The 288,358-nt window shown below is 38.6% G+C and overlaps 2 protein-coding genes across 9 annotated transcripts in view; both read right to left on the bottom strand.

Moving 5' to 3' along the window:
* The window catches only part of LOC136883450 (nuclear RNA export factor 1), a 200,242-nt gene extending 166,006 nt beyond the window's left edge, over positions 1-34,236 (bottom strand). For 3 of the 7 annotated variants that reach the window (XM_067155749.2, XM_067155752.2, XM_067155753.2), the window contains exons 1-2: positions 34,004-34,236; positions 20,879-21,340 (exon numbers count right to left, since the gene is read on the bottom strand). The gene's annotated coding sequence lies outside the window, so the exon portion shown is untranslated. Of the gene's footprint in view, positions 1-20,878; positions 21,341-33,686; positions 33,775-33,882 lie in introns of those variants that run through there. The other 4 variants (XM_067155751.2, XM_067155750.2, XM_068229738.1 and 1 more) reach the window with 4 other exon arrangements.
* A 50,126-nt stretch (positions 34,237-84,362) lies between these two features.
* On the bottom strand, positions 84,363-274,202 carry Grp170 (Grp170 co-chaperone). Of its 2 annotated transcripts, none has more exons than XM_067155379.2 (17): positions 274,001-274,202; positions 253,884-254,014; positions 246,851-247,116; positions 231,057-231,262; positions 225,363-225,540; positions 217,283-217,469; positions 204,943-205,092; positions 191,764-191,961; positions 187,197-187,375; positions 184,517-184,764; positions 163,739-164,051; positions 158,806-158,971; positions 141,308-141,577; positions 133,929-134,036; positions 122,088-122,154; positions 118,862-119,071; positions 84,363-87,184 (listed from the first exon to the last, which is right to left on the bottom strand). In XM_067155379.2, the coding sequence occupies exons 2-17, from the start codon at positions 254,010-254,012 to the stop codon at positions 87,147-87,149; spliced, it is 2,913 nt and encodes a 970-aa protein (XP_067011480.2). In that variant the 5' UTR covers positions 254,013-254,014; positions 274,001-274,202; the 3' UTR covers positions 84,363-87,146. The 2 variants fall into 2 exon arrangements, with proteins under 2 accessions (XP_067011480.2, XP_067011479.2); XM_067155378.2 differs by lacking the exon at positions 84,363-87,184 and adding an exon at positions 107,775-108,071.
* Positions 274,203-288,358: the final 14,156 nt, after the last annotated feature.

Genomic DNA, 288,358 nt, shown 5'->3' with positions numbered 1-288,358 from the left:
GCGGACTGACGTTTCAGTTCTGGTTCGTATGCCCTGGCCCAAAAATTCATCGATGGTGATTATTCGTGACAAGAATTGATTGCCGTCCTGTTGCCAGTGTGCACGGTGGTTGGAGCATATTGCATAGCACACCCACCTCTGAACTTCCGTTAGTTCATGCGGTACCCACCATGATGCGATTTTGCGCAGCTGCAGCTCATTACGCAATATCCTGTGGACAGTGCGTTTCTCTATGCCACTTTCCCTCTCTAACTCCAGTAGCGTCCATCGTCTATCTTCATCCAGGAGCTGCTTGATGATGGCACGAGCCACGTCGGTCCACACACTGACAGGTCGTCCCGAACGTTGCTCATCACTGGTTGACACAAGCCCTTGCTGAAACTTTCCTACCCACCGTGCTACTGTACGGTATGGTAGGGCATTATTCCCAAGGGCTTCCACTAATTCATTGTGACATTCCGTCGCATTTCTCTCTCGGAGAACGGCTATTTTGATGTAAATGCGCTGCTGAACACGGGTTACTTCCATCTCGCAAGACACTCACCAACTGACCGATTTCACAGCCCTCGCTACGCTACTACCAGCTATCACAGAGCCATCTGTTCTTCTGCATACACACTATGCCTGCAGAACTTCCACACGACACATATACGTTTGTGATCCGTTCACATATCTACAGGGGAAAAAAAAAAAGGTTGCCTTGACATTTGCCCCAATCCTTGCGTGTGTATATATATATATATATATATACACACACTGAACATTTCACACCATAAGAACACTGCCCTCATACCACTACTTCAGAATGACAGGTACTGTTAGGCAAACACAAGCCACGTTTGTAGCAGGACCATTTTCCACAGAGGCGGAAGGTAGAGAATTGACAACAATGATTTTATGGGGATCAGCTTGCGATTTCTTCATTGGTTTGTTCACTAATTGATGTCATGCACCCGTCAAATTTACGACTTGTCAAGTAGGGTTTATAGTTGTGAAATAAAAAATAAAAGGCTAAGGTTTTATGTTAATGCTTATTAAGAGGTCTACCAAACTGATTTTAGAATTTTTAATAGCACTCAAAATCTTTCGCTGAGCGACTCCGCCCCAACCAAAAGTCTAAAAGACGCAGGTTGTTAATTTTGTTTTTATCATCTGCTTCATAATACACTGGCAGAAAAAAATATCCGAACACCAAGAAGGGGTTGTGCTAGATTAACAATTAACAAACGTTGGTAGGTGTGCTTATACATCTGAAAGATGACATTGATTCGAATTTCCCGCAAATCGCACTAGAGTGCTCTAGTAGTGAACCCATGACTCTGAACATCAGGTTGGCTTAAAACACAGATTATTACCAATACTGTAAGATAACCAAAGTGTTTGAAGTTAATTCATTCATTCATTCATTCATTCATTTAGTTTCACAGACTTTACAATCGCATATCTATCTATATATACTTGTGAAATGAAGAATAAGGGCTTAAGTTTATATATATATATATACATACATAGACTGAGCATTTCACACCATAAGAACACTGCCCTCATACCACGACTTCAGAGTGACAAGTACTGTTAGGCAAAAAGTTTTCAACTCGTGCCATGTTTGTAGCAGGTACATTTTCCACAGAGTTACCTGTGAGATTGGACGGAGTGACAGCGAGTGGGTCAAGAATGCCTTTACGATGACGAAGAGGCCAGTATCAACAGTTCCCTGCGGTTGAACGAGATCATATAATAAGGCTACGTGAAGGTGGATTTTCCTTCCGCGCTATTGTAGAACGACTTGGCAGGAATGTCTCCACTGTGCATGCGTGCTGGCAGCAGTGGTCACGAGAAGGTACATTCGCAAGAAGACCAGGATCCGGACGTCCCCGTGGCACCGCCGAGAGGGAGGATTGCTGTATTCAGTGTATGGCTGTGGCAGCAATTCCAGCGGCAGTTGGCACCACAGTCATGCAATGAACTGTTCGAAATCGGTTACTTGAAGGACAGCTCCGAGCCAGATGCCCTGCGGCGTGCATTCCACTTACCCCAAATCACCGCCGTCTGCGAATTCAATGGTGTCAAGCGAGAGCTCATTGGACGATGGAGTGGAAGTCCGTTGTGTTTTCCGATGAAAGCCGGTTCTGTCTTGGTGCCAGTGATGGCCGTGTGTTGGTTAGGAGGCCAGATGAGCGCCTGCATTCCATCTGTCTGCAGCATCGACACACTGGATCTATGCCAGGAGTTCTGGTCTGGGGAGCAATTTCCTATGACAGCAGGAGCACTCTCGTGTTTATCCCACGCACCCTGACTGCAGATGTGTATGTACGACTGGTGATTTGACCTGTTGTGCTGTCATTCATTAACAGCATTCCCAGGGGTGTTTTCCAACAGGATAATGCATGTCCCCAATGCCGCAGTTATAACCCAAAGTGCTCTACAGTGTTGACATGTTGCCTTGGCCTGTTTGATCCCCCGATCTGTCCCCAATCGAGCACGCATGGAACATCATTGGACGAGAACTCCAGCGTCATCTACAACCGGCATTAACCGTCCCTGCATTGACCAACCAAATGAAACAGGCAAGGAAGTCCATCCCACAAGCTGACATCCGGCACCTGTATAACACAATGCACATACGTTTGCATGTCTGCATTCAACAATCAGGCTATTACACCGGTTATTAAGGAAGCAACATGGCACATTTGCAATGTCTTTTCTCGCACGGATATTAACATGTAGTCTTGTACCTTTAATCAATTAAATATGTTACCTCGACAAATATATTGCCAAAATTTCCATGTTCTACATTCCTTATTTCAAGGTGTTTAGATGTTTTGTTCTACCAGTGCAATAACAAAAACTATCAGAAATGGTTCACATTTTCAAAGTTACTTCTTCAGTCAAGTACTTTTAATGTTACTTCTCTACCAGCTGTAACCTAAAAACGTGCCAGCTATTTAGACATATTTTTGTGCGCCATCCCTGACTGAACAATTTGACAATTTCCAATAAAGGAACCTTTCAGCATTTTCAAGACAACTACTCAAGAAAGTTTCAATGGGAAGCATTAATGAAACATGTTCTTAACACGATGCAATGCATCCAAGGATTTTAGATCTCACTAAGAGCCCTATTTTATTTCCATTTTATATTGCACATGTTGTGCACATTGTTCATTTCAGGATCTCTAAATGCCTTTAAACGACTTTTGTGTGTCTGCTTGTACATTTGTTTTAATTAACAGATGTGTTTGTATAGATTTGTATTACGGTTGATGGCCAGCCAAGGCCAAAACTAGTTCAACTAAAAAATGTATACGTAATATAGTATTGAAAAGGTGGACAGTTTCTGACATAATTTTTGTTATTACTGTGATCACAATTCAATACGGATAAAAACATGAAATTTATATCTTATGAACCTGCTTTATGTTGCACCAACACAGATAGGTCTTATGTCAATGACGGGGTAGGAAAGAGCTAGGAGGGGTAAGGAAGCAACTGTTAAGCAATAATTAAGGTTCAGCCTCATGTGAAAACGGGAAAACATGGAAAACCATCTTTAGGGCTGCCGAAAATGAGATTTGAACCCACTATCTCCCGAATGCAAGCTGATACCTATGCGACTCAAAACATGCGGCCATTTGCTTGGGATAGGTTTTTCTAACAACTTACTAGGAAACTGCTTAAAGACGTGGAATTGAGGCTCTTCTTATTCAATTCCCCAGCCCAGAAAATGAGACATTTCATCAAAAATTAAATTCTGTATATTTTATACTGCATAATTCTTTAAAAGGTCATCTATAGAAAGATAGGAACATTGAAAGAACACATAATAGGATGAACACGACGACAACTGGAGTAGGAAGAGGTAATTAATAGAGAGAAACACGAAAGGACAAGGGCAATAAATCTCCATATCTTTCCACGTTACCATATTCAAACAGATTTGGCTCTCTCGTTATCAATCCCAATTCCTCTACATCCATTTGTTCTCAGCCCCAACGAGCTTGTGGCGTTACGATTAAAAGGACAATATTATTATTATGCAAGGACATGTTCATTAAGCTTCGCTTCAAATTCCATTTAAATTTGCCAGATTATTGTCTGAACTCCAGATTTTCCATTGCTTCCAGTCCTGTTCCCTTGTGTTTATGTCGGAACCTACCCTAAGAAGTTTGTGTGATTTTACATTGGGATGGTCTCTAGGCTTTGTCGTGGTTGTGCTACCAATCAACACAAAGTGCTTGCATTGTTGTGCTGTCATTTGTTTGCTGTTGTGTTCGAATGATGGTATCCGACAAGCTCATTTGTGTTTCACAATTTGATCAGAGCACTGGCTTCAACTCTTGTTGAGAGGCCATCTTGAGAGATTTTATCTTTATGCAGGAAATGTAAGGTAAGAAGAAATCTGGATAAATACAGGAAAGGGGAAGGGACAGGTAAAGATTAATACAGGTGATAAAAGACTAGGAAAACAGGACAAACAAAAAAGGAGAAAACAAACCCAACCGATCAATATAAGTAATGGAAAAGAATAAACAAGTGAAAACAGAGTCATATACAGAGTGAAACGAAAACATAATGCAAAATTTCAACAATGGATTCATAATAATAATAATGTTTTATTCTTAGCAGACACCCATACTACGAAAAACATAAAATTAAGGAATTTCCTCAATTGCACCAAACATGTGACACTGGTGCGCTTTGGAAAAAAATATTCGAAGAGACTGACCCGCTTTCACCATATACAAAGCTGCATCTGCGACTAAAAGGCACACTTTGTAACAATCACTCTCCGATTCACTGGGCCACGGAAGTCGCAGGGAATCGTTAACAAATCTTGCAACTCTAGCGTGGTTGGATTTTTCTAGCAATTTGCATGAAAGTAAATGAGGCTTGCCGGGTTCTTCTGGACATAATTTACCCACTATGAAGATCACAATGTGTCGAATACAAAAATTGATTGTTTCATCTACCGATATCCAGACACAGTTCTCTCCCATGTCAGATCGTATCCAATCCACAACAGAAGCATGCAATGAAAGTAAATAGTTTTTCCTAAGGGTAAATTCATCTGGTATCCTTTGATTACCACAACATTTTTCAAGAAATGAGCGTAGATGTGGATTATTCAACCTTCATAATTTTTTTTACATATGTTGTTGTTGTTTGAGTCATCAGTCCACAGACTGGTTTGATGCAGCCCTCAATGCCACCCTATCCTGTGCTAACGTCTTCATTTCTACCTAACTACCACATCCTACATCTCATCTAATCCGCTTATCATATTCGTACCTTAGTCTACGCCTACCGTTCTTACCGCCTACACTTCCCTCAAAAACCAACTGAACAAGTCCTGGGTGTCTTAAGATGTGTCCTGTCATTCTATCTCTTCTTCTCGTCAAATTTAGCTAAATCGATCTCCTCTCACCAATTCGATTCAGTATTTCTTCATCTGTGATTCGATCTATCCATCTCACCTTCAGGATTCTTCTGTAACACCACATTTCAAAAACTTCTATTCTCCTTCTTTCTGAGCTAGTTATCGTCCATGTTTCACTTCCATACAACGCCACGCTCCACACGAAAGTCTTCAAAAACATCTTTCTAATTCCTATATCAATGATTGAAGTGAGCAAATTTCTGTTCTTAAGAAAACTCTTCCTTGCTTGTGCTAATCTGAATTTTATGTCCTCCTTCTGCCATCGTTAGTTATTTTACTACCCAAGTAACAATATTCATCTACTTCCTTTAGGACTTCATTTCCTAATTTCATATTTCCTGCATCACCTGCTTTCGTTCAACTGCTGCACTCCATTACTTTTGTTTTGGACTTATTTATTTTCATCTTGTACTCCTTACCCAAGACTTCATCCATACCACTCAGCAGCTTTGAGATCTTCTGCAGTCTCAGATAAAATAACAATATCAAATCTCAGGGTTTTGATTTCCTCTCCTTGGATTGTGATTCCCTTTCCAAATTCATCTTTGATTTCCTTTACTGCCTGTTCCATGTAAACACTGAAAAGGAGGGGGACAAACTGCAGCCTTGCCTCACTCCTTTGTGGATTGCTGCTTCTTTTTCAAAGCCCTCGATTCTTACCACTGGAGACTGATTTTTATACAGATTGTAGATAATTATTCGTTCTCGGTATCTGATCCCAATCACATTCAGAATCTTAAATAGCTTGGTCCAATCAACATTATCGAATGCCTTTTCTAGATCTACGAATGCCATGACCGTGGGCTTGTCCTTCGATTCGATCCTCTAAGATCAGACGTAAAGTCAGGATTGCTTCACGTGTTCCTACATTTCTTCTGAAGCCAAATTAATCTTCTCCCAACTCAGCTTCAACTTGTTTTTCCATTCTTCTGTAAACAATACCTGTTAAAATTTTGCAGGCATGAGATACTAAATTAATGGTGTGATAGTTTTCACACCTGTCAGCACCGGCTTTCTTGGGAATATGTATAACAACATTCTGCCGAAAATCGGATGAGACTTCTCCTGTCTCATACATCTTACACACTAAATGGAATAACCTTGCCATGCTGCTTTCTCCTAAGGCAGTCAGTAATTCAGAGGGAATGTCATCAATTCCAGGTGCCTTGTTTCCATTTAGGTCACTCACAGCTCTGTCAAACTCTGAAATCAAAATTGGGTCTCCCATTTCATCAGCATCAACAGCCTCTTCTTGTTCCAGAACCAAATTATCTACATATACAACTGTTGGATATGTTTTTTTTTTTTTTTTTTTTTTTTGCTAGTTGTTTTACGTCGCACCGACACAGATAGGTCTTACGGTGACAATGGGACAGGAAAGGGCTAGGAGTGGGAAGGAAGCGACCGTGGCCTTAATTAAGGTACAGCCCCAGCATTTGCCTGGTGTGAAAATGGGAAACCACAAGTGGCTTTCCATCCGAGCTCTTAATATTTAATACACCTAGATTTCCTTTCTCCAAAGGTTTCCTTGATTTTCCTGTATGCAGCATCTACCTTTCCTAGGACCATACAACCTTCGACATCCTTGCACTTCTCCTTCAGCCAGTCTTCCTTAGCTACAATGCACTTTCTATCCACTTCCAATCTTTAATCACTTGTATTCTTTTCTGCCCTCTTCATTTCTAGCATTCTTGTATTTTCGTCATTCATCAATCAGGTCTAGTATCTCCCGAGTTATCCACTGATTCCTAGTTAATCTTAGTTGATCTTTTCTTCCTTCCTAACATTTCTCCAGCAGCCCTGCTGACTTCATTTTTTATGACTATCCATTTATCCTCTATTGTGTTTCCTTCAGCCTTTTCATTTAGTCCTTTTGCAACATGTTCCTTGAAACAATCCCTCACACTCTTTTCTTTCAACTTGTCTAGATCCCATCTTTTTGCATTCTTACCTATCTTCAATTTCTTCAGCTTCAGATGGCATTTCATGACGAACAAGTTGTGGTCAGAGTCCATGTTTGCAGCTGGGAAAGTTTTGCAATCCAACACCTGGTTTCTGAATCTCTGCCTAATCATAATGAAGTCTATTTGATACCTTCCAGAGTCTCCAGGTCTCGTCCACGTATACAGCCGTCGTTTGTGGTGTTTGAACCAAGTATTGGCAAGGACTAAATTATGATCAGTGCAGAATTCAACCAACCGACTTCCTCTTTCGTTCCTTTGTCCCAATCCAAATTCTCCTACTGTATTACCTTCTCTTCCTTGGCCTACCACTGCATTCCAGTCTCCCATCACAATTAGATTCTCGTCACCTTTTACTATTGTAATAAATCTTCTATCTCTTCATATACTCTTGTCAATTTCCTCATCATCCGCTGAACTAGTAGGCATATAGACCTGTACTATTGTGGTGGGCATTGGTTTGGTGTCTATCTTGGCGACAATAATTCTTTCACTATGCTGGTCGTAGTAGCTTACCCGCTGCCCTATTTTCTTATTCATTATTAAACCAAATCCTGCATTTCTTCTGTTTGATTTTGTGTTGATAATTCAGTAGTCGCCTGACCAAAAATCCTGTTCTTCCTGCCAACGTACTTCATTTATACCAACTACATCTTTAGTCTATCCATCTCCCTTTTCAGATTCTCTAATCTACCACAAAAATTCAAACTTCTAACATTCCATGCTCCGACTCACAGAATGTTAGTATCCATCTTCCTGATGATCGCCCCCTCTTGTGCAGTCCCCACCCGGAGATCCGAATGGGGGACTAGTTTACCTCCGGAATATTTTACCCGGGAGGATGTCATCATCAGTACATCATTCATACAGAGAGAGCTGCATGTCCTCGGGAGTTAGTTACGGCTGTAGTTTCCCGTTGCTTTCAGCCGTGTAGCAGTATCAACACAGCTAAGCCATGTTGAGTATTATTACAAGGCCATATCAGGCAATCATCCAGACTGCCGCCCTTGCAACTTCCGAAAGGCTGCTACCCCCCTTTCAATGAACCATTTGTTAGTCTGGTCTCTCAACAGATATCCATCCGATATGGTTGCACCCGCGGCTCGGCTATCTGTTTCATTGGGACACGCAAGCCTCCCCACCACGGCAAGGTCACATGGTATATATGTTGATTCCCATAGGGAATCTGAAATATTTGTCCTGAATGAGCAAATTTATAATACCAATATAAATGGTCCGTTATTGGACATTATAAATTAGTGATGAGACAAAGTCTCTTAGTGCATTGGCACTGCCGGTGGCTCCAGTTAGCCTACGCAGTGGCCTCCACGGTATGCACTAGCCAGCGTATTGGTAGGTGTGCTAGGTACCAACTGATGAGCCCACCCTAGCACACGAGGGCGAAACGCTGGCAACCAAGAATTAGCTAGCTGGAAAATTTATAATGTCCAATAACGGACCATTTATATTGGTATTATAAGGTCACATGGTTCGCAGGGGAGGAGTTTTATATATATCAGCGGAAAATGTACTAACTTCTCGTCGTGTTTCCACGTCGGTTAAAGTAGTGTACTCTTATTCTTTTGATCCGAGATGTGTTGTTTTCGAATGCTGTTCAGTTTGAAACATTTTATCGCATTTTACACTCTTGTTGCATACGTGACAGTACACTACATCACCATCACTAGTATAGTCACTATTGTCTGGTACAATAGAGTAAAATAATATTATTATTGGTCCACCTTTTCAATACAAAATGAAAATTACATAGGGACTAGTTTCGACCTAGTAATAGGTCATCATCAGCTTGAAGTAAATTAAAGCGTAAATATCGAAGAAAAACTTCAGGCTGATGATGACCTATTACTAGGTCGAAACTAGTCCCTATGTAATTTTCATTTTGTATTGAAAAGGTGGACCAATAATAATATATTATTTTACTCTATTGTAATCACAGTTCAATACGGATCTATCATTATGAAACTTATTTCTTTTAATTGTCTGGTAGCCACAGTTTAATTAAAAAAGACTAAGAGTTCTGATCTTTAGGCATTTTTACATTTTAATTTGGTAAAAACATTGCAATAGACAAAGAACAAGTTAACAGATGAACGCACTTGTTTAAGCAAACCTTGGGTGGCTACTGCAAGGAGAAAGGAATGTCAGATAGAAGGACATAGCTGTTGTCAAAAGGATCATTATCTGTATACCTATTTTTATTGCGACACTGAAAGCTTTTTCTTTGATCAGGGAAGGCCTCTTGTGTTGCCAAGGGATGTACAACATATAGAGTTCATTAGATTTTCATTTCATTCAGAAATCTTAGATATTCAATCACACATCAGAGAAAAATATATCTGTATATGCACTAATGTTCGAACTATGCATTTGCATATGCGCATATGCATTTTTAAATAATCTGGGCCCTAATCATTACTTCCTGTGTAGAAAATTACAAACAGAAGTTTGTTTCATCCATATCGTAACATCATTCATGCTGTATCCTTCAATAACCGAGGGGAGCCATTCCTTTCAATCTTCACAAGTTGTACCACCACATAATAATAATAATAATAATAATAATAATAATATTAGTGTATGATGCATACAGAACAGTAAGAATATGTACAATATATACAATTCGCAGCATTAGAACCAAAAGGAATTTAACTTTAAATATGGATTGGTAGATATTTAATCCATTCAATTGATTCTGGATTGGCTGCATGAAAATCTTCCAAGGACCCATGATACATATGTAGAGGGCACTCCTGTACGATATATTTGATGGTTTGCACTACATATCCACAGTCACGAGGTGAGTCTATACAGCCCCACTGATATAAGGTTGCACCGGTTCAGGCAGTGCCACTTCGAATTCTGTTCAGTCATGACCAGATAGTTCGAAGGTGATGAAATCCAGTTAAGTTTTATGGTTGGGTCATGGATTTCAATCAGGTCATGAGATGGAGATTTAGACCACTCATCCTTCTACATATTTTGGGGGTCAAACCAAGTTGAAGTAAATGTTATAGCCATCTTGTAGGCTGGTTTTCGTGATTTGGTTGACATCATGGTGGATTGGGAGAACATCATTCTGCATTATTCTCCGCCATAGACGGACAAGTTTGATGTCTCGTGATGCGAGGGGGACTTACTCACTCCACTGAGATAGAGTGCAGTAAAGAGTGCCAGAGATTATCCTCATTGTTTGGCGGAGTTGGATATCAATCAGTTGGACCTGTTCAACCACATTCCTGCACAGTAGTCAGCTGAAGAGTATACGACAGCCAAAGCAGTAGTCCTGAGTGTTGGCATCAGTGCCCCATGATGTTCCAGCTAACCTAGTGAACAGGTTATTACAGCTTTTTAGTTTTGCAGTCGTTTTTCAATATGATGGCTGTAAGTCCGTGCTATGTCCAATATCACTCCTAAGTATTTAGGACAGCTGTTGTATCTCAAATATTGGTTCCCAGGCATCACTCTAGGTTGGTATTTTGCCTGCAAGTTGCTAAGGTGAAATGTGGTTACCTCAGACTTGGCCAAAGTTGCCACTTTCTGAAATAAACTTCCAGCTTCTGAAGGTCTTCATTCAAAATATTCTCTGGTTCTTCAAAGGAGGTACTCTGGACTGCAAGATTAATATCGTCGGCATAGATGAACTTACGGGATACCGTTTCTGGGAGATCATGAATGTACAAATTAAATAGTATAGGGGATAAAACTGATCCCTGTGATAGACCATTATTGAGTAAATGGAAACTGCTTCTGGCATTTTCACTGTGAACTTTGAACAGCCTGTTACACAGCATATTGTTGATGAGAGTGACTGTTTTAAGGAACTATCTTTATAAATTTGAGAAGTCCTTTCCTCCAGACAATATCATACGCCGCTGAGATGTCCAGAAAAGCAGAGACAATCTTTAAGTTTCATCTCAAAGCCAGTTTCTAGAAATGTATTTAAGGCAAGGACTTGATCATTTTTTGCAGAATCCAGCTTGTTCGAGGGGAATCACATGCTCAATTGCAGGAGCAATTCTATTAAGTTCTATTCAATTTTAAAGTCAATTTAAGTTGAGTTTTGCTACATTTGAATTTTTCTGCTATTTTTGTTCTGATAGTCCACTCTCATGCTTGGAAATAACTTTCACCCTTTCCTTTAATGGTAATATAATTCTCATTTAACTGGACATGTCTACAACCTTCAAACTATGCTAAAAAAAATGACACCATTTAATATTAGTTTCCTAAGTAATGACTTTGCAGCAGTCAATGTCTGTCATGACATACCATCATCTTTTTTTTTTTTTAAACACTTGCTGCCTGCTGCCTTAGATCTCTTCAGAATTTCTTCAGTCAGATTCTTACAGAATTAGTGGAGAGTATATACAATATGAACAGGTAACAATGTTGCCAGATTTAATTTGCATGTCAATGGAGACCTATACAGTAAATTTGAATTGTCATTTATAAATCTGGCCTTTTAAAAGGAGTAAAAAGTAAGAAAACAGTGGTTGGTGGTTGGGAAGAGGGGTGGGCCTTAAATAGGAGTAAAAAAGGACATTGATCTTGTGCTCTGTCCAATATCATACCTAAGTATTTAGGACAGCTGTTGCATTTCAAATATTGCAATTGTGGTTACCTCAGACTTGGGCGAAGTTGCCACTTTCTGAAATAATTGCTTTTTCAAAAAATCAGTCACTATGAGGGGTGGTTTCAATAAAAGTCGTCATTCAGACAGATTTTACTGTATATACATAGAGAGAGAGAGAGTGAGTGAAATGTCATATAACATGGCTGTGGGAATCCTCAGTGTCCGAATTTCAAGCATGAACTTAGCGTATTCAAATATGGTTGCTTTCTGAAATTATGATATACCTTTTTGCCATTCTTTAAATGCAATGGCGTGAATAAGTCTCTTCTTTTTACAATTTGCTTTACGTCGCACCGCACCTGACGACGACGGGATATGAAAGGGCTAGGATTGGGAAGGAAGCGAACGTGGCCTTAATTAAGGTACAGCCCAGGAAACCACAGAAAACCCTTTTCAGGGCTGCTGACAGTGGTGTTCAAACCACTATCTCCCGAATACAAGACTGTTCATTTCCTTATTGAGTTCTGAACATAATCTGACATTCCTCACGTAGTTTGCACTGTTTGATGGACTCACAATTCACTTCTAGAGGGCTCGTATAGGTTATTCAATTCAGAAAGATCTAAGATCTCACCAAACATCCTGTTAACTCAGATTATTACTTTTTCTGCAAGTGGTTTAACGTCACACTAATACTTCAAAGATTTTCGGTGATGCAAGGATGGGAAAGGGATAGGAATGGGAAGGAAGCGACCATGGCCTTAATCAAGGTACTGCCCCAACATTTGCCTAGTGTGAAAATGGGAAACCATGGAAAACCATCTTCAGAGATGCCAACAGTGGGGTTCGAACCCACTATCTCCAAAATGCAAGCTGACAGCTATGTGCCCCAAATCATGCGGCCACTTGCTTGGTAAATATTTCTTTCTAACCTTCACCTACTTCTTAATGTATCTATTTCTCTGTTGTAATATAGCGGGTCTTCACCGTTCCTTACATCCGCCTCTGTAGTGAAATGGTTAGCACTGTTAGCTGCTGTCGTCAGCGACCTGGGTTCTGATTCCCGGTACTGCCAGAAATTTGAGTGTGGCAGGAGGGCTGGTATGTTATTAAAATAGTACATGCAACTCACCTCGATTGTGGGGTATGCCTGAGAGGAACTGCACCACAACAGGAAGAGGACACAAGTTTACTTACCAGTTTTGAAGCTACATACCTGTTTTCACACTCCTCAATAATTGCTTTAAACCCATCCCATAGCCTGTTCATATTTTTATTTATTTACCATTTTCCATTGAACATAATTAAAATTCTCCCATGCCTCTCTTATCAACCATGCCTAATAGTCCTACTTTTACAACCTTCCTTTAAATTGTATTTTATTTTTAACTGCGACAAAAACAGCTTAGTGATCACTTATACAATCTAACACTTCATTTTTTCTACAGAGCTCATATGGTTTTATCAGCACCACATCTAGAATATTTTTCACTTTAACTGGTTCCATCACTTTCTGATTCAGCTGTCTTTCCCAGAAGAACTTGTTTACCATTTGATGGTCATGCTTTCTGACATTTGCATTACCTTCCCAGTTCCCATTTGGTAAAATGAGATGGGCTGCTATAATAACATGGCTTTTTTTGTTGTTCCTTACATAGTTGATTATTTTATAAAATAAATCAGCATTGTTGCCTTGACGCAAATATAATAAGACTGATATAACTTGTAAACAATATTCTTTAACCCATGGGTAAATAATGCAAGTATCGAGCTCAAATCAATATTATTATTAATTTTATGATTATTATTATTATGTATGACTTGTGGCTATGAAGTGTTTATATCTACTTATTAGTATTATTATTATTATTATTATTTAAATAGTCAGACGATCGCATTGTTTGTGAGGTTATGACATGAAACCTGGTATATATATATATATATATATATATATATATATATATATTTATTTATATGAGTTTAGTTAATGTAAGAACCTGTAATTAATAGTATATAATTTATTATTACCTATATATATGATGTATAATCCACAGTAACCTTGTGCAACACAATGTAACATCCAGAATAACGTATCTTTGACACTAGATGGTTTTAGAATGTTCTTTACATTGTAACTATATTATTAGGCACTCTAGAATTTATTAGAAGATATGTTGCGACATACCCTTCTAGAAGCCTGGCCAGGCAACCTATATAAAGAGACAGTCTCGATGGTGGAGTTGAGTTATTGTTTAGTTGGAGTTGTTTTCGTGAGCTTGTGGTGTGATTTTGACGACATGTTATTGTAACAGTCAAAGGTTTTTCAAGATGGCAATCCCATTCTTCTTATTCCCCGTAGTCTTGTTTTGTTTACAATGGCAGTTGATTAGGTTATGTGTATAATGTGAAAATAAGTTCTAAATAAATAAGTGTACATAACTGACAGCATGCATTTTACATACATCTTTGTGGATACATTAGCCTTTCCAGGTCGTTACACAAGAAAAACATCAAGTTGCCTTGCTGTCTCTACAGATGAGCCTTACAGCTAGAGTTTCATGTCTTTCATCCTTAATTTTAATGTGGAAAACATTTCTTTGTAGACAAAGTAACGGTACTCATTCTAGGAAAAATGTAAAATTAAGCAATTTCCTCAATTGTGTGAAAAGTTGAAGGGCTAAAGGGCCTAGAAAGGTTTCAAATTAAGAGTCTTTGATAGCTCTATCACAGTGTAACTGTATCATTAATGTGGATATTTATTTGGAAATTAATGTAAGGGAAGAAGACATTTTTGTGGGCTTCTTTGTATGTGAGAGAGAGAGAGGTTGCATCATATTGCGCAACACATCTGACTGGGTGACGCCGAAGTCAAGAGTTTCATGGCTTGAAAAACCCCCAAAGTGAGAGTGTAAGCCAACAAAGGACAAGGAAGGAAGATGTAGGTGGATAACTCCACTCCAAAAACAAATGCCAGATCACAGTAGTGCCAACGTGAGAGGGTGATTTTAGATGATTTATTCATAGAACATCGCCTAAATTATATACAGAAAAGGTGTGAATATTAGATCTTCAACAAAATCATAAGTGAGCTTAATATAGCACTGTGAGTGAAATTACGCCGCCAAGGATGATGTACTCGGTAGTAGCGTGTCCACGTTAGCACAGAACCCAAACACCCAATGGGGAATCCCAGGGGTGGTGCTAACCATTAATCGCAGATAATAATTAATCTACCGATCAATTTTGTTTCCGCATCACATCAAGTGGTATTGATCAATGGGCCACACAATCAACCACATCGCCAATACTGTAGGACTTGTAGAACGTGAGAAATAAAATTGGAGTGGGGACGACCCCTTCACTACTAGTCTCCGAACCAGCGAGAAATTATAAAAGAGTCCGTTTGTGAGGGGAGGAGGACACTTGACGTGAGGTTTTGAAGGCAGACACACGGCCGGCGAGTGTTCTGACTTAGCCTTTGTTCGGACGTGTAATGCGCAAGTTATTGGTAATTCGGTGATAAACACACTGCAAAGTGCATAGATAAGTGTGGAAACACTGTAGACGGTGGTGAAAGTTTGATTCACGGGACAATCGCGACGTATTGAAAATATCATGAGACTGTGTCATCGACTCATACCGCGAGATCGGGACATGAGAACACGCCGTGGTTCGGGAGTGAGAACCGGTCATCCAGGCAGTGCCATGTATTAAAGACGAAGCTCGTAGTGGTGACCGCGAACAAGATGGTTGAGATAGTGTTGAAGGACACGCAAATTGAGAGGGGAAAAATCCCATGTAAAATCATATTACTGTACACTGGAAATGTATAAAATGTGTTAGTGTCAGAATGTTGAGATAATTTTCTGTCTGCAGAAATACAGAAATTGTAATTGAGATTCGAATGTAGGAATCCACCATAATTTTTGTGTCGCTTAATACTGTAGCAGTAAATATATAATAACCTGTTGTAAAGCAACTTTGCGCGTAAAAAAAGCCAAGAGGTGGAATTATCTCTTGAATTCAGAGCAGAGATGTTTCATAAATGGGTAATGCAGAAACTGTGAAGGAGCATTCCATAATCTTTAAAACAGATTTTGCAGTTTTTAAAAGTGTTAGGATTGACATGCAATTAACTGTGGTGAAAGAAGACGAATTAACATTAAACGTGGTGTTGCTTAGTGTGTTTTCAGTGCTGACGAACCAAGGATAATAAGGACACCTAGAATGGACGCAAGATGATGTCAACCAACGGTCTACACCATCATCACCATGGAGTAAACAACGCTCAGGAGCCTCTCGAGGCTTGAACGATGGACAACCCACCATGACGTTAAGTACACTAATTTGTAATATTTGTGAATGCGGGGTATTTTACTTTCTGTAAAGATGCAGATAATGTGAGAATAGAATTACAAGAATATGTTGAATCGAGATAATCAGATAGGGAATATCTTGGAGTGGTCAATAGGATGTAATTAAATCAGGTTAGCTTTGTTGGGAAATGGAGACTAGAGAATCAGGTATAATGTCAAGTACCTTAATTTAATGCATATGCATGGAATTTAGATTTTAAATAAGTTTTGAGAGTGACTTAAATAGAGGGATAAAGTGTTAATGTTGTTGATAAGCCAACGAATAATATTTCTTCACATTTACATTTGACGATAGCATAATGAAAGGGTCCTCCAAATTGTTTGTTATAATGTACCTACTAATTGCGGAAATAGCAATACACTCCATCTGTAAAGTTAATTTTATTTGTAGTTTAGTTTGCATGAAGAGAGATAGTGATGGCTGTACATCTGTGTGTGAAAATGCTCTGTGCCTGGACTCAAAGTACCATCCACCCCCATGTAGATAGGGTTCATTTCTTTTAACTAGTAAAGTTTAAATGCCTTTATTTTATTAAAGTTTGAATATCTTTGAATTTTGAGTAATGTTTTTAGAGTGCGAGGAAAACCGTAGCGAAATCTTCTATGCTATGAGCCTGTATGAACCCGAGCCCTTTGTGAGTAAGAGATGTGATGAAATGAGACGGCGCGATGTGATAGTATGATTGAAATACGCAGAGAACGCACTACTTAAGTTGAGCACTGAAAATGATACAATGGTGCGGTCGAATGGAATAATAGCCGCAAAATGTTTCTTGAGAATATGCTTCCCTGTTGTGAGATTTTAAGACTAGGTTCTCCGCCAGATTAGAGGCGGGACCCTGCCCGAAGAATTATGGCTTTTGAGGGAGCAGCAACGAACGTGTTTCCTTTTAAAGGGATAGCCATGCCGAACGAAGCTTTCCATGTCAGAGATAAATGCCGGGTGGTGACGTAAATGCAGCTCATATTAGAAGAGGCACTGATAATTGTTTCCTAATTTGCTACAATAACGAATTGAATAAATGGATGTCATATTTAGGAGTTATTCATCCTAACGGAAACTCAGATAGGGATTTACAGGGTCCCAGGTTGATGGTGCAATTGAGGCCACCAGTTCGAATCCCAGAGCACATGATGGATCTCCTGTCACACATTAACTTGTTTGCTACAAGAATACAGCCAGCGATTTGTGTTATATGTCCTTTCTTTCAGGGATTTTTAAGGATTCGAGTGTGTTTTAATGTGTAAATGTCGTGTCTATTTTTGAATATGATTTTGTGAGTTTCTTTTGTTGTTGTTGTTGTTGTTGTTGTTGTTGATTGGTGCGAAGAGGGTTCTGTCCCTGCTGTTGTATTGCTGTAGGTCTTCGTATTCGAGAAGATGGGGTTTCGCTCCCAAACCTGACATCTGTTAATGGGATTGTTGTGTCAAAATTATACGGATAGTGTTATAACATTTTTTTTTTCCCTCACAGTTTGTTTGCAATTTGATAGACTAAGATTATAATTAAGTGACCACTCATTTATTTAAAGGGTTGTGTTTTCTTTTTGAATAGAAATGGAAAATCATGAGGAATACCTTCGCATTTCCAAAATATTTAATAGTGTGTTAAACAATGTGTCTTTTAAATTAGTGTTCATGGATTGGGAATCGTGTACTTAACGTCAAGTAATAACTATAAAGGTTGATAAAATCGAAAACCAATGCAATGACATTCAGGATTAATACTTGCTCGAAATGTGATCAATTTTCTTCAAGATTTACAAAGGGAGATAGATCTCCAAGACTTTATTTAATCAAAATGATTTGTCAGGGTTAAGTATATTTCTATTATCCAGGGTTATTTATACATTTGATTATGTGTTATTTTAACAAGAGTCATTAAATTCCTTCAAAAGTTTTATGCTTATCATTTGCCAAGAAAATGCATTCTAGTTTTCCTCCGTTCACTTAGGCCTGTAAGTTAGATTATAAGTTACCCTATTTATTCCTAGCCGTGGACGCACTACGGCCCTGGGAGGCCGGTGTTCATATCTTGGAACATAGGAGGTGCGGTGGATCCTCGCACTGTCGTAAAGCATTTGTTAGCTCATCAATTTGGATTTTATTTGGGAATCCAGATGAGATGACATTTGTCTCTAGACAGAAAAGGTCCCTTGACTATCGATCTCTGTGGCGTGTGGTCCCATGTTACCATGACCCAGTTGGAGTAATTTCGTCGTCACATGGTCCTATGGGCTATGGGGGTAGATGGGAAAGGTCCCAATACTAAAAAACCAATTTTTGAAAATCACTTCGGCCTAAATGCAGTTCCGGAAAAACAGCCTAAAATTGCTTGTTTCTTTACTCGTTTCCTTTTTGATTCAAATCCTAGTCAAATTAACTTATTTACATAATTCTTTCTGTAATGTGTTCCTTGGTTCAATACCCTCAGGCATTGTGAAATTTTTCAAAAATGTCCACACCGAATGTAGTTATAAGGGTTTAAACGAAACTTTGTATTGACTCACATTAGTGCTTGTAGTGATAGAAAAAGTCAAACTGCTAATCTAATCAACCAGGTAATGATGATTAAGAAAAGATTTGTAGTTTTTAGGAATAAATAAAGAATATATTCTCATACTTTATTTTATTTTATTTACTTAAAATCTGTAACTCATGTTTTTAACATTGAGTCGCTTGTGTCTAGGCTAGAACTGTGGATTTTTTGTATATTACAAATTCTTCTTTCACCAGTATGATTACTCCTCCTCCTGCCATTCCTATACTAGAATACACTCGCGTTCCATGAGAAAATTTCTGCATCCGTAATGTCACTTCTCAGCCCTGCATCAATATCTGATAAATATATAGCCTATATATTAAATTACTTAAATCTGTTCCTTTCTTTCCAACACTTCAACAGATTAAAACAACTTCATGTCATGCTTACTTTTCTCGCAGCTCCCTTTAGTCCATCCCATTTCCCTGAATATACGTCCATATAACTCTTCTATGTTATGCTTAGCCCATATCAATTTAAAATGCATGTGCAATTTCATTATTCTGTATTTAAATTTTAGAATTAACTCTATGCAAAAGTAATTTTAAATTTCACACTGATGTTTTCAAAAGATAATTCCTACTTATCAGAATTAACTCAAGTTCAATGTTTTTCTTCAAAACAAAATAAAACACTAAATTCCTAATGTAGAAAAGCTACAAAATGTTAAATGTAGAAATCAAAATGTTATTTTCTGATTGTAAAATACAATCATAATTAAGAAAATACATTATATTCATAAACTAACACCATGCAAATCATAATTAAGAAAATACGTTACATTAATAAACTGATGATGATGATTGTTTAAAGGGGCCTAACATCGAGGTCATCGGCCCCCGTTAATAAACTACCACCATGCATGTTCCACTGGGCCGGGCCTCTGCTGCCTGACAGGAAAAATACTGGAATGAGGTTGTTTAAAAAGTGGGGAAGCAATGCCCTAAATGAACTCTCCCCAAGAAAAGGCTTCAGTATATCAGAGCGAGGATGGAACTGAGTACGAAGAAATTGAACTGGCTGCTCTGCCAAGAATGTGGCATGTTTATAGGTTCTGAATGTAAATGCCTTAAAATTACCAAGTTTCACCAATATAAATATCCGCGATTTATAAATTAAATCACAGCACCAACCCAGAAGCATGTTCTAAGTTTTACAGGTGAATTTTACAATCAGTACATGATAAAAGTGTCGATCCCACACTTCTTTTTATGAGTGATGAAACTTGGTTTCACCTGAGTGGTTATGTGAATGGTCAGAACTGTCTGTATTGGGACAGTGAAAATCCTCACACAGTTCCAATGCAAAACAAAAAAGTCGGGGTATGGTGCACGATTAGTGCAAAGCAGATTTACCATTCTGCGGTGGCCATTCGCTGTGCTCCTACTTCCAAAAGGAGAGTTCAAAAAATCACACACTGGCATATTCAGAGCAAGCTGTTCATGAGATTTTCAATGAATGGATAAATTATATGAACTCTGGGCCTACCTCGTTCCCCTGACTTAACAGTTTGTGACTTTTTATCTCTGGAGTAACCTTAAACAGATAGGGCACAGGAACAAACAGTGTACTTTTCGGACTCTCGAGGAAGAGATCACAAACTTTACATGGAGTATAACCGAAGATGAAACGCAACACGTTTTCCAAAACCTTCTGTGCCGCTGCAACTTGAGCCTGGAAAAATATGGTGACCACTTTCAAAAAATGTCCTGTAAAAGCAGGTAAGAATAAACTTCCAATACAATAGTTTTCAGTCAGGTAGCTATTGTCACATGGCTCCCTTTACATGCTACTTCACTGAGGCTGCCTATTGAGGCTGCTAGGCGGTGGAGGCTGGGCCCAACACAGAAAGTGTGGCACTTGGTTCAGAATAACCACCATAATCCTAAAGACTGATATTTTTATAAACTTACTACATGGAATGTCAAGGTTGTACATAACAAAGAACGTCCAGGAACTACAGCATTACCTGTTCTGATTTGCTGAAATCTCAGTGCCAGCTAGTGGGTGAAAGGACACATCAACAGGTATAGCTGGTTTTGTTGGAAGATAATCCACTAGTGTCTAGAGAAACATCCTTAGATGATGAGAAATTATTCATATGGGCAGTACTGTACTCATTCTGATTTTGTCTCTGAGCTGCACTAGTTTGTTCTTTCCTGTTCACACATTTTTGGGAGATCTTAGAAAGCGGCAGTCCATTCTCTTCAATCGGAGATTTGGTAGTTTGAGCAGGAGAATATGACACTTAAAAATCAGTCAAGTGTGGAGTTGTAGCAACAAAATTCACAGGAACTGGAGCGAAGGAACAGCAAAAGTCGAAGTACTAGAATCGAGACATCTGAGCCCAGCACTGACAGTGGCAAGAAGACAACATTTAGGGAACTTGACACACTGGAACTGTCCCAAACTGCTATCATAACCCATCAAGCTGTAAAGAAAAAAAAGATTATGTTAGTAATTTTTAAACTTTTATAGCCAACCTAAGGTAAAAAAAAAGAAAAGAAAAAAAAAGGACATTATAACTTGGACAACTTGCACGGAACAACTTTGTGCCTGACGGTGTATGCAGTCTGGCTCATTTAACTGTTCTCTGCTTTTCGTGAACATTGTGAGACAGTGCCAAACATTGCGTGTGCCGTGCTGATGCTCAGAAGATTACGCATTACTTCTTTTATGTGACTTACATTCCACTTCGTCTGAATTTTACAGTGCCTACCCACTTCATTTTTATATCGCCTCTTCAACTGATATTGTGTGGACTTGACCGTTAACTTCTTTCTTACTTATGCATTGTCTTTCGAGAATACTCATGAACAAGTGTATTAACTCTGGAAGAATACCAGAAAATTGGAAGAATGCTGAAGTGATACTTCTCTTCAAGAAAGGTGATAAGGAAAATTTAGAGAACTATCGTCCTGTGAGTTTGTTATCACACCTTTACAAGCTCCTGACTAAAATTGTAACCAACCGCCTCACAAGAGAACTGGATTTTTATCAACCTGCCGAGCAAGCGGGATTTCGTGAAGGTTTCCCAACTGTTGAACACATCCAGACTATTCATCTTCTTCTTGAGAAAACCACTGAGTACAACATCAAGATTCATCTGGCCTTCATTGATTATAAAAAGCTTTTGACTCAGTGGAGATCTGGACAATCATGAAGGCACTTCAAAATGCCATGATAAACTCAAGGTATATAAAGCTTCTGGAAAACATTTATGATCAAGCAACAATGGTAGTCAGAGTGGACGAAGACCTCATCACCAATAAAATCCCAGTTGGCAAAGGAGTTCGACAAGGTGACACAATCTCTCCAAAGCTGTTTACCCTTGCCTTGGAAGATGTATTCAAAACCCTTCATTGGGATAATAAAGGAATAAAAATAAACGGGTTATATTTGAACCACCTGCGTTTTGCCGATGACATTGTGCTCATAAGTGAAAATTTAGATGAGCTAGAAAGCATGATCCAAGAATTAAAAACTGCTTCTGCTAAGATTGGTTTGGAAATGAACATTAATAAAACGAAAATACTAAGCCCAGAGAGTCGACCACTTAAAATGGGAAACCAATATATAGAAGCTGTCGATGAGTACATCTATCTTGGACACAAGATAAAACTTGGAAAAGACAACCAACGTGCAGAAATTCCTCGCAGAATAGGTATGAGTTGGACTGCATTCCGAAAACTAAGATTCATCCTCACCATCAAGGATGTTCCAATTAACCTGAAGACCAAGGTTTATAACACGTGCGTGCTGCCAGTTACAACTTACGGTCTGGAAACGATGACTCTGACGAAGGAAAGTGCTCGCAAGCTTCAGCGAACACAACGAGCCATGGAGCGACAGATGCTAGGGATCAGCCTTAGGGATAAGATCCGTTCAGAGGACATCAGGAGAAGAACTAATGTAACAGACATCCTAGAGATAGTAGCAAGACTAAAATGGCAATGGGTAGGACACGTAGCTCGACAAGACTACAACAGGTGGACCTCTAGGATTGTTCACTGGAGACCATGGGGACACAAGAGAGGCATTGGAAGACCCCTGAAGAGATGGCTTGACGACATAAAGCTGTTGGCTGGAACACGCTGGTTCCAAGTGGCTCAAGACCGAAGACGATGGAAGCACATGGAAGAGGCCTATATCCAGCAGTGGATTGAAATAGGCTAGAAAAGAAGAAGAAAGAAGAAGAAGAATCAGCTGATGATGACGCAGACTGGGGTCGAAACCGGTACCATTCCCACTTTTAATTAAATAAGAATGTAATCTCTACATCTCTTATTTACTTGTATTGAATAGGTTGAACTAGCATATTTATTATTTCAATTTAACTGTGATACTTTTCAATACGGAACAATGAAATTTTTATCTTTAAATAGAAACAGCTGTAGTTATACAGTAATTGTTAATACAGTACAGCATAATAAACATGCTAATATTTTATTTTTGTATTATTGAAGCTCACTCAAAAATTCAAGACTGCAGAGAAATGTTACAGAAACAGATTGGCTTCTCAAGAATATGCTGTAAAGTCAACTGTAAAAAATAAAAATAAAAAAATTTAAAAAATTTAAAAAAAGATTATAAAATCAATTGTCAAACTACAAACTTTGACTGAGAAACAGTCCAGTGTAAAATTAAGGCAACAAACTCTTTTGTGGAAAATGTAAAAGTAGAAAAATCTAAGAGTGCCCTATATCTGCATGAAATGCTAATTAATTTTAAAATGTTAGTTTGTATCCTTTATTTACACATACACAGTACCTAAAAAAATTATATAGTTCTGCTGTTGAATCTGCATTTGTGACTGGAACCTTTTCAACACAGAGACCTTTACAAACAAGATAAAAAATGTACTCTAAAATAAGTTTGTGGTCGTCACTGCATGAACCACTTAACGATGATCAATATAAATTCCCTGGCCTAGAAGATTCTGAAATGACAAAATCAGCAGAGCACTGGTATTTCCAAACCAAGGAATATACATGTCAGGAGGAGCATATAAGAAGGAAGCACTGATGATGGCTGAAGGTGATAAGATCAAACTGGTTAATAGGTGGTTGTGGTGATTTTTGTTTTAAGAGGAAGTACAACGAGGTAATCATCCTCTCTGAACAAATAAGTGGAAAAAAATTTAAAATATAAAACAAAAATATTTATTCAACAAAGGAATTTGGAAACGCAGTACAAAATAAAACAAAAAACAATTATAGAATTAGGCCGAAAAGATTACTAATGTATCAAAAGGGAATGTACATTCCCTGAGTAACAGTACACTTGTAATTTATATAACCTTGATAAGTCCACTGTCGCACATAAAGCGGATGACGAAATCAGCAGTAGTCGCGTCATTGGCTAGTATGCGTTCGAGTGTTTCCTGCAGGCCGAGGCTCCGTCTTAGGCCAGAGAGATCGGCGCACTCTGTGAGGATGTGGGCCACGGTGAAGTCGGCACCACAAGAACACACTGGGGGGTCTTCCCTCTTTAGGAGATAAGAGTGCGTGGATTGTAAATGACCTATCCTCAGCCTGCACAGTACTATGGCCTCTCTCCGTGAAGGTCGGAAAGAGGACCGCCACACGGTAGTTGTCTTCTTAATTGCTCTCAGCTTGTTGGGAGTTCGGATATCTAGCCACTCCGATTCCCAGGATGCCAAGATGGTTCAACATAGCTGAGAACAAATATCCTTAGCAGGTACATTGACTGGTCTTGGAGGTAAATGTACAGCTTCCTTTCCAGCTTCATCCGCAAGTTCGTTTCCCACAATCCCAATGTGGCTTGGAAGCCACGCGAAAGTGATTCTGGTGCTAGCATCCCTTAACCTGGCTAAAGGTTATGTATCTGCTGCACAAGTGGGTGTTGCGAGGGTTTCAATAGACTGCACAGAGCTTAACGAATCGGTACACATAAGAAAGTGGCTTCTTTCGTCACGCAGTGCAAACTACAGAGCCTCTAAGATGGCGTAAAGCTCTGCAGTATACACGCTACATACTTTAGGGAGCGAGATCTTCGTACTCATATCATCAATGATGAAAGAGCAACCAGCATTATCTCCGATTTTAGAACCATCCGTGAAGATAAGTCTCGCAGCCGGATATTGGTGAAAGAAATCCTGGAAATGCCTACAATAAACGGAAGAATCCGTGTTCACCTTGGGTCCACGTAGCAGATCTAGACGTATATCCGGTCGCGGAACCAACAACGGAGGTACCTCGCTAAAAGTTCGTTCAAGACAACCACCGATATCAATATCATGACACAAGCTACCAATCCGAAACCCAACCGGCCGTGTGGCATTCGGCCGGTCTTGGCACCGCTGGTGGTATTGGGTACGATAGATGCACTGATAGCTTGGATGTAGCGGCATTTCACGAATTTTGGCAGCATACCTGAGGAGTAACTGCTGCCTCCTTATCCGTAAAGGTGGGCGCTTCAGCGAGTAGGCTGGGAATGGGGCTAGTACGGAAAGGACTATGGTAAATACTGTCTAAAAGGCTCAGCGTAGATTTTGATGTTGAGCCATAAGCCGCACTTCCATAGTCAATCCGGGAGAGGACCATAGCCGTGTAAAATCGTAGCAGTACCGTACGGTCAGCCCCCACGAAGTGCCGCTGAGAAACTTAAGCATGTTAAGTCTCTTCATGCAGGCAACCTTCAACTGACGGATGTGGGGCTGCCACGTAAGTCTCTTATCAAAATGGAGGCCCAGGAATCAGCAGGTGTCAACCACTGGTAAGACACTGTTTCGCAAGCTGAGCTCTGGTTCGGGATGCACAGGCCGACGTCGACAGAAGTGTACAACAGAGGTTTTCGCTGCTGAAAATCGAAAACCGTGTTGCAGGGCCCATCTGTCGACTCGGTTAATAGCTTGCTGTAGCTGTCTCTCAGCAAACGCCACCCTTCCGGAGCTGTAATGTAGAGCTAAGTCGTCTACATACAGCGAAGGAACGACTGCGGGCCCAGCAGCGGCAACTATGCCGTTGATGGCGATTGCGAACAGCGTGACACTCAGTACCGATCCCTGAGGTACTCCATTTTCCTGAAGATAATATTGAAAAAATGCATTCCCTACTCGGACTCGGAGGGACATGAAGTTCTCAATAAACTTTGGCAAATATCCCCGAAATCCCCACTGGTGTAGTGTAGAGATAATCCCATATCGCCAGGTAGTGTCGTAAGCTTTCTTCAGGTCAAAAAACTCGGCGACAAGGTGTTCCTTCCGGAGAAAGGCCTCCTGAACGTCACTCTCCAGTCTGACCAGATGATCAGTGGCAGACCGACGAGAGCGAAAACCACACTGGTAGTTAGACAAGAGACCCCTCTTTTCCAAACCACACTGGTAGTTAGACAAGAGACCCTTCTTTAACACGGCCCACACAAGACGCCAGTTAACCATCCTTTCAAATAGCTTACAGAGGCCATTTGTAAGGCATATTGGCCTATAACTATCCAGAAGTTTTGGATCCTTACCTGGCTTGGGAATTTGTATCACAATTCCCTCACACCATTGAGATGGAAACACTCCCTCACCCCATATTCTGTTGAATAGGGTGAGGATATCCTTGAGACATCTGTCACTCAAATGCTTAAGCATTTGATTATGGATTTTGTCCGGTCCAGGAGCCGTATCTCTGCATAGTGCGAGTGCACTCCGCAACTCCCACTCAGTGAAGGGCACGTTGTAGGGATGCGAAGCACTAGAAGCAAAACACTACAGTGGTAAGCAAGTGAATTTTATTTTTGATGTCTGGATCCTAGATTTCTTTCCAATATGTATGCAGCAATGATATGCTTTGTAGGTTACAATCTTCACAGCCAATTTGACCGCTGTTTAACCCGGCATTACTCACTAGGTCTTTACGTGCGCCGTTACTCACTATTGAGCGCATCGCTCACCAAACATACACTGTCACACTTAATAATAGATTGAGGGTCTTGGTTTTCAAAGATAATGGAAATGCCCCATTACTAACAATATGTTTGAAAGGTACAGGGAGTTTCAGAAGTAGAGGTCTCGTAAAATTCCAACAAAAAGCAATATACTACGGAGGTGAGCGCCGTGCTCACCATGCGAGTAACCATAGATTAATAATGCACATAAATATACAGAGTGTAATAATAGTAATTCCATCCTTTCCTAAAACAAATCGAATACAGCCTTCAAATCAACAAAAGTCCCTCTTTTTCCACAGAATGTGCAGGTTTCAGTGTTATGATCACTTTCGTAAACCTCACTTGTTTCATTACCATCACTTTCGTTGTTCAAGTCCACTTCCTCCACCATTTCAGAACACATTCCTCCGATACAAGAGAAGAAAACACTTTACATGGAGGATTGATGCGCGAATTGATACTAACGGAGGGCATTTTCAACATTCATGCAAGAAAATAGTAAAACATAGTTTATCTGGACCTCTGAATAATCCGGATCAGACTTGTCAACCTTTTACTTAATTACATTGGTACGTACTGTTCCTGTAGGTTTTCCACTATTAACGTATTATGGAGATGTGCAATGAAGTATATCGCCAATCTACACATTGTTATTAGTCAATACGGATCAAAATATGAAATTCATTTCTTATGGTATTATGGAGAGTTGTAGAAAATGAGGTCTAACAAGGAAACAAAGCATGTCTGGAACCATGTCAATATAACGTATGTTCTTCTTCTACATGTGACGAATGTGTCCTGAATGTCTGACTGTACCTTACTGTTACATGCTGTATATTCAGGAGAATCATCAATCATAAATTCTCCACTCCAGCAAGCCCCTCCTAGTTCATCCTGTCCATCCACAGTTCCTGTTCTTTTTTGCTGCCAATTTAAATCACTGTTTGCAAGGTCTTGGAAAATTTCCTTTTCCCAACCATCACAAGACCTCCCCCTGGGCCTGTTACCAACAACATTCCTTGGGGTCCTATTTAGAGCCATCGGCAAAACTATAGAGTCCGCCCTGCAACGTTAGTAACACAAGGCACCACTATGTGGCGTACATGAAGTGCCTGTCCTTTGTTTAACACCTAAGTTTCCACAAACAGCGCTGAGATAATTAGGAGATGAGTAGAATAGCACACTGCTGCCAACTGTTGGCTGTTTGTTTGATATGGATATTTATATTTCTTGCCGTGCAGGCAGTATGTGCCGCAGCGGTAGAAAAGAGCATCTCGAAGAGAGTGTGGCCCCAAAGGTGCCACTTTTCTCATGATGGAGATTGGTCTGGATGTGCAAAGATATGTTACAGCTACTAAATTACCTTGTTTCTTGCTGTACAGACAGTATGCGCCGCGGCCATAAAGCCGCTCGAAGGGAGTGTGGCCCTGAAGGGGCCACTGTTCTCATGACAGAGATTGACCTGGATGTGCCAAAATGCGTTAAAGCTAATAAATGACCCAATTTTACTTGCCGTAAGCTCTGAGATTAAAGGAGGAATTGAGAAAGTGTAAGGTTGACACTTTCAAACTTAGCGGGCCTCTTTAGTCTTTTATATGTAGTGGCTGGTAACGTTGGCCAATGCCCATGATCCTTGATAGAAGCAATGGGTAATGGAGCCTGGACCACTACTTTAGCTTATATGCTTCTAGAGGCAGGTGGGTTGGACCCTGGCAGGTGTAATGAATACATCTCTCCTCCAGAATCATTTCTAGGTAAGAACAGCAACACTAAAACCAACATATTATGTAATAATCCTTGCGGAGCGGACTCTATATTTCTTACAAGTTATAAATCTCTATATTTCTACCAAGCCATCCTTCTTGTAAGTCCATACCATCGTAATCTGCTTGATTCTAAGGCTTCCAACAAACTCCTGTCCAATCAACGTTGTTGCCAGACATTCTCATTCTTAGTTTTCCTGTGTCTTTTGGAGACAAGAATGGAGGAACTTCATTTCGGTGGCCTGCAAACAATATTTTTTCAGGTCCAGTCAATGTTACTGCTTCCAGTCCGTATGTCAGAATTGGTACAAAATACATTTTGCAGTGCAATCTTTGATGCTTGGGGAAATGTGTCATTCCAAAGTATCTGACGAGTGCAATGACAGAATTTTAATGCAGCTTGTATCCTATTGCCTATTTTTTGGTTTATGTTATTGTCAGAAGAAACAAGGCTCCGTAACCATTTGAAGTTATTAATAATCTACTTCATTTTGTACTCTTCAGGTGGACTGCTTCAAGATTTCAACTTCACCAAACTAACTGTTTTAGTTTGGCTGATGATCGGAATCACATTACAGTAAAACATAGTTTATCTGGACCTTCAGATAATCCGGATCAGACTTGAGAAATTTTATTTAGGTATTTAATGTCCATATAAGATCATTTTTAACTATGATAGCAAGAATGTAACTAAAAGTATGCCAAATATCATCTTTTTAGTATGAATGGTGGTGGTGGTGGTGGTGGTACTAATCAGAGAGAATAAATGGAAGGGACCCGACATTTCAAAAATGAAGGTATCGGCCAAGGAAAGGTAATGGCCACGAAGGGCGTGAAAATTTAAAGCTCTCTAGACCTAGAGTGCTCTAATATCATCGGGGTCAGAACAGAACAAGAGTTGACCAAGGGAGGTCGAAGAGGTTTGATGTAAGTGAGGAGCCAGATACAAGTAAGTGGAAGCAATGCCGCAACTCAGCTACGGGCCCCATGGTCGCCAACCCATGCTCCCAGCTGAAAGCCCCTGGGGCCCCTTCTAGTCATCTCTTACGAAAGGCAAGGGTTACCGTGGGTGTTATTTTACCGCCCCCCACCCACAGGGGATTTTAGTATGATTCATGTATAGACTATACAATAAATTATGGTAATACTATACTGAAAAATCCTTTTGGTTGAGTTTAAGAAAGATTTATTAGCATATCACAGGGCACTGACGTACGACGGTGGCTAAGGCACTATAATGGAAGAAGAAATTGTAGCAGCATGCACATCTGCAGCAGACAGTGAGAAAGAAGGTAATGTTGACGAGGAGGGAGCAATTACACAGTAACAGCGGTCGACACATGCAGACACTGCGCACCAGCTGATAAAAATCATGGCATACTTAAAGCATCAGCCTGACACCACTCCAGCTGAACTATTAATGAACGTATTTGCGTGACCATGCTTCATTCAAATGCCACACGTGTTTTAAACAGAAGACAGTGCTCAATCAATCAACTGATTGAGCACTGTCTATGCGCAGTATCATAGTATGATAGCTCAATCAATCAATACTAACCTGCATTTATGGCAGTCGCCCAGGTGGCAGATTCCCTATCTGTTGTTTTCCTAGCCCTTTCTTAAATGATTCCAAAGAAATTAGAAATTTATTGAACATCAACACTGGTAAATTATTCCAAGCAATCCCCAACTCCCCTTCCTATAAACGAATATTTGCCCACCAATTCTTCGTTAAGAAATGATGTGATTCATTTTTTTTATATTTTTTAATGTCTTGTAAACAATAATTTTGTTACAAAACATAGTTATTTTTTTATTGTCATAAACGGTAAGTCTGCTTATTTAAGGATTTTGTTTTTCTTATTAGGGCCTACCCTTAAAACCTAGTTTATCCAGATTTTCAACCGTCCGGATTGCACTTGGTCCCAGTTAGGCATAGTCTGGATAAATGAGGTTTTACTGTATTTTATTTTTTTTACTAAAATTATTAATTTAATAATTTATCAATTATTCAATCAGGTAATTACTGATAATTAATTGATATCTCTGCAATCAACTGGGTGAAAAATACTATAGGGTTCCTGAGTTACAGAGGAATGCTCAGGCTTGTTGTGAACCAATGTTACGCGGTTAAGATTAGGAGCGAAACTACAGAATCCCTACATTTCGTCAAAGAAAATACAATCAGTATTAGGCATGTCATCACACGTGGTTTTGTGGTTCCCCGTGTTCCATCAGTCTCGTATTGAGAATCATAGCTTTTTTTTTTTTTAACGTCGCACCGACACAGATATGTCTTATGGCAACGATGGGATAGGAAAGGCCTCGGAAGTGGAAGGAAGCGGCCGTGGCCTTAAGGTACAGCCCCGGCATTTGCCTGGTGTGAAAATGGGAAACCATGGAAAACCATCTTCAGAGCTGCCGACAGTGGGGCTCAAACCCACTATCTCCCGATTACTGGATACTGTCTTGATTTACTAGTTTCAATTCCGTATTGATAGTTCACGTATGTATGTATGTATGTATGTATGTATGTATGTATGTATGTACGGAACCTTTTCTTGTCTATACATACTGGATACTGGCCGCAGTTAAGCGACTGCAGCTATCGAGCTCTGTGAGAATCATAGCTAGAAAGGACATTTTCATTGTATAAAATTATCTTCACTGTCAGACGTAGGAGCTTCACAAGACAATCTCACACAGGACAGCTTTCCTCGTATACTATTACAGCCATGATTAAGGTAAAAATTCCAAAAAAACATGACTTTATTTAATATTTGAATATTAAGGAGCATGTTTCATTATACTTTTTGTGCTAATTTTGTGATCAAATTGAGTACACAATTAAACTGAAATAATATATAAAATGGATCAACCTATTTAATACAAGTAGAAATGTAATGTTACATTCCTAGTTAATTATATGCGGTACCGGTTTCAGCCATTGTTCTGGGTCATCATCAGCCGATCACAATGTATGGGAACACAATAGCAAATAAAGTTCATGAAGCACTATAATACTTTAGGGGTTAGCACTGCATGTTGAAAAGTCACCAAAATCCAGAAGAAGTCGAAGATCAATCACATAGATTGAGTATACAAATTTAGGCTTTATCATGAAGGACAAACAAAGAAGAGCCACATGTATGGGTACAAGAAGGTATCAAAGTGACATGTTTCAGTCATCCTTTTCTTTTCTTAAGAAAGAAACCATATCTTCCAGTGTCGACTTAGTAAATGTAATAAAAACTTTCCTGTCTGTTAGATTGTCAATTTCATTAGGTAAACACCAGATATCTTTTATATCAGCTAATGACACCATGTTATGCCACTTCAACATCTTGCTTGCTGCTCTTCCTGTGCACCATATCTGAGATGTGCAATTTTTCTGTATTACTTCCAAACTTAGCTCCCTCCGTGGATCATTAATATGCCTATGTGATTTTTACAGGTAAGCTTATAGTGTTTTAATTTAATATGAAATTGTTGTGTGTCTGACAGACTGGAAAGTTTTTATTACATGTTTCAGTCATGAAATTGTTAGAGAAATTTTGATGGTTGACACATCTTTTGGGCTTTTGCCATGTGAAAGACACAAACTGTAAGGAATCTTTACATATCTTTAAGACTGGTCTGTATCCTCAGAAGGGAAACTCAACCGACCACGACTGCAATTGTTATGACAAATAGATTTTGACAATGTTAAGTACCAGTCTTGTCAGAGCTCTCCATGGGCTATAACTGAAAATGATGTTATCTGTTTAGATCCTTAGGAATCCAAAGGCCAAATTTCTTAATATCACAAGATGGCACAAGCACAACGCATAATAAATGGGAAGGACATAATCAGTACGTTTACATGCAGGATTCAGATCGATCTGAGTATGCTTCCCGTATTGAAAACGCCATGTAAACGGAGACTCAGTTTGGACTGAGTTTCAAGGTCGATACGGTAAAATCTGGGATCATATCGTACTCGGTTTGAATTGAGCTCCATGGAAACGCGGATCGTACTAAGATCGTATTGAAAACGACTGCGGACACACTCCATGTTTCTGACAAAATCATCATCAAAGTTCTGTCGAAACATCAAATATAATAAGCCAGTAAATATATTTACCTGTATAAATGATCAACAACTGCAATCATATTATAAGACAGATAGCCCTTGCGATTAACAAAATCACGATAACCTTCTGTTGGGGGTAAAATTGGAATGCACATTCTATCTATTGCACTAATTACATTTGGAATACCACACATACTATCAAAACTGAAAGTTATCTCCTGGGCTTCTACTGCATTTGGAGTTTTTAAATTCTAAGAGGTGATATCAATTTGACTACAATTCTGCATCGTTCATATACCTCATGTTACCTGGCGGAATCAATACGGTAAGTGTACTCAAATCGATCTCAATCCCCATGTAAACATACTAAATGTAAGATGAAATGTTCAGTATCAACAGAACAGTATCGGATTCAATACCATCTAGGTTGCCTGCGTGTCAATTTTATGTTCCATTTTCCACAACCAGATGGCAGATAAACCATAACTTTTTATGAGCGACCCATTGCTGTGTTTTAAGTTGTCAGGTTAACACCAAATGTGTTGCTGGAAATAATTTACATGCCAACATTGCATGACATGGAATGCCCATCGGACTTTTTACCACTTTTCAAAAAATGTTACTACCGCTGACAGTTATGAACTCGTAATCTTGGGATCCAGAGACAAAACACTCTACCAATGACCCACAGAGAGAGCTAAGTTTGGAAGTAATACAGAAAAATATCAGACATGGTGCACACGAAGAGCAGCAAGCAAGATGATCAATGACGCTTTGAAGTGGCATCACATGGCATCATTAGCTGATATAAAAGATATCTGGTGTTTGCCTAACAAAATTAATTGAAACTCAACCATAAATCTCTCGGGATTGTTCTTAACCAGTCCTCCGTACTTAAAAATAGCATAACGATTGTTTTCAGCGTTTCACCATGATGACAGCCATAAAAGTACCCATTACTGGCATATTTAAGGGTTAATATAAAGATTAAATGACCAAGGAATGGTTATTAAGAATAATAATGAGCGATGAAGATAGACCACCAGTACGAACGATACCATATCATTTCCAGATGTTCGCTGATTAAAGAAGGTAGTAAAGGACACGTAAACTAGTGAAATACAAAGAGAAAATGACCCGAACACAAGTGCCCAGCTCGGTAAATTCAAAAATCGTTCAATATTTTACTGAGGTTATGTTTATCTGCTTCAATAAAGAGGTACTAAAATACAAACATACGATCATGATAGTTAACGATGTTTCATAATTTTCGCATGCTGTTAATCTTGCAGGTGCTTCGCATTAAACCGATGGAAATGTTTTCTTATTATCACATTAAAACATGAACTCCTCCACTCACGTGCTACCTGCTTGAGGCTTCAGGCTTCCGCTTAACAACACAGTACGTCGGCCATAATCGCAATTTCGCGACACACAGACACACCGGTATCCACTGACCACTAGATACCCGCCAAAGTATATCATGGATCACAGTGTACAACAGGTATAAACAGTAAATTCGTTGTTAGCACTTAACACGGTAGGAATTACACAACAATGGAAGCGAACTCTCTCTTCTTTGACATGAACCAAGAGTCATCTAAGGGAAGTGAAACGTTCTGGAAGACCAAGGAGTATCCAAAACCAACTGCAATACTCAGACCTACAGGAAGAATCTGATTTGTAGCAATATCAGTTCGTCAGTATAAGCGGTGCAGTGAACATCGTTCCTCAGCTGACGTGTAACTCATTGTGACATAGTTAGTGGCGAGTGAAGTGTGCTAAATGGAGACCGAGCTTGGAGGTGGTGACACCAACCGTCAAACGCATCTCGACATGGATTTGGGGGTCGACCACGAAGAAGAAATTCCCGCAAATAATGAACAGGTAGCAGGGAACTCTAATGATGACAGGCCTCCAGTTGACCAAGCACAGGATCTCTCAAAACGTGACAATAGCTTATCAAATACAGTATTGTATCCAGGTAATCATAGAGGACCTTATTTGATTAATGTTGAACCTTTAGGTAATAATACAGGCGATTTGCATCCTATGGCCTTGGGTCGAATTTTAAACGACAATCAAATCAGTGGCATAAAAACTGTTAGTCGCAAAGGTGCTCGACGGATTCAAATTGTATTTAAGTCTGGTCAACACGCCAATAGTTTTTTTGCACCATCCAATCTTATCAGAAAATAATCTCAAAGCCTACATCCCATTCTCCAGCATTTATCGTATGGGAATTATTCGTGGTGTGGATAAAAATTTATCCGATGAAGACATAATGCAATTCATTGAATCTACGGAACCCATTAAACAAGTGCAGAGAATGAACAGAAGGATTACTGTTGGTGATAAAATAGATTATGTGCCTACTGGTTCCGTGAAAGTAACCTTCAGATCTCAAAACCTACCGGATCATGTATCTATTTTCAATGTGCTCTTAGAGGTTGAAGTCTTTATTTATAAACCAGGGGAAATCCACAATGGAGTCACTTGGTTAAGAGCATAAATGATAAAGTAAATAGTCTAATCGAATATGGCAATTTCGATCCTCCAGTGGAATTCTAAAAGCATAGTAGGTAAAGGCCGGTCTCCACTGATTAACATTTAACAACAACATGTTAAATGTTAAAAGTGTTAAATGTTAAAAGTGTTAAATGTTAACTGGTGAAACCATCAACATGTTAAATGTTAAATGTTGAATACTGTTTCATTTAACATTGTGTCCACACTTAATAAACATGTTAAACTTAACTTTCTTTGTTTATATGTAGGTAGTTCATCATATCAGTTTGCGGTAATAAATTTAGGTGGTGTCTAGTATTTTCAAACAAGGACAAAGGACTCAGATGAAAAAGATGTGGCCTTTGTTATTGCCACTGTTGCTTCTTGTTATGATTTACAAACGCAGTTTTATTAGACACATTTCCTCCCCTCATCCTGCTCATTGCTTCAAAAGCAAGACACTATGAAGTAGGTATAAACTTCGTCCGTTCCCGCCCCCCGCCCCCCCCCCCGCCCCGCGACTTCAGACTTTTTCTGATTTTTTGCAATACTCGACTGTACTGGGAGCGGAGGTACGCTAGGTTTTTTTCGATGCACTCGCGGGAATAATTATAATATAGAGTTCCTGGAAATTGTCGGTTTTCTTCGCTTTATCTCTGTATTCCTTTGATGAGACATCACACAAGCAAGGCCTTTCTATTATATCATTAATTAAGTCCAAAGGAATCTTGCTCCACTCCATTTCTGACTATAAATTTTAGTATAGGCTAGTGCAGACAGAACGACACGCGTACGCGTACCGGTACTGTATTTGTAGCTTATAACAAAGAGAATGAGTGTTGCGGAGTGTTGTAACTATAATCCTACTTCACGAGAAGCACGTCGTTTGCGCCGTTTGGCTATCTGTTGACATGGAAACGGCAAGGAAGTTGCCGAAGCTGTGCCAACATCTCACGAAGAACGAATTGACTTGACATGTTTTCCACTTAGAGCGGAAAACACGCCAACATGTTAAAAGTGTTAACCTCAACATTCTGAGTTAACATGCAAAGTCAATTGGAAGACACAAACACAATATACATGTCAATTGTAACATGTTAAATTTAACATGTTGGTGTTAAATGTTAATCAGTGGAGACCGGCCTTAAGAGACATGAGTTAGTTAAATTTATTAATGAATATCATCCCCACATAATATTGATTCAAGAATCCTGGTTGAAACCAATGCATACTTTTCGACTTGCGGGTTATAAAGCGGAAAGAATGGATTGTGGTGGATATGATGGCGTGCTTACGCTTATTGTCAATGGAATAACATATCAACGGTTGGACGTTGCACATCTCTTTACAGACACATTTCTTGTAGCAGTGAAAATTAGAGACCTGGTGATAGTGAATCTCTATTGTTCCCCTCGTATACAAGGTACAGCTACACAATGGTACGGTATACTTTCTTCTCTCAGTCTACTCCTTATCCTAATTTTATCATTGCCAGCGATATGAATGCCCATCACACTGCATGGGGATCTCAAAACATTTATGCTAAGGGTAGGAAAATTCTTAATGTAACGCAGACCCTACACCTACTAATATTAAATGATAGATCTCCTACACGACTCACTGCACTGGGGCAAGCTAAAAGCGCTGTAGATTTTTCTATTTGTAGTCTCTCATTTGGTCACCGTAGTTTCTGGCAAACAATTAAAGATACCCATCTCAGTGACCATTTCCCCATATTTATTTCCCTTGGTGGGAATATTGGCCATATAAATTTCGATTCCTCTACAAATAACCAATACCGGCCCGACAGGTCACTCCATGGCTTTGATTTTGACATGTTTCACTGCTATTTAGATGCCAAACTCAGTTCTTTCCCTATAACGCAAAACTCCTCATTTCTAAGCGCAATTACCGAATATCTCAATATTTATCATCTGATTCACCCAAAAAATGCAATAACAATCATGAAATAATTGCAATACGATGGTGGGATAAACAATGTGATGCAATGGTTAAACGCCGCAAAATTCTATTTCGACAGCTTCGAACTACCTTCACATATCATCACTACATCCTCTATCAGAAGTATACAGCATTGATGAAACGCACTTTTAATCATAAATGAAAGGAATCCTGGAAAAAATTCATCTCTACTATTCATAGAAATACTAATCCGCAGATCATTTGGTCTGCTATTCGATCCATGGGTCACATTCAACGACGACACAATACTGTTACCATTCATCCTGATAGTCTACAGACATTTTATAACGAACGAACTCCAAATTTTGTGATACCCCATTTTCCGCTGTCTTCGTCCACACATAGTAGTCAGTTTCACACACTGATGCAACCCATTGACCTACCAGAATTCATTACTGCTGTCGACGGAAAGACCTCTACTTCCCCAGGTCCCGATTGCATTACGTACAAAATGATACATCTTCCAAATAAAGCCCAAAAATTTTAATCAGTTACTTCAATTCGGTTTTAACGTCCGCCAAAACTCCACAGAACTGGAATCAATTTCTACTGGTGCCATTAGAAAAACCCCAAACTGAAGGACATGCTTATCTACGGTATCGAGGCATATCCTTAGGATCCTGCATTCGGAAGATTTTTTCTACGTATAATGCTCAGCCGCCTACTATGGTGCCTCGAATATTAGAATTTATTGCCAAAATACCAATTTGTTTTTATTAAGGGAAGAAGTACTTTTGAAGCTATAAACATTTTCTTAACAGATCTCAATTTAGCTCGATTTCGAAAACATGATACTATTGCCGTTTTCTTAGACATTAAGCAGGCATATGATAATGTTAATATTCATGTATTACTCCAAAAATTGACGGACATGCAATTTCCTACCATTTTTATAACACACGTTTAATCATCGTGGCAGTGTCCTAACATTCGTTATAGTTCCAAGGGATTACCTCAAGGTGATGTACTAAGTGGTATATTGTTTGCATTACGGTATACCCAGAAGATCTAGAAACATTTATTACTCGTGATACTCGCATAATTACGTACCCTGATGATACCCTAATATACGTTACTAAAAGTACCGTATTGGAGGCTAGACAAAACATCTCTCTAACACTAGACAATGAAATAATTGGTTCAATGACCATGGATTCGAAGTTTTGCAGAGTAAGAGTGCTGCCATGGTATTCACCAATAAACGAAGTTATGATCAATCTCCAATACAAAATAGTAACTTAATCATTCCGATTCGCACAACCTATAAATGTCTAGGTATATATTTAGATAATAAATTAACCTGGAAATATCCTTTTGAATCCCTACAATATAAAACAAATAACTTTTTAAATATTATCAAAGCCATTGTAAGGAGGAACTGGGGGCGGACCCAGTCATGGCGTTGACAATTTACAATAATACCATACGATCTCGCTTAGATTATGGATGTTTCTTCTTTAACATGCATCTGCCATTGCAAGTAATCAGCTTCATATCATCTGACACCCTTGTCCATGAGTTAGACGTTATTTATTACAAAGCGATACGACTTTGCATTGGTGCATTGAAATCAACCCCCACCAACGCGTTGCTGGTTCAAACTGGAGAAATGCCGTTGCTCCTACGGAGAAAGTTTCTAGCAAACAAGTTTTAATAAGAAAAATCTCGCTTACCTCCTGTTCGTTATTTCCTACATTACAACTTCTCTCGGAATATTTTCAAAAATATCCTAATACCAAATTAAAACTGCCTGACCTCTTAACAGCCTTTGAAAACATTAGAGATTATAACAATCAAGTAATTAAATGTCCATCTCTACCTCCTTATTCCCTCCCATACTCTGTATCATTTTATAAACCACAGCTTATTATATCGCAATTTGGATTTAATACCAAACAAAGCATACAATCTTCACATATTTCTTTTCCCTTCCCAGTATGCCTATCTCCTCACCAGGATGCATTAAGCATTTACACGGATGGTTCTCGAAATGATAAAGGTGTTGGAGCAGCCTAATATATACGCTCCTCTCAAACCTCCGGTAAATTCACACTACCAAAACTGCTGAACCATTCGCCATTACACAGACCCTACTATATGTCAAACATCACACCATATCCAAAGCCATCATATTTTCTGATTCACGGAATGTTCCAAGATGCATACAATCCACTCAAAGCCCAAGTTCGTGGTATGTCCCTCAATATTAAAAAAATATTATTTGACCTCGAACAAAACCATCAGGATATAACGTTGGTCTGGATTCCAGGCCATTCTAATATTACCGGCAATATTAAAGCTGATTTACTTGCCAAAGACGCTGCCTTAGGAAATGGGTTCAACTGTCACATCGCTATTTCCGCTACCGATATTCAACCTCTCATAAAACATGCACATTGTCAGAAATGCCAGGATGATTGGAAAGGATCTGCGACTATAAAGGGTAGTTTTTATTTCAATGTGCAACCTTCTGTCTGTTTACGGCCATGGTTTGCTAAGGGGAAAAGCACGTCGGCATGTTACCACTATCATTCGCCTTCGTTTTAACCACGTACTTATACCTGCCTATAAATTTAGATTTCATTTAAATAACTCGCCGCTTTGTAATTGTGGTTACGCTATCGGGGATGCTAATCACATTATTCTCCAATGTGAAAATTTAAATCACAACGAAACCTTCTATTCTAATGATTACTGGAACAACAGGTTCCCTCTCCCACATGTGTCTCTTGTCTAGTATCCAATCCTACACCGAAAATTGTTCTGGCGATCACAGACTACTTAAATCAATGTAACATTTGTCTCTGAATGCTCCTACACAATTGAAATTACTAAATGTGATGTATCTAGTTCTTCCTAATTTAAACATACATTCTGGGGATAATAATGAACCCTCACTCTATACGCATGGAAGTAACATTTGCATAATATGACAATAGTGACTACAGTTATCAAGCACGTGTACATTTGGTGACTGGGTTAATTGCCGTGTGCAGCGCCCAATAACCCATTCGAAGAAGAAGTAGCAATGTGGCCGTGAGCGGAGGGAACGAGCAGCATTATACAGATCGTGGATACGATTTTAAAATAATAATTGTGAAATAACTATTTCGAGTCTGCTTGTGATCGTACTACGTGATTTTCAATATTTATAAGATCTTAGTCGCAAGGCCTAGTTTCTTTTACGTGAAAATTTAAAATACCTGCACTGCAGGTTAATTATTTCATATTTGAACGTGGCAAAGCTGGGCAAGAAACCGTTAATCGTTAACTAACGAAGTTAATAGTAATTAAATCTAACTTTCAAGTTAAACTAAATAATTATTCCTGGGTTTTTATACTTCCCTTAACTTTAGTCCGTTACATTGGTTGTTGACGTCATATTGCTTGTTTGAATTGCACGCCACGCCAAGCTCGTATGTTAGGTGAATCAAAAGGCGAACGAAGTAATGCGATGTGCGAGTGCGAATGTAACGCGTACATAAGTGTTATGATAGACATGGTATTGGTTTGAGTAGGAACGCTAGAGTTGTGAGGTCTTGTATTTTACTACCGACAACATCGGCGCAGTTGTGTTTCAAATTCGAAAGGTGACTGAATTTGATATCTTTATAACCTAACTTTATTATACTATGAATAAAATAGTGCCTACTGAAATAAATGGAATCTGTTAGTGAAAGCAGCAATGCCAGCAAAAGCAACGTTAGATCTGCTGGTTCTCACGAGAAGATGCAAAATCCTTGGATACATTTAAGGGATTATGTCGCATTTAAATCAAGATTGGCAACATGAGCTGGTGGAATGACGTGGAGGTCATTAGAAAAGTGGTGAAAGAAGTGGTGGAAGAAGTATGCCCGTTTGAGCAGATTAAGAATATGATGAAAGAGCAAATGAAAGAACTTGAGCATATAAGGCGGTGGATACAGGGAAAAACAGACGAGATAATGAGTAGAGTAGAAACCAACGAGAGAGAGATCATATCACTCAAGTCAAAAATAAGGGAGATGGAAGGAGAGGTGGTGAAGTTGAGAGCGGAAACTGAAGACTGTAACCGAGAACGGAGGAAGAAATGCTTATTCATATATGGAGTACCGGAAGACAAAGCAGAAGATAAAGTACTGACAACATACAAAGTTGTGGAAGTCATCCAGAAAATGATGAGAATTAATTTTAGCGAAGTCGATATTGATGATGTAGAAAGGATAGGTAAAAAACGGGGTGATAGGCCGATAAAACTGAAGCTATTCTCCACCTTGATGGCGGAAGTAGTGATAAGAAGTTCAGACAACATACAGAGCACAAAAATTTGGATTAAAGAAGACATTGGTAGAGAAGGGGTAAAGAACATAAACACTCTGAAGAAACATTTGGCCAGGGCTAAATTACAGGGGTTAAGAGCTCGTATTAAGGGTCAAAAAATTGTAGTGACCAACGGTACTTGGACTAGAACGTGGACTGCGAAGAAATTACGAGAAATGGAAGATGACAGGAATGACGAAGTAGTAGTGGGAAAGAGAGTGGAGGAAAGACAAGCCAGAGACTGTAAAGTGGGGGATGAAGGACATGGAGGCAAAGAAAGAAACAAGGATAATAAGGTAAAGGAACCAAGCTCACAGTATGAAGGACGTAACTTGATAGATTTGTTAACCATAGCGAACAGGGAGGTAATGGCAGAGATGAGGAATGTGATAAGGAAGGAAACCAGGGAGACCTGGGCATTAACGAAGGAGTCCAGGACGGAGGCCAGTGGGAGAGAAGATAGAAGGATACAGGGAGAGATTGTGGGAGTAGAAACACAGGACGTAACAAGAGAAAGCAAACGAAGTGAAAACACGACTGGGAAGCAAGAAGAAGAAGAAGCAAGAGGTGCCCTAGTGAGAGGGAGAAGTCTGAGCCTAAGAGAGTTATGGGGCAAAAAGAACAGAGTAGACGAAGGCATTATGACAAGAAGCAGAATGTTAATGTGTAGTGAGAAGTAAATGGCTATATACACGATAATAATGGAGTGTGTGCGTGTTATTCATAACTATGTTAAGAGCGAGTAAGACAAGTTTCCAGGTGGTCAAGTGTGTAGTGAGTGAGGAAGAGGGTGAGACAAATTGGTCAGATGATAAGGAGAAAGGTAATATCTGGTGACGGTTGGTTTATGAGCTGGGGTCCTAGTTATCCTAGTTATAAGTGAGTGAACATGGCTTCATTTAAGGTGGTGAGTTGCATGGGTTCTAAAGTTAACAAATATAGTGAATTAATAGAGGTTGAAGAGCGATCAACAAGAAAGAAATGTAAAGTGTAATAACTGCACATCGGCACTACAGTGGAGATAACACGTAGTCAGGTTAGCAATATAAGTAGAATATAAGAAAGGTCAGTGTCTAAGAGAGAATGTGCTGAGTGCGAACCCGGCCGGAAGTGGATCAGTCTGTGGTCTAGTGCAGACTCAGCCCGACACAGCACTGTACTCTGCTCAGTTATATGTTGACAGTTTTAGTTTCACATTGCCATTAATGCCATACAGTCTATAGATGGAATTACTCTGTTGCAATAGTTCTTTTAGTGTTCGTTTTATCCCTTTTCTTAATAGCAATATTGAGTTTGTACATTTTATTTTTATTATTTTCAGTACTACTAGCTTTCGTTTATCCCTGGTCTTAATAGCAATATTGAGATTTTTTGAGGTTTTGTTTATATCTGAAAAGATAACATTGACTAATGGACATTTGATTATTATTATTTCCAGCAACTTTGTTTTTCCACATTTGGTGTTAGCTATGTTTACTACACGAGTATTATTTTATGTGTATAGCATCTTAAGCAGTCTAGGTTGGGCACTATTATTTTTATCCCTTAATTGATCAATAAGGCCTCATCGCTGTAGATCTGGAAGAAAAATAAAGGCTTTACTTACTTACTTACTAAATCAAGATTGTGATTGGACGATAATAAATGAGTCCAACCAAGACCGACTCAAATCCTCAGACCTTAATTCTACTCTCGATGGTTCAAAGATGGCGAATCGAGTAGCCGGATATGTTGGAAACGTGGGTTTGTTTCAGTTTGTTGTTATCGTATGTAGTCGGTGTAGTTTAATGAAAGTTGACAATAAATGTTACTTTCTTTGTAGAATATAAATGTACGAGTGTATTTATATGAGTAAGTTGCTCAGTAGATACTTAGGATCTGTAATTATACGCAGTAATGTGAGAATGTGTTTTGATCGTTATGTGATCCAGGTTTAAGTCTAACTATGGCAATGCCTCTCATACAACTATTATTAAGTTTTCTACGGAATAAAACATTAAGAGAGAAATGAATTAGGAATACACATCGTGATTACCTTGAAGTCGATGACAAAACTGTAGTGTACATACATCATTTGGAGAATAAGTCTGAGGTTAGGGAAGACTTTTCTCTAGTTCCAGACGGTGAACCTATTCGTGTTCCTCGAAAAATATTAATTTAGATAGAATATAACTGATATTGTGATATTCTTTCAGTGTCTATGTGCTTCAAAATGTCGAGTGATTTAGATGCAAGTGCATTTTACAATAATCTGTGCTTGCCTGCGGAAAATGTTTCGCTGAGTCTTGTAGCATAACAGAACTTATAAGTGTGAAAGATGGAGCAATCTGCATACTGTTACACAGAAGAAATAGTGACTTGGAGGGATTAGTTGTGTTTGTAACACAGGATTTTGCACTACCAACACCTTCCGGTTCATGCTGAGGTTATCTGTTATCAAGCAGACTATCACCAAACTGAAGCTCGTCCATGTGGTTAAATACCAATGTTTAGTGTCAATAGAGTTTTGCACTCATGTTCTTGAATAGGTAAAAACTTATATCCTTAGTGTCTTAGTGTCATTACTAAGGTTACCATCATTGTGTGAAGTGCCACTGTGCCACATGTCAACATTATGTTAGCATTGCCAGGGCTGTTCATTTGGTTAACATAATCATTTCGTGTGTACTTGGGCTAAGTGGCTAAGATGGTTAAGGGGCTGACTTTATGGCAGGTTCGATCCTGGCTCAGTCCGGTGGTATTTGAAGTGCTCTAATATATCAGCCCCGTGTCGGTATATTTACTGGCTCATAAAAGAACTCCTCCGGGACTAAATTCTGGCACTTCGGCATCTCCGAAAACCGTAAAAAGTAGTTAGTGGGACGTAAAGCCAATAATATTATTTCAGGTGTACTTTTTTCCATTGGGTGCTGAACATGCGAAATTGTCCACCACTTCAAAACTATAGCAACGAATTATGTTTCATAGTTCTCATAAGACCGAATAAATTGAGAAATTTCGCACCTTAATTTATTTTTAAACATTCAAAATGAAGGTATAAATATCATTTTGAGAGTTTTATCATGTATTATCATATATCCGACCGCCTCTGTGGTGTAGTGGTTAGTGTGATTAGATGCCATCCCCGGAGGCCCGGGTCCGATTCCCGGCTCTGCCACTAAATTTGAAAAGTGGTACGAGGGCTGGAACGGGGTCCACTCAGCCTCGGGAGATCAACTTGAGTAGAGGTGGGTTCGATTTCCACCTCAGCCATCCTAGAAGTGGTTTTCCGTGGTTTCCCACTTCTCCAGGCAATGCCGGGTTGATACCTAACTTAGGGCCACGGCCGCTTCCTTCCCTCTTCCTTGTCTATCCCTTCCAATCTTCCCATCCCCCCGCAAGGCCCCTGTTCAGCATACCAGGTAAGGCCGCCTGGGCGATGTACTGGACATACTCCCCAGTTGTATCCCGACCCACATTCTGAAGCTCCAGGAGCCCTAGAGGCGGTAGAGATTGGGTCACTCGCTGAGTCCGAGGGAAAAGCCAACCCTGGAGGGTAAACAGATTAAGGACGTAAGTAGGTAAGATTTTCATATATCCAGCGAAGTGAAATCTAAAAGAAAACGTTATTTGACTAATTGAAATTTCTAAATAATCAGCTTGTAGTTCTCTTTTCTAGTAGAATATATGTGATTCTATTGATTATATGTGGTGCGTACTTGTTGGTGAAGCGTTTTCATCCGTGTAAAAGTGATTTTTCCTATGATGTTGCCTTTATCATGTTAAATTACCGTCGTTTGTATAATATGTACGTGATATTTTCGTGTTTGCCAATACCAGCAATCCGGCTACTTCGGCCGCCATGTTGTCTTTATATTACGGACTGAGGATTGGAGTCGGTCTTGGTCCAACCACACATTCCAAGAAGAAGAAGAAGAATAAGAAGAAATTGAAATTGTGAGAAGAGTTGATTTATGAAACCAAACTGTGTTTAGCTAAATTTCGTACACTCAATGCACATGTCTCTAGCCTTAATAATCTGAAACAACAAGTGAAGAGGAGCCATGCATCCAAATATAATTACACAATTTGAAGATAAATTAAAAACAGGATCAACTTGTGGCAAAAAACTATTTAAAGCCAGCTTCACTGGTGTAGATTCCTGTGTTCTTGATAGCAGCAGAAGTGATTTGTTTCCACCTTCATCTGCTAATAAAATGTTACCTACATCAACAAAACATTGTTGAATCTTTTGGCATCGTAGCTACCAGCAGCGGCGTATCCCAAGCTAGTGTGGTCCGATGCACTGTAAACTTTGTTATTGCCAACAGAATTTTACTTCATGTTAAAGAATGGGAAGATGATGAGAACGTTGAACCCCAGTAAGGAAGCAATGCCCAGGAGGACATTGGATAAGATGTATGGTTGATTCGCATGTTCAGTTGAAGCAATATTTGATTAAGTAAGTACCTTTTATGTGAAACAAACACAGCAAGTTATTTCACATGATTAAAAATATCTTTTAGGGCAAGCCCACCTATGCGACCTTTTAAAACTAACAATACTAAGAAATAATATTGTGTGTGTCCAATTTCGTCTGTCACGGACTTAACTTAGTTTTGCTGAAAATTAATAAAGACACTCAGTACGACTAAATAAATACTTTTATTGTTAACTGATCTAGAGAAATCAATTATATAATTATTTTTAATATTTTCATTGGTATATTGGTTTAGAATACTTGGCAAAATCGAATGGCTGGCTACGACAGCAGACTGCTGGTCTGCACATAACAAAACTTACTTGGGAATGACTGTTCACTGGATAGATGCTGTTACCAAAGCGAAAATGCATGCAGTATTAGCTTGCATGAGAATAAAAGGTGTTCATTCATATGATGTACTCGCACAGACAACGATTAATATTCATTATGAGTTCCGTAAAGAGATAAAATCACTAGGTAAGTAAGTTGGTAAGATATCGTTCGCTACGGCTGAACGCCTATAAATTACGGAAAATCACCGTTACGGATTGGTTTTGTCAAGCAGCTTTTTCCATAATTACCTAATTTCAATTAATGATCATACCAATACATGAAGTGTGCACTAGGACAATTCAACTTTTTTGTTGTTGCTTGAACTCTTTCTGTTGCGCCACTCATCACGGTTCCATCGAAAGTCTGCGCGATTAGTTTATGAGTTTTATTTTCAAACATAGGATTTAGGTATTTAAAACGCATTCAGAAATTACATCTGCACTTTGATCCTCCAGTTTAAAAAGCCCCCAAAACATTTCAATGGTTTGCTTTTATACTCTTCAAATAATTACTCTTTTAAATTGAATAAAATTTTCACCATTTAATACTTAACAAACTATAAGCAAATACAGTAGAGATAATACGCGACACTGAGCGAGATATCGAGGGACAGCTACTGGAGCTCACTCTAGCGGATAGACCTGAACAGTACTGATTCTCTCATAAGAGCACGTGTATTTCTGTGTGAAGTTTTTGCTGTTATTTATGCGCTTTCAGTGAGCTGACATAAATAAATAGTAGTGTGTGTCATTCGTTGATATCTCCTCTCAACATGATGGGAAAGGTATATGCTGTGTTTGGCTGCAGTAATTACGAAGTAGAGAAAAATACGCGGTCGTTCTTCAGGTTCCCTCGTGACAAGAACATGTAAGCAATATTGTGTTTGCATATACATTCTTCCAGTGACAGAGATTTTTGTAGTACTTCATAATCTTCTGACCTGCTCGACCCATATTTTAACTGGCATAAAATGTAATACGCATATTTTATTCTATAGTGCAGCAGTTAACCTTCAATACCGATGTTATGTTGTAGGTGTGATCTGTGGTTTTTGAAATGTCACAGAAGCGATTTGGATAAGGTGTACAAGAAAGAAGGGACGTTACGCTTATATAAGAATTATAAGATCTGTTCAGATCATTTCCAGGCCAGCGACTTTAGTAATCCTCGACAATACAGCCAAGGGTATGTTATATTTTTGCTCTAATTGTACGTAAATATTCCTTAAAGCATCACTATCGACAACATTTTCATACTTTTCTTTCTTTATCCCTCTTCTCAGATTAAAGCCGGGATTTTATAGATTATCTTTCTGTTAGTAGGCTTCAGGTTAGGAGGAAAATTGTCCAGCTATTAAATTTTAATTCGCCGGGCTGAGTGGCTCAGACGGTTAAGGCGCTGGCCTTCTGACCCCAACTTGGCAGGTTCGATCCTGGCTCAGTCCGGTGGTATTTGAAGGTGCTCAAATACGTCAGCCTCGTGTCGGTAGATTTATTGGCACGTAAAAGAACTCCTGCGGGACTAAATTCCGGCACCTCGGCGTCTCCAAAAACTGTAAAAGAGTAGTTAGTGGGACGTAAAACAAAAACATTATTATTATTATTATTATTATTATTATTATTATTATAATTATAATTATTATTATTAAATGTGAATTCGTTGCATCATATGTGTAAGGAATATCTTTCTGTTAGTAGGCTTCATGTTAAGAGGATGATTGTCCAGCTATTAAATGTTAATTCATTGCATTATATGTGTAAGGAATGTGCCGATATTTTTATTGACAAGTGTCTTAATGTGGTGATACAAAGTTTTTAAATGAGGAAAAAGACAAATCCAACCGTAAGAGATCAAGCAGCAATGCTAAAGCTAAGAAAGTAATGCATAAATGAAAGATCAAGCCATTTCACACCAGTCCATTTCACTTCTTGTTTATATGTCTAATTTCAGTCTTTGAATAATAACCTTTTAAATAATTCTTCATTCATTTATCCAGAATTGCTTTAGCAACTTCTAGACGTAATTTATTTATCCATTTTCGTATATACATTTCCATTGATACTTGAATTTAGCGCGATTTGTTCAGTTCAAGGCACTAGGAGCGCCACCGTCGAATTGTCTCCCAATTAGCAAGGTGAAATCCGTAAGTGTCGCGTATTATCTCTACTGTATTTGCTATAAGCACACAAGTACATGTTCGTCACATAGACTGAAATATGTATGAATATATACATCGTCGTATCTGTCGAGAGACCAGATTAAAGTGGGGTAACAGCCTTTCAAAAGTTGCAAGGGCGGCAGTCTATAACATTGACTGATATTGCCTTCTAATAACACTTAACATGGCTTAGCTATGTTGATGAAATAAAATGAAATGTCGTATGGCTTTTTGTGCCGGGATATCCCAGGACGGATTCGTCTCGCCAGGTGCAGGTCTTTCTATTTGACTTCCGTAGGCGACCTGCGCGTCGTGATGAGGATGAAATGATGGTGAAGACAACACATACACCCAGCCCTCGTGCCATTGGAATTAACCAATTAAGGTTAAATTTCCCGACCCAGCCGGGAATCGAACCCGGGACCCCCTGAACCGAAGACCAGTACGCTGACCGTTCAGCCAACGAGTCGGACAGCTATGTTGATACAGCTATATGGCTGACAGCAATGGGAAACTACAGCCATATATAACTCCGGAGAACATGCAGCTTTCTCTATATGAATTATGTACTGATGATGTTTCGTGTATGGGTAAAGTATTCCAGAGGTAAAATAGTCCTCCCAGTCGGATCATCAGGTATGAACTATGAAGATGGTTACTGACATTTTTCGAGTAGGAGCGTGGAATGTATTGGTAGGATGGTGTTAAGGTGTGGTATTGAAGGGTCAGGGAAAAACCACATGGGCAGAAAAGAGCCTACATGTAAAACCTGACATCTTTTGATAGCACATGCAAGAATGTGGACTGGAAAGTCCAGAGGTTGTGTTAGTTAGGAGTATGTGTCATGCAATCATAACCATTTTCCTAGCATTTGTCAATTATTGTGGGGAATCAGTCCTTGTCACTGCCTGGTGCGGCTCGGGTCCGCTGGCGTCTGGGCTTTGGGCCACAGGTTAGTCCCTTGGTCCAGCAGCCACGGTCCCTGGTGCCAAGTCTCCTTTAAGGAGAAGGGGAGTAGAGCCAAGCCTTACTTAGTGTAAGGGGCTTCTTCTTTCTCGCCTGATGGCGCCCCTTCTTTGCGGTGTTGGTGGCACACACTTGTCTCTGCAACTATATACATACATCATTATCATATATACATTTATACTTTCCTTGGTAGACTGCGGCCCTCTCCTCCGCTCTCATGTCCTATAAAACAAGTAAACAATTAAATAGTTAAATTATAGTGGCAGGGGTGGGTTTTCTGTCCACTCCCTTGTCACTGACGGGAGGCTGGGGTGGATTGGGTCGTCTCTTATTATGGCTGTGTTGCCTTCATCATGGTGTGTTTCTTCTCTCAATCCCCCCTTGCATGATTCCCTGTAATGGCTAGATCTGTAATATAACTGTACCGGGAAGTACACCTCTAAGCCGCACATTTAAATCTTGCGCCCAAAAGAACTCCTCTTCTGGAGGAACACTGAACTTGAAACTATATCTTCTTAAACCGTTACTCAGAAGATGTCACTACAGAAATCTAATGAAATTTTGTTATTTTGAAGTTTCATGTACTGTATGAAATTCTACGTGTTTTGTTTACCATTTATCAAGAAGTTTGGACCGTCTGCAACAGATGTCACTACAAAACTATGATCATGCACCCTGGTGCGAAGTGGATGAACTTTAATTTAAAGAAGTTTTGTATTCTTAAGTTCTTTCTAACTAAATTATGTTCATTCGCTTTTGGGTTGGCAATATTGATCTTTTCCTTCCGCCAGTTTTGAATTTAGCCAATACCTAATTTCTGGAATTAATTTTCGGCCTATCACAGGCTTCTTCTTCGATTTTGTGTGTAACTTTAAGGTAACCAATAAAGTGAGAGAGTGTGGCTTGATTATTCATGAAAGGTCTCGAACTTTCCCCGATTGTTTATAAACTGCGGATTTTCACGTCTCTTGGCCATTTGATCGCCATCTAACTTAGTGTGTGCGCCAAGCAGGAGGCGGAAGGTGCCTCTTTCATCAGGCAGCAGTTCTTCAGCAAGATAATGGCCGTTTAACATCTTTATTTCTTGCTAGCTCCGCAGTTTAACCCGAGGGATAGGTCCTAAACTTTAACGATATAACCTACTTTTCTGTAAATGTAACTTTTGCCGGCTTATGTAATAACTTCATAAATCTTTAACTGTGAATCGGAGATAGAGAGTGATATACCCTCTCGAGATCCCCTTCATATTAGTTTGAGGTGACTACGTTTTGTAACTGGTTTTCGTCCATTTTCACCTCCATAGTTTAGGAATAGCCCCTGTTTCATCGGCCTGATGCCCTTTAGCTTTTAAGTGTTCATATCTAGGAGCGCAAGCATTTGCCTCCTTTCATTTGTGTTTCGGGCCATTTTCTTAACCTGTTCTTTTCCGCTACGGCCCAATAGTTTGTGTACTAGATACCCCTGTTTCAAATTGTAAGTTGTGCCTTGATGGCAAGTGATTATATTTTCTGATGTCGCCTTGGAGAGGCTTGGAAAACGGAGAGCACGTTAGCTCTTTTTCAACTGTTGTAAAAGTGCCTCTAGGAGGCTTAATTTTGTAAGTAACGAAGCTAGTGCTCCATTGTACTGAGGGATTTCTGTCCTTGTATAATTTTGTGTCTTTGTAAATCTTGAGCTGAGTGCTCAATAATTGTGAAGCGAGAGGCAGGAAGCCCTGATTACTAGGCTAAACAGTCACTAAATTTTGGATTTTCTTACTTTGTCTAAACGTTGTTGTCATAGTAACGCTACCTGATATGTCATTGTTATCTTACTAAGTGAAAAGTTGTTAAAGTTCTGTTGTTGATTTCTGAAATCCGAAAGAAATATAATCTTTGTTAAAGTTTTAATCAATTCATGAATTTGTAGTTAGACCCATTCACCCCGGCACCTTATTTCACCTCTGCTGGTCCACGGGTAACCCCGAAACAATAAGATAACCTAGCACAAGCGTATATATAAATGGACATGTACATATATACAGGTGTTTTGCAGTGCGGTGTGCGTGCGTATTATGAAGTGAAGCGGTGTAGTGAGTTGGTGTCAGCATAGGAGGTGGGAGGGCGTTTTTAGACACCCGGTCTCCTAACCCTGTTGCTGAACAGAATGTGCTTCGGCGTGGGGTATTTGGTGTATAGATAAACGTCGTATCGTCCTATGCCACTGACTAGTGGGTTGATCTTATTGCCCCATGACTTCGTGTACATTCGGAGTGTTTGCTTTCGTATGTGTTATCGAGCTGACTTTCGCAATTCCGCGTAGGTGGTGGCGTATTGGTGTGTCATACGGGAGTCTAGCCGCTGCTCGAATGCATTTGTTTTGTATTAGTTCCAGCTTATCCAGGTTCGTCATAGCAGTATAGCCCCAGGCAGGGGCCGCGTACGTTATTATTGGCCTAATTAGGGCCTTGTACATGTTGATTGCTACTCTCTTCTTAATACTGGATCTTTTATTCAGTATAGGATAGAGCTGTGACAGTCATGTGTGTGTTTTCCGCTGGATGTCTTTAACGTGATGTAGCATAGTTAGTTTTCTATCTAGGACTACTCCTAGATGTTAGACCTTGTCGTGCCATGCAATATCTTGATTAAATAGTTTGAGCGGACTGATATTTGCTGGCCTATGATTGCGTCTGTCCTTCTTAGTGAACAACACAGCTTGGCATTTGTCAACGTTGACCTTGATATGCCATTTTGTTAACCAGGGCTGGAGGGTTCGCAGTGATACTTGTAGTCTCTTTCGGGTGCATGGTGGCTGAGGGTGTTGTACTGTGATAGCAGTGTCATCTACGTAGAGGTGCGCGGTAGTGAGTTCCGCTGACGGCAGTTTTAATTACTGTGTTGATGGGGTGAAAGTTCCATTTTGGTGATCATTGTAAGTAGCTAGGTGTTAATATAAGAAAAGACCTTCATTAGCGTAATCACATAAATATGATTGTTAATAAAGGGTAGAGATCTCTGCACATGGTTATGAGGGTAAGTAAGGATGTAAAGGAGAGGGCATATAAGTATCTGGTAAGACCCCAACTAGAGTATGGTTCCAGTGTATGGGACCCTCACCAGGATTACTTGATTCAAGAACTGCAAAAAATCCAAAGAAAAGCAGCTCGATTTGTTCTGGGTGATTTCCGACAAAAGAGTAGAGTTACAAAAATGTTGCAAAGTTTGGGCTGGGAAGACTTGGGAGAAAGGAGACGAGCTGCTCGATTAAGTGGTTAAGTTAATTACACACACAGCTTTAAAGTGTTGTTTTCAGGCCGGGCTGAGTAGCTCAGAGGCGCTGGCCAGGTTCGATCGCGGCACAGTCTAAACGTACACAAATACGTCCACCTCGTTTTTACAGGCAGAACTTCTAAATTCCCACACCTCGGCGTCTCGTGTTGTTCTCACCCTAGCTCAAAGGTCGCTAACAGGCAGGGGATACCGTAGATGTGGGCTTAGCTCAGTGCCCTAGGATCACTTCTACATAAAACTCAGCTCAGCGCCCCTGTCTACCCACAGGCAAGGGATACCGTAGATGATGACTCCCTCTCTTTTGCTCAGCTCAGTGCCCCCGCTAAGCTCAGGCAGGGGATACCGTAGATGTGGGCTTAGCTCAGTGCCCGAGGATCGCTTCTACATAAAACTCAGCTTAGCGCCTCTGTCTACCTACAGGCAAGGGATACCGTAGGTGATGACTCCTTCTCTTTTTGCTCAACTCAGCGCACCGCCAAGCTCAGGCAGGGGATACCGTAGATGTGGGCTTAGCTCAGTGGCCGAGGATCGCTTCTACATAAAACTCAGGTCAGCGCCCTGTCTACCTACAGGCAAGGGACACCGTAGATGATGACTCCCTCTCTTTTTGCTCAGCTCAGTGCCCCGCCAAGCTCAGGCAGGAGATACCGTAGATGTGGGCTTAGCTCAGTGCGCGAGGATAGCTTCTACATAAAACTCAGCTCAGCGCCCCTGTCTACCTACAGGCAAGGGATACCGTAGATGATGACTCCCTCTCTTTTTGCTCAGGCAGCGGATACCGTAGGTGTGGGCTTAGCTCAGTACCCGAAGGCCGCTTCTATATAAAACTCAGCTCAGCGCCCCGTCTACCTACAGGCAAGGGATACCGTAGATGATGACTCCCTCTCTTTTTGCTCAGCTTAGTGCCCCGTCTAAGTTCAGAGGTAGAGGATCGCGCGCTAGCCTTCTAACCCCAGGTTGAATCCGCTAGTATAATACATCAGCCTGCAGAACTCCTAAATTCCGGCGTCTCTGAAAACAGCAGGTTCGATCCTGGCTCAGTTTGGTGGTGCTCAAATACGTTAGCTTCGTGTTGGTGGCAGTACTCCTAAATTCCGGCACCTCGGCGTCTCCAAGTTCGATCCTGGCTTAGTCCGATAGTGCTTAAATACGCTAGCCCCTTTTACTAGCAGAACTCCTAAATTCCGTTACCTCGGCGTCTCCAAGTTCGATTCTAGCTCAGTCTAAAGGTACTCGGTAAATTTACAGAGAATTCTTGATGCATAAATTTTTGTTACAACTGTAGTGCACACGCCTGCAATTCCATAGCCCGCCTAGTAACAAGTCTGTGCGAAGCGGAGGCAGTTCTCCGTGTGTGTTAAGTGTGTGTTCATATACAATTCCTCTACTTTATCGCCTACCGTCTAGTGTAAAACAAAAGGTAAGATTGATTCTTTGATTATTATTATTATTATTATTATTATTATTATTATTATTATTATTATTATTATTATTATTATTTACGATTTCTTTTTTTTTTTTTTTTTTTTTAGAAAATCACTGTCTGCTGTGAATATTATTCCAGTAGCAATTCTTCAGTTTGCAGCCTTCAACTTAAGGTAAGCCTAAACTGTTGGTAAGTGTTTGCATTTTTGTTCGAAAGCAACTTCTACGCTAGGCAATAAAGATCTGTGTGAAGATAGCTAGGCTAGCTGTTGGTGAACCGACTTGCCCTTTCATATCCTATCATCACTATGTGTGTGATGCAAGTGCTGTGTATGTAAACATGAGAATGTGCTAACGCTACTTTCAGACAGTTAGACGATATTTATAACAGGTTAGCTGTTAACAAACTAACTTACCCTTCCCTATTTCATCATCACAAGTGCTTCTACACTAGGCAATGAAGATCTTCGATTTAACTCAGTAAAGAAGGCTAGGTTAGCTGTTAACAAACCAAGTAACTTTTGTAGCCCTTTCATATCCTATCATCACTACGTATGAGGCAAGTGCTGTGTATCTAAACATGAGAATGTGCTAACGCTACTTTCAGACAGACGATATTCATAACAGGCCAGTTGTTGACGAACCAAGTAACTTTTGTAGCCCTTTACTATCCCATCATCACAAGTTCTTCTACGCAAGACGATAAAGATCTTCGAGTTGCATGTTTGTAAAGATAGCTAGGCTAGCTGTTAACAAACCAAGTAACTTTTGTAGCCCTTTCCTATCCTATCATCACTATGTGCGATGCAAGTACTTCTACGCTAGGTAATATAAATCTTCGTGTTGCATGTTTTTAAAGATAGCTAGGGTAGGTGTTGGCGAACCGACTTACCCGTTCATATCCTATCATCACTATGTGCGATGCAAGTGCTTCTACACTAGGCAATAAAGATCTTCGATTTAACTCAGTAAAGAAGGCTAGGTTAGCTGTTAACAAATCAACTTACCCTTTCATATCCCATCATCACTATGTACGATGCAAGTGCTTCTACGCTGGGTAATAAAAAATCTTCGAGTTGCATGTTTGTAAAGATAGCTAGGCTAACTGTTAACGAATCGACTCATCCTTTCATATCCTATCATCACTATGTGCGATGCAAATGCTGCTATCTTTGAGACATACATTAATATTATTTGTTTTTTTCTGGGTACATCAAGAATTATCATCGTTATTTATCCGAGTTGCAGTCTTCAATCGTTATTCATCTAAGTCGCAGTCTTGAAACGTGCACATCTTCAGGTATGTTTCGATCTTTTTTTTATCGATTTCATATGTTTACATGTTTTTAAATCTAAAAAATAGTATTCTGCTTTTTTTGTAGAAAAATCAAACGCATTAACCAAACGGCTCAGCAATCTTCAGCGATTTAAAAATTTCGGGAAAGAATTTTTGTGCCTGTGACGACTTCTACCCAGTGTGCAAACTAAATCTTGCGTTATTAGTTTTGTTGGTCCGTAACTATAAACTATGAATTGGGAAACTATACATACATGTTTTTCATCGCGTATTCTAAGCGGAATTATACGAAATGCATCAAATATTTTATATCCAAATTCTTTCTTACTATCTTGCTATAATGTTTTCGAAGAAAAAAGTCACTTCTTTGCTGTCTATGCATACGGAGCTTAAATTTAACGCTAGTCTTGCATGATCCTTTATTCTTTTTAAAGATAATCAGGAAATTCGTGAAACATTTTACATTTCTTCTAAAATGACGAAAATCTTATGTTCAGACGATATTTCGGAATGGTTTCGCAAACACATCGTTGACACACTGCTAGCTAAATTTCAAAAGTTTAAAGGAGGAGCGAGTAATAAGGTACTTGAAAGTATTTTGCATCTTCAAATTAATGTATGCAAATTCGACCCCTTCAATTCAGGTAGACGACACACTGACTTCCTCTAGCGATTGTAAATAAGAAAGCAGTCATCAATATTCAAAACAACTATGACTATTGCTTTCTATGGTGCATCGCTATGGCGTTAAAACCAACAACACGTCATCATTCAAGAACTTCTCAGTATAAGGACATGTTTATCGAGTTACAGCAGTCATTAAATTTTGAAGGTGTTTCTTTTCCTATGGATTAGGCAAACATTTCTACGTTTGAAAAAAATCCAAATTTTTCTTTTTCTGTATATGGTGTCGACGGAGACCGTATTGTAGGGCTACTTTACTCTGCTTCTTCTCCCAAACAACATCATCTTTCATCTTTTATACGTTTACAATGAATCTACAAGCCACTACTGCTTAATATCTAATCTTTCCCGTCTGTTAAACTCTCAACTTTCAATACACCGCGGGAAAAAATTTATTTGTGAGCAATGTTTGCAGAACTTTACGACAGATAGCTTGTTAGGTACACATGTAAAATATTGTACAACACATCCGGCCGTAAAACTTGTTCTGCCAATCACGGAAAATGTAGATATGAAGTTTGAGAATTATTATCGACAGGAACATGTTCCCTTCACGGTGTATGCAGATTTTGAATGTTTTACTGTTCCTTTTCAACGTTGCCAACCCTACATGAGCGACCCTTACACGGATTATGTGAAAAAGCACACTCCGTTTTCAGTAGCTTAAAAAGTCGTTTGTTCGTACGATGCATCTCTATCTTTTTTAAGATGTATCGAGGCGAAAACTGCACCGCATGGCTATTGAATGAATTAAAACAGTTAGCGGAACGCGTTCATACGCTTATTTCGCAACCAGTGCGCATTCAAATGCCGCTAGACGAAATGATCTTGCATGATGAAACTGATGAATGTCACATCTGTAAACAGCCGATTATTTCCCCACAGATTAAGGTTAGAGACCACTGTCACTTAACCGGGAAATATCGTGGACCTGCTCATGATTCGTGCAATCTTTTATATAGTGTACCTAAATTTATTCCATGCTTTTCCATAACTTGTCAGGTTACGACAGTCACTATATCGTTCGTGAATTTTCGCAATTAAATAGTACAAATTCACTGTGATTGCGAAAAATCATGAACGGTTTATTTCATTAAGTTATCGTATAGGCGATATTAGCATTCGCTTTCTAATTCCTACAAATTTATGAACTTTTCACTTGATACACTTGTAAATGGGCTTTCCAGCGACGACTTGAAGTATATTCGTGAGTATTTTCCAGATCCTGAACAATTTAAACTTTGTATAAGGAAAGGGGTTCTGCCCTATGACTACATTCAGAGCTTTCAAACATTAGAAGAAACAAAATTACCTCCTCAGTCTACATTTACAAGTGTGTTAATTGAATGTACCACGCCGTTACTCAGCTCAACGTCATACGATAAAATACGGTATCTATTTCTGATGAAGACTATTTGCATGCCTGCCAGGTGTGATCAACGTTTCAGCTACAGACCTTAGGTCAGTATGCTGACTTGTATTTGAAGGTAGATACACTTTTACTCTGCGATGTGTTTGAGAAGTTTTGTAAAATGTGTTTATCTATTTACGGATTAGAAACTTGCTATTACTACAAAACACCTGGTCTATCGTGGGATGCGATGCTAAAGAGTACCGATGTTCAACTTGATCTTCTAACGGATGTCGACATGCTTTTATTTTTTGAACGCGGCATTCGCGGCGGACTCGTTTGCTGGTCAACATGCATGCCATCGCGAATAATCCCTACCTCGACAACTATAATTCAGAAAAATAAGATTCTTATCTAATGTATTTCGATGTGAATAATCTGTATGGGTGGGCCATGTCACAGCATTACCGTGTAAATATTTTGTATGGCTAATAGAAACAGATAGCTTGTTAGCTACACATGTAAAATATTGTACAACACATCCTGCCGTAAAACTTGTTCTGCCAACCACGGAAAATGTAGAAATTCAATGATTCAACATTTTGATGTTTTTGCGGCTGCTAAAGATCCTCATCGCGGATACGTGCTGGAAGCTTCTCTTGCATGCCCTTCTCATCTGCACGATTCACATTCTGACCTTCCTTTTTGCGTTGAAAAAATTATTCCACCTAACGATACGTCGAAACACACTAAACTGCTAGCCACTCTTTTTTCGAAAAAGCGATATGTTATCCACATCCAATGTCTTGTTCAATGTCTCGAATACGGCTTACAGTTAGAGTGTATTCATCGTATCGTTGTACGGTTTAAGCCATGCTTCCTGCTTAAACGCATAGATTTGAATACTGAACATCGTCAACGTGCTACAGCAACATTTGAGAGTACATTTTTCAAACTGATGAATAACTCGATCAATGCAAAAGCATGGAAAATGTACGCAAACATCGCGACATTCATTTAATTAATCAATGGGATGGGCGATATGGCGCGCGCAAGTACATCTCAAAACCAAATTTCAAAGCCTATCATGTTATTGATCTTGACCTTATTTCTGTTGAAATGAAAAAACAGAAATCGTCTATGTCAAGCCAATTTATTTGGGAATGGCTATACTTGATTTTTCAAAATTAAAAATGTATGATTTTCATTATGGATTTGCAAAGCAACAGTTTTCTGATCTTACACTTTTGTATATGGATACAGATAGTTTCATTTATCATATTCGGAAGACAGACGTCTACGATGTGATGCGAAATCATTCGCAATACTTTGACACTTCTTCATTTTCCCCTAGTAATCCGTTTAACATTCGGCCGCAAAACAAGAAAGTCATAGGGCTTATGAAAGGTGAATGCGGCATGAATATCATGACTGAGTTTATTGGTTTAGCACCAGAAATGTATGCCTATGAAACTCAAAATTCGCAGTCTGTTAAAAAAGCGAAAGGCGTACGTTCAAGCGTCGTTAGCCGTTTACACCTTCAACACTATCGCGATGTACTCACCTCTTGAAATGCCGCTTTCTGTATGCAAAAAAGGATTCAATCACGTAAACATCACGCGTATACGATCGAACACAATAAATGTTCATTGCTTCCTTGCGATGACAAACGTGTATGGGATTGCGATTCCCTTACCAGTGTTCAATGGGGGTACAGCATCAACTAAAAACTTGTACATACAAGAAGATACACGAACATTGTAAGATAAATCTTGTACATATAAGAATTGCATCGAGAAGGGAAGAAGTATACGAACATCACTACGACAAATGATTCAAGATAAAAGTTGTACATACAAGATGTAAATAAACAATGTAGAATTGGCATATTCTTTTATTTTAGATTAGGTATTACCTTCTCCTCCTCCCGCTCTTTCTTCTTGTAAGTTTTATTTATTACTCAGAAGAGAAGAGGCTGTATGTCAAGAAAGAAGGTGTTTAGCAGATTCGTTTTCTTTTTGCTAGTTGCTTTACGTTGCTAGTTGCTTTACTACGCACCGACACAAATAGGTCTTATGGCGACGATGGGATGGGAAAGGCCTAGGAGTTGGAAGGAAGCGGCCGTGGCCTTAAATAAGGTAGAGCCCCAGCATTTGCTTGGTGTGAGAATGGGAAACCACGGAAAACCATCTTCAGGGCTGCCGACAGTGGGGCTCGAACCCACGATCTCCCGGATGCAAGCTCACAGCATATACGCGCACGGCCAACTCGCCCGGTAGCAGATTCGTGAGCATGTTATCTTCTCAGAGAAGCAGCTTAGTAAGTATGTTGAGAAGATAATTTTTTTTTGAACAGTATTCTGTTCTAGTCTTGCAATGCAGTGTTCTGAACATCATCTATAGTATATAATTCTACTCATAATATGTTTTAACAGCAGTATGTGTACAAGTCTAAACATGCACAATGACGTTATCGCTGCAGCACGTGCACACTCTTTCCTTAACGTCGTTACAGTAATGCATGTTTAAACTTGTTCGATAAAGCTATGCCTTGACAAAAAGGAAAAAGAGCAGCTTAGTAAGTATGATGAGAAAGGAATTTTTTTCTGAACAGTGTTTGATTCTAGTCTTGCAATGCAGTGTTGTACAGCATCGAACTATAATATGCGATTTTGTATTCTCAACACTTGTTGTAATATGTTTTGAACAGTAGTATGAAGTCAAGTCTAATTATGCACAATGATATTATCACTGCACAATCTTGCCTTCGCGATAAAGCTATGCCTTGACAGAGGAAGAGGTGGAGGTAGAGGAGGCGGAGGAGGTAGGGGAGGAGGAAGAGGAGGATGAGGAGGAGGTAGCCATAACAGCCACCGCCATCTTGTGTAGTAACCTCTAAGTAGTAATTAGCGTCGGGAGGGTCATCTTGTTGTAAATTAAGGATGGTCTCCTTCAAGATGGTAGATGAGAGGTTAGGTTCGCAAATGCATTAAAGTTGATGATAGCTAACGGAATTTTTTTTCAAATTATCCGCCATCACAATTCAAAAGTAGTAGCTAAAGATAGCAGCACGGTGCTCTGTTGATTAAAGATGGCATCTGGATTGAATTTCAAATTGCCGCCACCACATGTTAAATGTATGTAGCTAAAGATAGCAGCACGGTGCTTTTTTAATTGAAGATGGCGGATAACAGCTGTTTAGAATTTTTTAAATTACCCGCTACTACGTGCGTAAGGTAGTAACCGTGAAGATAGCAGCACGGTGCTCTCTTGATTAAAGATGGCGGATGACAGCTGTTAAAAAACTCGTAGAATTTTTCAAATTATCCGCCACCTACATTTCAAAGGTAATAGCTAAAGATGGCAGTACTGAGGTTTACGATACAAGATGGAGGATGACAGCTGACGGATGTTTTCAAATTAGCCGTAGTACCGTAAAGATAGCAGCACTAAGGTAAGCGATGCAAGATGGCGGATGCCAGCTATCAAAAAAGAACGTGGCTTTGTTTACCGATTCAAATCTCGCGCTAGTAAGGGTTAGTGGCGTAAAGAGGGCAGCAATGAGGTTAGCGATGCGTTGTTGTCGATGTCAGCTGTCAAAAAGCACGTGCCTGTCAAAAAAGCACGTGGATTTGTTTACCAATTCAAATTTCGCGCTAGTGAGGTTTAGTTGGCAGCAGTGAGGTTAGCGATGCGTTGTTATCGATGCTAGCTGTCAAAAAAGCACGTGGATTTGTTTACAAACAAGAGAACGTGGCTTTATTTACAAACAATAGCACATGGGCATGACGTCACGGGGTCAATGACCTTGGCGGAGGTCAATGACCTCGGGTGCTGACTCAGCAAAAAAATGCTGACGAGGTGGTTCAGAACGCCCACTGTTCCTATACTCAAGGGCAATATTTCTACACTACTACGCCGACAAGTTAAACCTTGTTCTTCTCCATTGCTCCAAAACAATAAAATTAGTCAGGCTCTTCATAATCTGACTACCTTTCATTTTTTAGTAGATCCTCAAAGAGAGCTCATCTTCTGAAATCGAATGTATTCAGACTTCCACAAGCATGTACTACCCGTTGGACCTTTCATTCCGGCGCAATCCATACAATATTGTTACACTATGATGATCTAAGACAGGTTTTTGAAGACATTACAGAGAATGATGAGGGTGGGGACGGTGAGTCGTACAATTCTGCTGTAGGGTTGCTTAACATACTCAAGAAAGCTCAATTCATTTATTTGCTCTGTCTCTATCGATGCAATTTTATTTTTACAGACCATCTCACTGCTCTGCTGCAACATAAAACAACTTCTGAAGTAATTCAGTTCAATACCGGTACTGATATTAGGAAGAATAACTGATATCCTCAAGGACATGCGGTCAGTAAACGAGGTATCCTCTTGCAAAGAAAAATGCCGTAAAATAAATAGTGAGATAAAAGTATATGATGGGATATTCCAAACGCTCAAAATTTTAATATATGAAGTTCCTGACACCTTACTTATGAAAATGGAAATACGGTATGACGATTTTGTAGCGCCCAGTTTGCTGAGTTGTTGGATCCAACTCACTTCGTACGGTGTAGTTTACAAAGAAAGCTTCCCTGCTACCAAACTGAACAATCTTATGAACATATAGCCTACCTCTTTTTAAATAAAGAAGGATTGGATAATGAATCGATAAACATTTATTCCGATATTAAAAAACGTTTGTCTCCTCAAAAACTTCACATTGTATTGTCCTCAATGACCTCGAACGAGTGTAAGTGGAAGTGCAAAAATTGATTGGCTTAATATTTGCAATTCCTGTGACCACGGTTTCCTCTGAAAGGAGTATAAGTACTCAGAAAAGGATAAAAACACACTTGCGCAATACAATGAATACATTGACCATTTTGCAACCAAGAAAAGTCGATGTATGAAACTACTCTGCAAGAAATTTTAAGGTAAGATTTCCTGCCCACCCATTCATTAACTAATAGCTTCGCCACTGCCAAAAATCTGTTCCAAAAATTATTTTCTGCCATTCATGACTTTTATTGAATAACAAACTTTAAATTATCCTTAAGTGGCCAATAACGGTATGGTTTACCCTGCATCTTGCTCCGTCTCAAGTTCGAATAATGCACGCCTCTTGTATCCAGGTATAGTTGGGCCCACAAGAGTTGAAGTCTGACATTGGAGTGGCGAAAGCAGTAACTACGAAGTACGCTGCGTTGTCATAGTACCTCAATCTGCGGCATATCACTCTTTCATATAGGCTGAATATTTAATAAATTATGTTGGCCTAATGCAATTCGATAAACTTTGGCCCGTTCCTAAGCTTGTGGTTATAAATCCGGCACTTATGACAGAACACGTCATTTCCGATAAATATGAGATTTGATATTCACTAAACTGACAACCTCATCAAATGCACAGTCATGTTAAATAGAGAATAGAACTGTACAACTACTGATTCACTTACAAAACATACACATTTTTTACAAGTTGCGTTTGCGTCGCACCGACACAGATAGGTCTCATGGTGACGATGGGACACGAAGGGGCTAGGAGTGGGAAGGAAGCGGCCGTGGCCTTAATTAAGGTACGGCCCCAGCATTCGCCTGGTGTGAAAATGGGAAACCACGGAAAACCATCTTCAGGGCTGCCGACAGTGGGGTTCGAACCCACTATCTCCCGAATACTGGATACTAGCCGCACTAAAGCGACTGCAGCTATCGAGCTCGGTTAAAAGAACTAACAACGAAAATAATATTCAGGAAACAAACACTTAAATTATTACGTCAACCAGCAACAACTAACACAGTACTCCTCCGAATAATATAACAAAAGCGACCAAGACCATGCCAACCCACGTGGCGACAGCATCCTTACATGTAGCGTCTCTATTTTATCGTTGCCATAACAACAGACCATTTTCGAGCAGCGTTAGTCAACCTTTTCCCGCCAGTGGCACTAAACGTCAGACTTACACTCTCGTGGGCCCAACTGTAGATATACATCCTATCTATAGTTACAAATTATACAGGGTTAATCAGCTAAGATGTCCACCCCAAGTAAGTCGTTAACAGTTTAAGATACTGACATTCTGTTTTCACTTTCGTTAATGGCAGTAGCGACGATTGGGAATTAAAAGTGCGGGGACAAAAAAAACCTTGGGTATATATACATCAAAACTAAAAAAAGGCCACAAAATGGTAAGTTTTTAATGCTCTCTCAGCGAATTTCGACAGAGAGGTAAAGATTGACAGTTTAACAACTTAAATGCCTAACATGTAAGGTCATTGGCCCTCTCCAAAAAGTGGGGGGCGGAAATCGATTCCCCCGCCTCATCGCCGCTACTGGTTAATGGTATTAAGGTGTACATAGTTGAACACGCAGTACTTTTCCAAGCTTTTGACAAAATTTATTGGCTGACACGTTTCCATATGAGAACGTTATTTCACACAATAACTGCTTATGGTATACGCTCCGTGCGCTGATGGGAGAAACGCACCGCTGCACTGCGAATGGCGAACATTGTAAGTTAATGCGTTTCACCGCACACATATCCGCTGTCGTCTCACCGCGTGCTGCCAAGGCCGACTAAATAATAACAGTGGGATTTCAGAGCGTTTTATGCAACATTGGCTACATTATTCCAAACTTGCAGAATGTGGTCATGTAATAAATTTACAAGAAAACAGTTCGCAGGAAATAGCAACAGAGCAATAACTTCAAATGTGATCAGAAAGAAACATTGGTTCACTATTTTATAGATATCCTACCATTTCACGATAGAGGCAACGTAGTAATTTATGTATTGGTAGTGGAATCGTGATAAATAACTAGATTAGTGTTCATATACACATTCAACAATGCTGTCTTCAGAAAAACATCCTTGGTCTATTTCTAATAAAATATCATGTTAGCGTAGGTTAATGCTGCTAGGGAGGCGATTGATTTTAAATTAAAATAATTTTAAACATAACCATATTTTCTAAGGAAAGCCTTGGTAACAATCGTTATTATTCCATGAAGGCGAATGATTGTTTCATGAAATGTAAACATATTTCAACTGTTGTTTATGCAATTTTGCTCAGAACATGTTACCTCGCGTACTGATCGACCGTGTGAATGGTCTCGACCTTGCATCTCAAACATAGGGAAAGTGAACTACAACAGAGGGAAGAGAGTAGAGGAACTTTTTCTGATAAAAAGGCTCGGGTTTGATGTTGGACCTATTGAAATTCCTGATATTGTAACCGCATGTACACTATAAAAAATTATGCGTGAGATGAAAAGTTCAGAATCACTTAGTTGCCAATACGTGATTATTTATATTGTATATCTCTATGTACACGGTAATAGGCTCTAGTCCACCTTCGTAATACAGGGTATTTTCTTTAGCACGCTCGGCAGCACCACTAAGAGCACGGCATGGCTGGCGCAATGACATTCGGTCGCTAGGCGCGCTTTTCCTCCCCACTACTCACGGCAATTCACACTTACAGAAATCCATTTCTAGTGAAACTATCAGTCTAAAACCTACCTGGCATTACACTTGATGTTCGAAATGTTGTCCCTCAACTGTCAAACACGCCCGACACCTCCTAAATAGGTTTGCAGCCACTCGACGAATCTCAGCTCGTGCGATGTTCGAAATAACTTGTGTAATGTTCTCTTGTGTGAGGATTGTTTACATACACTTTTCCCTTCAGCATCCCCCACAGGTAATAATTACAGGGATTTAAATCAGGAGATCTAGGGGGATAATTAACCACACGATCTTCGAAAACTTCCCGTATTACCTCCATAGACCGATTGGCAGTGTGTGCTGTCGCATTATCTTGCGTAAAGTAACAATTACTCCTTTCTTCTTCCGTCACTCTTGAAAGAATGGTCTGAGAATGAGGTCTATATATCGATCAGCATTTATTGTTTCGCGGAAAAATATAGGCCTTATAATTCTGCGAGCACTTATTGCGCACCAAACTCCTATTTTAACATCATGAAGTGGACGGACATGCAGCTGGTGGGGATTTTCTGCACACCAGTAGCGATTGTTTTGACTATTTACATAGCCACTTAAGTGTAGCCATGCTTCATCACTATAAAATAAAATTTCTGGGTCAACATACCCATCGTGAACTGACTGAAGCAACCAGTTACAATACCGAACCCTAGCGAAACTGTCAGGTCCTCTTAAATATTGGGCAGGGGTGGGTTTGTACGGTTTTGTTTTTAACAGTTGTGTTGCTTTGTGGGCAGAAGATAATGACATATTAGCTTGTACGGCGAGACGCGACAGGGATTTTGTTGGAATTCTTTCCAAGAGAGCTCCTATTTCGTCAAGCTTTTCCTCTGTTAAAACGGTTCGTCTCCTGCGTGATTTCTTGTTAAGAATGGACTCGGTGGTGCGGAACTTCTTTACTAATCTACGTACCGTACTCTTATGGGGAGGGAGAATTCCAGGAAATTTGTGAATGAATCGAAAGCGGCATTCTGTATAAGAATGCTTCGCATAGCACAACACAACGGATACACGCTGTTCTACTGTGTACATCACTCGTTAAACACACGATTAGTATTCCTACAGAAACTACATTACGGTATTTTAAAGCGAACACATTGAACACGTTACCTACCAATGCCGCAGATGAACTGAACTTGCTGTGTGTGAAGCAATGGTTATCGCTTCCGTAGGTACGGTATTGCATTAGATCTTAGCCGGTCATGAAGCAATATATCTCTTGGCAAATGAGTCACCCGGCCGCGCTATCGCCTTCCGTGCGTGTTCTCCTGACACTAGTGATGTGCAGTCTGAGACGAGGTCTCGAGATTTCTCGAGACTAGCGCGGGCGAGAAATTTCGAGAGATCTCGAGAGCATTGTCCCCGCATTGTGCGGCGAGCATCGTGTCATAGGCCTACAGGTAGTCGGAGCTGAATTTTGTTTGTGCCAAGTATGCAAATAGCCAACCACGGGCCTTCTCAATTTCGTACATACGTGTCAACAAGCGACTAGAGCGTTCATTTCTACAGAGGTCTATTTTTGACGCAGTATAACATAATTATAAAGGATATGCATTCCGGCACTGTAAGGTACACGAATGAGTGGTTTAAGTACAGAACCTGACGGCTAGTGTAGGTACACGTACATGGATACTAGAGGCGTAAATTATTCGAACTCGAGACGAGGCAAGATGCGCCTTGCTCCATATGCAACCACCATTACGCATGAGTGGAATGTGTAATCTAAAATGATTCCGTTTGCTCCAGTTCTTTCGACCGGTAGGTGTACATTGTTATTGGACCCCGCATTCAATAACATATGACCACTGCTTGTGTTTACCGATATTTTGGTGACGAAGGAAATAATTCCTTACAATGTTATAGAGTATTTGCGTTTAATTAGGTACTTCGATATATGACGGTGCAAAGTGAAATTGTGTCCAGTTGTACGCGAAAAACTTGAAGACGATGTCCGAAACGCAGCGTAAGTCGTGGATGTCGGTTATTTCTAAGAGATGTCACATAGCACAGCTCACTGTTGGCTATTCGCATACTTGGCACAAACAACATTCAGCTTCGACTACCTGTAGGCCTACGACACGCTGCTCGCCGCACAATGCGGGGACAACGCTCTCGAGATCTCTCTAAATTTTTCGCGAGAAATAGTGCCTGCGCTAGTCTCCAGAAATCCCAAGGAATCTCGAGACCTCGTCTCAGACTGCCCATCACTAGACGTCGCACAGCTCGGCAGAAATACTTCTGGGATGATCCGGCACTTATAAACGCATAATATCTATGAAGAGGAATCGTCACAGAACACCTCCGGCCTGGTCTGAATCACAAGAAGCTACCCTTCCAACAAAGATTGTGAGGCATCCAGGTAGGTTTAGAGATCGGGCCATGTAGGAAGACGTCTGGTCGCGCATGCGCTCTTTGGACGATCCAGCGTAGCGCATCCCCTCCTAACAGAGCTCCTGCTACAAGGACAGTTCAGTGCATAAGTTTACACTTATCTGACGCGCGCTGCTTTGTAATTTCTCATTGTGTAGTAGCTGTGGTTAGTGGTGGTGTACTTTAGGCCTATCTGTGACAACATGGAAGGCGTTAAAAGTAGCCTGCATCGTAAGGTGCTGAAGAGTCAGACTCGTGCAGAAATCTCGAACGTTATAGACTTAATGGAAAGGGAGGCAGTGGAGGAAAAGTTCGTGATTGTAAGAACGTGCAGGAAAGAGGAGCAGCAGCTGTTGGAATGTCAGAAAGTTCTGTGGCACGGATTAAGAGCGAAAAACGATAGAATTAGGAAAACCTATGGACAGTCTGTTTGAAACGTCAAACAAAAAAGAATGCGCACAAAGAATGTTACTGGACTGGACGACTTTGACGAAGGTGCCGTACGTCGTATTGTCAACAATTTTTATTTAGTTGAAAAATGTTTACCTACAGTTTCAAAAATTCGTGCAATAACTGCCAAGTTCAAAGGATCCAATACAAGTGCCAAGCGAATCCTTCGATCATTAGGGTATCTTTGGAATAAACTAACACTAATAAGCGCATCCTAATGGAAAAGCATGACATAAAATACAAAAGATTTGTTTATTTGAAAAAAAATCGCCCAGTATCAGGCGGAGGATAGGCCTGTAGTGTACACGGATGAAAGCTATATACATACGTCCCATGTATCCAGCAAAGGCTGGTCTGATGATTCAATATCCGGTATATCAGCGCCCATGTCAAAAGCTGTACATGCTGGCGGGGAAATGGGCTTCATCGAGAACTGTCTGCTAATCTGGAAGTCTGGCAGCAAGAGTGGCGACTGCCACGATGACATGAATAGTGACAACTTTTGGGTGAAAGATATGCTTATTCATAATCTTCCACCTCGCAGTGTTCTCGTGATTGACAACGCGTCATAACACAACAAGGAAGTAGATCGTGCACCAACCTCCAGAAAGTGACGATGATCTCCTGGCTAGTGAATAGGAACATTCCACACCGTGATACGATGTAAAAACACGAGCTTTATGAGCTTATCAAATTGCACAAGCCGGAACACAAAACCTACGTGCTAGATGAACTCGTGGAACATTACGGGCATTCGGTCCTTCGACTGCCCCCATATCACCCTGAATTAAACAGTATTGGAATAATGTAGGCAAAAGTGAAGAACTGGGTAGTTTCTCACAACATCACTTCACTATTGACGACGTAGAGAAACTCGCTAGACAGAAATTCGCTTTTAATGTAGATTTGTTTTGGAACCTTGTATTTTCTTCTTTAGTTATTACTTTAGCTGTTCGACCAAATAGTGAATTTTAATTCTACCAAGTCTTTTTCAGTTTCTTTGAACCAGTTCGGTTTTGTTTTGCGGTTACGGAAGAAGTCAAAGATTTGTTCGGGTAATCTATTAGACGTCATTCTGAGGAGATGACGGTAAAAATTTTCCTCCTTTTTAGCATAGTATCTGAGAGTTTTTCAATTTTCTTATAGTGTGTTTCATTCTTGACGTATATTATTATTATCGACTTATTTTACAAGATGTGGCTCAGGTTATGAAACCTGCTGTTATAGCAAACCATATTCTACACTGTGCATCTACATCGTCGTAAAGTTAATTTTACATTAAATTATAATTTAAAATAATGAGTACGCATATTGATACACGTAAACGATTTTCATACCTACTATAATATGAGGTTAAATTATGTTCTAACTCCTTATCATCTGTAACACTTGTAAATAAATTCATTTCGGCTAGGTATGTCTGTAATTTACAGACGGAAGATAATTCCACTAACTAAAAACAAATATTTCGGGTTAACTGTACGTCGCTACAACACTGAGCGAGAAGGGGAAGTCAGCGTTCTTGCTCCCACGGCTCTGCTTTCTCACTCGCACACTTCCCCTCACCGGATGTCTTCCTAGCTGGCCCGATCTCTACATCCTAATAACTTATTAACAAGTTATACGGGTTATTCAGCTAAGAAGTCCACCTGATATAACTCGTGAACAGTTTAAGATGCTGGCATTCTGTATTCACTTTCGTTAATGGTATTAAGGAGCTCATAGTTCAACATGCAGTGCTTTCCTAGGCTTTTGCAAAATTTATCGTCACAAGTTTCCATATGAGAACTGCTGATGATAACTATCAAGCTTACACTCGTAGTTACTGGGACGTCGCACAGCTCGCAGCACACGAGAATCGGTCTCGACAGCGTTGCCCATCACCCCTGCTGAAAGGATTGGAGCAAAGTCTGGCACTTTAGATTACACGTTCCACTCATGTGTAATGGGGGTTGCATATGTAGCAAAGAACATCTTCCCCGTCTCGGGCTCGAATAATGCACGCCTCTAGCATCCAAGTAGGTGAACAGTTATTCACAAATTTGGTTATTCAGCTAAGATGTCCACCTCAAATGAGCCGTGAACAGTTTAAGATACTGACATTCCGTTTTCACTTTCGTTAATGGTATTACGGGGTTCATAGTTGGAGATGCAGTACCTTCCCAGGCTTTTGGCACAATGTATTGGCTCGCACGTTTTCATGTGAGAACGTTATTTCACGCAATAACTGCCAATGATATACTATCAAGTTTACAGTCGTAGTTACTGGTACCGTACGTCTCGAGTTCGAATAATGCACGCCTCTAGTATCCAGGTACACGTATCTACAGTAGCCGTCAGGTTATGTACTTAAACCACTCATTCGTGTACCTACCAGTGCATACAATGCCAGAATGCGTATCCTGTATCATTATGTTATACTGCGTCAAAATAGACCTCGGTAAAAATGAACGCCCTAGTCGCTTGCACTACAGGAGGATCGGTCTCGAGATCTGACGTCAGTCTCGAGAGTCTCGAGCGAGAGCGTTGCCCATCACTACCTGACACGGAGCAGGCCATAAAAAAGACCCTGTATAACGGCTGGCGCTACTAGCTGTCTTCCTCGGGGGCCCGGGCTTGAATCCTGGCACTGTCAGAAACTTAAGATTGGCATGAAGGTTGGTATGTGGTTAAAACGGTGCACGCAGCTCATTTCCGTTAGGGGTGTGCTTGAAACGAAATGCAGCACCTCGGGACGAGGATATGAATGTACGGATGTAAAATACGGTATCTCTGCGAGCTATTGATATTGCGTAATGGAGGCCTAATTGTGTAATTATATATGTGTACTGCCTTTCCAAATCCTTTTCGTTAGGTTGTAACGAATTACCATAAAATTTCACATTGTGGTATGGTATATCTATTATTATTCTACTAGCTATAATTAAGACTGTGGCAAAACAATACAATGTGTACGGTACCATCTATTATGATGTGTGTTCTGTAAAAAAAAAAAAAATAAATAAAAAAAAAAAAAAATAAAAAATAAAAAAAATGGCCTACTGCTTTGCAAATATAACATTACTATAATAATTTGTTTCTAATTGTATACCTATTTGTAAAATGGTTAAAATACATGCTGTAAAGAGTTAGTTTGTATTAATTAAAATGTATACATCCAGAATTACTTCTTACGATTTACTGCTATGATCCACCATCTTTTCAAATACATTTCATGAGGTCGTGAAGAAAACCTTTGCATCACAGTATCTATTAATACAGCCAACAATCGTATAGTTCTGCCCGAACGTTATCGCATTGAAAAATAATCATATGAAGACGGCATTGTAAAATGATTTTTCTTCTTCTGATTCTCCTTTATTTATTGGGTCCCGCTTTTGCGTTATACCCAGCCACTAGTCGTTTTATCATGTAAAGCCAAAACTATGAAGGATGGTATATCACTTTTAAAAGGGATGGCGGGAGGGGAGATAAAAAGTTAGCTGAATAAACATACGTAGGTATTGGATACTGTGTCAAAAACAAAATAACACTTGGGATAGAGAATGTACAGGGACAGAAGGTTCTGCTCTTCACACCAGTGTGAACCATCACGGCGGTTCACTACATCACAGACATGACCGGATCAACACATAGGGAATTCTAATAATGGCTTTAGACAAAAACATAGAAAGGGATTCAGCGATGTAGGGCTACTGTAAAATGATTGAATATATGTATGTAAACATTACACATATTCCAGCTTCTTACGGTCAGCTGTTGATGAAGGTGCCCGTAAGTATATTTCGTAATGTCCACCCGCAGCAGCACATTGTTATACACACGGAGCCTATACCCTCAAGTTTACATTCTTAGTATACTGGGACGTTGCACATATCGCAGCACAGGATAATCTGTCTCGAGATCTGTGATGTCAGTCTCAAGAGTATCGAGAGAGAGTGTTGCCCATCACTAATTAAAGGTATAAACATAATTTGAACATGAATGTTCTTACTATTCTAAACAATTTATATATATTATGCATATCACATATATGTGATTTGATTAGAATGAGGCCTTTCAAGAATTAAACATGTCATTCTTTAATAGTGTGGTTTCCTATTACCAGTATGTTATACTGTTGGAGGTGTTATAGTGTTACACTGAAAAGATTCAAAGTTATATGAACTGAGTCAACACTGGAAAGTATGGCTTCCTTCTTAACAAAGCGACCGAGTGGCATTATTATGAGTCGCTGAAGAACAATAGTTCGGCAGACCCTCCCCCAATGTGAAAGTTATGGCAATTCTTGCCTATGATTGGGATGGCGTTACTGTAAACCATACCATTCCCCCTCAGATAGGCTGGTAACGCAAAACAATCTGCGAGCAGCACTGAGAAGAAAACTACAGCACATTATGCATGACCTACCTATGACAATGCTAGGGCATTTACTGCAGGCGTGGTGTCCCATTTGCTTAGTTAATGTCTGGGAAGTGTTCTACCATCCTCAATACTCTCCGGATTTAAGACCCTGTGATTTTTACCCAATCTATAGATTAGGCAGTACTGACTGCATCTAAAGGCTTCCACACTGCTGGGAACACATATGCATTGTAGACTTGTAAAACTTACAACCCTTTTATGTATGCTATGTACTTACGAAATAAATAGCTGCCACTACAAAAAAAAACAAAAAAAAAAACCTATGTATAAGAGCTGAAACAAAAGCAAGTAACCTATACTTATGTAACTGAAAGGCAGTGGAGGTCTTATGCTAGCAACTTGCCCGTCTCGTGCTGTCATTTTGGTCGCCTATTATAAAAAAAATGAATGGCTAATTCGGGACATAAAATGAACAAGCGTAAATACATTTATGTTGTCATGTACGTACAGATACTTATCAAGTAAATGTGTGTTGTATTCCTCGAAGAAGAGCAGCCCTTTTCAAGCACATGCCCAATTGATGCGAGCTGCATGCATCATTTTAATCACATACCAGCCCTGCTGCCAAATCTTTAAATATCTGGCAGTACTGGGAATGAGTCAAAATTGGGTCTCCTAATTGTTACACTGCAGAGATGGACTACTGCTACTTATAAGCATCCCTTATTTGAAGCAAATTTTTATCAGCAGGTAAATTTTCAATGAAAGTAAAACAATGTGCAGTCAGCTGGAGAATTATGCATCTTCATTTTTGATCAAGAAATGTAAACATCTTTCCATAACCAACAAATAACAGTATGTAACCAAGTTATTTTATATTCTTTTATAGAACCATTTCAGAAAGCTCTGGTTAATAACAAATTCTTAAAAATACGACAAGATTCTCATTCTGTTGGCATCTTGAAACAGGGCCAGGCCACAGCTCTAAGATGGGAAGTATGATCGTTTTTTCACCAGCCCTGCAGTCTAGGGGTAGCAAGCCCACCTTTTATTGGCAGGACCCAAGTTCGATTCCCAGCCAGGACAAGGAATTTTACTTGGATCCGAGGGCTGGTTTGAAGTCTATTCAGCCTACAAAAGGACACTGAGAAGCTATAATGTTAAGATAGTGGACTCAGTCTATAAAGCCAAGAATAATGGCAGAGAGGATTGGTCACACCACATGTCACCTGGTCTGCAGGTCTTTGGGTCGAAGAGTGGTCGCTTGGTAGGCCAAGGCCTATCATGGCTGTAATGCCATTTTTTGTTTTTTTTAGAAATCTGTTTACAATTAGAGAGCAGGAGTGGAGAAGAAAAATAAATAAAACAACTTAGGAATCAGTTCGAACTCGTGAATTCATTTTTATAATAAATAACATCTGCACTCACACAAACATTCAATTACACATGTTCTCAATTCATACAAGATGTCAACACAAGCTTCAATCACTTCCTTGGATTATGAATGATACAATTGTGAAGCTTTACATCAATAACAATAGTCTTCAAAATACAGAAAGGTACATGTTGACTATATCGATTTTTCAAAATGGAAATGAGAGCTTTGATCAGCCTTATTGAGGCTCTTAACAAGTCACCACTATTAAAGAGAATTATCAATGGCCTTTTTAACTATGCACTTCAGAGGTAGCCAGCTTCAATGTCAAATGCAAACTATTCCATGGAATGGATTACATAAACCAAAATTATTGGTAAATTAACAATGTTTATAGATATAAAAAAATAACAGGCTGACAATACCAAATCACTCAAGAGAAAAATGACCTTTTGGTGTTATAGAAAAATGAGTATAAATAAAAATCTGCTAATAAACCATTATTTTTCCACATATACTAGCATAAAATTTTTACCATAGTTGGGAACTGTAACTGAAAACTGTTTTACTCCATATCAACACAAATGATCATATGCTAATGAGCTAAACTATCTGTTGAGTTTGAGGTATAGTTGGTTTCTGCAGAGTTAAGTCATCTGCTAATGTCTGAACATGGAGTTCTCTAGTCTCAATAGCACATACGAAGCTCGATGTTTATGATAAAAGACAATGTTCGCAAAGTTCCCAAATTATTACACTAAAACATGCAATTTTATGTTTTATGCCTAAGTAGTATACTTGACTAGGAATCATGTGGTTGAGAGACAGAGTTCTGAGCAAGTCCATCATTTTCGTATTTTAATGAAAGCGGACAGACTGATGTAAGGAAAAATGTCCTCGTGATCATAAAACAGGAAAACTTACACATAACCTCCTGCTTAACAATATGGTGAATAATAGAGTATCGCTTGACAAAGGCACTGCTTCTGAACTAGCACTTCTTAAAAGTGGTAAACAAGACTTATCATTTCTAGGGGAGTGTGCTGGCCTCTGCATAAGAGAGATGAACACAGTGAAAATCAAACTCATCCAAATATTATCCACTAAAATCACCAATGTTATCCAAGATACCAATAACCAGCAATGGTGTAAACACAAGGTTATTTTTAAGCTTACAAAAATGACTTTCAGATGAAGCAGAAGACTAATTTCCATTATCCCTGTTACTCCTTAGATTTCAATTTAAAATTACAGTATGAATTAGACATTATAATGTTCTGTGTTTACACCATGTAAAAAAAGCAGAGACATTTCATGTAGTGTTCTGCTCTGAAACATCACCATAAACTACAACTTTGTTAATAACACCAAAGGTGCAACCATTATTAAAATCTGATATTATTAAAATATGATAAGTGGACTGTTCGGAAGGAATGATAATCACTATCTGAGCTGCATTATTTATACGATAAAAACAAAAGCATATAATGTTATCTACTGTAGTCGAGCTGATAATTCTACTGCTTTACCCCTTGAAAAAAAAAAAGTCAATCAATGCTGTTTTTAATCAGTTTCATGGAAGATAATCTTTCAACACCAAAAAGCAAATTTCCTAAACTATTTAAGGAATTTAACATGGTATGTTATCTGTCAAAAGACCAACTCATACTACAAGACATAACCAGCAATTTCTAACTAGCACAAAATGTGAACACAGAACACCTAACAAAGTAACATTTAATTGGAGAGATTTACACAATCTCTTCACCCAAACACATATGTGAACAGTAATTAGATTTCTTAACAAGAAGTGTTTTTACAATCTTTCTTCTAAATATCTTTTGCAACAACATTCAATATTTAGGCTAAATTGTATGAATACATTAACAACACACTGAAATACGTGAATAATCAATGGTCATGACCGATATAAATACCATGCACAATTTCCACATAAAAAAATAAACTAAGGGAAGCCAACACCCATGACTTGCAGAACATTGTATCTTATTTGTGAAGAAAGTCTAGTATTTTATCATTCTCCTCCTTCTCCTCCTCGTATTTGGAATAAAAATCAGTATCCATTACAGATTCAGAAATCACTGTATAATTCAAAGCAATTTATCAATTTGGAAAACTGAGATGCATATGGAAATCTATAACTTCCTCTGTAAACTAATAAAATAATGTTTATTAATGCTACACTGAGTATTTATTTCCTTTGATCTTATTTCGTGAAGTTTACAACTTATCTGGAAACCGGCTTTTTACTTAAAGCAGTTTCTTACTAACTTACGCCCTATTCCACAATATCGAAAGTCTTTCTTTCCTGGATCTTAACACAAGCAATGTTCCCAAGAGAGAAAGTCATCTTGTTGATTGGAAAGAAGACCTCACACATTTGTTCAACTTGGTCTATCAAACTAGACCGACCTCAAGACTGGCTTAAATCTACCTTCTTCATTTTACCAAATATGCCCAATACTAAGCGACATGCCCGTACCTATCGAACTGCAAAGAAAGAGTCTCTGAAACACAATTTGGTTTTACGAACGGACTTTGAATAAGAGATGCTTTAGTCTGCATGCAAGTCCTTGTGCAATGCCATAAACGCCAATAAGAATGTATATTTTCTTCATAGATTATGAAAAGGCCTTCAACAAAGTAGACCACGAGAAGTTACTGGATATACTACAGAACATAGGTCTAGCTGGAAGAGACATATGAAGTATTGCAAAATTTATACTGGAACTAGAGAGATACAGTGAGAGTGGAAGAAACACACACTGAAGAAGTAGAAATCTGTAGAGGCACCAGGTAAGGATGTGTTTTATCCCTGCTATCACCTATTCAGTGATGATTTTGGTAGAGGCAGTTGATCAGCATGCGGATATATGAATTGTGTGAATGGAGAATGTATCAATAATATCACATACAGAGACAACACAGTGGTTTTAGCTGAAAGTATGGAAGATCTATCTATCCTGCAGGTGCTAAACGCTGACCAACAACCTTTGCTGAACAGAAAAGGAATAATAATATAGGAACTCTATTTGTGTAATACATTCTTGGCTATATTACAACTTTTGTAAACACTGTAATACAGGTCTCTACATATTTGAACAACAAATTTCAAGAATAAAAAAAGTAACAGGAATCCTGATATAAATGGAAACCTTACCAAGTACTGTCAGTTACTGCGTCCTGTAGCCAGGCAACAGGAGTCATACCATTTACCACAGGGCGAGAGGAACAGTCTACCTGCTAGTGAACACTGGCCTGTTTTCCATCTGGGCAGTACCAAGCTGTCTCCATAGCATAAGTACAGTGCAGTGCAGTGCGCTCATCACCAATGGTTTACCATTCTGTATAGCTTAAGACCACAGTAACTAACAGTATAGCAACTGATTAAAAGTGATAGAAATCCCCTACTGTACATATTTCAACAATCAATTACAGGACTGAAAAAATAAAGTCTAATAGGAATTCTGATATACAATGGAGAGCTTGCTAAGTATAGCTACTGATTTAAGTGACAGAACCTAAATAATAAAGGGTAAGCCAAAAATACCACTCAAAAGAAATGCAGAAATTTATTACACAATTCAGTTGCTGGCAAGGGAAAATTTCCCTCAATTGTGTTAATTGCATACAATTATCAAGAAACTAATTTCTACACTACTTCATGTAAAGTATGATTTAAACAGTATGTTTTATGCTGGACTAGAATGTATGAACTCCCTACTTATCCATTACACAAGCTACGGATACCAGTTTCATTAAGCAAATCGTGCTGTGCTTATGTTTCTATAACACTTTTCAAAGTCAGTCATGTCCGCATTAGTTGCTACTGGTTGTGCAGTTAAAATTACTATATATATATAAAATTTGCACAAAGAACTTGAAACAGGATGCAGGGCTGAACATGGGCATCAGTAAAAAGATACAACAGGAAAATTCATTTTACCAGAGCAAGGGGAACTTCATTTGGAAGAAGGAAGTGTACAGAGTTGATGCATAAGATGCATTATTGCCACACCATACAGGCATGTGGAAAAGAGATCTGAACATTGATGAAGAGATGGGAGTAAAATCTAGGCCAGTGAAATAAGATTTTTAAGAAGTAAGAAATGAGGATGTCAGGAGGGAAATTGAAGTGGTAAAGCTTTCTGACATATTGAAGAGAAAATAACGAAGATGGTTTGGAAATGTTAAGAGCGCAGAAGAGGGAAGAATACTGAAGTGGATGATGGAACCAAAGATTGAAGGGAGGAAAAGAAGATTCAATCAGGAGCAGTATAATAAGAAGGAACCAGGATTGGAAAACAATGAGGGAGCAGTGATAGTGGTTGGACAGAGAGGATGGAAAGGTGTCATTAATGCCTCGACCTCGCTGGGGCAGGAAAAGGGAAACCGTTAACGAGTCTCCTTGAAAAAGGAGAAGATCTCAACTGTAGAAACAGTTTCTAGCAGAGCAAAATGTTCTTAGACTGAGCACAAAGCAACATCTCCTGTCGTATAACATAACATTTGGAGTGATAAGTGTATCATTTGTACATTAAGTATAAATATTTATTATTTTTGGTGCATGAAGAGAAATATTTTGCTGAACTTTTTGGTTGTAAAATTAGACTTTGTATCTCACTGTTTACATACATTATTCAGATTACATACATTTTGCCATCAAATGATAAGTATACCTAGGAACATGTGTATCATCCAAGATCATCAAATGTTGAAATAATGGATAGTAGACTTTCTCCTGACAATTTTACTTCATTACATTGTATATGTTTAATGAAGACTACATACTGTTGAGTCTTAAATAAGATGCAATAATGACAAATTCTGGACAGCAATTGTGAATTATGTTAATATGCTATTAAATAATTTGAAATTAGGCTCCAGTGAACATTTTTCCAAGTGTGAATGAGGCACAATAGTTTAAAGCATTATTTATTAATACTGCCTATCTGGAATAGTTGAAATCAACCAAGTAAACTTGTCCGGAAGTGAAAAAGCTTGCATTCATGAGCATACTTAACATAGGAACCAAGGCTTTATCTTATAACTGCCACATGAATGACAAGGGCACTTGAAGATGCTCGACAAGGCCTGTTCACAAAAGAAAGAATACTGTAGTTATCACTAAGTAGCTGTTAGTTTGCAAGTGTGTAGAGTACATGTTGCTACTGTCAAGAAATCTGAATACTGAGCAGCAAATCAACATTCACTCTTAATACAAACTGGGGAAAATGTTAAAGACATACCAGACGATGATGATTTATAGTAATTTGCTGTGACCTAAGAAAGTGCAGCTGTTCAGGTCAATTGTACAAGTTCCATTCGTAATTTTTTTTTTCTTGGGCGTCAATGGTGGTGTGTATCAAATTCCTATCTGAGAGTCGAACAGTTAGCTGCAGGCATTATCTCTAAGTTGAGATGTTTGAGAGAAAATTTCAGGAGGAGGAATAGATCAACATGTGAAGAAACACTCCTGGGGCTTCCACCATGACTACGAGCCAGCTCACGCATCACTGTTCATTCGTGAATTTTTATACAAACAGAACTACTGTATGTTTCCCCATCCACTTTACTTCCCTGACCTATCCCTACCATATTTATTTCATTCCCCAATCTAAAATTCACCTAGAAGTTAGTGATTTCAGTCAACTGAACAGATGAAATTAAAATTGCAGGCAGAACTGCACGCAGTCTCTCCAAACTGCTTGCAAGTACTGCTCAGTAAGTGGAAACTGCTCTGGGAGCATCATATTAAACAGGGGAGTATTCTGAAGAAGAAAGTAACGCAGGCTGCAGATAAGCCCCCTAAATAGTTTGGAAGTTATTGATCAGTAGCTGTTAGTTTGATAGTGTGTAAAGTATATGTTGCTATTGTCTGAATATTAAGAGCAGAGCATTTTTTGAACAGCCCTTGTATTTAATCCACTAGCAAAGTTAGTGCATTAATACCATCTCATTTTCTGTTTTAATTACATCTCAAAATTTAACCTTTCATAACTTTTCTTTGCGGTGATAACATTTTCAGACTGACAATGGATCTCCTTAAATCAAGCCCCATTCAATCTTTTTTCTCGTAATATGCACAGCTACATTTTTATTTCATTTACTCTTAACTATATTCTGTTTCACTTCCCTCGAGTTTTTTTTTTTTTTTACATAGTTGAGTTTGGCCAATCTGTACATAACATCCTATCACAACCACAATATCAAAATGTTTAATATCTATAATGGAACTCTATAGGTGAACAGTACTGGAACTGAGATTTCCAAACAGGAATTGGATGGGCAGGAAAGGACAGAGAATGGATATTGAACAGAATATTGACTCCTAATGATTGGTAAGAAAAATATCAATAAATTAAGGTGTCAGCTTTCTGAAAAAGGAAAAGGTCAGGTCAACTGTACAAGTTCCATTCGTACACCCTCCAGCAAATCGCCGGTAATGAATCATGATTGTTTATCACGTAGCAAGTGGTGGGACGCTTTAATGTCTTTAACTGTGACAGGCATGTCCCTGGACAATAATTGTCAGCAATGCCAAGAAGAGAGAGGAACCCTTTTCCCAAGTTCTTTGATACTGTCCACATGGAGAGACTGCATATCTAGCAACACACCATGCAATACAAAGAACCACTACTGAGGCACTAAGAGATACTGGTTATACTGTGGATAAAGGAGTCCATGGCTTGTCAGTCAATGTTAGCACCTGCAGGATGGATATGATAGCCTTAAGGGACAAAAATTGAAGGGTATATCATTAATCCAACCATCCAGTTTGAATCCATGCCCATCAACCTAGCGAGGTCAATAATGAAAAGAAGAGAAGATGCAAATCTGAACATTCCATTCTATTACCAAAAATAGACTTTGGAACATAATAGGCCTACTATTTGAGAAATTCTGTGCAGGGTTTTGTCAGCCCTGAAATATTCCCTTACAATACGAAGACACCATTCCTATAGCAAAACAAACTGTACAAGTACATTTTGTCCCTTACCTCCTCTTGGGGTAAATATTCATTCTAGCGTAGAATAAATCATATACAAGAGTACTCATTCTGATACATTTAAGGAAAACTTTTTTAAAGAAAGAGTGAAACTATTATTATATCTTATTGTATAAAAAAAAGAGCAAATATTTAAGTGATTGAAAATAGCTATAAAACTGAATGAAAACTTTGAAGGAAGCTGAACAAATGAATTTTCGCAGACTGTAGGGCTATTAAAGCAGTGAGGAAAACAGGATTCTCATGTTGTATTGTTATTTGAACTTGGATGAATCAGCCATTCAGATATTCTTGTGGGCAATTCCATAATATTTTTAGTCTCCAAACCTCATTTACTTGCCTGCCTGAAGTAATTCAGGAAGATTTTTAGAATACTAGAATTCTATTTTCAATAAGGACAACACACACTTCAAATATACCATATTTGCTTGCATGTAACTCGCCACTGCATATGTCTAACACCCCATTTTTAACATTTGAAACTGCAGGAAAAAAAAAAATCCCCACATAACTCCCATTAATTTCTGACAGTCATAAAGACATACGGTAATACACTAAATAAAGTTTGGGTATTCCGTGGACATGTCTACATTAAATATTGAGGCTGTACCATTTGCAGTTATGGTACTTTGTAAGTGACAGTACAAGAAGAAGCTGTATTTCCTTCTACCTGCAGAACGGTTGAGGCTAGCTGTTGTAACAAAAATAACAAACTCGCAAACCCCCACCCCAAGGCCGCATTCCTATCCAGTCAGTCACACTCAGTCATCCCTCTCACTCCTCTGTCTTTGTCAATATGCCTATCGCTACCCATCCGGCAGAGCTGATCATGAAAACTGGGAGTGTTTCCCTGTCCAGGTAGTCAAGAGTTTACGATATTAAGTATCGTCCATCTGTTGTATTGTCGACAAGTACCAGTATTCTGTCTTCACGTTTTATTGTTGTTTCTCAGTTAAGTTTCCTTGTGTAGATCGATCTTTATGTTATGGAGGAACATGGGAGTTATACGGCTGGGTTTAAACTCAAAGTGATCAAATATGCAGAAGAACATGGTAACAGAACTGCTGGTCAAGAATTCGGTGTGACTGAGTTTAATGTTCGCTACTGGCATAAACAGAAAGCTGGTGCTAGAAACCACCAAGTGAACACACAAGGCATTCAGAGGACCGAAAACTGGTAAGTTTCCTGAGCTGGAAGATGAGTTGCTTCATTTCGTTACAGAGTTGCAAAATGATGGCTTTAGTATCTCGCACGAGATCCTACATTTCAAAGTGTGCAAACTAGCAAGAGGAATCAGTTGTTCAGATCTGAAAGTGAGCCGGTGTTAGATCTGTAGATTCATGACATGAATGGGATTGTATCTGCAAAGGCGAACATCTCTGTCAGAAAATGCCAATCTATTTTGGTGACAAAATCATAGATTTTCATTGCCATGTGATAGAAAGTGGAAGAAAAACAATTACCTCTTATCTCAAACTGGCAATGCAGATCAAACCCCGATAAACTTCGACATGCCATGCAATAACACCATTAACAAGAAGGGAGAATCTAGCCTGCTTGTGTGTACAACTAGGTGTGAAAAACTGTTGCACAGTCATGCTAGCAATAACTGCAGACGGGAGAAAATTGCCACTGTATGTTATTTTCAAAAGAAAAACAGTGCCTAAAGCAAACTTTTCCAAAGGCATTCATGTACGAGTTCAAGAGAAAGGATGAATGAGAATAGCTCAGCTTCAACATAATATAAAAGGATGGTAGTGACAATGAATAGAGTAAGTATGCCAGTTGCCTTGTTTCAATAGCCTAATTCAAATTTGACGGGTTTTTTTTCAGGAATACGATCTTTCACGCACAGATCCCCGCATATATCATGCACCGCAAATGTTCACACTTATTTTTGGTCAAAAAAGTGAGAATTGTATGCGAGTAAATACGGTAACTTACATGAATTTTAGCCTGATTTCATTAGCAAACAAATTATAATTGGAATAAAATAACAATATTCTAACAGAAATATTACATAAAGATGCTCAACTACTATTAGTGTCTAAAAGCTCCAGATGATAGTAAAAGTCAGGAGTTGTAAAAAAATTTGTTGAACCTTGGGAAAATATTACGATTCTTTATTTAGCACACAGATTACGAGATAATGGTATGGGCCACATTTTGGAGAAACACTGTTAACTTATGAGAACCAAAAATTATAACTTGCAACAACAGATTTGATAAACTAACAGATTTACTGTGTCGTGAATATCACCATCACAGGGTATGCCATTACAGAGAACGCCTGGCCTGGCCAATGGCCTAGAAGTTATACGTTTATACGTTTATATTATTTAATCTACAGTTATGTGAAATTTGAACAAGAACAGAACAACTTTAAAAATTTACTTGAATCAAACCACAAGCTTCCTGGAGGAAAAGATACTTAGTACTTTAACAGCTTCAACATAATATAAAAGGATGGGATTAATAAACAGAAAACTCTGGGATTCTAAACTTCATTTCAGGCTGCTGGTAGTGGAGACAGACAGACAGACAGACAGACAGACAGACAGACAGACAGACAGACAGACAGACAGACAGACAGACAGACAGACAGACAGACAGACAGACAGACAGACACACACACACCCACCCCTACTCTATCCTATACCTGCAATGGCAAGAGACTTGCAGAAATTTGCTCCTCTTTGTTGCCACCCCACATTTTAAAGTGGCAGTCTCTTCAGTCTTATGGAAAGACAGATGGAGGGGAAAAGACCTGCAGGAAGACCTAAAACCCGTTGGATGGACATGATCATGATCAAAGTTGATCTAGTTACCAGGGGATGGACAGTGGATGATGTTCTCCATGACAAGTTATATATGATATAGATGTAGATTCCCATAGGGAACCTGAAATATTTGTCCCGAATGAGTAAATTTATAGTACCAATGAAAATGGTCTGTTATTGGACATTGTAAATTTTCCAGCTAACTCATTCCTGGCTGTCAGCGTTTCGCCCCCGTATGCTAAGTTGGGGTCATCAGTTGGTACTTAGTACACCCACCAAGATGCTTGGCCAGTGCATACCGTGGAAGAAAAACAATTACCTTACCATCATCTGATGGCCAAGCAGGCATCAATTTTTGGTAAGAAGACAAAGTCTCTCATGGTGCATTGGCACTGCCGGTGGCTCCAAGTAGCCTACGCAGTGGCCTCCACGTTATGCACTAGCCATGTGTCTTGGTGGGTGTGCTAAGTACTAACTGATGAGCCCAACTTAGCACACGGGGGCAAAACTCTGGCAACCAGGAATGAGTTAGCTGGAAAATTTATAATGTCCAATAACGGACCATTTATATTGGTATTATTAAGTTGTATATGGACGACAGGAAGAGGAGAAAGAGGCTCATAAACAGTACAATAATAATAATTATTAAATTAATGTTGTAATGGTCCACCTTTTCAATACTATGATGTGCAATTTTCTTAATTACATTACTAAATTAGGGACTAGTTTCGGCCTTGGCTGGTCATCTCCATCCTTAATGTAATACATCTAATAACTAAACAAATGTACAAACACACAATTGACATAGAAACAAATTTACAAAAATAAAACCGACATTAAAATCTGTTCACAATTAAGTATTTATTTATTTTCCACCTAGTCGATACAATGATTGCTTAAGGCAATTTTTAATGGTCAAAAGTGGTACATGTTTCGTATATTATCAACATCTTCAGCCACATAACACTGTTTAGAGGCAAAATATATATAATTGACAAAGTAATGCTTTAGAGGAAGTGACCTTAAAATTAACATAAGATTGACAAGATGAAAACATTACTTTGTCAATTTTATATATTTTTCCTCTAAACAGTGTTATGTGGCTGAAGATGTTGATAATATACGAAACATGTACCACTTTTGACCATTAAAAATTGCCTTAAGCAATCATTGTATCGACTAGGTGGAAAATAAATAAATACTTAATTGTGAATCTATTGAAGTGCGATACGGACCATGAAGCTGATTTTATGTAATAATTAAAATCTGTGACGAACTATGTGTAAAATTTGAAAAATAAATAAATTAGGCTCTAAATTCTTAGCATCTGGAGTATGCTCATCATCCAGACTCTTTCTCGCATTAATATTCATAGAATTGTTAGTTCCATCACAATTTCAATTGCAAAACAGGAACTGGTAAATGTTGATTCTGTAGTTAGATCATCAATCACCAAATCTACTTGAGTGGTGTTAGCAGTATGCAAGCCACTGGATGCCACTGTAAATGACCACCAGCTGACTCAGAACTGCTAGATGGTGTTTCCACATCAACCAACGTAAATAAAATAAAATGTTCCTGTAGTGCTTGTTAAAATCATGCTGAAATGCTGTTGAACACTGTCAGGACGGCGCATGAAGATATGGTTAAAACTGACAATTCTACTTTGTGGCTGGTTATTTATTTTTGAAATTTTACACATAGTTCATCCTAGATTTTAATGTCAATTGTATTTTTGTACGTTTGTTTTTATGTCAATTGTGTGTTTGAACATTTGTTTAGTTATTAGATGTATTATATTAAGGCTGAAGATGGCCAACCAAGGCCGAAACTAGTCCCTAGTTTAGTAATGTAATTAAAAAACATTGCATATTATAGTATTGAAAAGGTAGACCATTACGGCATTAATTTTATTGTGATCACAAATCAATACAGATCAAAACCATGAAGTTTATATCCTATGATCATAAACAGTACCCAGGAAACTTGAACTGTAGAATGATGATGAATTATGAGTCTTTTCAGCTACAACCATTTATGTATGAAGCAATGGAAGCTTTATTGTATTCCTTAAGAAATAGTGTTACTGCCAAACATCTAGTTTTTAAAGGTACTTAAATAACCGACTTGTACTCGAGCATTATCTTATTTCAGGAGGCTGTTCATTTGCGAGTTTAAGGAGAATGAAGATAAATTAAAGCAAAATGTAACCATAATTAAAGTTGCTAAAGTGAAGAGATTGGTTTTGAGATATTTGATTTCATTTTGACTTAAATAATATACATGGTATAAATGGAACAAGGTTTATATTGGTTCTTTAAATTGCTTTTTGGAAGTGCCTCTAATCCTATAAACAAAAATGAAGTGATATGTATTAATGATATCACCTAATAAACATATCCGACTGTAACATAATGATAGATGTTCAAAGCTAATTGTGACTTCTGGTGAATATTTTTCACATTAAGTCTTTCCTGATGCAAGATTTGAAAGATTGTACTGTATATAATGTAATGCACTTGTAGTACCAATGACTAGGTAAGGCATATACCATTTTCTCATTACAATTCTGTTATGTTTGTATAATTTCAGTGCATAATATGTTTAGAATACAACATTGTAAAATACTGCAATAACCTTTACTATGTTCTACCTCATGATGAATGACAATGTATGAAAGCCCAGAAATGATTACAAAGAGTTCAGATTGCTTAGCCAAACTGTAAGAAAAAAAATCCCAACTTATGATATTCATGAATTGAGATAACATTTTTAAAGATCAGTTATGATTGTTGGATTGATACTGTATTGCACAGTAAACACACAAGTGATGGCCTTCTTTTGGGCAATTAAACTGTGTCTACATTGTAAAAGAGCCATAAAACTGGCCTAACAGATTAAGATAAAAGAAATATAGTTCCAAGAAGTGGGATTGGGCTGGCATGTAGCAAGATCTAATAATCAGAAATGGAAAAAGGCAATAACAGAGTGGTACGGACGATGAAGAGGGTGTCCATTGTTTAGGTGATCCGACGAGGCAAACTGTGCAGCTAATGTGGATGAAAACTGTCCATGATAGAAGATTCTGGAAGGCAATAGGGAAGATTCTTGCTCCAAAGGGGAACTGAGCTAGCTCTGATAATACTGTTGTAAATACGTTGTTAATATGCCCAACAGCCTGAAATAAGTCCATCACTTGTCAGTTGACAATGGCTAACAGAAGCCTTTACCAGTATGTATATATATTATAATGAGTTTGCCTTTCAAACACAATAGTTTACATGCAGGTTATTTCAATGCTAATAAAGTACCACATTTAGGCACTGTTCATCTTATAATCCTACCAAGTTACAAAAATGCAATCAATTTACAGAAGAACTATGAACCTTACAAGTTTTCTTATTTTGCCTACAGTCTAAGAAAATCTCTATTCCAACTGACATTACAGTCCATTTTCACATTCTGATGTGCATTTAATAGGTTTATAAGGTTCAATGTATAATAGGCTGCTTCTCTCCTGTTCTATCAGTGCAATTCAGGAGATTCAACTGTGGGTTATAACCACTTAGTTTAAAAACTTCCACCCACTGACAATTACTAAGAAAACAAAAATAAAAACCAGAAATTAGCTTTGGTATACATCCATAACCAACAAAATGAATGAAGAGTCCCTAGGTCGATACTGATTCGAGGAATGAACGATAACAATTTGGTTCTTTCTTTGTGCTGTCACTGTTCATCACACTGTTCTTTATGATTTGCACTTAATCAGACTCACTCCGATACACTCACAGCACACGGTGCAACCAACTGTTGTGATACTTTCTTTCTATCACAACAACCAAATCGATTAAACAATGAATTCCTATAACAACGAAGGTTAAAGTTCGGAATGACTACTCTTTTCTTCATCTTGCCCTGAAAAAGAAAACAATCTGAATTATTAAAAATATCATACACAAACTTAATAATCTACTGGGAAAATGATTTGGGAGGAGGTCATAATAAATACACATGATAATGTAAAAATTAAGTCATGTACAGAAGGATAAGTATCTTCCTAAATAAGACTTGATTTGTCACTTGTTTGTTCCTTTACTTTATTTATATTGACTTATTAAAATCCTTTTCCCTTCCTGGGATTGGCCTGTGTTGCTTGTCTCAAACCACCAGCCTCTATCATATATTCTATCTGGCTTTACTCTCACCTTGTATGTTCACTCTTCAGCCCTAAGGCTGGCTGGATCCTCAACAGCTCTGCCATCAGCTGTCATAGATGGCCTAGGCATTACTGAAGAGGCATACTAGGGAAATGAGGAGTGAGGTAGTTTCCTGTTGCTTTCCTCACCGAGCCAGCAGTTTCTATTACATATCAGTCTGCCAAGCCCTCTGAAATGCTTGCACCAACTGACCCTATGAGCAACATTTTCACACCATTCATAGCAGGGACTGGCTGCAGAAGGAATGGCATTACTAGCATCACTCATACCTTAGTCACTTTCATATTGTCAAAGCCAAGTATAAGACAGAGACAGATCAATGAAAGTAACAAAATTACTCTAGCCCATACTAGAAGACACAGTGCACTGTAAACACTAGGTCTTACACCTTCCAAATCAAGACTGAAGGTCTCTCAAAATGTCCCTTCGACGAGTGCGCTCCTGATGAAACTACAAAGCAAAAATGAGCTTGTCAGGAAAGGATATAGATGATTGGAAGAGTCAGTCTGTACAGTGATAGTGAATGAAGGTTTGGAGATCATCCTTTTACTTTTGTGTTGTCCTTGTCTCCTTTCTGTTTCTTCCTCCTCCCAAACTGCTCTGTCATTGTGTTAATCCTATTGAGTGCTCCTATCTTTCTATGCACGACTTCATTTACCACTACCTTATTCCTTTCCTTTACACAAACTACTGGAGTTAACTTTGCAATATGAGAAGAACTGTGTATTTAAAATGCATCAGTGGAGTACAAATTTACAAAATTATAACATGTATCTGTACAATACAAAATATTAACACTCAAGGCTTAATCCATTGTATATTTTACAATCTGCTTTACGTCGCACTGGCACAGATAGGTCTTATGGCAACGATGGGATAGAGAAGGCCTAGGAGTGGAAAGAAAGCAGCCGTGCCCTTAAGGTACAGCCCCAGAATTTTCCTGGTGTGAAAATGGGAAACCATGGAAAACCATCTTCAGGGCTGCCAACAGCTCCTGGATGCAACACTATATATTTAAAGAATAATTTTAAGCATAAAATTACAAACAGTGTAAATACTGAAGGTTTGTTAAGTGAATTAGGTAATAAGGTCAAAAAAAGTAATGGAAAGCTTTGACACTCAGAGACGTGGTTAGAAATAGGAACGGAGATGACGGAGGAGTTTGTGGTTAAGTATAAGTCCAGGAGAAAAGAGCGCAATAAGGGGAGATCGCCGGGGGAAAGGGGGATGGGTGGGTATAGTAGTGTTAATAAAGGAAGAGATTAGTGAACTAATAGAGGATATTGAGAACAAGTTGGAAGAAGTGGTCTGGCTTAGGTTTAATATGGGAAGGGAGAAGGGGAGAGTAAAGAATGTATACTTGGCTTTTACATACTGTCACCCCAAGAGCTCCTTAAAGGCTAATGATAAATTTTTTGAGGATTTATTATTGGGAACTAGTATTATAATGGCGAAATTTGAAGAAGATGGAATGTTGCTTTTTGGTGACTGGAATGCTAGGATAGGTGAGCAGTGCCCAATGTTGAGAAAAGATGATGAAATGAAAATGAGGGGAGAAAGACAAAGTGAAGACAAAGAAATAGTTACGGAGCAAAACTCTTAGAATTGTGTGCAGCAGGAAAATTTTACATTCTGAATGGTTGGTGGGATGGGGATAAGGAGGGGGAAATTGACGTATAATACAGCTCAAGGAGGAAGCATTATTGATCTAATTAGCTCAGAAGACACATTAGGGAGAATCAAAAGGATAGAAGTAGGGAGACTGGGTTAAAACCCACCATGCATCAGTCTGAGTGTTGATAGAATGAAGTAGGGGAGAGGTAAGGGATGCAGAGATAAAGAGGAGTAGTGAGAAGGGTAGAAGTTATATTAAATATAGATGGACAGATACTGCAAAACGGAAATTGGAATTAATTGAATACCCAATTAAAAGAGAAGCTCAGATAGAGGCAAGAGAAGTGAGGTGAGAGGGGAGGAAGGGTGGTATAATAAGGAGTGCGAGAAATTAAGGAAAATAGTTAAGAGGTCACTAAAAGAATATAGAAAAAACTGAGGGAGTGCAGAAAGAGAAGTTGTCTGTAAATTAAGGAAAGAATACAAGCTTAAAATTGTTAAGATGAAAAAAATTTGGATGAAGGAACAAACAGTCAATCAATAGGGAGTGGAGGATGACTCAACCCGAGAGAGTATGGGATGGAATAAATCAAATTAATAAGGGAGGGAAAAGGTTTGATAAACCGAATATTGATTATGACCAGTGGGCGAATTACTTCCGTGAATTATTAGGAGGGAAGGACAAATTGAATTATAGTGAGGGAAAAAAGGTCTTATGGAGAAATATAAAAGTAACGATATATGAACTTGATAAAGAAATTGCAAAAGAGGAAGTACTTGAGGTGATGGGTAAACTTCAAGGTAGATCGGCCGGGGGGGTGGGGGGTGGGGGGTGGGGAGAGTAATGGTATTAACAACCTGTTTTGGAAAGAACTAGGTAAATACGGGCAGATGATAGAGGGCACAGTAAAATTATTTAACAGGATCTTCAACAGCAGTAAATATCCAAAAGACTGGGAAACAGGGATTATATGCCCAATCTATAAGAAAGGTAATAAAAATCTCACGAGTAACTATAGAGCGATAACTTTACTGGACTCATTAAGCAAGATTTACACAGGAGTACTAGCAAACAGATTGAGGGACTGGGCAGAAGAGAATTTGGTATTGTCAATTTTTCAGGGTAGTTTTAGGAAGGGGAGAAGGACGTCAGATAATATGACAGTGAAGATGATCCTAGAAGAATACCTGAGCAGGGAAAGAGGCGAAAGTATACTTAGCTGGGGGGCTGCCTGGCCGAGGCGGTAAAGGCGTGCTCGGTTCGCCCGGAAGGACGTGGGTTTGTATCCCCGTCAGGAAGTCGTAAAATTTAAGAAATGAGATTTCCACTTCCGGAGGTGCATATGGCCCTGAGGTTCACTCAGCCTACACAAAAAATGAGTACCAGGGTAATTCCTGGGGGCAAAGGCGGCCGGGCGTAGAGCTAACCACTCTACCCCATCAAGTGCCGACGTTACGGATAGTGGAAGCCTTTACCTTCCACCCCTCCAAGGGCCTTCATGGCCTGTACGGAGATGACTTTTACTTAGCTGCCATAGATTTTGAAAAAGCATTCAATACAGTAAGTAGAAGAGCGTTAATAAAAAAATCAGGAAGGTTGGGGGTGTCAAGGAAGATTATCCGGGCGATTGAGGCAATATATCAATGTCTGTTGTTGCATTAAACTGGAGGAAAATATAATAAGTAGTCCGATAGATTGCAAGTTCGCATTAAAACAGGGATGCAACTTATTGCCGATTCTATTTCTATTATTCACAAATGACATATTGCAAGGGCATGGAGGAAATAACTGGGCGGTGCCGGTAGTAAACGAGTTAGAGATCCCAGGACTGATCTTTGCTGATGATGTGATTCTACTAACCTTAATGGGGGGGGGGGAAAGGAGATGAAGATAAGTTTCAATGTGGTCTCTGAATATGCTAGGAATATGCTGAAAATTAACGGAAGTAAATCAAAAGTGATAGTAATGCGCAAGAACAAGGGAAGAAAGAACGAAATGAAATGGGTGGTTCAGGGGGAGAGGATTCAACAAGTAGATAAGTTAGAATATTTAGGAGTGATTATAAACAGGAGAGGTGGATGGGAAGATCAAATAAAGAGAGCAAATTGTTAACATTCTAGTGACGAAATTCCCGGGGATAAATTATAAAATATTAAGGTTAGTATTAAGAACATTAGTTTAAGCAGAATACTGTATGGGGCTGAATTATTGGGTCTTGAGGAAAAAAAAGAGATATACTAAATCAAATTATTTGTAAATTTAATAAGGTGGTAATGAGACTCCCACAGTGTACAGCGACCACCGGGGCAGTATTAATGTGTGAGGAGTATACAGAAGTGGAACTATTGGTAGAGCCCTGCGCAGATATACAAAATAATATCCGCATCCGCACTTTTTTCATCTGCACCCGCATCCACGAATGGTTATCCGCATCCACAAATTGTTATCTGCGGATATTGTAAATATTTAATTGCAGTAGGCTATATTGAAAATGATAAAATATGTTAACATAATACAATAGGCCTGACACTGGGCACCAGAACCCCTACAGTCACAGGTTTATGAGAGAATTTTTCTTGTGACATCTACTGACGTATTGACCTTTGTACCTTCCTTCCATTTGCGGGCAGGAGGCAGGTAGGCTCAGGTCAGATTTGCGGCTTTACGGTCTCAAGGCTCTCTATATATCGCCATTCTCCCATACCACTATCAAGGGTCGCCTCATCAGAAGCAAAAATAAGAGTATACCTGAGTGAAAATCTATAAACGTCATTATTTAGAAATTATCAGCAAAATTATCCCCACTGCCATACAGTTTGTATCTGCCAAGACACAAACTTCGCGGATATATCCGCATATGTGCAGGGCTCTAACTATTGGATACATTTAAAAAGAGGGGAGGGGGTGAAGTACTGCAAGTGGCTTTCCAACAACAATGGAAAAGTATGTATGCTGAGAGCTGGCTATCAAAAATTAAGATGTTTGTGGAGAGGGTGGGGATGGGTTATATTTGGCAAGAGGTCTGGAATAGAAGGGGCAACAGAAGCCAGAGAGCAATTATAATGAGGATTAACGATATATAAAGGCAAAGACAGGTAGGAGAAAGTGGAAATAGAGCATCCTTTAGTGTATTTAATAAGGTAATACAAATTTCAGAGAGAAATATTAGGAACGTGGATAGAATGATGGGAGTTCTATTGTGGTGGCTTATGGGATTGTACAAAAATAAGGGGTTGATAAGAATAAAGAAAATTAACTATGTATATTATGTGGGGAAATGATTGATGGCCTCGTGTTGGTAGATTTACTGGCATGTAAAAGAACTTCTGCAGGATAAAAATCCAGCACCTTGGTGTCTCTGAAAACTGTAAAAGTAATAAGTGGGACATAAAAACAATAACATCCATTGTTATTCAATGAGCGTCTGTGGCTTATGTGGCAGCGCGCTGGCCTCACATCGCTGGGTTCTGTGGTTCAAATACCGGTCACTCCATGTGAGATTTGTGCTGGACAAAGTGGAGGCGGGACAGGGTTTTCTCCGGGTACTTCCGTTTTCCCTATCATCTTTCATTCCTGCAACATTCTTCAATTTCATTTCATCTGTCAGCCATTAACCATTGCCCCAGAGGAGTGGGACAGGCTTCAGCTACTTGCAGTCCTTCCCTTTCAGTCAACTCTCTTCTTTCTGGATAATTTTCAGCCCTTTTCCTTCAATTTCACTTTCAAACCCGCAATCGTCATTGCACCTATATTATTTCCCATCTCTTTCAAAACATCAGCAGAATATAGTAACTTCAATTTCATGCATTTACAATAACAGTTTCATTTCGATTATCATAAATTTAGAAATACTCTATACAAGTCTCATGTTAAACAATCAATAAGTGGAAAGTGCATACTGTGTATTACCATTATGCTGCCTAGCGGACAAGTTTTGCGTGATACATCCCTATTATATTTGCCTGCAGTCATTACTGGTAACGTAACCTTTATATACCAGTATTCGATGTATTTACCTGTACAATAATGGTTTACAAAATTATGGATATATGTGGGTTCAGGTATTCTGTAATACTAGCATTCTATTCCAACAAATTTTTCTGGTATTCGGTCTCTAGGCTGGTCAGCATACCAGTTTTTGGAGGGCCCTGGGCTCGATTCCTAGCTGGACTACTAATTTTAACTGCTCATAGTTAATCCTCTTGTTTGTGGACTGATGTTTGTGTGTGTTTTCATACACTTCTGTTCATCTAGATGCAACATACCACACTATAGTTTACAAGTTATAATGTTGTGAGCATCCCGTGATGATGTTTAAATGACCAGCGTGCTGCAAAGCCAGCTTAGCCAACTGTAAGAGAGAAAATGCTCGATTACGACATGTTGAAGAACCCCTCCAGGGCAAAATTCTGATACCCAGCATAGGGAAAAAAAATAAAAAATAAAAAAATAAAAATAAAATGGCGAATGGCTTTTAGTACCGTAGTATTGCAAGTGTCAGAGGACAAGTGCAGCTCGCCAGATGCAAGTCTTTTGATTCAATGCCTATAGGCAACCTATGGATAGTGAGGACAACACATACATCCAGCCCCCGTGCTAGTGGAATCAATCAATCATGGTTAAAATTTCTGACCCTGCTGGCCATTGAACCCGGGATTCCTGTGATCAAAGGCCAGTACGCTGACCATTTAACCATGGAGATGGGCATCCAGCATTGGGACATTAAGTGGCTTTCTTCAACAATATTATCCATTAATGCGCCACTTTTCTAAGTGAATTTTTCCACTTCAAAGGCATGACTAGAAGCTTTTTTTCTGGATGCAAAACAAATGTTAAACATCACCCATTTTATAAGTAAGGTTGAATTTCACTACATATCCCTTTACTTGTGCCCATACAAGTTCAGTAGGATTCAGATCGCAGGTCTTAACCACATATGTTCAGCATTCGCTGCAAGTAGTCTATGATGTACTCATGAAGTTCGCACATCACACTTTTTAGAATTGGATGCTGGAGCCTTGTCAATTTCTTACGAATGACGAGGAGCATTGTCCATGATAATTCTGATAACAGAGTTTTCAGGAATATTCAGCAACAGCCATTCTCAAAACCACAGTTCTTGTCGTGAGAATCTTTTGAGTATTTAGAAGAGAATGTAAGCAGAGCATTTGGCACAAACTCCTCCTTGCTTCTTGTACACACCACAATCATTCACTGTCCTTCTCCTAACGGGATTTTAACTGGGCGGTATTGACCCTTAACTCTTGAACTACATTTTTTTTTCTCTTTGTACAGCGAGTATCAACCCACATCTCATTTAGGAAAAAAAAAGACTGGTTCCATGTCTAAATGGTTAGTATACAGGCCTTTGGTCCAGAGGGTCCCAGATTTGATTCCTGGCTGGGTCGGGGATTTTAACCTTTATTGGTTCTTTCTGATGGCTTGAGGTCTGGGTGCCTGTGCCGTCTTCATCATTAGAATTCATCACAGGTAGGGCTCCATTCTCACAGATGTGCAGGTCGCCTACAGGGTGTCAACTCGAAAGACCTGCACCAGGCCTCTTCAGAGGCCACACACCATTATCTACGAAAATTAAGTTACGTCCACTTTTTCTATAAAGTCTCATTTGGTGCAGGAAATCATTCTTTTAAATATATCTTCTCTCATTCTTTGAGCATTGAAAACTCATAACTTTTACAACCACCGTGAAAGCTCACAGATTCCTGGAAATTTACAATGGATCCCACCTTATTATATTTCATATTTGGTATATAGTCAGCCTTATACATTCCCAGAATTGTCCTACAAATTAATTCCCTGTAGAAACCATTAGTACTTCATTGTTGCGCTTCCAAGTACAGTTATGTGACAATGTTTAGCAGAGAAATACTGACCCGCAGCACATCGCTCAGAACAACAATTTGTTGATCTAGTTCGTGCAATACTAAACCTTAGATGACAGAACCTTTCTGGTTAGAGTTCTAAACTGAAATATTATAGCAAGAGCCCGGAAGATAGGCAAAATGCCTTTGTTATCTGACTGGATATATTGAAGGATCAGACAGAGATGAATTTGTTTCCGTGCATTTAGGAAGTGTAGAGACAATTTTTATTTTGCCTATTTTAAGATTTAAAGCCTTTTTTTTGCCTTTTTTGATCGTTATGCAATTTTTTTCCCTGCGATTTACATATTTTAAAAAGCACATTATGAACTTCCATACATCGAAGACAAAAAAAGGTTGCACAAATTAAATTACATATTGCCGTCGCAAATATCTATTTAGAATATTGTTCCTGTAAATAGTTCATATGTTTTCAGGCATTCGAAAGCTTATTTTCTCAACCCATTCATTTAACCTCTGTAAAAAGCAGAACCTTCATTAGTGAACAAAATGCACAAGCATAACAAATACCAGGAAAGAAAGACGATGAGGGAAGTACGTCTCTTTTCCTTCCTCACACCCCTTTTGCTGTGGCAAGGCGGAATTACCTGGTATTCCCGATTTCAAAATGAACCATGTGACCTTGCTGCGGTGGGAAGGCTTGCGTGTCCCAATGACGTAGATAGCTGAGCTGCAGGTGCCACCCTATCGGATGGGTATCTGTTGAGAGACCCAGACTAACGAATGGTTCATCGAAAGGGCGGATAGCAGCCTTTCGGAAGTTGCAAGGGCGGCAGTCTAGATGATTGACTGATATGGCCTTGTAATAATACTCAACATGGCTTAGCTGTGTTGATACTGCTACACAGCTGAAAGCAACGGGAAACTACAGCCTTAACTAACTCCCGAGGACATGCATCTCTCTCTGTATGAATGATGTACTGATGATGGCTTCCTCCCAGATAAAATATTCCAAAGGTAAACTAGTCCCTTGTTCGGATCTCCGGGTGGGGACCGCACGAGAGAGGGCGATCATCAGGAAGATGGATACTGACATTCTGCGAGTCGGAACGTGGAATGTTAGAAGTTTGAATAGTTGTGGTAGGTTACAGAATCTGAAAAGGGAGATGGATAGACTAAAGTTAGATGTAGTTGGTATAAGTAAAGTACGTTGGCAGGAAGAACAGAATTTTTGGTCAGGCGACTACCAAATTATCAACACGAAATCAAACAGGGGAAATGCAGGAGTTGGTTTAATAATGAATAAGAAAATAGGGCAGCGGGTAAGCTACTATGACCAGCATAGTGAAAGAATTATTGTCGTCAAGATAGACACCAAACCAATGCCCACCACAATAGTGTAGGTCTATATGCCTACTAGTTCAGCAGATGATGAAGAAATTAAAAGAATATATGAGGAGATAGAAGATTTAATACAATATGTAAAAGGTGACGAGAATCTAATTGTGATGGGAGACTGGAATGCAGTGGTAGGCCAAGGAGGAGAAGGTAATACAGTAGAATTCGGATTGGGACAAAGGAACGAAAGAGGAACTCTGCTGGTTGAATTCTGCACTGATCACAATATACTCCTTGCCAATACTTGGTTGAAACACCATAAACGACGGCTGTATACGTGGACGAGACCTGGAGACAATGGAAGGAATCAAATAGACTTCATTATGAGAAGGCAGAGATTCAGAAACCAGGTGTTGGATTGCAAAACTTTCCCCAGCAGCAAACGTGGACTCTGACCACAACTTGTTGGCAAGAAATGTCATCTGAAGTTGAAGAAATTGAAGAATGGAAAGAATGCAAAAAAATGGGATCTAGACAAGTTTAAAGAAAAGTGTGAGGGATTGTTTCATGGAACATGTGGCACAAGGGCTAAATGAAAAGGCTGAAGGAAACACAATAGAGGAAGAGTGGATAGTCATGAAAAATGAAGTCAGTAGGGCTGCTGAAGAGATGTTAGGAAGGAAGAAAAGATCAACTAAGAATCAGTAGATAACTCAGGAGATACTAGACCTGACTGATGAACGACAAAAATACAATAATGCTAGAAATGAAGAGGGCAGAAAAGAATAGAAGCGATTAAAGAATGAAGTAGATAGAAAGTGCAAGGTAGCTAAGGAAGAATGCCAGAAGGAGAAGTGCAAGGATGTCGAAGGTTTTATGGTCCTGGGAAAGGTAGATGCTGCATACAGGAAAATCAAGGAAACCTTTGGAGAAAGGAAATCTAGGTGTATAAATATTAAGAGCTCAGATGGAAAGCCACTTCTAGAGAAAGAAGATGAAGCAGAAAGAAGGCAAGAACATATCCAACAGTTGTATAAAGGTGAAGATGTACATAATTTGGTTCTGGAACAAGAGGCTGTTGATGCTGATGAAATGGGAGACCCAATTTTGAGGTCAGAGTTTGACAGAGCTGTGGGAGACCTAAATAGGAACAAGGCACCTGGAATTGATGACATTCCTTCTGAATTACTGACTGCCTTAGGAGAAAGCAGCATAGCAAGGTTATTCCATTTAGTGTGTAAGATGTACGAGACAGGAGAAGTCCCATCCGATTTTTGTCAGAATGTTGTTATACCTATTCCCAAGAAAGCCGGTGCTGACAGGTGTGAAAACTACCGCACCATTAGTTTAGTATCTCATGCCTGCAAAATTTTAACACGTATTATTTACAGAAGAATGGGAAGACAAGTTGAAGCTGAGTTGGGAGAAGATCAATTTGGCTTCAGAAGAAATGTAGGAACACATGAAGCAATCCTGACTTTACGTCTGATCTTAGAGGATCGAATCAAAAAGGACAAGCCCACGTACATAGCATTCGTAGATCTAGAAAAAGCATTTGATAATGTTGATTGGACCAAGCTATTTAGGATTATGAAGGTGATTGGGATCAGATACCGAGAACGAATAATTATCTACAATCTGTATAAAAATCAGTCTGCAGTGATAAGAATCGAGGGCTTTGAAAAAGAAGCAGCAATCCAGAAAGGAGTGAGGCAAGGCTGCAGTTTGTCCCCCCTCCTTTTCAATGTTCACATAGATTAGGCAGTAAAGGAAATCAAAGAGGAATTTGGAAAGGAAATCACAATCCAAGGAGAGGAAATCAAAACCTTGAGATTTGCTGATATTTTATCTGAGACTGCACAAGATCTCGAGAAGCTGCTGAATGGTATGGACGAAGTCTTGGGTAAGGAGTACAAGATGAGAATAAATATGTCCAAAACAAAATTAATGGAGTGCAGTCGAACGAAGGCAGGTGATGCAGGAAATATTAGATTAGGACTTGAAGTCTCAAAGGAAGATTGTTACTTGGGTAGTAAAATAACTAACGATGGCAGAAGTAAGGAGGACATAAAATGCAGACTAGCACAAGCAAGGAAAGCTTTCTTAAGAAAAGAAATTTGCTCACTTCAAACATTGATATAGGAATTAGAAAGATGTTTTTGAAGACTTTTGTGTGGAGCATAGCATTGTATGGAAGTGAAACATGGATGATAACTAGCTCAGAAAGAAAGAAAATAGAAGCTTTTGAAATGTGGTCTTACAGAAGAATGCTGAAGGTGAGATGGATAGATCGAATCACGAATTAAGAGATACTGAATCGAATTGGTGAGAGGAGATCGATTTGGCTAAATATGACAAGAAGAGAGAGAATGATGGAACACATCTTAAGACACCCAGGACTTGTGCAGTTGGTTTTTGAAGGAAGTGTAGGTGGTAAGAACAGTAGGGGTAGATCAAGGTATGAATATGACAAGCAAATTAGAGCAGATGTAGGATGCAATAGTTACGTAGAAATGAATAGGTTAGCACAGGGTAGGGTGGCATGGAGTGCTGCATCAAAACAGTCTACGGACTGATGACTCAAACAACAAGATAATACAGAGGAAGGGAGGAAATCACTTCTGTCTAGCAGGTCAAACATAAAAGAAGCTGTTTCTACTGTTGAACTTGTTAACAGCAACTCAGGTGTTTGTGCCGACTTATTTATCATACCAAAATTTTCATCGTTGCGTGGTAAATTACATGGGTATGTTCGCGAATTTGGTTCGGATACACTTTCTACTGATGGAGCTGTACTCTTTTGCAAAATCTGTGAAAAATCTATTAATCACGAAAAAAGTACTTTATAACTCAACATTTTGTAATAACGAAACATAAGTCTAGGTTAAACATTGTTGGCCCTAAGATCAATTTAATATCAACAGCAGTTACAACATCCAGCAGGCAATCTCAGTTTTCCCTGGATCTATGTAAAGCTTTCGACTCCGGAATTCCGTTCTGGAAACGGAAAAATCAATCCCTCAGGACGTTTCTGCAGAAGTACACTAAAGAAGAAGTTCCGTCAGAATCCACATTAAGAAAAACGTATTTGAATATCTCCTGTGAAGAGACCCTGCAGAGGATTCCAAGCAGAGTTGCAGAAAAGAAGACCTGGATTTCCATCGATGAAACTACGGATGCAATGGGACGTTACACGCCCAACGTCATCATTGGAACTACGGAAGCAAAGCAAACCGACCTACGATCAGTATTTCTTTTGACGACAGAAGAGATGTAGAGAGCACATTGTTCCACAGTGGCACAGTTGTTCACAAATTCATTAATGTTACTCTGGCCGGATGGAATACGACATGATGATGTCCTACTTTGTCACAGATGCGGCACCTTACATGAAAAAAGCAGCTACAGCCTTGAATGTTCTCTTTCCTAAAATGCTACACCTCACATGTCTAGCCCATGGACTGCACAGAATTGTTGAAGAGATAAGAAGTTTGTATCCTCACGTGGATAAGTTAGTTTCGAATACCAAGAAAATCTTCCTAAAATCACCCTCCCGAATCTGGGTTTTCAAGGACGTGGCACCAGAACTCCCTTTACCTCCACAGCCAATTCTCACCAGATGGGGAACCTGGATCTCAGCAGTCATATTACAACAACAATTTGAACAAGACACGTGAGGTACTTCATGCCATATCAGTAGACAAAGTTGCTTCAGTTCGCGAGGTAAAAAAGTTGTTGGACCATGAAGAGCTCAGCAATGATCTGGCATTTATAACAGCACATTAGTGTGATACCGGAAACAATCTTGAAGTTGGAGAAAAGAGATGATTCGCTGGTATCATCTATAGCGATCTTCGAAGATGCAGTAAATCAACTGCTGCAAGCACCAGGAGAAAAAGGAAGCAGTGTTAGTGAACAGTATAAATGTGTTCTGAGTGCTAATGTGGACACTGAGAAAATGAACATTCGTGATGTTCTGAAAGGTGAAAATTCTGTTTTAACTGGCATGTGTCCTTCCAAAACAGCTTGTTTCCAATTTGCGCCAATCCCTTCAGTGGAAGTAGAACATTCCTTTTCCATGATGAAAAACATTCTTTCCGACAAGTGTCTGTCTATGACAGTTGACACTTTGAAACAGCACCTTGTTGTTGCTTGTAACCAAGGAGAGTAAGAGTAAGTAGCTAATTATGTGATAAATTGATAATAAAGAAATGAGTATTTAAAATACATATTTTCATTAATAACACTAGCCAAAATGATTTTGCGGTAAAACAGAAAATATGTAATTCTTATGGAAATCGCTGCCCTGATTCCGAAAATGATGCTATTTTTTTCCTATCACATCTAGTTTTGACGCAATTCGGTGTTTTAGTATCTGCGTGAATTTGTAAGATGTAATGTTAAGAGATATTCTCGTGCAACTTTTTTTAGAGTACAATTATGTGATTTGATTTGTTATTGTTTGCATTTTATTGTAGGTTTATTGCTGTCTAAATGTTCATTTTATAGTTGGGAGTTCCTGGTAAATTCATAACAAACTCCCCCAGATACGCAGTAGTCCGCAAGGTTTAAATATCATGAGCATGGGTGGCAAATTTGCGGTGATTTGAAGATCATTGGATTGTTGCTGGGACAACAAAAAGGCTATACAAAATTTCCCTGTTTCGTATGCGAATGGGATAGCAGGGGATGGGATAAACATTGAAATACAGTGAATTGGCCAGAAAGGAAACAACTACAACCAGGATCCAAAAATGTTTTGAATGTAAGTCTTATTGACCGTGAAAAATTTCTACTTCCACCCTTGCACATCAAATTAGGATTGATGAAACAGTATGTCAAGGCATTAGATAAAAGTAGCCTATGCTTCCAATATTTATCCACTAAATTTTCTTCATTATCAGATGCAAAAATCAAAGAAGGCGTATTTGATGGACCACACATTTGTAAACTGATGAAGGATAAAAATTTCACAGACACGATGACCAAAATCGAGAAAGAGGCATGAAACGCATTCAAAGATGTAGTGACTATATTCCTTGGAAACATTAAGGACCCTCAATACAAAGATATTGTAAGGAAAATGTTGGTAAAGTTGAAGGAACTAGGTTGTAATATGAGCCTTAAGCTTCATTTCTTAGCTTCGCATCTGGATTATTTCCCTCCAAATTTAGGAACTGTCAGTGAAGAACAAGGTGAAAAGTTTCACCAGGATCTCAAAGATGCAGAACGACGCTATCAGGGATGTTGGGATGTGAATATGATGGCCGATTACTGTTGGTCGGTTGCACGAGACGACCCTTCTAGAGATCATTCAAGAACTTAAAAATCCCGGAAATTCCACAGTAAACGGAAAAAGACGGAGGTGTGAATCTAACCTGCACATAATGTAAGCAACAAAACTATGTATGTTTAACCATGTCATTTTTATTCAAGGTACGGTTATATTAATTTAAAAGGAATTGTACAGCCGAAACTAAATAGCCGTTTTATGCTTTAGTTTCACGAATTTCAATATACATTAAAAACATAATACAAACCATCTACTTGCTTACAAAGCAGAATTTGTGTGTATTTAATGCGTGCAAAATATGATTACGTTTTGCAAGCTGAAATTTACATTAATATATAAAATTTAATCAATACTAAGTATCAACAATTTTACATAATAAAATAACATTTGGAAAATTGACACTAAACCAGATGGGATACGCCAAAACTAATTTTTTTCTCGAATTCTGAGTTATGAAATTCATAAAACCCACCCATTTTCCTTTCTACCGTACAAAAAAATGTGTTTTGCAGGCTAGTATAATGAGTGAGATTCTTCTTTGCTTTCACTCCTAATAAATGCCCATTTTAATTACACTACTGCCTATTTTCAGAATTTCAAGTCTCTTTTTGCCTGCCTATTTTAACCAAAAATAAATGGCTAATTTCTGGGCTCTAATTATAACACAACAGTTTTCCTAGGTGCAATGATTTGTCTCTGTAACAGGCTTCTTTCTCCTTTTACTTTGTGTTGTAATTGGTGAACCATGTTAAACTGGTAACTACTGTACTTCTGTCCGACTCCATGGCTAAATGGTTAGCGTGTTGGCCTTTGGCCACAGGGGTCCCGGGTTCGATTCCAGGCAGGATCGGGAATTTTAAGCATCATTGGGTTAATTTCGCTGGCATGGGGGCTGGGTGAATGTGTCGTCTTCATCATCATTTCATCCTCATCACAACGCACAGGTCGCCTACGGGCGTCAAATCAAAAGACCTGCACCTGGCGAGCCGAACATGTCCTCTGACACTCCTGGCACTAAAAGCCATACGCCATTTCATTTCACTGTACTTCTGCTTCAGAATATTCAAAGCACTTTGCTTCCACAGATTGCTAGCCACACGTGATAAACAGCATTCAATTTTCTCATTTATCACAGCATTAAATTCTTCCTGAAAGTAACTGTAAACTTTCCTGATAATTACTCTCGCATTGGAACGTAACTTTTTCCCCATGACCATTCCAGCAAAAATTGTAATGCTTACTAAATGTAAAATTATCAGTATGATAAACTCCAGCTAGGCTACTCACAACTAAACATTATAGTTAGGCTACTCAACTACTATACACTCGATTCTATTCAACCATAAGTCCATCAATTCTACTTTGAGCTGCACCTTTGACAACACATAACAGAGTGAGGTAAGGAAATGGAAACATGTCAGCTGTGCCATGCCCCAGTGTAAAAGTGAAAGCACCCAAACTTTTACCTTTTGAACTATAATAACCACCACAAACATGCAATAGTCACTATGGTACATCCCTGTATATATGGCTGGTAGCAGGAAGAACACCTGGTTGTAAAAATACACCAAATCCATATGAAGTGCCAACCTCAACATACTGGGAAAAACACAAGGAAGAAGATCTCAAATGATAAACTACTGGTCATATCATCTGAACAATTCCTTGCTAGTTGTGAAATGCAAGATTAAAAAAGTGCCTGATTGGTGATTATGAATCATTCAGTGTTCATGAACGACACAGTGGTTAAGTCCCACCCTAGAAAAAAAATTTCACCGACAGAATGTTGGCTGCATTAAAAATTAAATAATTGAAGTTCAACCAATTCAATACATAAAAGAAAGAAATGTAGTAATTACATTCTTATTTAAATGGGACTGGTTTCGACCTTAGTCCAGGTCATCGTCAGCCGTAAAAACAAGTAGGCTGGCAGGTTAGAAGAGGTGGTGGTACACTATTCTTCATCACCAGAGTTGGAAGTAACAATCGCGTAAAAGTAATGTAATTACAAGTACTTTCTAAGTTTTTTTTCCTTGTAATCATTAATTTTTACAAAATGTAATTTTGACTTATTTTATTTCTTGAAATACACAGTTCAAAAAAATTAGGAAACATGTTTTTGAACACATGCCATGCTCCACAAAACAATACCTCACACCCAGGTATGTTACCAACTAAACCTTTATTCTTTACTGTTGAAGTATACAAAAGAACATCGGATTCACGCTCATTTCCAGAACACAAACGGAAATGTCCAAATAGGGGTGAAAAAAGTGACAACAGTCCTCTAGGGTGGATTTTTATCAAAGTTGGAAAGCTTCAGTATGGTGTATGTCCTCCACGAGCATTTATTACAGCTTGGCACCTTGGCTTCGTCTAAGTCGACGGAGGTTACGTTGTGGTATCAGGTCCCATTCTTCAATGAGAGCCTGTTTGAGGTCTTGGAGAGTCTGTGGTGGAACAGAATGCCCATGAACACTTCTGTCAAGCCTATCCCACAAAAACTCAATGGGATTAAGGTCGGGACTCACTGCTAGCCATTCCATCTCTTGAATGTCCAGTTCTCACAAGACAGCTCTGGTGATGCGCGCTACATGAGCCCTGGCACTGTTGTGCACGAGTATGAATTCAGGGCCAACACTGTATGCAGCAACCAACGCATGCTGTAGCAGTACCCCGAAGCAGTAAGATTACCAAGGACAATGACAAGATCCATACGGCCATCAATACTGATGCCATTTCACACCATTGCAGAACCTTGTCTGAATGGGTGGCCTTTTTGGACAGCATTTGGCAAGGAGTCTCCATACATGTTGACGTCCATCACGCTGTGTCAGGGGAACTCTGGACTCTTCTGTTAAAAACAGAGGACTCCACTGGCAAAGTTGCCAGTTGATGAGGGTACAGGCAAACAAAAGGCGAGCTGCACGATGTTGCTGCATTAAACGGGGCACTCTAACAGGACGTCTGGGTCATACGGTCACTTGTCTTAACCTGTTCCTTACTGTCTGGTCAGACACCGTGACGCCAGTGACCCTCCTGAGGTCTTGTTGCAGTTCTCTGGCAGTTGCTGAATGACGCCGCAACGCATAGGTTGTCATATCAGTCATGCTGTGGGGTTGTGATGCGTCCACGACCTAGTCCAACCCTCCTTGTGAACTGGCCTGTCTCACTGTAGCAATTCCACAAGCATTGAATAACTGACAGACAGACATTGAGATCTACAGCAACACAACGAAATGTCCATCCTTCCTGCATCAAAGTGACAGCCCTTGCGACTTGAACCTCGTTAAGATGTCTCTTGGGATGTGCTGGTTTACATACAATATGCTCAAATGACTGCAGTAGTCTGTGTACCTCACGACACACGGATGCACCACTATTCACTTTGTTTTGAAGGGTCACCTGACAGTGTGATGCATGGCTACGCCTACAGACTGAGTATAACTTCGATTTGACATACCCTGAGTAGCTAAGGTCTCAAGGTATGCTGTACAACCATTTGGTCTCCATCTACCACATTAACATTCACATACCAGGCGTTACGAAACATGTTCCCCTAATCTTTTTGAACTGTGTAGTTACACTTTAGTAATGATATAGGTCTACATTGCATGGAATGGAACCAGAAACGGGAAGAAATTACGGGTGATGAGGATAAAGTTTTCAGTTCTTCTGAAGTAGAAGTGATAGCTTTATCAGTGTTGGATGACATACTTTCTTACCTCTCCCACACTTTCGATGACATCACACTTATCATACAATATCCATCACTGCTGGGAATGTTTTAAAATTGCCACACAGGTATTCCTTCAAATGTTCCTGCAGAGAGCCTTTTCAGAAAATGCAAAAGACGTACTTTCCCCATGAGGTTGAGGCTTAATGACTAACATTTTAAGAACCAATTATTTTGTGAAGTGCAGTAAATGGTAAATTATTTCAAATGCAAAAAAGCCACAAACTAAAAAATTATGGCAAAAAATAATTCTGAATATTCTAAGGTATCAAATATTCAGCCCAGCATTTAGCGATGATAGCCACTTAGTGTCTTTGCTTAAAAAATATTTTAAAAAACACAAAATGAAATAATGTATTTTTTTGTTACAGACTTTAGCATCATTTTAGCCCCATGCAAAAAATTAAAAACAAAAACACTGTTCTGTGAGGTAATTGTAATTTTACTGATTACATGTTAAGAAAAATAATTTGAAATCTAGTAAAATATTTCTCAAGTAACTGATTCAGTACAATGATTCTTTCCTTGTACCTTTCCCATCATTGGTCATCACCAAATTTTGTGCCAAAAGCTGGGATTCAATTATAATAATAATAATAATAATAATAATAATAATAATAATAATAATAATAATAATAATAATAATAATAATAATAATAATAATAATGCGTGCCCAGTGGGTAAGATCATGTATAATGGTGCTGCGTATTATATCGACTTATACAGAAGAACTGTACTTTGTTTGTGACAATTCAAGAGCGACCTATTAGACAAGAGGACTTTCTACTTCAATATGTTTTTAATTCACTAATCATGTTCACTGTTATTTCACTTCATCACGAGTTTTAACTTTCACTGTTATTTCACTTCATCACGAGTTTTAACTTTTGGTGCTAAAAGTGTGTTAGTGTTATCTTGTGATTTTGTTCTTGTATAATATTGTTTTTGGGGTGATATTTAATATGAATTTTGTGCTATAAATGTTTGCCACCTTGGTAATTGTGGCAATTATTCCATAGATAACACTATCTAGAGGTCACTTCGTATATCTGGATAACACTTTTGACCTAACTGTCCCCTTTTTGGTTTCCTTTGTCATTATTTCCATAGAAACCTCGAATAAGATATGCACTATTCTTTATATTCTCGGCCTTACCTAGGTCACACAGCCGGCCACTACTGTCAGCCATTTTTAAGACATGCAATGCGACACTTCTGTACTGGACACAATGCGACTTGAGGCTGACAAGATCATCTCCATTCGAGACGACAACTTTTATTTACAAATATTACACACGTTTTAATCCATGGTTTTGACGGTCTCACTACAGTCCTTTGCACAGCGATTTCATTTTAACAGTCAGCAAGTTTTATTTGACAATTCAAGAGCGACCTATTAGACGAGAGGACTTTGTACTTCAATACGTTTTTAATTCACTAATCATGATCACTGTTATTTCACTTCATCACAAGTTTTAATTTGTTTGTGTATTATGTAATTATTGTTCTACTACTGAAAATGGCCTTGAGATTAGGCTGAAACATGTACAGACTTTGTTTCATCTAACAGATGACTTGATTTGTATTGATAAGGAGGATTTTATAAATATTTTCATTTGTAAAGTGAAAAACAGATAGGTCTTACGGCGACAATGGGACAGGAAAGGGCTAGGACTGGGAAGGAAGCGGCCGTGGCCTTAAGGTACAGCCCCAGCATTTGCCTGGTGTGAAAATGGGAAACCATGGAAAAACATCTACAGGGCTGCTGACAGTGGGGTTCGAACCCACTATCTCCCGAACAGTGGATACTGGCAACACTTAAGCGACTGCAGCTATCGAGCTCGGTAATGCCCATTTTTCTCATTAAAAATGCCTACTTTAATTCTTTTACTGCCCATTTCCTAAATGTTAAGTGTTTATTTGCCTGCCTATTTTAGCAAAAATAAATGCCTGAACTTCCGGGCTCTAGTGATCAACAATGTTAAAACTTGAGCAGATTCCTAGATGTTACTCGACAGGAGTGGCTATATATCAACACCCGATTTCATCCTCTCCCTACCTCATTATCATTACGATTGCACACTAAACTCATAGCATGCAGTCATTATATTGGACAAAGAAACACATACTTGTGTAATAATCTTTACCTCTGAGGCAAGGAGTAACCAAGTATTTAACCAAAGATGGAGCATAGAAATGAACCATTGAAAATTGCATCACAACCAATGGTCTTGTTTCCTTCACGTGCCTGAGCATCAGGAAGAAAAAACCAATGCACACATGCACAGTGAAAATACAGTCCCATCAAAATAGATGAAAAAACTGGAGGTCTCGCAGCTACATTCAAGATACCAACAGTCATGTAGAACTACAAGCCTGCTTTTAGAATACAACATTGCTATACTTTGAGAAACACACAGATTGCAAAGATGGCTACAATGAAATTAGGCCAAATATGTGACATACAATTTTATTTCAATTTTCCAGGTTTCCAACTAAACAATCTTCAAATATTCATAAACAGGAAAGTGCAAATTTAAAATGCAATGTGACAGTCACAGAAGAGAATTTGTACCACCACCACAACCACCACCACCCACATGAAAGCAACCTACATGTGGAAACACAACAGATGTTAGGCAGATGTCAGGATGAACAGGAGATGGATGACACAAACGATAACTGCAGATGTAAGCCATGAAGGTTCTGCCACCAAAACAGTAGGATTGGATCCATCCAGTATTTCAGCTCTAGAATTGCCTTTAAAAGAAAGAGAGGGGGGATGAGTATTTTTGTGACAACTCAAATCCTGATCTTTAGAGATGTAAAAGGACAATGCAATTGGAAAATATTTTTCCTACGAATAGGCACAATGGCAATAACTTGAGTACTGAGGAGAAAAAGTAAAAATGAATGTATTTTTTAAAACTTTTATACTGTAAATCCTCCTGTTTCTGACCATCCATCCATGAAGACAAAGTTTTGTCCTGGTAGGAGTGTTACAACTTATTTGCCAAAATACTGAACATTTGAAAATGCAATTTGACAATAAAATAAGAATTTGTACCACCACCATAACCACCACCCATATGACACTAGAGAAAATATACAGTAATTTTATTATTGATTTTCAAAATCTTCCTCCACTCGGAGGCTGCCAAACACAAAGAATAAACAAACAATTTCATAGTTACATGGATACATACATACATACATACATACATACATACATACATACATACATACATTATCATTAAAGACTGTTATGCCTTTCAGCATTCAGTCTGCAAGCCTCCGTGAATTTACTGAACGTCGCCGCAATCCTCTTTTTGCAACTAGTGCTGTGGCCTCATTTAGTTCTCTACCCCTTCTCTTTAAATAGTTAGAAACTGAGTGTAACCATCGTCGCCTTGGTCTCCCTCCACTTCTCTTACCCTCCATAACAGAATCCATTATTCTTCAAGGTAACCTATCTTCCTCTATTCGCCTCACATGACCCCACCACCGAAGCTGGTTTATGCGTACAGCTTCATACGTTGAGTACATTTCTAAAATAGACTATCATTTTCCGAGCACCCTCCTGCCATTGTTCCCACCTGTTTGTACCAGCAATCATTCTCGCTACTTTCAGGTCTGTTACTTCTAACTCATGAATAAGATATCCTGAGTCAACCCAGCTTTCGCTCCCGTAAAGGAAAGTTGGTCTGAAAACAGGCCGATGTAAAGATAGTTTCATCTGGGAGCTGATTTCCTCCTTACAGAATACTGTTGATCGCAACTGCGAGCCTACTGCATTAGCTTTACTACACCTTGATTCAATTTCGCATACTATATTACCATCCTGGGAGAACACAGAACCTCACCATCATTTCTTCGCTCCAGCAAGCTGGGTGCAGTTGTGTATGAGCCTCCTCCAGTTTGTTCTATCCATCCACAGATGCTGCTCATATATGCGACAGCAGTTCACATCTTGAAATTATTGACCTGTTCTAGCTTTGCATCACCAATCTGACATTCAATTCTGTTGAATTTCTTACCTACTGACATCAATTTAGTCTTCAAAAGGCTAATTTTCATACCCTACTCATGGCATCTATTTTCAAGTTCCAAGATATCAGACTGCAGGCTTTCGGCACAATCTGCCACTAAGACCAAGTTGTCAGCATAGGCCAGACAGCTTACTACGTTTCCACCTAATAGAATCCCACCCTGCCATTTTATACCTTTCAGCAGACAATCCATGTGAACTACGAACAGCAAAGGTGAAAAATTACAGCCCTGTCTAACCCCTGTAAGTACCCTGAACCAAGAACTGATTCTACCATCAATTCTTACTGAAGCCCAATTGATTTTAATAATCTACCTTTAATTCCATAGTCCTCCAGTATTGCGAACATCTTTTCCCTTGGTACCCTGTCACATGCTTTCTCTAGATCTACGAAACAAACAACTGCCTGTTCCTCTCATAGCATTTTTCAATTACCTGGCGCATACTGAAAATCTGATCCTGACAGCCCCTCTGTGGTCTGAAACCACACTTTAGTCACCTCTTACGACAGGCACGGGATACTGTGGATGTATTCTTCGTCTGTGTCCCCCACCCACAGGAGGTCCAGTCTGACAGTTCTGTCGGATCTCCATTTTTAGGTAACAAAATTGTGCATGCCTTTGTGAACAGTAAAACAGTAATGGCACACTTCCTGTCTGTAACATTATCGTAGCAATTTTAGCCTTGATAGTTGATGCCATATCTTTCACAGCTCTGATTAGAACTCTGTCGTGTCCACAGCCATTCGTTTCATAGCCAGGATTACCTCATCCTTGTGCACCGTTATATCGAAGGTTTCGTCTTGTACAGCACGTTCCCTTTCAGTCAGCAGGTCGTAGTAATGTTCACGTTCACAGTTGTTAGGTGTGGCAAAAATAGATGAAAAATGATTCTCAATATCCTCGATATCAGCCGTACAGTGAGTCGTTTCTGATGGCTTTTCTTTGCTGGTTGTAACAGAAATACTGCATTTCTTCATATCGGTACTTACAACGGCGCTTTTCTTTATCTCTATTTGTTGCCCTCTGTGGATTTGAGTGTTGCTTGTAAGTTCTCTGTGGCTTCGATCTCTCTTCATTTTTCTTGCCTCAAAGTATTTTTTTTTCTGGGTGTTTAGGACCTGGTAGGAGATCTCTGGCTTCAACAAAAAAAAAAAACACCAGCGAATTCGACAGACTTGTCGAACTGATCTGTGCTCATTTCGTAAGAAAACTTGCAATACCACTGATACAAGCTCTTTTTATATTTGTCTATTGGCCCCACCAGTTTTCTGCTCTCATTTTGAGAGCGAAATTCTTCGTTGTATGTTTCGTCACCTTGTGAAGCAGCAGTGTGGTTTATGGTAGGCTATCTCTGTACTATTATTTTTGTGATGGATATCAGGATGAGATCGACTTATGTGCGTATTGAGTTTTATGTAGTGCTTGCCGCAGTAGGGCCAGGTAATCGTGGTTTCCATTCAAACTTAAATTATTTTCGGAGCTTGCAATATGATCTCAACACTCAAAGAATCTGCTGCTTCATTACTGGCTTTCACAAATTCCATCTCTATGTCATAAAATGTAATATGATGTTAACATGCTTTATGATTTGTTAATTTGATTTTCCGTATCAGCTTATGCTCATATAATTTATAAACTACCAAGTCTGCACGATTAAACTGAGATTAATATAACACTATACGTAGACGGTATAACACAACCACCGGGCGTACAGACAACGCGCGTTCCCTAATCTTAAGATTTGTTGCTATAAAATGCTATCAACACTTCTCTGTAAAGTCACAGATTAGAAAAATAGACCCAAAAAGGCTTCGACATTTAGCTTAATAACAAATGAATGCCAAAAACTGATTAAAAAAAAATACTGTTAGAGATAGCTTCACATTAAAAAAAAAAAGTCAAATAATGTCTCGTTACTCACTCCGTAGCAATCATATAAACAAATATACGCACCAAGTGAAAGATAGTACCACAGATTATCGTAGAACATCGTCAAGCAGCAGAAAGAACCTTAAAACATAAACTACAAACCAACCGAGCAAATGAATCCGTAACACAGAATAGCGTTGACTATATATATCAATAAGATAACCTTCTAGCACACGGTCACATGTAATGCAGCATATGGTTGCCATGCTTGTAAACAAAATAGCAAAAACATAAATAACACTTAAAATATTGCTCTACAGTCCTCTGCAACGGATATCATTAACAAACTATTAAAATATCAAATAGTAATCATGTAAATAATCCAGGAATAATGAAAATTAAATACAAACCATATAAAACATCAAATTAACAGGATCAAGTTTGTCTCCAGGCTTAGCCAAGTCACTGCCTCCTCTCAAATCCATGGGAAGCAGTTCCCACAGCAGCCTATGAAACGTACTAGCTGCACATTGCCAGAATGTACACCCCACTCCCTCCCTTCTCTCATTTCTGGTACTAACTGCAGTCCCACTAACATTAGCTGGAGGTGTTACAGGCTAACATGTTAAACCAATAAAATATAATTATCAAATATGTGCAGGTTATTTTAATATTTAATAGTCTGCTTTCTGATGGCAACATTTGTAATATCTCTACTTTCATTTCCGTTGGTAAAAATTTAATTTGCTTTTAGAGTTAACCATTCAAGAATTTCTTGTTTTCTGTTAGAACTGTTTGGGAGTTTCTTTAAAAGGACTGAATGATATGGGGCATGATGATCTTATCATAATCTCTATTGCTACTAGCCTAAACCATTTAGAAGAACATATTTGTTCAGAAACCGAACTATGTATTAGATGTCTTTTCTTCAGGATAGTGTGAAGTCTTATTTCAATCACAATATCCACTCACTTTCAGGAATGAAACCTGTTTTTGCAGAAGTGACAAATTACAAGTATATTACCTTTTCCTACAGGTACATTCAGTCCACAGTTTTTCAAGAGTCCTGCCAAATTGTTTCTAACCCTTATCCCTTGAATTAAAATTCTCTGTGTTGTCTCTACTACTCATATTTTAAATGGAATTTCTATCTTATATGACCTGTATTCATCTTTCAAGAATTTGGAGATAGCACTTGCTCTTAGATAATGGGCTATTTAGGCTATTAACGTTTACAGCTATATTGGAGCAAATAAAAACAATATGTGCAATTTAAGGCATATTTTACATTTTTATTATTATCGTTATCGCATAACAATTGGTTTCGTTAGTAATTTCATTGAACAAATTGTCGGTAAAAAGCAATTTAAAAACTAATCCAGTCTCTGGTTTCACACCTCGCAGTGGTTTGTAGTCTGAAACCGCTGTAAATGGAGATTTCTCGAAATTGGGATCTACTGAGTGTATAACTGGGCCAGCCATCAGCATCAGCTACATGTTGGGTTAAGATACACAAGCCGACCATCGCCAGTTCACTTGTAGGTGCCATCAGATGCCATTAGATATATTCTTTAGGGTACAAGGAAAGAGTAGAGGTGCAAAAATACTGGGATTTTTTGTAGAATTACCTGACATATACAACACTGAACAGTACACTGTACATGATTAGGAGTGCACATGGCTGCCATGTTTGTTTACTATAGCTCGAGCCTTCGCGTGCGTGAGTGGACTCAACACAGCTGACTGTTACACTGCCATCTAAATAATAGATTTTTGACTAACCGTCAAATAGTATCTGGATTTAATAAAGTTCCACACTGAATCAAAACATACCAGTACAGTATACCATCTTGTATTTTGTCAGCCAAGAGAAAGCAGACGAGCAGTGGGCGATACAATGTCATGTCGGGTCTTGCCCGACAAGCGACCGGAAAGGGAATATCGTAATGTCTGGCCTCATCTGACAGACGAGGGATAAGGGTTAATTGGCAGTTATGACTGACAAAAGTCTTGTCACCAGAAGTCTGAATTTCATACACTAATGTAGAAACTGACCTTGCCCCAATGTCTCCTTTCAAAAAATCATTTTCACTGTCAATCACTTTCTTCCTATATCTAAAATCTAAACCTCATAGTATTCTGCAATGGATGAAAGAGCCATTGTATGAAACCTTGTTTTTCAAGGATATAATTTTTCTTAAGGGCTGGAAAGTCACCTTGATTGTAAAAATTGAGAACGGGCCTACGTACAACGTCCTTCTCAAAGTATGCTATATGCACAATCCTCTTTATAAATCTGATATGCTTTCAAGGCAACTGAAATACAGGAGCACCAAGGGAGCTGGACTACTTAGCTTGAATACAGGTGCAAGAAACAGTTGCTTTGTGTTTGCCACCAGCCTCGACTTAAGATGAAGGGTTTGGCACCCTCCACCACACCCATTTGCTTGAAGATTAAAGAGTAGCAGAAAGAAATACTGAAGTCCGGCTGCACACAGGAATGTATCCCTTAAAGTGATGAGAGATAAAGAAAACTTGCAGTAAAGGCCCAGCAGAGGAATATGACAACACTGTAACATGTTTTTACTTTCTGAAAATTTCCAAGGAGAGGACAGAAGGTAATGGGCATGAAAGAACTGAGGAGAGAGAATGAGGACACTGAACAGGGAGATGACTGCTGCATGCATAAGTGATGACAAAAACACACCAATCAAAAGAACTTTGCCATGAACTAGAACAGCATGCAGAGTATCATGAATCTTGTGAACTTTTTAGTAAAGAGAAATACTTAGTGACGGAATTCACAAGTTAAAAAGCAAATCATCTGTGATAAAAAAAAAAAACTGATTCCCAAAGCACCGTGGAGGTGTGGAAATGTTACTGTGAAACCATGTTCAAGGGAGACCCAGCAAGGAACCCTCGAAACCATGACGGCATACTGGAAGAACCTTCAATCCTGAGATTTGAAGTCTAGAAGGTAATCGGACACCTGGGACTAAAATCTCCTGGTATGGAATGAATAGCTGCTGAAACCCTGAAGCCATGGGCAGATGATTTACTAGGTATGGGACACAAGGAAATGGCCAGATGAGTACCAAGAGCCTACATTCCTCCCTACTCACAAGAAAGGAGGTCTCTCAGATTTCAACAACTACAGGACAGAGGCATCGATCCCTTACACTAGTAAGGTTTTTCTACACAGCATTAAGGAGGGACTGAAAGCTTTCCTACCACCACAAATAGCTACACAGCAGAGAGGTTGTGCCAGGCAAGGGCACAAGGAAACAATCTCCACAATCTGTTGAAGGTTCAAGATTGTAACCTAAGAGAATTCAGAGTTGTAGGGGTGTGGAACACATTCCAGTGGGAGGGGGGATATTTATGATCAGAGGATTGCAATCACAAAAGGATGTCAAGGAACTCAAATGGAAAATAATTTTGGAATATCTAAAAAGCAATGAAACAACTCAGGACACATGCACTCTTCAGCACAGATCATTATAAGCTTTAGTGTTCAGATCTGTAAATTAACCAAGCACTTTCATAACCTATTAACAGCAAGACAGTGGCACATCTATTTTTTATGTAGCATTCAATGGAAGGACAAGGGCAACAGCTATGAGGTTGATCTTAGATTTTTATGTTTACATCTCAGAAATGTTCCAGCCATTTCCTAACACTGTTAGCACACATCCCCAATATACACATGTTTGTATCTGCAAATGTCAGCAGAAAGAATATGATCTTTAAAACTTTAACAAATTGTACAACTGGCTTCAGTTTGTCAAAATGAAACATCAGTGCCTACCATTTTTTACCAACTTAAATGCCTGTGCTCACACAACTGAAACCAACGACATCACATTACCTCATTATGTTGTGTGAAATTTGTACATTACAATGACTCACTTGGTTTTGCTATATCTATAGATTTAGATATTGTTTTAATTTGCTTAATTTCAATATGGCCTTAGTAGTGGTGATAAAGGAGTACACGAAAGGAGCCTCCCCGAAAATTGCGATGATTTGTGATCACGATAATAAAAGCAATCGGGCGTACCCTGGGCAACGTCAGAATGAATAACCTGACGGCTGATCCTTTCACAACAGAAACATCCACACCTGAGCCCTTTTCAGGGCCACAGTTAACGATTATCTCTGTTAACATAGAAGGCATTACACCAGCCAAAGAAGAACTGCTACAAGAACTATGCAGGAAGCACCAGTGCCACATACTATGCATACAGGAGACACATAGAGGTTGTGATATTCGCAGGCCAAAAATAGATGGAATGCGTCTCGCCATTGAAAGACCTCATGATAAATATGGAAGTGCTATTTTTGTTCATCCAGATATCCAGATTTCATCCACAGCATTCACGGAGGAAAACAACATTGAAATCCTTACTGTAGAAACAGGTAATTGCACCATTTCATCCCTTTATAAACCACCTGGTGCTCAATTCACTGTAAACCTACCATCCAATTTCGGAAACAAGCATGTGCAAATTGTGATCGGTGATTCAACAGCCATGGTCCTCTCTGGGGCTATGACCATGAAGATGAGAACGGGACAGCAGTACAAGAATGGGCAGAAATAAGCCAGCTGACTTTAATCCATGATGCAAAACTACCTGGATCCTTTAACAGTGGCAGGTGGAGAAGAGCTTACAATCCTGACCTCATATTTGGCAGCAGCAATATCAACCAACAATGTGTCAAATCTGTCTGTTCCCCAATACCCAATACACAGCATAGACCAATAATGTGCCAAGTATTTGCTGCTATAAGACCTCAGATGGTATCCTTTCGGAGGTGGTTTAATTTTAACATTTGCGGAATTACTGGACGCTGAAATATCTGCTATAGAACCAGTACCCAGTTACTATGACACCTAAACCACAGCTGTAAAGAGATGCTCAAGGATGTCTATCCCCCGTGGCTGTCGAACATCTTATATCCCCGGGCTTACTTCAGATCAAGCCACACTACTTGCAGAATACAGCAACTTATTTGAAGAAAATCCTTTCAGTGAAGCAACCGTGGAAGCAGGGAACAAGCTTATTTCCTCTATTAGAGAGACCAAAAGGGATCAGTGGATACAAACTATTGAAAGCTTGGACCTGAAAAGAGACAGTCATAAAGCTTGAAGACTTCTGAGACATCTAAGCAATGATCCAACCAAGACCACCACACATCATAATATCACTGCTAACCAAATAGCACATCAGTTACTGCTGAACGGGAAGGCAACCCACAAATCACAAAAACCGAAACTGCAAAGAGAAGAGCATGAGGAGAGCGACGACCTAACATCACTCAGCATGGAAGAATTAGAGAAGGCTATCAAACAGAGTAAAAATGGAAAATCAGCTGGCTTGGATGATATACGAACTGAGCAAATTAAACACTCTGGCTTAATGACAAAGAAATGGATTCTCCAACTCTTCAATAACTGTTTGAGCAGAAACCAAATTCCAAAGATATGGCGGAAGAGCCGAGTGATTGCCTTGCTGAAACCTGGCAAAGAAGGGAATGATCCAAAGAATTTTAGACCAATTGCGCTACTATGTCACCTTTACAAACTGCTGGAAAGATTGACCTTAAATCGCCTATTACCTGTAACTGACCCATTACTTATACCTCAGCAATCTGGATTTCGTCCTGGTAAAAGCTGTACTGGACAGTTATTAAACCTCACACAGTTTATAGAAGATGGGTTTGAGGCTTGTAAGGTGACGGGAGTGGTATTTGTTGACTTATCAGCAGTGTATGACACTGTCAACCACCAGCTACTATTAGCGAAGGTCTACAATCTAACCAAGGACTTTAACCTAACAAGACTCAACGCCACTCTTTTGCAGAATCGCAGGTTCTTTGTTGATTTCCAAGAACAGCGTAGTCGATGGAGACTACAGAAAAACGGTCTTCCGCAAGGAAGTGTGCTGGCTCCAATTCTGTTCAATATATACACAAACGACCAACCCATAGCCCCCAATTGCAGTAGCTTCTTGTATGCTGATGACCTCGCTCTAGCCACTCAGAGAAGAGATTTTGAAACAGTGGAGATCACCCTCACGGATGCCCTTAATGATCTTTCTAGATATTACAGCACAAACCAGCTTAAACCGAACTCCTCAAAGACACAAGTGTGTACTTTTCATCTGAGAAACAGGGAAGCTACTAGCAAGTTAAAGATAGTATGGTCAGGAGTCGAACTGGAACACTGCGAGTCTCCAAAATATCTAGGAGTGACACTTGATAGATCTCTTACTTTCAAGAAGCACTGCATGAACTGCAAATCGAAAGTCTCCACCAGGAACAATCTTTTACGGAAACTGGCCGGATCACAGTGGGGTAGCCAACCTGAAACCAACCGAACTTCTGCAATGGCACTATGCTATTCTGCGGCAGAGTATGCGTGTCCTGTCTGGTATAATTCAACATATGCCAAACAGGTGGATATAGCTCTCAATGAAACTTGCAGAATTGTAACAGGTTGTTTGAAATCCACTCCAGTTGAATGGCTCTACCACCTTGCAGGAATAGCACCTCCTTCTGTTCGAAGAGAAATAGCTGCGAACAAGGAAAGAAAGACAGTGGAACAGGAAAGGACCCATCCTCTATATGGGGATGAACCGCATCTGCAACGTTTAAAGTCAAGGAAGAGTTTTCTCAGAACTTCAAAGGAACTTAGAACCACTACTGAAAAAGCCAGGTTGCAATTATGTAGGGCTACATCCTACCTTCCTCCTGGCTGGATAAGATTTTCTGAAACTCTACCTCCTGGCTACGATGAAGAATGGATGACCTGGAAGTCCCTGAATAGACTGAGATCTGGAGTTGGCAGATCCAAGGTTAATTTGGCAAGATGGAGCTACATAGATCAAGAAAAAAATCCAATGTGACTGCGGAGAAGACCAGATCGTCCAACATATGCTCCAGTGTCGTCTATGTCCAGCCTCCTGCACAGAAGATGAACTATATCAAGCATCAAAAAATGCATTGGAAGTGGCCAAGCTTTGGGCAAATGTAATACAGTAATTATAACTGTGTACAACATGTATGTTTCTGATACGAGAATAATAATAATAATAATAATAATAATAATAATAATAATAATAATAATAATAATAATAATAATAATAATAGTAGTGGTGAAAAAGATGATCTATAATTTCCCTCAACTTTTATGGAGAAAAAAACCTGTTATAAGCCCTGTCCTAGTCTGGTATTTAGACAAATTCATCTTGCATGTGGATAGTCATTAGCATATCAAGGTCACTGTGCAGATGACACCATCTTATTTGCAGATCCCTGTTATCATCGTGTACAGCAAAATACTACGAAAACTTATTCGGGCTTATATGGCACATTTGGAAAATGGACTGACCACGATAGAGCCTATCTATAAAAACCACAAAGTGAGAAAATCTCTGTTCTTTTGCGATTTTAGTTCTTTTGCCGTGCCTTCCTTTTACTTCCTCTGTTCACTAGCCTGTAGTGTTTATCTCCGGAAAGAGTTCTCACACTCCATTAATTTAGAAACTCTCGTGATTTATACTGATATACTCCATTCTTCCTATTCTATTACACAGACTACCTACATACTGAATTAACAAATTAGGTACCTTCCATGTGTGCTACCGTCTCTGGAAGTTCTGGTTCAGACTCTCCTGAGCCAGGCCGGATATCCTCCTCTTTCTCTTCCACTGCAGGTGCTTCTCGTGCTTCCACTACCTCCGGTTGTTCTGGTGCTCCTTCTTCCTGAGCCTCTTGAGTTGGGGTCTCCTCTTCATCCACAGTCTCTGCTGCTTCCTCTGTATCATTCTTTGATGATTCTGATAAAAAAAAAATGAACAGATTAACATCAAAAGACCATAAAGGGTATAAAATCCTGAGAAATTATTTGTTACAAATATCCTTGCCTATGTTGAGTACATTGAATGGAATGTAAATTTAGGAAGTCAGACCAGGCAGGAAATACCATATACAGGGGTCTCTCTTGTAAACCCAGATCGCCCAGCACCGTTTATACTCCCCGAGACCTAAGCAAGTGTATGGGAGGGGTGCACATAGTTCTTGAACTTGCATGGAGCGTGCACGTGTTCGACCTAGCGTCAACAGCCAGTCAAACTCCACTGTTAACATGGCGGACAGTTATCATTGCAACACCGTACTTTTGTATGTAAAAGTTATTTTAAGCAAGAGTCGGCTTGACGGGTACGCAATGTTTTTGTTCAGCTATTTCCTGGTGAGGTGCCACCTTCATGAGCACAGATTCATGTAATTGTAAATACATTTGAAAAGAATGGCTCAGTGCTCAATAAAAAAACATGCATGCACATGAACAGTTTCAACATAGGAAAAGCTATACGACACTGGTGTGAATCTTGAATGATCACCGAATGAAGCACTCACAAAATTGGCATAAGAAGTAGGGGTTTCGGTTTCTTCTGCACACAGAGCTACAAAGCTGTTAAACATCATACCGTTCAGGTTTGCACAGGCCCATTGTTTAAAATCTGTTGATCCAGCCACAAGAGTGAGATATTGTGACTGGTATCTTGCATCACATGATCATTTATTCAACTCGCAGCCAGAGATGCCAACTTTCAAGAAAGGAAATTCATAATACAGCCGTTAAGGCATGTGGGGGGGGGGGGGGGGGGGAATGTGCGGCGGACATTGATTTTTTTCCGAGATCTTACTTACTTACATATCATTGAAAAATCAATGAACAACATACATTTCAACTGGACATAACATATTCAAAGACTGGCACATAAAGAGTGTATGAATCTTACCTGAGAAAGTGACAGGTGATCTGCAGTACATATCTGAGTAGAGGTTGAAGGATCATTTCTTTTGTTGAGTACTGTAGTTGCTCCCTTAGCAGCTTGTACTTCCTGTTTGCTAATCGTACAATGGTGACATGCTTTTTCTTTTGATATCATGTGCATCCTTTGCACTAATAGAGTACTTAACAGTTCACTATTCATATTAGCACGGAATTCAGTCTTGTTCTTCCTCGTGCACATCTGAAATATCGTGGCTACACACACACTACAAAACACGTGTGAATGACATTGAGAACGGAGTAAAAAGGGCCCTTCTTTCAAATATTCCTCCCTAAATTTTTGAACTACTTTTGGTTTATTACTTGCGTCACTAGTCACGGTAACGTCATCACACATTTTCCTGCACAAGAAATCACTTCATTATTTTCACCTTTCGCATTTCATAACACACGAATAGCATACATCCTATAAGAGCAATATACGTAAATTTGGCAACCAAAATCACAATAAATACTTCAACAGTCACGCAGACAGTATTCACAATGAAACGGAGTTTGTCACCACTTTGACGCCAAAACAAAGACAAAAGAACTTGCATATTAATACTTGCATAGAAGTCTGATCACGTGATGAACAAAGACAAAAACTCCGCAAGAAATACCACTTCACAGGCGCCATTTTTTCAGTACTGGAAGCACACACTGCGTACAGTGCGTGAAAATTCGAAATATTCTTAAACAAGAGACAGGAAAGGGGTATAAATGATTACTGAGAAATCCGAAAATAATATTCTGAGAATTCAAGCTGTTATGGCATTCCTTGTTGTAACCTTTTGAACACTTCATACACTTAGGTTTAAAAATCAACCAAAAATCGTAATTTGTGGTGTGTGATTCGTAAAGGCGTAATTATGATGGGTAATTCGTAATTATTACGATTGAATCGTAATAGCTGGCATATCTGCTCACAGCTTGTGTTCTTTCGGATGAGGTCTGGTTTCATCTTAATGGTCGTGTGAACAGTCAACTCTTGCTATTGGTGTGCAGAAAATTCTAATGGGTTTATGAAGTCCCTCATTATGAAGGATGACACTTCCAGCATCTTTTATAAGGTAAGATTTCATATAAGACTGCACACACGCTTAAAGCAGGGTGGCTGCACGCGATGCAAGTTGGGCTGGGGCAGCTGTTGCAGCGCAGAGTACAAACAATGTGCACGCTCAGTCTGGGATTATAAGAGAGAGCCTGTACATGTGAATAATCAACAAAGCATGATTTTAGTGAGGTTAAAAAAAAAAAGCTTCAATATGAAAAAATATTGGTCTGATAGGAAATCAAGAAATCCTTTGTATAACTGACTAGAATGGTCTAATGTAGGCCATAAAATTTATAAATAAAATGTGTTTTATATACAAGAACTGAATCTTCCAGAAAATATCATGACCATGTGCTTTTCTGCTTTCCATTGGCACCAGTTCCTATCATTTCACGCAACCTATTTTTGATAACCGAATGCCTCACTTTTAGGCTGTGAACTGCCTGGTGATTGCTATTTGGTTTTTGGTAGCTTTGCTTTCTTGCCAGCTGCGAATCCTATTTTTGCTGATATTGTACAGTCTTCCTGCTGCACAATTTCCAATATTCTCAGCATCTTCAATAACATGAAGCTTATCTTTAGCCATGAATCACGAGAACTAGTACCAATTGCAACCATATTTAACACATGATTCACATCTCTCTTCTACCTAGGCAACTGCCACCATGCGCAATGCTTGAGTGGGATACTGGTATTAAAAGGCCAGTAATCTTATCCTGAATAGTGTGAATATCTGTATATTTTGGTGCCTACTTTTGAAAAAAATATGCATGTAGTATTTGCTCGGATACATATTAGACCATAACAGGTGCTATTTATTTGAAATAGGATGCTGGAAGGATCTGCCTATCAATATATCTTATGTTAATCTTATTTATTCACTAAAAACGTATTTTCCTCAATGATAATATAAACTTATTTTATCTGTCGAAGTCTAAGTTCAAAACAACACTCATCTTACCTTTATCTTTGCCTTCTTTGGATTTCTTAGGCTTCCATATTTTGGCTTTGTTGACCAAGTACTTCACCTAGAAAAAACAATCATTATGGTTACTTCTCAGTATGAGTACAGAACAGTTAGTTCACTATTACCAGCTTAGTTTTAAATCTGTTTCAAAGAAACTGTTGAAGATTTCAGTAACATTTTAAGTTTATTTTTATACTTTGGTGTAATGTTGATAAACAAGAGAAAAGTATCTTGATAGACTTTTTTTGCTAGTGGTTTTACATCGCACCGACACTGAAAGGTCTTATGGCAACGATGGGATAGGAAAGGCCTAGGAGTTGGAAGGAAGCGGCCATGGCCTTAAGGTACAGCCCCAGCATTTGCCTGGTGTGAAAATGGGAAACCACGGAAAACCATCTTCAGGGCTGCCGACAGTGGGATTCGAACCCACTATCTCCCAGATGCAAGCTCACAGCCACATGCTCCTAACCGCATGTTAATAGACCTAAAATGTAGAGAAATTGTCCCTCCCGTATTTGATTTGTCAAATGGTATACTAAATTCCATGCATTATCTATCGAGTTGAGTAAGGAAAGAAAAAATATTGAGCAACATATGAAGGCAAGGATGAAAAAGATACATAAAAGCCACAATTACAGAAGATTACACCTTCAGTAGTCAAAGAGGAGAAAGTCCTGAGAAAAGTCCTGATTTGCACTTAGCAAGGATGAATAGAAGTCACGCTGGAGTATAGGTCAGCAATATAAAGGGTCTGTAATGAATCTTTGTACCAGGAATGGTGGTGGTGGTGGTTATAGTTTTTTAAGGGCAAGTACAACATGGCAACTGCCCTTTCTTTACACTAAACAGTAGTGAAAAAAGAAAAGGCTCAAAACTTTGAAGAATGAAGTTACTGACAAAGGAAAGGGAAGCAAAGGGCATAAAGTGAAAAGCTACCTAGACCTTGCAAATTTAATACCGTTGGGGTTGGAAGAAAAGAAGGGTTGACCTGGGAGGTAAGACAGGAACAATGAACATGAGAAGCCTGGCACAAATTAAGTAAAAACAATGCCAGACTCTGCTAGGGGACCTGTGGTTGCCAACCCATCCTCCCCAAGTTGAGAGCCCCAAAGAGTTACCTCTTATAGGGGTCTCTAATGACAAGCATGGGATACTGTGAATGTATTCTATGGCTCACATCCACAGGGAATAAACAGGGAAGGTGACAGAAGCAAAAAATATTAGAACAAGTAGTTCTTACATGAGTACAATAATTTTCTCTTGTTTTAAAGCAGGGTTTTCAATAAAAATATACAGTACAGTAGAACTTTGTTATAACAACATCCAAGTGACCTGATAAAGAACAAAACTTCGTTAAGCTTATTGCCCTTCTTTACATTTAAACCTGACATTCAGATAGAAAACTGAAGCATGTACAACATGAAGGATCATATTAAATTTCATAAAATGGTTCATTTTTAGCTCCTACAATGTCCACCTCCATAGCATAACTGTTAGTGTTATTAGCTGACGTCCTCGGGGAGGGAGGGGGAGTCCGGGTTTGATTCCCGATTCTGCCAGAAATTTAAGAATGGCAGGAGGACAGGTTTGTGGTTGAAATGGTACATGCAGCTCACCTCTATTGGGGGTGGGCCTAAAAAGAGCTGCACCACCTCAGGATGGGGACAGAAGTTTACTTTATTTTACTAGATCCTACAATAAAAAATTACTACTACACTATAGTACACTGCAGTAGGTTCAGTGCTCACACACCAAGCTGCTGCTTTTAGAAATAATAAGTCATTCTTGTCTGTCTTCTCCTGCCTCCAAATTACAGTACATTCAACAGTCATAATTTGCATCACTATTTCACTCACATTCCCCTAGCTTTGTAGAACATTTCACAACTCTTGACTTCTGAAGCATCACTTATTCTTGAGATGGACGACTATTACCACCACCTATTCAAGGTTACCGTGGACATTATTCTTCACTTTACTTACTATAGGATCATCTGTTTGCCCCTCAGTTGCAACTAGGTCATCATCTACAGTTGCATTCATTACTTAGTTACAGTGATTAAGAATATTCACAGACCAGTTTTCAAAGCAATTGAGATAATGGTCAATTATCATAAGTGAGGAGCCGGTAGACCACCGATGTCATGGCTCCAAAACATCAAAGACTGGACTTGCACGAACAACACCGAACAATCCTTCAAGTTAGTTAAAGAAAGGGACGCTTTCTCCAGGGTGATCGCCAATGTCTGGGGAGCCGGATATGGCAATTGAAAAAGAAGGTTATTGATAGCCTTGGCGGCAGTTATTTCTTCAGTTGATGAAGTTCTTGAATGGCATAATCTCTAATACAAAATGAGGTTTACAACTATGTTTAATGGGGAAAAAAAAAAAAAAAAAAAGTCGTGTTCAACCATATTGATCAAATTCTAAAGGATAATGCTTTCACAGCCAATCAGTACTATCAAATACTTACTATTTACCTAAGCAGACATGTTTTAAGGCTTCTTTAGCAATTCTTTTCAACAACAACATATACAGCAAAACCTCTTAAGACGTTTCTGCAGGGGTCAAAGCAAAAGAATATATGAATAAAAACTGTCCAACAGGGATATGATTTTTTCTGATGCGAGGGCATTTTACGTCTTGTATCTGTGGGTACCATTTCTAAAAATGAGAGGGAAGTATTAAAAGGTGTGAAAAATACGAGAACGAAGATGAAAAACTATTCCACTGGAGTTATAAAATAACAGTTCACTGAAAGGTGTGAAGAACAGAATAAAATAAAGAAGTTATATTCTGAGAAGTTTGTCTTTAACATGATGTTCTTTGGTCTAATTTTACATTATGAATGCGGTTTATTTACTACATTTGTCTTTATTTCTCAGCTTGTAATATTTTCGTAACTCTCCACGAGCACACTGTGTAGGCACGAGTTAGAGCTGCTTTCTGTCATACGATACGAGAACCAGTTGTTCATGGTATATATCTCGTTTGAAAGACGATGTCTCCACCTTTTATCTGAAATATGTATCCAGTTGGTTTCGTCATAAATGTTATTCCCCTCATTCAGTTTCATCCTGCTCTTTTCGGTCTCACTGCAGCTTCATCAGTCCGTGTGATGCGCCGCGCTCAATGGCTAGCTCTAGCCATGGTTTGACTGACAGTAACGTGCTTGAAATATTGTATAATTCAGATGAAAGTTTAGTCGGAAGTAGTAGTGACAGTATTACCAGCAGTGATAATGAAATAGATCATGTGGCTGTAGCGGATGCAGTGTTAAGTGATGAGAGCGACGATGAGGAGGAACCGGTACTTGGAAATTTCGTGTGGGAGGCTATGGATAATTATACAGGTCAAAGGGAAGTTTTCAACACTAAAATCTGATTCCTGAATTCTCTAATAATATTCAGACAAGTCACAGGGAGAAACATTGAGCAGTTATCTTATCGGGTTCAGCTGATGGAAGGTTTGTTTACAAAATACGCTTGCTCGGGCGGGGAACGAAATATTCAAGGCCGGTGTGCATCAGATAATACAGTTAAAAGGTTGCAGGAAAGACATTTTATTAGGAAATTAGCACCCAAGAGTGAGAAATCCAAACCTCAAACGTTGCATCGTATGTTCAAAACACAGCGAAAAGATGTCTGTGTACTGCTGACAGGAGTGTGACTTGGGTCTCTGTCTCGAAGAGTGCTTCGAACTCTATCACATGAAACAAAATTGCATGTACATAGTTCTATCATACGGAATTCCAAATTTTGTGAATATATGGCTACTCTTATACTTGTAGCAACGCTTGAAGTGAATCAATGTTGCTTCTTTTATACTACAGGGTGATTAATTTGAAAATACAGAGAGGAGTGCCGAGGATTAGGCACGCTGGGAAGCGGAGACAGCGAGCGCAGTGCCTGCCATGACAAGCAGGCATAGTCGGCTCAAAGAAGCGGCATGATTACGCCTATGGAAACTAAACGAAACTGAACTCGCCGGCTACATAGATGCTCTGGACAAATAAGTAAATGAATAAACAAATACATCAACTAGGAAATTAAACTGAATTCGCCAGTAATAAATAAATATATAAACAAATAAATAAATAAATAAATATATAAACAAACAAATAAATAAATAAATAAATAAATAAATAAATAAATAAATAAATAAATAAATAAATAAATAAATAAATAAATAAATAAATCAACTAGCAAATTAAACTGAACTCACCAGTATTTACAGACGATGCTGAAAGTGATCTCCTTCAGCTGCAATGCAAGTTCACATCTTGTAATGAGATTTCGAAACACAGTTTGTAGTTCATGGACACCGATAGAAAACACAATGTTCCTAAATTCAGTTTTTAATTCTTCTGCAGTTCAAGGATTATTCCTGTAAACTTTTCCTTTAAGATTTCCCCATAAGCCTTTACTGATGATCTCATCATCATCGAACATTTCCCGTAACCGTTGCATAGAGCTACGCGCCGTATGGGCCGTTGCACTATCCTGCTGAAAACAGCCGTACCTTTTCTCTTCTTCAGTCAGTTCAGCAAAAAATGGTTCCAGAATGTCGTGAATATAACGGTCAGAAGTAATCGTGTCCTGAAAAAATATCGGACCGATAATTCGTCGGGCACTGATAGCGCACCACACGCCCACCTTCACATTGTGCAGAGGCCTCGGCTGTAAAATGTGCGGGTTGTCTGTATCCCAGATTCTATTGTTCTGTGAATTGACATATCCACTTAAATGAAACCAGACTTAGTCGCTCATAAAAAGAAAGTTCGGATTCACAACACCGTCGTGGACACTATTTATTAGCCAATTGCAAAATTGCATTCTCGCATTGTAATCTGTAGGCAGTATGTTATGGACTGAATGAGTCCGATAAGATCGTAAATGTAACAATTTTGTTGCATTACGTGCTGAAGAAGGTGAAATACCACTTTCCTGAGCTAATCTCCGAAGCGACTTATGTGGACTGACCTGGAGTCTTGCCTGTATATCTTCTAACCTCTCTTGTGTGATGAGAGCTGTTTTCCTTCGCTTCTTTTTCTTACTGCTTACGGAACCAGTACTACGCCACTTGTAAACGAGCTGATGCACGTAACGTTTTGATGGTACTGTCGCACCGGGAAATTGTCTACGGAATTTTCGAAGGCACCTTTTAAGTGGGTTGTTCTTCTTGTGCAAATAACACTCGACCAAATATATCTTTGCTCTATAGTGTATTTAACCATCGTGATAATAACCTCACAACACACCTTAAAAGTCCAATATTTTCTAACTAACTGAGGGACAGAGTGCTAAACAGCTGCGCACTGCAGTGAACACTTCTTATCTCGCCGTGTTGACAGAAGCCATATGGCGCTCGCTCGGGACTTCCCACAGCATGCGAGAAGAAGTCGGAACACTTAAAATATTCTCCCTGTATTTACTAATAGCGCCAGATCATCAGCAAATGTAAGACAGTTTAGTTGAATATTTCTTCCTATCTTAACAGACGGAGGACATACCTTACTTCATTCACGCATAATTTTTTTCAGCACACAATTAAATATCAATGGGGATAAGCCAACTCCCTGTCGAAGACCAGTATGAATTTCAAATGGTTCAGAGATTTAATTTCTGAACCTAACTTTAGACTGTGTTTCTCAGAGTGACCACATTAAAGTTAACAAGTTTCCGATGTCGACCATATTCACAAAGGATATGTAGTAATTATTCACGATGGATAGTATCATAAGCCTTTTGAATATCAACAAAAGTGATCACTAAATTTTTGCTCCTAATGCACTGACGTTTTATGATCCATTTGAGACTGATAATTTGATCCGGACAACTTCGTCCTGGACGAAAACCACCCTGATATTCACCCAATTCACTATCAAGGTGGTCATGGATTCTGGAATAGAGGATCTTAAAAAAAAAATTTATAGGTGATATCTAGCAAATAAATTCCCTGATAGTTATCAGGATCTGATATATCACCCTTTTTTATGGACTGGGTGTATAATTACAACATTCCATTCTTCAGGCAATTTTTCTGTACTCCAAATGTCAATGAGATGTTTATGCCGATTATGAATAGTCTGTATATTCGCTTTCTTCCAGAGATCTGCTACTAGTTGATTTTCCCCTACTGCTTTAAAAAATTTCAGTGAATCAATAGCTGCACTTATTTCATCGTAAACCGGTGGTATGACCTTCTCCAAAGATGTTTTATTTCTGGGAAATAGATCAAATTCAAAATAATTTTCAGGTCATCACTATTAAGTAATGTTTTGAAGTATTCAGCCAAAATTATTGCATTTTCATAATCATTATGGACCACCTTTCCGTTGGTATCTTTCATCAGCAGAGTAGGGGGAGTATAATTTTTTCGGTACTGTTTAAATGTCCTATAATAGTCTCTTATTTTATTTCGATTGAAAGCTTCATCAATAGATTTTAATGTTTCCCTCTGATAATTTCTTTTAACTCTCCTGATTTCTTTAGCAGTTAATCGTCTAACATCGGTTAGTTCTTCTCTAGAGCTTTCTGTTTTTTGTTGTTGAGCATTCAACCAGGCTTTATGCTGGCATAGTATTGCTGTATCACCCTCTTCATTCCACCAAGCATGTTTTTTTCATTTTTTAATGGGAGCAACTTCCACTGCTATGGCTTTCAGTTTGTTAATACTGGTTCCCAAGAGACCCCATCACCCACTGCAATCAGCTGCCCGGGTATTGGCGAGAAAACCATAACATTTGCGAGCCTTCTTCACAATTTCATAAAATCACTTTTCATCTCTTAACTTCACCTTTCTAAATAACATTTAGAATTATAACTCTAGGTTGGCTCGATGCTGTAAAACAACAGCCAGATAACATCTTGAGGCAAACACTCTTTTGTTTTTCTAATCGGCGTTATTGTAGGAGTAGGAGGGGTAGCCTTTTAAAGGTTATCCTTTTGATTTAATAGGCCAAAGTTCAATTTATGACTGTCTCTGGTATTTTTACGACCCAGTTCACATGAACATGATAGGTAAATATTTGTGTATCGCCCCATTACCTCTGATTGATTTAAGCTTCCACTGATATATTTTTTTTTTTCATTTTTCATTATCTTCCTGCCTGTGTATGTGTTGTGTTTTATTGCTATTTATTCCTCGGTGCTCATCGTGCCCAGACCTGAAGTGGGCAAGCGAGAAGTACAACATGGGGCTGGTGTTTAACACCACTACATATCATAAATGTTATAGGTTTATTTATAACATGTATTTGCACTTGGGACTAGTTTCGACGCTGTGTTGGCGTCATCATCAGCCAAAAAATGGGAAAATAGGCCAGTGTGTAGGCATTCATATTACACAAGGTGTTACATTAAACAATACAAATCTTGCAAGGAGATAAAAACATGGATGAATATAGAAACAAATGAATCGTTGAGAAAGCAAAAGTTATACATGTTAAAAAATAACCTTAACCACACATCTTGCAGTGCGAAAATATTCTTCTTGAATGATTCCTGAGTATAAAACACACGCGCACACATTTCTGAAGAGCCAGCAGGCAGGACAAAGTAAAGTGAAACCTTAAGAGATCTTCTGAGAAGAGTTCATCATTTTTCTATGTTCCGATTAAATAATGAAGTCTCCCTTGAGTTCCTGATAAACATACACAACAGGAAATTCTCCTTCACTCTCAACAATAGCTATAAAGACTAACGGTAAATTTCATTTTTCAAAGACGTGAAAGCATGATCTTGAACGTGATGTAACTCGTTTCATTTAACCCATTTTTTACACTAGGTGTTACATTAAATAATATATCTCACGAGGAGATAAAAACAGGGACGAATGTAGAAACACATGCACCGTTGAGAGAGCAAAAGTTGTACATATTAAAAATAAGCTTAAACACATAACTTGCAGTGCGAAAATATTTGAATTTGAAAGATTCTTGAATAAAAGACGCACGCGCACACACTTCTAAAGAGCCAGCAGGCAGGAAAAAGTAAGGTGAAACCTTAAGAGTTCTTCTGAGAAGAGTTCATCATACTTTCAATGTTCCGACTAACTAATGAAGTCTCGTTTGAGTTCCTGATAAACATACACAACAGGAAATTAAACAATATACATCTTACAAGGAGATAAAAACAGGGAAAGTTATACATATTAAAAATAGTCTTAACCACACGTCTTGTAGTGTGAAAATATTCGTCTTGAATGATTCCTGAATACAAAACACACGCGCATACAATTCCGAAGAGCCAGCAGGCAGGAAAAAGTAAAGTGAAAACTTTAAGAGTTCTTCTGAGAAGAGTTGTATTTTAAATACTGTGTAGAGATGTGAAAGGATGATCTTGAACATGATATAACTTCTTCATTTAACCACCTATGAAAGTCTCTCTCTATATTACATAGCTTCAATAACAACCATTCTGTAGATGCACAAAATAATCTTGTAATCTTCACAGGTCCGGTATTCAGCTCGACAGGAATATAAAATTGGTATTCAGGGATACGTTTTTGAGAGTTTGGAGGTTGACTGTGCCCGTATTTGTGGTGTATTGTTGCAGCATTACGTGTAGGGGGGGGGGGGGGCAGGTTTCTGTGATGTTTATTGCGGGACATGAGGCGGAAAAGCTATGTCGCGAGATGAAGAAGAAACAGAGCGTGTTGTATAGTTTAGGTCTGGGGAGCGGCCATTGTTGGATTAGGAGGTGGGAGGGGAGGAGTGGTAGGGGAGGAGGAGTGGAAGGAAGGGAAGTATGGAGGGTGATGTGGTGAAAGTGTGTGGCGTGACAAAGTATTATGCATAATCTGAAAGACCGATCTGTTTTTCGGGATATTCATGTTTTTGAAAAATTCAATGAGAAAGTCGAATAGGATCTTTGGTTTCTCTGAGATATCATTTAAGTTTAGGTTGGGATTGAAATATTGGTCTAAATGAATATAGAGGTTTTCAGTGACGTCTAGGAGAGAACCTTTGTTTAGAATATCTAGTACCTCAAGATCTTGATTTATTTCAGTAAAGTTGTGCTTAAATTCTTTTATATGTAGGCCGACCGCGGAAAAACGGTTGTGTTTTATGGCATTGACATGTTCTGCATATCTGATTTTAAAGCTGCGTCCTGTTTGCCCTAGGTAAGAACTTTTGCAGTCTTGGCAAGAAAACCTATATACACCTGATTTAGAAAAAGGACTACTTTTATTTATTGATGAAGAGTTGTGTAGAATCTCTGTGCTTCTATTGTTAGTACGAAAGGCTATTTTAACGTTGTGTTTTTTAAGGACGTTAGTGACGTTGTAAATTTCTTTATTGAAGGTAAATGTGGAAAACGCGGCAGTGCTAGTATTGTCTTTTATTAGGGTGGTTTTTGGGCGGTGTCTGAATTTATTGATTATTCTTTCAATAAAGGATTCATTATATCCATTGAATTTTGCTATAGAGCGGATGGTGTTCAATTCTTTATTTAAGTTTTTTCTTGACATCGGAATTTTGAATGCTCGGTCTACTAAGCTATTATATGTAGCCGCTTTGTGTGTTTGGGGGTGTAGTGAGTCATTTCTTATAGTAGTGGCCGTTTGAGTGGGCTTTCTATAGATACTATATGTGAACGAAGAGGGGTGCCTATTGATTGTTAGGTCTAGGAAGTTGATGGAGTTGTTTGTCTCTAATTCTAAGGTAAATTTAATGTCATGATCAATGTTATTAAGGTTTTTGAGGGTGGATGGTGCGTCTATGGAGCGTTCATCTAGGATTATAAATGTGTCATCTACGTACCTCGCCCAGAATTGGATATTAGCAAATTTGATGTTATTGTCGATGGCGGTGTGCTCTAGGAAGTCAAGGCAGATCTCTGCTAAAATTCCTGAGGCTGGTGAACCCATAGCCAAACCATCTTGTTTGTAAATGATCTTATCGAATGTGAAGTAGTTATTGTTAATTAGTAATCTTAGTATGGTCATAAAGTCTTGAACTTCTAGTTTACTTAGTTGATTGTTGGCAAGTAAGTTCTTTTCGATGATCGGGAATAATGAGTTGGTTTTTATACTGGGATACATGTTGACTATATCAAAGGAGTGCATTGAATGATATGGTTGAAGCTTGAAACTGTTTAGTTTGTTCACTAATTCTATAGTGTTCCTGATAGATTTATTTGATGAGAATTTATAATGTTTATTAAGAAACTGTTGGATAAACTGAGATAATTTATATAAGGGGCTTGGTCTGTAGTTTATTATGGGTCGAATAGGGACACCGGTTTTGTGGATTTTGGGTAGTGCTTTAGCTGTTGGTAGGCCTGGGTTCATGGTAATTAACTTTTGTTTTTCTTGCTCAGTGAGGAGAAAAGATGTGCTTTTTAGAATTTGTTTCAGTTGCCTTTGAATTGATTGTGTTGGGTCCTTCTTAACTATCGAAAAGGAGTCATTATCTAAGAAAGTTTTGGTTTTTTGAATGTAATCTGTTTTATCCATAATGACTGTTGTATTGCCTTTGTCGGCCTTTGTAATGATGAGGTGGTTGTCTTTGACTTTCTTTTTAAGATTGAGAATTTGTTTTCTTTCAGTAAGGGAATCTTTATTGATTTTGGTGATAGGGGTCGCAGTGCGATTATTTGAGAAAAAACTTTTGTTTAATTGTTTTTTTACATCCATTCTGAGTTCGTCTTGTAGTTCATGTGGCATTTTGCTGATAGCAACTTCTGATTCAACTACTAGTTTGGAGGCTGTAAGGGCCGAGTTGAAACAAGGCCAGTTGTGCTTTGGACCTTTCGAAAGAATTCTTATATCGTCCTCATCTAAGTTGGTGGTGGAAAGATTAATTACTGGTGGGTGGAATTGTTGTAGAGTGTCATTAGCGAGGTTAGGCTTGCTGTTCGGTTTTGGAGGGGAGTTGCTGTGTTTTACCTTATTTTTAAGTGCTTCAAGTTTTTTCTCTAGTGTTGTCTGTTTTTTGGACAAAATATTGAACAACTTGAGTTGGACTTCGTCTTGAAAAAGATTCCATTGAGCATTTGAGAGTAAGGTGGCTGCCTCTAAGTGAGTTTCATATAATCGATGATTTAAAAACGACTTATACTCAGGAATCATTCAAGAAGAATATTTTCGCACTGCAAGATGTGTGGTTAAGGTTATTTTTTAACATGTATAACTTTTGCTTTCTCAACGATTCATTTGTTTCTATATTCAACCATGTTTTTATCTCCTTGCAAGATTTGTATTGTTTAATGTAACACCTTGTGTAATATGAATGCCTACACACTGGCCTATTTTCCCATTTTTTGGCTGATGATGACGCCAACACAGCGTCGAAACTAGTCCCAAGTGCAAATACATGTTATAAATAAACCTATAACATTTTTGTATTGAAAAGGTGGAACCTTTCTAGTTTTTCCTATCTTCCATTCTCAGTTCAATACGGACCAAAAATGAAACTCTTATGTTTAAACCACTACATATCATATTCGTCGTAGGGAACTACAGAATTGCATAGCGGGGGTGCACTCTTCAGAACAAATGTCCACGTTTTATTCAGCAATGGTCAATGGTCCTATCCAGTTGTGGTACAAGGAACTGGAATGCTGACATTCATGTTTACTGAAAAGCCATGGAAGTATTTCTAGCATGTGTCAATTTATTCCCTTAAAAGACCAACCAACTGGCCTCCGTAAATGACAATAAGCGTTCAATGTGTTAAATGTATAAGTGATAAAAAATATAAGATAGAGAATTACCAATTGGTATTCTGTTTTTGCATCTCTCGAAGTATGCAAATGATTTATTAAGAAATCTAGAGATGTTAGCAACATCAACTAGTTATCGAACTTCCAAACATTCATTCCATACATACCTCTCTGTCCAATTGAGCAGTTTTCTCCAAAATAGCTTTTACAGTCAATTTGGGATTTTCAGAGAGCTTCTGTGCAGCTTGTTCTTCCTCCATTTTTGCCTTCCATTCCTGAGTAAAAGAAGATTTTCAATGTTATAATCTATTTCAACAAATACACAGTATAGAAAAAGAAAGAAAAAAAAACTTCCTCCATTTTTGCATTCCATTCTTGAGTAAAAGAAGATTTTCAATGTTGTAATCTAGTTCAAAAAATACACAGTATAAAAAACCCCACCCACCAATTTACTGAGTTGTATCTACTAAACCAAAGTCCATTTTCCTCATCAATATTCTAAATATACTCTTTTGTACAGGTTTGTACTGAGGGAGAACTATAATACCTTGGCTTTGGCTAATGTGTTTGGTAAAGAAGCACTGCGTAATGGGATAAAGGGTGATAAGTAGGGCCTGGATTTTTATGTCATATCCAAGTACAAAAAAAATATGTACATAAAAAATCTGGTCAGTATCAGTGAAATATGTAGTTAAATATGTAATTTCCAGAAAATAACTACTGATGCATTAAATCTACAAAAATGTTCATATACAGTAGAACCTCGATTATATGTTCCCGGAAACTACGTTTTCCCCTATTATCCGTTCAAATTACGTGGTCCCGCGAGCATACTAATTAAATCACATTGTAAAAATCCCGCATTTTCCGTTCCTCGAAGAAACTATTTCCCGTATCAACCGTTCAGAAATTTCAGTCCCATCAACGCTAAAAACTCCATCACGCGTTTTTCAAGAAACTGTATCTCACGCAAGGATGGCTACGGCATACTTGCAGACCTTGGTGTTAACGTCCAGTCATTGCGATAATTTGAGGAAGCGGAAAAGCAATCGGCGGTGAACTTGCAAAAGGGACCATCTTAGCATCGCATTCGGGTGGTATTGTTTGGAAAATCAAAATCATAAAGCAGAGAGTGTCCACAACAATTAGAAGGAGACAGAGCGCATTTCGACAGCTCTACTTGAAGACGGAACGAGTTTCGTCAAATGCTCGTATTTGCATAGCGTCTACATTATGTCCAGGGTTAGATTTTTTTTGTTTTTTTGTTTTCCGAGTGTATCGCTGAACAGGTTTTCGGCACTTCCCTCAGGGCACTGTATAGTCACCGAGCTTTCAGGCAGGAATCGAAACTGCTCCTTCTTAACACAAATTTAGTATTTTAATATTATCGTACGGTATACCATTATGTTATTGAGACCAGAACAGACGTTGCACCTTACATACATAAAGCCATGGGAGGTTTTGGGATTGCCTATTACTGTTTTGGTCCTATGATAAGACGGGGAATTTCACGTTTGTGTGTTAAAATGTTATAAAAACCAAATTAGTTTTATTTGCGCACGTTACATTTAAACACTTTGCATCATTTCGCACTCGTACCGACTTGGACAGCGAGCGTGTTTTCCAGCTGAGCTCAAGGTCGCGGATAACCGTAAATTCGGAGGTTTTGATGATATTTCTCTTTCCAATTTAATCGTGATTAGTGACGGACATAATTGAATATAATGCATTCGAAAACTTGAGAATCAATACTTACATTCGAAACAATTATCTCAAGTTCAACATAACCTTTAAAAGTCGATGTAGGCCTAATTTGCATGGTACAAGATTTCCACAAATTGAATATGAACAGTATACCGGTGACCAAATTACAATGGAAGATTTAAAGAAAAAGGGATTTTGCCATCATGTTGGGTGCTTTTGTATCCAATGTGCTTTATTTCATTAGATTAGAGAATAAAAAAATATTTGTGGTCTATAGTTTGGCTTGATGTTATTAGGTTTTTCGAACAGTTTGACTGATCAAAGTTGCTGAACTGAAAGAAGTTTTCAGAGGAAACCGACGAAGTCTCCCCGGTCAAACTGAATGTAAAGTTGCGAGACTTTTAAGTTGCGTACCGGTAATTAATGTTTGAAGCCGGCCCTGCGGTCAAACTTGCCTGCCTCTCACCCGGAGGACCCAGGTTTGATCCCCGACCAGGTCAGGTATTTTTTTTACGTGGATATGAGGGCTGGTTCCACGTTCACTCATTCTACGATTACCTCTAATCGAGGTGCTATTTAATGGTGAGATGGCGACCCCGGTCTAGAGAGCCAGGAATAACGGCCGAGAGGATTCGTCTCACTGACCATGCATCACGTTGTAATCTGCAGGCGTTTGGCCCGAGCAGCGCTAGGTGGAAGGCCCATTGGGGCTGTAGTTTGGTTTGGTTTCGGGGTGTTTGTAAGATTTTAAGTATACATATTTATTTTTTGTGATGTTTAGCCAAATTGTTCATGGTTAATTCATTCCCGAATTTTCCGTTTTCCCGTGTTGTAAGTTTTTTTACAGCGGTCCGTCCAAAAATGGAGAATCGATGTTCCACTGTATTCCTTTTATAATGACTTATGGTTATGATATGAGGCAACAAATGTATTTTAAATACCTCCACATTTTATGGCAAAGTCATCACTGTTGCTTTATATCTTTAGATAATTTACATTGTCTACTACTTTCTAATTTTGACAGTATTAAATAATCAAATAAAAGCATAATCAAAATACTTCAAATATTTAAAAATAATGTTATGCACTGTAAATTGCAGAGTATATTAAACAATGTATTGCTGCAGCTGATTTTCTGTTGCCTTGAAAATGAAGCAAATAACTGTTACTAAATAAAGTTGATCTACCAGGTTTATGCATAAGATTCTGCCATTTTTTTATGTGGTAAAACATAATTTTCAAGGGAAATTCATGTTTTGTTTATTCAAAATATTGGCGATCAGCTTCAACACACTTCACCCATATTTCAGGTAAGTTATGAATACCATGCCAGAAAAACTGCTTGTCTTTTGCGGCAAACCATTCATCGAGCCATTTTCCAACTTCCTGAAAATTGTAAGCCCCATTGGTGCCAGGCTGGATGAGTACGGTGGGTGCGGAAGGATGTCTCATCCAGGTGATTTCAGGGTGTCTTTCACCGGTTTTGCAGTGAAACGGCATATTGTCGTGTAACAATCACTTTGCCATGTCTTCTGGCCCATTCCGGTCGTCTTTCGATCAATGCGGTTAACAGTTTTGCTGGGCTTCAAGAGTTCATAATACACAATACCGCCCTGGTCCCACCAGACACAAAGCATGGTCTTCTTGCAGAAGTGATTTGGCCTTTGTGTTGAAGGACATGCTCTAATTGATGGAGTGTGTTCACCATGTGTTTATACCAGCAAATGACTACTTTCCACAGCCTTTTTCCTCTGATTAAATAAGAAAAGGAATGTGAGCAGCAAATGTTCTTTTTCAGGCTCAAACATAGACATGATCACGGAATGATACAACACAGATGCTAGTGTTTGGCGGACTCAACTTGTGTGTGTTGGTAGGTTAATGTCAGACGAACAAAGCGACGTATGTGTAAAGTTCATATGCTGTGTACTGTTCGCTGGTGCCATCTCTTAGTGAGCCGGAAAAGACTTATGCATACACCTGGTAATATATGTCTTTAAACCCCTCAACTTCTTTATCGTGATGCGCAGTGTGTCACCAAATACTTCTCCAAGTTTTCCATTGTGATGTTTTGGCTCTGATCCGATATCCAAGGAACATGAGAAGGAGCTGAGAAGCTGAGTAAGCTGAGAAGGAGCATTCCAACATCGCAGAAAGTCACCGGTGCAAATTTCAAAAAATAAAACTAGCCGGGTGAAAAATCTTCCAGCGGCTGTTCTTGCAAAGAGATAGAGCTTGAATAACCTAGATTTCGTTTCAAGACTGCATGGAGTTTGTTAGAAACTCTGACCAATGAAAAGCACCTAACTATTCCAGATTCTGAGAAAGGATTACTATTATTGTATTCAGTTGAGCCACTCATATCTACTGTATTTCACAGGAAAAGGGTTAGAAACCCTATTTTTAAAGGAAGTTTAACACATTGCAGACCGGGTGCCCTTCACCTAATGCACAGCTCTGTTCCCGGCCACTTTCTAACTACCTCCAAGCTGGAGTGCATGCATTCAAATAAACTGTCAGAACTTCACTAGCTTTTGAAGGATTACTGTGTTTTTTCCTGGTAGCCTTCCTGAATAGTTGCTGAAATGCAGGTAGGTAAGTATTTGTTGAAATCTATTTTGGCTCATAGTTTAGGAAATATGGGCTTTTCTATTAGGAGATTTGTTGGCCAGTGATCTTTCAGACATGATTTCTTTACCTGCTCTATCAATATAACCAGAGCAATATTTTTTAAAATTTCCCTGCTAGTGACATTAATCCACTTTAGTGTTTTAGGGGATACATTATGAGAATGTGAATTCTACTCATTGTATAAGTTAGTCTTTTCGGCTACATACTGAAAAAATTCCTCACCAAACATAAGTCCTGCTACTTGTCCTATGATTCCAGATTCATTAGGCCATACCTTTATACCAGGAACACCTTCAAAATCCTGTAGCCTAGGTTTACTGTTGTCCATAACCCAGTTGTCAGAAAAAGCTACATTATTTACAATATTTACACCCGTAACACAATTATCAGACTCGTTTTGCGCTACACGAGTTCCACACCTTGAAGATAAGGCTTTATCCTCACCACTTGAAACATTTCCGTCAGAAGATATTTCATCATCAAACTCTAAATCTTCAGCATTACTTGGATATTCGGAGCCTATATCAGCACATAATTTGCGAATAATTTCATCCTTGTCTAAACAACACATGCGACCCCTGGGCGCTGCCATCTTGCATGGCTCTTTGAACTTTGTAAACATGTTGTCAAGAAATTCATAGAAAATCTATTATATGAGGAATAATCGAAAAGAAATGCGACTATCGATTGTGTAGAACCATACATAACAAGAGTTCTATCACCCTTGACCTCCAAATAGTTCCGGTATATCTCAAAAGATAGCAATAACAGTCTGCTGGGTCTGCTGCTAACACGAGATATCTCGGGACCGATCCGCAACACTCGGCCCGGCAAACACGAGTGTTAAAACCAACTTTCGCTATTGAAATATATGCTTATGAGATGGAATTTGCGTTATTTTACTATAGTTTAACAATAAAACAAGACGACAGTTTTTACTTTTTTGAATAATCAAATAGATATGTAAAAAAATTGTACATTCTTCAAATATTGAATAAAAATATGTAATATTACTAAGAACATGCATAAATATGTAATATGAAACACAGGTATAACCATATTAGAACCACAATTCGCCAACTTTTTCATTTTTAGTTTTCTACAAGTAAAGGAATACAGTGGAACCTCTATTCTCCGCTTTTGGAGGGACCATTAAAATAAAACGTACAACACGAGGAAACGGAAAATCCGGGAATGAATGAAAGCCATCAGCAATTTGGCTAAACATCAAAAAATGAAATATGTATAATTATAATCTTACTGCACTCCTAAACCAAACTACAGCACCAATGGGCCTCTGCCTGCCAAGCGACCGCTGCTCAGCTTGAAGGCCTGCAGATTACAAGGTGACGCATGGTCAATATGACGAATCCTCTCGGCGGTTATGCCTGGCTCTCTAGACCGGGGTCGCCATCTCACTATTAGATAGCTCCTCAATTAAAGGTAATCACGCAGGCTGAGTAGACCTGGAACCAGCCCTTATATCCAGATAAAAATACCCGACCTGGCCGGGAATCGAACCCGAGCCCTCTGGATAAGAGGCAGGCAAGTTAGACCGCAAAATCGGCATAAAATATGAATTACCGGTACACGAATTCAAAATCTTGATACCTCATTCAGTTTTACAGGGGAAACTTCGTCACATTCCCGTGAAAACTTATTTCAGTTCAGAAACTAGGATTAGCGGTACCGTAGCCAAACTCTTAAAAAAATCTAACACCACCAAGCCAAATGGCAATTGACCTCAAGTAGTTTTTAATTCTCTCATCTAATAGAATAAAGCACATTAGATACAAAAGCACCCATCATGATGGCGAAATCCCTTCTTTTCTTTATCTTCCATTGTAATTTGGTCTCTGGTTCGTAATCAGTTTCTGGAAATCTTGTACCGCGTAAATTAGGCCTATATCGACTTTTAAAGGTTAGGTTGAAGATGCAGAGCACAGTTTTCTGCAAAACGTTAAGAATTTCACCTTATTTTCTTGACATGGCACAAGCCCAAAAGCCTATACAATATCATGTCAATAATTCATATCCCTCTTCAAAACATGGTTACGGTTATACCGTCATTGCTGGGAAAATGTACTGTTACGTGCCAGCCCCATGGTAGCTCCTTTCGATACTCAGACGACCTAGAATTTCCCAGCTGGCCGGTGGGATGGGGCTGGCCTTTCCGTGTTTGTTCTCGGCGGCCGGCTTACTTGTGAGATCCTTGGAGATTCAACGGGAATGTTCTGCCTGTAGCGACATCGTGAAATTTCTGAATCAAATCTTGCGAGCTATAAAAAGGGAGGCAAGCCGAAGACAGTTAAATGGACTCTCTGAGTCAGTGCCGGACTCAGAGTGACAGATGGGCTCCAAGGTGGAGCCAGTGTGACACTCAATGAGTTAGGGTTCGGTGGCTGGTCTGATGGCGACAGAGGTGTTGGCTGTCGCTAGTGTCCCACCGAGGTCTGAACCAGAAGCTGTGGTTGTTGTGTCGGAGAGACCAGTGTGTGCGTGGACTGGATTGATGGAACGAAAGACTATGCCGTGTGTTCGTGTATTTCTGTGCAAGTCAGGAAGGGAAACTGCTGTCGTGAGTGTGAAGGTAAATGGAGCTGTGTTAATGTTCACTGTTGTCAGTATTGTCCTGTTGTTGAATCCTGTTGAGCTGTTTGGTTGCTCACTGCATGTGACTGTGTAAATTATAAGTTGAGTCGAACCAATGAATAGTCGTCGTCTATTGTATAGCCAGAGGCACTGTGTTCAAATCCAGCTGTCTACACACAGTGACTGTAGGTGGTGACTGGACTTTGGGAAAGTGAAAGTAAGGATTAGTATCCCAGGTAAAGGAACAGGCTGGACCCTTGCCGCACCATAAGGTAGACAGATTTATAAACAGACTGGTAATTAGTGCGGTGATCTTAACTGGTTAGAATTGTTTTTTGTTTAAATATGTGTGTGTGCATTTATTAGGTCATCCTGAAATAAATTAGAGTAATACAACAGATGGAGTTTTATAACATTATTAAATATTGCATGGGAGGGAAGGAGTGAACTTATAGGCAGGAACTTAAAAGACCCATAACCATAAATTCAAAATTACCTCTATGCAAAGGTTGAGAAGAGAGTATTAGCTAGAGTATTAAAGATACTAGTGGCATATATTTAGTATGGATCTCCATGGGGCCTTAATAGAAGTACAGCAGAAGTAAATTCATAAACTTACTTCTGTTTCCCGTAAAACTTTCTCTAAAGTTTCTAGTTCAACAGGTGTGAAGAGACCATCTGCTGCTTCAGTAGTCATGTTCCTTGCACTGGCAAGGAAATGTGTGCTTGCATTTAGTACCATATTGAGATGCGAGAGCATCTCTGGTCTTTCCTGATGCTCCTTGACACGACGAAACAGAGGTTTTGTTAAGGTCTTCAGGGCAAGCAGCTTTGCTTCATATGTATCTGCATCAGCTTCAAAGCCTTCCTCATCCAACCATGTTGATATCTGAGGAAAAATAACAGAATGCTACAAATGTTCTTTCTTGGTTAACATCCCTAGCAAATTAGAATATTTCAGAACAGATTAACACAATGTTTTTGTCTTAAATCTTAGCAAAATTCTGTGATATTCTTTTCAGATCCAATGGTAAAATAAAATATAAAAATCAGTTCTGTAGCTTTTCAAGCTGGAAAAGAATGACATAAGATACAGTGAAATGCCAGTATTATGAACTCATGAGGGTATCTATTTTTATAACAGTGAAATTTTGTTAAACAGAAACCTGAGTACCTGAGTGAAGTTATTCTGAATACCTATATAGATATGTATATTATATTGCAACTTCAATAATATTTGGTACCATGATGTTAATTATGCCTATTCGACAACTGTATGTTATTCTTAAAACATTTTTCATTCATCACGTCGTTCTTTAGAACCAAACATTTTTACATAGCGAAATGAATGTTGAACTAGGTTATATTCATTTGTTACATGTACAACCAACATGTCAAATCAAGTTCTTGAATGGTAGAATTTATTTCTTGAAACATTACGAGATTGGGATCTGAACTGATAATTCGATGTATTGCCCAAAATTAACAGAACATACTTCTCTAAGTGATTTTAAGAGTTTTGATTACTATGTAGTAAGGTAATTCATTTTCTTCTGTGTTGATTGGTGATACATGAATAAACATGTTGCTTTAAAATTGAAAGACAACTGAACACATGATGCAGTGAGAATACACAAAAAAACTAAGGCAGACGTACGAAATCACAATATTCTTCGGACAAATGAAAACTTTGCAATCCTACCTAGCCAACAGTATGACTTCCTGCACTGGGAGATACACAAAGCTTATTGGTTACTTTCAAATCTATATCCTGCTCAACCAATCATGAGCATGTATGGAAAATGAACCTATTGTCTGAACAATAAAATCTCTACTTAGTAATGTAATAAGAAAAATATTTATGTTGTTCAACAAATTAAATTTAAATTCTATTTTGAAAACAAATTATAAGTAACAGAGCAAATTTTTAACTTGTTATACAGGAAGTTTGAAACTGGATTATTTTTTTGTTATTCCTTGCCTGTTGTTGGGTATTCAGCCTGAATGCTGGTTTGACCCTCTACAGTTCCACCAACAGCTGTTATAGCCTAGGCGTCACTGAAGAGGCATATTAGAGAAATGAGGAGCGAGATAGTTTCCCGTTGCTTTCCTCACATTCCTTGCCTACAAGGTAAAAATAATTGTGAGTATTGTGCCATTTCATTGTTCTAGGAGTAATTTGGTAGAGTCTATTTGCACGTGATTACCGGTAATGAAATTAAATACAACGCATTAAGTTATAAAATGTCAAAGAAATACGGTATCTCGCAAAGATGGAATGGTCACAATTATGACAGCAGTGCATATGACAAAATAGAGTTTGAATTGTTAACCCTAACACTATATAAAAATTTACAAATAAAGAGACACTTCTAGAAAGCGGACGCAATCAAGAAGCAAGCCACGCCATGTAACATTGGGAATTATATAGAAATAAAGAAAGAAGAACTTAAGAGACATTTATATGAGAAAAATACATATTAAATGCAACGTTATTAATAAAATATTCCCATCAAATACGTAAGGTACAGCAAAAGTTGAATAAGCCAAACGCTAAGAAGAGGGCAAAGATTAGACCTTGGCTCAGAGAAGAGAAATTCAATCTAACGCAACAATTACAAAGATCAATTCATTTAGCAATTGTAGTGAATATAAGAAATTAAGGCTACAGTAGACATTTTGGAGGTCTGCCTAATTTAAGAAGGAAAGCCTATATTAAACTTGACTATTAATTACATACTGATGTTAGAAGACTGACTACAATATAATGTTTCAGCTGATGTCATCTGTGTATTTGATTCTTCTAATTGCGCAAGACAAGCCCACCGCGAGTCTCTAACGAGATGGGTCGACTGTCCGGGGTCAATCCAGCTAAGATGACAGCAGCAGAGAGCGACATTCCTGGCAATGTCTCGATGGCTATCGTGAACCACGGAGACTAACCACAGTTGCTGATGGCGAACCAGAAACAACATAATCTTGATGGCTAACGGAAAAAGATAAGTTTCGTAGAGAATTCAATAAGATTGCTAGGTAATATGTATTGTAGACTGCTTGCATTTGATGAATAGATGATAGGGCGATTGTGTCTTCGCAATGAATCGCCTCGCATTAGTTTTAATGCCAATATAAAGGGTCCATTATTGGACATCAGTTTCTCACGAGTGACCTAATAATTTGTCGATAATATGATGGAAGTAGCTATTCTTATAAGAAATTACACCATCTTTGGTTAGGGAAAGTGACTTAAATATGCGACAGTGTTATTTCAATGATATAAAAAAAACCATATCGGAATATGCCATGATGTATATGAAGTGTTTAGGAACAGAATACTGTAGTATTTTAAATGAAAAGTAGGATATTACTTTAATATGCGCAGGTTATATGTTGGCGTGAATAATTGAAATTAGGTTAGATATGGATATGAAGGCAAATGGAAGAAATGTTGATGTTTTATATGAAGTTTGTGATCTGATATATTTAAGAATGAAGTTATTTACATGATGATATAAGTTATATGAGAATGATAATGAACAAATTGAAAGAATATGTTGCTATGATGATATAATGCATGTAAATGAAATATTTGAAGAGAAAGTAGATAATATTAACGCGAGCTTGGATCAATTGTATTTATGAAGCAATAACAATGTTTCTTTGATTGCGAATCCACATCATACAATAATGACAACATGACGTGAAACTTATAAATGATTATTTCAACATAGTATTCCTACAATGAAGTCACATATTCTGAAATATTAATTATGGCAGGTTTTGATAGTTATGACTAGATAATGCTACTTCTTACTAGTAATTTCCATTGAATAAAAGTCACTTGATATCGTTAACGATGGTATTACCTAATATTTACTTGAGTTTCATAAGGTCATATGTTGAGTTTTCAATGTAGTTGAGAATTTGTTTGGTTATTTATGATGTATACTCTATATAAGTTGGATACTAAATTGACACATGATATAATGACAATATTATCTTAAATGAATATTAGCCTATGTTTGTTACGCAAATATGAAACCAATCATTTTCCTTAAGCTAATTTTTATGAAACGACGTATATAAATGAACGAAAGTAAATGACCTAAGAAATAAAAGAAGAATTACAATTAGAATGATCAAGAAGATATAGTGATATGATTAATTGCCTAACCAAATTCTCAACCACGGTAATTTGCAATTATTCCATTGTTTTCTTTTAATTACGAAATGTAATGTGAAAAAGGAACATTAGTTCATTTCAATAAGAAATTAATGTAACAAGCAATGAATATAACATTGATCTCTCTTAAAATCAAATTAATTTTTGATCTTCAATCTATTTATTTCACATTCTTCTATTATCCATCACATTTTGTCAATAAATCATAGTAATTAAGAGATATTGAGGTGTTATTCATAGCTTGCTGACATACTATACAACTTAGAACTAAGATATAGCTTAATCTACTATTTCCGATTTTGAAGCGATTCGTTAGGTGGAGACATCAATCAATAGTTATGATAAATCGAGATATTTGATTACGTATCGGCATCTTCTTGAATTCAGTAAAAATATAACTACGATAATTACCATGGGATAAGAGCTGGCTGGAGTTTTCTTACGCGCACGGCGCAGTACGAGTGTGTCCAGTGTGATGACCACACATAATATGTTATGTATTATGTGAAGATGATTAGGTACGGGGAAGGTGAAACCTGGTGTCTGCACATAGCCAACTCCTGTTGAATAACACCAAGGAGACTGCTTAAGGCTTAATCTCCCCACTCTAAGGAGAATACCCCGTCAACTGCACAATAGGTCCTTACTCCATACGAGCACTGCAGAGAGGTTTGGAATTAAACCCCAGGCTTTTGGCATGCAATTTAGACATTAGGAATTTTATACTGCTACCTATTCTACTCAGCCAGCCAACATTCTTTCCACTGACATGACTTGAACCAGCTAACCACTGTCGGTGGTGGTGGTGGTGGTGATTTATGTTTTAAAAGGAATTAGAACTAGATAATCATCCTCTCTGAACAAATCAGTGGAAATGAAATTTAAAATAAAATAATTTATTTTACGAAGGAATTTGGAAATGCGGTACAAAATAAAACAAAAAATTATTGAATTAGGCCGAAAAATTCCTAACGAATCAAAAGAGAACTTGCGTTCCCTGAGTAACAGTACACTTGTAATTTACATACCCTTGTTTAATCCACTGTGGCACATAAAACGGATGGTGAGATCAGCAGTAGTCGCGTCATCAGCTAGTATGCGTTCAAGTGTTTCCTGCAGGCCAAGGCTCTGCTTTAGGCCAGAGAGATAGGTGCACTCTGTGAGGATGTGGGGCACGGTGAAGCCTGCACCGCGAACACACTTCCCTCTTTAAGAGATAAGAGTGCGTAGATCGTCCATGAGCTATCCTCAGCCTACACAATACTATGGCCTCTCTCAGTGAAGGCCAGAAAGAGGACCGCCACATGGAGGTTGTCTTCTTAATTGATCTCAGCTTATTGGGAGTTCAGTTAGCTAGCCACTATGATTCCCAGGACGCCAAGAAGGTTCGACGTAGCTGAGAATAAATATCTTTGCCTGCTACATTAACCCTAGGCTGGTAGGGTGAAATCGGTGTTACGCAACTGGTAGGGTGGGGTCAAATTCACCGGTATACGAAATAAAGGAGAAACAGTATCTGAAATTATTAAAATATGCAACTAGAATTTACTTTAATGGTAGTGAGCTATTAGATAATGAAAACAAAAATGAAAAGTATAAATTAAGCACCATTAAGCACAATTATAAATTAATACAAAAATGAATATGCATATCCATAAACATTCAAAAGTATTTGGTGTGCTGTATATTCAATATATATCGCAAATTTGCATTTTGAATCAGCTTTCCATGCCGACATGAAACATACGTGAGAGATTCTGTCATTTTTGAGAGACTTCACTCCAAACAAACTGAACAAACATGCTTCGCACATTCGGAACAGAGTGGTTTCCTATACAACTCGCAGCTTGATCCAGCTTTCCTGTCACGTCCATGAGGACATAATTCACACCTCTTGTGTTTTCCTGGATTCGTCGAAAATTCATTATCTCTTTCTTGTGCTGGCATACCACTCGCTTTTAGAATTATCTGCTTCAGGCCGCGGGGCATTTCTTTGATCAAGCTCCATCAGAGAAGCTCAGGTTGGATAAGTGACTTTCCCAAGGCTATGATAAATTCACGTCTTGTAATAGGTTGAGAGTCGTTTCTGCTTGTTAGAAGGATGTGCCCATTTACGGCAGCAATGTCCAAAATGGCAAAAAAATATGACCATTGGCCATCGTCTTGTTCTCCGTCCTGTGAATAGGTCGACACTCTGATCAAGTGAATCTACTCCACCTTTAGTCATGTTATAAAAGAGGACAATTTCTGGCTTTCCACTTTCAGTCTTTGTGGATTCAGCGTGATACATGGTCGACAGCAAAATGACCGATATCTTCTTTTTTGGTACGTAAGAGACAAGAGTAGTTTGTTAGCTGAAACCAAAAAGTGAGGAGCCAAGTTTCTTTTTGTTATGAGGAAGAAATTCAGGTGGTATTTGCATCTTATTCCTCCTCGATGTTCCGACGTAAGTTAGGCCTCTTTTCTTCAGTTCATCCGCTAACTCTACGGAGGAGAACCAGTTATCGTCCTTGATGTTTCTATTGGTATTTTCTATTGGCTTCACGAGTCGTAACACATGTTGAGTAGGCACAGAAAAATCTTTCCACTGCTGACTTACAACTTCCTTTCCCACACACACACACATGAGCATTGACTAAGTAATGCATTTTTGCATCTGCCAGAATAATTATTTTTATACCATATTTATTCGGTTTGGATGGGAGGTACATTTTGAACAAGCATCTTCCTCGAAATGGTGCCAACATTTAATCAATAGTTAGGTACTCACTAGGGCTGAAGACAAACTTTTTTAATATTTCAGACACATTGGATTAATAACAATAACATGTAATATTTCAGACACAGCCGCAAGTTTGTCAGTTTTCTTTCTTTGTTCCCTCGTATCTTTACAATCAAACCTAAGACAAAAAAGCAGAAATAAGAACCGCTTTAGAGTCATTGTTGCTGGAAATATGTCTCTACCAGTGCCATCACACACGTATAATCCTTCAAAATTTTCGTGTCCACTTTTGAAAACCCCAGCTAAATACACAAGACCAAGGAATGCCCTAATTTCCTGATTATTAGTTTCTTTCACAAATGATGCTTTCTGCAAGCAAGAGTAGCCATTCATTCTCCTTCCTATTTCTTAGTTTGTGTACTGTACAATGGAATTTAACACGTCATCCATGAAAATTCAGTTCCAAGCAGTATCTGGGTTCATTGTAGCACATTCCTTTGCTGGACCTCGAAGTCCAGGTAGATGCGTAATTAAATTGTGTTTTGCTGTGCGCCCCCGAATAACTGGACTGGTACTCCACTTATATCCATCTCTACCGAGAAAAAATAATGACAGAACAGATGTAAGGCTTTTCAGGCGTTTGCTCTATTAACCAGCGTTTTGTCTTAGATCTGACACTAGACTCATCAGATTGGGATGTGTCAGACCCTACCCACTGACACTGGGGTGTATGCAAGTGAACTTATAAGCCCATTATAAGAGGCACAATCTGATAACTGCATATGGGAGATAAATCTCCCACAATGAAATTATTGCCTGCCTAGCAATTCCGAATGGAAAATTCGGAGTTCCCATGAAGGGAATTAGATTTTTTCACCAACAGAGCATGTCAAAAACAGAATAGATGTAAGGCTTTTCAGGCGTTTGACACATTCCACTCTGATGAGTCTAGTGTCGGACCTAAGACGAAACGCTGGTTAATAGAGCAAACGCCTGATAAGCCCTACATCTGTTCTGTTTTTGACATGCTGTATTGGTGAAAAATATCTAATTCCCTCCATGGGAACTCCAAATTTTCCCAAAAATAATGATACACAATTATTTTCACCCTTTTCATCATCCAAGGTAACACTTTGTTCGCTTTTAGAATCATGTTCACTTTCAATTGCTAACTCTTCATCTTCGTTTTCTTCTTCGTTCACTTCAGAGAATTTTGAATACTTCTTCTGTTAATCCTCCTGCCATTTTTTGAACTGAAATCAAGCGGAAACTTAAGTATAAAACACCTCATTTCATACAATTACTAATGAAAAAATTTGTACATAAACATAAATGTACTTAGATTTAAAGTAGGCTGGGGTCAGAATGACCTTATGCATACCACTACTTCATAGAATTAAAAAAATCATAACTTTACAGCAATAAAATGAAACGTACACTTCATCAAATGTTTAATGGAAGACTGGAGGTAGAGTACATGAAGTGTCAAATATCTGACTGTTTTCAACAATGAAACACCATGATTTTAAAGAATGTAACAGTAATTTTGACCCCACCCTACCAGTTGAGGGTTAATAGGTTTTGGAGATAAAAGTACTGCTTCCTTTGCAGCTATATCCGCAAGTTCGTTTCCCACAATCCCAACGTAGCTTGGAAGCCACGTGAAAGTGATTCTGGTGTCACCTTCACGTAACCTGGCTAGGTCATGAATCTGCTGCACCAGTGGGTGTTGCAAGAAACAGGTTTCAATAGATTGCAGAGAACTTAACAAGTTGGTACACATAAGAAAGTGGTTCCTTTCGTCACCCAATGCAAACTGGAGAGCTTCTAAGATGGCGTATCTGCAGTATACATGCTACATACACTAGGAAGCGAGATCTTAGGGCTCATATTAATGGTGATGAAAGAGCAATCAAAATTTTCTCCAATTTTAGAACCATCCGTGAAGATATGTCTCACGGCCGGATATAGGTGAACGAAGTCCTGGAAATACCTCCGATAAATGGAGTAATCCGTATTCACCTTGGGTCCATGGAGTAGAGATCTAGACATATTTCCGGTTGTGGAACTAACCACGGAGGTACCTCTCTAAAAGTTTGTTCACGACAACCACCGATATCTATATTTAAATACAGAAACAAGCTATCAATTACAATGAAAAGGAAGCTTTCACCTAATCAATATTTTATTTTATCTTATTTAATCAACAGGACCGGTTTCAAACTTCCTTAGGCCACACAATCTGATATTAACATACCATGCAATTATAAAACAATACTAAATCTAACAAGGAATGTCACATGACAATAACACCATCAAATTTGTTGTTTCTCATGATTTGGGACGATCGTTGAATTGGTAACCTGAATTTGATATTTAAATTCACTATCTTCTCATAAATAACATATGTAAGAAGTCGTATATAAAAAATTTGAGTGTTCTTGGATTCGAAAAGTTTGTTACATTTCTTGGTTCACTCTAAAACTTTTGGCTCGGAGTTGATAAACGTGTGATTACACAGATGACCGTATATAATGTTCACATATCGTTAGTCATATGGCTCCGTGTAGATTTTGTTGCTGAGCCATAAGCCGCTCTTCCAGTCAATTCGGGAGAGGACCGTTGCCATGTAAAAATGTAGCAACACTGCACGGTAAGCCCCCCACGAAGTGCCGCTGAGAAACTTAAGCATGTTAAGTCTCTTCATGCAGGCAACCTTCAACTGGCAGATGTTGGGCTGCCACGTTATTCTCTTATCAAAATGAAGACCCGGAATCTGCAGGTGTCTACCACTGTTTAGACACTGTTTCGCAAACGGAGCTCTGGTTCACGACGCACAAGTCAATTATTATTTATAAGTTTCATTTTCCGTGTTCCACCGATCAATACTTATTTATTGTGAATGGATTATTACACTAGTACCGGTTTCAGCCTTTCATGGCCATCATCAGCTAGTACATAACATTTATAGTCATTAGACAAAATTACAAAGATGTTACGTTAGATCATCCGGATGTCTAATGAAGAATGGAAGTAAAATATATTGCAGTATTGTTATGTTAAAATATCTGTGATTAAAGGTGGTGGTGATGGTTACAATAAGCTAAAACCTATTGAGTGTACATGGATATGAGTACATTAAACACATTAAAACATATAGGCCACAGTATAAAACACTTGAAGAATTGTAACACATTAAAACATTTATACTAATATTATAAAGAGGAAAAATTTGTTTGTTTGTAATGAATAGGCTCAAAAACTAATGAACCGATTTTAAAAATTACTTCACCTATAGAAAGCTACATTACCAGTGAGTAACATGGGCTGTATTTTATTTTGGAATCAATTCGAGGTAGGGGGCACGGGGGGTGGGGGGGAGATATAAAAATAATGGGCTAATATAGGCAAAATATTGAATTTGTCGTATAAGGATGAGACAAAGCTCAATTTAATCGTCTTGACGTAAAGAAGAAAACTTGGTAAGCCCTACGAGCCCGAAAACCATGTCTTAAGGCCCTAAAACCAACTGTTACGGAGATATTGGCATCACACTACCCCTGCTCTAGGAAGCGGATAAAGTAATCAACTGCCGTAACCATGGCAACGTCAGCTCCAGGATTCTACAGCAGCTAGATTATGCATGTACGTTTAGGCATAGCTGCCAACCAAAATTGATACACATGACTTACTATCTGGAAAAAATAAACTGTTGTGTAAGACTGTCATAGCACTCCTTTGGGCGGGGATGGAAAGGCAGTGAAGTATAAAAATAATAGCCCCAGAGATCTCCGTAGTACAGCGACCAGCGGTTGCCGACGGGCCTCCGTTTTTACATACTGGCTTAGGTTTCAGCATTTTGTGGAGTCTGTTACCTATAGTTTAAAGTATTTTCTATCAAATCATGGAGTAGTAGGATCACTGATGTTATTAGTGCCGATATTTTGGTCCACTTTTACGATCATTTTAACCATGAAAACAACCTATATACTGTACACAATTGTCAAGATGGTGCGGTGTGCCCATGACTTGAAAAAATTTATCAACATTTATACTCAGATTCATTGTATGATGTACAACATGAGTGACAAGCCCTGAGAATTATAATTCTCGATAATTATAGCAGTTTCTTTTATGCATCAAGTATTTCCTTGATCATTTGTAATACTGTAGTTACAAAATGTCGGATCAAACAAATACATTCAATAATATTTATATTTGTGGTCGTACGTAGCGGAAGTATACTTGTACTAAACATGCAGCTTTGTGAAGGAAGCAGGTATACATAGGTGGGAATGAAGGAAAAACATGGTAGCATAAGATCTTAGAGGTCGACGCTAATTACGAACTAATATTTAGAGGCCCCCATGAAGAAATGGAGAAGAAGGTTCACTATAATTCCTAACATGACAATTTCTACGTATTTAAGTAAATACACCAGTGATATAAATATCTAATGAAGTCGCTCACACCGGTAGTATGAGTAACTAAAGCCAGCTTCTGATAACCCGTACGAAGAATAAGTACTTCTGCTAGTAGTATATATTTTAAAAACGTCTATTAAAATTTGAGTTCATGTTGTGTAGCATTCATTCTTCAATCTTCTTGTGATTCTTGTGCTGATTTCGTTGTATGAGGTGATCATTGAGAATGTTCTATGGCTGATATACTTTATATTGATGTGTTGTAAGAACTCTTTGTCATTAATTTTTTTTTGAAAATTGAGTACTGTGCAATTCATCTACTGATGTACTCCAGTAAGTTTTATATATACTGCAAGACAGGGTTTGGTTTTGGAGCAGTTGGTGGCGACACCTCTCTCGTCTATGCACGTTATGTGGTTGTTATCTGTAAAGATAAGTTAATGTAAGCATAGTGTGCGTATGAAGGAATGCCTGGTGTATGTATGAAAATGAAAACTATTGTTGTTGTGCAGGTTGTGTACGGATATGTTTGGAGACTTGCTGTGTTGTGCTACGAGTACGTCTGGGGCTCATGTTAGCTGTGAGGAGGGATGTAGGTGGAGGGGAAGGAGGAGTGGCTATTGTGAAGGTAGGGGCGGGGTTAGGCTTGTGATTCGTTGGTTTGTTAGGACGTGTGTTTACTATTTTGAGATAGTCATTCTTTATTGCAGGAATGGCTTTATCAAAGATGATGCTGATTTTCTCTGTAATGTCGTTAATGTTATGATTGGGGTTAGCGCATTGGTCCAGAGAAATATAGAAATCTTCGGTTATGTTAAGCAGGGGGCACTTAGAGTTTATGTTTAATATCGTCATGTCATTATTGATGTCTGTGAAACTATGCTCAGATTCTTCTACATGTTGGCCTATTGATGAAAAATGGTTGTGTTTTACTACATTTATGTGTTCACTGTAGCGGATGGTGATGTTTCTGCCTGTACTTCCAATATAACTTGTGTCACAGTTGTTACATTTGATAGGGTAGACACCTGATTGGTTGTATTTATTATTATTATTATTATTATTATTATTATTATTATTATTGACTGTTTCGGTGTTGTGTATAGTGTTGGTGCTGTTGTGTGTGGTTTTGAATGCTATTTTCAGGTTGTGCTTCTTAAAAATATTATAGTATATATATTGGTGTTGTTGAAGGTAAATAAGACAATCTTTTTTGGGTTTGGCCGTTTTAATTTAGTTTTAGGTTGGGATTTTATTTTGTGAATGATTTTGTTGACCATTTCTTTGCTGTATCCGTTATGTTTGGCTATATCGTGGATTAATTTTAATTCATTATTTTGATCTATTGTCATTGGGATATTAAAAGCTCTATATGAAAACCTACAACCTGTTTTCCAGTCATTGACCGGGTCAGGGATGTAATGAATGAAGCAGATATAGGCTCCCAAAGTGATTTATTAATGACTGATAGATGCTATGAAATGAGAATGGAGAGTGTTGCTGGAATGAAAGATGACAGGGAAAACCAGAGTACCCGGAGAAAAACCTGTCCCGCCTCCGCTTTGTCCAGCACAAATCTCACATGGAGTGACCGGGATTTGAACCACAGTATCCAGCGGTGAGAGGCCGACGCGCTGCCGTTTGAGCCACGGAGGCTTAAAAGCTCTATATATCATGCTATAATAGGCTGCTCTTTTGTGTGTGTTAGGATGAATGGAGTCTTTTTTATGGTATTTAAAGTGTGTGTAGGTTTCCTGTAGATCTTTTAAGATAAGTGGTTGTCGTGTCTGGTTATTGTCAAGTCCAAGTAATTTAAGGTACGGTTATTTTCGGTTTCTTTAGTGAATTTAATTTGGGGGTCTAAAGTGTTAAGTTTGTCTAGTATAGTATCTGCACCAGTGGATCTATTATCTATAATTACGAAGATATCGTCGACAAAAATTCATCGAAAATATATATTACCTATTTTATTGATTGATGTGTGTTCTAGGTGGTCTATATATTTTTCTGCTAATATTCCGGAAGCAGGAGATCCCATAGGTAGGCCTTGTTGCTGATATATGGTATCATGAAATCTGAAGTAGTTATTATTTATGGCGACTTTGAGTAGATTCATGAATTCTTCTATTTCTAAGGTGCTCAATTTGCTATGGTTTTTTAGGTTAGATTCTATTATTTTGATTGTTTGTTTGATAGGAATGTTAGGGTACATGTTTGTTATATCAAATGAAGCAAGGGTATGATGTTCAATCTTTAGTTCTTTGGTTCTGTTGCAACAATCTATTGAGTTTTGTATTGTTTTGTTTGCTAAAAAAAGGAATAATGCTTTTTCAAAATTTTTTGAACGAATTGTGATAATTCATAGGTTGGACTGGCTCTATAGTTTATAATCTGTCTCATGGGTACATTTTCTTTGTGTATTTTATGGTAGGCTTTTGCAGATGGTAATTGGGGGTTCATATTTATAGTTTAGCAGATTCTGTTTCGGTGAGAAGAAAGTGTGTTCTTGAGTAGATTTTTTAAAATTCCTTTGTATGTTACTGGTTGGATCTCGGCGTTTAATTGAAAAAGTGTTGTCTTGGAAACATTCTTTAGTCTTTGTTATGTATTCATTCTTATCCATAATGACCGTAGTGTTGCCTTTGTCGGCTTTTGTTATTAGTAGATTGTTCTGTTTTATTTTGTTTTTGAGTTTGTTTAAGTTTGATTTATTGGTGGTATTTATGTTTAGGTTATTATTGTGAATGTTATTGATGTATTGCGGGATCTTTCTACTGATTTCGTGTCTAACTTCGTCTCGTATATCGTATGGGATTTTCTGTAAAGCGAGTTCTGTTTCGGCAATGGCAGTTATAATATTCTGATAGGATGATGCATTACCCCAGTTGTGTTTGGGTCCCTTGATCAACATAGCCGTCTATACATCGTCAAATGCGGTTAGTGTGAGATTTTTTATGGGTGGGTGGAATTTATGTCGGGAATTTTTGTTAAGATGAGAAGGACCTTTAGTTTCGATTATTGTTAGTGGTTTCGGTTTGCTTTGTTGTTTCAGTGTTTCCAGTTTTTTGTTTAATGTATTTTGTTTCTTTATGGCTAAATCTTCAATTTTATCTTTAGAAATTTGTTGAAAGTAATTCCAATAGCTATGTGGGAGTTCATGGGATACTTTGAGATGTGTTGAATAAAGTTCATTATTGAGATGTTTTTTGCGATATAGGAATTTTATTTCTTCTTTTAACCAAATTTCATTAGTCCCGTTTGGTGTTTTGCGTGTCTGAGCAGTTCGTCTATGTTTGTTATTGTATTTCTGGAGAAATTTTTGGTGTTAAGTTGTTTGAAAGGCATTCCTTCAAAAAGGTAATGCTGCGTTCATTAGCTTGATTTTCAGGTTTTGGTATTTGAATGCGTTACGTTATGCCTGGTTGGCTTCCGTATTATTATTTACAACACATCAATATAAAGTATATCAGCCATAGAACATTCTCGATGATCACTTAATTGAAAAAGTGTTGTCTTGGAAACATTCTTTAGTCTTTGTTATGTATTCATTCTTATCCATAATGACCGTAGTGTTGCACAAGAACCAAAAGAAGATTGAAGAATGAATGCTACACAACATGAACTCAAATTTTAATAGAAGTTTTTAAAATATATACTATGTTTTAATGTGTTACAATTTTTCAAGTGTTTTATACTGTGGCCTATATGTTTTAATGTGTTTAATGTACTCATATCCATGTACACTCAATAGGTTTTAGTTTATTGTAACCATCACCACCACCTTTAATCACAGATATTTGAACATAACAATACTGCAATATATTTTACTTCCATTCTTCATTAGACATCCGGATGATCTAATGTAACATCTTTGTAATTTTGTCTAATGACTATAAATGTTATGTACTAGCTGATGATGGCCATGAAAGGCTGAAACCGGTACTAGTGTAATAATCCATTCACAATAAATAAGTATTGATCAGTGGAACACTTGTCTATACAGTGCACAAGTCAATGTTGACAGAAGTGTACAACTGAGGTTTTCGCTGCTGAAAATCAAAAACCATGTCTCAGGGCCCATCTGTCGACTCTGTTAACAGCTTGTTGTAGCTGTCTCTCAGCACACGCCATCCTTCTGGAGCTGTAATGTAGAGCTAAATAGTCTACATACAGCGATGGAACGACTGCTGGCCCAGCAGTGGCAACTATGCCACTGATGGCAATTGCGAACAGTGTGACACTCCGTATCGATCCCCAAAGTACTCCACTTTCTTGAACGTAATACTGAGAAAATGCATTCGCTACTGATCATCATCATCATCATCATTTCCCTTTATCCAGCTGTAGCCGGGTAGGGGCAAATATGGTTCCTCTCAACTTTCTTCGGTCTTTCCACCATTCCTCCTCCAACACTGTGTCCCAGTCCAGGTTTTTTTCTATAATGCTGCGTTGGATGGTATCCTTCCATCTCAATCGTGGTCGTCCACGGCCTCTCCTTCCTTGGATTTGCATTTCCATCACCTTTTTTGGCATTCTTTCGTCGCTCATTCGCTTTATGTGCCTGAACCATCTTAGTCGGCTCTTCTCTATTCTATCATTCATTTTTTCCACTCCAATTTCTTCCCGGATTTTCTCATTCCTTATTTTGTCTCTTCTACTCTTCTGTATCATACTCCTTAAGAACTTCAATTCGGCTACCTGTATTCGACTCTCATCCTTCTTTGTCATTGTCCAAGTTTCTGCTCCGTAAGTTGTTATGGGTACGTAATACATCTTGTACATAGTATCCTTTGCTCCACTGGCACATCTTTGTCCCTTAACATGTTTGTCACACTATGATAGAAACAATTTCCAGCTTGAATCCTTTTACTAATGTCAGCATCCAGTCTAGCATTCTCAATTAATTCACTCCCCAGGTATTTAAACGTTTCCACTACTTCCAGGGGCTTGTCTGAAAGTCTAATCTGACCTTTCCCTTCTTTCTACCCTCTAGTCATAATAAGAGTTTTACTCTTTTCTATACTTATTTTCAATCCACATTCTTCGATCTTCCCATTCACCACATTCAACTGTTCTTGAACCTTCCTGTCGTCTTCTCCCCAAATCACAATATCATCTGCAAATAACATCATGTTCATTTCTCTTCCTCCATATGCTGCTTTTGCTGTTCTCATGATGTCATCCATTACTATTGTAAACAGGATTGGTGATAGAACACTTCCCTGTCTCAGCCCACTAGTTATTTTGAACCAACTTGTCCTGCCAACTTGTGTTTGCACGCAACTACAACATTCCTTATACAATGCCATGATCATTTTTATTAATCCCTGTCCAATTCCTTTTTGCACCAGACTGTCCCAAACTTTCATCCTAGGGACACTGTCATATGCCTTTTCAATGTCAATGAATGTCATCACCATATCATTCCCGTACTCCCAATGCTTTTCCATTAGTTGTCTCATAATGAAAATGGGCTCTATTGTTGACCTTCCACTTCTGAAACCAAACTGATTTTCCTGTATCTTATTCTCAATCCTCAACCTTATATTCACTTTCCAGTATCCTTTCCATTATCTTAACAACATGGGATATTAGAGTAATTCCCCTGTAGTTCTTCAAAACTTTATCACCTTTGTTGAAAATTGGGATGATTATTCCTTTTTGCCAATCCTCAAGGACCTCCTTATTCTCCCAGACATTCCTGAGAACCCGGTATGTCCACTGCAGGCCTACAGCTCCAGCTGCCTTTATCATCTCCACTGAAATTTTATCTATTCCAGCAGTTTTTCCATTCAACTTTCTTACTGCCATTTCAATTTCATTCATTGTAATTTCTTTATCCATTTCTTCAACTAATTGCCTTTCCTGGTCGTCCATTGAATGACTGTCATCCGTTCTTCTGTTCAGCAAAGAGCCGGAGGGACATGAAGTTCTCAATAAACGTTGACAAAATTCCCCGAAATCCCCACTGGTGTAGTGTGGAGAGAATCTCATATTGCCAGGTATCATCGTAAGCTTTTTCCAGGTCAAAAAACATGGCGACTAGGTGTTCCTTCTGGAGAAAGGCTTCCTGAATGGTGCTCTCCAGTTTGACCAGATGATCAGTGGCAGACCGATGAGACCTTCCTTTTCCCTGGCCCACACAAGACGCCGGTTAACCATCCTTTCAAATAGCTTACAAAGGCCATTTGTAAGGCATATTGGTCTGTAACTATCCAGAAGTTTTGAATCTTTACCTGGCTTGGGAATTGGTATCACAATTCCCTCACGCCACTGAGATAGAAACACAGCCTCATTCCATATTCTGTTGAATAGGGTGAGGATATCCTTGTGTCAGATTGTGATGAATGCCTTAATGATTATAGTTACTACGCAGGGAAAATATTAGCAATATTTCAACACAATTTTTGTGTCAAAAATTTATGACCTACCAGTACACATTTATATGATCGGGGTCATAACTTAATTTTGATTAATTTCTTTGCCACAAGAAGTTAATTTTAACTGTAATCACACATTTTAACAAGTGAATGACAAATACACAGTTTTAAAAGTGACAACTTCACTTCGTGAGACTAAATAAGACAACATTCATTTAAAGGCTAAAATGCATAACGATAGTTTCTTTTTCAGTTAAATTATATAAATCACATAAAAAACACACACATGGTCTGAAAGGGATTTACCATCACAAGTCTACAAATTTGCCAAAAGATGGAATCAAAATGAAAATGAAAATATGGAATTCAAATTAAATTCACAGTAATTTATAAAAAGTTGTATCATACCTCACTGCACATTTTTCTGATCTTTTCTACCTCCTCCTCTGTTGCAGCTGCTAGATACTCTTCAGACTCCAGTTTGTTTTGAGTATCAAAAACAAAGCTTTCCAAAGCATTCAAGGCACTCTCACGACGGGTTTTCTCTCTGTCAAATTCATTCAAAGCCTGGATCCTGTCAACAGAAGTTGGTCAATGCTGAGAAAGGACATGCAAACAAAGTAAAAGGTACAAGAAGTTTGTATCCTATTTACTGGCAAATCAGACCACTCCTCCATGGCTTTGCAAGAAAAGGAAAAAGTAAAAATACAATAAAGCTTGCATATCCCCCCCCCCACCTTTCTGCACACCAACATACTGTAATTCAAAGAAAAACAAGGTTTCCACTTTGTAGCGGAGTATTTCATAGAGCTTCAAATAACAGTGCAGAATCTTAATGACCTGTGTTTTGTGCAACAGACAGCTGCTGAGATTAAAAATAAATAAATATGGAGTTCAATAACATGGAAAACAAAAGTGTAATTTTACCACAGCTTTCAAATTAAAAGCTGTATTTTTGCATAACAAGGTGTGAGGCCAATAGTCAAAGGATTTATTATTCAACCAAACATGATCAGACACTGATGCAACGAAAAAGAGAAAACTAGATAATAACATTATTGGCTTTACACCTCACCAACTACTTTTACGGTATTTACTGTAGTCCTGCAGAAGTTGTTACATGCCAGTAAATCTACCGACACGAGGTTTACTTATTTGAGCACCTTCAAATACCACTGGACTGAGCCAGGATCGAACCTGCCAAGTTGGGGTCAGAAGGCCAGCACCTCAACCATCTGAGCCACTCAGCCTAGTAAGAGAAACTGAAAGAGGCAAATAAAAGTGAGCTGCTGTTTTGTGGTACCATAAAGGTATATATCCAGAGACGAAAATTGAAGTGCTATAGTACAGTGGAACCTCGATTCTCTGTTTATGGAGGGACTATTAAAATAAAACGTACAACACGGGAAAACAGAAAATCTGAGATTGAATGAAAGCCATCAGCAATTTGGCCAAACATCACAAAAATGAAATATGTATAATTATAATCTTACAACACTCCTAAACCAAACCAACCTACAGCCCCAATGAGGCTTTGCCTGCCAAGTGACCGTTGCTCAGCTTGATGGCCTGGAAATTACGAGTTGACGCATAGTCAGTGTGACGAATTCTCTCGGTCGTTATTCCTGGTTGCTCTCTAGACTAGGGTCGCCTTCTCACTCGCCATCTCACCATTAGCTAAATCCTCAATTAAAAGTAATCACGCAGACTGAGTGGACCTGGAACCAGCCCTTATATCCAGGTAAAAATGCCTGACCTGGCCGGGAATCGAACCCGAGCCCTCCGGATGAGAAGCAAGAAAGTTAGACCGCGAAACCGGCATCGAACATTAATTACCGGTATGAGAATTCAAAATCTCGATACTTTATATTCAGTTTTACAGGGGAAAATTCGTCTGTTTCCCATGAAAACTACTTTCAGTTCAGCAACTTTGATTAGCCAAACTCTTAGAAAAATCTTAACGTTGCAAGTGATAAATATCAAAAATCAATTAGAATTTTACAAATCTAATAACATCAAGCCAAACGACAATCAATCACAAGTAGTTTTTAATTCTCTCTTCTAATAAAATAAAGCACATTAGATACAAAAGCGCCTAGCATGATGGCAAAATACTTTCTTTTCTTAATCTTCCATAGTAATTTGGTCTGGTTCATAATCAGTTTCTGGAAATCTTGTACTGCATAAATTAGGCCTACATAGACTTTTATAAGTTATGTTAAACTCAAGAACGGTTTTGAAAGTAAGTATCAATTGTCAGTTCTCAAATGCATTATATTCAATTCTGCCCGCCACTAATCCAATCAAATTGGAAAGAGAGAGAAAAAAAAAATCATCAAAACTTCAGAAATTAAGGTTATTCATGACCTTGGGCTCAGCTGGAAAGCGCACTCCCTGCACATGTCAGTACGAGTTTGAAATGATACAAACCATTTATTTTGTACATGTAACGTGTGCAAATAAAACAACTGCACTTTTAGAATTTTACCACGTAAACGTAAAATTCCCTGTCTTATATTAGGACCAAAACAGTAACAGGCAATCTCAAGACCTCCCGTGGCCTTTTGTATGTAAGGTGCAACATCTGCACTGGTCACGAAAAAAGAATTGGAATTTCTCCTCCTACAGATAGCCCTACAACTTATTCCTCCTCAGTTGAAGCTATAGGTGACAGCAAGGAAGTTCTTGACACACCTATATCCCCCGCTCCTCCACCTCCTCAGGTGCAAGAGCAAGGAAGAACGCATCATCAATATTACACCCGGCGCAAAACTGTGAAAGAATGACAGGAGTTACTATTCCAAAGGAAAGCAGGCTTAATAAGATTTGACAACTAGGAATTAGTTATATCTTCATCTACATTAATAATAAGAGCCGCACTGTGATATCAGGATTTCTTCATTTCGATAATTACTTATAAATTGTATAATTTTTAATTTATAAATTGATCTTTTTTCATGAATTATTAAGAAAAGAATATTTATTAGGACAATTTCTCTATGGAATATTGTACAAGTGTTTCCTTGACGACTGCTTTCTATTGTAGAAATAATTTATATATTTTCTCTTGAGTTATTTGTTTGTTTTAATCTTGTCAGTCTTATGTTAATTTTAAGGACACTTCCTCTAAAGCATTACTTTGTCAATTTTATACATTTTTCATCTAAACAGTGTTATGTGGCTGAAGATGTTGATAATATACGAAACATGTACCACTTTTGACCATTAAAAATTGCCTTAAGCAATCATTGTATCGACTAGGTGGAAAATAAATACTTAATTGTGAACATAATTGTATACGATTATATTAAAATACTAGGTTTGTGCAAGATTTGTGTTGAGAAGGAGCAGTTTTGATTCCTACCTGAAAGCCCAGTTACTGTACAGTGGCCTGTATCTCCTTACATTCATTGTGGCCACTCTCCGCTTTATAATTTCCGATATTCTATAAACAATACCACCTGAATTCAATGCTAAGATGGTCCCTTATGCAAGTTCACTGTCGATCGTTTTTCAAGTACAGTACTTGATCTAATTATCGCAAGATCCATAAATATACCATAGTTGCCCTTTCGTGAGATACGTGTACAGACAACTGGAAGAAACTGCGGTTAAAGAGGGAGAAGAAAAAGAAGGAGATATGGCCAGAGTTCTACTCTTCAGAGGCCATGATGAACAGAGCATGGACTGGCACAAACCATGAGCCGAGACATTTTGTAAATTCCATGGCTACCATCACAAAATCTGTAGGTCGAAGACATACCACGACCCGGACTCTATGTGCATATGTGAACTCTGTGGTAAACATTGTGACCGATATCGTGTACTGCCGTGTAAAAATCGTGTGAAATCAATCATAGACCTCTGTATTGATTAATGTAACCTAATATTGCACAACTTGTGCGCAATAAAGTTTATATATAATATTGTTGGACTGTTGTCTTGTTGTGTGAGACGTTTTTAATTTCAAAAATATTGTTCAACAGAAGAAGATAATCAATGACACTTAACTATTCAACATAGGTTCTTGAGAGAATTACAACATGAAAGCAATGTCTTTCTGTGTTAGGCACACTATCAACACAGAATATTGCTCAACAGAAGATGGTCTAATGACATTTCAACAGCCTCATAAGTTGTTCTCTAATAAATTGTTCAACATAATTGCTCAAGTAGAACGACGACAAATATAACTTAAAAAAATTAGAACTTATTCGCTATCCTTTGAATAAGACTATACCAAGTACACATGCCAAAGTCCTATATTACGAAAAATACCACAGTGTAGGAATGCATTTCATTATTTGTATGAATATAATAATTTGTACTGTTCTATACTCACTTTCATAATTTTGTAACAATACTTTTAAACTGCCAACGGCCGTAGCCGTGTTGAAACACCGGATCCCGTGAGATCTCTGAAGTTAACATTGGGCGTGGTCAGAAGTTGGATGGGTCGCCACACGCTGTTGGTGGGGGGGTAAGGGAATGGAGGAGCGGAAAGGAGCTGGCCACCCTACCGTACGTAAACTCCGGCTCAGGCACACCTCTGCGGAGGTTCGGACCTGCCTTCGGGCAGAATACACCCTTACCTTACCTTTTAAACTTTCATTCATATTCAACATTGACCATGGCTCCAGGCCATCAATATTGTTAATTTTCACTTGTACCTAAATCAACTTACTCACATAATGACATAATGACTTTAAGTGAATTTTTTTAATGCATCCAATTTTGTAGTAGTTTTTAGATCAAATTTAACCAGGTACCTGATATGGATTGAGGTAATGATACGGCTGATGATGCCCCATAAGAAAGGGCAAAACATGTACCAATTCTTATTTTAATGAGGATTTAACACTAACTTTAACATATTGAGTTGTATTGAATAGGTGGAAGAAAAATAAATTCCTTACATTTATCATAAAAATGCCTTGATGTCGGGAAAAAATCTTATCTAGTGTTTCCACGTCCCTGTCTCCCTGTTGGATAGTTTTCATTTGAATATTCACTAGTAAGTTTTCTCGCTTAACAGGTTCATTTTTGTTGTCCCCTGCAGAAACGTCTTAACGAGGTTTTACTGTAATATGGCAATGGATTCACTACGGAGATGCCATCTTAGAAGATCTTCAGTCTTTATGTGGGAAGTGTAGGATAAAAACAAACATACCTTATCCATATCATATTCTACGACTATCCTCAATGAAAAGATCATGGGAAGGCATGAAGACTTCTTATGCATTTTAAACCTACAGCCTTATCAGTTTCTCATTTATGATCGAAGACTACAACAGCAGAGAGGAAAAAAACAAAAAACAACTTGTTAGTTCAATAAACTTACTTTTTGAAAGCTTCTTGCAGCTGTGCCTCACTCATTGCAGGTACACCCTGTGGCTCCTCAGCTGCAACTATTGGCTCCTTTAATACTACAACTTTGGGCTTCTTCTCTGTACTGGCTCCCTTAGTGACATTTTTGGCATCTTCCTTCTCACTCTTCTTCTCATCTTCCATTTTCCCTTCAGTCTTCTTTTCTTTCTTCTCAGCTTCTGCCTTTTCCTCTCCTGTCTTTTCTTCTGTAGTTTCTTTCACTTCTTCTTCATGACTTGCCTTCTCTTGCTTCTCTTCCTTGAGGTCGTCTTTCTTCTCTTCACCTCCTAAACAAATAAATAAATCATTACTAAAGATTTATAATGGATTTGAGAAGTTTTATATCAAGGGTGCAAGTAACAAAATAAATAAGAAGTCATCTTTGGCTCTGAAACACTAATCAGACAGAACTGTCAAGATTTTGCTACAAGAATCTCAATTCTGATTACGATTTCCTCACCCAGTTTCCTTCATCATTAATGTGGTCTTATCCCCTAATAAACGCATACAGAATTATAAAAATCTAATATTGATATGGACTGTAGAATGGAACATTATAGTTGCCAATCAATTAAAGGGTTACTGCATACAGCCAGAAGGATGCCTCAAGTTCAATGGCCAGCGAGATAAATATGGTTTGCATTTGTAAGAAATTAATTGAATTAGTATGGAACTATCCAATTACAAACGTTTTAGACCTAAAATTATATTTAAGGATTATTTTTATATATTTTTTTGTTCATTTCTATATCCAATAAACCTAAAATGAAAAGATTGTATAGAATTACCATATTTACTTGCCTAATTTCCCCTTCAAGATTTTTGGGACATTTTCTGAATCTTGTTATTCTGGCATTTTTCACGTGCTGTGTAATTTCCATTAACATATTTGGTAAAAATCTGGACACATCTAGCATTAAACAAGTCTGTTTCCTGGATTCCAAGTATCTAAATAACTCTGTAAATGGAAAATCCAAGGCCATTTATCCATCCCTTCCAATTACGTGCTAGTCTGGTCTGGCTCCGAGTAGGACCAGAAATAAGGAAACAAACAACTGTATCCAGTCTCTTACAGAAGGGAGATGAGAGGACTGTAAGGTGACTTGCAAAAAACGGCAATATTTAAACTTAGTTGTTTATTTTGTAGAAAATTTAATCAAGTGTGCGGGAAGAGTGTTTGGTTTTGAAGTAAGATTAATTTGCTACTGGGGGGTTCAGAAAGAAGAATTAAAGAAAGCTAAATCTACGTATCGATAGCTTCATGGTCCAAAGTGCAGAAAATTTCCCAAGATCGAGATAGAAGGGCTGAACTATGTAGTGTAACTGAGAAATGGGCACTGCTGTATCATTTGAAATGATTCAGATGAAGCGAAGGATGTAGCGAAAAACCATGACATTACAAGTGCATAATTCAAGGCGAGCAAGGCTGTTTCATGCTGATACATAGATTTAGCCTGTGAAGACGAATCACGATTACACAAAGTAATCAGATTTCAAAAGTTTGCCACCAAACAAGAAAATTATTTTCTTCTTCAAATTGGAAACATGGGCCAAACTACTGCTTATTTCGAAATGCCGAGAAATACGACAATGCATACGAAGGGTGGGTGCAATAAGGTTACTCGCCAGTTTGCTTCACGCAGCCAACGCTAGTGAACACCTCACACTAGTCCCAAGGATTTCTAACTCCAATTGTGCCATAATCTGCTCCATCCATCTCTGGTTTGCTGGAACTCTCCCTACTTTCAAGATTATAGTTACTCTTTAACGAGTCCACCATTGGTGTCCTGCGTTGTATACGATTAATTTTACTGCTAGCGTGTAAATACGGACTAGTTCAACTTGTATTTCCTTCTGGCATTGTGTTTGGCTCTCCTACAGAATTCCTAACTACTGGAGTTCACGTCATATCAACCTTAGTTTCGTCGCCATGCGCCTTTTAACTGGTTGTTTGACTCGTACTATTCAATAAACTTTCTTTCAACTTTTGTTTTTGCTCAATTTAAAGAACTTCATCGTCAATAATTAATCCACGCTTCACGCATTGACATATATTTTAAGGTCCACTATATTTTTTTACTTTAACAACCTCATGATTGTTTTAACTTTTTACATTCTCTACTCCAATACCGTTATCATAATGAGATTCATAACATGTAATAAGTCAAGATTGCCCAGAGTAAAACTGAGAACATCTTATTTTTTACGGGCTCTTCTAAATGTCCTCTAACTGTGGATTTTTAATGGAGTAAAGCTCCAGGGTGCCGATGCCACACAACTTTCAGCCTGTCTTTAATTACATTAGTTGACATCTGTTCTTATTCCTACACTGGAACGACAATACCAGCTGGAAGAGTGCACTTCACTAGATTCTTTCTTTTGAAAACGACAATGGGTGGTTACTATCTACAGTCTTCCTTAACTACAAATGTGACTGTACACCATAATTACTCCGTACCTCCCCGAGTGCTAGCGCTCTGGCCGCGTTCCAAGGCAGTGCTCCGAGCGCTTTGGTGGAAGGTAGTTTTGGTAGTGGTGGGAGGAGCTTGGCTGGCTGAGCGATCAGCCGATCCATAAGTCACTAGTCTAGTCCAATGCGCTTTGTTGACAGAGTATAACTAAATCAGTTTCGCAGCTGTCATAAAAATGAAATGAAATGGCGTATGGCTTTTAGCGCCGGGAGTGTCCGAGGACAAGTTCGGCTTGCCAGATGCAGGTCTTTCGATTCGACTCCCGTAGGTGACCTGCATGTCGGGATAAGGATGAAATGATGATGAGGACGACACACACAGCCAGTCTCCCTGCCAGCGAAATCAATCAATTATGGTTAAAATTCCCGACCCTGCCGGGAATCGAACTCGGGACCCCTGTGACCGAAGGTCAGCACGCTAACCATTTAGCCATGGAACCGGGGGAAGCTGTAATGACTGAACATAATAAAGCAGAATGGGAAATTTCATTTTTCTGTACAGCTTATAAAGGGCATGTTTAGTGTGCCACCGAGATTTAGTGTGTTTATTTTAAACACAATTTGGAATGGCACTACAGTGCCAACTACAGGGATGATTATGGTGATTTAACAGACTCCAGTCGCTAATTGATGCTGGAAGAATTGAAAGAAAATTTCAAGCAGCACTATTCTATAAGTATTAATTTTTTAATTTTAAAATTATTGTTTACAAACGGGAATGAAGAAATGTTTGAATTATCTGAAGAACACTAAAATTGTGACTTGCTGTGTTTTTTTTTTTTTTTTTTTTTTTTTTTTTTTTTATACAGGAGATTGAGGAGAGTGAGGTTGGTAGACCTATTTTACGAGCAGTGGGACAACACATACATGACACAAAACATGCTTTCACTACAATAAACCAGGATATTGAAATTCTCAGCACTCTAAATAAAGGCCCTCTCCTAGACATCACCGAAAACTGTTTTATACACCTTGACCAGTTTTTCAATCCAAATCTTAATCTGAATGATATTTCTGAGAAACCCAATCCCCTTTTCGATTTTCTCATCTCCTTTTTAAATAACCTGAAGTCAACAAATAAGGAATCAATCTTTCACAATTTACACAATACCCTCTCATGCCACTTCCCCCTTCCGCAACACCCCCCTTGATCCTCCTCAGTTCTCCCCCTTCTCACCCAAGGGGCTCTGAACTTCGGAGCGTGGGTTGGCGACCACGGGGCCCTTAGCCGAGTCCTGGCATTGCTTCCACTTACTTGTGCCAGGCTCCTCACTTTCATCTATCCTGTCCGACCTCCCTTGGTCAACTCTTGTTCCTTTCCGACCCCTTCGCTTTTAGGTTTCCGAGGGCTAGGGAGTTTTTCACTTTCACGCCCTTCGTGGCCCTTGTCTTCTTTTGGCTGATATCTTCATTTTTTCGAAGTATCGGATCCCTTCCATTTTTCTTTCCTTCCCACCCTCCATCCCCCAGAGGTTCTGAACTTCGGAACGTGGGTTGGCGACCACGGGGGTCCTTAGCTGAGTCCTGGCATTGCTTCCACTTACTTGTGCCAGGCTCCTCACTTTCATCTATCCTGTCCGACCTCCCTTGGTCAACTCTTGTTCCTTTCCGACCCCGACGCTTTTAGGTTTCCGAAGGGCTAGGGAGTCTTTCATTTTCACGCCCTTCGTTGGCCCTTGTCTTCTTTTGGCTGATATCTTCATTTTTCGAAGTATCGGATCCCTTCCATTTTTTCTTTCCTTCCCACCCTCCATCCCCCAGGGGCTCTGAACTTCGGAACGTAGGTTGACGACCACGGGGGCCCTTAGCTGAGTCCTGGCATTGCTTCCACTTACTTGTGCCAGGCTCCTCACTTTCATCTATCCTGTCCGACCTCCCTTGGTCAACTCTTGTTCCTTTCCGACCCCGACGCTATTAGTTTTCCGAGGGCTAGGGAGTCTTTCATTTTCACGCCCTTCGTGGCCCTTGTCTTCCTTTGGCTGATATCTTCATTTTTCGAAGTATCGGATCCCTTCCATTTTTTCTTTCCTTCCCATCCTCCATCCCCCAGGGGCTCTGAACTTCAGAGCGTGGGTTGGCGACCACGGGGCCCTTAGCTGAGTCCTGGCATTGCTTCCACTTACTTGTGCCAGGCTCCTCACTTTCATCTATCCTGTCCGACCTCCCTTGGTCAATTCTTGTTCTTTTCCGACCCCGATGCTATTAGGTTTGCGAGGGCTAGGGAGTCTTTCATTTTCACGCCCTTCGTGGCCCTTGTCTTCCTTTAACCGATATCTTCATTTTTCGAAGTGTCGGTTCTTTTTCTTTTTTCTTCGAATTAGTATTATATTAAGGATTGTTGCCCAATTGTATTTCCTCTAATAACAATAACCACCACCACCACCACCACCACCACCACCACCACCACCACCATCACCACCCTCTAATTAACGTCCCCCCCTTTCTCTATTTATCATTTCTTTATCAATTACTACGGCAAGTTGTTTCGAGTTGAACCTCGTATTTCTTTCATTATTTCTTCCTATTTTTTTAAATATATTTTTTATTTGGCTTTATTCTTTTTTAACGTTTTAAATTATTTTATAAAACCTATATATCCACTTTGAAATTTGACGAAATTAAATCCTACACTGTTTTCCTAGGACTTCATTCACGTCACCTTTTGCTCTTCGGCCGGAGAAACAAATGCCTACAAGACCTGCCTAGCAACGACTTTACATAAGCGAATATTTGACCTGCTTATGAACTTCAGCTATATTTGTTTTCGGCGCAAGATAGTGATGTTCTGTTTACTCTCTTGACTGTGATTATTGTGTTTTGAACATTTACTGAATTGCTACGTTATGATACAATGTTAATTTTTTGCCTGTATTCAATGTGCTAGTTGTTTTAAGATCTTCGCAAATTGGCTGATGATGACACTTAAAATGTGTTGAAACCGGTCCCATTAAACAGGTTGTAACTACTTTTTACCATCTTATTACGGAGTATTGAAAGGTGGATCCTAACCTATAATATTGTACATCTTACAACCTATAAATGTTCGCTGCGAATTTCCAAAGCTGAGGAGCCCTTCACGGAAGGGAATTTAATCAAGGAGTGCCTAATGAACGCGGCGGCATGTATTTGTCCTGTGGAGCTAGTTGAGAAATTTGACAAAAACTCTCTTTCTCCTCAAACTGTGGCTCGCAGAATAGACAATATGGCCGTTGACATGAAACAGCAATTAATGGACAAGGTAGCAAATTTTATATCGTTTTCCATCACCCTTGACTAATCAACCGACAATGCAGACACAGCACAGCTCAGCTCGTTATTTTCATTCGAGGGGTGGATGACGATCTTCGGGTCACAAAGGATTAAAATTATAAAATCCTTTTATTAACAACTACCTACTCTATACAATACATTACTCATTGAATTATAAAATTATCATGAGGTGTCTTAAATAATGGAACATGTTTCGTTCGACATAGCGAACATTATCAGCAGTTAATTTACAAAGATTAGGTCAGGGCCCTGAGCTGAAATGATAAAAAATGTTAAAAGAGTGACAATGCCGTAATAAAAAGTAAAATGATAACATTAGACTTGAACTTATAACAATATGTACAGATTAACAGCAAGTATTTGTAGTGGAATACATTGAACGATGGTAGTCTGTAAAGTTAAAACAATCATGAGGTTGTTAAAGTAAAAAAAATAGATATAGTGGACCTTAAAATATATGTCAATGCGTGAAGCGTGGATTAATTATTGACGAAGTTCTTTAAATTGAGCAAAAACAAAAGTTGAAAGAGAGTTTATTGAATAGTACGAGTCAAACTGAACCAGTTAAAAGGCGCATGGCGACGAAACTAAGGTTGATATGACGTGAACTCCAGTAGTTAGGAATTCTGTAGGAGAGCCAAACACAATGCCAGAAGGAAATACAAGTTTAACTAGTCCGTATTTACACGCTAGCAGTAAAATTAATCGTATACAACGCAGGACACCAATGGTGGACTCGTTAAAGAGTAACTATAATCTTGAAAGTAGGGAGAGTTCCAGCAAACCAGAGATGGATGGAGCAGATTATGGCACAATTGGAGTTAGAAATCCTTGGGACTAGTGTGAGGTGTTCACTAGCGTTGGCTGCGTGAAGCAAACTGGCGAGTAACCTTATTGCTGCTTCTAGTGTTGTATGTATGTATACGTAGAGGCGGGGAGTGAGTCGTGTGAGGAGGAGGGGTGACCGATTCCTTGGGCGGGGCGGGTATTCGTGGAGGGGGTGTCGCATGAGAGGGCAGTAGAGTAGTAGTTGTTGTATTATTAACAGTTGTATAATTAAAGATTCTCGTAAAGTTATTGTTATTTATATTGAAAAGAGAGAGTAGTTCTGGAATTTTCTCGATTATTGGACTTTTAATTTCTGAAGTATCATTTAAATTTTGATTTCCGTTAAAATGCTGGTCTAGGAATATGTAAATGTTCTCGAACTCTGTCATAAGTTTACTTTTATTGACGTATTTCAAGATTTGAAGGTCTTTTTCAATTGTAGTAAAAGTGTGGCCAGTCTCTTCCATATGGGTGCTCATGGCGGAATACTTTTTATGTTTCGAAGCGTTGTAGTGTTCAAGGTATCTGGTCAAAAAGCTACGTCCAGTCTGTCCGATATAGGAGAATCCACAATGGGTGCATTTAAGCCTATAGATACCAGAGTTCGAGAATTTATTGTGATTAATGTTAACTATATTTGAATTGAAGAATATATTACGGTTCGTATATCAGGTTCTATAAGCGATATTAATGTCGTATTTCTTTAGAGGGTTAGTAACTTGAAATAGGCCTGGATTCGTGTAGGTGAAGGGAGCATATTTCGTTTTTTTAGGCTTGTCCGGAATCAATTTCGTTGCGGTTTTTCATTTTATCTTGTTAATGATTTTATTAATCATTAAGGGATTATAGCCGTTAATTCTGGCCAAATCCTTAATATAGTTTAGTTCTTTTTTGCGATTTTCAGTTGTCAGCGGGATTTTTAATGCTCTATAGACAAGACTAAAAAATGCAGCCTGTTTATGAGATTGCGGATGTAAGGAATCGTTTCTTATAGTGATGGGGGCACAAGAAGACTTTTTAAATATTTGAAAATTGAACTTATTATTCTCTCTTGAAACGTTTAAATCCAAAAAGTTTAGAGAACCATTGATCTCGTCTTCCTTAGTGAATTTGACATTGTCAAGCTCATTAAGGGATGTTAGCACACTATCGTTTTTCTGTGTATCTATAATGGCAAAAGTGTCATCAACATACCTTAACCATAACTGAAGACCATTAATATTATTGATTATTTTGTTATTTTCCAAATCATCCATAAAGATATTAGCTAGAATGCCCGAGATCGGGTCACCCATTGCTAAGCCCTTTTGATGATACATTCTATTATTGAAGGTGAAATAGTTATTATTAAGTACAAATTCTAACAGACTGATGAAATTATCTATTTCGCATTTGCTAAGGTTACTGTGTTTTAAAAGGTTTGATTTAATAATCTTGGCAGTTTTGCTTACCGGAATATTGGAATACATATTGGTAATATCATAGGATACCATTATATGATTATGCTCAAGATTGAATTTTGATAATTTTTCACAAAATTCAACGGAATTTCTTATATAGGCTGTATTATTGAATTTAAAGTATTTACTGAGAAAATTATGCAAAAATTTTGAAACTTTGTAAGAAGGGCTGTTCATGCAGTTGATAATAGGGCGTATAGGTACGTCTTTTTTATGGATTTTTGGCAAAGCTTTTGCAGTTGGAAGTTTCGGATTCATTATTATAAGTTTCTGATATTCATGTTTTTGTAATAAGAACGGTAGATTCTTCAATAGGTTCTTCAAACTTCGTTGGATTTTGGGGGTGGGATCTTTATTAATAATAGTAAAACTGCTATTAGCGAAGAAATCTTCGGTTTTTTGTAATTTCCACATTGTATTGTCACTCTTAACATTTTTTATCATTTCAGCTCAGGGCCCTGACCTAATCTTTGTAAATTAACGGGTGATGATGTTCGCTATGTCAAACGAAACATGTTCCATTATTTAAGACACCTCATGATTATTTTATAATTCAATGAGTAATGTATTGTATTGAGTAGGTGGTTGTTAATAAAAAGATTTTATAATTTTAATATATTGTCCTCAATACGGTTCTATTATGAGATTAATTACATGTAACTCACCAAGGATTTCCTAGACTAGATAGCTCTTAAAGATACCACTACCGGTTTTGAAATTCTCCAAGCTGACGAGGGTATTTTTGAGTCAATGGGATTAAAATGGTAGCTCCTGCTTTACGTGGGCTACGCTCGGGGGTTCCTCAGCAATGTAAAAGTAAAAATGGCTGAGAACGGTAGTACCCTAATGGCGGCGAATCATTGTTGATACAGCAGGAGGCAATCTGCACAAAAGTCGCCAAGCTTAGAGACGTAATGGGAACAGTTGTGCGAATGGTAAATTTTCTTTGCACCCATGGACTCGCGCACCGTCAATTCAAAGAGTTCTTGGATGACATCGAAGCTGAGTATCCGGATATCCTGTACCATGCAGTAAGATGGCTGAGCAAGGCGAAGGTGCTTCATCGTGCTTTTTTCTTGTGGAACGCAATAGATACCTTTTGTGTCATGAAAGGGCGGCCCAAAGTTCTTTTGCGTGATCCTAAGTGGGTGGCAGACTTGGCATTTTTAAGCGACCTTACTGCCCACAATGGGCTTCAGAGCACAAAGCACAATATCTGCAATTTGGTGGAAAGAATTCAAGCGTTCAAAAGAAAATTGATTTTGTGGGAAAACCAGATGTGTGCAAGGAACACAGGACATTTTCTATAGCTTAAAACAGTGAAAGAAGGTGTTGACTTGGATGAGCACTTGCAGGTAATTCGTCAATTACAAGAAGAGTTTGAAAAGAGATTTTTCAGAACTATCAGAACTCCAAGCGGTGTTAGATGCATTTGTTTGACCATTTTCTCTTACAAGGAAACATCGGCAATGGTTAAAACGTCGATCGCGATGAAACTTGGAAAACACATTAAGGTACATGTAAAAATGATGTCGGCATCAATTTTGAGTGCCAATATTCATTAGGGCGTTAACTACGGGGCCTAAAAGTTGTGACATTTCAAATTCCGCGCGATCAGCGATGAATACCTGCTGGCCAATGCTAAGCCTGCACACTGCGTGCTTGGAGACAGGCCTCTGCACCTCCTCCCCTCCATGCTCCAATTGGTTCACCACGGCATGTTTCCCTTCCCCCTCGCCAGCCCGTTTTCTTAGCTGTCGAAGAGAACTGGTGCTATACCTTGTGTAATCTATCAGCCTTCCTCATATCTCTCCTTTGTAATTTCCACATTGTATTACCAGTCAGTTTAAGTTTTCTGAAATGTTTATGAAAACGTTTGCACCTGGTGAGTTCGCGTGCGGTTAGAGGCACACGACTGTGAGATTGCATCCGGGAGATTGTGGGTTCGAATCCCACTGTCGGCAGCCCTGAAGATGGTTTTGCGTGGTTTCCCATTTTCACACCTTAATTAAGGCCACGGCCGCTTCCTTCCGACTCCTAGGCCATTCCTATCCCATCGCCGCCATAAAACCTATCTGTGTCGGTGCGACGTAAAGCAATTAGAAAAAAAAACATGGCGCCTGTTGTTAATTGTGTTTTGTTTCGGTTTTCTTTTCACTATTTTTTAATGTTTCGATTAGACCAAAGATTGTTTTTGTTTACTATCAGTTACAGGCGGGGAGTTTGCCCGATGTAATGTAGGCCTATACGGAATAATTTATTGTGTTGCCTTGTAATTGTTTGTTGTTGTACCAGTTTGTACAATAGCCATTTAACTTATTGTGTATATAACTGCCATTATACTCAGAAGACTGTTGTGTGATACTTTAATATCGGTACTTGTTGAATACAAACACCTTCGTCAGCTATAACGCAAAAGTACCCGGTACAGTAAGACTACAGGCCTGCCTGTGATTACTGTATACTACTGCATATATAAATGCACATCTTTTTTATTTTTCAAGGGTTTTCTTACTACGTCAAACTTTACTACATTCCATGTCATACCCATATCAAAGTTGCCTATGCATTAAATGTATTTATATTCGACAACCATTGCTGCAATTGAAATGCGTTGTGCCTGTCACTGCAAAACATTAGTTTCAAACTCGGAGTTTATAATTGTTGTTGTTGTCGTCCGCGATGTCGTTTCGTTATGACACAACTGATAGCGTACACAAAATGGGTGGGGGGAGGGGACATAAAATAAAGATCTGGACCTATAACCAGGTTTTGATATCCCGAGGTACCGAATCTCATTACATTCAATGAGATCCTCTACCCGGGCACGTAATTTCTTTATATAAAAAGGTATTTAACGTTGTTTAAAGGCGGGAGATTTATTTAGTGGTGGACGATTTAATTTAACTAATTCCATATGTATGTCAAATCTAAAGGACACTACTGACAGCTTTAAGGCGTTTTAGAAGTAAATAATAATTTAAGCGTAGGTAGGACAGAGTTCCCCATCCCACGTTTGACCACGCCCGGTGGTACTTAACTCGGAGTTGTGACAACTCACCGGAATTAGCAGGAATGAAAATGTGACATTTGAATAAAATACGGGTATATTAGTGTAGGTTATTTATTATCATTATGTGTGAAAAGGAACGTTATTTACAGGATTTCAATAATTACAGTACGAAAAGAAGCAAAGTATAGAGCCGGTCCCGTTGAACAGCTAAGTAGCCGGCAAGCGCGGGGAAAAGGGAAACGTGCGGTGGCGAACCAATTGGAGCGTGGAGGGGAGGGGTTGCAGAGGCGTGTCTCCAAGCACACAGTGTGCAGGCTTAGCATTGGCCAGCAGGTATTCATTGCTGATCGCGCGGAATTTGAAATGTCGCAACTTTTAGGCCCCGTAGTTAACGCCCTAATGAATGTTGGCACCCAAAATTGAAGCCGACATCGTTTTTACGTGTACCTCAATGTGTTTTCCAAGTTTCTTTGCGATCGGCGACTTGACCGTTATCGTTGTTCCCTTGTTAGAGCAGACAGTGCTCCACAATTAAGAGTTGATTGAACTGCAGTGCAATGTTTGTCTTAAAGACTACTTTCTAATGTCACAAAGTTTAGAAGAATTTTAAACCGCGGCTTTCCGCAAGAAGAATACCCCCTTTTGCATCAACGTGCATGTAAAGTTCCGTCAATGTTCGGCTCAACGTACATTTGTGAGCGTTTCTTTTCGGTTCTTAAGCTTACCAAAAGTAACATCGTGCAACGATGAGCGATAGAAACTTTCGCAATTGTTTAAGAATAGGTGTGTCCAGAAATATTGTACCCAATTTGGAGAAGATCATTTGCTCCAAAACTAAATGCTTGTAAAAGCGACTGAGCAAAAGTCACTCAAGGTCTGTACTATCTGTTCATATTTGTAAAATTTTGTTGAATTTTCCTCTCAGATATGTCCAAATTTCAGATTTCAATAAATCACATTATATTTTTACTTAACACTTCATTTCGTTTCCTGCTTATTCCGTAATTGGAGTACCTTTCGATTTATATATGCGGTATATTTGTGATGGCAAAACAGCCCTATCAACGTGATGTGAACAAACCCACAAAAGTCGTCGGCCGCACGACTGTACGCATCTAGTTAGCGCGGTCCGAACATCGCCCGTCTGTCTCAGGTCTCCTTGCTGCCACAGTGTAGTGGTGGTAGGGGAAGGAGCGCTAGTCTGGCTGCCCAGTGCTCCCCGAGCGCGAGCGCGCTCTCGGAGCGCAATGACTGGATGGCCCTGGTCTAGGGTAAACTCCAGAATTTTTTAAATATGTTTTGCTTAATTTCTTTCCTTTGAAATTTTAAATAGCAATTGCCTGGGGGGCTGGGGAATCCCAATGTCATAGTGGGAGGGGATCTCCCTAAGAGGTCTTGTGGAGCCACTGGTTTGGTGCCTCTAATTTAGTTATTAGTTAAAGAAAAACAGAAAACCCACCTTTCGCCCTCTGTTTATTTTAAAACGCTCTTCTGGATAGCCGGACGATGGATTTTCCTTATGTCTTCCTTTTTCTGCTGCGGACTGATCTCTGTTACAGTGGCTGCGATACCCTGATCCAGCTTCAAATATGGTGCCTGTTTGGAGACTGCAATGTAGCTATTGGCCACTTATATCCGATGCTGGAGTGGGCAGGTGTTCCTAATGACAGCAGTCGGCAGTACTACGCCATGCTCCTCTGCTTCTTATAAGTCGGTTCACTGTTCGGGTGGGGTGTGCTGAGGCTGCAGGATGACCAAGGTTGGACTGAATGTAGATGGAGGTTGTTGGCGATCGGCCGTAGTCAGCGCCTACATAATACAGCAATACCGGTGGTCAACTTTGGATTCTTCGAGTTGTATGGACGTTCCTGGCGAGAACAAGGTCAAGAGTCTGATTCGTTGTGTTGTCAAAGTCTTAAAACCTCCATTTAATTTTATGTATTCAAAATTGTAAATGTCGAGCGGAGCTCGAAGTTGAGAGATGGAGGATGCCTCCTGTGGTGGGATGTTAACAATGAAGAAGTTTCAATCTAGGAAGATTTGACCAATGTTGGACAGCCATGTGCAGAAATTAGTAAAGCCCACAGAAATCCTTCTCATGCCATGTTATTTAATTTTGGCCTTTCATCATTTTAAAATTTTATGTAAAACTGCTGTTTGCAAAAACAAAAGGGAACATTTAAAGACTGAAGAGCTTGAGCAAAAATTATGTTTTGAGAATTTAATGAATTAGAAAATTTTAATTAGAAAAAGGTTTTTTCTAGGACTCTTGACAAAGACATTAATGAAGAATATATTGAAAGTTATTTTTTAACAATTATTTTAACTGATGGGTAAGAAGAAGAATAAAAATAAGATGATTTACCGAACTAAATTGTATTATTTTATATTCTGTATATCAAGAATTGTGTTTTTTAATTTGGTAATGTAATATGGTGAAATTGTGTGCAGTACTAAGCTTTTGTGGCAGCTTGTATTGGCACATGGACATTTCTAATAACTAAATTTTTGTATGTTTCGCAATCAAACTCTCTAGAACGTATCCATATATGGTAGGGTATTTTAATTGGTTGGAATAACGACGTTTTTAATTTGTGAGTATAGAAATCAGGGAAATTCCATGTTTTCATTGGTTACCTTGTAAGAGCATGATTTCCAGTTTTGGCCCCCCTCGGGTGTACGAGGCATTTGTCCTTTGAATACTGATCTCCTTAGCGGGCGGACGGGCTCTGCGTCTGTCCCACCTTGGGGCACTTGCCTCTATAGGTAAGTGCTATTTCTATTGTGTTTATTTAATTTAATTAATTCTGGTGTTTTGGCCTTTTATCATTTAACATAATCTTTCGGTGGTAATGTAATTAGTTTTCGCGTAACGGAGTTTTCCTCTAGACTTACACATCACCAAGTTTAAGTTTTTGAATGACTGTGCCTCGATGGACAGTTATAGGAGCATTTGTGTTTTTGGACCAACTCTTATTTGTTCTAAATTTGTAACGTACGTAAATTTAACTTTCTTTTAGTTCGCCTCATGTAATTCTCAGACAATTTCTGCATATAAGTTTGCATAACCCACTATCTGAAGTGCTGTAGTATTCTATTTGTCCGTTAGTATGTATTTCTTTTCAGGGTTAAGTTTTATTTTTTCTTACTTTTCACATTATTTGCTTGATATTGTACTTTAGGTTTTTAATACATCTGAGCTTAAGGGTGGTTGCAGCGTGTTTCCCTTTCCCCACAACGAGATCCGATCACATGGGCTCATTAGAGTTCCTTCAACATTCCACATCCTTCCGTAGTTGTCGTTTGTTAGACCTGTAAGTTTAAAGTTGTCGCAATGCGAACATGGCCTAAATTGAATTTAATTTAATATATTTCTATTTTAGACATGATACTGTATAGGCTTTTGGGCTTATGCCGTGTCAAGAAAATAAGGTGAAATTCTTTACGTTTCGCAGAGAACTGGGCTCTGTGACATCAGAAGAAAATCTCGACTGTCCACGAGAAAGGATTCTTAAACAATGACTTGAAATTTAGACGTTATAATAGAAGTGGAAATGGTACGTTCATTCACCAGATGGCTCCCCACCTGGTGACAAAATTCTCCCCAGTCAACACACTATTTATTTATTTATCGTATGATGTACACAGAAAGATTATATAAATAAGTATGCAAATAAGTACACAATGTATACAAACAGAAGCCTATAGTTCCAAATCAAGTCCATTGATCCATTTTAAGGCCTCCTCAGTTGCGTTATGAATGTCCTCCAAAGGACCTTGAAATGCTCTCTGTGGACACTCGACAATTACATGGTAGATGGTCTGTGAGGTAGCTCCACAATCACACCCAGGAGACTTCTGCCAGCCCCATTTATAAAGAGTATAGCCGCATCTTCCTTGATTGACTCTAATCCTGTTTATAGTCCTCCATTGACGTCTGGGTAGATGGAATCCGGGAGGTTGAACATGAGGTAGGGTCACAAGATGTTGATTGGGAACAGAAGACTGTTGCCATTGATGTAACCAGGCGTTCGTGATGGAGAACCCAGATTCTTCCAGTGTAAGTGCAGCACGCCAACAATGCTTGTAACGTTTTTCACGTAAGGTTGTTCATATTTAAGTTTGCTGAAAGATCATTTGCAATATGTGTTATACTATCTAATTAAATATGTGTATAATTGTTCTATGTTTTCTCAACAGTTAAATACGTTTTAAACAGTTTTGAATATGGTCAGCAACAATGGACATTGATTCCGTACGAGATTTTATGGCAGGCTTGTCAGTTTCAAGTTATTTTCCATTTTTTTTTTACATTGAAGACAAAAGTGTTTGCAAAAAGTGAGGTCAATTTTGTGTAAATAATGTATATATATTTATATTTCTTGTGTTTCTCAAATAGTCCTTAAAAAGGCATTTGGGTTCTTCCATTTTTTTCAATTTCTGAATTTTGAGTTTTGTAATCTACCACGTGATTTATGGCCGATGAAGTCTCAAATAGAGACGAAAACATGTCCCTAATATTTTAAATATTTTTTAAATTAAATAGTTCACTTGTAAAGTGATGGTTATGATGTGTATTGATTGGGTGGACCAAAACCTAACATTGTTTCTTAGTTACTCTATCAATACGGAACCATATGACGAAGTTCGTAAATTGTACAAACATAATCGTATACGATAATATTAAAATACTAGATTTGTGTTAAGAAGGAGCAGTTTTGATTCCTGAGAGCCCAGTGACTATACAGTGCACTAAGGGAAGTGCCAAAACCCGTTTGGTGATACGACAGAAAAAAGTAAAACCAACATCTAACCTGGGATATAATGTAGACGTTTTACAAGTAAGAAATATCTGATGAAACTCATTCCGTCTTCAAGTAGAGCTGTCGAAATGAGCTCCGTCTCATTCCAATTGTTATGGCCACACTCTGCTTTGATTTCCGAGAATTCTCTTAATACCACCCGAATGCGATGCTAGATGGTCCCTTATGCAAGTTCACCGCCAATCGCCTTTCTAGTACAGTACCGGTAGCCTACTTGCTCTAATTATCACAATGACGGTACATAAATGCCCAGATCCGTACGCACGTCGTACCCGTCATTTTGCGAGATACAGTTTCTTGAAAAACGCTTGATCGAGGATTTAGCATTGATAGGACTGACATTTCTGGACAGTTGATTCAGGAAATAGTTTCTTTGAGGAACGGATAATGCAAGACTTTTACAAAGTGATTTAATTGGATACGAGTTTAAGCGCATAATTGAAAGATACAATTTCGTTCCAAGTCAAGTGTACAATGCCGATGAAACCGGACTTTATTGGAAGTGCTTACCCAGTAAAACACTAGCAGCTGCTGAAGAAAAATCAGCTCCTGGTCACAAATCTAGTAAAGAGCGCACTATAATCTTGTGCGGTGGTGACCATAAATTAAAATTAGCTGTTGTTGTTAAACCAAAAAATCTGCATTCTTTCAAAGGAGCAGCGATTAAATATTTCCCAGTAGATTATTGTCATAAAAAATCTGCATTCTTTCAAAGGAGCAGCGATTAAATATTTCCCAGTAGATTATTGTCAACAAATCTGCATGGATGACACGCAATATTTTCAGGACTTTGTTCCATAATAAGTTCGTTCCGCGGGTTCAAGATTTCTTGGCGTCCAAAGGTTTCCCATTAAAGGCAGTTTTTTCTTTCTTGATAATGCACCCTCTCACCCTGTTGATAAAGAGTTGAAATCAGAGGATGGAAACATTTTTGTTTCCCATTTGACACCCCATGTTACTTCATTAATTCAGCCGATGGACCAAGGAGTCATCACGACCTTTAGGGCGCATACTTTCCAAAGAAACGTCAATGGTTGAGTTCTGGGAAAAACTCAATCTTAAAGAAGTGCTTTATCTTGCCCAGAAATCATGCAATCTAGCAACCACTCAGAATATCACTAGAACATGGAGAAAACTGTATGTTGATGTTGAAGAGCTCACCAACGATTTTCATGGGTTCACTGATGAAGATTAAAATGAAGGATTGATGATCAAAGATATCCTGAAGACTATTGAAAATAACATTCATTTTGGAGAAGTGGATGAAAGTAACATTGAGGAGTGGCTTCATACTTGACGATGTACTGCATGGGTATCACATTTTAACTGATGACGAAATAGTACATAAAAGCGCGAACGGGAACTCGGCAGTCAGTTGTGAAGTAACGAGTGAAAGTGAGGGGAATGGGGAAGAAGAGTGCGTCGCAAACAACCACACTGGAGCCAGCTGAACAGTTATTGGAATTCTTGGAGCAAGAGGACATTCTTGTAATTAGAATGCTCAGAATGGACATAAAGAAGAAAATAAGTTGTAGGAGAGTGCAAAAAAAAGTAACGGATTTTTTAAAGCAGCTTAAATGACACCAGGTAAATTAGTAGATCGAATTGCCAAGGTCCTCCGCAAATACAATATAAAAACTGTGTTTGGCACCACCACTAAATTTGCTCACAGTCTGAGTGAAACCAAGGATAAAATGTTCCCACTTTTACATCCTGGGGTATACGAAATTGTCTGTACTTGCGGTAAGGTATACATCGGCCAAACGTGCCGGTCCATTGGTACCGTTATCAAAAAACATGAATGTAATATTCGTCTCAAGCAACCAGACAAATCGGCAATAGCTGAGCACGCTCTATCGTTGGGTCATGATGTCACGTTCCAAGATGCTTGAGCTCTTACCCACACTAGACACTACAGGTCCAGGATTATACGGGAAGCTGTGGAAATACGTACAAATCCTAACAATTTTCAACAGGGACACTGGCTATTAATTAAGTAATACCTGGTTGCAAGCCACTAAGAATTTACATAGGTAGTTCCCATCCCCATCCTTTCACTATTGTTATTTCGTCTTTGTGCTTTCCAAATTTGTACGTTCCTCGTCGCCGGATGTTTCATTCCAGGCTTGTGTCTATATCATACACCTGTCAACGTCATATGCTACATACACACATTATATGAACTGCTTAGACTGATTCTATGGTTCGATCAGCTTCCGCTTTGAGCACTAGCATTGTGCCAGGTCCTGGGAGCCATCTGAGGGCGAATGAACGTACTATTTCCACTTCTATTATAACTCTACATTTTATAGAGTCATTGTTTAAGAAGCCTTTCTTGTGGACAGTCGATATTTCTTCCGAGGACGCAGAGCACAGTTTTCTGCGAAATTTAAAGAATTTCACCGTATTTTCTTGACACGGCATAAGCCCAAAAGCCTATACAGTATCATGTCTATTTTTACTTTCACTTTACCTATATATCTCATATCCAGTTTACTGTTATCTCTTATTTCTACATTCCCAGTCACATTTGTTGGCATGTCTATAAACATCTCCGTTGGACACACATGATGGGACACACATGAATCGAACAGCCAATCTCTAATTTTCTCAGTTCCTACAGAAACTTTCATGCTCATTGCTTTATCTAGTACATGCATAATTTCCGAGCTTACTACTTTTCTACTCGCATTCCCTGATTTACTCTCCTGTGATGAGTCATCACTCTTTATTTTCTGACATACTTTAGAATCAAGTCCTGACTTACGGCAATTGAAGCACTTGTGGGTACTGCGACAATTTTTAGATGTGTCTGTTTAGCACAATTGTAGCAACTATACTGTTTTCCTTGTCCCACATCATCTTTCTTGATATAAATTTTTTGTTGCACAGCCATGGCTTGAGCTTCATTCTCCTAATGTTTTCCAGTGTCATAAGCCTTTCCTCAATTTTTCTGAAGTTTCTTTCTGCTTTCCTCAGCAAGTGATATCGCCTTCACCTTCGAGATCGTCAGTTTCGCCAAATCAGCTTCCAAGGAAGGTATACAACCTGCATATTCCTATGTAAGATTTCCGACGATCATACCAGCAACTTGTTGATCTGTGAACTCGTATCCAGCTTTACTCGTTCTCCTTCACAGTTGATTTATTTTTGCGAAGTATTCTTGCACATTCATGTCCTTGGGCTTCACAAAATGAGTTAACTGTCTCAAGGTCATAGCACCATTCACTAGCTCTCCGTCATTGCACAACTCGTCCAGTTTCTCCCATGCCTTTTTCGCAAATTCAATATCTGCAATGTCACTTTTAAAATTTTCTCCCACATATTTGAAAATAAGCCCTAAGACTGCTTCACACTTGTCTAGTTTCTGTCTGAGGCAACTGACAATCTGGCGCATCCTCATACCCTATAACTGATTCCCACATATATTTCAACAACAGTTCTTGTTTCACCTTCAATGCCCACGAAAAACAGTTCTCCACTGTAAGCTTAGCCACATTCCTATTCAGTGTTTCTTCCCCGGTCCATGAAGTCGCCATTTTTTCCATTAATAATGTCACAAATTGCTTTGTCCGTTAATTCTTGTTACTCCATTTCACTTATATTGTCCGGAATGTACTGCGGCGCTCTGGGCCCATAACCTGTTGATGTATCTTCATTTTCAGCTTGTAACACCAGTTCAGGCAAACAAATTTTACGACAAAAACACCAGCTTCATCACACACATCGTTCATTGCGAATTGTTGCCCACAACTACAAATCACACACAGCTAGCAGTTCAAAGAATAAAAAAAACAAGGTATACAAACTGACTCAATTTCTTCAAGGAATAATACACCTAGGTTACCAACACATAACCTAAATGTAGATTTCTTACAACTAACACAAGATATGTATGTATGATATTTATTTTTATGAGAAAATCACAGCATTGCAACAAATAGGAATACATAAATTTCTGAACTCCCGGAAGGTAAATCATGATTTGAAACAGCATTGTTTCCCCATATTTCCTGTTCATTAGAATTATTATTGTGATAGTAACATTTCTCTGTAGCCCAGTCTCTCAATCTTCACAAAATTTTTTGTTCATGTTTTATGATTCTCTGAATCATTATTACTACTACATTCATAAGAATATTCTTCTGAACCTCTACTAGAAAGTTTACTATCTTCACTAATTTCTAATGTACTCCAATTCTGCATTCTTTCAAACCTTGCAACATTTCTCCATGATAAGTAGAGGACATAATGAGAACTTAATGTAAATAATCTCCAACCAGAATACGATGTTTATGAACTAGGTCTGCTTGTGAAATACACATATGAAAGACCGTCAACAAGATGCTGATAGCTTGCCGAGTCATGGGAAGGCACCGTGGTTTCTATGAGACTTTTAAATATTTAGGTCAACACACTTCTAATGATCGCGCATATAACAAGCTCTTTGGAGTTTTCAGCATGGCAGCCAAGCCATAATATTAGTAAAGAAAATCTATTCCTTGGTTAATATATTAAATGTTAAGGAAAAGCACACTAAAGGTACATAAAACTGGAGCGCTCTGGAGCACTAGGAATGGCATAGGGTTAAGGCCTCTTGTCTTCCATAACTACTCTCCAATGGCCCAATTTCACTTATGCTATACTTTGCTGATACTATAAAATAAGAAGTCATCAGCAAATACAATTCACCACAGGAATGGGGATGGAGCTCTTATTCGACAAGACAATCTATGTTCCCAGCAAACACAAATGGGCTAAAGGCAGAACCCTGATATTCAGTCCATTTGGCAATAATTTTTTAAATTAAAAAACAATAAATTGGTGTACATAAAACTTGTAGGTATCTAGTCTTATTCACACAAAGAAACATGTAAAATATACATACCTGTGAAGAGCTTGCTGATAGTATTTCCCAGTTTAGACAGTGGACTCTCCTCCTGGGCAGCCAGTTCCTCCTCAGTCAACGTCTTCTCTACCACAAGTTCTACGTTAGCTAGGTTCAGCAGACCACTCTCATCCATCACAAAGTGAGCCTTGATGCCCTTTGATTCTATGTTGGGACCCGTATTTTTACGGATAGCTTCTTCTACTCCAGTGAGATCAACTCTGGTGATGTTGAGAGGGCCCAAAGCTCTACAAACAAAGATCTAGTATGAGATCCAAATAATTTGACAAGAAAACTTTAAAATCGCCACCTTTTATCATTACAGTAAAACCTCGTTAATTCGAAGTCGTTGGGACTCAAAAATCGGACTTCGAATTACGTGATTTCGAATTAACCGCCAATTCGCAATTCAGATGTACCAACCCTTGCCGCGTTACGAGATATTCTAAGTCCCGATACTGCATGCAGTTAACCTTGATTCACAGTTTATACCTTTCAAATGCCATGAAAAATGAACTATTTCCAAAATGTATCCAAAAAGGTGCATTTACAGTATTCAAATAATGCACTTGCATATCTCACTGGCAAATATAACCTCACGCAACGAAAGAAAGAAAGAAAAAAAAAAAAAAGCACGATTCAAAGACGAGGAGGAATCTATGCTGGCTCCCATGTGCAAGTGCTTTATTCATGGGAGTACTGTATGCATTTTAGACGCCTTGTATTTACACAGAAAGTACCCGATGCCCTTAAAATCAAACTTTCCTATGACTCTATCCTTGTACGATTTCCCGCCATGGCACTCTTCTCGTACTTCAGAAATGTAAACACTTGCCACGTCACAAAGTATTCTAAGACCCATTAATACATACAATCACCTCGATTCACAGTTTAAACCTTTCCAATGCCATGGAAAAACTATTTCCGAAATGTATCCAACAAGGTGCATTTACAATGTTCAAATAATGCACTTGGATAAATCACTGACGAACATAACCTCACGCAACGAAAGAAAAACAATCACACAATTCAAAGACGAGGATAAATTATGCTGCTTCCCCTGTGCAAATGCATTATTTTTTGGATATCTGTACTGTTTGCATTTTTAGATGCTTTGTACTGGGATGGAAAGTGTCCGACGCCCTTAAAACATTGTAGCTTATCGAACTTTTCTATCACGAGGGGATAAAGTTTCTCGCTTCCATGTGCATTGCAATTGCAACGCACTACAATGACCCCCATCCCCGACCCTTATGCGATTCTCCGGCTGGCACTTTCTCCTTTAAAACCATAAGACCGTTTGGGCTCACATTAAAATAAAGCAATGCAGTTTCATCGGCAATGACAGTATTGTTCGGTGCCTACGAATTTATTATATGAGCCACGCTTTTTCGTCAACTGTCGGCATCGCCAGAGTTCGCGCATTTTGTTTTCCCGCACACTACCTGTTGCGTGATATTACGGCGTTCCATAAAAGGTTGAATACAAAAGAATTCCGATTTCATTCAACTTGGCAATCATGAAGCGCGCCGTAGACCCACCGAAGTGAGTGTAAGTGCGGAAAGCTACCCCTCCACGTTCTATGATCACGCGGATAAATTTCAAGTTGAAATTACTCTGTAACATACTATTGTTTTAAAATGTAAAGGCAGTTTCGAATTAAAAGTCTGAATTTCGGTAATGGGGCCGACATTGTACTTCGAATTACGAATTATCCGTATTTCGAATTAAACAATTTAAATAACATGCAAAACTGTATCTCATGTTTTCGGGAACGAGAGCTTCTTCGAATTACGTGGGATTTTGAATTAACCGATTTCGAATTATCGAGGTTCTACTGTACTTGGAACATATTCATTCAATTGCGCAAATTCTATATAATTCTATATATGCACATAATATAAATTCAATCACAGAACTACTTTCTTACTGAATTATTAATCATATGACATACAATAATACAACATATTCTTACTGAAATATTCCAACGATGGAGTAAAAAAACTAAATAGTAATTTAACAGACTGTGGAAGCTTCACATCTATGTGATAGAAGTAAATTTTTTAAATTCTGCTGGCTGTGGAACACTGATCCCAAAGAAAGCTGGCCTGAGAAGGTTGATGATGGTTTGAAAGGGCCTAACATCTTGGTCATCAGAAAGGATGGATACATTTAAGCTTTGGCATTGGCAATGTCTACCAAGAGAGAATACCACGGACAGCAAGAATTAGAAATAAGAAAATCTTGGACCAGATCAAGTCAAAAATTTCCTTGGAAGGTAATATGAGAAAAGCTACCCTCATTTGGCTACACAATGAAAAATACTTCCCAGACAATAGAAGTCCTCCTCAGAATGGGATGGGGGAGATTAACTTAAAGGTAAAGATCACGTTGGTTAGATGGTGTCGAAGGACATCCTGGTACGATTACCACCGAGCTGAAAGAAGCTGCCTGGAGTACAGCTGAATGGAGATATGATCCATAGGATAACCAAGAACCCTACATGACTAAACAGATGAAAGAAACAACAATACAGATTTCTGAGCTTTTGAGCATCAAATTAACTGTGCTATATACAGTCAGCCTTACAAAACTAATTTTGATGAATGATATGTTTTTATTTTCCTAGAGAAGGACCTACCAATAATGTTAACAGAAAAACATTCTATTCTACACTTACTGGATCTCTCTTGGTGGTAGATGGTCCAGTTCAGCATAGTTAACATAAAATGTGAAGTCATTCTGATGCTTGTTGAAGGTAAGCACTTTCTTCTGAGGGTAAGGATTCATAGGCCCAAACAAGATACGACGTACTTGCTTTGGGGAAGCCTGCCCCTCTACTTCTCGCTCAAACACAACCTGAAATAAAGACAATAAGACTTTTCCTCAGCCAAGCAGACAAATTTTTAATTTTGACATTCATAACCGCATGAAGTTAAATACTATTCAAAAAATTGTAATTCACAGATGATATGGATGTGTGCTCATTTTCTTACAAATGGGCATGTCACAAGGAAACCATCAGACTATCCATTTAACTATACTTTGCTGGTTAGTTTCTTTTCCCTTCTCTCCTGGTCTGATTACCAAACTGGTTTATTCTAGCATAAGCCTGAATTTAAAGTAAAGTGGTTCAAATTCAGACCACTGAGCTTTAGGAAGTTATTGCGACAAGGGATCTGTCGAAACGGTCATATCAAAACCCACACTGCAATTACTCAGAGGATGAGGGGACCATAAAATAGCAATGTACAAAATTTTAAGCTGCCATTTTGAACTGCAAGGTGTTGAAATCTTGATTCAAATGAAATCTTGATTCAAAATCCATGTGACAATGCAGGTACTGGGCAACCCTTGTATCTTGCTGGCTGGCACGGCAGTCAGCGGAGTGGAGTTGCAATTGTGCTGGAGAGACACAGAATGAACTGGCATGCTATTGCATTGTTTAGGAACGAATGTTAAACATAAATGAGGTGCGTTAATTGCATGACAAAAACAAATATTATGGCACCACGCGACAATAAATATGTACTTTAAGGCCACATTGTTTGTTTACAGATTTCATTACTTGTTTGAAGACAATATTTCACAGGCACTTTGAACTCTGGAGGTCTCCCTGTTGTGCAATTGGTTGCAAACCACAAGTATTTAATCATGTCCCTGAACTGTGGGGAAGAAAACTGAAAATGAATGAGAAGTGCATTTTCAATATACTGTTTCTCTGATAAACATAAACTGAAAGTCTTCACAAGCCAGCACAATGTGTATTAAACACTGATACAAAGCCTTCCATTGCTGGAAGAAAAACTTATCCAAGAGCTACATTTACCCTGTAGTGCTGGTAGAAATCTGGAGAATTTCTATACTGCCGTCAAGAGGAATGTCTTCAAGAAAGCTTTAATCACTATAAGGAGTCCTGGAATCTAACAGTAGTGAAAACTTGTCTTCGGCAAATGGGAAGGCTTCTTTAAATCAATACTTTAATTCCTTTTTCCTCATTTTCCCTGATTTTGTGGCTGTGTTAATTATATTTTCAGCATGAAGCACTTCTCTGGAAACTCTCAGGCCAAAAGTTTCAGTCACCTCTTGTAGTACATTTTATTTCAGGAAAAGAGTACCGGGCATACTATCTGTAGGCATAATTGTGTATGAATGGGTGAGCGTACTAACCGATTGAACAACTGTTTCTGTATGTTCTCACCAACAAACAATAGAGACCTTTCCACTTTCATATTGCACACTAAACCACTCTGATCCGTATTGTATATTGAAGAAGTGGTATAGTGTAAAAATCACTCTGTAGCTGGTCCTACAAATTTCTTTGTGATTATCTTTTCCTGATCTTCATGTAAATACTTTTGATTCTGTACTTTTCTTGAAGCGACTCAACTGACCAGTATTTTGTCCCATTGAAATCTCTCTAGAAATTTCCAAGGCCCACAGTCTCAGACTTTCATTGCAAATATTCCGCTTCAACCTTCTTGCTTCTGCAAAGCATGAAAAGAACTTTTTATACATCAGTTTTCTGTGTGCAGCAGGACTTGTTGACGTAAATTCTAATTGGTACTGAAACGGGAATGCCCTGTCAGCATTCGCCGTTCATGTATTTCTTGAGAACGCGCTAACACCCGACTGTGTGGATTTAAAAAGAGCGCCGAGCGCGCAGACATAATGGGTGACAGTGTGCAAGTGATTGCTCGCTGCAGAGTAACAGCCAAGGCCAAGTGACGTCACGATCGAATGTTCCATTCGTTTCGATGTCATATCACGAATGGGATGTCAGATCGTGATTTGAAGAACATCACCTTGTAGGCCCGGATAACAAATACTACTGCCCAAAACTTCACGAAAATCGGCGGAAGGATGGCCGAGTTATACAATTTTCAAGAGGCTCATATTTTCAGTCTGGCCGTCCAACCTAGGGCAGGAGCTTGCCAGCCCCGTAGTGGTCAGTGTGTGATTTCGTCGTGTACCAGCTGCCACACCGTGCGGGCCAGCTGTGGTAGTAGTCTGTTACTCTGTCCGGCTAAAGACCAGTGATACAAAATACGCGATACAAGTGTTGAACATATTCTCATCGGACTCTAACTTCGCGTACAAACAGGAAACTTGTTCATTTGTAATGTCGATCTGTCGAGCTGTTTACATATTTTAGTCTTGTGAATTTCGTATTGCAGAGACTATACAGTAATTGCTAGATATTTTTGAAACTGTGCTGTCCTAAGGACTTAGTGCGTAAAGACTGTGCCTTAGCGAAACATTGTTTCCTTTTCGAGAGACTGTGTTAAGTTATTTCGTGAAAACTGTGCCCTAGTGAAAGTACATTTCTTGTCAAAGGACTGTATTAATTAGCGTCGTAAAGGACAGTGACAATGTTTCTTTCCAAAAGACTGTGTTAATTCACTTCGTGAAAAACTGTGCTAACATTCCTTTTCATAAGATTGTGCTAACATTTCTTTTCAAAGACTGTTAATTCGCTTAATACTGCACCTTCATTTCTTTTCAAAGGACTATGTTAACTCACCAAGACTGTCTACATTTATTGTTGAGAGATTGTGTTAAGCTACTTGTAAAACTGTGCCCCAGTGGAGAATTTATTCGAGAGAGACTGTGTCTTAATGGAACTTTGTTCTTTTTCGCGAGACTGCGTGTTAAGAGTCAAACTGTTCCTTTACTGTCTTCATAGAAACTTTCAAATATTTCGACGTGTGTGTGTTAGAACATTCTATTTGCTTCTCCGTACTTATTACAAACAGTACAAAAGACTGTATCCGTAGGACTCAATTTATTTCTCTTCTTCACACTGAGATTAAGTGCAGTTGTATACAGTTGAATCTCAGAAAGTTCCAGATTTTCTTTTCGTTGCCTATCACTTCGAGTTTGCCAGTGACTATTTCATGAACAGTGTTAATTTCGATTATTTTCACAGAACTGTGATTTTGAATCTATTTTTTTCAAAGTAATATGTGTCCAACACCATTTGCAGTGGAACTTGTTCAGTTAATAAACAGTGTCTCACCACAACTTGCAGTGCAGTGCGGTGGATATTCTGTGCGAACCTCTTACATTTCTCTACTCCATGGGACTTTGGTGGAATACAAAGCTAATCAACTATTCCACGATACACTATCACCAGACGACCAACCCCAGGTTCGAGTCTCCTTTAACATCAAGGGTCGACAACCGCCGTGGGATGACGTGGTACCTTGGTGGGAAGTGAGGAGTTCAGCGACGTGGGACGACGCCGACGCCTTCTCTACATCTTTCAGGACACTCAAACCATTCATCTGTAAAGGTGATATAATTTCTATGTTTTCTTGAATAAACTGCAAGTTCCACTTTAAAATGAACTTATTGCACTACCCGTCTCTTATACTCTCTGAGGATGGACTGTACACGCCCTGGCGTCAATCCATGCTTTCCACCAAGCTAATGTACGGGCGTTCCTGTTTCAGTACTTCCACATGTACAGTCATTGCAGTGACGCCATCATACAGCGTTTTGTGAAAGCACGCACGTAATCACCAATATCATCCATCACTTCAGTTTCTCTATAGAGCTCATCTGGTTTTACTAACACCACCCCTTTCATGACCACCATGAATAATTTGTTTCTTATTTTGTATTTCTCGAACAGCTGCCATATTGTGAATGCCAAACCACTGTTGGAGCCTCAGCGCCAAGGATGTTCTCTGCCCATGTCCACGTTTCCCTTGAATCTTGCCTTCTATGATCAGGAGTATCAGGCTTTATTTATCATTTGTGAAAATGTAACAAACAGGCTGCTTTTGTGCATTTTGCGAAGGTTAAGACTTCACAATTTTTTGGCAATGACTGAGCACGTCCTCTTTGGTGAGGCAATCTACCCAAGGGTGGCAACACACAACACTTCACGACATGCTGCACCACTTCAAGACACGCCAACAAGTTTCAGACTAAAGGTCACTACTGCTCACAAAATGTTTTCAATTCAGGAACACTCCTTGCAATGTCTATTTTGGTTTTGATTTCCACAACCCTATCCCATCCTTCTATTAGTTAGCCAGCATTTTAGATACTTTAAATGAGACACTTTTAGTGATATTTTTGCCTAGGATGATAATGTTGGTAATATTTTGCTAGCCCTGTTGGTGTAAAGTGAAATTGCAACTTTTTCAACCCTCTTCAATCAATGTCTACATACTCTACAGGGTATCCAAACACAACAGATACTGCTGTGCTGGACCCGTAATAGAAAAAAGTCTTACCTGAACAGGGAAAATAACTGCATCCTTGGTGAGGAATTTCTTCACTTTGAAACCCGTACTAAGGTCAGCTGCTTTGTAAACTGCCCCCAGTGCAGCAGCCTCATCCGTATTCAGATTCTTACCCAGCTCCATTCCCACAATCTTCATCAAACGTTCCTGGACTTTGGGCATTCGAGTGCCAGCTCCAACTAGAATGACCTGGAAATTAAACAGTACCAACAGGATGAAGTTATTACACAGGTTTTTATAACAATAGGATGGAATGGGATGACAAGAGGCAGCATGTTATTTTAAAATGCAGGTTAAGAATGATAATCACTAACGTTTTAATTTACAAGAGTCAACTTTGAAATAAGATGCATCACAGGAGAAGATAAGACTGATAAGCCAATATACCATATGTACTTGTCAATAACATATGTCCCTTAATTTTAGACTTTTTGGAGGAAAAACAAATCTGAAAAAACTAACCAGACAAATATCTTTCGAGCGAACAGGCAGCAAGTGCAACATTTCAGTTAACGGCAAAACCCAGGCTTCTGCACCAACTGTACAACTGTTTTTGACTTAGCTACTTTCTTATCCTACCATTTATTTCTCAATGCCCTTAACGTTTTCAGGTTCCACATACCGCGCGGCTGGACATGGTGTGGTGCATAATTAGCAAGTGTCCAGTACACAGGCAGGAGTGTAAACGAGCAAGAGAACAAGTTTAACCGCAGCCTTCAAGTTAAATGCATTAGAATATACAGCAGAAAATGGAGAGAGGGCAGCAAGTCGTAATTATGAAGTGCAGCCGTGTATGATTAGTGATTGGCATAACCAGAAAGATGAATTACTGGAAGCAAAGGAAACATTAAATCTTTCTGCAGTCCAAAGAAATCAACACATGAAAATGTGGACACAAAAGTTCTGGAGTGCTTTAGAGAAGCAAAAGAATGGCAACACTATAAATCACAAAATGTTGTAGTTTAAAGCACGAGAAATTGCACTAAGTCTTGGTATTGCGGGGAAGGATTTTAAGGCAAGCAGAGGTTGACCAGAATGCTTTATGCACCAAAATAGACTAATTTTGAGAAGAAGGACATTAATTTGCCAGTGGCTTCCATCAGTTTATACCAGCAAAGTGATTGAATTTCATCGCTTTTTCGCAACATTTCAGGAGCAACATCAGTTTCACGCATCTCAAATTGGCAATGCTAATCAGGCGCCACTGTTCTTTGATATTCCGTCAAATACCACACGCAACGCAGCTGGTGGATCAAGCATTCTAGTTAAAACTACCAGAAGAGAAAAATTACAATGTACTATGATAACACAGACAAATGATGACAAAGTTTCCACCATATTGCAAATCTGATAAGAAAATGCTACCGACAGAAGATTTTCCAAGGGGCATACTTGTCCCGAGTACAAAAGAAAAGTTGGATGGAGGCCTAATTAATGAAGGACTGTTACAAGACATGTGGGAACATCGACTAGGAGACCTGCTGAACGAGGAGTCTATGCTGGGGTTAGACAGTTTCCGCAGCCACTTAGTGGATGCTGTTAAAAATCAGATGAACATGACTGCACCTTCTAGCCATTATCCCAGGAGGCCTTGCTTCAATTTTACAGCCATTTTACATCTCCATAAATAAACCATTCAAAGAACATGTTAGGAAGTTCCACGTAACTTGGATGGTAAACGATAAGCAATAGATTAAAAAGATGTGGTAAAATCAAGTGACTGTCCTTTTGTGTAATCTGCAAGTGGATTGTAAGTGTGTGGGGACTAATCAGAGAAAATATCGCCCCAAAAAAGTTTTAAGAACGAACAGAGTAAAAATAAGGATTCATACCAGCTATATGACGACGAAAGCAGTGACAACACCGACAATTCCCCTGACTGATCTGAAGCACAATTGCAGAAAAGGCAAGGAGAAATTAATTTTTACTACTTGTATACAAATATATTTCATAAAAGTCAGTCTGCAATAGAACCAAATATTTCTTATTTCAGGCAGTTGCCACATGAACTCTGCTCCACACTGCACTGTATTGCTATGGCGCAATGTTAGTCGTGTAACGAGTCAGATCTAGCATTGCACAAGGGGGCTTTAAACAAAACTGTTAGAATGTGCTAACATCACTCTTTGATAAATAAAATATTGATTTAAATACCGTAACTATTTTGTGTGTTGATTTGAAGACTTTTAGATGCTCCATTTCCTGCTTTTAAAATATGCCAAACTAAATTACCATACGTGAAGTTTTCACGTATTATATCTTCTCCAGTTTTTAAGACAAAAAAAGGTGCGCGGTGTGTTATAGGTGAGTAAATATTGTAAATGGATATCAACGTAGGTACACTAGATCCACAGGATGGTCAGCCTGTCAGCCTGACTGCACGTCTGCGTCCTGATAACTGAGGCAAACTGTCAGCTTCAGTTCGTATTTGGGCATGTACAGTTTTGCCTTCATTTGCAGCCAAACATGATCTATTGCCTATACTGAAAGTGTTCTTTTTGTAACACTGCTGCTACAGGTTATTTTCCTTGCATGGTCCAAATAGGAGAAACAAACATCACTAGCTGCTGTTTGTTTACCCCATGCCGCCCACTGCCAGAGAAAGATATGAAAAAATCTTATGAGGATTCAATCAGTGGAAGCGAGAGTTAAAGTGAATGTAGAGGATGAATCAAATGTTGCGATTCATTCACAAGCAACAGGTGGTGGCGATGGGATTACACATTCAGGCATAGCAAATTCCCCTAAATTTGTTGTTAGTGTTCAGGTTCCCAACAAACTGCAATTTACGGGATAAGCAGGTCTGAAAGAATAAATTCCCGAAGCTTGAACAGAATTTCACTTCTTCAGGTTTAATTTTTTTAAACTGTTATGAATTGCTTATTAAAACACATTTTATACTAGACTAATAGATCTGCTAGACTCATTTTGAATATAGATCTGCTCGATAATTCTAGGGTGAAAAAAATGGGTCAGTTTAACAGTAGATAAACCGAACATTTGTCAGTACTTATACTCATTAGCTAATCTAAAAAATAATAACTATTCTATCTACTCGAGAAATCATGTCATTTACTGGCATTCAGTAAAATTATGAGTGCAAGCAGGTTTTTGCTTATTTCCAAATTTATTCATTTTCCAGATAGTATAGCAGTGCCCAGAATATGTTAATAACATACACCTCCCCTGCGAACCACATGACCTTGGCACGTTGGGGAGGCTTGTGTGTACCAATGAAACAGATAGCCGAGCCGCAGGTGCAACCATATCGGATGGATACCTGTCGAGAGACTAGACTAACGAATGGTTCATCGAAAGGTGGGTAGCAGCCTTTCGGAAGTTGCAAGGGCGGCAGTCTAGATGATCGACTGATATGGCCTTGTTGTAATACTCAACATTGTTTAGCTGTGTTGCTACATGGCTGAAAGCAACGGAATACTACAGCTGTAACCAACCCTCGAGGACATGCAGCTCTCTCTCTATGAATGATGTACTGATGATGGCTTCCTCCCAGGTAACATATTCCCCATTCGGATCGCAGGGTGGGGACTATATAAGAGGGGGCAATCATCAGGAAATGATACTAACATTTTGCAAGTCGGAGTGTGGAATGTTTGAAGTCTGAATCGTTGCAGTAGGTTAGAGACTCTGAAAAGGGAGATGGACAGACTAAAGTAAAACGTAGTTGGTATAAGTGAAGTATGCCGGCAGGAAGAGCAGGATTTTTGGTCAAGCGACTACAGGACTATCAACACAAAATCAAACAGGGGAAATGCAGGAGTTGGTGTAATAATGAATGAGAAAATAGGGCAGCGGGAAAGTTACTATGACCGGCATAGTAAAAAGATTATTGTTAAGATAGACAGCAAACCAATGCCCACCACAATGGTGCAGGTCTATATGCCTACTAGTTCAGCGGCTGATGAAATCAAAAGAATATATGAAAAGATAAAAGATTTAATACAATATGTAAAAGGTGACAAGAAATCTAGTTGTGATGGAAGACTGGAAGAGAAGGTAATGTAGTAGGATAATTCGGACTGGGACACAGAAATGAAAGAGGAAGTCTGCTGGTTGAATTCTGCACCAGTCACATTTAGTCCTTGCTAATACTTGGTTCATACACCACAAACTATGTCTGTATACATGGATGAGACCTGGAGACACTGGAAGGTATCAAAGTGACCTCATTATGATTAGGCAGAGCTTCAGAAAACAGGTGTTAGACTGCAAAACTTTCCCAGGAGCAGACATGGACTTTGATCACAACTTGTTGGTCATGAAATGCTATCTGAAGGTGAAGAAATTGAAGAAGAGAAGGAATCCAAGGCGATGGGATCTAGACAACTTGAAAGAAAACAGTGTAAGGGATTGTTTCATGGAAGATGTTGTACAAAGACTAAATGAAAAGGATGAAGGAAACAAAGGAGGAAGAATGGACAGTCATGAAGAATGAGGTCAGTAGGGCTGCTAAAGAAATGTTAGGAAGAAAGGAAAGATCAACTAAGAATCAATGGATAACTCAGGAGATACTAGACATGATTGTTTAACAATGAAAATACAAGAATGCAAAAAATGAAGAGGGCAGAAAAGAATGAAGTGGATAGAAAGTGCAGAACAGCTAAGGAAGAATGGCTGAAGGAGAAATGCAAAGATGATGAAGGTTGTATGGTCCTAGGAAAGGTAAAAGCTGCATACAGGAAAATCAAGAAATATTTGTAGAAAGGAAAACTAGGTGTATGAATATTAAGAGCTCAGATGGAAAACCACTTCTAGACAAAGAAGACAAGGCAGAAGATGGCAGCAATATATCCAACAGATGTATCAAGGTAAAGACGTAGACGATACGGTTCTGCAACAAGAAGAGGCTGTTGATACTGATGAAATGGGAGACCCAAATTTGAGGTGAGAATTCGACAGCTTTGAGAGACAAACAGGAACAAGGCACCAGGAATTGATGGCATTCCCTGTGAATTACCAAATGCTTTAGTAGAAACCACCATGGCGAGGTTATTTAGTTTAGTACTGAAGATGTATGAGACAGGAGAAGTGCAATCCAATTTTCAGCAAGAAAGCAAGTGCTGACAAGTGTGAAAACTACCGCACGATTAGTTTAGTTTCTCATGCCTGCAAAATCCTAACACGTAGTATTTAAAGAGGAATGGCAGGACTGAGCTCGATAGCTGCAGTCGCTTAAGTGCGGCCAGTATCCAGTATTCGGGAGATAGTAGGTTCGAACCCCACTGTCGACAGCCCTGAAAATGGTTTTCTGTGGTTTCCCATTTTCACACCAGGCAAATGCTGGGGCTGTACCTTAATTAAGGCCACAGCCGCTTCCTTCCCACTCCTAGCCTTTTCCTGTCCCATCGTCGCCATAAGACCTATCTGTGTCAATGCGACGTAAAGCAACTAGGAAAAAAAAAAAAAAAAAGGAATGGAAGGACAAGTTGAAACTGAGTTGGGAGAAGATCAATTTGGCTTCAGAAGAAATGTAGAACATGTGAAGCAATTCCGACTTTATGTCTGATCTTAGAGGATTGAATTAAGAAGAAGAGGAAGAAGAAGAAGAATTAAGGTGGATGGATCAGAACTGGAAGGACAATAGAGAAGCTGGATTGGCTGTGGTGGAAGTAATGGAGCAGGAAAAGTGGAAGGACAGAAAGGAGTGGAGGAGGCTTGTTAACCACACCTGAGAAACTGGAGAGGGACATTGATGATGATGATTTTGATGATTATGATGAAGCCCACATACATGGTGTCCGTAGATCTAGAAAGGGCATTCGATAATGCTGACTGGACAAAGCTATTTAAGATTCTGAAGGCGATTGGGATCAGGCAACGAGAACGGAAATTTATCTACTAACTACATAAAAATCAGTCTGCAGTGATAAGAATAGATGTCTAGTGTAGGGGAAGTGTGTAGGGTAAGAACAGAAGGGGTAGACCAACGTATGAATATGACAGGCAGATTAGAGCAGATGTAGGATGCAGCAGTTTTGTAGAAATGAAAAGGGTAGCGTAGAATAGGGTGGCATGGAAGCTGCATCAAACCAATCCAGAGACTGATGACTTAAACAACGATAATATAAAATCAAAAATACATTTCTGTGTACTGCAGGGAAGCATTTGTTCAAGATGAATCGCCAGCCTCTTCTAGCATTCCTAGAAGGAGGAAAATGAAGAGTTCTAGTCCTTCAAAGAATGAAGATTGAGCATATGGGGTATGAGAAAGAAATGAGACATTCTAAAATGAAAACAACAAGGTTGAATTGGATCCATGAACTTGGAACCGTAAGTCAGACACATTCCCTATGACCAATCGAGGCAGCTATCAAACCAATTTCTGTTTTATATATATAAAAAATGATGGGGCCCTATCTATAATGAATTCTAATGACCATAGTATGTTACGGAGTAATTTAAATTCAAAAATTATCCACGTCGTGATAGAACGCGTGTTCCGGCACGTGGAGGGGTAGCTTTCTGCACTTACACTCACTTCGGTGTGTCTACAGTGTGCTGCATAATTGCAAAGTAGAATGAAATCAGAATAATATCACGCAGCAGGCAGTGTGCGGAAAAACCATTCTCTTTGGGAAAAACAGAATCCCCGAACACTGGTAATGCCGACAGTTGACGAAATAGCGTGGCTCATATAATCAATTCGTAGGCACTGAACAATATTGTCATTGCTGATGAAACTGTCTTATGGTTTTAGAGGAGAAAGTACCAGTTGGGGAATCGTACAAGGGTGGGGCTCATTGTACTGTGTTGCAATGCACATGGAAGCGAGAAACTTTATCCTCTCATCATAGGAAATTTCGATAAGCTACAACGTTTTAAGGGCATCAGGCACTTTCCATACAAGTACGAGGCATCTAAAAATGCAAACAGTACAGTAATCCAAAAAAATTAATGCATTTGGACAGGGAAACCAACATAATTTATCCTCATCTTTGAATTGTGTGATTTTTCTTTCGTTGCGTGAGGTTATGGTTTGTCAGCGATTTATCCAAATGCATTATTTGAACATTGTAAATGCACCTTGTTGGATACATTTTGGAAATAGTTTTTTTCCATGGCATTTGAAAGGTTTAAACTGTGAATCGAGGTGATTGCATCCATTAATGGGTCTTAGAATACTTTGTGACGCGGCAAGCGTTTACATTTCTGAAGTACGAGAGAAGTGCCATGGCGGGAAATCGTATAAGGATAGATTCATAGGAAAGTTCAATTAGCCACAATGTTTTAAGGGCATCGGGTACTTTCTGTGTAAGTACAAGGCATCTAAGATGCATACAGTACAGTAATCCAATGAATAAAGCATTTGCACATGGGAGCCAGCATAGATTTCTCCTCGCCTTTGAATCGTGCTTTTTATTCTTTCTTTCGCTGCGTGAGGTTATGTTTGTCAGTGAGTTATCCAAGTGCATTATTTGAATACTATAAATGCACCTTCTTGCATAGTGATGCATACATTTTGAAAATAGTTTCCTTTTCATGGCATTTGAAAGGTTTAAACTGTGAATCAAGGTTAACTGCATGCCTTAGAATATTTCATAACGCGGCAAAGGTTGGCACGTTTGAATTACGAATTGGCGGTTCAATTCGAAATCACGTAATTCAAAGTCCGATGTTTGAGTCCCAACGACTTCGAATTAATGAGGTTTTACTGTATTATCATATTACCGTGTGCAATATTGATACAAAATAACTCGATGGGCAGTCATTTGTCTTGTCAGTTGAGCAGTAGTCCTACCACACAGTAAACCTGATCACTGCTTTCATTTTAATTGTCTTGCGCCGCTAACTTTCCTGCTACCAGCGTGTTGTCATTCCAAGTGACATCTTCACTGCCATCTCGTCAGCCATGCACTGCAATCGAGACCGAGAGCATTTGATGTCCCGTCTTTTTTCACTTTTAAAAAATAGTTTTGTTCCCGACAAACTGTCGGAAGCTATTCCTGAATAAAGCACTGTTGTTGAAAGCATGCCAAACCACCAGCTGATAAGTAGCATATGAGTTGTACTTCCAAATGCAGTACATAGTGACTGGAAGCATTCTTTTGATAACTGTGGCTGTTGAAAGCCAGACCCTTATTTTTTAGTATATTTCATGCTTGTTGTATACATTTATCACATCAGGACTTACCTAAACAGCTGTAAGTGAGATAAGAAAGACCACACTGTTTAGGTTATAAGTTATGAATTTCATTATGGTCCGTATTGACAACTGATCACTATCAAAGGGTAGGAAGGGTCCACCTATTCAATACTATTAGTTTGTACATTGTCTTATAAAACTGGGACTAGTTTCGACCCCATATATACTGGGTCATCTTCAGCCATGCTCCAATTGGAAGACATAAGAATACATATAACCAATAATGATATAAACACAGATATGACACAATCCATAGTCTTAATTTAAACCATTGATGAAGTCTGAATAACTTATCTACACTTTAAACTCAATAACACATAAAAAAATGTTGTGGTTGATGGCGAACTATTTTGTCATTTCTACAGCAGCTATTGTTTAAGAGTTGATCTGGGAGTTGGTATCCTTTTCTGTGTAGATGAGCAACTTGATTGATATTTATGTTTGTTCAATAGTAACATGGGTCAAGACTTATGTAGCTTTAAGGAGAACATTCGTACTTTGAATAGGTTTTTCCTTATTATCAATGTAGTGATTTACTGTTTAATTTATTTGGAGGTGAATGTCTGAAAAGAAAATAATTTGAAGTAAATAATTGAGAATATAACGGAAGCAAGAAGATCAAGGTAAGCTATATGAGACTCACCCCTTTGTTGTTCGTAAGTTACATGCACTTGTTATAGATACCAACACCAGACTGATTGTTGAGAGGGAGCAGGAGTATAGCTTATGATGGCAGGGATTGGAGGAGGGATATGTGAGGAGGGGCGGGTGGAGGGCGAGTAGGTAAATTTGAACTGATTGGTGGATTTAATGTGTCTTTTTTCCGTTTATACTGTTTAGGTTAGGTATGCTATCGCCCGGATAGTGTCAAAAATTCCACAACAAAAAGAATAAATAACAGGTAAGTTTGCCGCATTTATGGATATCTATATTTTATTATTATAATGTTTAACTTTGTACGTTCGTTGTCTCCCATTTTTTATTAATGCATTCCCCTTATATGTTTTGTATGGAGTCTCTGAACACAGTTGAAATTTAGTGGGAACATAAAAAAAATTATTATTATGGATGGACAAGACGAACTGGAAGAGGCTCGCAACATCTGCACCCAACTTGCTGGAGCGGAAAATCTATGATGATGATGATGTATGTTGGCAAGTAAAACAATTGTGATTGGATTGTTTTATCACGTTCTAAAACCACTATTCTCCCAAAAAACCCTATATTGGCCCCAGTTACGAGATATTAATTGATCGGAATCGAACTCAGCCTCCCGAGAACGGCAGCTAATTGTGCTAACCATTACACTAGTGGACATTCTTAAATGCAAAACACAGACATTTACATGACTGATGTGTGCTTGCAATGCGCGAGTCGGACATGAAACTATTCACCTATTTGTGCGACATATGAGCTGCAGTAGGCCAACACTACAGAGGCGGACATTTCTTAATTACAAAACACAGATGTTCCACATAATTTCGACTCGTTTTCATTGCGTAGGTCGTACGGACGAAACTAATCACAAATTTGTGTAATGTCATCAGAGCTGCATAAGGCTTGTAGCCGCTTTGAAACAGAATCACTGTTCTCTGACGAATTATGTTGGGGGTGGGTATTTTATACGAGATTTATTTTTTTCATTTTCTTCGCCTCAAAAAGCCAAGTGGGTCTAATACACGAATATGTTGGGTATTCAGCCTGAAGGCTGGTTTGATCCTCTACAGTTCCACCAACAGCTGTCATAGATAGCCTAGGTGTCACTGAAGAGGCATACTAGGGAAATGAGAAGTGATGTAGTTTCCCGTTGCTTTCCTCACCGAGCCAGAAGTTGCTATTACATATGAGTCTCCGAAGCCTACTGAAATGCATGCACCAACTGACCCTATGAGCGATATTTTCGCACCATTCACAACAGGGACTGGCTGCATAAGGAATGGTATTACTAGCATACCCCATACCTCGGTCACCTTCATTTTGTCAAAGCCAAGCCTGAGACTGAGATAGGTCAATGAAAGTAACAGATTTATTCTAGCCCGTACCAGAAGACATAGTGCACTGTAAACACTACATCTCGCCAGCAAAGGCATAAATAAGGTTTAAATACACGAGTAAATATGGTATATTATATCAAGTTGAACTTCGATGAGCATCAGAAGATTGCTCTCTAGTTCTGTTTAACAAAGTAAATTTAGGCCACAATCTTAATGAACCACATCTTTTATACCTATATATACAGTAGAACCTCGATTATACGTTCCCAGAAACGTTTTCTCGTATTATTAATTCAAATTACGTGGTCCCGCGAGCATCCTAATTAAATCACGTGGTAAAAATCCCGCGTTATCCGTTCCTCGAAGAAAGGATTTTCTGGATCAAGCATCCAGAAATTTCAGTCCCAACAACGTTAAATCCTCGATCATGCATTTTTCAAGAAACTATATCTCACGAAAGGACGGCTACGGCATATTACAGATCTTGGTGTTAACGTCCCGTCATTGCGGTAACTTGAGGAAGTAGCCTACTGTACCGTACTGGAAAAGCGATCGGTGGTGAACTTTCATAAAGGACTATCTTAACATTGCATTCGGGTGGTACTGTTTAGAGAATTGTCGGAAATCAGAAAGCAAGAGAGTGTCCACAACAATTGGAAGGAGACAGAGCGCATTTCGGCAGCTCAACTCGAAGTAGGATGCAAAAGGGTTTATTTTGCCACCTATTCAATACATATAACTATAATACATATAATGTATTGAATAGGTGGCAAAATAAACCCTTTAGCATCCTACTTATAGTATCTTCAATACAGATTAACAATGATATTTATCACTTGCAGCTCTATTTGAAGACGGAATGAGTTTCGTCAAATGTTTGTACTTGCAAAAAGTCTACATTATATCCAGGGTTACATGTTTATTTTTACTTTTTTTGAGAGTATCGCTGAACAGGTTTTCGGCACTTACGTCAGGGCACTGTATAGTCACTAGGCTTTCAGACAGGAATCAAAACTGCCCCTTTTTAAGTACCGGTAACACAAATTTAGTATTTTAATGTTATCGTATATGATTATGTTATCTAGACCAGAACGTTACATACTGTACATAAAGTTATGGGATGTTTTGGGATTGCCTATTACTGTTTTGATCCTAATATAAGACTGGGAATTTCACGTTTTAGTGGTAAAATGTTATAAAAAACTGCAGTCAGTTTTTTTGCACATGCTACATTAAAAAACTTTGTATCATTTCGCAGTCGTACCGACTTGTGCAGCGAGCGCGCTTTCCATCTGAGTCAAGGTCGCGAATAACCGTAATTTTGGAAGTATATTTTTTTTCTGTCCAATTTGATTGTGATTGGTGACTGGCAGAATTGAATATAATGCATTTGAGAACTTTAGATCGATACTTACATTCGAAACCAATATTCTCGAGTTTAACATAAACTTTAAAAGTCGATGTAGGCCTAATTTATGCGGTACAAGATTTCCATAAACTGACTACGAACAGTATACCAGTGACTAAATTACAATGGAACGTTAAAAAGAAGGGATTTCACCATCATGTTGGGCGCTTTTGTATCTAATGTGCTTTATTTTAATAGATTAGAGAATTAAAAACTACTTGCGGTCAATTATTGTTCGGCTTGGCGTTACAGGTGTTAGATTTTCCGAAGAGTTTGACTGATCAAAGTTGCTGAACTGAAAGAAGTTTTCAGAAGAAACTGACAAAGTTTTCCCAGTAAAAATAAATATAAAGTTTCAAGATTTTTAAGTTGCGTACCGGTAATTAATGTTTGAAGCAGGCCCCGCGGTCTAACTTGTCTGCCTCTCAACCGGAGGGCACGGTTCGATTCCCGGCGAGGCCAGGCATTTTTACCTGGATAAAAGGGCTGGTTCCAGGTTCACTCATTCCACCATTACCTTTAATTGAGGAGCTATTTAATGGTGAGAAGGTGGCCCCGGTCTAGAGAGCCAAGAATAACAGCCAAGAGGATTTGTCACATTTACCATGCGTCACCTCGTAATCTGCAGGCCTTCTGACCGAGCAGTGGTCACTTGGTAGGCGAAGGCCATTGGGGCTGTAGTTTGGTTTGGTTTGGTTTAGGGGTGTTTGTAAGATTATAAGTATACAATTTTCACTTTTGTGATGTTTAGCCAAATAGTTGATGGTTCATTCATTCCCGGATTTTCCGTTTTCCCGTGTTGTACTTTTTTTTTCCGGGGTCCCTCCAAAAACGGAGGACCGAGGTTTCACTATAGTTTGTCTGAAACTTTTTTAATTTTGACCAGCATACTGGGGGGGTTCAATGATTGTTTTTATACCGGACAGGAAAAACAATAACCCATGTTGGATTTAGTTTAATTTTTGTCTCTCTTTTGCACCATCACAAGAAAATGGATAGAGTTATTTTCATTTAAGTTCAGCATAAGGACAAATGGCATCTTAGCGATAAGTGGTGCAAAAATATTCAAAAGGAGGGGAGCTTCAGAGCGGTCCTAAAGCATAAAGCTATGTATCTATTTTGGGGTTGGTTTTACAAGAAAATTACTCACGACAGAACTGATTTAGATTAGATTACTCTTACAAATATTTTTTCTGACACGTTGAAAAATGGGGTAATATTAGTGAATGTCCACGAGGCTATAGGTAACTTTATGGAGAGCTGTTATGGAGCTGTTATTTTAAATGTTTTGTACACATTTTTATAGTTTCTGAATATTGACTTAATACTTGGTTTTTATACCAGAAGGAAGAGATCAGAAGCAAAATAAATTAAATAGCTCAGGGCCAAAGAGAGCCAGGAAACAAGAAGTAAGCCACGACAAGCTGCCAGCACAGAGAGACTGTCCACCTACGTGCCTCAGAATCTCAGCAACAAAATGAGGGGTCGACAGAAATGTAATCACACACATCAGCGACTGGTATAACAGCTAGTATCCACATCGTTATGGTGGTAGTATTTATTCACAATTCATTTCTAATTAAGAAAAAAAGTTATATACCAACCTGGCTGATGACATCCATATCTAATGAAGAGGTTTTGAGTGCCTGGTCAATAGGTCCTTTGACTCTGTCAAAGAGATCTGCACACATCTCTTCTAGTTCATGTCTTGTCACCAATAACTTGAAGTCATGGTCATCCAGCAGTCCTTCCACCTAGGTACATAATGGAATATTTTCAATAAACGTTAAAAATTTATATAAACACAAATTCTCAGGTAACATAGATTCATTCTATGTGTCGGGATAGGTATAAGGGGTTTGAAGTTAACATAAAAGCTCTTGAAGTAATAAACCCGTAATAAACATTTCAGAGCTAAATACTCTTAACTACAAAGAATAATGGTTGAAACTACAAAGAAAATGCCTGCTTGATGTTTATCAATAAGCCGGCACATCTTTAAGGTGGGATACTGTGGTTAGCTGGTTCCAGTCCCATTGGCTGAGAAAATTTTCTCCATCATAACGTTGGATGTCAGGGTAGAAGAGGTGGTGGTGTATCATTTCTGTTAACTGGATTGTGTGTCAAAAGCTCAGGTTTAGTTCTCAACCTCTGCTCATATGGATTAACAGTATACAGGGTCTCTCATATGAACTATAAGACCGTTGAAGCAGTGTTTTTACTCTCTGATTGGGGTTTTGCAGTATGGGAGGCATGCAGATAGGTCTTAACCTTGCAAGAAGCCTGGACGTGTTCGACCTGGCAAGCATCAGTCACCACTCTGAATCTCAGTTGTTAACATGGTGAGACAGTTATCAATGCAACACTATTTTCATATGTAAAAGTTCTGGTTTCATCTTTCATGTGAACAGTCGTAAAACTCGCTATTGGTGTGTGGAATATCCTAATGGTCTTTATGAAGTCCCTCATTTTGATAGGAAGATTGGTGTTTGGTGTGCTGTTAGTGTAAGATGAATAACTGGTGCCTATTTTTTTCGAGACGGCAGTAAATGCAGAGTGGTACCAAGATGACATTTTGACGTTCTTCCATCAGTTAACAGATCACCTGGATGGTTTCAACAAGATTCCGCCCCTGCTCATACAGCAGAAGATTCCCTTCTTCCAATCTCTGAAGTGTTTGCAGACAGAGTGATCAGTGCTGGTCTATTTTCCCCCCTCATACTCCAGATCTGACAGTGTGTGAATCTTACTTGTGGGGTAAACTGAAAGAAAAGTGTATCGAACAAATCCTCACACATTGAAGGAGCTGAAAGAAAACATTACGAATGAACTCAGAAACATTACAGTGGCAGAACTCACTCGTGTCATAAAGAATGTGGCTCCAGATCAATGCATTTTTGATAAAGTAAGATGTCATTTAAGATTGTAGGCCTATAGAAGCTTACAAGCAGGGTGGCCACACGCAACATAAGTTCGGCTGAGGCAGCTACCGTAGCGCAGAGTACAAACACCGTGCGTTTGGTTTTAGTTTATATGAGAGACCCTGAATGTTGCTGTTGATAGTGATTCATCTGTCAAATGGAGGCCTTGAGCATATCTCTTGGAGTTACCTGACAGGAGTAGGAAATTGCATTTCACCCTCTCCCTACACCACCACCACCACCACCACCACCACCACCACCACCACCACTGATAAGCTTTATGTTTGCAGAAATCTACAGGATGCAGAACACATTTTGGTTTGCAGAGAGCTAGAGGAAACCTGCAACATGCTTTGACTGTACATTGTTATTTTAATGTATTTCATTTATTGTACTACCTAAAAGTATAACGTATATTCACATCCAAGATATGTATAATAAATAAATAAATAAATAAATAAATAAATAAATAAATAAACTAAGAGATAACATCTTTTTAATGTGCACTGGACTTTTTATGAATCCCTTTCATAGAGTTGTTTTTTAACATAGTGCTGCACAATATCTCACATGGTATGTTCTTTTACAAGACCTTACGTGTCTTCACATTGTTTAATTTCTTCGGTATTTGTGTTTTAATTTTGCTGTAGGCTGATGATGACCTAGTACCAGGTCGAAACTAGTCCCTAATTATTTACGTAATTTAAACTCTTTACATTTTGTATTGAAAAGGTGGACCCAAATAATACTTACTCTATTGTAATATCAGGTATGCCGATGACACTGTCCTACTTGCAACATATCTTCAGAATCTACAGGAATTGCTTAATGTCACTGAAACCAGCAATGCCATGGGGCTTGAGAACGAATGTAAAAACGATCAAGTAGGAAAGATGATATTCAGGGTAATCTGAAAGATCCTGATAGAGGGAGTTGCAACATTTAAATATCTGGGATATCACATTAATGATGACGGAGACCTAGTTCATGATATCTCATGCAGAATTGAGGCCAGATCTTTTCAGAAACTCAGAAAACTTTTGACAAGTTATGACCTCTCCATTACACTATGGTCACGACTAGTCCGGTCCGACAGTTGGAGCTCATGGGACAATACCCATATTTCTTGTGCAATTTTGCAACAGTACAGGACTTTGCTATCGTCACCTCAGGAGGAGAAAATCAATGATCAATTACAGGCTATCGACAGATCTTCAGCCTTGATGTGCCATGTACAGGATAAAATGATAGACGAAGGCAGGAAAAAAGGAAGAGACTAAAAGACAAACCAGATTACAGGTTGTAAAAAATCAAACACAGGGCACATATTAGAAGAAAAATGACCTAAAAGGTCAATACATATACAGTGGAAATCCGTTGTAATGAGTACGGGATATGAGAATCCCGTTATAATGTCAGTTATTTTCTGTCCCTTCATAATTCCTATATTAAACTGTGTATTATCCTTAGGTTACCTCGAGAGCCCTTTCACTGACGCATCCATCATTACGAGTGATTAAGTGTGTGTGATTTTTCCGTTACCAATATTTATGCACCCAGCCATTATATTGCATACGATCAATCATCTTTGGTATTGTTTCCTCGCTATATCAACTAGAGAGCTCTCTTGTCGATATTCAAAGGCGATGTTATATTGCCGCTCCGTAAAGAAAATCAGAAATGAAAGAGAACATGTTTTTGTAATAAATACGTAAATAACGTGGTCGTTAGCAGTCGTTAACTCATTAGAAATGAAGCCTAAGTAAAAGGCTCCTTAATTTACTTAGGCTTCAGTGTAAATTGCAATACATCTCAAGATATGGCAGAGTGCATCACTGATTTCAGAGGTTAGACTATATTTTCTCATGCCTGGTTAAGTTTCGGCAAAGGCCTATGCAAATTTATAGCGAGGTTATTTTTCTACTGGTGCTTGATATAGGTTTTCATGGTACATACGCGGTTAAGTTAGAGTACGTGACACTGTTTTAATAAGAAAACTGAAGGATTTGCCACAAAATAAGACCTTCGGCATCGTTTTCTCACTATGTGCACTTGCGAGCTTTCTCATCGACATTTGAATGCGATGTCGGAGGAATCTATTAGTAATATTAGTCGACTGCTGTTCTAAGAAAATCGGAAATGAAAGAGAACACGTTTTCGTAACAAATATGTAAATAACGTGATCTATAGCCGTTGTTAACTCGTTAGAAATAAAGGCTAAGTAAAGGATCATTTAATTTTAATTTGTCTTCTTTCGATCTCAGTAAGTAAACATGTACAGTAAAACCTCGATTATACGTTCCCGGAAGCTACGTTTTACCGTATTATCCATTCAAATTACGTGGTCCCGTGAGCATCCTAATTAAATCACGTTGTAAAAATCCCGCATTATCCGTTCCTCGAAGAAACGATTTCCCGTATCAACCGTTCAGAAATTTCAGTCCCATCAACGCTAAATCCTCGATCACGCGTTTTTCAAGAAACTGTATCTCACAAAAGGACGTCAACGCATACTTGCGGATCTTGGTGTTAACGTCCAGTCATTGCGGTAATTTGAGGAAGCGGAAAAGCGATCGGCGGTGAACTTGCATTAGGGACCATCTTAGCATCGCATTCGGGTGGTATTGTTTAGAGAATCGAAATCACAAAGCAGAGAGTGTCCACAACAATTGGAAGGAGACAGAGCGCATTTCGACAGTCTAGGCCTACTTGAAGACGGAACGAGTTTCGTCAAATGTTCGTACTTGCAAAGCGTCTACATTATGTCCAGGGTTAGATTTTTATTTTATTATTTCTTTTTTCGAGTGTATCGCCGAACAGGTTTTCGGCACTTCCCTCAGGGCACTGTATAGTCACTGAGCTTTCAGGCAGGAATCTAAACAGCTCCTTCTTAAGTAACGCAAATTTAGTATTTTAATATTATCGCATACGATTATGTAATCGAGACCAGAACAGATGTTCTTACATACATAAAGCCATGGGAGGTTTTGGGATTGCCTATTACTGTTTTGGTCCTAAATGCAAGACTAGGAATTTCACGTTATTGTGTTAAAATGTTAAAACTGCAGTCGTTTTATTTGCGCACGTTACATGTAAAAACCTTTGCATCATTTCGCACTCATACCGACTTGGACAGCAAACGCTTTTTCCAGCTGAGGTCAAGGTCGCGAATAACCGTAAATTCGGAAGTTTTGATGATACTTTTTCTCTTTCCAATTTAATCGTGATTAGTGATGGACATAATTGAATATAATGCATTCGAAAACTTGAGAATCGATACTTACATTCGAAACAATATTCTCGAGTTCAACATAACCTTTAAAAGTCGATGTAGGCCGTAGGCCTAATTTGCGCAGTACAAGATTTCCACAAACTGACTACGAACAGTATACCGGTGACCAAATTACAATGGCAGATTTAAAGAAAAAGGGATTTCGCCATCATGTTGGGCGCTTTTGTATCCAATGTGCTTTATTTTATTAGATTAGAGAATTAAAAAATACTTGTGGTCGATTGTTTGGCCGATCAAAGTTGCTGAACTGAAAGAAGTTTTCAGAGGAAACCGGCGAAGTTTCCCCGGTAAAACTGAATTAAAGTATCGAGACTTAAGTCGCGTACCGGTAATTAATGTTTGAAGCCGGCCCCGCGGTCGAACTTGCCTGCCTCTCACCCGGAGGACCCAGGTTTGATTCCCGGCCAGGTCAGGCATTTTTATCTCGATATGAGGGCTAGTTCCATGTTCACTCATTATACGATTACCTTTAATTGAGGCGCTATTTAATGGTGAGATGGCGACCCCGGTTTAGAGAGCCAGGAATAACGGCCGAGAGGATTTGTCACACTGACCATGCGTCATCTCGTAATCTGCAGGCGTTCGGACCGAGCAGCGGTCGCTTGGTAGGAGGAAAACCAGTGGGGCTGTAGTTTGGTTTGGTTTGGTTTAGGAGTGTCTGTAAGATTTTAAGTACTGTATACATATTTCCTTTTTGTGATGTTTAGCCAAATTGTTCATGGTTCATTCATTCCCGGATTTTCCGTTTTCCCGTGTTGTACGTTTTTTTTTTTCGGTGGTCCCTATAAACGGAGAATCGAGGTTACACTGTATCACATTTAAAAAAGAAAATAGTTTCTATGAGTTATGTACTGTAGATATGTTTCTAAGTTTTAAGAGATTTGGCATAACCTCACTTCATAGGTTATGGTTTGTTTACAATTAACCCAAACTTTTTGTTGATGGGGTAATTGTAAGCATGAAAACAGGGTTATTGTGAACAAATTTTATGTGGCTCCAGTGTTACCTTTTGTACTTTTCAGTAGTCAAGATGCCAAGGAACTATATTAGAAAGAAACCCCCGCCCAGTTATACAGTGGAGGATTTGCAGAATGCTGTCAGGGATATAGAAAACCGTAACTGCAGTTATCATGAAGCTGAGGAAAAGTATGCTGTTCTGATATCTGTCATATCACAGGATTAAAGGTCGGAAAGTACCAACAACCAAAACTGGAGCTGGAAGAAACACAGTTCTTTCTCCAGAGACAGAAGAAAAAATTGCAGTGTCTGATAGCTCGTGCAAAAATGGGTTATCAATGCCATAAAGAGGAACTGAAGAAGTTGGTAGCAGATTATGTTAGAGCTAAAAATATTCCTACTTCTTTCAAAAATTGTATACCAGGTGATGACTGGTACCATGGTTTCATGAATCGTAATCTACAGGTTTCCTTAAAAAAACCTGAACATTTTCAGAAAGCGCGAATGGTAGCAAGAGATCCTCATGTTGGTACTCTTTTTGATGATGATTTAAATACCTTATATGAAAGTATCAATGTTAAAGGGGATCTCAGCAAGGCTGCATTTATTTTTAATGCAGATGAATCTGGCTTCGGCACTGATCCAACGAAACTGAGGGCCATTGGAGAGAAAGGAAAGTCTTTGAATAGAGTGTCCAGCGGTTCCGTGCGGGAGAGCACTACAGTTTTGGCTTGTGTTTCTGCAGATGGCACAACTTTGCCAGCATGGACAGTTTTTAAGGGAGCAGCAGTTCAAAGACGTTGGATATCTGAGGATGCATTTCCTGGTACTATGTACGGAACATCAAGGAATGGGTGGATGGAAGAACCTGTGTTTTTTAATTGGTTTGTGGATGTATTTGTTCCACATGTTCAACAGTTATGTGAACAGAAGAACCTGCCAGACCAGGAAGCAGTTCTTATATTCGACTGACATGCCAGTCACATTAGCCTTTGTATAACTGAAGAAGCAGCTTCATCAAAAATTCATCTCAAAGTTGCTCAGTCACTTAACTGACCACTTGCAACCTCTGAATAAATGTGTATTTGGACCTTTAAAAACTATGTGGGATAAGGAACGGGTGAAGTTTGGAAAGGAACAAATGGGTGTTGGACCAGGACGACTGAGTAAGCAAAGGTTCTCAGAAATATTAGGCATAGTGTGCAAGGCTGGAATGAAACCAGAAAATATAAAGAAGGTTTTGAATCTACTGGTCTCTTTCCTCTAGACCCAACAGAGAACTTTTCTCTCCACATGATTTAAGGCAATGCGAACAAAGTAAAATCGCCCAAGCTCAAAGGTCTGTAAAAGAATGCAATTCACGTGTTTCTGATTTAGGTCTAAATGAGGAATCTACTAATGTGACTACAGATGAGGACCTGCATCCATCTGACAGAATAATTACAGAGCAGGCAGTAAACAACAGTTCTAGACTTGAGACTCAGAGTAAGACAGGAATTTCCCATTAAACCTACCGACATTGACATTTTTGGTAGTAAAATAAGAGGAAAGAATTTAGGTTGGTGTGAAGATGAGAGAAAAATTAGTGAAAAGAAAACTCCCACACCACGATTAAAACAGGCAAAAGATGGTGAAGTTCTCACTGTACAGAAGTACAGAAGATGTTTTTGGCAGATGAGAGAGTCCTATCGAATTGAGCGAAGAAGAGTCAGATGCAGAAGAGGAACATTTCTTCATAGAAGAAGGATTTGCTCCAAAGAAGACTGGGTTCCAGTCAAATTCCAAAAGAAAAAAAAGAATGTTTTAATGCAGGTCAGGTTGTTGAACTAGAAACAGATGTTGTGGTCAATTTTCTTCGGAAAGGAACATCACACTTTTTCTTGCCATCAATCACAGATAAATCGTCAGTGGACTTTTCTGATATAAAGAAATTGTTACCACAACCAGAAGTTCGGAGGGGTCATTACAATTTCAATATTAAATTTCTTGGTGCAATTGGAATTTTCTAAAATTCTTTATAAGGCTTAAACCTACATATGCTTTTACATTTCATGAAGCAAATGAAATGTTTTAATGTTTTTATAGGCCTATGTCCTGATGCAACTGATTTTTTTCTCACAGTGTTGAACAATCAAAGACTTAATGGGGCTTCTGTATTCCCTCATACAGTTCCAACTTTGTTAGTGTTTTATAATTAAAAGGCTACCTATAATCTTCAACTAGCTGATGTACCCGTGCTTTACTACGGGGTTCTCAGAAAAACTGACCTTGTGGTTTTCCTAATTGAACTCAACATAGATCATTACAAAAACATCAGTAGGAAGATAGCGATTAAAAGCAATGTTATCATGAAAAAACGCACATTTTCTCACTTTTAACCAACAGTACTATGGTGCCGATCTAACAGTCCAAAGTTCCAGAGCTGGAATGACTAGGCCGCAGACAGCCGTGAACAATTCTCTGCCATTATTCCGTTAAATATACACACTTCTCATTCCAATCAGTCCCTCAGAGTAGTGATTGAAGAGCTCGAATGCTATAATGAACCAGTGTGTTACGTACCAGTAGTATCGGAAGATTTATGAAACAGAGGAATAGCATACTAAAGGAGAAAGTTACCTAACTCCCCAGCTACTTCCAGCCAATATTTAGGCAAACTGTTATACTCGTATGACTGGGCGAGTTGGCCGTGTGGTTAGGGGCGCACAGCTGTGAGCTTGCATCCGGGAGATTGTGGATTTGAACCCCATTGTCGGCAGCCATGGAGATGTTATCCCATGAATTCCTATTTTCACACCAGGCAAATGCTGGGGCTATACCTTAATTAAGACCAAGGCCGCTTCCTTCACACTCGTAGCCCTTTCCTATCCCATCATTGCCATAAGACCTAACTGTGTCGGCACGACGTAAGGCAAATTAAAAACAAATATTCGGAACGCAGCAGTAATCCTATCTATCGGAGGTGAGTGGCAACAGAAGACAAAGAACTTCACAACAAACAATGGTGAATGTACTGTTATTGTTGATCGATTTTGCGAGCTTTCTATATTGTAGACCTTCACATTTAGTTTTATTTCGACTCTGTGATCTTAGGGCATCTTATGAAATCCAAATTCATGAATATCTCTGATCATAGCCGGTAAGGTAACAATATATAAGACAAAGGATCGGAAATATAATACTACGTAACTTTGCGTATGTAGTATTTATCGATACGACCAGCGCGAATAAAATTATTTATGGACTAGACTGTAGCGACTTACTACCCGACTTTATATACCCATTTTCATTAAATTCTCTTCAGCCGTTTTCTCGTGATGTGTGTACATACATACACACATGATGATGATGATGCTTGTTGTTTAAAGGGGCCTAACATCGAAGGTCATCGGCCCCTACGTACAAACAGACAGAAATTACGGAAAAGTAAAAAGTACATTTCCTTGTTACTGCGGGCATGACTGATACAGAAATACCATCTTTTAAAATTCTGAGCAATGTACAGACAAAACTCTTATTTTTTATATATAGATTTTCTTTGTCTTCTCGTCCAACAAAACTTAACATTGGGGTAATTGTAAACACGTATCATGATTAATGAAAAAAAAATAAAATAAAATAAAATTTAATTATAGACCTGTAGTGTTTAATAATATGTATTAGAATGTATTCCAAGTATTTGAATATACCTGTAAAGGATACAATTAACATTGTAAACATTAATCTTTTGAAACAAAATAACTTAAGGAGATGTGAAATATTAATTTATTGAAATTCATCCTCAGCAATAATTATTTCACATTCAATAACAAAATATACCATCAAAAGGGACTAGCAATGGGAGACCCGATTTCCGGCATTCTTGCCAACATCTTTATGGACAATCTGGAAACTAATTCGATAATTAATAAAGTCAACGGCCTACAGCTTTGGCTAAGTGGACAATACGTTCGCTATCACAGACAAACAGCAGAAAAATAGTGATAACATACTAATGTTCCTCAACAACCTTAATAATAACATTAAATTTACTAAGGAAGATGAGGTTACCAACTCATTGAACGTTTTAGATTTAAATTTAACAAGAGATGATAAGTTCGTTTATCATATTTACAAAAAACAGTCTGCCGCACCCTTGACAATAAAAAGCGGTTCCTTGCACCCCCATTCCCATAAGCAGGCAACATTCTTCAGTCTAGTTTATAAGGCTTTGAACATTCCACTTTCCAATGTTAATAAAAAAAAAAAAAAAAAAAAAAGAAGTTGCATGAAAGAACTAGCCATGCTGAATGGCTTTAAACCTGCAATGATTAACCAAGATTATAGGTAAAATTAAATTAAAGACTACAACTAAATTAGTTCCTGGAATTAGTTCACCTTCACCAACCCAGCTATTTATCGCATCACCAAACCATTGAGAAAGCACAATATCAGTATTGCATACTGGTCTTGGAACATTAACCGTAACATTTTTTTTCAATTTGAACTCTATAAACACAATTTACGACAAATTCTCAAACTCTGGAATATACAGAGTCAGGTGTACCCCGTGTCATTTTTCATACATGGGACAGACCAGTTGTAGTTTCAGAGTAAGATACCTAGAAAATTAGAATGCCTTGAACCATAGAAAACACTCCGCTATGATGGTTCACATGAGGGATATGGGGCACACTTTCAGTACCATTGACCAAGACCTGCAAATACTTATGTAAACAAAAAGTAGCTTAATGACCGGGTACGAAAATGCTTATATTTCCTTGGACCAGCATTTCAATAAAAATAGCAATTTAAACGACATCTCGGATATTAATAGTCCTATAATCGAGCAAATCTCCAACTTACTTGCTAATTTTGGTATTAACGCTAATAATTTTGTGAAAATCTTTTACTATAAACATACTTTCAACCCTCCGGTAGCTACAGTAGCTACACTTATAATGCCTCCTTGCACTGCATCCCCTCCGCCAGCTCCTAATTTGTGCGGTGTCCCGCCCTCCTTTCCCCTCCCGTTTTGTTCTCTGCCTCTACAACACAGGCAGCAGTAAGCTAGTGACCAATAGACCTTCTTAAACAACAAATGGGGCTAATCACCTCACAGCCAACGTAAGGGTTAAGCGCTTTTAAAACACTTTTTCTTAATAGAAGAATATCCCTTAAGATCTAGCAACTGACACATATCTTTTCTTCCATTCACAGGGTTCAACCTTTTTTGATTCTGTTTATTTCACATTAAAAGATTATTCGAATTCCCCACTTGGAGCTCATGATAACAGATTGCCAACACACGATAATAACGAAGACAACGTGAGGAAGCTGCTTATGCTCGCGCCGGTTCAGGCAACATTTTTATCTATCTTCACAACATTCGTTTTTCAACTAACCCATCATGTGATTTCTACGTAGCTTACTACGTTTTAATCTGTGAAATGAGATCATAGCTCGTAAATCCATACCAGCCCACTCTTATTGGAAAAACTGTTCCTAATCATAAGCATTCAAATGCCACCGTGTGAAGATTGTCATTATCTCGAAAATTATATGAACGATCATTCATAGCAACTCACTGCAACATTTCCATTTCACTCACCTCGTATGTTACCACTTGTTTTTAATAGACACAATATAGTCTTACTGACCGGTTTTAAACTGTTAAAATTTGTTTTTAATCAATGTAATAATAGACCTTACGCAATATTTTACATTATATGAACCAGGTACAGGGCCTGACCTATCTTTGGTTTAAGTCCTTTTCTAGCTGATGATGCTTACTAAGTATAAGTGACACATGTCCTAGTTCTAACATCTGTTTAATGGTTATACCCTAAATATAAGGATTGTTATGTATTGGAAAGGTGGTTTAATTAATGTTGTAACTTTTATATTCTGAAATCCAATACGGTTTATAATGAATTCATAACTTGCCAGGGAATGTCGGAATCGATTAGTAATACCTGTCGCCTGCTGTTCTCTGAAAGAAATTCAAAACGAAAGAGAATAACACGTTTTTGTAATATGTAAATGATGTGGCTGATAGCAGTTGTTAACTTGTTAGAAATGAAGACTAAGTAAAGGATCGTTTAATTTTAATTTTATACTGTATACTAAAATTAAGTAAGAATGTGACACACCTCAAGATATGGTAAAGTAAATCACTGATTTCAGAGGATAGTTCATATTTTCTCATGGCTAGTTAAATTTTGGAAAGGCTATTACCATGTAAATTTGTAGTGAGGAGGTTATAATTTCTCTACATGCGCTTGAAATATGTTTTCATGAAACATATATGGTTAGGTTAGGTGACTCTGAAAAAGAAAACAAACGTTTGCCATAGAGCCTACTGGAGTGATACCATTTTTTTTTTTTTTTTTTTCAGAAATAAATTAAACACAAACCTTCATGTGCACAAGTATGAAGCAGGCATTATATCTATTAGAAAGGAACAGACAAGTTATTTACAGAATTCATAACAGTGAAAAATTTCATTTTGAACAAGTTTTGAACATACTGATTGCCGTTTCATACGGATTTTAATGTGTATGGAGTTTTTCCCAACCTTTACGAAAAATCGAATATAACGACAATCCGCTATAGTGAGTAAATTTTTCGCCGTTATGAATTCTCGCTATAATGACTTCTACTGTAAATAACTTGTCTGTTCCTTTCTAATAGTCATAATGCCTGCAAGGCAATCATGACTTTTTCATATTTACAATCAAATACTAAAGCAAATATGTGTGGTCAATGCAAAATTATCATCCCGACACATCTTACCTGTGCATAGTGTTCAGCATTGGCACTTAAAACATTCTTCACTCGACCAGCCTCCTTCAGCAGCTTAGCCATTGCCCTAGGATTCTTGAACACATCATTGGGAGTCTTCTTCATTTCATTGAACTTCTTTGCCAGGTAGTCCCTTAGTCGTAACTGGACCTCCAGCCCACCGAGTGTACGATCATACCTGCCAAAACAAAACATTTAGCTTCCAAAGACAGCAATCCTTTTATATTTGTGCAAATGATCTCTAATCTATACTGTTTTAAATAGCATCGATGATGATAATTATTGTTGTTTAAAAGGGCCTAACATCTAGGCCATTGGCCCCTAATTGTATGAGGTGCAATAAAATGAAACTTAAAACTTCAAAATATACCCACTGACTAGAATCTAAAACGAATGATTGTGAAACAAAAAAACAATCAGTGGATCCTAAATAGCATCAACAATATAGTAGAGTCACAGGCAATGTCAACATTTTGATATTTCCAAATCATGTATATGCGACTCTGGCAAACGCAACCTACACAGACAAGATCATCTCTTGAAAGGCACTCTCCCTGGTACACATGAACAGTAGAATGGAGACAATGGTATTGTGGAACCACTGTTTTCATTTTCCATATGTGTACAGTAAGCAGTATTTCTTCTTGTGTAATAGCACAAAACTAAATAGACATGAGTATATCTTATTAATAAATGCTTCTTGCCAAATTACAAAAGGCACATTTCTACAAAAAGTTAAAACATTCATTACTGATGATTACCCACTGATTTACCATGTGATAGCGGTAACTGCCAAAACAAACTCTTCATTCATACAAAATTATCTTTGAAAATACAATGGTCCGTTTTTGACTAACAAATTACAGTGATCACTGTAGAAGTAGATTTTTGACTTGCGTGAAGTTCTGTTAAACAATGACACTAAGACAAAACAGCAAACGTATAGCCTTATTCCTAGCTAATAGTGCATTCCTCAACTCGGACATATGTTCACTAAGGCAGGAATAGCAGAGAAGGAAAATTTCATGTTAAAACTACCACAAATCCCCACACTCAAAGTGGTGAGCAAGTTTTTCTTTGCTCACAGAGGAATACATCGACTACTGTATATATTCAGTATGTAAATAACCACAATTACTAAGGAGGCTATTATATTAGAGGCTTGATGAGGTAAGTGCACAATATGAAGCTGATTAATTTGAAAAGCAAATATAACTTCACTAGGGATGGAGAATCTACTAAGATTGATAACAGAACCCAATTATGAAGATGACTGTGACTGCTTTGTTTCTCCACGCCTGTCTACTGTCCTATTTTTACTGCTTCTCCTGTCCATACTGGTATGTCACTGAATTCTAACCTTTTCCTATCTCTTTATAAAGGACTGGGTATGTCAATGTTAATCCTACCGTCCATCTCGCCCTTCTGTCTGACGCATTATGAACACAGGTAAGGTTCCACACAATCATTCTCTCCAAGATATTGAAAGTCTCACAAATTTTATAACCCACATCGTTGAAAAGGTCCACAGAGGACCACTTATCACTATGCAGTAGTTTCTTCCATAAGAATTCCTAAAATTGGTGTAGGAAGACTGACAAAATTAGTTAACATGAAACAAGTGTCTTATTCTGATAAACATGGTAAATAGCAAATTTGTTCATAAGGCAGCAAGCTTTGTTGTAATAATGATTTCAGAAAGAAAGTGCTAAATTACCAACAGAAAGATGGCCAAATTAATACCGAAATTAATTTAGCTCTCATTGATTTTGCAGAAGTTTAAAATACATTTCTGAAATTTTATTCAGAGTTGAATTACCACATCAGCTAATTTCCAAATTTTCTAATCTATATAACTGTAAATAAATTATTGTTAAAACAGATGAACTTTCCACACTGGACAACTTACATCTGGGAGCACATGAAAAACAAGGTTGCTTCAACATTAATTTTATTACCTATATGAACCACATTCAATAGTGGAGACAAAAAATTTATCTTGCTGGCATTGTCCTAAAATGGAACATTCAACAGGATATATTACAGTTAGCAGATAACCAAGTTGCGTTGTTTCTTTTTTCTTTTAAGAATTTGCTTTACGCTGCACCGAAACACACAGGTCTTATGGCGACGATGGGAAAGGACTAGGAGCGGGAAGGAAGCGGCCGTGACCTTAAGGTACAGCCTCAGCATTTGCCTGGTATGAAAATGGGAAACTACGGAAAACCATCTTCAGGACTTTCGACAGTGGGATTCAAACCAACTATCTCCTGAATGCAAGCTGACAAAACCAAACTGTTATTGCTGAAACTGAGTGACCTGCAGTGTGCAGTAAATAATCTAGAAAAAAACACTAAAAAATTTGGTATGAAAATAACATTGGATTCAACAGTAAGGACTGAAAATTATCTCAATACTCTAGAGGCCACGCAAGCCAATTACATGGAAATACTGCTTCTCCAGGCTCAAGCACAAGATACAATTTAAAATACCTGCTCGCAATTTTTAAGGGTTTTGTTACAGCTACATGTTTTTGGTACCATGCAGTAACAAATACTGTCAGGAGATGGCACTTAAGATTAGTTTTCATTATACTGTATTTTTCAAAAATCAAGAATGCAGTACAGAAAAGTGAAAGACTTGTCTATGATTGTACCAGTAAAGATGACATGAAAAGGATAAGAGAAAATGAAATAGTAGGAACAGTTAATGCAGAAGGTGACTTTCATATGACTGATCATGAAACAGATGTACAGTAAAATCTTGCTTGCTTGTTGTTTAAAGGGGACTAACACCGAAGGTCATCGGCCCCAGTAAAATCTTGTTAGTGCGTTCTTCATTAACACGTTTTCCTGCTTAGCACATCGTAAATTCTTGTTGTATTATATCTATATATTTAAAAAAATCTCTTATCGGCCATGAATTTTCGCGGTTACCACTTAGTACAATCACTTTTTTTCCTAGAATCGAAAATGTTATTTGTCATCCCTTGTGAAACAAAACGTGGTTTCAGACTTGGGGGAGAGCAATCTTCACAGTTGCATGGTTATGGGAAAAGGCCTCGAATTCCTGAACTTCACAGATTAAGTTGCACCTTCGGGGAGCAAGCCATTTGCCTCAGGAATGTTCAGTTTTGCTCACTGGTTAGCAGTGAGATTGCTGAATAACACAGTGAGCCTATTTGTGCTTGTATTTCGCATTCCGTTCAGAAGTCAGAAATTTATTGTCTTGAGTGGTACAGTGAAGTGTAGCGAATATTTGTCACGTAATACAGTACCCTAAATCTGGATTAGGAACATAATTGTGTGAAATTGACTAGCGTAGTGCATATTTGCTTGTGGTAGCCCAGTTATGGATACGGAAAAGTTGTGAAATTCCTTACTAACGAAGACAAAATTAAAATCCGTCAGAAAGCAGACAGGCGTCCCCATTTTAAAATGCACAGAGGTCGCAAATGTCGAACTCGCACCTTTGAGTTTCGATTATCACTCGTGTTGGTCGAAGCTTATTTAAATCGGCAGTCAGTCAAAGTCATTCCTGCTGGTTGCATATGGTCGAGTGTAACCTCTAATTCACTGTCCAAGACTGTGATTAGAAAATAATGTTTAATAACCCACTGCTCTGAAATAAAAGGGGTTTGTTTTAGAAAGACTGATCTGCAATGTTACTTTGATATTTTTAGTGGGCCATGTGTGCATGTTTCCATATTATTTTACTGTTTGGTGTTTTTCACACTTTTCAATGCACTTATTTTATATGCTCCAGCGGAAAAGGTTTCGGTATTTGTTCTCTCATGTTTATCACGCATTTTCATACTTTTTCCTGTCATCTTTAGAAATGGTAGATATAGTTTTCACTGTAGCCAACCTGCCAATACACAATGTAAAATGCCCTCATCTTATGTAGTGTTTCCATATACCTGTTGCATAGTTTTTATTCATATATTCAGTAGTATGTTTTCTCGCTTAACACCTTTTTTGTTGTTCCCTGCAGAAATGTCTTAAAGTTTTACTGTATTGGGAGACACTACTGGCATTTCTGAAGGTCACATGCGATCGTAAGGTGGTAAAATACTTTGACGGACACTTCCGTCCTGGTGCACGGAACATTTATAAGTTCCTTATCGCGGTTAGCTGGTCAGAGAGATTTATTGTTTGTTTTGCAGCCTACCCAACAGAATTCAGATGATACCTGAAGCTGTTTTCTCTACGTAAATAGTAACTCTGAGCTGCAATACGGAAAATAAAAAACACCTCAGTCTGCCGCTAGTTGTAAATCATGGCGGCGTCCAAGCAGGGCATGGATGAGGTTATTCGCAACTGGCTTGAAAATAGTGATGTTGAAAGCGGAAACAGTTTTCTGGAGAGTGAAAATGTGTCTTCTTCAACTGACAGTGATGAAAGTGATTCCAACTTCAGTTCCGAGGTGATAGTGCCAATCGAAACTATGGGACAAAACCAGAATACAACAAGAGCGGGTGAGAACTCTAGTAAGGATACTTGGAATTGGGATCTTGTTGACAATAAGCCTGTTTCTGCAACATACAAACCAGTTTCTGAAATTCATTCTATAGTGAGAAGGAAGTTGGGGAATAATTCAAAAGAAATGGATGTAGTGAATGAATTTTTAACCCCACAGTTCTGGGAACACGTTAAAAAGGAAACCAATGCCTCTCTACATTTCTTGCTAATTTATCTGCTTCCCTTGAAACCAATAATACTTACGAACAAAAAAATTGGTTTCCTGTTACTATAGATTAGCTAAAAGCTCACTTTGCTCTGTGTGTTCTTATGTCACAGACAAAAAACCCTGCAATGCAAGATAACTGGTCGAAATGTAGAGTAATAGAAACTCCCATATTTAGTGAAACCATGCCATTCAAACTCTTCGTTTCTATAACAAATTCTTGCATTTTAGTATGGACTCCTCCAAATCAAAGCATGACAAAGGTTAGACCTGTTACAGATTTACTTTTGGACAGATTGAAGTACATATATACTCCAGGAGAAAATATTTCCATTGATGAATGAATGATGAAATTCAAAGGTAGACTGTCGTTTCTTCAATATAATCCATCCAAGAAAGCAAGATTCGGTATCAAGGAGTACAAAGTTTGCTCTTCAGAGAACGGCTATTGCTGGAATTTCAAAATATATACTGGGAAGGATTATGAGGGAGGATCTACATACAATGATTTATTAGTGAGAGGCTTATTAGTGACATGTGTAAGGATCTTCTGGGTGTCTGGAGAACTTTGTACATGCATAACTGGTACAATTCACTGTCTTTGTACAAAATTCTCCTGGAACAAAACACACATGCTATTGGCACGTTTAGGGCAAACGGGAAACATATGCCTCCTAAGTTCAAGGAAACACAGCTGAAGAAGGGTGAACTTACTTTCGCTTCAGTGAACAAAATCCTAGCCGTAAAATAGATTGACAAAAAGCCTGTACACTTTTTGTCAACTCAGCACGACAGACCAGAATTTGTTACAGTCCAATCAAAACAGGAAGAAGAAGCTGAAACCCAACCTGGCGGTCGATTATAATGGTGGAATGGGTGTGGTTGACTCATGATAAGCGACTGGTGTCTTTCCCGCTCATAAGAAAGTACGTGAAAGGCTATAAAAAGATGTACTTCTACCTCCTTGATTTGGCATTATTGAATTCCTTTCTCATTTAGAAAATTCTAAACCCAACAATGAAGAATGAACACTTCACAGCATTCCACATCAGTGTTGCAGAACAGTACCTAAAAGGTGCTCAAATACCGCAGTACCCCAGCAGAGGCCGTCCCATTGAGACTTCAGAGCAACATTCTGGGCACTTCCCATCCAAAATTGCCCCTACAGATAAGAAATTAGTGCCATCCAAGCGATGCAAGGTGTGTTACGCGCAGGATCTATGGAAGGAAACCTCTTTTCAATGCATCAAATGCATGGCTGCCCTCCATGTTGATACCTGTTTCTTGGTGTATCATTAAAAAAAAGACATCTCCAAACCATAAAAACATGATAAAACTTGAAAAATGTTAGTGTGTGTGTTCAAGTTTCCTTATGTGATTAGTCAAATTTATGTTAAAGTGACTGAAAAATAAATGGTATGTAAGAGAATATTTCCTTTCACAAGTAATGGTAGGCAAAAGGGTAAATATATGTAGCCTGTCACTTTCAGTTTCTATATCCCCTGGTATGTGCTAGAACGAATTTTATACTTTCATTGACTTGTCTCAGTCTCTCATCCACAGCTTTTACACTACGAAAGTGATGCAAGTGCGATAAACAGATTTAACTTGAAAACAATATTCTCTCGCCCATGGGTTCTAATGCAAATGTCGAGCTCAAATTATTATTTTATGATTATTATTATTATTATTATTATTATTATTATTATTATTTATGTAGTCAAATGATCGTATTGTGTGTGAGGCTGTCATGACGTGCTGTACATAAATATTTATATGAGTTCAGTTAATGTAAATACCTGTTAATATTATAATTTATTCTTACCTGTGTGTGTGTATATATATATCTCATTTGTAATCCATAATTGTGAAACACACTTCCAGAATGGTAATAGGTGACGAGAACGACGGAGAATATTCTGTACATTATAATCTATGTAATAGGCCCTCTAGAATTTTCACCAAGATATATTTTGTAATGTAGCTTTCTAGAAGCCTGGCCAGGCACATATATATAGGGAGTGATCTTGACGGTGACTGCGAGTTATTGGTCAGGGAGTTAGTGGTTAGAGAGTTATTGGTTGTAACGAGTTGTTGTTTAGTAGAGTTATGGTGTAGCAAGGTTATACTTGTGACCACGTGTTATGACATGCTTTCAGGCAGTCAACTGTTTCAACCAAAGAGAATGGGTTTCAACTGTATGTTAAGGCTGCAATCTCCATGTTCAGCGATAGCATTATTTTTTTTTAAATGGCGGCTTTGTGATGCAAGTGTTTTGTTTGTGACAGCAGTGTTTAAGGTTATGTGTGTGTTAATTTGTAAATATGTGTGAATAAAATAATTGTACCAACTGACAGCATCTCGTGTGCATCTTTGTGGATACTTTAAAGTGACAAGGGCATGAGCGAAGCAATTAATACCATTCCTTATGCAGCCAGTCCCTATACCGAATGGTGTGAAAACATTGCTCATACAGTCAGTTGGCCAATAGGCTTGGCAGAATGATGTGTCATAGCAATGTCTGGCTTGGCAAGGAAAGCAACAAGAAACTCCCTCCCTCCACATTTCCCTAGTATGCCTCTTCAGTAATGCCTAGGCCATATACGACAGCTGGACTGTTGACAGAGCAGTTGAGAACCCAACCAGCCTTCGGGTTCAATACTTAACATACTTTCATAACCTGTATTCAATGTTAACAGAGCAACAAAAAGGTTGAATTTACTTTTTTTTTTTTTTTTTTTTTTGTTTATATCGTCATAAAGAACACTGCAATACTTGATGATGCTACTGGCTTTATGTCGCACCGACACAGATAAGTCTTATGTCGACAATGGGATAGGAAAGGCTAGGAGTTGGAAGGAAGCAGCCGTGTCCTTAAGGTACAGATCCAGCATTTGCCTGGTGTGAAAATGGGAAACCGCGGAAAACAATCTTCAGGCCTGCCGACAATGGGATTTGAACCCACTATCTCCCAGATGCAAGCTCACAGCCGCGTGCGCCCAACCGTACGGCCAACTCGCCCGGTACTGCAATACTTGTACACAATTCAGAATATTTGAATGCTGTAGGTAACAAATTTAGAAGACAGCACCTTTCAGGTGTTTTACCAGTTAAGATCCCTTGAGTAGTTACAGAGGAGGAAGTTTTTGAAAACCCCAAACTGCCTGGTTTCTGTGGACAAGAATAAAATTTGGGCTTGGCTCTGAGTGTGTTGATGACAAATGACATCAGGGCTGCTAACATCTGTGGTACTGTCCCGATTTCATACTCATTTTACATTTTTTGGAACTCACTGGCACAATACCAATCAATTAATGAACACTGCACATAATTTGCTGATTCAATTTTTGGCAAGACAGAAAGATAAAACTTTTGAAATACTCACCCAACTCCAAGAATAGCCACCTGTGGATTTGTTTCAGTAAAACCTTTCTCCTTAGTCTTCACCATCTGGTAACTAACAACAGTGGCCGTCGTATGGGAAGCTCCCATGTCATAAAACATGATGTACTGAGCACTCTCGTTGAAGTCCTTACGACGGAAGATTCCATAATTTAGAGCAACTGAAAAAATGAAAGGGCGACTTCAGAATTTATTCACTTTTATTTTTTCCAGCTTTTCTCAATCGGTGCGGTTGGAGAACACTGCTGAGTTTTAGTCTCTCAGCTGTAAATTTAAAACAGACTGCACTTCCTGGCAGAATTATCGCTGTTGAAAACTCCACAAGAAGGCACCAGGATTCGAATACAGGGCACCACTATTGGAAACAGAAGAGAGGGAGATCCAAGCAAACGTGGTGAAGATTTATTCACATGGAAGCGATGGAAGAAGGAAAGACCTGGAGTGAGGTAAAGAGGCTGCCTATTAACACAACTGGATGGAGAGGCTATGTTAATGCCTTAAGTTCCATGAGGAACATCAGGAATTACTGTATTTTCTCGCATAATTAACGCACTTTTGTGATGAAAAATACAGGCGAAAATTTCGGATTTTGAATTATTCAAGGAATTTAATTTGCAGTTATTTGGCGTAAAATTTCGGCATGAGATATTTTCTGAAAAGTCAAATAGGGTACATCAGTTAAGTTAGACACGTGGCTTTGAAGTACCAACACTGGAAAATATTCTTCCTGTTACGAGCTGACAATACAGCCTGAAGTGAAATGAACATGAACTAATAAAAGTACAATGTAAGGTGCAAGCTTTCTGGGATCGGCTGTTACAGCAAGCACTGCAGTAGATCATTGTTACTCGCTTCCAGTAGCACGTACGATAAAACTCTATGTCCCTTTATCATCTATTGTTAGACTTTGTGGCATATGGAATGCAGTGGATGCAGTATTACTCTAATACTTGCTCGCTGTGAACCAACAAACAATTTTGAGATCACAGAATGTCCCGTACCCAAAACACTCGTAAAATATGTTTGTACCAGACTGGAATAGAGTGTCACTCGTCACTTCTGGGCTGACTCTCTCACTGAACTAGTGCAGTGGGATTTCCTGCTGGCTAATAACAGCACGTTGCCCTGTATTTGGAATGCCCGCTTTTGCAATAGGAAGGCTGCAACTTAGTTGATATCTGTATTTTGAAACATCCGGAGCTGCGTGATGGATGTTCGAAGAAGTGGGTGCATCAAATACGTGAACATTTCTTTTTCTCGACTTTGGACCCAAAAATGTAGGGATGCATAAATTATGCAAGGGCATTTATTATGTGAGAAAATTAATAAAATAATTTACTAAATTAGGAACCAAGTTCACAACTGTCATTCAGAATTTCTACCAATATATTTCAAGTAAAATTTTTTGAGTCACATCAGTAGGTTTGGCAAATTATTGCAATTAAACAAGTCAACAGAATAAGGGCCAAAGACCATTGAGGAGACTTTTTAATGCAAGATAAAAATGTGGATAGAAATGGGAAACTCTTAATTCTTTAAAATAAAGAAACTCCTGAATAACAATGATGAAAATGAGATATTTAGATTGAATGAAATCTGGGAAGGTTCTGAGAAATATTAACGAAAAACAAATTTTAACAAAAAGAACTGAAATGAAATGGCGTATGGCTTTTAGTGCCGGGAGTGTCCGAGGACAAGTTTGGCTCGCCAGATGCAGGCCTTTTGATGTGACTCCTGTAGGCTTCCTGCGTGTCGTGATGAGGATGAAATGATGATGAAGACGACACGTACACCCAGCCCCTGTGCCAGTGAAATTAACCAATTAAGGTTAAAATTCCCGACCCTGCCAGGAATCGAACCCGGGAGCCCTGTGACTAAAGGCCAGCACGCTAACCATTTAGCCATGGAGCTGGACACAAAAAGAACTGTTGAACATTAAGAGAAGAAAGTTTATATACTGCAATCATACCGCTAGCAGGTATCAATGAGATTTTTTTTTTTTTCGTGTATAAGAAAAAAGTTTGCTATGGGATGAAATGTATGGCTTTTAGTGCCGGGATATCCCAGGACGGGTTCGGCTCACCAGGTGCAGGTCTTTCTATTTGACGCCTGTAGGCAACCTGCGCGTCGTGATGAGGATGAAATGATGATGAAGACAACACATACACCCAGCCCCCGGGCCATTGGAATTAACCAATTAAGGTTAAAATCCCCGACCCGGCCGGGAATCGAACCTGGGACCCTGTGAACCGAAGGCCAGTATGCTGACCGTTCAGCCAATGAGTCGGACAAGGGTATATTAATAGCAAACTTTCACTCCAAAAAAAGGTGGGTTTGAATCCAACCATTGGCAGGCCTAAAGATGGTTTTCTGTGGTTTCCTCTTTTGCATCAGGCAAATAACAGGCTTGTACCTCTAAAGACAGAGTCATTACCCTTTCAGTCCTTATCTTTTTCCCATACCACAACGGTACTGAAAACCCGTATGTGTTGGGGCAACATTAAATTGAGCACTGGAATCAAGTGTAGAATGAAGAAAAATTTGTCTTTCCCCTTTCTGATGTGGTCTAACTACTTCATGTAAAGGACATGGGACATTTAATCATTAGCCCACTCAATGTTTAACAGTTCCAGCTATTAACATAAAGAAATAAATGAACTGTATTGAAGCCACTATATATATATTTATTTAATAATAAAGCCAAGCTTTCAGCCAAATAGCATTGGCCTTCATCAGGGCATATGAAGTTTTGCCTCCGACAGACAGTGAGCAAAGAAATTCTCCGAAGGAACGTTGAAGTCATGCCCATACTATCCACGGCCTATCCCACTAACTGGACTCTAGGATTGTGGCGCTGTGCTGTGGTGGTTGGGAGGGAAGTTACTGATTCACCGCCCTCTGACGACAGTTTGAGTGCGTCCCGCTGTGCCATGGTGGTGTTATGGAATATCATATGGTTGTTCATATGCCGGCATGACAAAAAGGCTTGTTAGCACCAGGGTGAAAGAGCACATCAAGTCTGTAAAGAATGTCGCTCTTTCATCGTCCATGGAGAACGCTATAAGCCAATCTGCCATAGCAGAACATTTCTACTGTACGGACCATGAAATCCTCTTTGACCAGGCGAAGGTCATCGCGCCTGTAAAAGACTTCCATGCTCGTCTTGTGAGGGAAGCCATAGAGATAGAGCTGCACCCAAATAACAACAGTGGAGACGGCTTCAAGTTATCAAATACATGGAGACCTGTACTGCATAAATACATGCATAACACTACCATGGCACAGCGGGACGCACTCAAATTGTCGACAGAGGGTGGTGAATCAGTAACTTTCCTCCCAACCACCACAGCACAGCGCCACGATCCTCGAGTCCAGTTAGTGGGATAGGCCGTGGATAGTATGGGCATGACTTCCACGTTCCTTCGGAGAATTTCTTTGCTCACTGTCGGAGGCAAAACTTCATATGCCCTGATGAAGGCCAATGCTATTTGGCTGAAAGTTTGGCTTTATTATCAAATATATATAGTGGCTTTAATCCAGTTCATTTATTTCTTTATGTTAATACAATGAGCCACGAAACCTACGTTCATTAATTAGTTCCAGCTATTACCTTTTATAAAAATGGGAAACCACAGAAAACCATCTTCAGGGCTGTCAACTGTGGGGGTTTGAGCCCAACATCTCCCGAAAGCAAGCTTACAAGGAGACTCACGCATGAGTCATCTGGGATTTGGTTCATTTTAAGAGCATGGTCAGAAGTTATAGGTCAAATATAAAGATGTAAATATTCCCCCCCACCACCATTTCCAAGAAATATTGATTTATTAAAATTTTTCTTTTTCTTTAAATAGATTTAAATTTACACATGTGTGTTAGTGTATGATTAGTGCTGGTGGGAGCACTTTGGTCTCTCATCCTAGTGACCTGGACTCAAGTCCCACCACTGACATTTTTTTCCTAATCACATTGATGTCTGTTACTTTATCCTTTTTATCACATTCTCTTTGTAATCAACAAAATAAAGTTAGTTTGTTTTTGTTTTTTGAAAGAGATAATACAAATTTATTTACGCACACTATTTTTTAACGTGAATCAGGTGTGTTTTTCTCAAAACAATTTGAAACAATTGTGTAGTTGTCTGGCTTCGGCTTTCATGAAATGTACACAGTGTTGAGTAAGTTTCAGTTTTGCCAGTTTTTATGATAAGTACCACTCGAGTTCGTGTGAGCAGCCGTAATTATGTACTATAGGCTAATTACAACTTTCATATCAACGAACACATGAATGTCATACATTGAGTTTATTGGTAACAATGTCCTCATGCAATAAATTAATAATAAATGTCAAAACATTAATCATCCTAAAAAAATTAAAAAGAATGATTACACATGCGTAGTGTCACCATGTTAGAGCTACATGACTTGTACCACGTAACTAACTCGCTCTGTCCACACGTTAAGTACTGGCATTTAAAATCTGAAGAAAGGAGTTGGAGTCAGCAAAGATACACATCTATGCTGATGATATGAATGGGCCTTAATTACAAAACCAACTGCAAAAGGCATTCAATCTGTACTGAGGAAAACGAACACAAACGAAAATAAATATGTGCAGGTTATCTTTGAGAAGAGCAGACATGTATAACACGACATAATCCTAGTAAGGAAACAACTATTTGAAATAAAAATAGAATTCAAGTACTTGAGTGCGACACTCCAGACTACAGGAAAATCCTTCAGAATGCACAAAAATAAAATAAAAAATAAAAAAAATAAAAAAATAAAAATTGAACAGCGGCAGTTATCAAGCCCATCTTTAAAATTAACGCGCTGTCCAGACTTTCCTTTCTAACAGCCTTATTGCTTTTCAACGCCAAAATAGTGTTAAACCTCAGTATAAGGATAAAGACAACCTCTGTACTTTTTTAAAAGTTGCCAATGGTGTATCCAAATTGATTTACAAGCTTCTGAAGGGAACATTATTGAATTAAGATTGACTAATAAATTTTCACCTATCACCTGCTGGGCAAGAAAATACCTGGCTGGATTTCTTATTCAACAAAGGTCATGGTAAATCAACTGGACAATGTTAATCAAAATCTTGCAACATTTTGTAAACTCTGGCAGTGTATGACTATCACTATGAACTCTGCAAAATGAAAGTACACCATGAAATTGACCCAGAATGCACGTATGAACTTCATGTCATTTTCTGCAGAAGATACAACATTATCACGAGTAGAAAACTGGGAATACCTACAATCCAGTACAGTGAAGTTTAAAACCATTCGCACAGTACCACAGTTTGTGAAAGTTTCATTATTAATCTGAGATTTTCAAAATAATAATAATCATAATCATTTGAATGAATATTAAGTTCTAGTGAAATTCACAATTTGCTGTATTTAGTGTTTTCAACTAGGCTTCAACTAACTATTTTGCTTTTTAGGAGTAGTGTGATCTGCAATATGTTGCAATTTTTCTTGGCCCTAGTGCAAAATATACATGCAAAATGGCATGCATGTCGAAAAAACGTATGAAGCGTTTCAATATTCCTGTTGAATAGTTTTTATTTGCTTATTTAAATAGTATTTTTTCACGCGTAACATGTTCTCTTATCGTGTCCCCTGCAGAAATGTTAAGATTTCTAAAACATTCTAGAGTGATGAATGCCATACCAGCAGTGTAGTCATTTATAAGCTGCAACACCTTGATGCCAGCAAGTTCAGCTGCCTGTAGCAATGCCCGCCGTTCCGCCTGATTAAAGTATCCTGGTACAGTGAGGACAGCTTCGGTAACTGGCTGCTGAGCATATTCCTGAGCAAACTCTTGAGCTTTGGCTAGGAGCATGGCTAACAAGTGTTCTGGACTGAACTGAGTCTCGCTGAAATAGAACATAAAATAGATATTAGCGGGAATTACTGACAAGAAACAAATGCTTTTGTACCACACCTTATAATGTAACATCTGCTGACAAATCCAGAGAACTAACATAGTGAATGAACTCTTACTAGTCTACTGGGGACCAGACCCTTGAAATGGCTAGTTAATTGTTGATAAACTTAACCACAATAAGTGAAAGCTAGAATAATCGTCTCCCAGTATTATCAGCAAACGCACTTAGGCCATCTACCTCTCTCGCCCCTTAAAAGCCACCCCACACGTGAGACATTGGAACAGCCTTTTACCATTATGAATATCAATATGTCCCGAAGAAAAAAGACTGCTTAAACGCACTCCCACAAATAGAACACCCAAAGGGCCTACCCCCCGCTATGTGTAACGCTACGCGACCCAAGAAAGGATTTAACCTAAAGGAGCTCCAAAGGAGTTTTTTACGAGGTCCCATAAATGGAACGGAAGTCGATTGCCACTATGACTGCTAGTGAGTACCTGACAATGACTATCTGACTGTGTACATTATTAACTATTGAATTTAATTACCTATGTAACCTAATCATTGTGTATTATTGTATGTATGGCCATTGGCTGCAATAAATTATTAAATAATAAGTATTTGTATTTGTTCCTGTACTGACTTGTCTAAAGCTATTGAGATCTACTTAACACATTGGAGACGCCGCTCGTAGAAACTACAGGCACACTAATTCATTGCTGCTGATGGAGCTAGGAGAATCTACGGGCATGATTTCACTGTAGCTAAAAAATTGTATTTGCCGTTTCAGCGAGCTGTGGCTTCAGTAAGATACTGCTGAATGCTTCTATAAGCATAAAATATACTAGTTATGAGCATAAGTCGAGAGCTCTTCTTTCAAAACATTGATAACACAGCAACGTTCCTACATAACCTACGGCTGCGTCATCGTTGACTCTCAGCTGTGAAATGGGCGGGAAAGTACGTACGGTACATGCGGTCAGGAAGAGTGTGTGTTCGAGAGACAGGCTTGTTTGCGTAATTCTTGTGAATATTTAGCATGTCTGATTCAAGTGTACGAAATTTCGACAACGAATCCATAATGGATGTTCTTATGGAAGACACGTTTTCTGAAAATGAGAATAAGGATAACAATTACACACTAAGTAAACATGATGATTCTGGCGCTTCAGGTTAGTAAATGTAGAAAATGAGCTCATTTCAAACTGGTGTGAAGTGTAACGTAGTTTTACATCGCTTCCTTGAGGTGGGTTCTGTAATACTATTTTATACCGCTTCCTAAAAATGTGGGTGTTTCCCGTGTACCTGCAGCAACTCGATGCAACACAGTCGTCAAACAAAGAACAGTGGGAATGCAAATTCCTTGTTGTAAACCAGAATACCAGTGTCAATTGACTAATTAGGTTAGAATCTGCATTAGTGTGTTTCAGTAGATGTGCCCACAAAGCCAAATTTCGAAATATTAACCGAACTGGCATCCATAGCTGCGTCAAATTTTTTTCCGTTTGTAAAACATGTTATTTTCATAAATTTATATTTTAAAATTGCTGCACTATTATAATTAAAGCTCATTTTTGTGTAGAAGAAAGTGTGATCTTTCTATGCATTCCAAACATTGTTATAATCAAGGCTTGCCCTAGCATTGAAAAATGTTCACAAACCATTAAAAATCCCACGATTTCTGGAGGATAGCACATTCAAATATGGTCGTCTCCAATGTGTTAAATTGTATGTATTAGCAGTTTTAAATCATTTAACATCATCTAAATATTAAAATTTCACAATACCATATATCACTAATGATTGTTTATTCATTGATTTCCTCTTTCTTCCAGCCTGTGCTTGTATAGATCAGATTGGGTTGCTGTTGACCTCCGCATCTACTTAATTCCTGGCTATACTAGTATTCTCCATGAAGACATTTTACGGATTAACTTCACTCCATTTCCAGAAGCGTGAATAATAGAACATTTAACAGTCTTCACAAGTATAAAGTATTCTTCCAGCCAACCATAGTTGTGTTAAATACAGTTGGACCCTCACCTGTTACAACTAATTTCTTCCAAGATTGAAGCTATAAACATTTTAAACAAATCTTCATTGCATTTGCTGATTGTATTTTATCTCAAGTTTTTTATGTATCACTGTTTTTGTATATGATTACCTCTAGGCTAGATCAGAACATGTCCTATGTAGCTTTTTAGGCAGACCCTTTATCAAATGGCAAACATGTATTGAACAGGTGGACTTTATACAACAAAAAATGTTTTGAATTTCCCCTTAGATATTTAAAGGCAATAACGGAACCGGAATGAAGTTCATTACTTGTAATAAAGACAATCTTACCCAAATTTCACACTATTCAATGTTTCTGAACTCAATCTGACCCATGAATAGATGAGATATGAGAAAATATCATAGGACCAGTCATTTAGACAGCTAAAATGGCTTCAGACCTCTCCAATAACATCTGAAAATATATGAATTAAAGTTCATAATATAATAATGTTATTGGTTTTAAGTCACAAATAATTTTGTGGTTATCGGAGATGTTGAGGTACCAAAATTTTGTTCCACAGGTGTTATTTTAGGTGCCAGTAGATTTACAGACATGAAGCTGGCGTATATGAGCACTATCAAATATCACCGGACTGAGCCAGGATCGAACCTGCCATCTTTGAGTCAAAAAGCTAGCGCTCTACTGTCTAAACTACCCTGCCTGAAAATAGAAAATTCAACCAGTACAATATGATTTCTGGGGATGTACTAAAGGATATGGGTTAGGATATAGTACAATATACGATGTACGTATTTGATTACTGTTTACAGTAGAACGTTGATCATGCATCCCTCGCTTACTGTTCTGTGGATTATCAGTCGCTCCAAAAATTAATAGGTGTACTCTTGATGTCAAGATATGTTTACATTCTTTTTGGAGAAATTATACTTTTGACTTTCCAACACAGGAGTCCATGTTCATATCATAATGTACATACACAGAGACCAGCAATCAGCACTGAAGATACGTCTTCATACATGTCTTTTTTCTTTTTACTAATCTCGTGCTGTGTAGCATTATTTAACTTCTGATGTATGTGATACAGATATTGATTCCCAGAGGGTACCTGAAATACTTGTCCTGAATGAGCAGTGGCCTCCACTATACGCACTAGCCATGTGTCATGGTAGGTATGCTATTTACTAACTGATGAGCCCAAATTGACACATTGGGGCAAAATGCTGTTAACCAAGAATGAGTTGGCTGGAAAATTTATAATTTCCATTAACAGACCATTTATACTGAAATATGATTTATGTCATCGGTCATGAAAGAAAGGGAAGCTATTCACATAAAACCACATTTCTGTACCTGAGAACCAGACTATCTTAAGTCCATTTTTTGCCTTTTTGAGATAATCCGGCGTGTAGATGTTGAAAGAGCGCTTTACTGAGCCAGACTATGTTAAGTCTTGTAAAACAATAATTTTACGAATTAGCAGTGTCAATATAATCTTTAGTCCTGAGAATCCTGTGAGCCAACTTATCTTAAGTCCACTTACGATACTTTGGTTCTAAGCAAATCATAACTTGCGATAGCCTAAGTCCGTTTAAGATAGTTTGGCATTGAGATTTTGTGTTACCATTGTAGTTCAAGTCACATTATTGACAAGGATTTTGTTGACTTAGGCGGGAATATTACCACTGTTTTGCATGTTCTGCTCGGTTTCATTCATAAGGAGCAATGAGCCGTGGACGGATGTTGGTTGATCTTGCACTGCAGCTAAACCAGTGTCCAGGAGGTAAGAATAATGTTGATTAGTACAATATATTTCTATTTCTATGCTCTACAGATATCGAAAAATAATTTTTTGACGTTTTAGGAAAGAGTCTTCCTCTTTATGAGCCTCACAGTAATTAGCTTGTTAATCAATTTCTTTTCCAGGGTTTAATGACAATGACAATGAGCTTAAGGGAACAGAAACTGCCTTTCCTTCTATGAATCTACAAGTAGATAAAAAAAAGGAAGTAAGTATTAAGTTCACCGCACTTTATAATCATGAAAGGTTATACTGTATTTGTTTTCAAGAGCCAATGCAATGTGTTCAAGAACTGTTATTCATGCGTGTGCTTTTATCTGTTGGATAGTAGTTTAAAAATATTTTTGGTCCGCAGGCCCCTACTGTTACGAGACCCGATTTTGTGAAGAAGAAGAAGAAGAAGACGAAGATAGCGGAGACAAGGTGTACACTCAATTAGAATGTGTTAAAGTGAATTCGCATTGCACTGACGTAGGTTACAATGATCAAGTCTCCACGCCTATTTACCCGGCGCTTGTTGCTGAAGAGACTGAAATAAAATGCAGTGCCAATTTTCAAGGGCTTGTGGGTAGTTCGAGTAAGATATCACAGCCCCCACAAGAACATTCGTTGGAGAGTGACTCTAATGATACCCCATCCAGTGCCCTTTCTTCTGTTTGTGACGTCAAGCAAACAGAGAGCGGAACATTTTTGCTCCCCTCTTGTACAACTGGTGCTAGATTGGTTCCGTACTCAGATTCTGAAGATGAAGATTTTGAAAATAATAAGAATGGTTGTAGGAAAAGGAAAATAAATACTCTTTTGTGGAAGAAGAATGTGAGGAAAGTAAAGTTATTAGGTGGAGAAGAATGTGTCTCTTCAGCTGGTAAGTTAGTTGGTAAGCGTGTTCTTCGTTCTGAATGTAGAAACTGCAGAATGAAATGTTCAACAAAGGTAACTGAGGTTGAAAGACAGCAAATATTTAATGAATTTTGGAGCGCAGAGAAGAGTTGGGACCTTAAGAGACAGTACATTATTTCCCTTGTGGAGGAAAAGCCAGTTATAAGGCATAGGCCACGATGTCATGAGACAACGGCAAAGAACAGCAACATATATTTATCATTTAAACGTGTCAAACAATAAAATCCCCCTTTGTCAAGGAATGTTTTTAAATACACTGGGGATAAGTATTCAAATGGTGAAAACTGCCTTGAAAAAGGCCAGTGGATGTGGTATGATTGAAGTTGATGGAAGAGGTAAACACACGCCATCAAATAAAACCTCAGAAGAGCTTTGTCGTGACATTAGAGCACATATAGACAGATATCGAGTTTATGAGAGTCATTACAGCAGGGAACGAACGAAGAGGAAGTACATAGGAAGTGAACTGAATCTATCAAAAGTGTATTCTTTATACTGCCAAGAATGTACCAAGGAAGGAAAAATAGCAGCAAAAGAATGGTTGTTTCGAAAAATATTCAATGAAAAGAACAACATCGCTTTTAAGTTGCCAGATAACGATACGTGTGACAAGTGCGATGAATATAATATCCAGATAAACCAACAATCGTCCACACAACATGAGATATCTGAAATTATGGAAAGGAAGAAAGAGCACTTGGAAGAAGCCACCCGCCGCTACAGGATGAAAGCAAATGACAAGGAAACTTGCGGCGAAAATGAGAAAGTCGTAATGGTGGACCTACAAAAATGTTTACCGACACCATATCTAACAAATTCAGAGTTCTACTACCTCAGGAAGTTATGGACACTAAACTATACTCTATATGATTCCACACTAAGACAGTCCTATTGCATGATGTATGATGAAACCTATGGAGACCGTGGAGGAAATGAGATGGCTTCAACTTCTTGAAATGGGCAAATAATCATCTAATTGATGAAACACACATCCTCACTGTCTAGTCAGATAACTGCTCAGGTCAGAACAGAAATCATCAAATGATTATCATGTACTTCTGGCTTATTTCAAAATGGAAAAATTTACAAGTTATTAACCACAAGTACTTGTTGCGTGGGCACACCCACATGGAAGTGGATACTGTACACAGAATTATTGAAAGGAAGAAGAAAAGGATCGAGACACAAAACATCTTTACTTGTAATGATTGGATAAACTTAGTAGAAGAAAGTGGGGAAAAAATCAAAGTTGAAAGAATGTGTTTGGCAGATTTCAAAGATTTCTTGGGTTTTTCAAGCAAAGACAGCAACATGATTGTTCTGAGGAAGAAAAACACCCTGGGAGAAAACGCCGCACATATTTCTGAAATGGTTTGGATCCAGGTGAGAAAAGACAAACCATACACCTATCAGTACAAAACCTCGTTCCAGGATGAAATGTTCAAAGAAGTCGATTTGAGGAGGAATACCAGAAGTGCCAGGACATCTTTTCCACAAACTCTTCCTGTGATTAGAACTGTTAAGAAGTCAATTAGTAAAGAAAAGTATAAGGATTTGTGCACCATCTTAAAGTGGGTTCCAGAAGAATATCACTTGTACTTCAGGAATCTCAAGACTGAAGAATCCGTCAAAGGAGACTACCCTGACTCGGAATAAAAATTGCCTGGTTAGCAGTTTTGGCTCATGATCTATAAACTTTAACATAAGCGCAGTAGCGCTCAATGCTGTACTGAATTTTATTGATGTTTTCTTCCTTGTGATTTTTATATGTTTATAATAAAGTCAATTTGAAAGGAGTTAGTGCTATAATTTTATAGTTCAACACGTCTTTTTCCTATCCTAAGTCCTCTCCACATCCTGACAAACAGATATCTTAAGTCCACAAAAGTATTTAAAAAATGAGAACAAAAACCCGTCATCACAGTATGAAGTACAAGTGCTTATGATTATATAAATGTAAGATAAATGTTATTTCAGTCTTTTGTTACGACCTTGTAGGGAAATTTGCGAGTAAAATTTCGTTTTCTGGTTCTACTGTTAAACTTACCATTTGGACTTAAGATAGTCTAGTTCTCAGGTACAGATTTCACTGTCCATTCAATTCCAGACAAATAATGGAATGTAACCACTCAGAGTTCACGGCGCGTACAGTATATACAGGCCATTTCTACATCCAAAATGATGCTTACACCTTGTTTCAACAGTGTATAACATCTAAGTGTCTATCACTTGTCTCCATCTCTGTTAAGGTTAAATATTTTCACACCTATCTGTATTGTAAACATTTCACAATACACATGATTAGAAAACAACCTAGCAGTTTGTCATCAGCCCCCTGCTATTAATAGACACGTAGGCTACATCGTGCTGTGCAAGGCAAGGAAAGGTAAGGTAAGGTAAGAGTGACTGACAAGCCTTTTGCTTCGTAATACCCGAGAAATGCAAAGTTTGAAATCTACAGCAGAGTTTTAACCATTGAAAATAAAGTGAACATCACTGAAAGGTTAAAGAAAGGTGAACTAATCTCATATTTAGCACCAGAGTTCGGTGTTGGCATGACAATGCAGGACCTAATGAAGAATAAAGACAGGGTAACAGTTTGCGGCAAGTTCTGACAGTTTACAACATGGACACACTAAACGAAAGACATTTAAAGCATCGTCTTTACAAGAACTGGATACTATGGTATTCACATGGTATCGGCAAAAGCAAGACAAAGGTGTACCTATCAGTGGGCCTGTGACAAAATGCAGGCACAAATTTTCCACAAAAAGATGGGTCTAAGTGCAGCATAAAACTTTGTAACAGAGTTTAGGTGCATAGTGGAGAGACACAATTTTGTTCCATGTCAAAGTGTATAATGCTGATAAAACTGGACTTTAATGGAAGTGCTTACCAAGTAAAACACTGGCAGCTGCTGAAGAGAAGTCATCTCATCACAATCTATAAAGAACGTGTCAATCTTCTGCTGTGTGAATGCTAGTGGCAACCATAAATTAAAATTCACTGTTGTTGGTAAAGCAAAAATTCTGCGTTCTTTCCACAAATCCACATAGATGGCATGCAATGTTTTCAGAACTTTGTTCCACTGTAGGCCGAAGTGCATACTGCAGGTTAAGATTTCTTGGCATCTAAGGGTTTGCCATCAAAGGCACTTTTTTCTTACCCTCGATAGTGCACCCTCCCACTCTGTTGACACAGAGCTGAAATCAGAGGATGGAAACATCTCTTTTGCCACATAATGTAACAATTCAGCCGATGGACCAAGCAGTCATCACAATTCTTAAGTCATTATAAACAGGAACTTCTAGGTCTCTCACTTTCCGAACAAAAGTAAAAGGTTGAGTTCTGGAGAAAACCTAACCCTTAAAGAGTCACTTTATTTTACCCATAAATAATGGAACCTAGTAACCACTCAGAATATAACTTGATCGTGGAGAAAAGTATATGTTGCTCTCTAAGAGCTCGCTGATGATTTTTATCGGTTCTCTGACAAAGATGAACATGGACTGATTGGCAAAGATATCCTGGAAACTAATTAAAATAATGTTTATTTTGGAGAAGTGTAAGAAAGTGACATTAAGTAGTAGTAGCTTCATTCTAATGATGTACTGCCTGGGCATCATATTTTAAATGATGACAAAATAGTAACCTAAAGCTTGTCTGGGAACTCTGCTGTCAGCTGCGAAGTGACTAGTGAAAATTAGGGGGATATGGAAAAAGACTGCAATCACATGACCACTTCCAACTGCAATGGACTTCTTGGGGCAAGAGGACAATACAAATTTTTCTTACATTCCTGTAATTAGAAAGTTTAGAATGGACATAGAAGAAAAGTTGTAAGAGTAAAAAAAGTAACAGCTTTTTTAAAAGCAGCTTCAATTATGCGAGGTAATTTTAATTTACAGTAGAACTACGATGCACCATTCCCAGAACTGTTTTTTTCTCATATTCATCGTTCAATTTATTTGGTCCCAAAAATGTTCCGTATAAACCGAAGTTAAATTTCCCTGCATCTATCGTTCCTCAAAGTATCGTATTATCGCACTGATTGACAAAAAATATTTGTCCTCCCCGCAACGATCGTTCGTTTGTAACAAAAATTGCAGAAGTTTGTTATAATTTAAAGCAACAGCTCAATATTCTAACATACTATAGAATAGCAGTAACCTGTTACGCAAGAATGTACGAGCGATTCCGAGTTGCTAGTCTTGAGCAAGGATCTTGTAGGCTAGAGTGTAGTGCGCAAGTTATTCACGTGCAACCACACCTACGAGCCTCCTAGCAGCAACTCTTCTGAACCCACTAACCAGCCCCCTAGAAGTATTCTTACTTATTTAAAGAATTAAAATTGAAGCTCTGTAAAACTCAGATTTGCTACCATTTTCTGTGTTGCTATTGGGTGGCTAGGGGTGTCATACCTTGTGGAGGGACTGTGTGGGAAGACCTGTTGACCGCTTTGTTGCTCCCAGCTCAATTGCCTTGTCACAAGCTGGACCTAACCATACAAAACAATGTCTTTTCACTAGCCTGGTCTTTTAACTAATGCCTAATGCGTAGCCTGCTGTGACATTGTCTGAAACTCAACGTGTTTGATCTCTATCCTAGCTTCTGCGAAGGGTCTACGGAATCTACCAAAATGCAGGTTATTGTTACAATGTCCATATATAGCATTAATTTGCAACAAGAGAACTGACCTTAAAGGTTTTCAATTATGAGATGAAAAGCAAAGTGAAAAGAAATGGCATAAAAGAATGCTTTTTATTTTCATCGTGCACATCACGCATACCTGCCAACTTTCGAAAATGGCTATCAGTAAAACTCACACACGACAAAAATCTTAAAGATTTTGACATACATGTAATACTCTGGCTTCACGAAAATAATAATACTTCTGGGCTACAAAATACAATAATTCATACTTTAAACAAAATACTTAAATGAAATTATATCTACTTACATCATAGGCCAATGATTTGCAGATGAACATAACAATCAAAAAGAAATCCATGTTCAACAGCAGCAGGCGTGTGAATATTGGTTTGGAGCATACATAACAGGACTTCCGTGATAAATTACACAGATATGCGATAATTGAAAAAGGCTTTACACAATAAAACTTGTTTAATGTAACACTTCCATGAAATAATATAATACACACTGCAAATCATATGCTAGTTTTACTTTAAAGTCATAGTTGTGGCCTTTTTAGCTTCTGGCAAAAAGTCTTGAGAAAATATTTTGTCATAACAGGGACCAGAACTCCTGGTCTTCAAAACAGAAATAAAACCTTTGTCTGAAAATTTCAGTGAATGGTTGCCCATATTGTACACCGTGCTAGTTCGGACGATGCGCTCGCACATACGCACTGCGAGACATGACACCAGCTGCCCCCTATCGGTCAACTCAACACAGTTAAACGGAGTTGAACGCTGCAACACATCACACGGAGTCTGTGTGAGGACTGGCGTCATTGCACAACGGAATGCAAAATGGAGCAACACGTTATCATGAAGTTTTGCTTCCACCTAGGCAAAACAGCAACGGAAACACACGCAATGTTAGTGCAAGTTTACCACGATCAAGCAGTGAGTAAAAAGTGTGTTTTTTACTGGTTTAAACACTTTCAAGATGGAAAGGAAGGTGTTGAGGACGAGGTGTGTTCAGGTCGACCAACCACAAGCACATCTCCAGACAACATTGAACGAGTGCGACAGGTGCTTGCGAATGATCGGCGACTGTCCTTATGAATGATAGCAGATGAAGTGGGTGAAGGCAAGGAAAGAGTAAGGACAATTGTTCACGAACATTTCAAAAAGCGGAAGATTTGTGCCTGGATTGTACTGCACAAATTGACAGACGAGCAGAAGCAAACTCGGATGGAAACATCACGAGATTTCATTGACGTTTGTGACCAAAATCCAGAGGTGTTGAAAACCATCATTACAGGAGACGAGTCGTGGTGCTACCAGTATGATCCGCAGACCAAGAAACAGTCAATGGCGTGATGTTCAGCGTCTTCTCTGCCTCCCAAGAAAAGTTGGCGCACAAAGTCCAAGATTAAGACAATGCTGATCGTCTTTTTTGACAGTAATGGTGTCATTCATCATAGACCTGTCAACGCGGCATTCTATGAGGGAGATTTGAAATAGCTACTGTAACACATCAGACGGGTTCGGCCTGAACTGTACCAGAGTGAGAGTGGAAGCTCCTCCACAACAATCCCCGTCCGCACACCGTGATCTGCGTGACCCAGTTTCTCGCTGAACACCAGGTGACCGCTCTTCCACACCCTCTGTATTCTCCGGATTTGGCACCGGAAGATTTTTTTTGCTCCCCGTCTTAAATTAGCCCTGAAAGGCCACCGGTTCGACAGTGTAGCGGGTATCCAACAATGCATGACAAGGGTTCTTCAGGAGATTCCATAAGAAGCGTTTGCTGCCAGCTTCCAGCAGCTTTACAGTCGATGTCAAAAGTGTGTTGTAGCTAACAGAGATTACTTTGAAGGCCAGTAAAGGAGTTTTGTGTGTAACGTACGAGGTCTTTATTTCATGAGACAATTCACCAAACTTTTCAGACACAGGTTGTAGAAGCCATTGGATATGGATGATCTGAACTCTGTTCTATTTTTCTTCAGAAGGCTGAAAACAGGTTCGCATTCTGCATTGCTATGCAGTATGGTGAGAATAGAGAGCATTACTTTAGAAATTCGGTTATACTTAAGAAGTCTGTCAGCTCCACGAATTCTTGATATTTGTGCCCAACTGGAATCACTTGCAGCATCCTGATTTGCAGCCAAAGAGTCATCTACCTGAAGATGCTGTGAACTGCCTCAAACTCTCTCACCGCCTCATCTGTAGTTTCATTCTCTTCCTTGCATAACACAATAGGAAACTTTTCCAAGGAAAAACGAATGGGAGAAAACTATGCATCCTCAATTTTGTCTAACCTAGCAACCTGAGCATGCTTTAACACAACATCCTTGAGTGGAAACTTCATGATGTAGTCACAGGCAGTATAAACTAGTTTCTCATTGATGAAAAGAAAAGGGATTTATCTGTATCCTGGAGATCATTCGCTATGTTCGAAGTCTGAATGTCAATAATTAACTCATCATCACTTCTTTGATTTTGAATCAAGTTGTACTCAACTTCAAGCAAGCTTTTGACAATTGTGGGCTTAAACTTGGTGAACAACTGCTTTAGCAAATCCATTAGAAGTTCTAATAAAAAGTGAACTTGTGGGGAAGAAGTCTGAATTTGTCAAATACAGCAATAGTCATATGAGGAAAGTGCAAAATGCCTTGTTCAAGTTTGAGGACAGGAACATAAACAATTTTTCCACACATTTTGTAGCAGAAGTCTTACTTTTTAGGATGGGTTTGTCACATTTGGAAGAAATGCTATTCTTTTACGGGCATGCGTAGTAGCAGAATCAAGAATTCTGTTCTTCTGATACTCTTTGGATCCACTTTTTTTAACTCTAGGCATTCTGAAAGATGTCAAAATTGTGGAAATGTTTTCAATACATAATATTACTTCCTACTTGAAGGAAGAAAGAAGCAGCTCCCACTGGTCCAGTGGTCTATCCAAACATCTGCCTAAAGATAACCACCTAGTACATACATGCTGCAAAATTTTCTTTGCCTCTTTATTGTGCAAGTTCTGAAGGCATTCTTTAACTTTGACACTCTTCTCTAGGAAATTAAATATATCAATATGGATCTCATCCACTTTAAGTGGTTATTTTCCAGAACCTTTTTCAGCTGCTAGATTAATCAGGCAGCAAATGCTACCTATGAGTGCAATACCTGGTTGAACTTCCTTCAGAACTGATGAAACCCCATTTTTGTGTCCTATCATAACAGGAGCATTGTCAGAGCAGAAAGCCACAGTTTTCAATTGGTATGTTATGACAATTCAGCTGTGAAAACATCAGGTTACCTATGTTTCGCCCTGCTGAGTTCCTATCTAACATTGGTATGGACAGCATAGTGCTCACTACTTTTTCCCGCAGAATATCATAGAATGTAACAACAAAGACTTGTAAGAAAAGTCTTGATTTTCTTGTTACCTTTCTTTGATTTAACATAACTTACGTGTTTACCGCACTTCACATGGTTACTTAAATAGTTTCTTCTACCATGTGCAATATTAATATCACACCCACATACCACACAAAAGGCAAATTTTTCTCCCTTTCTTGATTTGAATATGCACGGAAAATAAACAGAATATGATTCTTTAAATGTCTGCAAGTACTGTTTCTTGTTGGATTTATTCATGAAGCCTACAATAGGAATATAGTGTATGAAAATGTCCGAGAAAAAATATCTTGATATCTACTGAAACATTGAAAGAAACCTGGATCACTGAACGTCACATAAAATTATAGCAAACACCTAAGGCAGTCAAACACTTTATTAAAACATGTCAAAGCACACAAAGTCTTAAACCTTTAAATCAACACGACACCAACCTCGTGAACGAAGAATATGCACATGGTAAAAAACACACACACACGTGGAACAAATGTAATTAGTCCAAGGAATACAGGAAACTGCAAAACACGAAGTTATAAGAAAAACTCGGACACTTCATTAAAATATGTCGACCTTAAAAGAACAAAAGATTCAAGGAACATCAACTTCGTGAACAAAGAACACCACTCACGTGGTCAAAGAATATGGGTTAAATCACAACAAGCGAACGGAGTGGAACAAAGAATTTGCAGAGCAGAGCCTGTCGACACCTAAGATTCACATGGAAGAACTGTTATCCCGGCTTTAGATTCAATTCCAATGACGACACAAACATCACAGCGTTAAAAATACCAATCATATCAAAGAATAAGTTATCGACTATCATGGATTTGCCTTTGAGCCACGCAAACAATCGATTGTATGGAAGTGGGCTGATTATCGAATGTTAAAGTTTCAAACTTTTGTCCGCGAAGTCGTAAAATGACTACGCCCATCCGTAAAACAGTCAAATGCAGTAATTTCCGTAAATTTTACGGATAAACCGTAAAAGTTGGCAGGTATTATCATGGTTGCCATTATGTATAGCATGAGCATGTCCAGCTCCACGGCTAAATGGTTAGCTTGCTGACCTTTGGTCCAAGGAGCTCTGATCAGGTTGGGTCGTGTAAGCAGTTGTCAGCATTAGAATTCATCGCAGGCAAGGCCACATTTTCATCGACGTACAGGTCGCCTACTAGGTGTCAACTCGAAAGACCTGCTCATGGCTTCTACGGATGCCACACGCCATTATCATTATTACTACATGCATATGAAGAAAATTCCCTAATACAGTGTCTGTATTTTATTATTTTGCTTTCCCCCTATTTTTTATATTACTCGCATTTTTAGTTTTCCCGGATCCATTGTCATTCCTTTCCCCCTTACGCCCCCTTGAAAAACAATACATGGAGGTTTTACTGTATTCGTATTCTGCTTGTAATTTTTGTGGATATTTAATAATATTGTTGCACTGACTATCTGTAATATTTTGGTTTTATAGAGGGATTCATGTACTATATTTTTCTATTACATGCATTCAGGTATATTGTTTTGTAGTCTATTAAAATTAATAAGGATTATCAGTTTCTTCGATTAGCCGTCCAAACCTTCCTGGGCTTTAGAACATATAATCAAGGTCTTAATGTATATGAAGGAGTTATACCAAATGAATGTTTGGGACATTGCTATAATGGCCCCAGTATATAAAGGAAAGTGAAACAAACCAGATAATTACACACTAGCCGTCTTAAGATGTGCTGGGAAGTAAGCTTCGGAAAGCATTCATTCTGATTATATTAGACATGTTGACATTGATGCTTTCACAGCCCGTACTAGTAGACATTATATGGCTTATGCTGTGTCGGGAAAACAAGGCAAAACTCTATGTTTCGCAGAAAACTTTCCTCTGAGTCTTCAGAAGAAAATCTGACGCAGAGCCAAATTCTCTGCGAAACTTAAAGAGTTTTACCTTGTTTTCATGACACAGCATAAGCCAAAAGTCCATATCATGTCTATATCAGAAATGTTTGCAAAATTACTAACTGATCTAATAGAAGGCTGTTCAGGTTTAGGGAAGTTTATTCCTGTGAAGCTGAACTTGCAGGATTCCAGCAAGATATAGCACATAATTGAAATGGCGTATGGCTTTTAGTGCTGTGAGTGTCTGAGGACATGTTCGGCTCGCCAGGTGGAGGTTTTTCGATTTGACGGCCGTAGGCGACCTGCGCATTGTGATGAGGATGAAATGATGATGAAGACAACACATACACCCAGCACACGTCCCAGCAAAATTAACCAATGATGATTAAAATTCCCAACCCTGCTGGGAATCGAACCTGGCATCCATGTGACCAAAGGCCAGCAAGCTAACCATTTAGCCATGGAGCCGAACAGCACACGATTATTGTAAATTAACAAGGTCAAATGGACTGTATTGCTATTGACCTATCCAAAGCCTTTGACAAGGTAGATCACAGAGGAATTCAGAGATTTTGAGTAATGATTAGAACTTGTTTTCAAGTTTTGTTTTCGAAGACTTTTCTATATGGTCATGCCACTGTCACTCCTTTCATGAAAGTATTTCAAAGGATGGCAATGATATCTAAAAATTTGTATTTCTCGCCCTTCCCGCTCTTTTCCTTTGTAGCGTAAAATTTGGTCATACGTCTTTAGGTATGTTTTCCTGGAGTGTGTCACAGATTTTCTCCCTAAAGAATTTTCCTGGAGAGTGTTAGAGATTTTCTCCATAAACAGTTTTTACATTTGGCTCTGAAAACAGTGAAAGGAAGCATGAGAAAAAAGCAACTAACAGTCTTAAAGTAAGAGAGCTTTACCCACCTGTCATGCTGAAAAACCACAGTATGCCGCTCAGGATCAGCAACAATCTCATAATAAGGAAATCGCTGCTGGAACAGCTGTACTACGGGGTTATCTATTCTTTTGCCAAGCAGATCTAGAAGGTAACTGTAACTGTTCTTGGGAAAACGTACACCTAAGCTTGCTGCATCTTCACCAAAGAGCCTCTCCCCATCACGGAATGCTATTGTGACAGGCGTCTTGCGCTTTGATTCCTTATTTAGTACAATTTCCATAGGAACACCAGGCTGCAACAAAGGAAAGCAACTTAATCATGTTATTAATAGTGAAAGTTATTATGAAGACTCTTACTCAAATGTTGGCACAAATTAAAAAATACCAAGCCCAATGTTAAACATGATATCCTTATACCTCAGTTAACTGAAACCATACAGACATTTACGCCAAATAAACCTTGAAAAATACGCAGTGATCAACTGTACCTAGTCCTGCCGTATATTCTGCCCCCAGTTTTCAGGGGTCATCAGAACATGTTAGATTAGCACGCCTGTAGTTTGGTGCGCAACAGAGCAACATACTTCCAACTCCTGCATGCAGATGGTCAGCCGCCACTTAGTAAACATGGAGTGGGAAGTCAACGAGAACAACACTGCAGTGTTAGCGTTACATAAGTGTAACAAGTTTTTTGACTAGTTATGACCAGTGCAAATAAATGTGTGTATCAAACTATTAAATGCTACACAAAGACTTCATCTGTTGACGACAGAGCTAGAAGCGGTCGGCAAAATGAGATTAAGACACCGCAGCTGTAAAAGCTGTCTCCAAGAGAATCTGGAGAATTCTGCTCTGCAAGCAAAGAATAATTGCATGGTAAGTGAAAATCTCTTTGCAAACTATGTCAAGCATCATTAAAGACGACCTTGGGCTTGGAGTGACTTGGAGTGACTGACAGTGGCTTTAAATCTTACCCCTTGTCTGTTGGGACAGGCCCGACATTATGATATTCCCTTTCCGGTCGCGTGCCTGGCAAAGTCCGACATGGCATTGTATCGCCCACAGCTCATCTGCCGTCTCTTAGCCAACAAAATAGACGATACTGTACTGTCATCTTTTGGTTCAGCACGGAACTTCGTAAAATCCAGATACTATTTAACAGTCAGCCAAAAGTCTGATGTTTCAATGGCAGTGTAACATCAGTTGTGTCAAGTCTACTCAGGCACGGAAAGGCTCGAGCGATGGTAAACAAACATGGTCGCCATGTGCTCTCGTCGTAATATACAGTGTACTGCTCAGTGTTGTATGTACTTGTACAAAACCCCAGTATTTTCACACCTCTACTCCTTCCTTGTACCTACAAGTTTACTGGCAATGGTCGGCTTGTGTACCATAACCCAACATGTAGCTGATGCTGATGGCTGGGGCAGTTATAAATCAACAGATCCAAATTTCGAGAAATCACTGTTTACAGCAGTTTCAAGCTACAAACCATTGCAAGGTAAGAAACCTGGGACTGAATTAGAGTGTTTCAATTCTTTTTACTGATAATTTCTTCAGTGAAATTAATAACTAAACCAATCTGTATGCAATAATGATAGTAATAATGTGTCATACATTGTACATATTGCTTTTATTTGCTCCAGTACAGCTTGCTATAAACATTTATATGCCTAAATACATCATTTAAGAGCAAGGGCTATCACCAAAATCGTGAAAGATGAATACAGGTCATATAAGATAGAAATTCACATTTTTAAAAAAAGTAGTAGAGGCAACACAAAGAACTTTGATTCAAGGGGTAAGGGTTAAAGTAAATACAAACTACAGGAGCCAAGAAACTACTAGAGACGCATGGGAATGCCAGTCAGTGTGAAATTCTCTCCACAAATGAGAACATTTTTACCGTGTAAGAAAAACTGAACTGCCAGAATGATCATAGGTGCATGTTCATAGCTGTCAGAAAACTTGCTGCCAAATTCCCCAAAGTGGAAAGAGAACAACATCCAATATCTGCAACGGTTTGGTGGCGAGTCATTTAAGGACATCATATCACTGCATTTCTATGAAAGGGGAGGTGAAAATGCATGCTACCAACTACCAAACCAACATTCTAGAAAAGATAGTGAAACTTTTGAACACCACCTTGTTTGTGGGTAAACACTGGATATTCCAGCAGGACTCTGCACTGCACTGCACTGCACTGCACTGCAGCACCTCACTCATGTTAGCTGAAAAGCAATGTGCCCAAGTTTATCACTGCTACAATTCTACCAGGCTTTCCTACAGCTCCTGTATATGGCAGTTCCTGTTGCTCATATGCAATTATATTTCTATTTCTTTTCCGTCTTTATCCTCTATACCTGGAAAAGCGCCAGCCGAGCTTCTGTGTGCAGCTGTGTCATTTACAGCAGTGCGATCAGATGTGTTTCTGTGCTCTATCATACAGCTCACTAAAGTAAATTTTATTCATCATATACATCATGCTTTTCTTTTATTCTTAATCCTTTCCATCTTTTCAGACTCATTTTGGTGACGTTATAATAGACCTATGGTTTCTTTTTTGTTTACTTAAAACACAGCTCCAGTATACTGTAGTTCCTGTTTCTTATAGCTGACTATTTTCCTTTTCTTTTCCATAATAGGATTTGTTGGGCATGCAGCTCATTGATATTGGTACCTCGCCGTGTTGTACCCACTAAGGGAGATGGGTCCTGTTTTTCTATTCCCTATCTTAACCCTTACCCCTCGAATTAAAGTTCTCTGTGTTGTCTCTACTACTCGTATTTTAAATGTAAATTTTTATCTTATACGACCTGTACTCATCTCTCACGATTTTGGAGATAGCACTTGGTTTTAAATGATTTAGTTAGGCTATACACGTTTACGGGAAGCTATACTGGAGCAAATAAAAGCAATATGTGGAATTTAAGACAAATTGTTTTGCATTTTTGTTATTATTATTATTATTATTATTATTATCATCATCATCATCATTATCGCATACCGATTGGTTTCGTTATTAATTTCAGTGTACGAATTATCACTAAAAAGCAATCGAAAAACTCTATTCAGCCTCTGGTTTCATACCTCACAGTAGTTTGTAGCCTGAAACCACTGTAAATGGCAATTTCTTGAAATCTGGATCTGTTGATTTATAATTGTGCCAGCCGTCAACATCAGGTACATGTTGGGTTACGGTAGACAAACCGACCATCATCAGTTCACTTTTAGGCATCGTGAAATGCTATTAGATATATTAATTAGGAGCAGAGGTGCGAAAATTCTGTGGTTTTGTGTGTTGCCTGACATATAAAACATATACATGACTAGAAGAGCACATGGCGACCACGTTTGTTTACTATCGCTCGAGCGTTCATGTGCGTGAGTAGACAGCTGACGGCTACACTGCCATCTAAATAATAGATTTTGGACTTGCTGTCAAATGGTATCTGGATTCTAAAAAGTTCCACGCGGAACCAAAAGATGGCAGTACAGTATTTCATCGTGTATTTTGTCGGCTAAGAGACGGCAGACGAGCGGTGGGCAATAAAATGTCATGTCGGGTCTCCCCCGACATGCGACCAGAACGGGAATATCATAATGTCGGGCCTCACCCAACAGACGAGTGGTAAGGGTTAATGTATGGCACCGACTCACTGGCTTAAGGAGAGAGCTATTCGCATGCCTAGGAACAACACCATAGCAAACAACGATTCCTTACTGGACAAACTTCCTACCAATATGGTACCAGAGATAGATGACGGGGTCCACTATCCTGTGGAGTTCCTACGCACTTTAAATCTACCGGGTTTCCTCCTCACAATCACAGGCAAAGTTGGAGCACCTATAATGCTGATAAGGAATCTGACATCCAAGCTTTGTAATGGCACCAGGCTGTAAGCGAAGTCTTTACACAATAATGCGAGCGAAACAACTATCTTTACGGGATGTGGTGCAGGAGAAACAGTTTTCACCTGCAGTAATCCTTTGACTCCCTCCGACTACCACTTTCTATTCTAACGACTGCAATTTCCCATTAAACTATGCTTTACAATGACAAAGGGTTACGGTACACAAGCTGACCATCACCAGTTCACTTCTAGGTGCCATCAAATACTATTAAGACATTCATTACGGTACAAGGAAGAAGTAGAGGTGCAAAAACAATGGGTTTTTGTACTATTACCTGACATATGACATTGAAGACTATCAGAGCACATGGCAATCATGTTTACTTTAGTGACTGAGGGGCAGTGATGTCATAGGATATTAGAGAGAGACAGGGAATTAATACTATTAATAATCTTGACCATAATGGCCATTATTGGGTCCGTATTGACCTAATCACAGTAAATATAGAGATGGATAATCTGCCTAGTCAATACAATGTGTTAAAAAAAAATTATATTTACCTTTCACATTTACATTATATCTAGTTCATTGTTTACATGAATTTTAACTTGTCATAGTTTTAAGATTTCTTAAAGGGGGCCCTCATTTTCACTAGGTCTTATTGTATACATGAATTTTAACTTAACTAGCTGAAGAAGAGAATGTGCATATTCTCAAAACATGTACTAGATATAATGTAAACGTGAAAGGTAAATATAATTTTTTTTTAACACATTGTATTAACTAGGCGGATATCTCCATCTCTATATTTACAGGGAATTAATATCCAAAAAATATTGTAAGTCCAAATTTTTGCTACTGCGCATGTGAGACTAATTTCTTCTTCTTCTTCTTCTTGCGTTCCGGCCTTCTAAGGACCACGTTACAATTTCAATTGTTCCTCCTTAGTTGTTCTTTCCTTTTCTTCCAGTATTCTTTCATTGTTTCACTGTGTTTCTTTTTCCTGTCTTCAGTCCACTTTGTGCCTGTTTTCTTTTCCTTCCTCCCTTGGAATCCTTCCATTTGTAAGACTTTCTTCCTAAAAATCTTTCTTTCCAATAATTCTTCTTCTCGTATGTTGTTCCTTTCCAGGTCTTTCTTGACTTCTTGAATCCAGGTGGTAGTTGATTTCTTTTCCCAAAGGTACTTGAAGATTTGTTTAGTTAGTCTATTGTCATCCATTCTGTAAATGGTGAGACTAATTTAATTATTTAACATTTCACTATGGACAGGAAAAATGACTGACATTAAGTATGATGTCACACCACCCCCTGTTCCTGTCTAGGCAGCATGTGGTTCACCTGCGAGTATGTGACATAAGCCAGGACTGCCAATCCTTCCTCACGGAAGGAAGGGGGCGAAACACCCGCGGTCCTTACGAGCTTGGGGTCATCTAAATATGCATGGCTCGTAATGGATTATTTGAAAAAAAAAAATGCATAACCAAGGCGAATAAACACTGAAATTTTAAAGCAGAATTGTCAATAAACAGGTAAGTATTGGCGTTAGGGTTTGAAGGGAACCCTCAAGTGGTTATGTTCGTTAGGTTGATACTTTTCATGCGCACTTGTAGATCGAAGATGGAGTGCCGGTTACCTACAGCCATTACCACATGGTCGTGATAGTGGCGCCATTACTGTCAATTCAAGTTTTGATATTTATTTAATTAATGGGTCGTATATGCACATTGTGCGGTATTGTGCAGCTAACTAATTCTTACATTCTAGTGGAATTATGTGCGCTGTTTTAGGTGTTTTATTGTGTATCAAAGTGCGATGAAACTAACCTTGAATGCTTTCAAATTAGTGCCGGCTGGCTTCGTCAATGATGCCGGCAGTACATGCAATGGATACCAAAATACTGAGTACCATATGAACACCCTACTTCCTATTCTTGCTACTGTGTGTACTACTTGCAATGTAATGTAGCCTTCCTTTTACTTTTTTGTGCGAGTAATAACACTTTTTGGATGGGTGGGTAGGTCACTGGTAAGCATAAGGAAGGATCTCTCCTCATTGCAGCTTCACATATCTTTTCATATCGTTTGTACATACTTTTCTGATTCCTAAACATGCACCCGCGTTCGTAACTTGAGAACCGTAAATTGCTCCATAATGATCGGGTGCTCAAGTGATATCTAAGATCTCTGATGTTTTCTTCCTTTGCTTTTAATTTTCAGTATTTTAATGGTTCAGTTTGATTTCTATTATCAGTATGCACTATGTGATGTGATCACTTACTGCTGTAACCCATGGTATGCTTTGCTTACTTTGTATTTTTATGTATCAGATGTTGGCTCGTGACGTCAGTTTCATCATGGCTGACCTTCAACATGTTGAAGGGGTGAACTATGTTGTTGAACATGGCTACCACGGCAAAAGAGTTGTAGCGCTTGGCAAATATTTGCATTTAATAATTACTTACAAATGGCAAAACATCACAATTTTTGCATCTAAGTTCCTTCTTTGGACATGGTAGAATTCACCCTTCAGGTTAAAAAATTTGAGGCTCGAATTGGAGATAGTCTGCTTGTCTACCGGACCCAAACAAAGCTCAGGGGCAGTTTTTTAAAAGTTGCTGGCGTGTATTTCAGGAATGATCTTTTTTCCCAGGGCCAGTTATACGTAGCCTGTTCTCGTGTAAGCTCTCCTGAGTCTTGTGATTCTAAGAAAAATGTAGTTTACAAGGATGTTTTTATAAAACAACCAGATTTCAACAACAACCTTGGACAACAAAATTTGAACAGTAGTAGAATTCAATTGTGACTGGTTATAGGCAAGTGGGACTGCAATTATAATGAGAACTCCCCAATTCGAGTGTTACGTCGCAGTACGCAATGGGGCCTGCTATTATAATGAAAACTCCCAACCCAGATTTTACATGAGAAATGACATATGACAACCTCCCAGTGATGTTTCTCAGGTAATGTTAAGAGCAACGCAATCTAATAAAATCTTACAACCTGTACAGTATTTTACATAGAATTCTGCGTACAATGAAGAATTCTGCAGAAGGACGGGAACATGAGCTAGTTTAAACATATTTAGTGCCTATTCAAGCTGCCTAAGAGTATTTTTAATGCCTAAATATCCTCAGATTAATCACCATCTACCACAATTTAAATAATAAAAAGTACTGGACAAGTTAATGAGCAACAAATACATACCGATACAATGCCGATCTTCATCCACTCGCTGCCAAGGTCTACACTCATAACAGCTACAGCGTCAGCTGGGTGAGGTATAAGCACTGCAGCCAGCCCCACAAAAACTAACATCCATGTAGAGAGAGACATATCTACAAAAAACAATTTAAAAATATAAGATAAAATTCTTAGAGAACAAAATAAGGGAAGGAGGACATAACTGGGTAAGATAAAGATTGAAAGTAGTTCCAGGATTGCCCGGTCCCGCGATGTAGGGGGGCAACATGTTCGCCAGTCACCCGGCAGCCCCAGGTTCCGTTCCCAGCCGGGTCAGGGGTTTTTAATTGTAAATGATTAATATCCCTGGCCTGGGGACTGGGTATTTGTGTCATCCTTAACGTTCCTGTCCTCACATTCAACACTTTACATTTTCGCCATTACAATTACATGCAGGTTCATATCATACGGTGCAAGTAGTGGCAAAAGATCTAAAGAGGACAACGCCATGAACAAATATCATTGACCAAAAAAAAAAAATTCCAGAATTCTTAAAATGAAGTTCAAATTAACCTACAGTCATCTACCTAACTTAATAGGTAATATAAAGAAAGAAACAACTTTCGTAGGGCAACCTCTAAACATTACCCAAGTTAAAAAAATCCTCTGTAAACAAACCCCATGGCACTACAGCCCTTGAAGGGCCTTGGCCTGCCAAGCGACCGCTGCTCAGCCCGACGGCCTGCAGATTACGAGGTGTCGTGTGGTCAGCACGGCGAATCCTCTCGGCCATTACTCTTGGCTTTCTAGACCGGGGCCGCCATCTCACCGTGAGATAGCTCCTCAATTCTAATCATGTAGGCTGAATGGACCTCGAACCAGCCCTCAGGGCCAGGTAAAAATCCTGGACCTGACCAGGAATCGAATCCGGGGCCTCCAGGTAAGAGGCAGGCATGCTACCCCTACACCACGGCCTCTTTAAACATAGTGAAGCATTAATGATGTCAGATTAAAGGAAGTTCATAATTCTTTTAATAGTTACCTCAATCCTGAAGATTGTGATCCCTGAGGACATTTCTCTGTAAATTAATATCCTTCATGGTCTTCTGCCAAATGGGTTGCTTGCGTAAGGAATGTCCTGGTTACTTGTTTTAACCCTTTCAGACCGGAAAGAAAACTGGAGGTGTGAATTTTTGTTTGTACGTCAAGAACCGACTAAAATGCTCCTCAATACACATATTAATAGTTTATTTTACAAAATAAAAACTAACATCCGAAAAACAGGACCCACACAATTGTGTGTATCAAAATTCAAAACCTCGTATCACGTACGATGGTGTAGCTTCAAAATTTACGTTCACTAACCAATGTACACACTTCATTGAATATATTCCAGTATTCAGTAAAGCTTCTAGATTAATATAAACGCAGTAAATAAATACTTACTTTCGGCACTACTGCTTCCTGCCATCTCGCCGATCAACTGTGCTTTTAAAACTCTTCTTCCTTCGCCCTGGCGGTCAAGCGCATACTAAAATCAATTGAAATACACGCCACGTGTCCTGCACAATCACTGCAGTCCGGTGTAGCGCCGAAAAAACATCAAATACGGTCAGGGATAACGAAAATAAGAACCCGCACAATTGTGCGTACTCGGTCTGAAAGGATTATGCAGTCTAATGTGTAGGAGCTTGTCCATGTTCTCTATACCCAAGAACATTTCCTAAGATTATTATTTTTTTAGACTACCTTCTCCATATTGCATGATGTGACCAAAGAACTGTAGATTTCTTTGTTGGCTAACAGTCGATAGCCTTATACAGATGCTTGGCTTCACTGCGGATGAACTCAATGGTACGAAATGCTGTCCAAGGGATGCAAAACATTTTCCTCCAGCACCAAATCTTATACGAGTTGCCTTTTCTCAAATATGCAGCTCATAAGGTCCACACTTCAGCACCTTCTTTATTTCCTTTATGTTGTTTCTATGAAATCAATTGTTTTTTGGATGTAGTCGTCTTTATTTATATCTGCGACGTTACCCTAACCTGCTTTAGCTACAATAAGTTATTTTTTATTTTAGTTTTAGATTAGTTATTAGTTTTTGGTGTGTACTACTTTCTTTGTTTCCTTTGATTGGTTTGTTTTTTGATGTATTCAATTTCATTTGCTACTAAGTGTCTTATGGTTTTTTTTTTAATTGTCAGGGACTTTTTGAATAGCTGATTCAGTCTCTGTGATTAGTTGTTTTAATGTGGCATTATTAAGATTTTGTTTAAGATTGTGTTTATGACCTAGTTTTAATAGGTTGGTTTCATTTTGGGTTTTAAGAAAAGAGATTTCCATTTCTGGAGGTGCATATGGCCCTGAGGTTCACTCAGCCTACACAAAAAATGAGTACCAGGTTAATTCTTGGGGGCAAAGGCGGCCGGGCGTAGAGCTAACCACTCTACCCCATCACGTGCTGAGGTTAAAATGGTTGAAGCCTTTACTTTCCACTCCTCCAAGGGCCTTCATGGCCTGTAAGGAGGTGACTTTGCTTTTTTCATTTTGGGTTAAAGGTGTGTCCGAAATGTTGACAACAGGTTCACAAAATTTGTGCTCAACCAAATCATTAAAACCATCACATATGTATTTGTTCTTAAGTTTACTTAATTTGTTTTGAATTGTTGTTTTTCGTTTTTTCTCAAGTCTAATTCTTATGTATTTGTGAATGTGTGTTGCCAGACATGTCCATTCCAGTTTATTGTATGTGTTCATAAGTTGAAGTTGAAGGTGAAACGCTTCTTTATTTAACTGGTCCTTCTTTGCATGTAGGCTCTTGATTTCACTTTTTAACCACATTGTCTGTGCTATTTTGATGGCTCGTTGACAAGATATTGATGTGTTGCTGCTTTTCAGATTAACAAAATTAGGTGTTAAGTTATGCTTTAAGCATTAATGTCTTCATTGAAGGTTAATATTTACAATTTTGTGTTCCTAAATTTAAAGGCTTTGGATGTTTCTCGACCAATGAATGATGAATTATAATCATTATAAAATATCAAAGCCATTTCTTATTAACAGTGCTGATGTAGGCTGATGTAGTTATTTTATTAATATTACCTCATTACTCCCAAAACATTTCTGGGTTGTTTGAATTTGCTTGACAGCAACATTAAATTCACTATGGAGAAAGAAATCTATAAAAAGTTAAATTTCTTGGACCTCACATTAACAAAAACCAACAATAGGATAGATTTCAATATTTTCAGGAAACCTACACAGGCCATCACCACCATCAATAAAAACTCCACCCACCCAGGAACTCACAAACAAGCAGCTTACAACAGCTATTAAAAATTCCCCTGAGTAATGAAAACAAACTGAAAGAAATCAGAATAATGAAAAATTGCTAAAGCAAATGGCTACAACCCAGAAATGATAGACAATATTATACGTAAGAAAGAAAACGGACAAAAAAAGAAAAACCATGAGAAAAGAAAGAAAATCTATGAACGTAATCAAATTGTAACATTCACGTATTTCGGAAGTCAAGTTTTTAAAATCGCAATATATTTAAGAAATTACAACTTAAAACAGCTTTTAGAACCAGAAATAAAATATCAGAACATATATATAATGCACAGTGTCAATAAAAGAGATACATATACCAATTCGGGAGTATACAGGCTCACTTGTGACGACTAAAATGTTTTAATATATAAGTAATAATAATAACGTAAATGTTTCAACCTTTTCAATACAATATATTCACAAAATTACAAAATTATACGGTACTAGTTTCGACCCATCTAGGGGTCATCATCAGCCGTATTGGAGCAAAGATCATTTGTGGCGAAATCCTAAGACAATATTATTTTAAAGAATAACAAGTGAAATGAGATGTTATGGTAATAGTTAATAATACAAGGAATATACATACTAAGAGGTTTTTAACAAAGAATAAAGTATAAATGGGGTGTTGTAAAAATTATAATCATGGAAATCAGTAAATTCTTGTATTGAAATGAAATATGGCTTAGGAAGAGGGCTTAAGGTGGGGCTGAAGGGTGCAGGAGAAAGTGTGATTGTCTTGGAAAAGTACCTTTGATTAAATTTAGGATTGAGTTTAGGTTGGCTGCATTATTGTTTCTGAGGAAAGTGATAAATAGATCGAAGAGTATGTTGGGTTTCTCTGAGATTTCATTGAGATTGTGACTGGCATTAAAGTATTGGTCTAGGTGTATGTAGTAATTTTCCATTATGTTCAGTAAAGGGCCCTTGTTTGCTAATACGAGGATGTCCATGTCTTGTTCAATATTGGTGAAATTATGGTTATAATCTTGCATGTGTTGGCCGATGGCTGAAAACTTGTTGTATTTTATTGCGTTAGTGTGCTCGTGGTATCTGATAATGAAGTTTCTCCCGGTTTGCCCGATGTAGGTTTTTTTACAGGTGGTACATTTGATCCTATAAACTCCTGATTTTAAAAAACTGCTGGTCTTGTTGATGTGTGAAGTATTGTATAAAACATTCATGTTCTTATTGTTGGTTTTGAAGGCTATTTTAACGCCTTGTTTCTTAAAGATGTTAGTTAACTTGTAGATATCATTGTTGAACGTGAAGGTGGAAAATGTTAGAGGTTTGGTTATTTCTTTTTTGAGGGTAGTTTTTGGGTGATGTTTGTGTTTATTGATTATCCTTTCTATAAAATGATTGCTGAATCCGTTGAATATTGCGATTCCGCGGATTGTGTTGAGTTCGTTTTTTAGATCTTTATTGGACATAGGTATGCTGAAGGCTCGGTGAACTAGGCTGTTGTATGTGGCTCGTTTGTGGGACTGGGGGTGCACTGAATCTTGGCGAATGGTGGAGGCTGTTTGAGTGGGTTTTCTGAAAATTTTATAACTGAAAGAATCTGAGTTTCTAGTGATGGTTAAATCTAGAAAGTTGATTTTTTGATTTGATTCGGATTCTAGTGTGAATTTGATATGAGGATCAATATTGTTGAGTCTTAAGAGGGTGGTGGGTGCGTTAATTGATTTCTCATTCATGATTACAAAGACATCGTCGTCATATCTGGCCCAAAAGAGAATGTTTTCGAATTCGTTGTCAATTTTGGTGTATTCGAGGAAGTCCAGGTATATTTCTGCTAAGATACCTGAGGCCGGTGACCCCATTGCCAAACCATTTTGTTGATATATGACATTGTCAAAAGTGAAGAAGTTATTGTCGATGATAAGTTTTAATATTGTGATAAAGTCTTGTATCTCTAGTTTGCTTAAGTGGCTGTTTTTGTTTAAATTGTTTATAATTATCGGAATTAATTTTGATACTTGTATGCTTGGGTACATGTTTACAATATCGAAAGAGTGGATGGAGTGATCCGGTTGCAAATTGAACTTGTTTAGTTTTTCTACTAGCTCAGATGTGTTTTTAATAGACTTTTTGGATAAGAATTGATAATTTTTTCTTAAGAAACATTGGATGAATTGTGATATTCTGTATAAGGGGCTCGGTCTATAGTTGATAATTGGCCGGATGGGAATTCCGGTTTTGTGAATTTTGGGAAGAGCTTTAGCAGTGGGGAGTCCTGGGTTCATATGTATGAGTTTGGATTTTTCCTGTTCGGTAAATAAAAATCAAGTGTTTTTAAGAGTTTGTTCAAGTAGTTTTTGAATTTTTTGGGTGGGGTCTTTTTTGATTATAGAAAATGAGCTGTCTGTGAAAAAGTTCTTTGTTTTTTCAATATATACTTTTTTATCCATGATAACTGTTGCATTGCCTTTGTCAGCTTTGGTTACGATGAGTTCGTTGTCTTTAATTTTCTTCTTGAGGGCGTATATGCGCTTTTGTTCAGCTGAACATGAACATGAATGTTTTATACAATACTTCACACATCAACAAGACCAGCAGTTTTTTAAAATCAGTAGTTTATAGGATCAAATGTACCACCTGTAAAAAAACCTACATCGGGCAAACCGGGAGAAACTTCATTATCAGATACCACGAGCACACTAACGCAATAAAATACAACAAGTTTTCAGCCATCGGCCAACACATGCAAGATTATAACCATAATTTCACCAATATTGAACAAGACATGGACATCCTCGTATTAGCAAACAAGGGCCCTTTACTGAACATAATGGAAAATTACTACATACACCTAGACCAATACTTTAATGCCAGTCACAATCTCAATGAAATCTCAGAGAAACCCAACATACTCTTCGATCTATTTATCACTTTCCTCAGAAACAATAATGCAGCCAACCTAAACTCAATCCTAAATTTAATCAAAGGTACTTTTCCAAGACAATTACACTTTCTCCCGCACCCTTCAGCCCCACCTTAAGCCCTCTTCCTAAGCCATATTTCATTTCAATACAAGAACTTACTGATTTCCATGATTATAATTTTTACAACACCCCATTTATACTTTATTCTTTGTTAAAAACCTCTTAGTATGTATATTCCTTGTATTATTAACTATTACCATAACATCTCATTTCACTTGTTATTCTTTAAAATAATATTGTCTTAGGATTTCGCCACAAATGATCTTTGCTCCAATACGGCTGATGATGACCCCTAGATGGGTCGAAACTAGTACCGTATAATTTTGTAATTTTGTGAATATATTGTATTGAAAAGGTTGAAACATTTACGTTATTATTATTATTATTATTACTTATATATTATTCTCAGTTCAATACGGACCAAAAACATGAAATTCATAACCATCAATAAAATGTTTTATATAGGAAGAACTGGGCGAACCTTAAATCAAAGATATCAAGAACATTTCAAGGCAATAAAGTACAACAGATATTTAACTTTTGCGGAACACATTTACAATAATAACCACAGCTTTTTAGGGATAGAAAAGGACACGAAATTAATTATTAAGCGTAATTATGGATTTAAATTAAATACACGTGAAAACATTGAGATATTTTTGGCGCAGATAAGGGATCGAGATAAAATTTTAAATGAAACAGTTGCAAGCAACATATTGTTTACAATCTTGAGTTGACATAACATCAGTTGCTTCCAACGCAACCTTGAGGTGACGTAACATTTGCTTGCAGCGCGGTTCCGTACTTAAAGCTGAACGTTTGTCAGTACTCGACCAACAGCCTGAGCACAAAGAAAAGCCAGCCCTTCCTATGGTATGTCCATACCTTTCACAACAACATTGTAAGTTTATACGTATTATTTTCATACTTTTACACTTGTTTGTTTTTTTTAATTTATTTTACAGTTGATGTCAAAAGGGCTACATTTTAAACTCATTTAACCAATTTTGATGACACACTCATGTGGAATTAAATTTAAATTTTAACACTGATGATGGACCTTAGTGTCTGAAAATCGGTTGTTTTGAAAAATGTGTGCTGATACGACTGTATAAAATTAATAATAATAATAAAATCAAGGGAAGCCATGGAAGCTCCAGTAAAGCAGATCCGGGAGCAAGCCCAAGATGAAAAAATGGATACAGAAGTCCCAATTGGACAGGCTGTCACAGACTCAAAACAAGAAATGGCAACAGAAGCTCCAGTAGAGCAGACTGCTACCACAAGCAAACCAGGAACGTCCATAGTGACAGAAATGAAGATATCTGCATAAAAAATCAACAGATTTCATATCAACGGACCACCTTGCAATAGTGCATATTATAAAGAAGGGAAGAGAGCGAGGAAGGAAGCCAAAATAGCGGCTGAACTTGGACGGAGAACAAGCCAAGGAACAGGGATCGGCGAAAGGCTATCCCTCCGACTAAGCCCAAAAGACGAAGGTCGGGGGATAGCCATCAACTTTGGCTACAAAACCACCTGCCAAGAAACAGAAAGAAGAGAAGGTCCTGTCCTTTTCGGAAAGACTAACTTCAATCAAGGTAACAATAATACGTAAAACCTTCCCAGACGGGAAACTGAAGGAGGAAGGCGAGAAGGTACTTTCATCTGCTCTGATAGGGCAAATGAAACTGCTGACGGACGCATGTCTTCCAGGCTTCCTCGAGTCTCCATTGCTGGAAAGTGGAGCAATGGTACTGATCTGTGCAAATCCAGAAAGTAAAAGGTGTCTGGAACAGACAGTGGCCAATTGCAACCCTTGGAAAGAAGAGAATTTGGAGGTGGCAGAAGCCAAGAAGGTGCTGAATACTACAAAGGCCATCACCAAGTTTCCTCCTCCATTTGACAAGATGAAGGTTGACGATGTGCTTGTCAGGATAAATCAGCATGACACCAAACTTCTGACAAAACAACTTCTTTTTTTTTTTTTTGCTAGGGGCTTTACGTCGCGCCGACACAGATAGGTCTTATGGCGACGATGGGATAGGAAAGGCCTAGGAGTTGGAAGGAAGCGGCCATGGCCTTAATTAAGGTACAGCCCCAGCATTTGCCTGGTGTGAAAATGGGAAACCACGGAAAACCATTTTCAGGGCTGCCGATAGTGGGATTCGAACCTACTATCTCCCGGATGCAAGCTCACAGCCGAGCGCCTCTACGCGCATGGCCAACTCGCCCGGTAAAAAAAAAAAAAAAAAAAAAAAAAAAACAACTTCTGATGACACAGGAAGGACAATTGTTTTGGCTCTTAATGAAAGATTTTGAAGAGCTCAAGAAGAGAGGCCTTGAGGCCAAGCTTGGACTTGGGCAGATAAAATTTCAAGTAATTAATGGAAAACAAAGAGCTATGGGTAGTTAAGGGCAGAGTAGCAGGACTGGTGGAATCTGGAGGTAAGCTAATGTACGATACCACATCGAATATGCCTAGAACATGTTTATCTGTGAGCAGAAAACTAAAATGCCTTCTGATGCAGGAACATTGTTCAAAGGACTTAGTGGCGGCCAAGGTAAAACTTGGCAATTGGGAAGGTCCCAGAGAAATAACCATAGGCTCTGCATACCTCCCATATGACTGAACTAATCTGCCCACATCAGAAGAAATTGAGAACCTAATTTGCAAGGCAAAGAGGAAAGGCAAACACCTAGTCCTTGGAGCAGATGCAAATTCACACTGCACGGCATGGGGCAGCACGAACTGCAATGCAAGAGGTGAGTCTTTACTAGAGTTTATTAATGGAACTGAATTAACGATACTAAACCTAGGAAACAAGCCTACATTTATAAATAAAAATCGTAGGGAGGTAATAGACATTACACTAAGCACTATGCACATTGCAAACTTTATTAAAGACTGGAAGGTGCTGGAGGAACCATCATTGGCAGACCACCAGCACATCCAATTTTTTTTCTATTTGTTTTACGTCGCACCGACACAGATAGATCTTATTGCGACGATGGGATAGGAAAGGCCTAGGAAGTGGAAGGAAGCGGCCGTGGCCTTAAGGTACAGCCCCGGCATTTGCCTGGTGTGAAAATGGGAAACCACGGAAAATCATCTTCAGGGCTGCCGACAGTGGGGCTCGAACCCACTATCTCCTGATTACTGGATACTGGCCGCACTTAAGCGACTGCAGCTATAGAGTCTTTCCTTTTATGACGATTGCAGCTATAGAGCTGGGTGCACATCCAATTTGCAATAGATGCGAGACTATGTGGGATTGAGATGTACGGAGACCCAAAAAGAACTAACTGGGATAGATACAGAGAAGTTCGGAAGGCTGTACAAAAATTCAAAAAACCTAACCTGGAATCCACATATAGAAAGGAACATAACCCGGGCCAAGAACTTGCTGTATGCATGAAAAGAGCCGTTGGGAAGGCATGGGGCCTAAGACCATCAATGGTAATGTGGATATACACAATGATCATTAGACCATTGATGGCCTATGCTGCAATCATCTGGTGGCAGAAAGTAAGTCAAGGAAAAGTCAGCAGTAGATTGGATAGTCTACAGAAAATGGCATGTATAGCCGTAACTGGGGCTATGAGAACTACACCGACAGAAGCCCTGAATTACTAGACCTCCCATCACTAAGCAATTTCATAAAAGGACAGGCTAGAATGAGTTCATATAGATTGGCACAACCAGAGTGCTGGAATGCACAAAGACCCAATCTAGGACACTGTAAAATTAACAGAGTAATAACAGAGGAAGTTCTACAAGTCTTCTGATCATATGATACCAAAGTATATATTTGAAAAACCATCTGAGACCCAGATAATAAAAAAAGAAGACTAGGATATCAACAAATGGAATACTGAAAAAGAAGACATAGTGTGGTGGACTGATGGCTCAAAGACTTGTGGATGGCACAGGAGGATGGATCAACGGGGGAAGACCTGAGAGATCAATTCAGATGAGCCTGGGCAGACACACTACAGTCTTTCAAGCTGAAACAATAGCTATCACAACATGTCTTGAAGAAAATCTGAAAATGAACTATAGGAATAAGAACATTTTCATGGCCAAGTGGCCATTAAGGCACTAGAGGCAGTCCAGATAATTTCCAGAATTGTCTGGTATTGCCATTCACTTCTCCTGAAGCTCTCAAAGTACAACATTATCAAAATATGGGTACCAGGGCATGCAGGTATAGAAGAAAATGAAAAGGCAGATAAACTGGCCAGGAGAGGGGCAGAAACACATTTTGTAGGCCCAGAACCTGTATGCGGGATTTCCTATGGACTAGCCCAATACTACATACGAAAATGGGCACAAAAGCAACAAATGGAAGATGCAGGCTTGCAAAGGAACTGATAAAAGGACCAAACAAGAAGCATACTAAAGAACTGTTGAAACTCACCAGAGAAAATATAAGATGGGTAGTAGGACTGTTGACAGGACACTGCCATCTGAAAAAACACCTACCTAGAATAGGAGTAATAAGAGACAACATGTGTAGGAAATGCAATGAAGCAGAGGAATCAGCTGAACACATACTTTTCGAATGTGAGGGAGGTGCTGGGTAGAATCAGACTCTCCACTCTAGGACTACCAGGTGAAGAGAGAGAGAGAAAATCCAATAAGAACAACCTGCAGCTTTGTGAAGGGAGCAGGTGTTTCTAGGTGGGAATGAAGGAAAGACATGATAGCAAAAGATCTTAGAGGTCGATGCTAATTAGGAACTAATATTTAGAGGCCCCATGAAGAAGAAGAAGAGGAGGAGGAGTTACACAAATGCAACCAACTTGCTGAGGTAGATGGTGAAAAACTTTGTGAGATGACAACTAATAGAAACTTGCAAATTTTATTGCAGACCAAAGAAACTCTAGAAAAAATAAACATATCATTTATAAACAGGACAATCACTGTTTTTCTTGTTATTTCACTATTTTGAATGTAACGGGTGTTACAGGAATATTAAAGGGTGTTACAAAGTTGACAAAACATTATAACTGATCACAAGTGGCAAAATGTTTTTTATCATATTAAAGGAGATAATATATAGACAAATTAAAGTGAGATTGATTGTTTAAATTCTGAGTAAATTAAGCATTACAGCTCAGGAACAAATTTAACGACTTCTTAAAAATTATTCTGAACCTCCTTGTATTTTCATAGTTATTTATTATTAAATGCACATTAAAATCATATTTATAATTAGAGGGAAACCTGAGACAAAATCTATCACTAATATTACATATATACATTTATTGAACATAACAGGCGACTTCGCCCCTATACATGTTCACATGCAGAGTATAATAAATAATAATAATAATAATAATAATAATACTAATAATAATAATAATAATAATAATAATAATAAAATAATAATAATGATAAGGATAATAATAATAAGAATAATATAGTATTCTCTTCTAGCAGTCATTAGCTGTAGCAGTCACTCACTCAATGTTCAAACATGCTCATCCAGTGTCCTTATTGTGCTCTGTACTTGCGTCACATTATTGTTCCTGACCTACACCTAATCAATAAATCAAACAACAACACTCAGCATTTCAGCACTTGCATTCCAGCCAACTTTAAAACAAACAGACCATCCAATCCCGTATCATTACCCAACTCTGAGATGCTCTCCTCTCCTGCCACGTCTCTCCTCCTCTTCTTTTCTTTCTTCTTCCCATCTTGCATTGTCATCTCACCACCCTGAACCCTCTCGTTTTCGTCCATCTCCTTTAGCTTCATCACTGAATGTACTCTAACCCATCGCCCGTTTGTCACCTCCAACCTCAGACCTCTTATTCGGGCCTTTAGCCCCTGGTTCCTCGCTCTCCATAGGTGCCTATTCAAGATCCTCATATTTTCACTTCCTTCTCTTCCCATGTCTCTTTTCATCCTTATTTTTTGTCCCTGTAAATTCTTACTGTTACCTAACACAATTTCTGCCATTAGGGTAGATAAAAATTTTACCCTAATTGGCCTCCGACCTTTAGTTTTACCAATTCTCTCTACATCGTCTATGTCAATACTACTGAAATTCATTGTATCACGTATAACTTCGATCATCTTGTCTATCAGTTCCATCTTGTACTCCCTCACATCTTCCTCAACTCCATATATAAATATGGCTTTCTTCCATCTCTCCTGCTTGTACTCCTCCCCTTCTTTCTTCATCCTCATCATCTCATCTTTCAAATATTTCACTTCCCCTCTCAATAACTCGATTTCTTTCTCATTATTATCAACTCTTCTGCTTGATTCCTCCGTCCTCGTTTCCAGCCATTTCTTCATGTTGCCTATCTCCTTTCTCTGCTCCTCCATCATGTCCTTTATTTCCTGGACTTTCTCCCACTGGCATTTCTCTTGCATGACTTCACTCACAACCACCCTGAGTGCGGCCAAATCCTCTGTATTATATTTTCCACTGGTATTTGGGCCTGGGTTTAATTCCACCCCCCCAATAACCAGTAGCACCGCTATCACTGCCACTACCAGCACCGCTTCACCCATTTTTAATCCGTCATTACTTATCACCAATCCATTCTTGTTCTCCTTCTTCCGCTTTGCCTGCCATTTGCCAATAGCGGCCCGGTACTGCTCGATGCCAACCATGTTCACCGCACGCACTACTCTACACGACCTCTCTCCTCGACCGCTCGAGCTAGACTGATTCACTAATATTTTTACGAATTCTACTTTTTTCATAATTTTGAAACCTCAAAAACTGAATCTAAACTTTAATAATATTGATTTTAAAAATTTGCTCATCGCTACATATGGCCATTTATAATATGTACTATTCATGTAGTTAAATATACCACTATTTTTGGATAGTTTACAAACAATATGCCAAGGCTGCGCTTTCATGGAATCCATGATCAAGTTAAATGAAGAATGTGTTATTCCAATAGGGTGATACAATTTCAGCAGGATCTCTCCACAAATCAGAGCTACAACATTCAGGTTTGATTTGCTCAACAGGTGCACATTCTTAGGATTCTGTGTCAGACATGTGGCATCCTGTCTCGGACAATGAGGTACTTTCCTACCGCCTGGTGGTCCCCATGTATCACCAGACAGAGAATGTAATGAGACTGCACACAACAGTCTTTTTCAGTGCTACCAATAATGCAAACAAAATATACCTTCAGATATAACAGAGATAATAAAAATCTGAAAACAGAAAACAACAGTCCTTCGAGAGAATCTCAACATCATTTATGTTGAAGGTTGCTGAAATCAAAGGACTTAAATCATTAATTAATGGCCAATGCACATTTTTGATAGCTTGATTTCTGCTCCAGTTAAGAACTATGATATATCGAGTTTGCCACATGGGGAAACTTTTCAAATGAAATAATTTCTCAACCTACACAGGAGCTTAAAAAATTACAGAATAAAATGGAGAAATTGGTTTCTTCTCCACTATTACAGGCTGACCAGAAATTTAAAGTAATAAACAGAGTTATATTCCCATCTCTCATATATACCCATTTCGAACTATCAAGCCAGAGAAGATTCCGAAAAAGTTCCTTGCTGTTACAGACATACTATACGAAGTGCTCTTAAGGAAATTCTTCAAATACCTGCAGACATTCCTAACGGAATGGTCTACACTAAGAAAAAATATAAGGGGTTGGGACCCTTCTGCGCCACTTGGGAAGCTCATCTTCAGCACATAAACATCTGTAAGGTACTATTAAGCTCAGGTGACGAATACATCCGTGCTACAAGAAATCTGAAAGAAGAAATAACTCTCTCACTACAATCCCTCAATGTCCCTCCATCTGACAATTTGCTGCATCCATGCCTAGAAATAACAGATGCCAGGAAAGTGAGAAGAGTACAGAGAGAAAGGGCATTCAGTGAGTGGTGTAACTTGCAGCAGAAAAGAAGAGGTGTATGTTTGTACAATGAATATACTCCTGCCTACTCCTGGATTCGAGACCATCAAGGCTTATCATGTAGTGAATGGCGTGAAGCAATTAAAATGACAGCAAACATTTCAGCAGTTAGATTGGTACCAAGAAGATCTCAGAACGATTGAAACTCTTGCGCATATTCTGGGATCTTGTCCACATGGCGAACTTTTAAGGAATACGCATCATCGTAACATCCACTCGTTAATTGCGACAACGCTAAAAGACCATGGTTTCCAGGTATTTGAAGAGGTTCATGGCTTAGCGGACAATGGAAGCCACAGAAGGATTGACATCACTGCTTTCAAGAATAAGAAGAGAGGTTACATCATCGACCCCAAATTTGCTTTGAAAGCCATAAGTCGCAGCCCTCAGATGTTAACCTAGAGAAGAGGAATATTTACTTACCAACAATTCCTTACTATAGGGAGAAATACCAGATAGAGGAAATCGACATAGTAGGTCTGATGATTGAAGCAAGGGGAACGATTCCCGCTTTTGCCGCTAATTTCTGGAAACTGATGTCTCTGCCAGTTACAACATTACGGGAGATTGCCATCATAGCCTTAAGGGGCTCACTGATAATTCTAAGAAATCACTGTTACAATTAGGTTACCTTCAACATTTCTCAAGTACAGTGTATCTATTTCTCTTCTAAAAATAAATGTAAAAGTATACTTTGTCACAAGGCAGCCTCTGTATGAGAGGAAGTATTTCATAAAATAAATGTCTAAGTTTGAAAGGAACACAAAAGCAGGGTGACTACAGATCCTGTTTTTCCCAGACACGTCCTATTTTACCAGACAAAAATGTCCAGCTAGATTTTTGGACATTTCAATGGATTAAAAAAAAAAAAAAAAGGGATTGGGAGCAAATTTTTTAATTTAAAACACGAGCATTATCAACATAGTCACACACCACAGTAAAGAGTATGCAATTACAGATCAATCTTTGGTCATGGTGTGACACTGCTTTTAGTCTCTGATCAGTCACATTCTTGTTATTTAAAGTATAGCCTATCTTCATAAGAAAACATATACAAATTGATATAAAATGTTTTCACCAGTAGGCCTATTCAAATTTTATTAAAAAACTGGAGTCTTTTAAAAAATAATTGGAAACAAATACAACATACGTACTCACAGTGATGTTTGGTAAAATTATTAGAAAATATTAGTACTACTGACAATAGCAGAATTCTACTTTTATAACCCCAACCACAATACAAATGTGAAAAAACTAATTTAGTTAACCTCCAATGTACAAAAGAGAAACAATTGAAGCACTGAAAAAAAAAAAAATGTAAACAAGTGTCCAATACGGTCCCAAACATTTACTGTTCATAAATATTTGACATGTAGTAAAAAAAAGTTTGTTAAGGAAACAGGTTCTTCAAGATAGAACTCTTTGGCAATGAAAGGAAGATTTAATGAGATTCTAATGACAAAATGTGTTATAGTGGGTGGTTAGCTCTAAGCCTGCTGCCTGTGCCCCAGGAATTAACCTGGTACTCATTTCTGATGTAGACCAAGTGAACCACCGAGCCATGTGCCGTTCAAGAAGTGGAAATACCGTTTCTTAAAATTTTCAACTTTCTGATGGGGAATCAAACCTATGTCCTTCAGGGTGAACTGGGGATGCCTTTTACCACCTCGGCCAGGTAGCCCCTCATGCAAAAAGAGAGGAGAAATAATGAAAATGGTACAGGCAAAATTGGTTCTGCAATCGAAATGATCAAATTATAACACTCACTGAAGAGTGAACTTTATCGCTCGAGTGATCAACCCGTCATTATGATTGCACGAATACTGTAGTCACCTTTGCAACCCACTTTAACAACCACTGTTTATTACCGTATTATTATTATTATTACTATTATTATTACTATTATTATTACTATTATTATTACTTTTCAACAATCTTGATATGGTATACTGTGTCATGTTTGGCAACACACAAATTGGGAAGTAATAAAAAAACTTAATATACAAGTGCTGTTTTGCTTGCTCTCTATTTCAATGAATCGACCTAATTCAAGAAGGAATATAATATATTTCTTTCTTTTCTGTTTATAATAAAGCCTTGACAAATTGCTCAAAAGTGATTTGTACTTCTAACTGGTAAGAGATTAAAAGAGTTATGCTTATGTCTTTTCTGGCCTAGAAACTACAAAAACAAATAATTATTGTAAAATCACACTTTTAGGAGCAACTGAGTAAGGAATTGAAGAACACATGAAAAATAGGTAGATTAATGTGTTTCCTATAAATAGAACTAAATGTATCTACTGAAAACATACAACTTCTCTTGAAATTGTGTCATGGGTTCTCAGATGGCATATCCAACTCATACCTGTACTGTCTGGTCTTCAGGGCAATCTGCTTTTGACTAGCTTCTTACACATCACCATGTCCCATACAAATTTTGCCATGTTTTAAAGTCTTTTTCAGAACATTACATAGATTCTTATGTATACAAAGCTATTTGTTGCCTTGTAGAAAGGGTGACTGATTCAGAATGAAGGCAATATATGTTACTCAAAACAAAAATCAAAGAGGATTTGTAAGTAAACCTGGAACTTTTTAAATTTAATTGCATCAATAATGGATGGATGTTTGAAGAAAGCAAAATTGGAAAGCTTACAGTAGTGATGTTAGATGAATCGCAAGCATTTGACAATGCAAGTCACAACCATCTAGATAAGTGTCGATGTTCAATCTCTAGTTATATGCCTTTGTGAACTTTCTAAGAACTTAGCGAGAAGTAATTCTCCCAGGATCCACGTAAACAATCAAGTATCTACACCTATTAACCTTAGTAAAGGAGTTTTCCAGTGACTACCTTTATCCCCAATCCTGTTCAATTTGTCAATAGATTTTATTCTAAAGGAATAATGGTCAGAGTTAAATCTTTAATAAATATGGTATCACCTGAAATGGACAATATAACCATTGCAGATTTGCTGATGACAGTCATTTCTAAATCGCTCTAAGATGCTCAAGAATTGGTGGGGATAAGGTTGCATGCAGTTGGCCTAGAATTAAATACTGTCAAGTCATCTGTGATCAATATTAATAAAGGTAGACTCATATAGAAGGACCTAATACTAGAGGAATTAAACCTAACGAAACCATAAAATATCTGGGAGTTACTTTTAGTGATGAAATAAAATTTAGTCAGGGTAAAATAATGATGGAACTTTGTAATGACATGGAGGTTTTGGTGTCTTCTCCAATGTTACGACCTGATCAGAAAATATAGTCAATCAATCAATCAATCAATCAATCAATCAATCAATCAATCAATCAATCAATCAATCAATCAATCAATCAATCAATCAATCAATCAATCAATCTTTATGCCCAAACCTTGTTTATTCCCTGCAATTGGCACCATTACATGAACTGTCACAACTGTTCTTGGAGGACGTTGATAAATAAATTTGGAGCTCTGTCAAAGAAATGTTATTTTTGCCTGATGACATTGTAACAAGAATTCGAGTTACATGGGAAGCCTTTCTACAACACTAACATACATATCTCCTTATTTAAACCAAATAGTCCATGTATCAATGCCCTATGTCCACTTCAGGAAGAACTCCAAGCTTTGTGTAAACATTTTAGTCTTCCTTAACCAGAAGTGTCAACAACATCGGTTAGGAAACTTCGTAAAGATCTAAGAACTCACGAATTTGAAACTTGGAAAACATTACCTGGACAAGATCCCCATCAATGGCATCATGTGGCCTCATTCCATATGAACACTGCAAAGAGGTTTGGAACTGAACCCAGGCTTTTAACATGCAATCTACTGATTAGAAATTGTATACCACCACTTCTCCTACCCAGCCCGCCAACATTCTAATGGCGAAATTTTTTTCCACCATCAGGACTCAAACTAGCCAACTACAGGACCAGACAGCAAAGACTTTATGCCTTAATGATCATGGTCACTAGCAGGCTCAAAAGGATGAGTGATGAAAGAATGCCAAAACAGACAATGGTAAAGCAAATGAAGGGGAAGAGATGCTGAGGACAACCATGACTGAGATGGATGAACTTCATCCAAAACAGCATGCGACAATAAAACCTGGACTGGACCATGGGCGCCCATATGACAGTTTGTAGGGGAGGGGGGCAGACCTGGGGGTACATAGTATTTTTAATATTTTGGAAGATAAATGGCGACTTTTATTCTGTGGTAGAATAACCCACGGTATCCCCTGCCTGTTGGTGGAGGACGGTACTACCGCTTCTACGTAATACTGACTTTTAAATCATTTTCTTGAAAGGAAAACAGCTGACTACACTAGAATTTTGCGTTTCCCTGAAAGCTAGGAGGGAGTGGGGCGGCAGCCCCACCTTGCCCCCGGGTATGGGAGAGTGGAGGAATGATACAAGAAAATGGAGAGGAACCATGCTTGCCCCAGAAATGGAAAATGGGAACTACTATTAATACTACCAGGCCTAGTAATAATATGCAATACAAATCAAAAATATAGTACCGGTAGATTATTAGATACTATTTGGCCTTAAAGTATGAGTCCAAAGCTGAAGAAGTGGAAAGGAACAAACGAAGTAACAAATTAACATGACATGTTGCACAAAACATTGAAATTCAACAAAAGAATGAAGAGGTTTCATTTTAGTGGTAGGTCTTCACAATAGTACTCTTTTGTAGAATGAAACATTTTATTTCACCATGATCATGTATACACACACATAGCCATTTATTAATTTTGATTTGCCATGTCATGTAGAAGATCTTGTGAGCAAGCTTTCTGTGCAAAGCAGGGTCTTGGCTATATTTGATTCAAAGCAAGGAGAGAAAAAGAGGGTGAAAGAAATGTTACATTCCATAGAATGTTGAAAAAAAAATTATGGACCAATGAGCTCAATAAATTCACAACCCATGCAGACCCTAATGCCTAATGCACCAAATTCACTAGTAGTAGCTTTTTTTTGAAACTGTCAGTGAAAGCATTTGGAAACTTGGTTAGCTAACCTTAATGGAAAAACAACTGATCAGCTGGAACTTCTCGCTCTTTGATAGGTCAGCAACACACCCGCAAGCATTGATACAGAGGAAAAACCAGGGGAAAAAAAAAACCCGTGACCATACCCTTACAACTATACCTTTAATAAATAGCCTACAGGAGGACCTTTACGTTTAATATACTGGCTGGTTAAATGGAAGGATTCCATAGTTTTCTTTTAAAGAAATCATGTAGGCCCATTGATGTAATCATAATCATTAGTTCTCACAGATTTCTTCTTCATAGAGAACTAATCCATTAACCATAATGTTATCTTTCTGAATACTAAAGGAATTAACAGTAGATTTCTTGTGTAATGAGCAAACAAGAGATAAGATTGTATTAAATCTCCTAACAGCAAAGACAACATTTAGAATTTTCGGAATAGGAAAATATGCATCCCAGATAACTTATGAATTAACATTGAAAACAAATTTATTATGTAAAAAGGCAGTACCTACTTTTATTTGGAAGTTTTAATTAAAGTACAGCCGAGCATATGGGCCTATTCACCACAAGAATAATAGCCATACTAGCAAGAGTTGAGCAATTATCACAACTCCAACAAATTATACTTCTTCAAAATTCAGAATGAACGAAAAGATGCCTTATGCTGCAATGTGTGGATGTATATCGGTATGATAAACAACACTCTCTAACCTATATATATGCTAATATACATGCTGGCATGTTCCACGCTATTATTTACGTTATTTTTGACAGTGACCTGGAAGCGACAACAAAATAGGAGATAGAATACACTACGTACATTACGATTTGTCCTTATATTTAACACACTAGAAGATACTAGAAGAGTAAAAGTAATAAATACGGTGACATTTGTTACGGAACCAAGTTTTCAGTGACAATTCAGTACGTACCTTATTCCAGACACGTCCTTAACAAAAGCATACACTAGGTGGAATAGGTAAACTGAATCTACGGCGAATCACTGGATCACTCAAGAGTTCTGCTTCTTTCAACATTAAAACATGTGCTTACTTTTGATTGAATAATGCTCCAACAACCTCAACATTGCGACCTGTCCAAACGTAAGGCTGTGTGGCGGTGCCTGATTGGATATGAGAATACACTACGTCAAATGCTATTGGCCGGCACCACGATGTATGTGGTGTCCGGTGGTGTCTAGAAGGAATCGGAAGTAATATTTTGCTTCATGTGATGGTAAATACGAGAATGGCCCGCGCGCGTGTCAAATATTAAATATCAATGATAGTGAGATGATATGCCATCCGAAGGAAAAACAAATGACATTTTTGTTATTTAAAGACAGTTTCACAGTTGAATTTTTGATACCGTACACTTTATAGCATAGTTTTGAGGTTAGGAATGTGTAAATTTGACCCTTACCCCCAAATCAATATTTTTTTTTTTTTAAAGTGGCTAAGCATATTATCACTTTAGAAATAACTGATAGGATTTATTCAATGAAACTATCGTGCGTGCTGAATGGAGTAATATTCACTTGCAGGATAAAAACAGTAAAATTGAATAGTATTGTGCAAGGGTCACAGACGCATTTTTTTTTTTTTTTGATTTACGTCGCTCCGACACAGATAGGTCTTATGGCAACGATGGGAGAGGAAAGGCCTAGGAATGGGAAGGAAGTGGTCGTGGCCTTCGTTAAGGTACAGCTACAGCCAGCATTTGACTGGTGTGTAAATGGGAAACCACGGAAAACTATCTTCAGGGCTGCCGACAGTGGGGTTTGAACCCACTACCTCCCGAACGCAAGCTCACAACTGCGCGCCCCTAACCGCACGGACAACTCGCCCGGTGACGCAGGTTTTGACGTACTGCATGATAGGTATTATCAAAATAAATTACCATCTAGTCAATTTGGCTTTGTTTTTTTTATTTATTTATTCAAATAAATGTACATCTTCAAGACCATGACTTCGAAATTATTTTCGACTACTGGGATTGTAGCTGTACTCGGCTCGGGCTCCAGTAGCTCCACTGCGCTCGGCCACCTTAACTCAGAGATGCCTTCAGTCGCTCCCGATAAGCCGTTTGACGCTCGACATTTGTCATTTTGGAATTTTGAAAAGCCACTATACCTCTCGAATTATATTTAGATCATTTTAAAGGCATTTATCGTTCATATTTCGCGAAAGGGAGACTCCCCCCCCCCCACATCTTTTCTTCATAATGTTTCAGATGTCCAGATTTGATTTTGCCATATACTTGTAGAAATCACTGAGATAAATCAAAAGACACCCTGTCGTAGTCCAGAGCTACATTTGGGCCCACGAGACGAGACTGACGAGAGTTGAAGAAGTTGAAGTCTGACGTTTAGCGTCACCGGCGACAAACAGCTGACTAACTCTGCTCGAAAATAATCCGTTGCTATGGCAACGATAACAGAGATTCCACATGTAATCAAATACAGTAGAGATTAATACGCGACACTTACGGATTTCGCCTTGCTAAAATGGTAGACAATTCGACGGTGGCGCTCCTAGTGACTTGACCTGAACAAATCGCGCTATATTCAAATATCAATGGAAATGTATATATGGATAAATAAATTACGTCTAGAAAGAAAGTGTTATTGAGATATTAACTTCGAAGTTACTAAAGCAATTCTGGATAAATGAATGAAGAATTATTTAAAAGGTTATTATTCAAAGACTGAAATTAGACATATAAACAAGAAGTGAAATGGACTGGTGTGAAATGGCTTGATCTTTCATTTATGCATTACTTTTTTAGCTTTAGCATTCCTGCCTGAACTCTTACGGTTGGATTTGTCTTTTTTCTCATTTAAAAACATTGTATCATCACATTAAGACACTTGTCAATAAAAATATCGGCACATTCCTTACACATATGATGCAATGAATTAACATTTAATAGCTGGACAATTTCCCTACTAACAGAAAGATAATCTATAAAATCCCGGCTTTAATCTGAGAAGAGGGATAAAGAAAGAAAATTATGAAAATGTTGTCGATAATGGTGCTTTAAGGAATATTTACGTACAATTAGAGCAAAAATGTAACATACCCTTGGCTGTATTGTCGAGGATTTCTAAAGTCGCTGGCCTGGAAATGATCTGAACAGATCTTATAATTCTTATATAAGCGTAACGTCCCTTCTTTTTAGTACGCCTTATCCAAATCGCTTCTGCGACATTTCAAAACCCACAGATCACACCTACAACAACACATCGGTATTGAAGGTTAACTGCTGCACTATAGAATAAAATATGCGTATTACATTTTATGCCAGTTAAAATATGGGTCGAGCAGGTTAGAAGATTATGAAGTACTATAAAAATCTCTGTCACTGGAAGAATATATATGCAAACACAATATTACTTACATGTTCTTGTCACGAGGGAACCTGAAGAACGACCGCGCATTTTTCTCTACTTCGTAATTACTGCATCCAAACACAGCACATACCTTTCCCCTCATGTTGAGAGGAGATATCAAGGAATGACACACACTACTATTTATTTATGTCAACTCACTGAAAACGCATAAATAACACAAAAAACTTCGCACAAAAATACACGTGCTCTTATGAGAGAATCAATACTGTTCAGGTCTATCCGCTAGAGTGAGCTCCAGTAGCTATCCCTCGATATCTCGCTCAGTGTCGCGTATTATCTCTACTGTATTTGATGTAATCAAGACCGACTACAATAATATCAGACCTTAATGTTACTATCGATTAGGAGGAAAATGGCGACTTCGTGGGCGAGCGTTTGAGACATGTGGTTGGTTCATATCTATGTTTACATTCTGTTAAAAAGTGTTATTTTGATCGAGTTATTGAAGTATAAAGTATATGTTTGGTAAAATAGTAATCTATAACGGTTTATCAGTATGGTGTTTTGTTAGAAATTTATATGATGGTATTTTTAATCTATAATAGTGTTTATATTGTCGTGCTGTAACATAGCACAAAATGGGTCGTTCCTGCTGCGTTCGTGGTTGTAGATCTAATTATACCGTTGCTGAAGCTTTTAAATTCCCTGAAGATAGATCTCTACAGGAGAAATGGATAAGGAATATTCACCGGGAAAATTTGGAAGTCAAAGACCAAACTATCGTACTAGGCTATGTGTGTAACCAAAATTTGTGGTTAGGGAAGATCTCTTTCCAGCCGATAACAGTGAGCTATTCGTTTTAGTTTTCTCATTCAGTCGGAGTAATTTCATGTAAGTTGACGATAAGTATTAGTTTCTATGTAGAATATAAGTGTGTGAGTGTATTTATATGGGTCACTGGTCACTAGGATCTGGAATTATATGCAGTCATGTGAGAATATATTAGTTTTGATCGTGTTGTGAACCGGATTTAAATCGAACTATGGCATCTATTCTTAAGTTCTCTAAGGAATAAAACATTAAGAGAGAAGTGGATTAGGAACATACATCGTGAATATTTCTACAACACAGTAGTATGCATATGTCATCTGAGAGCAAGTCTGAGATTAGGGAAGGCTATTTTTCCTAATTCTAAATGGTTGACCTACTCGTATTCCTCAAAAAACAATTCATTTAGATATTGATAATTGATATGGTGATGTTCCTTCAGTGTCTATGTGCTTCAAAGTGTCGTGTGATTTAGATGCAATTGTATTTTGAAAGAATCTGTGCTTGCCTGCGGGAACATTTGGCTAGATCTTGGTGTATGACAAAACTTATAGTGTGATAGATGGAACAATCTGAACACTGTTACACAGAAGAAATAGTGACTTGCAGGGATGGTGGTGGTGGTGATTATTGTTTTAAGAGGAAATACAACTAGGCAACCATCCTCTATATAACATTAATCACAGAGATAGAATGGAAGGAGCCCGACACTTCGAAAAATGAAGGTATCGGCCGAAGGAAGACAAGGGCCACGAAGGGCATGAAAATGAAAGACTCCCTAGGTATCCATACGTAATACCATCGGGGTCAGAAAAGAACAAGTGTTGACTAAGGGATGCCGGATATGATAGATGAAAGTGAGGAGCCTGCACAAGTAAGTGGAAACAATGCCAGGACTCAGCTGAGAGCCCCGTGGTCGCTCCAGAGTTCAGAGCCCCTGGGGCCCCTTTTAGTCGCCTCTTACGACAGGCAGGGGATACCGTGGGTGTTATTCTACCGCCCCCACCCACAGGGGGATTTGCAGGGATTAGCTTTGTTTATAACTCAGGGGTTTTGTTGTACCAAAACCTTCCGATTCATGCTGTGGATATCTATTATCAAGCAGTCTGCACCAAATTGTAGCTCGTCCATGTTGGTTAAAGACATCATTGTTTAGAGTCAATAGAGTTGTTTTACTCATGTTCTTCAATGGGGAAAATCATATTATATATTTCGTGTCTGAACTCTTCATTGCTAAGTTTATCACCATGGTTGAAGTGCTACTATATCATATGTCAACATATGATATAAGAGTTTCCAGTAAGGAAGGCTTAACATCACCGGGGCTGTTCATTGAGCTGGCGAAATCATTTCGGGTGTACTTCATTTTCATCGAGTGCTGAACATTAGAAATTGTCCACCACTTCGAAACTAAGACAACACGGTATGTTTCATAGTTCTTATGAGAGTGAATAAATCGAGGAATTTCGCACCTTAAATTATTTTTAAACATTCAAAATGATGTTATAAATATCATTTTAACAGTTTTATAATGTATTTCCATCTATCCAGCGAAGTGTAATCTAAGAGAAAACGTTATTTGACTAAGTGACATTTCGAAATAATCAGCTTGTAGTTCTCTTTTGCTGTGGGACTGTCCATCTATTCTAGCAGAATATGCGTGATTCTAGTTGATCATATGTGATGAGTACTTGTTCACGAAGTGTTTTCATAGGTGCAACAGTGATTTTCCTTATGATGTTACATTTATCATGTTAAAATACCTACCACCGTTTGCAAAATATGTACGCGATCTTTTCTTAATTTCTGACGGATTGAACCAGATATTATATAGCTCTTTCAGTGGTATCAACACAAGTAATTTAATGTGACGCCGGGCTGAGTGGCTCAGGCGGTTGAAGCTCTGGCCTTCTGACCCCAACTTGGCGGGTTTGATACCGGCTCAGTCCGGTAGTATTTGAAAGTGCTCAAATACGTCAACTTCGTGTCGGTAAATTTACTGGCAGGTAAAAGAACTTCTTTGGGACGATATTCCGACATCTCCGAAAATCGTGAGTTGGTTTATCGTCGAAATTAAGTTATTGCGTGCTACCCTAACCTTCATCAGTCGGCAGCTACTGCGCCCACGACGTCCACCATCTTGGTTTTGATATTGCGGTCTGATATATTGTAGTCGGTCTTGATGTAATGAAGCTATCGTCACGTGGGTTGGCTTGCTCTCAGCCGCTTTTGTGATATTATTCGGAGTAATACTGTGTTAGCTGTGTTAATTATGACTGGTTTATGTAATAATTTAAGTGTTTGTTTCCTGAATATTATTTTCGTTGTTAGTTTATTTTCTTGTAAGTAAATCAGTGGCTAGTTGTATAGTTCTATCCTCTATTTAACATGTGCATTTGTTGAGGTTATTTTCAGTTTAGTGAATATGAAATCTCATATTTATCGGCAATGACGTGTTCTATCTTAAATGCCGGAATTATTATCATGAGCTTAGGAATGGATCAAAGGTTATCGCATTGCAATAGGCCTACATAGTTTATTTATCGTATGGCATATATATACAGCAACAAGAAAGCAAATACATTATATTTTAATGTCCAAAGATGTTATCCATTCTAGAGCCTCTGTATTGGCCTCTAAAAAATCAAACCAATCTCCAGGGTAGGCTCTTCTGATACAATCCTTTACAATGTGTTCGATGGTTTGAAAAGGAGCACCACAGTCACACTCGGGGGATTGTATCTTTCCCCATTTATACAGGGACGCAGCACAGACACCATGACCACATCGAATCCTATTAAGGATGGTCCAAGTTCTTCTTGGGAGATCAGACCTCGAATTAGGTGGGAAAAAGGCCAGATATGTTCACCTGTTTTTGAGATCCAATCTTCCATCCACTGGGCATAGGGGTAGAAATTGTCTTCTGTGAGCTTCTGAGCGAACTTAACTGGCGGATGTCTAGATTTCAACCGGTTCCTCTGAAGGTCAGGAATATTGGAGTGGATGGGCAAATCAGGGTTCTCATTTATCTTGGAGTATTCTCTCAACAGTACTTGTGCTCTACGGAATGAAGGAGGCATGATGTAGCTCAAAACAGGAAGCCAGTGGGTAGGAGTTGATCTTATTACGCCTGAAATAATCCTCATTGTGCTGTTGAGTTGAGTGTCCACAAGTTTCACATCGCAGCTGTTGACCCACACAGGAGCACAATATTCTGCCACAGAGAAAACTAAACCAAGGGCAGAACATCTCAAGGTAGTTGCAGAAGCACCCCAGGTTGTACCACACCACTTCTGCAGAATGTTGTTACGACTCTTAATCTTTGCTGCTGTATTTACTAGATGTTGCCTGAAGGAGAGTGTCCGATCTAATGTTATACCTAAGTACTTTGGGTAATTATTTTGTCTGAGGACCTTACCGTTAAAAGACACTTGGAGAGTACAGTTTGCCATTTTGTTATTTAGATGAAAGCAGGACAACTCAGTTTTGCTGGTGTTTAGTTGGAGTCTCCATTTCCGAAAATAGTCACCAAGAATGGAAAGGTCATCAGTTAAAATGTTCTCCGTTTCTTTCAAGTTACTATGATTGTAGCTAAAGCTATATCATCAGCATAGCAAAATTTTCTAGATTTCGTTGGTGGCAAATCTGATACATACAGATTGAACAGGAGAGGAGCCAAGACCGATCCTTGAGGGAGAATATTGTTCAATCTTCTCAGCTTGCTAGTCCTATTCCCTAGAACAACCTGAAAGAGTCTATTATTAAGCATGTTTCCAATTAATTGTACCGTGGTTTTGCATGGCAATACCTGAAGAAGTTTACACAGCAGCCCTTCTTTCCAAACCGTGTCATAAGCAGCAGAAAGATCCAGAAAAACAGCAGAGGTTTTCAACTGTTGCAGAAAACCCGCTTCCATGCATGATGTAAGTGCAAGGACTTGGTCACAACAGCTACGATTCTGCCTAAAACCAGCTTGGTCAATAGGAATATGTTGATTAATTACAATGCTAATTCTGTTGTATAGTAGTCTTTCAAGGAGTTTATAGCAACGACTGAGGAGAGCGATTGGTCTGTGGCTTTGTGGTATATCTTTTGGTTTGCCAAGTTTCAATATGGCAAGGATCTTAGTCTTCTTAAACTCCTTAGAAAGAATACCTGTCTGAAGTATTTGAGCAAAGAAGCACGTCAACCACTTTCTCGCATTCCGTCCCATATTTACGATAAATTCAGGGTGTATTCCCTCAAAACCTGGTGCCTTACCAACTTTCATCTCCCTTAATGCTGTATCAACCTCATCAATCGTGAAGGCTTCATAGTACTCGGAAGAGGTTGGAGAGATACGTTTAAGCATCCTTAGGTTCGTTTTCACCGTTTTTGTATGTTTTTTATCTTTAGTGACCCTTGAAGTTCAAACAATATGGGGGCTATTTTGTTTGGTGAGATAGTTAACTGCTCTCTAACTCCTGTTGAGCTTCCTCCAAGTTTTCTCAATAGGCTCCAGGCTTCTCTACTGGAATGAGAGAATCCAAATTACTAACTGTTTCTGTCCATTTCTGTCTACGATTTTCATCCAGACTCCGTAATAGCTCCTCAGCAGTCGCATGGGCACCCGTTTCAAGAAAATCTTTGTATAGGGCATCGCTCTGTTCACTCCATCTAGGAACGTATTCTTTCCTATAGCCTCTTGGGATGTGCTTTTTTGGCTACAGATTTCACAAGTCCTACAAATCTCTGAAAATTATCGCTGGTTGCCGGAATCCATCTGATGCATTTGTCCAGCTCTTCAGAGAATTTCGTCCAGTTTGCCTTTTTAATGTTCCAGCGTGGGCGTGGGAAAGATCTAATTAAGGAAACAGAGATGCCCATCTCAAGGAAGATTGGTCTGTGTTGACTGTTTGGGAAGTCCACCAAAACTTCTCTCTCATCATAGGTAGAGGGTTGCCAACAGAGTCACATGTGACGAAACAGAGGTCTGGGTTGGAATCTCGCTTCCAAGCAGCAGATCTAAACTTGCCTTTGTCTTTTGTGATATGCCGCAGACAGAGGAAAATATGACAATGCAGCGTACTTCATAGTTACCGCTTTCACAAAAGTTGAAAACTAGAAAAGCAGCTGGAATTGATAAGGTTTCGCGGGATATACTAAAGACAATGAGTTGGGATATAGTACCATATCTGAAGTACTTGTTTGGTTATTGTTTGCATGAAGGAACTTTACCAAGTGAATGGAGAGTTGCTATAGTAGCCCCGGTATATAAAGAAAAGGGTTAGAGAAAAAGCTGAAAATTACAGGCCAGTCAGTTTGACATGCATTGTATGTAAGATTTGGGAAAGCATTCTTTCTGATTATATAAGACATGTTTGCAAAATTAATAACTGGTTTGATAGAAGGCCGTTTGGGTTTAGGAAAGGTTATTCCACTGAAGCCCAACTTGTAGGATTCCAGCAAGGTATAGCAGATATCCTGGATTCAGGAGGTCAATTGGACTGTATCGCGATTGACCTGTCTAAGGCATTTGATAGGGTAGACCATGGGAGACTACTGGCAGAAACGAGTGCAATTGGACTTGACAAAAAAGTGACTGAATGGGTGGCTCTGTTTCTAGAAAATAGAACTCAGAGAATTAGAGTAGGTGAAGCTTTATCCGTCCCTGTAATAATTAAGAGGGGGATTCCTCAATGCAGTATTATTGGACCTTTATGTTTTCTTATATATATCAATGATATGTGTGAAGAAGTTGAATCGGAGATAAGGCTTTTCGCAGATGATGTTATTCTGTACAGAGTAATAAATAAGTTACAAGATTGTGAGCAACTGCAAAATGACCTAGATAATGTTGCGAGATGGACAGTAGGCAATGGTATGATAATAAACTGGCATAAAAGTCAGGTTGTGAGTTTCACAAATAGGAAAAGTCCTCTCAGTTTTAATTACTGCGTTGATGGGGTGAAAGTTCCATTTGGGGATCATTGTAAATAACTAGGTATTAATATAACGAAAGATCTTCATTGGGGTAATCACATAAACATGATTGTAAATAAAGGGTACAGATCCCTGCACATGGTTATGAGGGTATTTAGGGGTTGTAGTAAGGATGTAAAGGAGAGAGCATATTTTTCTCTGGTGAGACCCCAACTAGAGTATGGTTCCAGTGTATGGAACCCCCACCAGGATTACTTGATTCAGGAACTGGAAAAATCCAAAGAAAAGCAGCTCGATTTGTTCTGGGCAATTTTCCAAAAAAGAGTAGCGTTACAAAAATGTTGCAATGTTTGGGCTGGGAAGACTTGGGAGAAAGGAGACTAGCTGCTCGACTATAAATGGTATGTTCTGAGCTGTCAATGGAAAGATGGCTTGGGAGGACATCAGTAGACGAATGCGTTTGTGTGGTGTCTTTAAAAGTAGGAAAGATCACAAAATGAAGATAAAGTTGGAATTCAAGAGGACAAATTGGGGCAAATATTCGTTTATAGGAAGGGGAGTTAGGGATTGGAATAACTTACCAAGGGAGATGTTCAATAAATTTCCAACTTCTTTGCCATCATTTAAGAAAAGGCTAGGAAAACAACAGATAGGGAATCTGCCACCTGGGCGACTGTCCTAAATGCAAGTCAGTAGTGATTGATTGATTGATTGATTGATTGATTGATTGATTGATTGATTGATTGAAATGTCAGACTTCAACTCTCTTGGGCCCAACTGTAGGGCCTAATATTGTTAGCCGTGTGACAGGGTGAGTTGTATACCTCAAGATGGTGCCACTTTTGCATCATCCGATGACGTTATACCGAGGACAGAGACTCTTCGTTGTAGAGATGGGGAATCTGATTCATTTAGAACCGATCCATTTGAAACGATTCACCAACATGATTCGTTCATTCGATTAACACGTGACTTATTGTCGAAAGCGAAACCATGGGCTCAGATGAAACATGACCTACTCCAATCCTCAGACCGTAATATAAAAAACATGGCGGCCGAAATAACCGGTTTGTTGGTATGGCTAACACGGAAATATCACGTACATATTATATAAACGGCGGTAAATTTACATGATGAATGTAACATCATAGGGAAAATCACTTTTACACGTATGAAAACGCTTCGCCAACAAGAACCACATATATTCTACTAGAATAGAGACCAACAAGCTGATTATTTAGAAATTTCAATTCGTCAAATAACGTTTTTTCTTACATTTCACTTCGCTGGATAGATGAAATACACTATAAAACTGTTAAAATGATACATTTAACATACTTTTGAATGTTTTAAAATAAATTAATGTTACGAAATTCCTCGATTTATTCGCTCTCATGAGAACTGTGAAACACAATATGTTGCCTTAGCTTTGAAGTGGTGGACAATTTCTTAAATTCAGCACCCAACGAATAGGAAGTACAACGGAAATAATAATGTTATTGGCTTTACGTCCAATTAACTACATTTATTACGGTTTTCGGAGACGTCGAGTGCCGAAACTTAGTCCTGCAGTAGTTCTATTACATGCCAGTAAATATACCGACACTAGGCTGACGTATTTGAGCACTTTCAAATACCACCGTACTGAGCCGGAAACGAATCTGCCAACTTGGGGTCAGAAGGCCAGCGCCTTAACCGCCTAAGTCACTCAGCCCAAGTACACCCGAAATGATTATATTAACCCAATACGGCCGTGGTAATGTTAACATAATGTTGACATATGGCATAGCAGCATTTCACACAATGATTAGTAACCTTAGTAATGAAACGTTCAGACACTAAAGATATAATAGGTTTTTACCCATTAAAGAACATGAGTGCAACAATTCCATTGACTAAACATTACTATTTAACCGCATGCACGAGCTTAAGTTCGGCGCAGTCTACTTGATAACAGATAACCGCAGCATGAATCGGAAGGTGTTGGTAGTGCAAAACCCTACGGTACAAACCCAGCTAATTCGGGAGCTAGTGGGTTCGAACTCCACTGTCGGCAGCCCTGAAGATGGTTTTCCGTGGTTTTCCATTTTCACACCAGGCAAATGCTGGGTCTATACCTAATTAAGGCCACATCCACTTCCTTCCCACTCCTAGCTCCTTCCTGTCCCATCGTCGCCATAAGACCTATCTGTGTCGGTGCGACGTAAAGCAACTTGCAAGAAAACAGCAGGTAATTCCTCTAAGTCAGTATTTCTTCTGTGTAACAGTATACAGATTGCTCCAACTGTTACATTTATTATTATTGAATATCCAAAGCAGTTTGGAACCCTATTTTACATAGTATACTAGGTTTGTAGTTAAAATACATATTCAGTTTTACAATGAAAAAGAATTCATGCATCTAATCGACGGAAAATGAAGTGGATGAAGTTTATAAACTATTTGTAACAGCACGGCTTCTTAAACAAATTATACAAGGGTTTTGATAATGCAATGTTGCAATAATTCAAATGAGCGTTCAATTCATGCCTTCTTCTTTCAAATGCAGCACATTCAAACAGTAGGTGATCCACCGTTTGTGAGGTTCCGCAAACACACACGTAGCCATCATGACGATTAATTCTGAATCGATGAAAATAGTAACCTAATTTGCCATGACCAGTCAAAAATTGAGTAATTTCAAAGCTTGGCACCAACACGTTACTTTGTAGGCGGTTGAAAACCTCAGGGAAGAATATTTCTCTGGTAACTTGGCCTCTAGTGGAAGAAGTCCAAATGTTGTTCCATTGATGGATTACGTGCTTTTTTATGATTTTTTAGCGTAGCTAGGTAACGTTTTGTCATAAGAAATTTCCAAATTAGATGTAGATTCTGCGTTCGCCAGTAGATCGGCTTGCTCGTTTCTAGATATTCCACAATGACCGTGAATCCAGTCAAAACAGATGTGCGGACTTTGTTGAGCTGTGGTTCTAATAGCTACAGCTATTGGATTCAGATTATATTTATTATTTATCGCATTCAGCGTACCTTGCGAATCACTTAATAACCGACATTTCTTATTGTTAGATTTGCACCATTCGATCGCAGACTTGATCGCCCACAGTTCAGCCTGGAAAATAGAGCATGTGGAAGAGAGTTTGTACTGGGATGAGAACACCTCAGAATCGTTTTCAAGAACAACAAAGGCACATCCAACTCTGTCCTGTTCATCTGTACTTGGTATGCAAGATCCATCTGTGTAAATAAAGCAGTCATGGGTAATTGAACAATTTTCATAAATTAAGTTTTTAAAGAGACTTGGGTGATCAGAATGTAGCAAATGGCAAGGTTGCTCTAGAGTGGTATTCAGAATGGGCATTGGTGACACTTTGTTTTTCTTCAAAAAAGTGAGTTCAGCTTTTGCTATCGCCGTCAGAAATAGTGGCTCAATGCTTGCAGTAAGAAGAGCTGCATCAGTAGACGTGGTGCGGTAAGCACGGGAAATACGAAGGGCAAATCCTCTCTGAATATGCATCAATGTATGCTGAGCCCATTTCTTCTAAATTGTCATTCGGAAAGAGGAAACACAATACAATATCAGAGGTACAAAGGCTGTATCATAAATAATTCTTAGTACCTCTGAATTCAGTCCCCAAGAAGGTCTGCAGGCAATAGCTAAACCTTGCATAATTTGTTTAAATGGGCCCTGAAGGTTAACTTCTATTCAGGTACAACTCCCAGATAAAGCATATGATTTTCAATAGTGATATTTTCTCCATTCATTTTAATATTAGGTTTTCTTAGTTTCCTTCTCCTTGTAACAAGCATGGCCTTCGTTTTCTAGGGATTAAATTGTAATTTATTATCACAACCGCAAGTAAATAAAATGTCAAGAGACAAATTTGCTCTTACTCTCAGATCCCGCACATTATCTGCTTTAATTAAAAGAAGAGCGTCATCAGCGTAGGCCACAAATTTACAACCAACAGGAAGACGTAAAATTAGAAGGTCATCGTATAAAATGTTCCATAAACCAGAACTACAGCTAGATCGTTGTGGGCAACCCCTTTTCAGGATCTTTGAAGAAACTGCTGATCCGACTTGAAGTTTAACTTTCCGATTTTGGAAATAAGATTGTATTAATTTATATAAATTTTTGGGACAGAGCTTCCTTTTCAATTGAGTTAGAACTTTTGGCCACCAGGCATTATCGAATGCACTGGAGATATCCAGTTATATTAGGATAGCTTCTTCATGCAGGGAGAAAACAGTCTCAGCCTATTCTACTACACTAAGAACACCATCTTCTGTCGATTTGCGTGGAGTAAATCCGTACTGGAATTGACTTAAGTGATTGTTGCTATATAAGTGGTACATGACCCGATCGATTATTAACTTCTCAAAAATCTTCCCCAGAACTGGAAGAAGGCAAGTAGGCCTGAAAGATTTGGCAGTAAACATTCTTGAAATAATGCCTTTAGGGATTATTTTAACAATTGCAATTTTCCAAGATGTAGGGAAGAGGCTGAACACCAAGCACTTATTAAAAAGGGTGACAAACAGGGAAGGAAAACACAAGTGGATAATTTTTGTAATGTTTGCTGATAGTCCATCGCAACCTGGTGCTTTCTGGTCATTTTTTGAAAGTATTATTCGGTCAACTTCTTGGCGGGTGAAAAGCACGTCACTTGCAGTATTAGGGGGGAGAGTGCAAAATTATCTACTGGCCTTTTGCGTTTCTGTGTCGTCATCTTCTTCGGAGAAGAAAGAGTTGATAAGAACATCAGCAGTGTCGGAGAAATATTTTGTAAAACCGGTGTCTGATTCAATTGAGCAAATAGTATTATTAAAGTTTTCAGGTTTTCTTGTTAATTTGTAAACAACTTCCCAAGGATTTCATTTCGTAGGCAGTGAGCAGAATTTTTTCCATTTTTCTGATTTCCTTCTTATTATCATATTCTTGTACTTTTCCTTAACTACCAGATATATTTCTTCGTATCGCTGACGGAGAAGAGGACAAATACTTCGTTTATAACGTCTGTGACAAGCAAGAACACGTTTACGCATGACTGTTAGCTCTTCGTTCCACCAGATATTTTAGGAGGTTTCTGAGATATTTTTAGTAGATTCGCTTCAGAAATTTTGATTATGGCATGAGTTAGTTCGTCTGTAGCTTTTTCTAGGTTTTCCTCGGTATTGCAGAATTCTA

The sequence above is a fragment of the Anabrus simplex genome, chromosome 11 (genome assembly GCF_040414725.1).
Source record: "Anabrus simplex isolate iqAnaSimp1 chromosome 11, ASM4041472v1, whole genome shotgun sequence".
NCBI classification, from domain to species: Eukaryota; Metazoa; Arthropoda; class Insecta; order Orthoptera; family Tettigoniidae; genus Anabrus; species Anabrus simplex.
The sequence above is the reverse complement of the archived record's forward strand: the minus strand, read 5'-3'. Positions and strand labels throughout refer to the sequence as shown.

Coding starts and splice junctions, on each gene's coding strand:
- Grp170 (XM_067155378.2), bottom strand. CDS start 254,012: ATGTCTCTCTCTACATGGATGTTAGTTTTTGTGGGGCTGGCTGCAGTG. Junction 247,117..253,883: donor TGAAGATCGGCATTGTATCG/GTATGTATTTGT, acceptor CCTTTGTTGCAG/CCTGGTGTTCCTATGGAAAT. Junction 217,470..225,362: donor GTGGCTATTCTTGGAGTTGG/GTGAGTATTTCA, acceptor TTGTTTTGGCAG/GTATGATCGTACACTCGGTG.